The sequence below is a fragment of the Myotis yumanensis genome, unplaced genomic scaffold (genome assembly GCF_028538775.1).
Source record: "Myotis yumanensis isolate MYYU_CA2020_CCGP unplaced genomic scaffold, mMyoYum1.0.hap1 SCAF_13, whole genome shotgun sequence".
Classification (NCBI taxonomy): Eukaryota; Metazoa; Chordata; class Mammalia; order Chiroptera; family Vespertilionidae; genus Myotis; species Myotis yumanensis.
In genome coordinates, this window is record NW_027223764.1 from 43500297 (window position 1) to 43788654 (window position 288358).

The 288358-nt window shown below is 39.3% G+C and overlaps 4 protein-coding genes, 2 long non-coding RNA genes and 1 other non-coding gene across 18 annotated transcripts in view; 5 read left to right on the forward strand and 2 right to left on the reverse strand.

The window, feature by feature from the left end:
- The first annotated feature begins 822 nt into the window (after positions 1-822).
- On the forward strand, positions 823-185088 carry MCU (mitochondrial calcium uniporter). Of its 4 annotated transcripts, none has more exons than XM_070432949.1 (8): positions 823-969; positions 145268-145334; positions 164994-165164; positions 166251-166355; positions 168724-168884; positions 170426-170629; positions 180753-180869; positions 183127-185088. In XM_070432949.1, exons 1-8 carry the CDS (start codon positions 823-825, stop codon positions 183202-183204), a joined length of 1050 nt encoding a protein of 349 aa, XP_070289050.1. In that variant the 3' UTR covers positions 183205-185088. The 4 variants fall into 4 exon arrangements, with proteins under 4 accessions (XP_070289050.1, XP_070289052.1, XP_070289054.1 ...); XM_070432951.1 differs by lacking the exon at positions 823-969 and adding an exon at positions 141867-142001; XM_070432953.1 differs by lacking the exons at positions 823-969; positions 145268-145334 and adding an exon at positions 145807-145831.
- On the forward strand, positions 20622-23871 carry LOC139022009 (uncharacterized). The gene is made up of 3 exons (XR_011473594.1): positions 20622-20719; positions 21324-21372; positions 22969-23871. It is a non-coding gene; the product is annotated as an uncharacterized lncRNA (long non-coding RNA).
- On the forward strand, positions 144807-144913 carry LOC139022257 (U6 spliceosomal RNA). Its single transcript, XR_011473640.1, has one exon. It is a non-coding gene; the product is annotated as a U6 spliceosomal RNA (small nuclear RNA).
- A 6945-nt stretch (positions 185089-192033) lies between the features above and the next one.
- OIT3 (oncoprotein induced transcript 3) lies at positions 192034-214862 on the forward strand. Its single transcript, XM_070432954.1, has 9 exons — positions 192034-192094; positions 196239-196613; positions 197532-197639; positions 202083-202205; positions 203181-203303; positions 204951-205111; positions 206573-206988; positions 212419-212518; positions 214302-214862. Exons 1-9 carry the CDS (start codon positions 192034-192036, stop codon positions 214470-214472), a joined length of 1638 nt encoding a protein of 545 aa, XP_070289055.1. The 3' UTR covers positions 214473-214862.
- Positions 203378-234140, reverse strand: PLA2G12B (phospholipase A2 group XIIB). 7 transcript variants are annotated; one of them, XR_011473597.1, is made up of 7 exons: positions 233730-234136; positions 223833-223921; positions 220161-220326; positions 216227-216880; positions 210037-210177; positions 205349-205544; positions 203378-203448 (listed from the first exon to the last, which is right to left on the reverse strand). XR_011473597.1 is itself a non-coding variant. In XM_070432960.1 (5 exons), exons 3-5 carry the CDS (start codon positions 223908-223910, stop codon positions 216759-216761), a joined length of 366 nt encoding a protein of 121 aa, XP_070289061.1. In that variant the 5' UTR covers positions 223911-223921; positions 224530-224636; positions 233730-233793; the 3' UTR covers positions 216302-216758. The 7 variants fall into 7 exon arrangements, 3 of the variants coding, with proteins under 3 accessions (XP_070289061.1, XP_070289060.1, XP_070289059.1); XR_011473596.1 differs by having other exon boundaries at positions 204542-205544; XR_011473598.1 differs by lacking the exon at positions 210037-210177 and having other exon boundaries at positions 204542-205544.
- Positions 233715-273662, forward strand: LOC139022015 (uncharacterized). Its single transcript, XR_011473600.1, has 4 exons — positions 233715-234003; positions 270559-270662; positions 271680-271839; positions 272885-273662. It is a non-coding gene; the product is annotated as an uncharacterized lncRNA (long non-coding RNA).
- The window catches only part of P4HA1 (prolyl 4-hydroxylase subunit alpha 1), an 81795-nt gene continuing 60160 nt past the window's right edge, over positions 266724-288358 (reverse strand). For all 3 annotated transcript variants that reach the window (XM_070432956.1, XM_070432955.1, XM_070432957.1), the window contains 6 exons: positions 283931-284030; positions 276852-276905; positions 274210-274275; positions 270585-270653; positions 269827-269923; positions 266724-267813 (listed from right to left, as the gene is read on the reverse strand). In XM_070432956.1, the coding sequence (XP_070289057.1) occupies positions 267743-267813; positions 269827-269923; positions 270585-270653; positions 274210-274275; positions 276852-276905; positions 283931-284030 (457 nt within the window). In that variant the 3' untranslated portion in view covers positions 266724-267742. The remainder of the gene's footprint in view (positions 267814-269826; positions 269924-270584; positions 270654-274209; positions 274276-276851; positions 276906-283930; positions 284031-288358) is intronic.

Consider the following 288358-nt stretch of genomic DNA (forward strand, 5'->3'; position numbering starts at 1 on the left):
TTTCTAATGCCTAGTTTAGCTAAATTATGAAAATTCATTAAAATAACCTTTATATGATTTTATTAATTCTCAACATGTTCTGTTTCTACAGTTTAATAAGTTCACACAAGGTCAAAGATGGTAAGAAAATAGAGTAGTGCTTCTGGAGAGTGTAAGAATATCAATACTAGTATAAAGTTGCTAAAAAATGAATTGAGCATTTGAAATATATACAGGTCTGTTAATTCATTCCAATGGCATGTACTCATTCTGGGACTTAGATATCGTAATCATCCTACCTCTCCTGTACTATGTTACTTATCACAGTCATTAGATCACCCTATGATGTAGGGTTAATTTCAGCATATCCAAATGCCATCAGTTATGAATAATAATTCTGAGCATGTTGTTGAGAGTTCCAAGCATGCATAGTTAATTATTATTAATTTGGTGCCTATTTTGCCGACTTAGAACACTCACAGAGTACAAAGCTTTGCACAAAAATCTATTTTCCCAGTTACCCTTATCATAGCTCTATCCTTGGTGCAGATTAGCCAAATCGAATATGCCATCTCTATTGCTGCTATTCTGAGGGGCTCGGGTGACAATTACCAGTTCCCTAGAATTTGCCCGTAATTGACTATGTCCCACCATAGGTAACTCTGGAAGTGACAGGCAGCCTCAAGTGTGGTTCTCCCGCCTGTCGATTGGACCTTGCAGGAAGCCCCGCCTCACCAACTCAGCCAAGGGCTGCAGTTGGTCGGGCTCCGGTGAGTGGCGGGCCTTAGCTCCGCCCCGGCCGTCCGCTGCGCTGCCTGGGTCGGCGCCGTTTCCAGTTGAGAGATGGCGGCCGCCGCAGGTAGATCGCTCCTGCTGTTCCTCTCCTCCCGAGGCGGCGGCGCGGGCGCCGGCGGCTGCGGAGCGCTGACGGCCGGCTGCTTCCCCGGGCTGGGCGTCAGCCGCCACCGGCAGCAGCAGCACCACCGGACGGTGAGTGAGCGCGCCCGGCGGCTCCGGGGAGGGCGGGGCGGCGCTGGTGTGTGGGAGCTGCCGGCAGGCAGGCCGCCCGGGCAGCGGGTGAGTTACCTCAACTCGCGGCCGCTCCCGGGGTTGCCGGGCACCGAGGGGCCGCCGTGCCCTTCAGGCGCCTGCGGCGGCGACCAGGAAGGGAGGGCGAGCGGAGGAAGCCGAGAGGACGAGGAGGAGGGGCGACGGCGGGGATGTTCCCGCAGGACCGGGGACACCAGGGCGGGGAAGGCAGGGACTTGAACCTCGCGCTGACCCGCCCCCGGTGTCGGTCCCTCCCTCCGGCTTTCCTCACCGCTCTGCCCCGCTGCTCCCGTGCGGAGCCCCGTGCGAGTTGTCCCCTGGCCCCCTCCCCGGGCGGGTTCGGGCGTCCCGAGTGGCGGCGGCTGCCTGTGTGTGTGTCAGGAGAGGGGCAGCGCCTGCTTCGGGGAACTGTCCCCGGAGAGCAGCCCGGACCCGCGGGGCGGCTCCCTGGGCCTCTCTCGGCCCTGCGGGGATGGGCAAGGAGGACGATCAAACTTTATCCCTCTCGGCGACTTCCTGCGTGCGTGGGCACGGGGAGCGGCGCCGGGCGAGGGATGCTGCATTGCTTCAGGAGCAGGCTCCGTCCGCGGTCCTCCAAGGTCCCCGGTGGTCCCCTCGCAGGGCCGGTGCACAAACTTGCTCCGCGTGCCGGAGGGAGGAGGGCGGGCAGCAGGCAGAGGGGAGCGAATGTGACAAGTTATTCGGAGAGTCAGGGATTTGGTGGTTGTCTTAGTCAGTTATTGCTGTTTTCATTGGCTGGCAGGGATCGGGGAGTTTCTGTCTGAACAGTTGTGTGTGTGTGTGCATGTGCGTTTGCATGTGCATGTGCGTGTGTGTGTGTTGATTTTTGTCCATTGCAAGAGATCCACTTGACATGGAGTTCTAGACCTCACAAGTCTGCAGGTTCTCTTCCCTTGCACTTCCTAGACCCATATGTGTTGGTCTCTGGCCAACTCGGGGAGAAGGAGTGCAGGTTTTATGTCCTGGGGCTCACGGCCCAGCCGGATGGAAGAAACTGGTGCCTTCAGCCCTCCACAAATACACCCACCTCTCTTGTGCTGATTGCATGGCTGTTGGGAGGAAACTGGACCGGGGGTTCTCGGAGGGGATATCCCAAGACCCACGATAGCAGAAAATTAAGTGTCTGAAAGAGCTCTGTAACTGCAAGATGGTATTGCCATTCTTGCTCATAGGTATGGACCCTATTCTTACTCTTGTGAGAAAATTGTTCTTCTTCATATTTGCCGTCCTGACATGTGGCTTTGCAGAAGCTTTTGGGTGAGAGCCTAGCTTCTTCACAGTTCAGTTGCGATTCGCATGGGTTATATAGCCTCCAGTTATGTGTTCTGTTCTCATAAAAACACACGGACACCCAACAATCTGATTGTATTTCCCTTTCAAAGAATTTAAAGACTTACCAAATTGTCTTTATATTTTGGTAACACGTCTTCTGACTGTGCACAGTTTGTTTTTAAGACTATCTGGGTGTGGTATGCATGGAGCATTTTTAAATTTGTGCCTTGTGTCTTTTCCGCTGTGAGAATCTGTCAGGCTGGGTCTTGTGTGGGTACTTCGTGGAAGTGTTCTGCTGTGCTATTCTGGGGTAGGTAAAAGTAATGTGCTGAATTTTAAAGGAAAGAACAATGAAAGTGAAGTGTTATGTCTGAAGGGCAGAAGTGTTATGGGAATGGTACCTTGTAAATGAATTTAGAGTTGTAAGATTTTTTTTTTCAAAATCTTACAACTGATTATTTAAAAAATGTAAAAAGGTTGTGTGTGTGTGTGTGTGTGTGTGTGTGTGTGTTTTGGTGTTTGCTGTGAAGCCATTATGTATACAGCTGCTTCCATTTGTTATTCTATGATTTCTCACAAGACTCAATTTGAAAGGCATCTCTTAGAGATTTGTTTAAGTCTTGATATTTTATGCCTGAAATTGAGGCCCAAGAATGGGAGGGACTTGATCAGAATTACACAGCTAATATGAATAGTTCTAGGACTTCCACCCACCCCAGATATTTTGACTCCCTTATTGTGTTCTTGTTATTATGAAGTGCAGTTGCTCCTTCACATCTCTTTCCTCCCTGACACTGTTTGTTAGGAAAGTATTAGTATTTCAAAACCCCATGATTGGGAATTCTTCTCTAAGGAGGTGTTGGTTTGAGGCACATGCATTAGGCAAACATGGAAACAACTTACTCTATAAAAGTCCCTGAGAGACACTAAGGTTGAGTCTTGCATAGGAGACATCCTGTGTATGTGCAGCAGATGGCACTCTGCATTGAACTAGATCACAAGTCCAGCTTGTGCCACTTATGTTCTGCTGTAGTAGGTATGGGAAATTAGAACGGGGGGGGGGGGGGGGGGCATTACAGTTCTGGTTAATTTTTTGCTTGAGAGGCATGTTTTTTGAAATCCATTTATCTTCAGTTTTGAGAATGAGTTCTAAGCAACACAGTTCAGCTAATTGGTAAATGTAGTTTTGAAGTTATAAAACATAACTCCTCCTCACCCCCCATTAAAATATTATTAAACTGGGTAAATAGGAATAAAAGTACAGGGGCTTATTCAGTATTTTTTTAGCACCATCTAGTAATTTTTCCTTTCCTGTTTGGAGATCCCAGCTTGTGACAGTAACTAAGACTGATGTAAAATGTTTGTTGCATGCCTTCCTGTGTGGTTAGTGAAGGTGGCTGCTATTTTCAAGGATGGTTCTTTAAAGGGGGACTGCCTTTCATTGTGAGCTGTGTAATTCCTTTGCTAAATCAAACTGTTTCATCTCTGATTATGACAGTCTGACTGTTGGCATTTCCTAGCGGTCCACCGCTATGTTGAATTACTAAATCTTGTTTTCTTAAGTCTGTCACTGTACTGTTACAGTTTGTGGCTGCCCCTCTGTATTTTACACATTGTATTTCTTTGGCAGAGATATCATTTCAGTTTAAACTGAAAGTTTTAACCGAGGTTACATTGCCTGACACAGAGGCAAATCCCAGTTCTTTAACTGGGTTCCTCATGTCTGGCCCAGTCTTAGTTTCCCAGATCCACCCTAGCGCAAATATTCCACTGCACTTAAGGCAGTATCCCATGTATCCATGCTAAATGTTTATGCAGTTCTTATAGCTGAATTTCTGTTTTCATGACCCCTCTAGCCCTAAGGTCCATTTCAGGTTAGAGACTGTGACCTCCGACTCCTCTTTGAGTCTGACATTCTCACTTTGCACATAAGTAAACAATGGGAGCTGAGGGAAGTGACTTGATAGGTTACATTTGTGGTTAATTACACCTGCCATTAAAATTCTTTTAAATTCAAGTCCTAGTCCTATTCTTGATTTGTGTGGTTCCTGGCTCTTAATTCCTTACTATTGTTTTATTGTGTCCTCTCTGAATTCTGATAGAATATATTATTTTCAGGACACAGATTGACACTTGTCTTGTTCTCTAAATGTTTCATTTGTGGTACCTTATCTTACTGGGAAGATAAGGAAAAGACTGTGTATCTTATTACCTTTCTCTCTCAACTCCACAGTGCTGGGTATATAGGTGACACTCAGACAAGCATTAATTGAATATGTACCCTTTTGTCTGCTTGCTAGTGATAAGGCATACCCCTTCCCTGTTTTGCCTTGTTTAATGGCCTGTTGCTTAGGTTGTCACATTTGGGTAATTGCTTTGTTACTGCCAGAGTTGTCTTTTTGTATATTGCACTCCTTTACAGTGGATTGATGGAGAGGGTGGGTAATGTTGGATTAGTTCTATAGTGGTACTAGCTTTCTGTCCAAAGCCAGCAAAAGTATAACTAGCCAGATTACTAGAAATACAGTAGAACCTTGGTTCTTGAACTTAATTCATTCTGGAAGGCTGTTCAAGAAACAATTTGTTCAAAAACCGAATCAGTTTATTCCTATTAGAAATAATGTAAATTGAATTAATCTGATCCAGATCCCCAAATGATTTATTTAAACATTTCTTATATAGAGTACATGTTTAATGTACTGTTTAATCTATAAATAAACACTTTAAAAACAAAAGAGCATGAAATATAAGTGAAAATTTAACAAAAAGAAAATGAAATGTACAGTAAAAAGTGAAAATTTACATACACACTAGAACTTACCTTTAATGTTGAGAGCTATTGATGACTGAATATGGAGAGGAGGGATGGAGGAATGTTATTGTTTGGGAGGAGAGCCCCTTCCATGAAAATGTCAAGTAGCTATTCATCTGGGGTTCTTTCTTGCTTTTGTCTCTTTGTTCCACTGGAACTTGCTTCAGGCTCACTGGGCCTCTTTCTCACTAAAAACCTATCAAATGATGTTTGTTTTTGTCTGTATTTTAACACTTACCTGAAGTGAAACACTGCATTGTCATTGAACAAGTTTATTGCACAGTTTGCTGCTTCTTTGTCAGGGTGATACAGTTATTTCAATAAAACTTTGCATTTTTCCCCATTTCCCAAGCATTTCCTGGATTAGTGAAGTAGGAATATCCTCCTTCCCCTCCTTCTCCTCTGAAGAGAGCTCCTCAGCTACTGTCTGTTGCTGCTCCCTCTGAAGGTCTTGGAGTTCCTTGGTGGTCAGCTCAGTGTTGTGGTCCTCCACCAACTCTTCCACATCATCATCACCCATCTTCAAGCCCATGGACTTGCCTAGGCACAGTATACTCTACAATAGACACTGGCTCATCCTCAGAGACCTCAAAGTCTCTTTCAGCAATGGACTCAGGCCACAGTTTCTCCAGGCTGATTGCATGGTCCTGGAAGACATTCCGCCCATGCTTTGCCTATTAGCCTCAAGCAAGTGAGGATGTTAAAATGTTCCTTCCAGAACTTCCTGAGTATTAAATTAGTTTCAGAGGTCACCTCAAAACACCTCTGAAATAGTGTTTTTGTGTAGAGTTTCTTAAAATTAGAAATGACCTGCTGGTCCATGTGCTGGATGAGAGGAGCTGTGTTAGGTGGCAAGAACCTAACAGTGAAGAAGCTATACACCTCCATCAACTTGGCCTCCAAGCCTTGAGGGTGGCAGGAGTATTGTCCATTACAAGTGCCCTAAGTGGCAGTTGTTTTTCCTAGAGGGATTTCTTCACACTTGGGGCAAACACTTCATGAATCCACTCAAAAAATTGCCTGGTTCCCCAAGCTTTGCTATTTGCTCTCCACATCACATTCAACTTGTTTTTCATGACATTTTTCTTGAAAACACATGACATTATTTTTCTTAAATTTAGAATGATAGACAATTAGAGGCTTAAATTTAGAGTCCCTACTCTCATTCCCACACAACCTAATGTCAGCTGGTCCTTCACTCGTTTGTGTCCCAGCAATGACTTCTCCTCCTGTGTGATATAGGTCATCTTTGGCATTTTCTTCCACAGGAGGGCTGTCTCATCTGAGTTGAACACCTGTTGGGAAACAAATTCCTTGTCCTCTACGTATTCTTGAAATTCTGTCACAAAATTATCAGTAGCTACTTTGTTAGAACTGGCAGCCGCCGCATGCCTCACTATATTATGAATGCCACTTCTTTTCTTAAGTTTATCGAACCATCCCTATTAGCCTTAAACAAATCACTTTCAGCACTCATGCCAGGGGTGTCTTTCAGGAGGTCATTGTGCAGCATCTTTGCTTTTTCACATATCATTGCCTCTGAAATGCTGTCACTGGCTGACTGCTATCACACCCTTAGCAACATCACACTTTTGATGGCCTCTTTATGTATTAAAATTGTGCTAATTGTGATTTCACCATGCCATACTTGGTAGCCAGATTAGACATGACAAACTCCTTTATCAGACTTTGCAATTATTACTTTTTAAGGCTCTATTGCTATTCTCACAACTTTCCTTTTCACTTGGCTGCTATCACTAACCTTCTTAGGATCCATGGTGACTTCCTCTATGTATCCTATATAATAAAGAGGGAGTATGCAAATTGACTGTCACTCCTCCACAAAGATGGTGGTGCCCACAGTGGAGGTGAGGGGGTTTCCGTAACACAAGATGGCTGCCACGAGCCTTAACAAGCAATCAGCAGGGACCTGAGGCTGTGCCCCCTCTCGGCGCTGGGCCGGGGGACCTGAGGCTGTGCCCCATGCCTGGCGGGGCTTGACAGGGGACCTCAGGCCACGCCCCCTGCCCAGCAGGTCTTGACAGGGGATCTCAGGCCACGTCCCCCACCCAGCGGGGCTTGATGGGAAACCTCAAGGCGCGCCCCCCGCCCCAGCACTGGGCCAGGGGACCTGAGGCTGCACCCCCACTCGGTGGGCCTTGACAAGGGTGGGATTGGCCGGGTCTGGATCTATCCCAATGGGCGGGGGCCGGCCGGGTCTGGGTCTTGTGCGATTTTGAGATGCACATGGGTGGGCAGGGACTTGACTCTGGGTCCTGTGGTGCGCCCCAGACTCTAACAGGAGGAAGATTTTCATATACATTTTACTAATTTTTTTTTTTTTAATCTCTGACACTTCTATTATAGAGAAAGGGCAAATAGCAATATTAAAATATTTTCTCTAATTGATCCCCTTTTAATGTGCATGAATTTTGTGCACCGGGCCACTAGTTTAATAATAAGCAGCAACAAAAGTAAAACAAAACAAAACAAAAAACACGAAAATATTCACAGAACAGCCCTGACTGGTTTGGCTCAGTGGATAGAGCATTGGCCTGCGGACACAAGGGTCCCAGATTCGATTCCAGTCAAGGGCATGTACCTTGGTTGCGGGCACATCCCCAGTAGGGAGTGTGCAGGAGGCAGCTGATGGGTGTTTCTCTCTCATCGATGTTTCTAACTCTCTATCCCTCTCCCTTCCTCTCTGTAAAAAAAAAATCAATAAAATATATTTAAAAAAATATTCACAGAACAATTTCCTGATATGTTAACTAAGCAAGGTTTAGTGGTAAACTGAGTTGTACTTGCACATTTTCTCCTTTGTTGTCTTAGAGATGTGTGAGTGATCATACAGTTATCAACATGAAAGGGTTGTTGGGTGGGTTGAGAACTGAAGTTTTGTTCTACAGCCGAGAAATTTTTTCTGTGAACAACATGCTTGAGAACCAATTGTTCAAGATGGCAGACGTTCGAGAACTGAGCTTTGACTGTATGTGTTTGAATCAGATTCTATATTTATTGCTGTTTTAATCTCTAATGTTAAATTTTTAGGGTGCTAGATAAATATGTTTAGAGCAGACTTGTGTTTTAGAAAGCAAGCATCTTTTTACTTATCTCAAAATTTCACTTATTTTGAACCCCATAAAATATTTGAATAAGAAAATTTAGATCTGTTCAACAAATTTTGATTATTTGACCTTTTCTTTCACAAGAACTCTACTTCAAAATGAAATCTAAATAGAAAGTGCAGCATCAAAAATGGTGTATGTCAAAAGCAACAAATTGAATGTGAATCATTTTGGTTTTGGGCCTGTCTTGTGTGAAGATGAAATCAAGGAGTCGTCATGGTCTTTTGCAATAGCACTTCATTGATACCATTATCTGAGTAACTGCTGAGATGATGCTTTTATTTCTTTTTATATTGTAACTTTGCAGCCCTGTGGGTTTTCTTAAAAATTACTATTTGTTTTCCTGTGATTAAGGCCAAGATTATCTTTTGAGATCTTGAAATAGCCACTCAATATAAGGAAATTCTCTATTTTTTACTTGACTGATGAATACCATCCCATAGCTCATGGGTATATTAGAATTACTGGAATGACATATTATTAGGAAAACTAAGATGGAGGATATTTAGAGGTCAGATAGACCTGGTTAAGGAAACAAGAGTGTAAGAGTGGTGAAATGGCTTTTCCCTTAGCAGCTCAACAAGTTACTACATTGTTTGCGGGTAGTTTTTATCGCGCGCTAACAGGTGGCGCGTGGCGCGGGCCATTTTTGCTAATTTTTTGTGTGCAAATGGCAACGTTCAGTAAAATTACGATAACTTCAGTTTACGTATTTATACGTTACCCGCATTCTACCGCTAGTCTATAAAAAAACGTATTAATACGTGTCCCGCTCTACTTACTACCAGTCAACGTAAAACGTATAAATACGTTTCCCCGCATACAATGTGTTACTATGGAGCTGAAAATGTCTCGTATGTCTCCAGGTTTTTCCCATTCAGTTCTTTTCCTATTCAATTCAATTTCATAATTCCGAATTACATTTTTTAAAAGATTAAGCTGAAACTGGTTTTTAAAAGTGAATTGGGGTCAAATGCTTCCACTAAGTACCTAAACTAAACTCAGTCTTGACTTACTCCCTGAGTTAGATCAAGCTTGATGACATCTGTTAAAAACCTGTCCTCTGCAGGTTGAACACAAAAGAGAAACAATGCATTTATTTGTTTCACTGCACTTTGTTAAGTACTTATAGTGAGGTAACCTGTGTAAAAATTAAAGTTGACTTCAAGCAAAATAATTTGAATAAGTTTAGTGAGTTATTGACCTATAAATTGTATTCAGACTTGAATTTCTTCTAGTGATAACAATATAACTTGGTAAATTACATCACCAACTGGACCTAATAGTATGCCAAAATTGAACTTTTTCTAATGCACTTCTGAAATAATTGGATAATATGACATTGCATTTTGATACCTCTCTTAAAAATAAGAGCCTTTTCCAAAGGTTCTTTAAGAGCATTAATGTTTATTAATCCAGAAGAGTGGTGTTTACCTTTTATTCTTTGTTTTTATACTTTTTCTTACTATTTATTGTCCACTTTGTTGTTTGGGGATCACTTGTAATAATCACCAAAATTTGCTGAGGAGCGCATTAGGTGTATGAGGCTGTCCAGAGGACAGTCTCCAATGTGCAGTCTTAAACTGTATTGCTTATAGGTTACATGATCCTTTAAACTTCATCTTTGCCTTCTAAGACAGGTCTACATTAGACTTCTTATTTATTGATTGTAAGTGGCGTTCAGGATGTTTGAGAGTATTACTGTTTGCTCTAAGCTTTAGTTTAGAGAAAGTTAATGTGACTAATAATTGGTCAAAGAACAGGAAAGCAAATAGGTTAGTTTGAACTGTGTGACCTATATAGTCAGAGGAGTAGATATAGAAGAAAGCATCTCAAGTCTGAGGGCATTGTGTTACCTTATTTAATACTTACCATAACCCTTTGAGAGGTGTTATTATCCTAGTTTTATAGATGAGGAAATTGAGGATGTGATAGGTTCACTTCTTCTTAAGTGCCATAAACTTTTAGTGCTAGGGATGTAAAGATGGACAAGACACATATTTTGGAACTGAGATTTAAGTCTCAGTCTGGCTAGAATTAAAGCTGTACGACACTGGTGTCAGTGTGAGTGCTCCTTCCCTTGCATCTTCTCCTTCAGCCATGTTTCTTTCTGAAGAATCTACTGCAGTCTTCTTTCAAGAGATCTCACCATCCTTCCCACTAACTACTTTTTTTAAATCTGTTTCTCCACCTTCCCCTCCAAGGATTAGCTGATGAGTCTAAGGTATGCTTTTTAGGTATCTTTGTAATTTAGTTTAGGATTCTAAAAACTCCCATTTATTGAGCATTGCTTCTATGTCAGACACTTTTATAACAGGCAAAGCACTATCCCCATTGTATTGATGAGAAAATCAGTACCTAGAAAGATTAAGAACCTGGAGTTATTTAGAAAATACCCTGCTCTTCGTGAGATGCTGTGCTGGGAAAGAGAACTGCCTCTGAAGTGGTTGGCCAGTAGACATCGACAAAAAAAGACTGTAACTGGCTTTGTGCCTTTCCTCCCCTTTATGGTGGTTTAGTGGGAGCTCTTAGACCTGCCTGTGAGAGTTGGAGAATATTTCACAGGACTGGCCTCACTTAAGCTGAACCATGAGGAAATATAATGTGGGCCACATTCCAGGCAGTACCAAGATCTGACATGAAGTATGAGGAAGTAAGATATTTTTGAGAAACAGCCAGTAGTTTATTACAACTGGACTATGGGCAAGAATAGCTAGAGCCTGGCTGGTATGGCTCAGTGGTTGAGAATCAACCTGTGAATTAGGAGGTCACTGGTTCAATTCCTGGTCAGGGCATATGCCCAGTTGTGGGCTCGATCCCCAGTGTGGGGCATGCAGGTGGCAGCTGATCAATGTTTCTCACTCATCGTTGATGTTTTTATCTCTCTCCCCCTCTCTCTTTCTCTCTCTGAAATCAATAAAAAAACACATAATCCTAGAAAAAAAGCAACCATGTAAGTTGCTTGGTGTAAAAAACAAACAAACAAACAAACAAACAAACAAACAAAAAACCCCTCATAATCCTATATAATAAAAGCCCAGCAACCAAATGGTGGAACGACCAGAACGACCGGTCGACCAGTTGCTATGATGCGAACTGACCACCCGGGGGCAGATGCTCAACGCAAGAGCTGCCCCTGGGTGGTCAGTGCACTCCCACAGCGGGCCAATCCCTGCAGGCCATGCCCCTCACCAGTGCACGAATCCCGTGCACCGGGTCTTTAGTAAATAATAAATATCTTAAATAGCTAGAGATTAGGCTAGACAGCAGTAGTGATATCAATAATAATTAATATTTATCAAGTGCACCATTTGCCAAGCATTTTACATAGATAATTTCACTTAATTCTTGTGACACCCTAGGACAGTGATGGCGAACCTATGACACGCGTGTCAAAGGTGACACACGAACTCATTTTTTTGTTTGATTTTTCTTTGTTAAATGGCATTTAAATATATAAAATAAATATCAAAAAATATAAGTCTTTGTTTTACTATGGTTGCAAATATCGAAAAATTCCTATATGTGACACGGCACCAGAGTTAAGTTAGGGTTTTTCTTTTTTTTTTTTTTTTCTGTATTTTTTTTTTATTTTTTGCTAAAAGTATTACAAAAGGTATTATATAAGTGTCCTTTTTTTCCCCCCCGCCCTTGACAAACCCCTGCCCTCCCTTACCCCCCAGTGTCTTATGTCCATTAGTTATGCTTATATGCATGCATACAAGTCCTTCGGTTGATCTCTTACTCCCCTCCCTCCTGTCCCCCAACCCTCCCTGGCCTTCCCACTGCAGTTTGACAATCAGTTTGAGGCAGCTCTGCCTCTGTATCTATTATTGTTCAAAAGTTTGTAATGGTCTTTATTATCCACGCCGAGCTCAAAAGGTTCGCCATCACTGCACTAGGAGTAAGTACTATTATCCTTGTTTTACAGATAGTGAAACTGAGTTACCTCAGACTGGTAAGTGACTTGCCCAGGGTCACAGCTAGTGAATGACTTGCCCAGAATCACACAGGTAGTGAGTGGCATACCTTGCATATAAACCCAAGCAGTCTGGCTCCAGAGCCTGTGTCTTAACCATTGTGAGGGAATTAGACTGTGAAGGGACTTGTGAAGGAGTTGAAATTTTATTATGTGTTTTATGTTTTAAAACAACCCACAGTAGAAATACAGTTTATATCATGACCCAGCATGTGCATGTGTGTATAAGAAAAGTTTTATGAAACAATATTTTAAATTTGTATGAGTGATACATAGTTTCTATCATGTTTTGTTAACACTGGTTGGGACCCACTTAAATTGATTTTACAATTTAAGCCACAGTTTGGAAAAATCCTACTAGTCAATAGGTGAGCATCTGAAGAATTTCAAGTAGGGCAATCACATGATCAGGTTTGTGCTTTTAGGTAGGTCACACTGGCAGCAGTATGAAGACTGGATTGGAGAAGGGACCAGAAAGCAGACCAATAAGGGTTATTTTAATGGACCAGGTAAAAGATGCCTGAATGAGGTAGGGCAGGAGCATTGGGGAGAGAGAAAAAGGAATAGAGAGAAGGAAGACTTAGGAAGTAGAATTGGTAGAACTTGGTGATTGGATGGGGACCATCAGCTCATACTTGATAGAAAAGAAAGTCCATTTAATTCAAAGCTTATCTGACTCTATTCTTCAGGCACTGAAACTGTGTGTGTCTCTCTTTACATACTGTTTGGTTGTCTTTTCTATTCCTCTACTTTTATATATAAAAATGTGCTGACCTGGCTTAATTATTTTTAAATGATTTTTAAATTTATATAAAAAATTAGATGCCCACCCCATCTCCACATTCCTGCCTCCCCTCCCCTGCCCCATGCCATTAGAATCTGGAAGATTTGCACAGTGATATGAATAAGTTCACATAGCATACTGAACACTCAACAAACCTTTGTTGAGTGTGTTCTGTGTTATACTCTCCCAAAGCAGAAACTCTTAACATTATGTTTATTAATTAGAGAAATACTTTTGAGTAATTTTCTTTGACTTTGTTATCCTTATCTTTTCATTTTTGTAATATTTGATTCCCTTTAGGGGGATATTGAACTTTGTATGTATGATGGTATTTAATTTTTTTACCTTAAAAAAAGGCAAAAAATGTAGTTATTCATAAGCATGAAATCTTTTCTCAGTAAAATTTTAGCAATCTTTCTTTTAAAAAAATATTTTTATTGATTTCAGAGAGAAGGGAAAGGGAAAGAGAGATAGAAACATCAATGATGAGAGAGAATCATTGATTGGCTGCCTCCTGCATGCCCCACACTGGGGATCAAGCCCGCAACCCAGGCATATGCCATGACTGGGAATCGAACTGTGACTTCCTTGCTCATAGGTCGACACTCAACCACTGAGTCATGCTGGCCAGGGTTAGCAATCTTCCTTTCCACATTAGAAATGTAGGTGTGAGTTTCATACTGCTTCTGCTACCCTAGTTTCTCCAGAGAGGTACATAAATAAAAATATGTAATTGAGAATAAGTTATTTGGAGTGATTCTCTAGAATTTTAATTGACCAGACACTTTACTGGTTATTTTTTTTTAGAAAGCACGTATCTTTGGTCTTCTAGGTATTATAATACAAAGATAAGTGTCTATTTTATAACTATGACAGGTTTTAAGAGATATTACAATATCTATGTTATCAGAAAAGATTGTATTTGCAATGTAGTTGGTGAACCTTTTTAAATCTCATGGGAGCAAAGGATTGCAGTACAATTCTTTTCTATTCCATTAACTTGTTATTTGTACTTGGGCAACTGACTTAACCTTTTTGGTTTTAATAAGTAAGGATGTCTGATTAGGTAAGCCTTAAGGGCTTCTTTAATCCTAAGTCATATATCATCTATAGATTCTATACTAATAAAAGGGTAATATGCTAATTAGGATGGACATCTTCCGGACGTCCACCTGGACAAAGCCACAGTGACTGTGAGGTCCAGGGTTCAGGCAGCCGTGGGCTCAGATAGCCTTGAGCCCTGGCGACTAGAGGCCCGGGGCTCAGGCAGCTATGGGCTCAGGCAGCTGTGAGCCCCAGCGGCTGCGAGTCCCGGGGTTCAGGCCTTGCAGCTGCCACGGTCGGCAGTGGCAGCAGCAGTGGGGTGATGGGGGTGGTGCCTTCCCCTGATCAGCCTGGTCGCCTCCTGCAGAGGGAGGCCAAACTGCGGCTTAGGCCCGCTCCCTAAGCCGTCAGTAGAACATCCCCTGAGGGCTCCTGGACTGTGAGAGGGGGCCGGCCGGGCTGAGGGACCCCCCCTCAGTGGATGAATTTTCATGCACCGGGCTTCTAGTTTTTATATAAAACACTAGAGGCCCAGTGCACGAATTCGTGCACCAGTGGGGTCCCTTGGCCTGGCCTGCGGGATCAGGCCGAAACTGGCTCTCTGACATCCCCTGAGGGTCCCAGATTGCGAGAGGGTGCAGGCCAGGTTGAGGGACCCCACTGGTGCACGATTGGGGCCAGGGAGGGACATGGGAGGTTGGCCAGCTGGGGAGAGACCGTGGGAGGGCTCCAGGGCGTGTCCGGCCCGTCTCGTTCAGTCCCGATCGGCTGGACCCCAGCAGTAAGCTAACCTACCGGTCACAGCATCTGCCCCCTGGTGGTCAGTGCATGTGATAGTGACTGATTGACTGGTTGACTGTCTGCCTCCTGGTGGTCAGTGCATGTCATAGCGACTGGTCAACCAGTCAACTGTCTGCCCTCTAGTGGTCAGTGCATGTCATAGTGAGCGGTTGACCGGCCTAGCATATCATTAGCATATTACACTTTGATTGGTTGAATGGCCAACCGGCCGACTGGACACTTAGCATATTAGGCTTTTATTATATAGGATTATAAGTAATTTTATGTTATTGGGTGGCTTGTATAAAATCATAAACTCAAGTGTAATGTATTTGCTTATTCTTACAAGGGTTAAGGCTTGAAGTGAAGAAAAATAGCCTTCCATTTCCTTTTCAGGAAGTTCACATTGTTACTTCTCACATTTTGATGAGCAGTTTATCCTGCATTCCTCTGAAACAGGTCATTATGCTTTTAGTCCCATTTTCCCCTTTCATCTTCTTTTTTCAATCCAAACTGCTCAGTGAATGGGGGGAGAGGTGAGGATGTGTGGGGGACTCCAGAGTTGGAGAGATGGGAGAAGGAGAAAAGCAGTTAATGTTGGAATGTTGAGGGAATATGGGACTGTTCTAATAATTTGTTAATTCTGAGTTGTTGCCAGCCAACCTGAGTGTGAAACCTTAATAAATGATTAGTGCCCCTAGTTGTCTGTTCTCCCAAACACTGTGAACTGAGCCTAATAGTGTCAAGAACATAGATAGTCAGTGTTGGATAAATGAGTCAGTGAGTTAAAGAGTCCTAGAGCAGTGGTTCTCAACCTTGGCTGCACATTAGAATCACCTGGGAATCTTTATAAAATCCTGATTTCTGGGCCTCATCCTCCGGAAAGTCGATTTCTTTGTTATGGGGTGGGGCCACAACATTAGTAACAAAGAAACAGAATTTCCGGAGGATGAGGCCCAGAAATCAGGATTTTAAAAAGATTCCCAGGTGATTCTAATGTGCAGCCAAGGTTGAGAACCACTGTTCTAAATGCTTCCACTCTGTGAATAATGCAGCTGTGGGTCATCTTGTTCTTTGTGCCTGGATACTACAGTGATGGGAATCACATAAATGTGAAGAAGGATTTGCTTTTCTTTGATTCAGACCGCAGCTAATAATCTTAAAAGAGGTCACCGATGGTGCTGAAACAAGCAGGACTATGTAAAATGCTAAGTTAAAATAGTAATGAAAAAGACTGTAGTGCTATTATATTATACGTAATTTAAGAAATTGACATAATGCATTTACCTGGCAAGTTTTTGGAGTGATTGGGGAAAGAGGGAAGAGTGAAGGGCTAGGCACTGCAGAAGGGAGAAAGGAACTATTTGAAAGAGATGCTGCCAACTCTGGGTTTCTTACATATATATATTTCCAAAGATGACAGATTTTTGGAGGTGTTTATTTTGGAACTAATCTTTTGTACTTCCAGCTGCCCCCATTGTATCCTGTACCTTGCACTGCCAGAATTCTGCTAGCTGCCATGAAGCAGGGCTGTGGCAAATGGCCAAGTGTGATAAAAACCCATTTTTCATTTTAAAACAGTATAGATATCAGAATACTTTAAAGAAGTATTTAAAAATAGATTGACTGGAGTTGAAGTAGTAAAAACCTAAGGAGAAGATTGAAAGTTTTTTATTTTAATATAAATGCATTTCTTTTGTAAACAGAAGAATACCAGCTTGTATCTGTCTCTGTCAGTTTTTCTCTTTTTTTACTTCTCTTTCCCTGATCTAAGTGCTGGGACTAGAAGCACTGAATAGACAGGATAAATGAGTTTTCTAATCAGGAAGAGGTGGTGGTATTTTTTTATTTTTATTTTTGAGGGAAATCTATATACTCTGTGTAAATGTCTTATTACATGTATGCACATTAATAGTTGGGTTTTGTTTATTTTGTTCTTATTTTAACCCAAAGAAAATGAAATCTTTTTTTTTTCACTTCCAGTTCTGAATTAAGCTTCAAAACGAAATGTCTAAGGATAGTAGAGATATTAAATCAGAATTACATGATAACATATTGCAAAATTTTGGAATATTCATTTATTAGAAGAGAATTGAACTCCAGGAAGTACGTTCTTTAATTTTAATATCTCATTCTGCCTTGGTGTTTGAGTAAAAATGAAATCAAGTTCATAGTTTGGCCAAGTGCCACAAAGTCAGGTGAGCTTTAAATATATAATGGCTTTCTTTTTAATGCTTGCAGTAAAGGGGGGAAAATAAAGGCAACTATAATAAATTTCTTGCCTCTAATGAGTTTTTGGTAAGATTAAAAGTAGAGACAAGCTGGAGTCCTGAGTTATGAATCTCCAGGTCACATCATAGCCAGTATCAGAAAGTAATAGCACTAGTGGAAGAAAAGACAGAAGATTACTACTGATCAAGCAGGCTGTCAAAGCAGCTCACTTGGAAAGGCCCTTCTATCACCAGAGGGTTTCTTTTGGGGGGATGGGTGGTGAGAGAGTCCCTTCATAAGGAAATTATATTGTGTTTAGGCAAACAGACAAGGGGGAAAGTCTTTTTAAATTATGTCTGTAAGCCGAAACCGGTTTGGCTCAGTGGATTGAGCGTCGGCCTGCGGACTGAAAGGTCCCGGGTTCGATTCCGGTCAAGGGCATGTACCTGGGTTGTGGGCACATCCCCAGTTGGAGGTGTGCAGGAGGCAGCTGATCGATGTTTCTCTTTCATCGATGTTTCTGACTCTCTCTCTCTCTCCCTTCCTCTCTGTAAAAAATCAATAAAATATATTAAAAAAAAATTATGTCTGTAAAAACAAGTAGAATACCATATTTTGTTTATCTTGAGAAATTAAAACTACAGCTGTAATTGCTGCCCCAAGTATCCTTCCTATTTCCTGTTTTCTCTCCCAGAAGTCACATCCTCTCCAAATTGGTATTTACCATTTCCATGTGTTTATGATATATATATATAAATGTATATATGCATTATATAGTATTATAAGCATGTTTTAAACCTTATTTAAGAAGATATTAGACTGTATGTATCCTTATGCAATTTGTACTCTGCCTAATGCTTTAAATATTTAAACTTCATTCATTTTTTATTTTTAACTTCTTTGTGGTGTTTCATTCTCTATTTCACATATTTAACCATTCTTCTGTTGACTGAAAGTCTTTTTAGCTGAATATTTGGGAGGGGGTAGGAAAGAGGAATATATTATATCATTTTTTTTTTTAAATTTCTTTATTGATTTCAGAGAGGAAGGGAGAAGGAGAGAGAGAGATAGAAACATCAATGATGAGAGAGAATCATTGATTGGCTGCCTCCTGCATGCCCCCTACTGGGGAACCAGCCCACAACCCAGGCATGTGCCCTCAGCTGGAATTGAACCTGGGACCCTTCAGTCCGCAGGCCGACGCTCTATCCACTGAGCCAAGCCGGCTAGGGCATTATATCATTTTTAAAGTTAGACTGGGAATGTTGTTTTGACTTTCAAAACAGCCAGTTTCCTTTTTTGGTGTGGAATGTCCTCATTTATCATATTCCTGGGAAAACCCTTTGTACTTCCCAAGAGAAGACAGAGAAGAGTAATGTTTCATTACACAGATGAACATCTCTTGTGTAAAATGCAGAACAGCATCTGCTGTAATACAGTAAGCTTATGAGGGATTAAGCTGCTGCAGCAAAATCATGGTTTACTGTATAAAAACTCTCAGATTTTTCAAGTGCAGACAAGCTATTGATGGAAACTTGTTGGCATTTATTTATTGTTTCTTTTCTGTGTGTTTGGAATAAATTGCAATTTGGAACATCTTTACTTTGCAGAAGGGTATGTGTCTTAAGTGGTAAAAAGACTTTTTGAATTGTATCTTGGTTTGGTGGAGCAAAGGAAAACAAGGTCTAGGAATGAGGGGAGTTACTTGTTTTTGAGTCGGGTAGTTGGTGTGAAAGAAATATTTCTTTCAATAATAAATCATATATATATTTGCCAGTGTATATTCTTACATTGTAGTCATTGTTTTAAAAAAGGCAGTCTCTGATAAATATTTTTTCTTCTTTGATTTTTTTCTTCTTAACATCTTTGATAATGGATTGAAAATTTTGCAAAATACACGCACAGAGCTTCATTCAGGTTGTCCCTCCAAACAATTTGCTGTAGTGCATTAACCAGAAACGCTGATACAGCAAGGGAAACACTAATAAATGGGATGCTTTCCAGGGACTGTTGCCAAGGTAAGGCAAACACAAGCCGAAATTGAGAAGAAAATGTTAGTTAGGCACCAAAGATGTAGTCTGGTCAGATTTGCTTGCTACTCACGGTGAATATCCCATTCTAATTAAGTTAATTGAGGCCTACACAGTTTGAATCACCAGACTATCTTAAAATGTGACCCAACTTTAAGCGTTTAGAATAATGCAAGAATAGTCTTTAGGCTAAAACTGATTTAGAATGAAAACTCGAATTATTGGATAAATTATTGTGCCTCAAGAATGATTAAGCTTAACCTCCTGTTTCTTCCATTGTGATTCTGAAGGAAATGATGCTGAATGGACCTGCAAGCAAAAGAAAATATTTCTTTTTTGGTAGGAATGATTAGCTAAAATGAGGAGATGAGGCATTGCTAATTGAGAATGATTTTTGTTTTTTCACTAGTGGTGCTTTTCATACAAATCATGCAAATATACAATGGGGCCTTGACTTACGAGTTTAATTCGTTCCGTGATGGAGCTCGTAACTCAAATTACTTGTATGTCAAATCATTAAAGTGAACGAGTGAGACACGTGATGCTGGGCTGATGTTGTGGCGTTCACTGTGACGTTCGCTGCTCCAACTAGTGGTGGGGTATCTGAAGCTGGTTCGTAACCCGAATTTTAGCTCGCAACTCAAAGCAAAAAATCGGCCGAGAGAGACAGGCTCGACGGGCTCGTATCTCGAAAAACTCATTAGTCGGGACACTCGTAAGTCAAGGCCCCAGTGTATATTTTTTCACAATTATTTTACCCACAAATAATGTAGGTATGAGGAGAGGAGGTAGTGGTTTGTGAACAGACTTTTAAAAATATTGTCATTGTTATTTTTGAATGATCTCTTACTCAATTTGCCGAGTCAAGCCTTTTGAAACAACTCCTAAACCAGAGAGTTGTGTGGCTAGGGCCAGGCAAATGAATCAGAGTTTTTTTTTAGCGCACCGAACAAGTTTTGCAAACTTGTTTCTGAAACTAGTGAAAGTTTCTGAATGAATTTGGAAAGCCTGAGTCTTCTATTGCCAGGGTATCCTTAAGTTTTAAAAAACATTTCTTATTCTTCATTTTTTATTATAGTTTTATTGCGTTTTGAATGCTAGATGCATAGAGATGGGGCAAAAAAAATCCTTTTTTAAAAAAATTTTCCCTTCTTTAAAATAATTTTTAGAAGTATTGGTTTATGAGTTGTTGCTTTAGATTCTCTATTTTTACATCTGTATGAATTTACTATGTGTTTATCAAAGAGTCAATATTTTTTCTGACAAAATGCATATTTTAGTTTCTCTTAACCAATCTGGATTTATTCTAGGTTATAACTCACATTCTCTTAAAAGTTCCCTTTTGTCCTAAGGGTCACTGTAATAATAACCAACTGGCAGCTAAGATTGACCTAAGTAATACCTTTTCACATTTTCTTTTCTTTTTTGGCATTATATACTGAGGTATCCATGTCACCAGGCTCAGGAGGGCCTTTTCCTTTTACATTGACTTTACTTTTTTCTATTCTTTTAGGTCTTTTACTACCATTCCTACAGTGGTTGGCAAGATATCGTTTCTACCTCACTCTCCATGTACCATGCCAGTGACATCTTAGCTGCTAGAGTGTGGAGCTGGCCTGTGGGAGTCAAGTAAGTGCCTTTTTTACTATTTGGCATGGTTTTTGCTTACTTTGCAAAGCCATGTAGAGGAATTTTTTTAAGATTAGTTTTTAAAAAGGCACTTGCTTGATCCTTGTGGGTTGGCTCTTTGCTCCAGCCTGCTACTGAACACCTGGTAGCCAACATGGTGCTGAATTTAGCGCGGTGACTATTTTTAGTAGGGTAGACCTGATCTGATCTTGGCTTGATTAGACCATGTATAGATGAACAACCCCTGTCCCATCTCAGAATCAATCAGAACTTGTGTTAGCTCAGTTAGTTACTCTGGCCTCTTGGAAATTTAAGATTATGACCAAGGGTCTACTGGTCTAAACCAACTGGGTTGTATGGAAAAAGAACAGTTCTCCCAGGAAAGCTAATGACCTTGACACTTACCTGAATTAGTTTACCTTACTATATAGAAGTGATATTTGCCCTCAATGAGGTTTGGATTTCTGTATTTATTGCTAAAGTTGCTAAAACCTGGTATTTTACTTTTGCAGGTCACCTTGTAAATTTTGCTACATAAATTAACACATCCCTTGTTATGTCATAACAACCATGTAAGGGAGAGTGTTTTCCTGCTCTGTCTTAGGTATTGGTGATGTGACCTGTTCACGCAGGGGAAACTTGAACATTTTCAGGTATGTGAAGATCATGATTTGTAAGCATTTGCTTCCTGCAAAAAAACCCCCAGTTTATTTCAGTGTGAACTCATGATGTGGTTTTACAAAATCAGTCTTGTCAGTTGATGTTCCTTCAGAGATTGGCAAACTATAGCTGGGACTACTGTATTTTTGTAAATAAAGCTTTATTGGAACACAGGTAGATCTGTTCACATATTGACAGTGGCTGCTTTTGGCACTACAGCAACAAAGTTGAGTTGTGACAGAGACAAAGCCTGAAATATATGATTCTTTAAGAAAAAATTTGCCAACTCATGCTATAGAAGAACTAAACTTCAAGTTGCATTTAGATATAAACTTTCTACAACCACAGTTAAATTCAAATAGTCTTCTAAAGGGAAAGCCAAGGCCTGTGTCATAATGCTGAGTAGGAAGTAACATTTGCAATGTATATAGTGGTGGGATTACTAATACAGGTTAATGAAGAGGAAAACTATGTATGACAGTAGTCCACTTTTTATTGTATTATCTCCCCGCCCCTATCCCTCAGTAGATGTAAACATTCATTCAGTGGTAGGATATTATTTTTCTTTCTAGACACACTAAAGCAGGGGTCCTCAAACTTTTTAAACAGGGGGCCAGTTCGCTGTCCCTCAGACCGTTGGTAGGCCGGACTATAGTTTAAAAAAAAAACTATGAACAAATTCCTATGCACACTGCACATAACTTGAAGTAAAAAACAAAACGGGAACAAATACAATATTTGTATTTGCATGTGGCCCGCGGGCCGTAGTTTGAGGACCCCTGCTCTAAACATTTAGAGAACAGATAATGATAAAAGACTTAACTAGGATATCTGGCATAGCCAAGAAGTGATAAGGTGCTCAGGAAAATGTTCAAGGACCACAGAGCAGATTAGTGGCAGAATTCAAAGTAGAGGCTAGATCTCCCGCCTTCTTGCCCAGACAGAGGTCCTTCCACTAGCTCTCATACCATATTAGGGCTGCTTGTTTTCCCTGCTAGCTGTAAGGCACAGTCTATTTTGTTTCCCTTTATTCATCCCTGAAGTAAAAGCAAAGACTCAGTGATTTAAACCACAAAAATTTGATTTATTGGAGAGTTGACTTTACTTGAAGCTTGGATGCTCTTACTTTATTGTTTAAAGATAACTAGGGTATTGCTTTTTAATGATTAAGAACTTAACAGTGTATACTCAAAAGGTTAGATAAGTTGGAATGAAAAAGGAAGCCTGAGCCTTGTTCATAATGCCATTGCTAGGAGGAAAACCAAAATCAGGATAGATAGAATGCTTCCCCCATATGACTATGTATCTAACTCCATAGATGAAAAGAGTGTATATGTCTATGTATATGTATGCATGTGTGGGCATATAACAGCTCTTAAAGTGCATTTTGATTGCATTCTGAGAGGAGTTTAGCAGGTCTGTTACAATCTGCAGATTATGATAGTTTCAAATGGACCACCAACTTATACCATACACAAAAATAAATTCAAAATGGATTAAAGACTTCAATGTAAGATGTGAAACCATAAAAATTTTAGAAGAAACCATAGGCAGCAAAATCTCAGACATCTTACTGATATATCTCCTAGGACAATGAAAACAAAGGAGAAAATAAACAAATGGGACTACATCAAAATAAGAAGCTTCTGCACAGCAAAAGAAACCATCAACAAAATAACAAGAGCTCCCACTAAATGGGAGAACTTATTTGCCAATGATACATCTGATAAGGGGTTAATCTCCAAAATTTATAGGAAACTCATACAACTTAATAAGAGCAAGATAAACAATCCAATTAAAAACTGGGCAAAGGACCTAAATAGACACTTCTCTAAAGTGGACATACAGATGGCCAAAAGGCACATGAAAAAATGCTCAAAGTCACTAATCATCTCAGAGATGCAAATCAAAATGACAGTGAGATACCACCACATACCTGTCAGAATGGCTGCCATCAACAAATCAACAAATTACAAGTGTTGGCGAGGATATGGAAAAAAGGGAACCCTCATACACCGCTGGTTAGAATGCAGACTTCGTGCAGCCACTGGGGAAAACAGTATGGAATTTCCTCAAAAAATTAAAAATGGAACTCCCATTTAACCCAGTGATCCCACTTCTAGGAATATATCCTAAGAAATCACAAACACCAATCAGAAAGAATACATGCAGCCCTATGTTCATTGCAGCATTATTTACAATTGCTAAGATTTGAAAATAGTCTAAGTGCCCATCAGCAGATGAGTGGATTAAAAAACTGGCATATCTGCACAATGGAATACTATGCAGCTATAAAAAAGAAAGAACTCTTCCCATTTGCAACAGCATGGATGGACCTGGAATGCATTATGCTCAGTGAAATAAGCCAGTCGGAGAAAGATAAATATCACATAATCTCACTCATTTGTGAAATATAATAAACAACATAAACTGATGAACAAAAATATATCCAGAGACATAGAAGCATCAAACACTGTCGAACCTCAAGGGAAGGCAGGGGAGGGTGGGTGGGTGGGACGAGATCAGCCAATGAACTTATATGCATATATGCATAACTCATGGACACAGACAATAGGGTGGTGAAGGCATAAGATGGGGGACGGGGGTGGGCTGGGAGAAGTCAATGGAGGAAAAAGAGGACATATGTAATATTTTCAACAATAAAGATTTAAAATAATAAAAATAAAACGTATCCAGGAAATTACACACACACACACAAAGAAAGAATAAATTTTATTTAAAACTTTTGGATTTTCAGGAAAATGGTGAAGATAGTACACAGAATTTCCATTTATTTCCTATACTAGAGGCCCAGTACACGACATTTGTGCACTGAGGGGTGTGCGGGTCCCTCAGCCCGACCTGCATCCTCTCCAATCTGGGATCCCTCAGGGGGGCCCTCTCCAATCCGGGAGTTTCTGTCTGTCTTTGCAATCATATGAGTGAGTTGTCTGAGACCCCAACTCAGTTTGATTTGTTGCTCACAAAATAGGAGAGGCATTTTTTTTTCTTTGCTTCATTGGTGGAGATTTCCTGGAAGGTTTAGGATATCTTCCCTTTAATTTTTCCTAGACACTCTGATTTTACTTATGTCTCTCACCTTTGCTTTCCCTCCATCCCCCACTGCAACAGTAACTTGCTCCAGGCTCACTTTGCTCTAGTGTCTAGGAGATCCGTCTGCCACCAGAATGCTACGATTCCTAGCATTCCTGGTGCTCCCACGCTCTGGGCTTCCGCTTCCTGTCCTGGGGCTGCCACCAGAACTACTATTCCCAGAATTCCTCGTGCTCCCCGTGCTCTTGGTTTTCTCTTCCTGCCCTGTCTCCGTCCCATGGCCTCCCACTCTGCCAAGTCCTCCAAGCCTCCAGCTCTCCCTCTCTGCTCTCCCTCTGGCAGCTTGGGGAGCCAAGTTCTCCAAGCCGCTCCACTCTCCACTGGCTCTCCTGCTCTGCTCTCCACCTCGTGGCTTGGGGGGAGTGACCAAGGGAGTCACGTCCCCCCAAGCCGCCGACTCTCCGGCTCTGCTCTCCACCCGGCGCCTGTGTATGCAAATTAACCCACCATCTTTGTTGGGTTAATTTGCATACTCCTGATTGGCTGGTGAGCGTAGCGGAGGGGCGGTCAACTTACATGTTTCTCTTTTATTATATAGGATTATATAGGATTATTAACATCTCACATTATATGGTACATTTGTTACATTTAATGAACCAATATTGATACATTATTATTAACTAAAGTCTCTATTCAGATACCTTTAGTTTTTGCCTAATGTCTTTTTTCTGTTCCAGGATTAAATAAATGTTTATTAGCAGGATCACTGATATAGAAGGCATCCACCTGGAGGTTACACTAATTTTGAAGTCCCTTTCAATTTGTGGGAGTATGATTAAATGACTACAGTCTTAACTGTTGCAGAATTCTCACTGGTAACAGTTGCAGTCTGTAACAAGTCGAGAAAGCGGTTACTTTATTGATAGTAATGGCTCTTAAATAGTTTTTTTCTGAATTTTTAGCATCATCAGTTCTAGGAAGGACAAGACTAACTGTTATTGTCATAGGCTAAATTGTAGGTGAAAATAATCTAAAGTAAATTGCCTTCTTTGGAAGCAATGTGGATCAACTATTCTACTTCAATATGTTTACCCTCCTGAAAGTAGTTTTTGAAGCCAGCACTTTCTTCAAAATTTAATCATTCAAATTTTCCTATAAAGATCTTAAAATATTTCTTCCATAAAAGTTCATTTGTTATTTACTAGAGTTGAATACATTCATGTCTATGTCTCAGCAGTTCCACTACTAGATTTATACACAACTGAATTGTGTGCTTATACTCACCAGAAGACATGGACAAAAATGTTTATGGCATGGCTAATTGTAATAGTCCAAACTGGAATTTTTCAAATGCCTATTAACAGTAGAATGGGTAAATAAGTTTCTGGTACAGTCACACAATGGACACTGAATACTGATCAGAATGAACAAACTGTAACTACATGTAATAATGTGTGAACTTCACAGATGCATTGCTGAGCAAAAGAAGCCAGACACTAAACGTGAATACATTATGATTCTTTCACAAACAGGTAAAACTAATTTGTGGTGTCAGAATTTAGGAGATTGATTATCCTTGTTGAAGGTTGGGGAAAGTGTTTAGAATGGGGTCTGAAGGCCTTCTAGGGTGCTAATTATGTTCTGTTTCTTGTTTTGGATACTAGTTTCATGGGTGTGTTCCCTTTGTGAAAATTCACCAAGCTTATATAATTTTCTGTATTCATGTTATTCTTCAAAGAAAAGAGTATACAAAAAATTAGTAATTCTGCAAAAACACATACAAAATTCACTGCTAAAATTGAAGGGATATTTGGAGAACTAACTGAACATGTTAACCTTATATGGTTTCCGAATTATAGGATTATCAAAGTGCCATTGTGTTACTGGAGCTGTTACAGTCTTATTTATATTATAAGATGAATAAAGTAGGTGGTGCTAATGGCTGCTTTTTACTGTAATCAGGATTTGGGGATGCCTCAGAAAAGACCCCCTCACCCCCAGTCTCTATGAAGTAGAGTCGCAAGTCACATTGTCCACCCATTCTTTTATTGTCGTAAAGACTGATAAGCCAAGTACTTGGATATATTACTGTTTTTATGTTAGCTGCAATTTCTCTTTCCCACTGATTGTCTTTGTTAGATCAGCGAGTGAGCTTCCGTCTTGCCTCTCTGATATTCTACATCTTTGGCTTTATTAGTAAAGGCATCACTTCAAACCTAACAAGAATGCAAAGTCCTTTTCCCAAGCGGAGCCCCTTTTTGGATCTTTACTGTTTTTCTTCCAGTTACTTTAGTTAAAATTATTTTTTTGGTTCTTTTCCTTTTCCTTTGTAATGCTTTCCTATCCTTTTTTTTATGTGGTAAAATATATATAACAAAACTGACCATCTTAACCATTTCTTTTTTCTTTTTTATTAAATCTTTATTGTTCAGATTACATTTGTTCCTCTCTCCCCCCCCCCCCCATAACTCCCCTCCTTCCAGTTCCCGCCCCACCCTCTGCCCTCACTCCCCACCCACTGTCCTCATCCATAGCTGCACGATTTTTGTCCAGTCTCTTCCCGAATCTCCCATTCCCCTTTCCCCACCAAGAATAGTCAGTCCATTCCCTTTCTATGTCCCTGATTCATTATAATCACCAGTTCATTCTGTACATCAGATTATTTATTCACTTGATTCTTAGATTCACTTGTTGATAGATGCATGTTTGTTGTTCACAATTTGTATCTTTACCTTTTTCTTCTTCCTCTTCTTAAAGGATACCGTTCAGCATTTCATATAATACTGGTTTAGTGGTGATGAACTCCTTTAGCTTTTCCTTATCTGTGAAGCTCTTTATCTGACCTTCAATTCTGAATGATAGCTTTGCTGGATAAAGTAATCTTGGTTGTAGGTTCTTGATATTCAGCACTTTGAATATTTCTTGCCATTCCCTTCTGGCCTGCCAAGTTTCTGTTGAGAAATCAGCTGACAGTCGTATGGGTATTCCCTTGTAGGTAATTGAGTCTCTTTCTCTTGCTGCTTTTAAGATTCTCTCTTTGTCTTTTGCTCTTGGCATTTTAATGATGATGTGTCTTGGTGTGGTCCTCTTTGGATTCCTTTTGTTTGGGGTTCTCTGCGCTTCTTGGACCTGTAAGTCCATTTCTTTCACCAGGTGGGGGAAGTTTTCTGCCATTATTTCTTGAAATAGGTTTTCAATATCTGGCTGTCTCTCATCTTCTGGCACTCCTATAATTCTGATATTAGTGCGCTTGAAGCTGTCTCAGAGGCTCCTTACACTATCTTCACACTTTCGGAGTCTTTTTTCATTTTGCTTTTCCAGTTGGGTGTTTTTTGCTTCTTCGCATTTCAAATCTTTGGCTTGATTCTTGTGCTCCTCTGGTCTGCTATTGGGTATAATATTCTTTATTTCAGTCCGTGTATGCTTAATTTCTAGTTTCTTTATCATAGCATCGAGGGTCTCATTAGTTTTCGTGAGGCTCTCCACAAGTTTATTGCAAGCCCTCAAAATTGCGTTTTTTAGCTCTATATCCTCCATTTCTGTCATGTTTTTTTGTCTCCGCATTTTTTATGCTTTCTTGGTGCACCCCCTTGTGGTCTTTGTGCGAAGTCCTGTTCTACTTAAGCCTTGATTGTTGTAGTTAATACTAGAGGGATTTGACCACCAGGCCGACTGGCTGTGGGAATCAGCTGTGGGAAAACTTCTGTCCTCTGGGGAAGTGCTAATCTAGCTTTTGCCTGAGGCAATCGGCAAATGGCTCTGCGCAGGGCTTGGGCGGGGCGGGCTCAACAGGGCGGGCGGAGGGAGCAGTTATGGCTGCTCTCAGTCCGTTCCCAGAGGCTCTGCCTCTCTGTCCCAGCAACCGCTGCAAACCTCGGAGGGACCGTAGCCAGACAGTCCTGCTTCTCCCGTTTGAGTCTGGGTCCCTAGAGACTCGCCCGGATCTGGAGCTCAGAGTCTGAGACTCCCTCCTGATTGAAAATGACAACCGCGCCCTCAGCCACCAGCCCGCTTTGCACGCGCACCTCCGTACCTTTAAATTTTCCACACTGCGCCTCCTGTGAGCCTCGGAATGCTGTTGTCTTTCCTTCTAATTGAAGAGTCTCTCCTCAGCCAGCCTTCCTGTGGTTCTGGGTGATGTCCGTTCCGTCTTTTAGTTGTATTTTTGAAGTGGTTGTTTGTGCCAGCAGTCTCCAGTGTTTACCTATGCCGCCATCTTGGTTGCATCCTCTTAACCATTTCTTTTCTAAAAAATTAATTAATTTTTGTTAATCCTCACCTGAGGATATTTTCCCATTGATTTTTAGAGGGAGTGGAAAAGAGGGGGAGAGACGCAGAGAGAGAAACATCGATGTGAAAGAGACATATCTTTTGGTTGCCTCCCACATGGCCCGACCAGAGCTGGGGATTGATCCTGCAAACAAGGTATGTGCCCTTGACTGGAATCGAACCCAGGACCCTTCAGTCCTCAGGCCAACATTCTATCCACTGAGCCAAACTGGGTAGGGCATTAAAAAAAAATAAGTTATTTATTTATTTTAGAGGAAGAGGAAGGGAGAGGGATAGAGAGATAGAAACATCAATGAGAGAGAAACATCGATTGGCTACCCCCACACGCCCCCCCTATTGGAGATCAAGCCCGGACCCTGGGCATGTGCCCTGGCTAGGAATCAAACCTGTGACTTCTCTGTGGGTTGACACTCAACCACTGAGCCACACTGGCCGGGCATTTTAACCATTTCTTAAGTATACAGTTCAGTATCCCACCCTATTATTTACTAACTAAATCCTAGATGGAGCCTACCTTTGTCATCTCACTTATGTTGTATTTTGTATTTCCATTATCACCACCTTTACACTAGTTTAAAACTACTATTTTCTGTGTTCCTGGACTTTTGTTTAAATAGCGACTCAACTTCTAGTGTTTCCTCTGTCTGTAGCCAATACATTCTATATCTTTCTGCCAGATTTCTTTCTACAATTTCACTTACAAAATCATTTTTCACACAAAACTTGCCACTACCTATAGGATTTAATGCAAATTCCTTAATCTCATATTCAAGGCCTTTATAATTGAGGTATACAATCTATCTTCCTCTCTTTAATGATAATGTTGTTTTTTATAACCAGTAACCACTTACTAACTTCCAGGTTGTGTAAAGCACCGTGCATGCATGATTTTATTTGATTTAGTCCTATAAAGTAGGGACTGTAATTGCCAATGCTGAGGAAATAGAGGCTGGAGGGTTCTAAGTAACATGCCCATAAGTGAAGGAACTGGGAGTTCAAATATATGCCTCCATATTCCATAGTTGTAGATTGCAGTGCTCTTGAATAGGCTAGTCCCCAACCATTGAGCAGTTCTACTTTACCTTAGATCTTTTATTTCGTAGATCCACTGCCCATAAAGCCCTTTCTTGTTTCTTTCTTCCTCTCTCACAATCTTGTACCATCCATCCTTCAAGGCCTAGCTGAAGTCCCATCTATTCAGTGATTTTTTCCCTCCCTTTCCCCAATTTATAGAATACTCATTAGCCCAACACACACTTTGTACTTTCACTGCCTTAAATCTGTATCTCTTATATATGGATGATTCAGTTTAGACTTTAGATTGTAACCTCCTTTAGGTTGAGGGCTTGGATTATAGATTTTTTTTTGTATTTCCTGCAGTGCCTTATATTATAACAGGTGCTTAATAAATGTACTAGTATATGTTTATTCTTTGAAATGATAACAGAACTGTTAATAGCTAAGATCTACGATGCTCATCTAAGACTTGTTTTTGTGTGCTTTACAAATCCAACCAGCAGTCTTAATTCAGAACCAGGAATGATATATTTAGATTAGAGCTAGATATCATTGAGTTGTTGGCAGGAAGCTTGTTTACTATTGCCACATACTGATTCAAATTAGAACAGCTCTTCATATCCAGAATTGGACTTTTTCTCACAGTCTCACCACTGGCACTTTGGTTTAGGCCACCACCATATCTAACCTAGATGGTATCAACAGCCTCCAAATTATTCTCTCTGCTTTTTTGCCATTTGTTTTCCATGATCAGAACTCAAGTAATGGGAGTAATGATACCAAGTAGAAGACCACCCTTCCAACAGCTTCTGATCTCACTCAAAGTAAAAGACAGTTATGTACTGCTTAACGGTGGGGATATGTTCTGAGAAATATGTCATTAGGTGATTTCATTGTTCGGACATGCTAGAGTGTACTTACACAAACCTAGATGGTATGACCTACTACACACCTAGACCATATGGTATAGCCTATTGCTCCGAGGCTACAAACCTGTACATCAAGGAAAGACAAAATGACGAAACCAAGAGATGCTTGGTAAACATGAGATATATGAGGCTATTGCCTGCAAAACATAGGCTCACTGCTAGGACTACAGTAAACTTTTAAAATTTATTTTATTTATTTTTGTTAATCCTCACCCGAGGTTATTTTTACCATTGATTTTTTAGAGACTGGAAGGGATGGGAGGAAAGAGGGGAGAGACAGAGAGGGAAGAGGAGAGGGAGAGAAAAACATCGATATGAGAGAGAGACATTGATTGGTTGCCTCCCGCATGTGCTCCGACCAGGTAGGTGCCCTTGACTGGGAATCAAACCCGAGACTCTTCAGTGCACAGGCCAATGCTCTAACCACTGAGAAACACTGGCTTGGACTATAGCAGGCTTTTGTTTTTATAAATAGAGTACACTCTAAGATAATAAAAAGTATAGTATAGTAAATATGTAAGCCAGTAATATTGTCATTTGTTATCATCAGATATTATGTACTGTACATAATTATATATGCTACTAGAGGCCTGATGTACAAAATTTGTGCAAGGGGTTCGCCCCCCACCTCCGTGGCTTCGTCCAGAAGGTCGTCCAGTCTAATTAGCATATTACGCTTTTATTATTATAGGTACTTTTATGGGACTGGTAGTAGGTTTGTTTACACTAGTATCACCACAAATGTGAGTAATGTGTTGTGCTATGATACTAACATGGCTATGACATCAGTAAGTGATAGGAATTTTGTCTGTCTGTTAATCCTCACCTGAGGATATTTTTCCATTGATTTTTTAGAGAGAGTGGAAGGGAGGTAGAAACAGAGAGAGAGAGACATTGATGTGAGAGACACACATCAATTGGTTGCCTCCCACATGAGCTGGGGATTGAGCCTGCAACCGAGGTATGTACTCTTGACCAGAAAGTCCCAGGCTGATGCTGTATCCACTGAGCCAAACTGGCTAGGGCAGGTGATAGGAATTTTCAGCTCTATTATAATCTCACTAGAGGTCTGGTGCACGAAACTTGTGCATGGGGGAGGGTCCTGTACCCTCTCCAATCCAGGACCACTTGGAGGATGTCGGACTGCCAGTTTAGACAGTTGGACATCCCTCTCACAATCCTGGACTGCTGGCTCCTAATTGCTCATCTGCCTGCCTGCCTGGTTGCCCCTAACTGCCCCCCCTGATAGCATGATCGCCGCTCACTGCCTCTGTGGGCTGGCCTGATTGTCCCTCACTGCCCCCCTGCCAGCCTAATTGCCCCTAACTTCCTCCCCCACTGGCCTGGTTGCCTCTTACTGCCTCCCCACCCCCGCAGGCCTGGTTGCCTCCAATGGCCCCCCTCTGCCAGCCTGGTAGCCCCTAACTGCCTCCCACCCGCACCGGCCTGGTCGCCCCTTACTGCCCCCCGCCCCCGCCAGCTGGTCGTCCCACGCAACCTGCTGTTCAGTTGTTGGGTCATCCCTCACTAACCCCCCTGCCAGCCTGGTCACCCCACACAGCCTGTTGTTCATTTGTTTGGTCGTCCCTTACTAACCCCCCTGCCTGCCTAGTCGCCCCACACAGCCTGCTTGTTCAGTCGTTTGGTTGTCCCTCTCTAACCCTCCTGCCAGCCTGGTTGTAGGCAGCATCTTGTGAGGGCATGAGGGTTAATTTGCATATTACCTCTTTATTATATAGGATTAGGCCATTGCCATTTTTGCAGTCTGTTGTTGACCAAAATGTCATTATGTGGTGCATGACTGTACCTAAAGTAGCCCATAGGCAGCAATGTGCTGATAAACCAGATTTCCAGAGGGGAAAAACCTCTGATTTGTAACATTTGCCTGTTTCTGTGGTATATTTACTCCCATTATGGAATTCAAAGTTCTAGAATGTATAGTAATCTGCTTTTCAGCTGGTTACCCGCCAACTTCAGGTTACCACTGCTGAACATTTGGCTCCCCATCCGGCTCCCAACTGCTGCCACTTTCCCCCTTGTCCACTCCAGACAGGCCAGATGTGCAGTACTTCACAGGATCTTTGTATCTGCATTTTTCTACAACTAGAATGCTCTTCTGAATATATGCAGGTTTGCTTATTTCTTATCTTTCTCAAATACCTTCCATGATCTGCCAATATAAATTTGCAATCTTTCCCCATCTACTCAACACTCTCCTTTTCCGTTACATACTCTGCTTTATTTTTTCTTGGCTTTTCCAACATTTCATATGTTATGTATTACTAGCTCTCCCTTCCTGTCCTCCTCCATTATAGGAGGAACATTTTCTTCACTAGAGAATCCTTAGCACCTAAAAGAATGCCTAATGACACAGTCTTTCAAGTAGTGGTTGGATGAATTAATATGTACTTATTTTAAAGAGGCACATTTGAGTGTATTTCTCCATTTGGGAACAAACATCCTTTGTATGGAAGGAATTTTTATTTTATTGGTTCTTGAGATGATTTGTAATATATACTACCGTGTTTTTGTACTTGTTTGATGTCTGGCAATAGTGATGCATCACTGCCTTTTCTAGGCAGTGTTTTCTGTAGGTGGGGATAATCGTTATATTTCTGTTGAGACTGAAAAAGAATCATTCCATTTTGTTTGAAATGAGAATATCTGCAATACATACAAATAAATCACTTTGGTCCTGTCATTGGTAATTGCAACTCAAAATAACTGTTCACTTAAGCTCCTTATGAGGAACTCCACAATATTTATGGTTAGGCTTACATTTGGTAGTATGTGATTCTCACAACAATGTCACTGAGTTTTAAGATCTGTGGAAGTAATGTGAAAATGGAATTTGTACATTTTATTTGAAGATTGAAATGAGTTTATGCGGACATTTTTCTATATAAATATTAAAATTTATAGACCAGTTTAGCATACTGGTTTATTATACATAAAAAGGTGTATGACCTCTCTTGAACTAGATGTTGCCTTTCCCCCTTGATCTCAGTTGCTCCCCTTTTCTTTCTTGAAGTGGAATTCAACCTTCCACTTGACTTAGTCTAGGCATAGACAACCATTACAACAAAGTAGCAAGATTAAATTGTAGTTACTGTCAGTTTTCTTTTTTCTACAAGTAAAATTTCAGTGTAATTAGAGTTGAAATTCTGATAGCTGGAGTTACTTTTTTAAAATTAATCTTTTGTTGAGTAGTAATAATAACACATTTTTGTTTGAGGGTTTGAATCACAGAAGTCAGAAAAGAGAGTAACTTGAACTGAAAACTGTCACCTCTTCCTAATAGACAATTAAAAACTGGAGAAAAAAAATCTGTTTCTTTTTTATGAGTGTGTTACTTTGAATGACATTTTAACTAAAATTTGTAATATATCTTTCTTCAAGACTTGGACATGGAGAAAAGTCCCTTTCTCTTATGAAGGCTTAATTTCCTTTGTTCTGTCACTTATGTCTTCAGAAAAATGTTTATCTTCTGGGTCTTTATTTTTTTAGAGCAGTTTATGATTCACAGCACAACTGAGGTTTTTTTTCTTTTTTTTTTTTTTACAATTACACTTTTATTTATTACCAGACAAATTTGTCAGAGAGAACAAAGATAAACTTAGTCTTCTGCTGTGTATATGGTGCTATGATTCTTTTCTAACACATTTAGAATTATTATCCATTTTAAAAGCTCATATCTATATGTTAAATCTTTATCATAGAAAAAGTAAAATATACAGAGAAATGAAAGTAAGAAGAAAATGTTACTCAGAGACAACCATTGTTAACATTTTTATATTGCCTTCCAGACATTTTTTATGGTGTTTATCTTGCCCTTTTTTTTTTTTTTAATAATCTTCACCCAAGGATATTTTTCCCATTGATCTTTAGAGAGAAGGGAGGGAAGTAGGGGGGTGAGAGAGAGAGACAGAGAGAGAGAGAAAGGAAGAGAGACAAATATTAATGTTAGAGAAACACATTGATTGGTTGCCTCCCTGCATGTGCCCTGACTGGGACTGGGGATCGAACCTGCAACCAAAGTACATGCCCTTGACTGGGAATTAAACCTGTGATCTTTTGGTCCGATGGCTGATGCTCTAACCACTGAGCAAGTCAGCAGAGCTTATCTTGCTTTTGATAAAAGAATTGTCCATTTTTATGTATAGCATAAAACTGTATGACTATATTTTGCTTCCTTTGCTTAGCATGTATCAAATATTTAACGAAGCTACCATGAACATTTAATGGTAGCATAATATTCAAAAGACTGGCTGTATCATTGTTTGTATTTACAATACAATTTTCAAAATAGATTTTATTTTATTAGTGACACACTTGAGAGTTTTAAAGAATAAACCATCTTTCCAAACAAGTCTCAGGAAAATTGAAAAAAAGCCCCGCAAAATCCAAAATGATTTTCACCTCATGAGCCTTCTGTAATGTGTTACTGTGTGAACAGAATTGGTTACTGCCCTGGGCCTCTAGTAAAATATAATTATGTAGCCTTTTTACAATTATTAGTTAGAGGATTTGCTAGGTTCTTAGAAGACTATCTGAAGAGTTAACTGCATAAAATTGTCTTTTTGTGCTTTGAGTGACTGTGTTACTTTAGTACAAAACAGAATTCTTTCCTCAATGTTTTAATTTATGTATTCAATATGAAGGTAGTATTCTAGTAGACTGGATGGTAAATGGAATTGAGACAAAATTTTAAATTTGACTTTGAGGATAGGGTTAAGAAATAAAGGGCATTTTGATAGATTTTAACCTTTAAATTGAGCATTTGCTTGGTTACAAAAGGATAATTATCAGAATCTCTTTCTCTAGTAGTCTCTCAACTTGAGCAGATAAATATAGAACATCAGTGTTCAGAGGGGAACTGCTGTAGAAAATGTGTGGGTAGCTGTTGTAGTTTTTACACAGCAGATATCATCTAGAATAAAGAGTATATGGAAGTGCTCATTGAGGATTAGTGTTTTTGAAACATCAAATACAACATTCCCCAGTCTAGCATTCAGAACCATTCGTAATCTTGCCCATTTTGCATATTTAAGTATTTCCCACTGAGATCCAACACTTTTCCTTAACCCTGTTTTTTTTCTTTTTGTTTGCCACACTTACAGTGCCATTCATTTGTTCTCATCCTTTAAAAGCCATATAGCTCTTTTTCTACACTCCTATGGAAAGATCATTACAGTCCATCTTTTCTTGTTTTTAATTGAATTTATTGGGGTGACATTAGTACACAAAACCATACAGTTTTCAAGTGTACAACTCAACAGAATATCATCTCACATTGCATCATGTATCGCCCAAAGCAAAGTCTCTGTCCCCTTTGCCTATCTCCACCCCCTTTTCCCTCTGGCTATTACCACACTGTGGTCTGTGTCTGTGTGTTATATAGATGTTTTTGTTTGTTTGTTTGTTTGCTTAATACCTTCACCTTCTCTCATCCAGTCCCCCTAACCCCCATCCCCTCTGAGCTGTCAGTCTGTTCCATGTATCCATGCCTCTGTTTCTATTTCGTTTGTCAGTTTATTTTGTCCTTTAGATTCCACATGTAAGTGAGATCATATGGTATCTGTCTTTCTCTGATTGGCTTATTTCATCTATGTATATAAAAGCCTAAGTAACTGTTCGACCAGTAGCCAGGACCGGTAGCTATGACAAACACTGACCACCAGGGGGCAGACACTCAAGGCACAGGCATGGAAACATGGGATAGACTGATGAATCTCAGGGGGAGAGGGGAGGGCAGGAAGAGATTAACCAAAGATCTTATATGTATACTAGAGGCCCGATGCATGGATTCGTGTACTGGTGGGGTCCCTTGGCCTGGCCTGCCGGGATCAGGCCAAAACTGGCAGTCCAACATCCCCTGAGGGGTCCTGGTTGCGAGAGGGTGCCGGCCAGGCCAAGGGAACCCACCAGTGCAGGAATCTGTGTACCGGGCCTATAGTTTAGTATAATAATCTCCAGATCCATCCATTCTGTCAGATTATTTATGAACAAGTAGTATTCCATTATGTAAATGAACAACAGCATTTTTATTCACCCATCTACTGATGGGCACTTGGGCTGATTCCACATTTTGGCTATTATAAATAACACTGCAGTGAACATAGAGATGCATATATTCTTTCAAATAAGTGTTTGGATGTCTTTGGTTATACAGAGGTGGGCAAAAAAAGTAGGTTTATAGTTTTAATACAAATAAAGAACACAATAATAAATAGATAATAATACAAGAATAAATTCTGTCTTGCATATTTACAGCCATAAACAGAATTTATTCTTGCATTATTATTTATTGTTTTATTTATTTGTATTATAACTGTAAATCTACTTTTGCCCATCCCTGTATTCCCAGATGTGGGGTTGCTGTGTCAAATGGCAGCTCCATTTTTAATTTAGGAAACTCCATACTGTTTTCCACAGTGGCTGCACCAGTCTGCATTCCCACCAACAGTGCATTCCACATCCTAGCCAGCACTTGTTTGTTGACTTATTGGTGGTAGCCATTCTGACAGGTATGAGTTGATATCTCATTGTGGTTTTAATTTGCATTTCTCTGATGATTAGTGACTTTGAGCATCGTTTCAATACTCAAGTGCCATCCCCCTCATGAACACTCTCTGACTTCTCCAGTTCACATGAGCCTTTTTTAGCTCTTAACTCCCATAGCACCGATATTTTAAATTTCTTCCACATGGTTCCTAAGAATATATTTATTTAGCACTAGAGAGTATTTGTTATTTTTTGTTGTTTTGTTTTTGGGTTTTTATTGAGTGCCTCTGTATGTGCACACTATTCTAAATACTGGGTACATGGGGATGAACAAGATAGATAAGGTGCCTGTCTGTCCTCATGGAGAGACAGCTATTAAATAAATAACAAGAAAATAATAGTAAGACATTTATGGAGAATGAATCAGATATTTTAGTTGTAAATGGCAGGACCCACTCTGGTTAGTTTAAGCAGAAAACGTATTTTTAAAGGTTATTAGATAGCTCACAGAATCTTTGGAGGAAGCCAGAGAATCAGTCTTGGGTTCTAGTTAGCCAGGAACAATGCCCAAAATGTACCACTAATCTACATCATTGGACTCTACTGCTTTTGCCACTGGGAACAGGTATTGGAATTCACACTGTCCTGAGGATGAGATGCATCTGCTAGGATCTTTGTCATTTCTCCTACTGAAATAAAGCTGATATATATCTAAAAGAACAGGTATTGGAATTCACACTGTCCTGAGGATGAGATGCATCTGCTAGGATCTTTGTCATTTCTCCTACTGAAATAAAGCTGATATATATCTAAAATATCCTTCAGAATGGATTCCATATGGTGCCTCTATTATATCACTTGCTTCCCAATTGAAATATCATGTGGATGTGTGAGGTTATATGAAATGAGAAATTTTCCAAATGAGGAAGGCTATTTAAGATGCCAAGTAATTAAAAGCCATGGGAAATTTGATATGGTAGAGAGTGATTTCAGGGGCAATTTACATTTGAAGAGTCAGAGAAGGCCTCTCTGAGGTCAAGATACTTAAGCTGAGCCCCAAATGACAAGGAGAAATCCATGTAATAAGGGTGAAGAATAGTTCAGTTGAATAAATAGGTGAAAAGGCCCTGGTTTGGGACCAGGATTGGGGTTTGGGATGGGATGAGGTTGGCTTATTGGCGGAACAGCAAAATGGCCAATGTTGCTGGAGTGTAGTAAGTTGGAGGGAGCGTAATATGAGATAACGTAGGAGAGAAGGGTTTTGTTTTGTTTTGTTTTGGGCACTCAATTTCCTTTTCTTTCCCTGAGATGTCCTATTGAGAAGTTTGAGGGTACTCATTTTATTTCATTTTCTTCCCCTGAGATGTCCTATTGAGAGAAGGGATGTAATTATAAGTGTGGAGAAAAAAAAGATATTTCTGAGTTATTAAACCCTAAGAGCTATTGGATATCATGGAGTGACTAAAATTATTTGTATACCATTTATGAGGAGAACAGCGTGAGGTTTCTAGCAAGGGAAGACTACATGTCAGGAGAGTAGTGGGACGAAGCCTTTTGTTTTCATTCCAGTGCCCTGGGCTGCTTCCCTCTGGATGCCAGCAGGCACTCGGAGTCCGGCCCCCGGCTTCATCCGGAATGACGCCCGGAAGGATGTCCAGTCTAATTAGCATATTACCCTTTTATTATAGATTATTGACTATATTCCCTATGCAATACTTTACACCCCATGACTATTTTGTAACTACCAATTTGTATTTCTTAATCCTTTAATCTTTTCACCCAGTCCCCCACAAGCCTCTCCTCTAGCAACCATCAGCCTGTTCTCTGTATCTGAGTCTGTTTCTATTTCATTTGTTTATTTATTTGGGTACGGTATTTCTTTGTGGTGATGAAAATGTTCTGAAATTAATGCAGAATTCGGTACGTAAAATCACGTAATTGTATGCTTTAAAAGGATGACTGTTAAGGTATGTAAATTATATCACAATAAAGCTGTTAGTAAAAAGAGAGATTTTATCCTTTGTCACTGAAGTTAAGGATAGCCATAGCCTCCACTATCCATTCCATGGGTGCTCACTGATAAGAATACCTAGAATAAAAGACTCTAAGTCAGAGAAGTTAGAAATTATTATTTTCTCATAGGCTTGTTCTCTATACATCCTTGATTATTATTATTATTTTTTGCCATTTAATAAGAATGATTCAGCCCTAGGCAGCGCTAAATGGTTAGAGCATTGGTCCGGACACTGAAGGGCCACAGGTTCAATTCCTAGTCAAGGGCATGTACCTGGGTTTCAGGTTCCAGCCCCTGTTGGGGCACATGTGGGAGGCAACCAATCGATTAGTCTCTTCACATTGATGTTCTTCTCTCTCTCTCTCTCTCTCTCTCTCTCTCTCTGTGTGTGTGTGTGTGTGTGTATCCCCCTCTCTCTCTTCCACTCTTTCTAAAATTCAATGGGAAAAATATTCTCTGTGCGGATTAACAACAAAAAAGAATGATACAAATGATTTTTTCCCCTTTTGAACACTCTAAATAAACACAACCCAATATAACAGTAAAAGAAAATCACAGCTGTTTTCTGAGTGCAGAAAACAAAAGAAGCTATGAGAATATATAAAAAGAAAGTTTAGAGATAGAGTATGCTTCCAACCCAATTAAAAAAAAACACACACCTTAAAACACACTGGATGGCTAATAGAGCCCTTAAAATGAAAGTTTATAAGTATAATATTCACATATTCACAAAGTGGCACACCCTACAAACAGTAAAAATTGCATTCAAATAAAGCAATCTGTTCTATGTGAGACCTCCATTTCCTGGATGAGAAAAGGGAGTCTACAATTTTCATCAAGATTCTAAAAATAGAAAATAAGATAAATTCCCAACAACTATTCTACATCCATTAGTCAGTACTCTTTGAGTTACCAACAGAGCAAAACAAACTTAATGTGATTTAAACACTATGGAAATGCACTGTCCATACATGAAGGACCAGAGGTAGAAGTAGCCTTAAGGCTAGTTAATCTGGCAGTTCCACATCTCCAAGGGTCCAGGATGTGTCCCCCTTTAACCTCACTGGCTGATTTTTCCTGTGGTTTCTAAAATGACACCCAGGCCCTAGCCGGTTTGGCTCATTGTTTTTTGGTGGTGTTTTTTTAAATATATATTTTTTTATAGATTTCAGAGAGAAAGGGAGAGGGAGAGAGAGATAGAAACATCAACAACAAAATTCTGTTCTGTTACAACCACCCAATATCTAGAAAAGAGAGAGGAAAGAAAGGAAATGCTACCATATGAGCTTTTTTTGATCAGAAGAGTCAATTAAATGAGAGGGGTGGTTATTGTCTGTCTTTTTTATTTTAGCCATGCTAGTGAGTGTTTAGCAGTATCTCATTGTGGTTTTGCTCTGCATTTCCCTAATGACTAATGATGTTGAATATACTTTCCATTTTTATATTTCCTTTGAAAAAATGCCTATTCAAATGCTTAGCCCATTTTTAAATTGGGTTGTTTGTCTTTCTGTTGTTGAGTTGTAAGTGTAGGGATGCCTTTTTAAAGCTTTACTTCCTTATGAATTTATCATCCAGTCATTTTCAATCTGATAACTCAGAATCTTTCCCCAAAGAAGGCAGTTATGTGTCCTTTTCAGTGTCTTTTAGCTTTTTAAAGTGCCAGTCATAGTAAGTCATGTTTATTTTTAAAAAATTGAAATGGAGATTGTTGATGCACAAAGACAGATAAGTGAAAGAATTTATAAAGCACAACCAATATAGATCAAATGTATTAGGATCTGGTGAAATGAATTAAATCCCTTTAATTCCTATGGGAAGCTGATTGAACAGAGAAGGCATTATAGCCAAATATGTCAAACAAATGCTGTTGGTTTCTAGCACACTCCTTCAGTACACTCCCTCACGTAGAATATAAGAAACATTTGTACCTGGTACTGCAAGGTTTCGTACCTAACATTTTGATTATGTATTTGTTTTATCCTCCCTCAAAAGGAATTTGGGTATTCAAAGAATTCCTAACTGGTTTAACTGGATCATAAGAATGCTTTACATAGCTATCATATGTACCATCTATTATAGTAGCAAATGACAGCTATTAAGTATATTCTTAGCTTGATTAAATTACAGCAGAGCATCCATGATACCAAAATTGGCCTTTTGGTTTGTTTCTACATTTACTGGGTTTAATATGAGTGTAATTTTTTAGTAAGAGCATTTATACCTGATTAATATTAAATGGAAAAAACCCACAAATAGAATATCTGTAAAGAGTGCTGAAAGAAAGGTAGAGAGGATTGAAAAGAACACAGGCTGTGGTGCCAGACAGGGTTTCTAAATCTACCATTTTCACCTTAGTGACCTTGGACAAGTTGCATTTATCTTTCTAAATGTAAGTCTTCTCATATATAAAAAGGGATGGATAAAATCTACCTTGTAAAGTTGTTGTAAAGGTAAGATGAGACAATGTATGAGAAGCATATAAGCTAGTGCTTAATAGGCACTTAATGATGGTACCTGTAATACATTATATGTATATATATATATCTATATGTGTATATAGATATATATATATATGACAAAATTTAGTCTTATTTAGCTGAAATTGAGGACCTATCAGTCTTGACAAATATTTCTAATCATTTAATTTCATAGAAGGTAGATAAAGCAAACCTGGGCCTACTTTTTAAAAAGGAATTAATTTTTTTACTATAATGGTAAAATATGCTTGCTAAAGAAAATTTGGAAAATTATTTGGAGAGTTACATTTTAAAAATAAACAGAAATCTGTGAACAGAGGCTTTATATTGAATGTAGTCCAAGAAGGAAAGAAAAATCTCACTTGTCTAGTTAATAGTAACAGTATTAATTGGAAATTATGAGTAAGAACTGGAGGAGGATTCTTTAAAAACTGATGCATACTACAAAAGAAATTCATTGCTTTACTAAGACATTTACAAAATACCAATGGGGAGGATATGCCATCAAGAGTGACTTTGAGTATTATCAGAATGGGCTCAAAAGGAGATGAGGTTTCTAAAGTTACTAAGACAACAAAAATGTTTTTTATAAAACTGGCACAATAGGAATGTGTAAGAATGGGCTTGCTATTTATACAAAATGTTTTTAAAACAGGTGACAATGAAAGCATAATTCCTTACCTCTTATTCACATTTCTGATAATGAACCTCTTTTGACTTGAAGGATGGAAAATGACACCAATAAAGGGTAGTGTAAGTCTGAGAATAGTGAAGATCCTATAAGGGAGCATAGAGTTATCTCAGAAAAAAAAAAAGCCATGGTACCCAGAATTTACATATGAGATTATCTGCGGTCTTTGAGAAATCTTACAAAATGAGAGAAGTACTAGAAGCTTGAAGATGAGTCTTCTGAAAAAGAGTAGAGAGTAGATTTGAATACCAAAGAAAGACTGTTGACATAGGCAGGATTCTAGAATGGATGATTAAAAATGGATTTTTAAAAGTGTATATATTTTAAGGAGGAAGTAATATTTGGAGCATACCCTAATTTCTTTACAAATAGGGTTGTGAAACTAGTGGAGTGAACTGCTTTATGCATGCTGTTCCATATGGTAGTCACTAGCCACAGGTGATTTGAAATGTGTGTAGTTTGACTTGAGATGAGCTGGAAGTGTAAAATACACATCAGATTATTTACATGTTGGAATGATAATATTTTAGATATATTGTGTTAAATAAAATATATTAAAATTAATTTACCTTTTTAAAAAACTTTTATTAATATGGCTATAGACTATTTAAAATTAATATGCGTAATTCACATATTGGAAATATATTGGGCAGCACTGTGCTTCAGGAATAGTAATAGTTACTAAGTTTATTTTAGAAAATTTATAAATTAAGGTAATGGATATTGAATCAAGGTTATAACAATTTTCTTATAAAAAATGAGGATTTTACATTCTTTTAAAAAACTTATATATAGATCTTTATTGTTGAAAGTATTACATATGTCCCCTCTTTTCTCCCATTGACATCTTCTAACTTACCTCCACTCCCACCCCAAGCATTCACCACCCTATTGTCTGTGTCCATGGGTTATGGATATATGCATACAAGTTCTTTGATTGATCTCTTCCCTCCCACCCACCCTCCCCCTGCCTTCCCTCTGAGATTCTACAGTCTGTTCCATGCTTCTGTGTCTCTGTTTTGTTCATCACTTTATTTTGTTCCTTAGATTCCACATATGAGTGAGATCATGTGATACTTATCTTTCTCTGACTGACTTATTTTGCTTAGCATAATACTCTCCAATCTCTCTATGCTGTCTCAAAGGGTAAGAGAACTTTCTTTTTTACTGCTGCTGCATGGTATAAATGTTCCACGGCTTTTTTATCCACTCATCTACTGATGGGCACTTGGGCTATTTCCAGATCTTAGCTATTATAAATTGTGTTGCTATGAACATAGAGGTGCATGCAATCTTTCTGATTGGTGTTTCGGGTTTCTTAGGATATGTTCCTAGAAGTGGGATCACTGGATCAAATGGCAGTTCCATATTTAATTTTTTGAGGAAACCATACTGTTTTCCATAATGGCTACATTCCCACCAGCAGTGTACTAGGGTTCCCTTTTCTCCACATCTTGTCATTTGTTGATGGTAGCGATTCCGATAGGTATGAGATGGTACCTCATTGTCGTTTTAATTTGCATCTCTCTGATGATCAATGACTTTGAGCATTTTTTCGTATGTCTCTTGGCTGTCTGTATGTCCACTTTGGAGAAGTGTCTATTTAGGTCCTTTGCCCATTTTTTAATTGGATTGTTTGTTTTCCTTTGGTTAAGTGGTTTGAGTTTATATATTTTGGACATTAACCCTTTATCAGATGTATCATTGCCAAATATGTTCTCCCATATAGTGGACTCTCTTTTAATTTTGTTAGTGGTTTCTTTTGCTGTGCAGAAGCTTTTTATTTTGATACAGTCCCATATGTTTATTTTCTCCTTAGTTTCTTTTGTCCTAGGAGATGTATCTGCAAACAATTTATTACAAGTCATGTCTGAGATTTTGCTGCGTATGGTTTCTTCTAGGATTTTTATGGTCTCACAACTTACATTTAAGTCTTTTATCCATTTTGAGTTTATTTTTGTGTATGGTGTAAGTTGGTGGTCTAGTTTCTTTCTTTCTTTTTTTTTTTTTTTTTGCATCTATCTGTCCAATTCTCCCAACACCATTTATTGAAGAGACTCTCTTGATTCTGTTGTTTGCTCTTGCTTCCTTTATCAAATATTAATTGAGCTTAATGGCTTGGGTCAATTTCTGGGGTCTCTGTTCTGTTAATTATCTATATGCCTGTTCTTATGCCAATACCAGGCTGTTTTGATTACAGTGGTTTTGTAGTATAACTTGCTATCTGGTATTGTGATCTCTCCAACTTTGTTCTTCCTTCTCATGATTGCTGCAGCTATTTGGGATCTTTTTTGGTTCCATATAAATTTTTGGAGTATTTGTCCTAGATCTGTGAAAGATGCCATTGGTATTTTAATAGAGATTGCATTGAATCTATAGATTGCTTTGGGTAGTATGGACATTTTAATGATGTTAATTCTACCAATCCATGAATGCAGTATATTCTTCCACTTGTTTATATCTTCCTCTATCTCTTTTTTCAATATCATGTAGTTTTTTTAAAATACAAGTCTTTTACTTCCTTGGTTAAGTTTATTACTAGGTATCTTACATTTTTTGTTGCTATGGTAAATGGGATTGTTTGTTTTGTTCCTCTTTCTGAGAAATCATTATCTACACTAATAAAAGAGAAACATGGTAATTAGCGTACGACCGCTACCCTTTTCATTGGCTAATCAGTGAGTATATGCAAATTAACTGTCAGCCAAGATGGCGGCCGGCAGCCAGGCAGCTGGAAGCGAACATGAGGCTTGCCTGCTCCAGTGACTGCAGACTCCAACATTCCCCGCCTCACTTTCCGGCCTCTGAGCTACAACTCTAAGAAACTATGTACTATGTTGCAAATAAGAAGATAAACAAAACCCCAGAAACTGGCTTTCATTCAGACGGGCTTTAGCAACATTGTATCGATGTTTTCAGCTGCGAGGCCTCAGAGCTAAAGCTGGCCCAGAATAAAAAAAAACAAGGAGCGGTGGGAAGCTTCAGTCACTCGCTTTGGGAAAACAGCCCTCAGCCCCTCACCCAGACTGGCCAGGCACCCCAGTGGGGACCCCCACCCTGATCCAGGACACCCTTCAGGGCAAACCAGCCGGCCCCTACCCGTGCACCAGGCCTCTATTCTATAAAGTAAAAGGATAATATGCCTCCCAGCACCGGGATCAGCGGAGCAGCGAGGCTCCCGGCACCGGGATCAGCGTGACAGGGGGCAGCACCCAAACCCCCTGATTGCCCTGCGGCTCTGTGTGTGAGGGGGAAGGGCCACAACCTCCCTATCTGCCCTGCTCTGTTCGTGACAGGGGAAGGCACCCCAACCCCCTGATCAGCCCTGCTCTGTGCCTGATAGGGGGGAGCTCCCCAATCCCCTGATCACCCTGCGGCTCTGTGTTTGACAGGGTGCGGTGCACCAACCCCCTAATCGGCCCTGCTCTGTGTGTGACAGGGTGCGGCGCCCCAACCCCCCCCACCACGGGCCCTGCTCTGTGTGTGACAGGGTAGAGCCATAACCTCTCCATCGGTCCTGCCCCAAGTGTGACAGTGGTGGCACCCCAACCTCTGATCGGCCTTGCTCTGTGGGTGATAGAGGGTGGTGCCCCAACCCCCCTCCACGGGCCTTGCTCTGTGTGTGACAGGGTAGAGCCATAACCTCCCCATTGGCCCTGCCCTGAGTGTGACAGGGTGCAGCGCCCCAACCCCCTGATCCACCCTGCTCTGTGTGTGACAGGGGGCGGTGCCCCAACTCCCCTATCAGCCCTACTCTGTGAGTGACAGGGGGGAGCTCCTCAACCCCCTGATCGGCCCTGCTCTGTGAGTGACAGGAGGCAGCGCCCCAACCCCCTGATTGGCCCTGCTCTGTGCGTGACAGAGGGTGGCGCCGCAACCTCCCCATCGACCCTGCCTTGAGTGTGACAGGGGGCGGTGCCCCAACCCCCCAATCGGCCCTACCCTGAGCGTGACTGAGGGTGGCATCGCAACCTGCTGATCCGCCCTGCTCTGTGCATGACGGGGAGGCACCCCAACTCCCCAATCGGCCCTGCTCTGAGCCTGACCAGGGGCTGCACTTAGGGATTGGGCCTGCCCTCTGCCACCCAGGAGCAGGCCTAAGCCAGCAGGTCGTTATCTCCCAAGGGGTCCCAGACTGCGAGAGGGCACAGGCCGGGCTGGGGGACCCCCCTCCCCTCGCCCCCCGAGTGCACAAATTTTTGTGCACCGGGCCTCTAGTTGGTGTATAAAAAAGCCATCGATTTCTGGGTGTTGATTTTGTATCCTGCTACATTGCTAAATTCCTTTATTAAATCTAGTAGTTTTTTGGTGGAGTCTTTAGGGCATTCTGTGTACAATATCATGTTATAAATAGACTTATAACTAAACATCCAAAGAATTTTAATAGAAAGAATGCATGTGTCTAATGGTATGATGTTCTAGTTGTAGTGACTATGGTAACAGTGAACAGTGGGGAAATGGTTGCAGTAGGCAGACACTTTTGTTCAGCATTTTAAAAATTAATTATTTTTTAAAAATTAAAATGTTAATTTTGAGATAGTTATAGGCATACATCAGAGATATTGTGGATTTCATTCCACACCACCGCCATAAAGTGAATATCGCAATAAAGTCATGAATTGCCTGGCTGGTATGGCTCAGTGTTTGAGCATCAGCCTATGAACCAGGAGGAATCACGGCTTGATTCCCAGTCAGGACATAAGCCAGTTTGTGGGCTTGATCCCTAGAGGGGGGCGTGCAGGAGGCAGCCAATCAATGTTTCTCTCTCATTGATGTTTCTATCTCTCTATCCCTTTCCCTTCCTCTATCTAAAAATCAATAAAATAACAAAAAAAATTTTAAAGACAATAATTTTTTGGTTTCCAGTGCATATGAACATTATGTTTACACTATTGTAGTCTACTAAGTGTGCAATAGCATTATGTCTAAAACACAATATACATACCTTAATTAAAAATGTTCTTTTGCGCCCTGGCCTGTGTGGTTCAGTTGGTTGGAGTGTCGACCCGTACAACAAAAGGTGGTGGGTTTGATTCCTGGTCAGGGCTAGTGTGGGAGGCAACCAGTTGATGTTTCTCTCTCACATCGATGTTTCTCCTCTCTCTCTCTCTCTTTCTCTCTCTCTCTCTCCCTCCTCCCTTCCCCACCATCTTCCTCTCTCTAAAAAAAGTAACAAAGGAAAAAATACCAAATTAAAAAAGGTTTCGGTTGTTGTTGTTTTTTTTTGTTTTTGTTTTTTTTTTGCTAAAAAATGTAAACCATCACCTGAGCTTTTAGTGAGTCATAATGTTCTTTTGCTGGTGGAGAGTCTTGCCTCAATGTTTGTTGCTTTTGACTAATCAGGGTGGTAGTTGCTGAAGGTTGGGGTAGTTGTGGAAATATCTTAAAATAAGAAAACAATGAGGCTTGCTGCATCAGTTGACTCTTTCATGAATGATTTCTCTGTAGCATGTGATGATGTTTAATAGCATTTACCCACAGTAGAACTTCTTTCAAAATTGGAGTCAGTTCTTTCATATCCTGCTACTGCCTTATCAACTAAGTTTATGTAATTCTAAATTATTTGTTTTCATTTTAACAGTCTTCACAGCATCTTCAGAAGGAGTAGATTCCATCTCAAGAAACCACTTTCTTTGCTCATCAGTACATAGCAACTCTTCACAAGTTAAAGTTTTATCAGGAGATTGCAGTAATTCAGTCACATCTTCAGGCTTTACTTCTAATTCTAGTTATCTTGATTTTTCCACCACATTTGCAGTTACTTCTTTCATTGAAGTCTTAAACCTCAAAGTCATTTATGAGGATTGGAATCAACTTCTTCCAAATTCCTGTTAAGGTTACTATTTTGATCTCTTCCCATGAATCATGAATGTTCCTAATGGCATCTAGAATGGTGAATCTTTCCCAGAGGTTTACTTTGTCCAGATACATCAGAGGAATCACTATCTTTGGGAGCTGCTGCCTTCCAAAATGTATTTCTTAAATAGTAAGACTTGAAGTTGAAATCTCTCTTTGATCCTTGGGCCGCAGAATGGATGTTGTGTTAAAGGTATGAAAACAACATTAATCTCATACATCTCCATCAGAACTTGGGTGACCAGGTGCATTGTCACTGAGCAGTAATATTTTGAAAGGAATCTCTCTCTTTTTTTAAGCAGATCTCAACAGTGGCCTTAAAATAGTTAGTAAAGTATGTTGTAAATAGATGTGCTATCAGCCAGGCTTTGTTGTTTTGTTATTGACAACAGACAGATTTGACTTAGCATAATTTTAAGGGCTCTAGGACTTTCCTAATGGTGAGTGAGCACTGGCTTCAATTTAAAATCGCCAACTGCATTAGCCCCTAACAAGACAGTCAGCTTGTCCTTTGAAGCTTTGAAGCCAGGCATTGACTTCCCCTCTCCAGCTATAAAAGTCCTAGATGGCCTCTACTTCCAATATGAGTCAGTCTCTGTTAGCTTCATACTTTTCTTCTGCAGTTTCTCACCTCTCTCAGCCTTCATACAATTGAAGGGAGTTAGGCCTTGCTCTGGATTAGGCTTTGGTTTACGGGACTGTTGTGGCTGGTTTGATCTTTTATTTAGACCACTAAAACTTTATCCATATCAGCAATAGGCTGTTGTGCCTTCATATTATTCCTGTGGTCACTATAGTAGCACTTTTAATTTCCTTCAAGGATTTGTTTCTTTGCATTCACAACTTGATTGTTTGGCACAAAAGGCCTCTTTTGGCTTTAGACATGTCTTCCTCACTAAGTGTAATCATTCCTAGTTTTTTATTGAAAGTGAGAGATGTGCCACTGTTCCTGTCACTTGAACACTTAGAGGCCATTGTAGGGTTATTAATTGCTTGATTTCAATATTGTTGTGTCTCAGGAAATAGGGAGCCCTGAGGAGAGAGAGATAGGGGAATAGCTGGTTGGTGTAGCAATTGTAACACAACATTTACCAGTTAAGTTCACCATCTTGTATGGGTACAATTCATGGTACCCCCAAACAATTACAATAGTAACATCAAAGGTCACTGATCATAAATAATCATAACAATGATAATAATAACGAAAAGTCTGAAATATTGTGAGAATTACCATAATGTGACACTGAGACATGAAGTTAGCATATGCTGTTGGAAAAATGCCATTGGTAGAATTGCTTGACACAGGGGCCCCACAAACCTTCCATTTGTAGAAATCACAGTATCTGTGAAGCACAATAAAGAGAAGCACAGTAAAATGAAGTCTGCCTTTATATATTCACATGCAGTTGTAGGAAATATTGCAGAGAGATCTAGTGTGCACTTCCTCATTTCCCCCAATGGTAACATTTTGCAAAACTGTAGTACAATATTCCAACCAGAATATTGACATCGATTCAATCCACAGATCTTATTCCATTTTCTCAGTTTTACTTCTCATTTGCATGTATATGTGTGTTTATTTAGTTCCATGCAATTTTGTTACGTGTATAGGCTTCTGTATCCACCACAACAGTGAAGATACTTCACAGTGTCATTACTACAAGGATCATTCCTTTTGTCCTTTTATAACCACGTCTATCTTTTCCCTTCCTACTCCCTAACCACTCCCTGTCAACCATTAATCTGTCCATTTCTATAGGTTTGTCATTTCAGGGGTGTTATATAAATGGACTCATACTGTGTGTTACCTTTTGAGATTGGCTTCCCCTGCTGCCCCCCCACTCAACATGTATTAACTCTTTGAGCGCCAACCAATATCCTAGGAACTATGCTAAAATTGCCAAAGCATTTTTGCTGATTTTACAGCAGTTTAGGAAAAAAAATTATGAATCGCAAGTAAATGAAGTTACGTATTCAATATCTTCCACAAAATCGTCATCTTCACAGCAAGAATTGACATATTTAGCAATATCATCATCACTAATAAAAGCAGACTTAGAACTGGACACTGCTGGAGGAGCACAATAGCGCTCCCGGCACTTTTGGGGTTAATAGTTCATTCCTTTTTTCTTTATTGTGGTAAAATATATGTAACATAGTATTTATTTTAGCTATTTGTAAATGTACAATTCAGTAACATTAAATATATTCACATACGATGTATCCAGCATCACTATCTGTATCTAATACTTTTTCGTCTCCCCCTCCCCCCACTATAGCAATCTCTATATATAAAAGCCCAGTGACCAAACAGCAGAACCACCAGAACGACTGGTCAACCAGTTGCTATGACGTGCACTGACCACCAGGGGGCAGATGCTCCATGCAGGAGCTGCCCCCTGGTGGTCAGTGCACTCTCACAGTGGGAGCGCTGCTCGGCTGACTGGGATGAGTGGCTGCTCCTGCAGTGGGAGCAGCCGCTAGCAGGCCCAGGGTGAGGCCAAGTCTCTGCACCTATCAAATATCTGAGACAATCCAGACTCTGGCCTGACCCCACCAGCTGATGCAGGCCCTCTAAGGTGTGTTCTAGAAAGAGTGCGGGGAGCTGGCATAGGCAGATGGCAAGAGGGGACATGACTGTGGACCCCCTGAGGAGGCTGTCCTGATAGCTGAGGATCCTGGAGCACGGCTTCCCTAAACATCCCCAATGGCTGACCAGGATGAGTGGCTGCTCCCATAGTAGGCTGATCCCCCCAGGCCATGCCCCCACCAGTGCACGAATCTGTGCACTAGTTAAACAATAATTTTCCTCTCCCCATTTCCTAGTAACCTCTATTCTTCTTTCTGTCTCTAGGAATTTGCCTATTCTAGGTACCTCATGTAAATATAATCACACAATGTTTGCCTTTATTCCTTTCAGTAGTTCTCTGGATGGTGACAGTTAAAGTTGATTGGGCTTTGGCAGATCATTCTGCAAGCTGAGATTCACCTCCAGTTCCAGGTTTGGGATATTAGATAGCTAAGTAAGATTCTGACTTATTTGTAGGGTTGATTGCTGTTGTCCCACTGTACTTGTAAAGGCTGCTAGTTCAAAAAGGAAGTGAAAGTGGAAAAAATTGTTGCATTCTCTTAGGAAAATCTTTCCTTCTAACCCAGACATCTTTTGTTTTCCCTCAGATAGTTCTATTTCAGGGGTGGGGAACGTCTGGCCTGAGGGCCTTATAAGGCCCCCGAAATCATTTGATCTGGCCCTCCTGAGCGTTAGGGGTGAGTTAATTAAATGTTTGACCAAATATAGCAAGCTAATTTTAAAGTTGATAATTTTATATGGCCCTTGAATGATGTTAGAAATATCCAAATGGCCCGTGGCAGAAAAAAGATTCCCCACCCCTGTTCTGTTTTATCCTCCAGACACCAAGGTTGGCCCTTTATGCTTGTTGGGAAAGAAAGATTATGACCAAAACTTGCCTCCTGGAGCTGTTTAGGAGAAATGTTGCTAAGCTGCCTTAGTAATAGGCTATAAACAAAACTCTGAGCCACACATCCTTCCCCCATTATTATCTTAGTAAATGTTAGTTTCAGATTCTAATGATTTAAATGTTGCAGTTCTCTCACATATTTTTAAAATATGTAACATGTCAGTGAAGAGAGTTATTACTATGCTTCCTTTGCTGCTTAACAGTGCCCTTTTGATGATTTTTTAGGCCAGGCATTTAGCAGTCTAAATGGTGGACAGTCTTGGAGATTGTTACTTGATGTCAACATGAAGCTGTACCGTAGTGCTGGAGAAATGGTTCTGTTAGCATTTGATCAAAGAGGTTTCACAGGCTGGTTGCTTTCAATGTTTATAAAAAGTTTCCACAAAAAGTTGTTTATAATTCACTACAATGTTCACTTTAATGTTTCTTCCCCAAAGCTTCTTAGTCTTCTTAGTGAAGCATATAAGGCATATGCCTTGTGGCTTAAACTCTAAATGGCCACAAACATTTTTAAAAAATAACTCTTAACTTGTTTTCTCAAAACTTCAGGAATTCTCAGTTGGTATCATAATAATGGTATAGTCAAACTCTTCAGCCATAAGTTTGCATTCTCAGAGATATTATAAGGAGTAAACTGTGTCTTGGAGTTAAGAAAACAAATAAAGAAGGGTGATTTCTAATTTACTATTGCAATAGCAGGAACTTTCTGTTAGAGCAGTATAGGACTGAAAATAATAAAGCAGATGAGCAGAAACTCAATTCAAGGAATACTTATTTCAAAAAATAACCAACAACTTATTCTCTACCTTCTATGTAAAAGGGCCACATTACTAGTCCTTAGCCTCAGAACTCAAATAGCATATAACCTTATTATAAGAGATTTATAATTTAAAACTTAAAGGGAGGGTATAGGGAGGCAATTCTATATGAATTCTTTGGGAGGAAATTTGGCAGTATTTTAACTTTTAATCTAAATTTCAAGAGTAGGCTGCTCTGGATATAGGCACCAAGTGCAGCAAGCTGTTGATTACATCCCTGACAACTCCTTATCATCCTCCTACTTTTAAGTTGTCATGAGAGTATGGACGAGCAGTGGATGGGGGTTGTCTGTAGGTATAGTTGATGCTTTAATAGTTATTAGGACTTGCAGGCTTCTGGGAGTTTGTGCACCTGGAAAAAATCCTGTAATATTTTATTTGTTAGATTTTTTTTTGTTTTAAAGAAATCCTGTAATTTTTTAAAAGAGAGAGAGAGAGAGAGCCTAGAATGAAACTGGGGATAGAGTTACAATCTGCTATAAATAAAAACCAGTGGAAAAGCTTTCCAGCTCTGTTAATGGAATAAAGCTTATAATTATAGTAATCAAAAAGAGTTTATTTGAGGAAGATAGAGAGGGAATTGGAGCAAAGTTATATGAATAAATACCCTAGGGACTCTGAAAAATTCCTCCCCCTCCTCTTTCCTTAGTTATACGTCCAACAAATCAAAGCCTCGTGGAGTAAGGAATAGAGCCAGTCATATATAGTAATAAAGTAGTGTGTAGTTTTAAATTGAGCAAACTTACTGTTCCCTCTGGTTTATGCTGTTTGTTTTAGATAAAATGGGACAAAAAGACAAAGTCTTTCTAGAAAGTTTATGCTAAGCCCGGAAATGTGGATTCTTAACTGCCTTGAAAAAGAAAATGTTAAATACTGATAGTCATGATGTTGACATCCTAGCCTCGTATTTCAGTAGTTCAAGATTATAAATTACAGAACTTAAGGAACTGTTATGTGAAACTTATAATTTCTTATCTGTGGAAATTCTGTATTCGGTACAGTTTTTAATTGAATTTATTGGGGTTACATTGGTCAATAAATTTATACAGATTTCAGATGTACAATTCTACAGTATATAACCTGCATATTGCATTGTGGCTCACCATCTAGAATCTAGTCTTCTTTCACCATTTATCCCCTGTTTACTCTCTTCCACCTGCCCCCATCCCCTCTTCCCTCTGGTAATCACCATACTGTTGTTTGTGTCCATGACCTTTTTTTCCCAATCCCTTCACCTATTTCACCCAGCCTCCCAGCCCTGTATTTGGTACAGTTTTTAAATCCTTTGCTGCCTTTTGTCTGGAAAATAAGCCTTAAAATTAATGAGCTTTGGTATTGAAATTTCTTCATGGTTTGAACCCAGTCTGATCTTCCAAGTTGTTCATTTTTCTCCTCCCTTTTGCAACCTAGGCTTTTGTTGTGCTAGTTTCCTGAAATATGCCTTTCGGTTCTGTCTTTATTCACAGCTTTTTTTGTGTGTGGAACATCCCTCCTGACTATTTTTAATGGTTAAAGTGCTAATCATTCCTTACGGTCGCACCTATTTTGTTTATTTGAAAAATAGTATTTTGAATACTATTTTTTTGAATATGCCTCTCATTAAATTTAGCTAGAGCTGAAAGTATGTTTGGGTATATATTAGAAGGCAAGTACTATGTGCACTTAGTATAAATGCTTAAGCTTAAATATGTACCACAGTGATGTGTGACACATTGTAGATGCACAGGAAATTGTAATTACTGAAGAAGGAACTATAAATTGGAGTATCTAGGTGTAATTTATGTTAATAATTTTTTGACTGCTGGTGACTAATTGACTAGTTGCCAAAAAAGAAAAGACTGGAAAGACCAGTATACATTGGAGTGATGTTTGTATTCACATTTGAGGTAGAACCTTTTTTTGAAAATTTATTGTAGTGACATTGGTAAATAAAGTTACATAGGTTTCAGGTATACAATTCTATAATAAATCATCTGTATATTATACTGTGTGAGAGACCCTTTTAAACACGTTAAAAGTAACATGTGGGATTATACTTAACAAAATTTGAATCTTACTAAATTGTATTGTGTCAAATAGGATTTTTAAAAATCCTAAGTGTTGGGAATTGAACAGGTGATAAAGTCAGACTATATATGTGTTTTTTTTCTTTGATTTCTAGCTAAAAGTATTAACTTCGGTTCTAGGTGAATTCAGTATTTTAATAGCTTTCCTTGCAGCAGTCCTTCAGGCTTCTCTATTTATGACATAGAGAAAAAATTTTCCATTCTAAAGAAAGCCAACTTTTTATGCTCCTGTAGTCTGACTTTTTGCAGGAGTAGGGTTTGGGGGTGTGTATGGTTGTTCAACCTCTTCCCTGTTAAAGTAGGCTTAGTATAGGAAGTTAACCAGTGAAGACAATGAGGATTTTTATTGTTACTCAGCTTTGAGCCTGTAGTCAGTGTTTTTCTGCTTGCTGTGTGGTGATTGGTAATATCTCTCTTGGTTACTATTTGGAGGCCATTTGGAAAAGAGTGCTCTCATCATGATCTTTCTCCTTGTAGTGTGAAGCTTTCTCTTCCATTACCCAAAATAGGAAGCCTCATGGTTCATGTCTGATCATAATAGTGAAATGACAGAATATCCTATTAGAAATGGCTTTCCCAAAACAAAACTTCTTACTTGTCAGTTTTGTTGGAATTTTTTGAATAACCAAGCCTCAGGATTGCGATTTTCAGTTCTGCATTTCTCTCTGACTTCTGATTCTGAACTATCTCTCAGGACAGATCTTAATCCAATTTTGGCGGTAGGGACACAAGAGTATGAGAGAGGATGGTTTCTGGATCTAAAGGCAAAGACTTATTGGATGCCTAAAAAGATTCTAGCTGTGTTTGGCATAATGTAGGCTGTTCTAGCATGTTTCAATAGTTGTTAATAAAATATTAATGCATTTATTCTTATATTTAATTATAAACACAATTAAGCCCCCCCCCCCATATAACAGTTAATGAGTTTAATAATTGAGCTCTTGAGAGAGCAGCATTAATTAACCATGATTAAATATAGGTTTCAATAGACATAAGCAAATGATGCCAAAAATGTGCCTCTTTGATTTATAGACATTCACTGAAAAGGATAAATATATAGAAACAGTCTGCTTTTGGAAGTGGAACGTCTTTCAGACCAGGTGGAATAGAAGGCATCGTACTGTAAGGAGAGTGAGTGCTCATGTGTCCTGTGCTCAGTGGTCACACTGTTGACATTTCCTGTGCCATGCATTCAAGTTGATTGTTGCTTGTGGATTATTTGTATCTAAAACTTCTATTTGATTAGTCTTCTTGTTTCCACTTGTTCCTATTTTTTCTGTGGACTCTGTCCATCTTTGTCATCTTTGGGATTTCTTCAGGCTTGCAGTTCTATTTTATTTGTACTCTGTTGCATTACTATTTCTCCCCAGAGGTTCTCAGCATTTTTATTCACATTTCAGCTATTTTTTGGACTACTAGGCTTTTGATTGAGTAAATAATGATCGGAAATAAATATGATTCTGAGAGTCACAACCTAGTGGTCACCACTGCTCAGTGGTTTTGTTTGTAACTTAATAGCCATGGTTTTTATGTGTTCATTAGAGGCCCAGCACACGAAAATTGTGCGCAGGTACGGTCTCTAGGCCTGGCCTGCGATCCGGGCCATATTCCCCAGCTGCCCACAGCCGGCCCCGAAACCTGCCGCCACCCACCCCTGGGTCCTCTTTCGCCATAGGGTGATCAGTGCCTGATGGCCGGGGGGAGGGACTGAGAGGTCGGCTGTTACTGCCTGCTCACCAGCCTTGACCTCGTCGTGGGTTGCCATCTGTGTGTGGGGCGACCAGCAGGGTGGGGGCCTTGGCCTGGCACTGCCCACATTCTCCGTCACCCACCCCCGGTTCCTCGTTCGTCATCAGATGATTAGAGCCTGCTGGCCAGGGAAAGGAACCAAGAGGTGGTCAGTGTAAAAAAAAAAAAAAAAAAAAAAAAAAAAAAAAAAAAAAAGAGGTGGTCAGTGTACCTCATAGTGACTGGTCCAGTGGTCGTTCTGATCTTTCCGCCTTTAGGGTCAATTTGCATACTATCCTTTTATTATATAGGATAGAGGCCTGGTGCATGGGTGGGGGCCAGCTGGCCTGCCATAATGGGGGCCCTGGATCTGGGTGGGGGGTCCCTGCTGGGGGGCAGGGCTGACCGGGGCAAGGGGCCGTGGGCTGTTTACAGGTCAGCCACGACCCCTATCAGGGTGGGGGTTTCCAGTGGGGGGCGGGGATGGCCTGGGTGAGAGGCCGTGGATAGTTTGCAGGCCGGCCACGCCCTTGATCGGGGTGGGGGTCCCCACTGGGGGTGGGGCCTCCTGGGTGAAGGGCCATGCCCCTGATAAGGGTAGGGTGTCCCGCTGGGAGCGGGGCCAGCCTGGGCAAGGGGACAGGGGTAAGTTACAGGCCAGCCATGCCCCCATTGGGGTGGGGGTCCCCATTGGGGGGCGGGGCTGGCCTGGGCGAGGGGCCGCAGGCAGTTTGCAGGCTGGCCATGCCCCCATCGGGGTTGGGGTCCCCACTGGGAGGTGGGACCAGCCTGGGCGAGGTGCCATGGGGGGGTTGGCCAGCCACCCCACCCTCAATCAGGGTGGGAGAGGCTGATCAGTGGTGGGGACGGCCGGGGGCAGGGGCTGGGCGTCATAGCGACCAGTCGTCCGATTGTTACAGCATTACAGTTGCTGGCTTTTTATATATATAGAATTGAGTGCCTATCTATTCATGGACCAGATTGACTATGTGAAAATTATACCTAGAAGTGTTCATGTAGGACACAATGGAAGATAAGTCAGAAATACGTCTTGTCCAACAACTTCCACACATATACGTATGCCTAATAATTTTAAAAGGGCCATTAATTTTAAAAGAATCTGTTGCCCATGGGCAGGATCTGGACTGTTGATAAATTGCAGGGATTGATTTTATCCATGTAGGAGACAGAAAGCAACAGAGTACCTGATTTAGGAACCATCTTTCTCCTGAAGATGTAGTTAGAATGGCCGCTTGCTCTTTGGGCAACTCTGGAGCTGATTTTTAAGGGGCGCAAACTGTACATACTACTAAGAATTTTATAAGATAGGAAGGGAAATTAGGGAAGCAAGTATCCTATATTTGGTTTTGGTATCAAATGGGTGTGGGAGTGTGAGTGGGAGAGTAAGAGCAAGTTGATCACCACATTATGTTTATGGCATTGCCTGGTTTCTAGAGCCCCTTTAATGTAAGTACTTTATGAGGGAGAGATGGCAAATAACTGTAATTCACTTTTTTATTCGTTCAACAAATATTTATACTTAGTATCTACTGTGTATCAACACTGTTCTAATCATGGGAAGCATATTTTTTACTGTACTTGTTTATTTAAGGTGCTATATAAGTCATATTTCTACTTCTAGAAGCTTGTAATATAAGCTTCATGATATAAATTAGTATATTATGAACTTAGCAGCAAATGAATGAAACTTTAACAAGTAAAAATTCATTTTGCATTAGCATCTAGAGGGGCAGATGCTCTTATTGGAAAGTAGCTATGAAGAAATCATGAAAGATTTGGTATATGCATGGTAGAATTTGAAACCAACCAATTAGACTTGAAAATAACCTTTGTTCTGTGTAGTAGTGTTACTTCTACTTGAAGTTTTCTTGATGCCTGATAGCAGCTGGTTCTGAGAAGTTGCTGAGCAAGGTACTATTTGGCAGCATAATTAAACTCTGCAGCTCTTTCCAATAATCCAGCCATTTGTTTTTGTAGGTTATGCTGTAGCTCATCATTTTTACTTCTCCCCCTTGACAGTTTTATATATTTGTTTGGTTTGGTTTTTTAAAAATTAATCCTCTGCCAAGGATATGTTTTTATTGATTTTTAGAGAGGGAGGGAAGTATGGAGAGAGAGAGAGAAAGAAACATTAATTGGTTGCCTCCTGTACACTCTCTGGCTGGGCATTGAACCCACAACCTAGGTATGTGCCCCGACCAAATAGAACCAGCAGTCTTTTGGTGTATGGGATGACACTTCAAGTAACTGAGCCTCTCGACCAGGGCTTGTTTTTTTATTTGAAAATTATTTTAACCTAATCTCTTTATAACCCACCTTTAATATAGGAAGTCTTTTCTATATATTATATAATTTTATTCTATGTACTAGAGGCCCGATGCATGAAATTCATGCAAGGGTATGCCCTCGCAGCCCCCCTGGCTGCTGCCTTGGCCCTCACAGCCCGGGCTTCATCCGGAAGGTCCTCCGGATGGTCATTCTGCTGTTCAGTCTAATTAGCATATTAGCTCTTTATTATATAGGATTATGTAATAACTGTATAATTAATCTCTTGGCTTTATTTTTCCTATTCTAGATCCAAAGCAGGTTTTAAAAAAAAAGGTTTTTGGCCCTGGCCAGTGTGGCCCAGTTAGTTGGGCGTCATCCCATGCACTGAAAGGTTGCTGGTTTGATTCCCAGTCAGGGCACATGCCTGGGTTGCAGGCTCTATCTCCAGTTGGGGGAGTGTAGGAGGCTGTCCAACGGTTTCTCTCTCTTTCTCCCTCTCCCTTCCTCTCTCTCTAAAAATCAATAAAATATATTTAAAAAAATATTTTTGGACGATTAATGTTATGATGTCCCTATTTAGTGACAGACTGAGTACAGATTGATTGATCAATGGACTGACTTCATTTTGACAACTAGTTTCTTAAATCCATAGTTTGATGAGGAAGAGAAAATGCTAGAATTTTTGGCTGACTGGTCTCAGCTTTGGGACAGAACATAAAACAGTAAGGCTGATGGTAAATTCAAAGTCATAAGCCCATTCTTCTTTTTTTAAAACATCTGTTTGCTCCGGGACAAGGCTCCGGACACATCTGTCTATTCTGCCGCCATTTGTCTCTCTTAAAACATCTGGTTCATACCACATTTCTTTCTGCCAGACTCGTTTCTGAGTTTTTTTAGAGTTTTGCAGGAATGTTCAGATAGACTTCCGGGTCAGCAGATAATCTACATATTACCAGTTGAGATTTCATATTTTCTTTATTTAAAAAAATATTTGTATTGATTTGAGAGAGAGGAAGGCAGAGAGAAAGAGAAACATCAATGGGCTGCCTCCTGCATGCCCCTGAAACTCGGGTATGTACCCTACCAGGAATCGTATCCGTAGCCTCTTGCTGTGTGGGACAGTGCTCAACCAAGTGAGCCACACTAGCCAGGGTGAGATTTCATATTTTCTTTTAATCTTTGTATGTTATTGTAAGATAGAGTTTTCTCTCCTTAAAGTGATCTGCCCCTCTTCTTTTGGATTTATGTAACAAGATCTGCAAATATGTATTTCATATTAATATTGTAAAAGTGCTTATGGGGTTTGTCTATATGAGTTAAAAAAAAACTAGGAGTTAAAACTATTTATAAAATTGAAAGGCTTCTGAACAACTTAGGTCAAAACAGTTTCAATTCAATTTTTTAAGCAAGCAAGTTTATTTCTAAAGGTTCAAATTCTATACTTACATCAAGTTATACTTAGTTTTTCTTCCAAAGGAGTAAATGCTATTTAGTATTTTATGTATAAACAGCTATCACAGTATGTTACTTTTCTCACAGGGACTCAGCAAAAACAGATATTTTGTAAAACAGTATCCTCACAGTATAACTTTTTCAGTGATAGCCTTTTGCTTATTTTAAGTTTTTTTTTACGTGCCATGTACTATAATATTTTCAGGGGCAGAATTTCTCACCATAGCCTCAATATCTTCCTGTACAAGTCTGTAGTCACACCTGGCTGAGTGTGTAAAATATACATAAAATAAATTTACCATTTAAAAGTGTACGGTTCAGTGACATTTAAGTACTTTTACATTGCTATCCATCTCCAGAACCTTTTCATCATTCCATGCTGAGTAGCTATTTTTAATGTTTCTAATGAAAGGACATTCCACCTGGTTCTGCCTATATTTTGTTTCCTTACATTGAGTTTTTCTTTGCAGACTGATTCTAAGGTACATATTTCCCCTCTTCTCACTTATTTACCAACATATATTTATTGAGCACCTTTGGTGTACATGGTAGGTCATAGAACCTACTGGTGTTAACTGTTAGCTATAATATTTGAATACAAGAAAGACTATCTGATACCAACCACACTAGCATTACAACAGTTTTTCAAAAATCAAAAAGCCTCCATAAATATTTGAAAAATTGCCAGACTGAAAAGGAAAAAAATACAAGTCACATCATGTACCTGGAAAATCCAAAAGATTTTTTTGTGGTTATTAATAAAAGCTTTCCTACAATGTTCTTGGATTTTTTTAAAGTTAACTTTAAGTGTCAAAAGGGCATAATTGTGAACTGTATCTATATAACTATTACCTCCTTATTAAATTGGGTAAATCTGACTCTACAGAGATAGATCATTTGAATTGTATTTATTGAAGCTGTGTTTGTCCTGAGCAATAAATCTGAAGTCCATTATTTTCAGATCTCCTGTTCGTTCTAGGATATGGAATATGACTCCAGTGTTTGAAATCTGAAATTGTCTCCAGAGATTATCCTAGCCACTTTGTGTTTGGGGAATTTTATGCTTTTTTATAATTGAAATGTCAGTAGTGGTCTGAAATCTAAACTTAATGCCAAGTTTGTTATAATTTCAACCATGTAGGTAGGCCAGGTTACAGAAAAAAGAATTTACTTGAATCTTCTGATGCCAACTCTGAGATATCAAGGGGATCAGGGAGGTAACTGATACATGATGTCTTTCATAGAAGTTTGCTAAATACTTAACAGGAGGTTGCTAAGCATAAAGTTAGCCTATTTGAAATTTGGACATATAAAGGAATTTCTGAACCTAACAATGAAACTTTTTAGGCCTTTTCATCCTAATTCTGGAGATGTTTACCAAAAACAGCTAAAAATACAAACTAAAAGTATAAGTTTAGGAGTAGATCTAGGACAAAAGTGCTAGAGAATAATAGTGGTAATTTATTTTTATTTGAACCCTGCTTCATCCTATTTGCTGTGTTTAGTACACGTTCAGTGCCTAGATTTTGCTTCCTTACCCCACATTTTACTACTTCTCTGTGGATATGTGTTTTCCAAGTTGTCGCTGTGGTCTTAAAATCTATGGTTGTTTGCTTTGAGATTTTTCAAGGATGGCACAGTGCCTAGAAAATGGTAGGTACCCAATAAATTCTTAGAGAATTAAGAATGCACCTTGAATACAAAAGTGAGGAGCATTACATTTTTTAAATATTCTGAGTTTTGCCTTGGTTTTCATTTTCTTTTAAAAATTGTTAAGGAGGGGGTTTGTTACTATAGAGTAACGAGGACTGTTCTTATTACAGTTAATTTTGTTGCTTTGGCACTTTTAGTACAATCACAAAGATGTTATAACTAACTCAATAATATCCCTGCTATTGTTATAAAAATTATGAAACACATTAAAACATAGTCTATGATAGGACCATTCAATCTATATATATAAAAGGCTAATATGCTAAGTGTCCCTCCTACCGTCCAACCAGTTGCTATGATGTGCACTGACCACCAGGGGGCAGACGCTCAACACAGGAGCTGCCAAGCTGCAGTGACTTGGCAGAGGAGGTTCTCAGGTGACGCACCCTGAAACCAGAGAGGAGGGAGCCCGATTCCTCACGGGGCTGCGTGATTCCACCTTTGGCCTTGGGTTATGTTGTTGCTGGGGCACTGTCGGCTTGAATCTGGGTTACTGCACGCTTGCTTTTGCGTTCCACACCCCGTACAACAGCAACTTTGCAGAGTGTTCTCTCACACTCCGGGACCCCTCGGGGGATGTCGACCACATTCTAATTAATTTCCTTTTACTTGTGTGATGTTACTGTTTTTAAATTCCAGATTAAGTTTATAAAACAGATGCAAAAAAACTTGAGTACTTTTTTTCCTAAGAAAATGTTGTTGTAAGACATTGATTACATATTTGGTTTTTATTATTTCGAGTTCCTTTTTAGGCCTTTTGTTAATATTTGAGGGAGATGTCATAGTACTTATGTGGAGGCTAACTAACTGCGTGATCTGGTACCCTTTTACATTTTCAGGAGGTGGATATGTGATATGTAATGCCATATATCTTGGATATACATCATTTTGATTTTTTACATAATAAATTTGACTTTTTTGGGTGTACATTTATATGAATTTTTAACACCTATGTAGATTACTGTAACCACATCAATCAGAATACAGAACAGTCCCAAAACCCCTAAAATTCTCTTATGCTTTCCATTGTACTCAAATCCTCTTCTCATTCCTAATCCCTGCCACCTTTGATCTGAAGAATATTTGGTTATTCAATAAAAACAAAAACAAAATACCATGGATAATATTAGACACTTACCCTATAAATTTTGGATACTAGAAACTATCTGATTACTATAAAGCATTTTAGTTTAATATGAATAAAGATCAAAAGAAGAATTTGAAAAATGTACTTTTGCCTTTTGCAGATTGTCATGTAAATGGAATCAAATAGTCTGTACCACTTGGAGATTGGCTTCTTTCGCTCAGCACGATGCCTCTGAGATTCATCCATGTTGTTCCATGTATCAATAGTTCATGTTTTTTTACTGTTGAATAGTATGGATGTACCACAGTGTGTCTTTTACCAGATTTATTAGGTTTTCAGCCACCATTTCTTCAGATATTTTCGTTTTTTTCTGCACTATACTCTTTTTGTCCTCTCCGATGACACCTTGTGGTATTGTCCTATAGGTTCCTGAGGCTCTGACCTCCTGAGAACATTATTTATTCCTCAGTGTCATCCATTCAGCAAACAATTTTTAAACACTTGTTATATATTCTCCTATTGAGAGTCATGCAAATATTTCCAGTTTTTTCTATAATAAAAATGTTGCTTTTGTGAACATTCTTGTGCAGGTCTCCTTGGATACATGTGCCAGGCTTTCTCTATGGCTTTTGCCTATGAATAGGATTGCTAGATTGTAGGGTTTACATATTTTTTTTAATAGATGCTGCCCAAAGTTGTCATACCAGACTACTTTTTTTTTTTTTTACCAGTAGTGTATCAGTGTTTACACTGCTCTATATCCTTTTCATCACTTGGTGTGGTCAGGCTTTTTATTCTTTATCTTATAAGTACCGCGCGCTAACCGATTGCGCCACTGGAGCTCCGTATTCTTTATCTCTATTATGGGTATGAAATAGAATTGTATGTCTTTTAAATCATTTTCCTGATTCTGCACAAGATTGTACATTTTAAAATATTTATTAGCAGTGTGTGTTTCTCCTATTATGAGTTGTCCATTTATATTTTAATCTATTTTTCTGTTTAAAATAGGCTATTAACACAATTTTAAATGTTTTCTATGTAATTATACATTTTTAAATATTTGTCCTTGCATCAGAAAAAATTTTTAAAAACCTTTCAATGCCTTCTGATATGAAATTAGGGGTCCTTAGTTTGTCTTTTCAGATCTTCAGCTTCAGAAATTCTTGTTCACTTTCTGCCTTCCAATGTTTGCACAGTTTTAATATATTTTATAGACTGAATATGTTTTCTGTATAAATTCGAAGTGGTGATTCATTTCAGCAGCTGAAACATATTTAATGTTTTAAAACCAAACTATTTACTTCATCTGTGGAGCTCATGTCTAGATAAGCAGCCATTTTTAAGTTGTGGTATGCCATGTCAATGTTGCCATGCATTGTTAGTAAAAGATTGCACCAATGACAACATGTTTGTATGCTATACAGCACACAAGTGTTTAACTTTGGAAATATAATTCTTGAATTACCTTGTGTAATTCAAGGCTTCTTCCTAGTTATCTTTTAAAGCCTATTGAGGTGGTTGTTTTATTTCTCTATGGTTTGCTTTATATGTGAGCTGTGCTCTGGATAAGAGATGCTGTGCGTTAGTAATCATGCACATTAAATAAAGAAAATAATTCCTCCATGAATGTGGGAAGTGCACATTAGCGATAGCCATTCAGTATTATATTTGACATTTGGCAGCCCGCTCATCTGTCTGGTCATGATACAGGGAGCCTTGTCTTTGACAGATTATTTTGCTGTATGTCCAGTGTTTCCTTCCCAAATGGAGCAGCTTGAGTCACTTGAGTCTGGCCTTGATGGAGGTCGGTTTATATATAGTTCGTAGAGCTGCCAAGTAGAAACCAAGGATTTCATGAAGCTAATTCCTTGTAGTGCCATATGGGACAACATTTTGCTTCCTGTGCTTTGTGGTGAAAGTTCCTCAGACGATAGTAAAAAAGCCTGGGAGAAAGGACAGGAAGTTTTTGTGTTTTTGTTGTTGTTTTGTTTTGTTTAGAAGTTTATCCAGCCCCAAAGAAGGCAGAGCATTCTAGGGAAAAGAACAATGAAAATAGCTTATTTATTGCTTCAGTTCTGGTCTTAGTTTTTATTTCATACATTTAGGTAATTGCCCAGACCTTCTTCAAGGTCATATCGCTTGACCTGAGCCCCCCTGAGAGCTGTAAGGACAGGCAGATGTGAGGCTCTGCTTTCACTGTCCTTACAGGAGTAGCACATGCTGCATAAAATGCTACTAAATAAGCCGAAAGAAAGCAGCAAGTACTGCTAACCAGATAATATTACTGATGAAGCTTGTTATTCCAACTGTCAATACTTAAGCTTCTAGAAGTTTCCAAATTCTAGTTACCTTTTGATTGAGCCATTTGTGTGCAGTACATCTAGCAGATGCTATAATAAGATTATAAAAAATGAAAAGGTGATGTAATTCATAAGGGCTTGCATTTGTGGAATATTTCTATTATTGAAAAGCACTTTCACAACTTAACTTTTATAGTGCATTGAAAGAACTGAAGCATAAATTTTTATATTTACTTGCATGACGCAGTGTTGACAGAAAAATTATTTCCATATGTATGTCACTTTATAATTAAAAAAATATTTTTTCATACATTATCTCAGAGGAGAACCACAGAGCTTAAATAGTTTGCTGAGGACACAGCATATTTTAGTAACAGATTCAGATGTAAATCCAGAGCTTCTTGGATAAAAATGTGTTTTAATGGACATAGTAATCTACGCTAAGTATAGAATGTGCTTTATGCCTGAGTGCTAAGAAGATACAGGCATTAGTAAAGTTGAGAAGGCATTCTTTTTCCCCCTTAGTACTGTATCACTAAATGTACAACTAGAATGCTGGTAGTGGTTATAACTGTGAATAACAACCAAACAAAACTTGTAAGCACATTTGGGAGATAGACATGAGGGAAGTATAAGTTCTGTTAGTAGTCTTAGGTCTTCATTTTATACCTGCTGCATGGGTCACAGTAGCAGAATTCAGTTGCAGAACTGGAGGCCTGTTAAATCCTTCAGTTTGCAGGCCTGTGGTTAAGTATGTGCTCTTCGTAGCTGAATAATGGCTGCTGTGAGACTCTCTTGGAATTTATGGTAATAGAAGCGCTAAATATCCCAAATATTGCAATATGGATAGAAGAGGCCCCTTTCTTAAGGGAGCAGGGTCAAATATCTATTTTGAGGTTGAATAGAATCAATGGGCAGTTTCTGAGGAATGCTATTTCCAAGTTCAGAGAAACTGCAGTTGTTCCCCTATGTGTAAATGTCTCATGTGGGTATAAAACACAATCTTTCCCATTGAGAGGCTCTAATTTTAAGCAAGACGGTTAGTCCCTGAGGTGATTTTTCTTTTTTTGCTGCTGTTAGCTTTGATAGATAATAGATTTTTTGGGGGAGCTGGATACCATGAGTCTTAGAACCCTTAGATTTGTATTGCTTACAGATCTCTCTGATGAAATAATATTCCTCTCAATTTTTTTGTTATTGTTGGTCCTCACCTGGGGATATTTTTTCCATTGATTATTTTAGAGAGAGTGGTAGGGACAGAAGGAGGGGGAAAGAGAGAAAGAGAGAAACATCCATGTGAGAGAGACAGCAATTAGTTGCCTTCCTCACACTCCCCAACCGGGGCTGGGGATCGAACCTGCAACCCAGGTATGTGACTTTGACTGGGAATATCAAACCCACAACCTTTCAGTGTGTGGGCCAGTGCTCTAGCCACTAAGAAACACTGGCTAGGGTTCCTCTCAGAGTTTAGAATGATCCATGATCATGATTATCCTCTCTAAAACAAGAACTATCAAAAAAATTAATGTCTGACATAAAAATTTTAAGCGTCAATACTAATAGCAACAATGCCATTTAATATTTGTTGTGCATTTACTGAGTGCTAGGTACCAAGAATTTTTTTTATTTGCTAATTCTTTATATAAAATTAGAAATAAACATGCAGTAGTTTATAAAATGTTTTCTCATTACTACAATTCAACATTCATAGAAATGTCTTGTGAAGTAGGTGATATTCATTTTAACAGATGAGGGATCTGAAACTCTGAGAGGTTGTGATACTACACCTGGTTGTTACAACTTATTGGTTACAATTTACTGAGCACTAATTAAGTGCCTGCCATTGTATTAAACATTTTACTTGCACCATTTTATGTAATCCTCAAAACCTCACTATGAGGCAAGTACTGTTTTCAAACATATTTTCCAAATGAGGAAACTGAGGTTTAGAGTGGTTAAGTAACTTGCCCAAGATTATAAAGCCTAATAATAAGTAGTGGGGTAGGCAGAGTCACTACTGGCTTATGAGACTTCTTTGTTTGAAATAGAAAAATGTACCCCCTGTGGTGAACCAGTTAAATAGCTGAAACATCTTCTGGGCTGCCACACCACCCTAGGCAGTAGTTTGGGGACCTGTGTTAGGCGCCACTTTTTCCAGCACATGTAGCTGCCGTTCTAGGGTAAATGGCTTTGTGATCTAAACATGGGCAGAATTTCAGCTCCATTTTGCTTTCTTGGTCAGGTGCCTATGTACTGTGCACAAACCTTGCCACCTTACACAATGATCTTAAAGCCAGGATTTCAGTCCAGGTCTCTCTTACTCCAGAGCCTGTACTGTATTTAATAGCAAACTGCCAATTAATGGCAAAGTTAAGTATTCAACCAAGGTTTTCTGACCATAAACACTTTGCTCTTTCTGTTATATACCTTGCAGGTTGGTTGAATTACAAATAACACTGAAGTCCCATATGACGCTATGTCCATTGCTTAGTTCCACAGGCATTATTTACTGTTGATGGTAAAGACTTATGAGGGTTTGTTTACAAGGGGGAGAGTTAAAGAGTTATAAACCTTTCACATCTCATAGCCAAGTTCTTAATAATGTAGTTCAAGACTTGAATTGAATTCCTGGCTTTACCATCTCATTAGCTGTATGACCTTGACCAAGTTAGGGAGAGAATCTATAATAATAAAAGCATAATATGCTAATTAGACCAGACAGCCGAATGACCTTCTGGACGTCATTCCAAATGTCCTTCTGGACGAAGCCGCCACGGCGCATGCCGAGGCGGAGGCGGTTAGGGGCAATCAGGCAGGCAGGCAAGCGATTATGAGCCAGCAGTCCGCATTGTGAGAGGGATGTCTGACTGCCTGTTTAGGCCCAATCCCGCAGGTCCCCCCCCATCTGTGCACGAATTTTGTGCACTGGGCCTCTAGTCCTATATAATAAAAGCCTAATATGCTAAGTGTCCAGTCATCCGGTGGGCCATTCAACTAATCAAAGCGTAATATGCTAATGATATGCTAAGGCTGCTCAACTGCTTGCTATGACGTGCACTGACCACCAGGGAGCAGACGCTCTGGCCGGTAGGTTAGCTTGCTGCTGGGGTCCTGATGATCGGGACTGAGCGAGACGGGCTGGACATGCCCTGGAGCCCTCCTGCAGTCCCACCCCAGCTGTCCAACCTCCCACGTCCCTCTCCGGCCCTGATCGTGCATTGGTGGGTTCCCTCGGCCTGGCCTGCGCCCTCTCACAATCCGGGACCCCTCGGAGGATTTCAAAGAGCTGGTTTCAGCTTGATGGCGGAATTACTGATCGTTATGATGCACACTGACCACCAGGGGGCAGATGCTCAATGAAGGAGCTGCCCCCTGGTGGTCAGTGCGCTCCCACAGGGGGAGCGCCGCTCAGCCAGAGCCGGGCTCACGGCTGGCCAGCGCAGCAGCAGTGGCGGGTGCCTCTCCCGCCTCTGCGGCTGCACTAAGGATGTACAACTGATGTCCAAGCCAGTCCAAGCCGTCAGTTGGACATCTCCCAAGGACTCCTGGACTGTGAGAGGGTGCAGGGTGGGCTGAGGGACACCCTGGTGCATGAATTTCGTGCAACGGGCCTCTAGTATAGTATAATGGATGAGAGCATGGACTCTGGACTCATACTACCTGGAGTCAAATTCTAGCTGTTACTTACTAGCTATGTGAAATTGGGCAATTTATTTAATGTCTTTAAGGCTCGTCTGTAACACTAGAGGTGGAATGGGGAACAATCATTTCTATCTCAATTAGTTGTTGAGAGCTGCTATATAAGTTAAATATATACAGCACTTAGAACACTGCTTGGCACATAAATATATATAGCAAATACTATTTAAGTGCTAACTGTTGTTACTGTTATTACTATTCCATCATTATGAGTTTGTGCTATAAGTCAAAGCAGTTTGACTTGCTGAAACATAAGGGATCACCTAAATATAGTGTTTTGGGACTTTTTTTTTCCAGACAGGAGTTTGCAAAGACTATGTCAAAGTACTTGCTTTGGGGATACTAGCCCAATTGAAAAGAAATCACCAAAAGAGGTTTGCACAGCTATATAGTGTTCTCCATTTACCAGGTGTACTGGTTAATAATGCAGATTTTGTAATAAAAGAAAACATGATAATTTCAAGAGAAACATCAAAAGTGCTTTATTCAAAGTAATGTCCATCACTAGCTACACATTTCCCCCATCTTTCAGGTAATTTGTGGATACCGTCCCAATAGAACTTTTCTTGTTTTGAGGCAAACCATTCACAGACCCAATTTTCCACTTCTGCGAATGTTTTGAAGTGCTACTCAGAAAGTGTGTGTGCCATCGATAGGAACAAGTTGTAATCTGAAAGAGCAAGGTCTGGTGAATACAGCGGGTGGGTTAGTTAATACTTCCCAGGCAGGATCTTTTAACGTGCCTTTAACTGGTTTTGAAGTGTGTGATGGTGCGTCAGTCATCATGAAGCAAAATTACTATGTTGTGTCTTCTGGAACATTCTGGTCATTTCACGATCAAAGCGTGGTTCAAATTGATTATTTGTTGTGATAGCAATCAGTATTAATGGTTTCACCTGGTTTTAGAAGCTCATAATACCACACCTGCTTGATCCCACCAAACACAGAGCATTGTCTTCTTTCCAAAGTGATTTGGCCTTGCGAAGATGTTGATGGTTGACCTGGATCAACCCATGATTTTGTGCATTTGGGATTCTCAAATAAATCCACTTTTCATCGGCAGTCACAGTCGATGCAAAAAGACTTTCTTTCATGTCGTTGAAGCAACATTTTACTGATTACTTTTCGGTTTTCCATTTGTCTTTCGTTCAGTTGATGTGGCACCCATTTTCCTTCCTTTAAAATCTTTCCCATTGCTTGTAAACAATCGGAAATTGTTTGCTGAGCAACGTTTAATGTTTCTGCAAGTTGTTTTTGAGTTTGACACGCATCTTCATCCAATAATGCTTGTAATTGTTGGTCTTCAAACTTTTTCGGTTGACCTGGACGTTCTTTGTCTTTCACATCGAAATCATCACTTTTAAAGCGTTTTAATCAGCATTCACAAGTATCTTGAGATGGAGCATGTTCACCATAAGCTTCCCGAAGTATTCAGCGCACTTTTCTTCAAAATAAAGTAATGAATTTAAACTTCCCACAAATGCTCTTTTTTGGGCACGAAATTCAACATTTTAAGCGTAAAAATATCTATGATGTTAACACCTTCAGCAAATTTGACATAGTTTTGAAGTTTGTTGTCAATACAACAAAATAGCATAAATATCAAATCGCATATATATCAACATATGTGTAACTCCATCTATTGAAAAAAATCTGCATTATTAACCGGTACACCTAGTACAGTGGGGCCTTAACTTACGAGTGTCCCGACTAACGAGTTTTTTGAGATACCAGCTGTCTCTCAGCCGATTTTTTGCATTGAGTTGATAGAGTAATTTGAGTTAACAAGCTCCTTAACGAGCTTGGTCTCGGAACGAATTAAACTCGTAAGTCAAGGCCCCACTGTATTTATTTTGTAAATGACTTTTGTGTTGTGTTGTGATATCAATCTATGTTTGGGTTGTTAGCATTTGACAATTGCATTTTCATCCTAGTTGGTTTGGCTCAGTGGATAGAGCATCGGCCTGCAGACTGAAGGGTCCCAGATTTGATTCCGGTCAAGGGCACATGCCTGGGTTGTGGGCTCAATCCCCAGTGGGGGGTGTAAGGAGGCAGCCGATCAATGATTCTGTCATCATTGATGTTTCTATCTCTCCCTCTCTGAAATCAATAAAAATAATTTTTAAAAAAGAATTGCATTTTCAGTAGATTATTGTTGGTTATAGCCACTAACAGTTATTAATTCATAAAAATTTTCTTTTGGATCATTAACCAATTTGAGGAGCCTCTCAGAAGAAACTATGTAATTCACTAGATCAGCAATTTTCAACTCTTTTCATCTCATGGCACACATAAACTAATTACTAAAATTCTGTGACACACCAAAAAATATAGTTTTTGCTGATCTCACACAAATAGGTGTAATTTTGCTTCATTCACATCAGACAGCTATTGTTGTGTTGTCTGTTGTCATTTTTTAACTTGACAATCTAAGGGAAAAGAGGTCAGTATCCCTGACTAAATAGTTAGATATTACATGTTTTAAAAATTACTGCAGCACACAGGTTGAAAATTGCTACACTAGATGAATGGGAGTTCCCGGTTTTTGGAGGTGAGAATAGCATTATTATTGCTTGTTGTACTAGTATTCTTTGTCAGTACACCTACCTATTTTTAATAGTACTTTTGCTATATTTAAAGAACATCTCAATGAGATACTCCCTGGTAGGCATAACTTTAGCACAACTAGCATATTACCTTCGTAGCTTTTGTCATCCCCCCCACACCCCCTAACACCCCATCCTCATCCTTATTTCCGCTCCTGCCTTGAAAAGTCAGAGTTTTTATCTCAAGGCCCATGAATTCATCTTGCTTATGCTTTTTACTTGAGGAATAATATTAAAGCACCTAAGCATATGAAAAAGCTAATTAACATTTCAAAAAGTAGTAAGTGATAAATTGCCAAATAAGAAGGTTGGACTTTTTTTTTTTTAAGTTAAGTATAGTAGGTATACAATATTATATTAGTTTCAGGTGTACAATATAGTGATTTCACATTTATAGACCTTACAGTGTGATCACCACACTACTAGTAAGTCTAGTAATCATTTGTCACCATGCAAAATTATCACAATATTATTAACCATATTCCCCTTCCCTTTTTTTCATCTAGTAAGTGGTTTTATCAGTCAGGTTCTCACTAAGTAAACAGACCTCTGGTATTTACAACAAAATTAATTTGATGCAAGAAAATTATAATACAAGCAGTGAAGGAGCTGCGAGCCCAGTAGGAGATGGTGAGGTAATACAGCGATTAGCAACAGGAAGCCACTACCACCAGCAGCTGAAGAAACACAGGGAGGCACAATGTTACTGCATAGAGTACAAACATTGTTTCAGGAAAAAAAGAAAAAATAGAATCTTTAATTTGGTTAGGTAATGACAGGTAAAATGTGATTCATCTCCCTCTTCTCCCCCCCCCCCAAAAAGCACAGAAAACCTTGTAAAAATTTCTATTTTTGAATAAGAAACTTCTCACTTTATCTAGGAAGTGCCAGCCTGCTCGTCAATTCTAATGGATAAAAGTAGTGCTTAAAAAAAAAAAAAAGCCATGGTAATAGGAATAGGAAAAATGTAATTTCACTTTTTTTTTTTAATCTGTAAAAAGAGGAAAAGAGCTTAACACCTAGCCAAAGTGATCTGAGGAGTAATACCCACCAAATATAATCCAGTGTGTTTCCCACAAAAGAATTGTCTCCCTCTCTACTCCATGAGAGTGTTTTTTGTAGCAACCCTCTATGCTTTATCATGTCCACAGATATATTGTATACAAGTATTTGGTACCCAAGAGAGATGGTGTAGAAATAAGATCTCTGCCACCTAGAGAAAGTGAATATAGTTATTAAAGCATTCTACGCATTTTTTTCCTGAAAACAGGAAAAGGCAAAATTGGAAATAATTATGTAACTCCATGCCTCTGGGTGGATTAGGGTCATTGATGAATGCTGGTTAAGAAAAAAACCAATTACTTTGCTGACTGCCAGTTTTTTGGTTTTCCTTAAAAGTGGAAATCACAAAATTATAAGGCTAAAATTAAACCTTAGTTTTCATGGCTCTGTTTGATCTATTTTTTTGGCTTTGAGAACTTGTCATTTAAAAAAACATATCTTCCCTTTAATATTATTTAAATTTCTAATGGAAACAATTTTCAGGCAGATTTAAGAAGTAATGTGTGAGAGGACAATGATAATACATTTAGAAATAGAAGTATGAAAAATGCAATATTATTTAATGGAAGGAGCTTTCAAGTTAAAAGGCCCAAATTCTATTTGTAACTTCTCTGTTCAGTTTTGTCATTAGGTTATGTTGCTCAACCTCTCCATGTCTGTTCCTCAGGCACTTCTATTCATCTTAGAAACTTGGCATGAGGTTTGAATGAGTTCTCTAAAATTTTCTTTAAAATAAAAAACTCTTAGTACAAAATTAAAGTAATATTCTTTGTTATGGATTAAATGTTTGTGTACTCCACCCCACCTCCAGTTCATATACTGAAGTTCTAACCTCCAATGTGACTATATTTGGAGATAGGGCCTATGGAGAGGTGATAAAGATTAAAAGAGTTTATAAGGGTGGGGCCCTAATTCAATAGGGCTAGTGCCTTTATAAGAAGAGGAAGAAATATCAGAACTCACAGCCAGAAGTTGGATGTCTACAAGCCTGGGAGAGTGTTTTTACCAGAAACCAACCTTGCTTTACCTTCATCTGCAACTTCCAGCCTCCACAACTGCGAGAAAATAAATTTCTGTTGTTTAAGCCATTCAGGCTATGGTATCTTGTTATGGCAGCTAAAGTAGACCAAGACACTCTTTCGAATACGTTATCTTTAAATTCTACAAAACATTCAAATCCTGCTTCAAGAAACGGCTCCCTGAAAAGCATGATTATAATGCTTTAAAGTCACACTGTAAGAGAAAGGAATATTTAGTAAGTACTTAGAACCAGGCATTATTTTAGATGCATTTTTAAAATGTATTTAATAATTTAATCCTGAAAAGAACTGTTGATATTTTTGTCCTTATTTTACTTAAAGGCAACTTAGACTTGCCAAGGTCATGCAGTGAGTAAGTGATAGGGCTGAGATTCAAACATAGTACCTCTGAAGCTTTTAAATTATGCCCTAATTCTTTCTATGATTCTACTAATTGTTCTGTGCTCAGTAGAATGCCAGGCAGAGTGCAAAGGTTAATGGGATCCTAGAATCTTAGAATTAGGAAAAGATTTTACACTTCAGCTAGTCCAGGTTTTTCATTTTATGGGTGAAAGAATCAAGGACCAGAGTTAGTAAAGTGACTTAAGGTTACAGAGCTGGTTAGTGAAGTGAAAATCAATATTGCTAATAGTTTGCAGTCCACTTTTAACCTATATAAACGCTAACCAATAGTAATGAGAACCCTCAGAAGATGTTGAATGAGAGCTTTGAATTGTGTATATGGAATAAAGCTTAAGCTAAAAAATGAGCCTGAAATTTAGAATCTTTCTACTTTTCATCTCTCAAAGAATGGAAGTAACAGTTGATAAGAAAGGTGCACAGTATTGAGATATGATTTATAGACCTATCTTCACCTTGAAAAACAGATTCCAAAGTACAAAGAATATAAAGTTATCTTATGGCCAGAGTACCCTTTATTACCTTGTCACGTGGTACTTTTTGATACTTTATGATAGCCATTGCCATACCTTCAGTGATACCTGTCACTCTGAAAATTCTTTGTCAAATGTGAAGGTTGAGTTTTTCCAAATTTCATTTTTTTTATTGGTAGAATAAGCTATATAAATGTTGATCTAAGAAATCTACTTCTTTTTACTCTTTAATTGACTTTATATTTGAATTCCCAAGTCCACTACTTTTGAGCTTTGTAATTAATCTTGAGAAAACACTTAATCCCTCTGAGTCCTCCCACCCCAACCCCAATGGGGTGTTACCAATTGGTGTTACCTGCTGGGACCTCAGTTCTCGTTGATGCAGAAAAAAAAGATTTTAAGGTCAACGAAAATGAAAGTAAAGCAAAGTGGGATTTATTTTATTTTTTATTTTTAAAATATATTTTTATTGATTTCAGAGAGGGAGGGAGACGGAGAGAAAGATTGAAACATCAATGATGAGAGAGAATCATTGATCAGCTGCCTCCTGCACACCCCTCACTGGGGATCGAGCCCACAACACGGGTATGTGCCCTTAACTGGAATTGAACCCGTGACCTTTCAGTCGATAGGCTGATGCTCCATCCACTGAGCCAAACCAGCTAGGGCCAAAATGAGATTTATTGAAGGTACACTCAAGGCCAGTCAAGAAAGACAATGACCCGGAACTCCTGGGTTATATGGTTTAAGTGAGGGATTTTCTGGGTGGAGACTTTCATTTGTATTCAGGGATGACCTACAGAAAAGGGATATAACTATATTTCTTCTGTGCATGCCCTTACCCATAATGCGTACAGAAAAACCCCTGGGTGGGATGGTGGTGTTTTTCTCTGAGCTTACACCAAAAACCACCTGGTTCCCAACCTGCCAGCTGGAGGTCTGCTGGCTGCGGGGCCACCCATAGAGAGATGGTCTGAAGACAGTGTTGGTCCCACCCCTGTTCAGGACCCCAGGGCAAACCCCACCCCCCACCCTCACAACCACTCATGTCTAACTTCCTACCTAACAGGGATGATATATAGAATCACCTTCATAAGGTCATTGTAAAGATTAATTCTTGTAAAACACTTGCCACAGAGATGGGCAAATATTATGCCCTAAAAATGTTAGCTGATAGATACCATTGTGAACTATAGTATTGACCATGCCTCAGAAGAGGGGAAAATAATGTACTGTAAATTTTAGAGGGTTATGAAATGGCACTTTGGTACCTTCTGAATATTTTTAAATCCTTGGTAAAAGAGATAAACCTCAAGTAGCTATTTATTTGGTCAGATACTCAGGAGACCTAAGTTAAAAGCACTGTGGATAGATAACATTAAAAAGTGTATCTTGTAACTGAAAGTACTAAAAATATGTTCCTAATGGCAATATATATGATTTTAAAAAAATGTGATATCTGATGTGAAAGAGGAGCATGAATATAAAAGAGTGGGTCACAGTGAGTACTTGTCCTGTTAATAAAAGTCAGAAGATGTAAACTAGTATTAATAGATCTCTGTGCCTAAAATGACTGATGAGGTATGAAAGCAATTCATATTGCCAATTAAGATTCTGGATCGAAGAAAAATGTTTTGGTTGTAATAGGATCTTTGGAATTAAATTGTGAATATATATCAGTTCTAAAATACTATTGAGCATCTCTGTAGACTGGAGCTCTGCTAGGTACTGGGAATACAATTTTAAGTAAGATAGAGAGTTCCCACTCTCAAACCCACATAGAAAGTAATAATATAGCATGACAAAATTGTCCCCAAGTATATTAGTTCTTTATTGTTGCCATAACAAATTACCACAAACTTAGTGGCTTAAAAGAACATACATTTATTATCTTTCAATTCTGTAGGTCAGAAATCTGACAAGCATCTCACTGGGCTAAAATCAGGGTATTATTAGAGCTGTATGTCTTTCTAAATATATTATAGGAGAATTCATTTCCTTGCCTTTTCTAGTTTTTAGGGGCCATTCACATTCCTTGGCTTATAGTCCCTTCTTCCATCATCAAAGCCAGCACCAGTAGGTCCAGTTCTGACACTGATTTTAAGAACTCATGTGATTAGATAGGGCCTTAGCTTGGTAATTCTGGATGATGATTTTAAATCCTCATCTCAAAGTTTTAGACATGTTTACAAGGTAACTTTTGCTGTATAAGGTAACAGATTCATGGATTTTGAAGGATTACGGTGTGGACATATTTGAGGGCCATTATTTGCTACCACACCAAGGAACTCTGGGAAAATAACCGAGTTTAAGGGTGCAGGAAAAACTTCTAGAAGATCATCTGAGTCTTGAATTGGGTGAAGAAGGAATTTAGAGAGGTGGCTGCTGGGTGGGTATTAGGATGAATTAGAGAAAAGCAATTGAGCTAAGGGGAGCTATATGAGTATTTATGGAAGTGTGAAATAGCATGGCTTATTTATTTTTATTTTTTAAGGAACCATAAATTAGTTCAAGCTATGTATGAAATGGGGGGCGGGGGAGAGATAAGGATGGAAAGAAAGGTTTGATTATGGTGGGACTTTTCATACAGTGCTTCAGAGCTTGGATTTATCCTGTAGACAGTGACATTGAAGGATTTGAAACTGAGGGTGACATGATCACATTTCACTTGAGATAGATCATTCTCAACTGTACGGAAGGAAAATAAGACTAGAGGTAAAGAGACAGTGAAAAGGCTGTTACTTTTGTTCAGGTATCTTTATATATAATTCAGTTGATTACTTTTTGGCTTAGATGATTGGGTCGTACCATCTGAGAGAAGAATACAGCAAGTAAGTTTTGAAAGACATAAGGTAATAATACTCTCTCCACACACACATACACAGAAAACAAAGAAGAACCTTGTAGAGAGTTAACTCAAATTCTTGATTTTCTTCTCTGAAAGTAGTCAGTTACTATCAGTAAGTAAGCAAAACAGTGTAGGTTGAACTGTTAGATTGTTTTCTGTTCTTACGAACAAGCTTTTATCCCCTTCAGCATCCTTTGCACATTTACACAGGCCACATATTTCCTTTCCCTGCCCTGTAGCTTTCACTCCCACTAAATGATTTAAGCAATCAGACCATTGTAGAAGTCTATTCCAGTTTACTTTCTCTTCCTTTGGTATGCCGTGGTGATTGAGCCGGTTTCTGGCTTGCCAAATAGTCCATTATTCAATTTAATGGGCAGTATAATCTTGGCCGCAGAAGGAAGTTGTTACTTCAAGATATAAAAAAAATTCAGGAAGATGGTTACTGATTGGGAGTGAATTTACATGTAGACATGGTATCCTCTCTTTGTGATTATGCAGCAATTGAATTTATTGCATAGCCAGGGATTCCAGTTATTTTGAAAGATGTGTCTGTACCTGGTCTGGTAGATGAAAGGTCATGTGCCCATGTATTTTCTGTTCACTAACTGGACTAAGTTCTTACATATGCTGCTTAAACAAGTTTCATCAGTGATTATACCTTTTCATTAGGAAAAGTATGCAATAAGGAATAATTATAATTTTAATTTTAATGATTTCATTCCTTTAACCAGATTTGGGGTTATATTTTTAGTATTTCTAATTGAAAAACGGGGCACATTCTATTCAGAATAACTGAAATGTAATTGCCATTGTGGGGAAGGACGGAAACTTTCATCTACCCTCAAATTTTTTTGTTTGTTTTGTTTTTGTTATCCATTGATTTTTTTTCACCTTTTAATAAGTTTATTGGGATGGCATTAGTCAACATGATCATATAGGTTTTAGATGTGGGTTTCTATGTTATAAGATTTGTATGTTGTACTGTGTGCCCACCACCCAAAGTCAAATCTCTTGTCACCATAAATTAGAACCCCCTTCTCCCCTTCCCTCTGGCAACCACACTGCTGTTTGTGTTCATGAGTTTCTGTTTTATATCCCTCATATGAGTGACATCATATGGTTCTTAGCTTTTCCTGACTGACTTATTTCAGTTAGCATAATATTCTCAAGGTCCATCCATGTTGTTGCAAATGGCAGTATTTCATCCTTTCTTATGGCTGAGTAGTATTCCACTGTGTATATGTACCACATCTTCTTTACCCAGTCCTCTATCGCAGGACACTGGTTATTTCCATGTCTTGGCCACTGTGAATAATGCTGCAGTAATAACAGGGATGCATATATCTTTGCGAATACATGATTTTGAGTTTTTTGGGTATCCAGGAGAGGGATTGCTGGGTTGTATGGCAGCTCTATTCTTAATTTTTTGAGGAATCGCCAGACTGCTTTCCATAGTGGTTGTACCAGTCTACATTGCCTTTTTTAGTTTTTAGAGGCCATGCATATTCCTTGGCTCATAATCCCTTTTTCCCATTTTCCCACAACCTCTCCAGCATTTGTTATTGCTTGTCTTGTTGATAATGGCCATTCTAACTGGTATTAGGTGGTATCTCATTGTAGTTTTTGATTTGCATTTCCCTAATTGCAAATGAGATTGAACATCTTTTCATATATCTACAGCTGTTTGTATATCTTTTTGGGAGAGGCGTATTTTCAGGTCCTCTCTCCACTTTTTGATTGGGTTGTTTGTTGGTGTTGAGTTTTATGAGTTCTTTATATATTTTGGAAATTAAATCTTTGTCAGAGCTATTGTTTGCAAATATCATCTCCCATCTGGTTGGCTGTCCATTGGTTTTTAGAGAGAGTGGAAGAGAAAGAGAGTGAGGAGAGAAAGGGAGAGAGAAGGAGAAAGAAGGAGAGAGAGAGAGAGAGAGAGAGAGAGAGAGAAAGAGAAAGAGAGAGAGAGAGAAACATCCATTTGAGAGAGACACATTGATTGGTTATCTCCCCCGCATGTGCTCCAGCTGGGGCTAGGGATCAAACCTGTAACCCAGGTACATGCCCCCCCCCCCCCCCCCCCCGCCTAAATATATTTTTATTGATTTCAGAGAGGAAGGAAGAGGGAGAAAGAGATAGAAACATCAGTGATGAGAGAGAATCACTAATTGGCTGCCTCCTGCATATCTCCCACTGGGGATGGAGCCCACAACCCCAGCATGTGCCCTGACCAGAATTGAACCACAACCTTCTGGTTCATAGGTTGAAGCTCAACCCCTGAGCCATGCCAGCTGGGCCCAGATAGTTGCCCTTGACCGGGAATCGAACCTGCCATCTTTCAGTGTGTGACGCGTTATCCACTGAACCACACTGGCCAGGGCCCTCCAGGGGTTTTTTTTGCTGATCGAATAATCAAATAAACATGAAACAGAGTAGCAAGAGTAAATTACCAGATTTAATTACATACATTTGTATGGGAACACAACATAGATGACAGTCAGAAACCCCACATATATGAGAGGTTCTAAGACAGAAAGGGAAAATGGGTATATATGGCATTCTGATGTAAGGTGCTTTGGGGGGTTTAAAGGGTCATTGCAGAATTTTAGGAAAAGCAGATGTTTAGTAAATAGAATTTTGCTTTGCCCTACACATAGGTAAAAAAAAAAAGTTATCTCTGATAATCTCTTATTATGGGCAAGGTCCCTAATTCCAATTTCTTTAGATAGTTGGGGCTGGTGGGGGGGGCGGGGAGGGCGGTGGATGAAGTTTCTCTTGAGCCCACAGAGACTCAATTGTTTTTTAGCTCAAAATAGTCTATATATTACTGAGGCACGTCTTGGGGTGGCTCTTTCTGAACATCTACACCGTGAAGTTCTAAGTTAATTTATATTATTTTTTGGCCATATGAAGGAGTTTATCGGGATGGTCTGAGTTTTTATATAGCACAAATTCACTGTAAATTCCTTTTTTAGTAGCCACTATCTAGATTCATTAATGACTGCAAATTTTTAGAATGGGATAATAATGAGACTTATATTGAAGTAATATATGCCTTTAGGAAGGAAGAATTAAGACATTAGGGCAGAGAGAACAAAGATTTTAATGAAAGTAGTGTGCGTTACCCAGTAAACTCAGTCTATAATAATTCAGTTGTTGATAGCATAGTATAGTTAATTTGACTATCCAATCATTTTGAAATATATTAATTAAAACAATTTTGTCCACAAAATGTTGCAAAATTTACAAATGGTTTCATTAGAAATGAGAGATGATGGGAAAGAGTGGTGAATAGGAAGGAGGGAAAAGTTTATTAGCCTTTGTTTTGCTTTATGCCAGCTTCTTCTGAAAAGCTTATTTCCTGGGACATGTCTTTATGTTTCAAAGATTATTATCTTAATAACCTGTAGGACTTTCTTTTGCAAATATTAAAGGCAAATAACTTTATCAAGAATAAGACATTCCTTTTTTTTACTAGTGAGTTACAGAAGCTTTAAAACTTTCAGAGTAAAAACAATCCAGACTGTTTTTTATTTCTCAAAGTTTATAATCATTGGAATAAAATTAAGAGAAAGTGGGAAATTCAGAATATCTTTTAGGCAGCTCCTTTTCCCTTTTCTTTCTCAAAAGAGATCGTTCTTGTGGGAGAAACTTTTCTATAGGGTCTGGTCTTGGATTCTGTGTCTTTTGTTCCTTTTTAAGTCAACTTTGTGTAGGTATAATTTATCGTACAATGAATTAAACCTATTTTAAGTGTACCATTAATGAGTTTGACACTTGTATGTGTCCATGTAACCACCACCACAATCACATAGAATATTTTTTAAAGTATCTTTATTGTTGAAAATATTACAGATGTCCCCCTTTCCCCCCATTGACCCCTCTATCCACACCCTCCTCACACACTGCTATCCCAACCCCCACCCCCTACTCCCATGTCTTCACCACCGTGCCAAAAGTGGCCTTGTATCTCTTTGCAGTTAATCTCTTCCTTCTACCTCTGGTCATAGGCTACCCTTGACCAGCTTTCTGCCATTACAAATTCTCTATGTAAAAAGTATTATTTATTTCAAACTACACTTATTTTATGTCTTTTTATTATTTTAATGGATTACTTTGGTTAAGGACTTTTGAGGCTTCCAAATTAAAACAATTTTCCCTATGTTCTCTGTAATGGTCCTCTCAGCTCTGAAGTTTCCTAGGGAAGATATTACTTGCATTTATAGATGAGAAAACGGAGACACACATTACTGTACACAGGCTCAGAGATTATATAGAACCATGTGAATTTTTGCTTCTTGAAAAAGGAGCTCAGTTTGAAGTCTCATGAGGAAAAAGAAAATATCCGTTTTGATTTGACTGTATCTGTGGGTTTAGTATGAAATCGGTTCATTTCAGCTGTTTTTTTCCTGTGGAATATTAGGTTCTGATGAATTTTAAAAAGGTGAAAATTAAGGGTTTAGGATTTGTTTTGAGTGCTGAGCCTGCCCCCCTCCCCTTTTTAAACTGACTTTACCAGATCACTTAGGGTTTTGAAATTTAGTTTTATTATAGGTAAGATAAAATTAAAAATTCAGAGTTGTTTTAGGAATTAAAGTGAATGTATGAATGGACAGAAGTCTGTTTAATTTTGGGAGAGATTGTTCTGGTTATTTTGTCATCTTGTTAGGCTCTTGACTTTTAATTTAGGCACATATTGGATGATCAAATCAACTTACCAAAAAAAACCCCAACAAACCTCTAAGGGAACATCGAAAATGTCAAGGTTCTTAAAGTGACTTGTACTAATAACAAGAAAAATAATTCTGAGATGTTCTAAATTAAATTACAGCTGGCTGAAAGAAAGACGCAGAACAGTCACCCTGTTAATAGCTGGGGGCCAGATGACAAAAGACTGCTCACATTCCTGAATGTATGTTGGAGCTTTGGATCAACATCCAGGCATCTACTAGATGGGCCATCACACCCTGCATGTGGATAACTTTCAGGACTGTTGTCCACAACCAGTCCAGAGGAGCAAACACTTCTTTCTTACAGACTCAGCACTTATCCCCGAACTAGCTCTGCTTCACCTTATCCTGCCCCACCGATCTGCAGCTAATGTAAATTTTTTCAAAACAACTTACATCTTTCCTTTTCCTCTTTGATGTAAAAAACACCTGTCAACTCCAGGACAGCAAGCATGTTGCCTTTTCCACCTAGTGCTGCTGCTGGTGGTTTAGACTGGTTCTTTTTTTTTTTTTTTTTTAATCTTTATTGTTCAGATTATTACATTTGCTCCTCTTTTTTCCCCCCATAACTCCCCTCCTTCCAGCTCCCACCCCACCCTCCACCCTCACTCCCCACCCACTGTGTTCATCCATAGGTGCATGATTTTTGTCCAGTCACTTCCCGCATCTCCCACACCCCTTTTCCCCCCAAGAATAGTCAGTCCATTCCCTTTCTATGTCCCTGATTCTATTATAATCACCAGTTCATTCTGTACATCAGATTATTTATTCACTTGATTCTTAGATTCATTTGTTGATAGATGCATATTTGTTGTTCATAATTTGTATCTTTACCTTTTTCTTCTTCTTCCTCTTCTTAAAGGATACCTTTCAGCATTTCATATAATACTGGTTTGGCGGTGGAGAACTCCTTTAGCTTTTCCTTATCTGTGAAGCTCTTTATCTGACCTTCAATTCTGAATGATAGCTTTGCTGGATAAAGTAATCTTGGTTGTAGGTTCTTGGTATTCAGCACTTTGAATATTTCTTGCCATTCCCTTCTGGCCTGCAAAGTTTCTGTTGAGAAATCAGCTGACAGTCGTATGGGTACTCCCTTGTAGGTAATTGAGCCTCTTTCTCTTGCTGCTTTTAAGATTTTCTCTTTGTCTTTTGCTCTTGGCATTTTAATGATGATGTGTCTTGGTGTTGTCCTCTTTGGATTCCTTTTGTTTGGGGTTCTCTGCGCTTCTTGAACCTGTAAGTCCATTTCTTTCTCCAGGTGGGGGAAGTTTTCTGCCATTATTTCTTGAAATAGGTTTTCAATATCTTGCTGTCTCTCATCTTCTGGCACTCCAATAATTCTGATATTAGACCGCTTAAAGCTGTCCCAGAGGCTCCTTACACTATCTTCACACTTTCGGATTCTTTTTTCATTTTGCTTTTCCAATTGGGTGTTTTTTGTCGAATCTTTGGTTTGATTCTTGAGCTCCTCTGGTCTGCTATTGGGTATAATATTCTTTATTTCAGTCCGTGTATGCTTACTTTCTAATTTCTTTATCGTAGCATCGAGGGTCTCATTAGTTTTCGTGAGGCTCTGCACAAATTTATGGCAAGCCCTCAAAATTGCGATTCTTAGCTCCATATCCTCCATTTCTGTCATGTTTTTTTGTCTCCGCATCTTTTATGCTTTCTTGGTGCACCCCCTTGTGGTCTCTGTGCGCAGTCTTGTTCTAGCCAAGCCTTAATTGTTGTAGTTAACACTAGAGGGATTTGACCACCAGGCCGACTGGCTGTAGGAATCAGCTGTGGGGAAAACGTCTGTCTTCTGGGGAGGCGCTAATCCAGCCTTTGCCTGAGGCGATCGGCAAATGGCTGTGCGCAGGGCTTGGGCGGGCGGGATCAACAGGGCGGGGGGAGGGAGCCGCTATGGCCGCTCTCAGTCCGTCCCCAGGGGTTCTGCCTCTCTGTCCCAGCAACCGCTGCAAACCTCGGAGGGGCCGTAGCCAGACAGTCCCACTTCTCCCGTTTGAGACTGGGTCCCTAGAGACTCGCCCGATCTGTAGCCCAGAGTCTGAGACTCACTCCTGATTGAAAACGACAACCGCGCCCTCAGCCGCCAGCCCGCTTTGCGCGCGCACCACCTCACCACCGCACCACCGTACCTTTAAATTTTCCACACTACGCCTCCTCTGAGCGTCGGAATGCTGTTGTTTTTGCTTCTAGTTGAAGAGTCTCTCCTCAGCCAGCCTTCCTGTGGTTCTGGTTGATGTCCGTTCTGACTTTTAGTTGTATTTTTGAAGTGGTTGTTTACGGCGGCAGTCTCCGGTGTTTACCTATGCCGCCATCTTCAATCTCCTAGCCATGTGAATCTTAAACTAGGAGATATAGGGGAACCTGTAGCCCTGCCGCGGCCGCCGGCTCAGCCCGCACCTGGGAGGGGAGGAGTGGGGCCCGGATTCGGCGGCGGACGCCTCAGGCTGGGGGGCTCCAGCTAGACTGGTTCTTTATGGCACAGTAAACCCTTTCTTTTAAAAGGCTTTCACCTATCAGAGTTAAGTTTTTTGTTTAACATTCTCTATTAGAGGAGCAATTTTCAACCTCTTTCATCTCATGGCACACATAAACTAATTACTAAAATTCTGTGGCACACCAAAAAATGCATTTTTTGCCAATCTGACAAGAAAGAATAAGTATAATTTTGATTCATTCATACCAATAACTATTGTTGTGTTGTCATTTTTTATTATTATTTGACAAGCTAAGGGAAAAGAGGTCAGTGCCCCTGACTAAATTGTTAGGTATTGCATGCTTTAAAAATTTTTGTTGCACACTGGTTGAAAATTGCTGTGTTAGAGTAAAAAGTTTTCAAGGAAAAAAAAAGAGGATTGGGAAATAAAGAGTAGTCAATTTTAAATTAGGGAAGAAAACAAACAAAAAAGGCTTATACTTTGTTTTTTTAAATTGTGTTTATTTCTGCATAAAATAAAATTACCATATAATCATTCATAAATTCTAACTCTGGAATCCTGGAATCCTCGTTATGTGAAACTATTTGACTATGAAGTCATTTTGGTGCTTTAATAATTAACCTCTCTTGTCCAAATTGCAGGATAGGCATTCTTTAAAAAAATAAAAATCTTTTTCAGAGTCAATAATAATAAGATTCTGAGGAACTTCTTTTTTTAAAAAATATATTTTATTGATTTTTTACAGAGAGGAAGGGAGAGGGAGAGAGAGTTAGAAACATCGATGAGAGAGAAACATCAATCAGCTGCCTCCTGCACACTCCCTACTGGGGATGTGCCCGCAAACAAGGTACATGTCCTCGACTGGAATCAAACCTGGGATCCTTGAGTCCGCAGGCCAACGCTCTATCCACTGAGCCAAACCGGTTAGGGCTTTTGAAGAACTTCTTTACAAAGGTTTTGGTAATTAATTTCTTGACTTAAAAATCTTTGTATAATCTCAATGAAGTTAGGACTTAGTATTCTTGTTAGAATTCTAGTAAGTTACAGTTAGGCAAATCAATCTTAAGTACTATAGGTACTAAGTTAGCAAGATGAAAATTTTAGCCTCTTAAATGATAAATGTAGTCCACTCACATTGATTGTTGTTATTTATACACTATATAGTATTTAATTGCCTCTAAGCTGCCATCAGTTGTAAGACACCATCATTTTATGTAAGGTTAAAAAAAATATAATTAAACTATCACATAATGCTTTTTTCTTTTCCAACTAGAGGCCCGATGCACAATATTTGTGCATGGGTAGGGTCCCTAGGCCTGGCCGGCGATCAGGGCCGATCTGTGAGGCGACTGGCGAGGCCATCAGGGGGCCCCCCCCCCCTGGCACCTGCCTTGGCCGGCCTGGGGCGTGTGGGCTGGGGGCAGCTCCTGCATTGAGTGTCTGCCCCCTGGTGGTGAGTGCACATCATAGTTACCAGTCGTTCCACCAGTCATTTTGCTGTTCAGTCGATTTACATATTAGGCTTTTATTATATAGGATTACAGTTTATTATTTTTTAATTTTTATTTTTTAAATATATTTTATTGATTTTTTACAGAGAGGAAGGGAGAGAGATAGAGAGTTAGAAACATCGATGAGAGAGAACCATCGATCAGCTGCCTCTTGCACACCCCCTCCTGGGGATGTGCCCGCAACCAAGGTACATGCCCTTGGCCGGAATCGAACCCGGGACCCTTGAGTCCACAGGCCGACGCTCTATTCACTGAGCCAAACTGGTTAGGGCTACAGTTTATTTTTAATATTATTTTGTATTTGGTTTTGTTGTAGGCAATGGGAATGCACCAGGTGTCTGACCAGGTGTCTAACCAGTGAGGTCACACTGACCTGGGTTCAGCAACCACAGTCCTTGAGTTCTGGCTAGGAAAGAATTCAGAGCCAATATCCAAAGTATAAGAGAGCATTTATTTATAAAATCACAGAGGTAGAAAAAGTAATTCCTAGAAGAAATGGACTTAGGAAACAAGATATAGAGGTAAAGGAAGGGTCTTAGGAGCTTGGGAGAGAGAGATAGAAACATCAGTGAGAGAGAATCATTGATTGGCTGCCTCCTCCACACCCCCAATTGGGGATGGAGCCTGCAACCCGGGCATGTGCCCTGACCAGGAATCTAACCAAGACCTTCTGGTTCATAGGTCAATGCTCAACTACTGAGCCACACTGGCTGGGTCTATATATTCTTTATTTGTGTGTATTTCTTCTACTTCACAGTATAAGGTATCTAGATATATATGTGTATGTATATGTGTACATACATATATATGTATATATGTATACATATATCTATTTATCATGTTTGAATTTATGTCTTTTATAGTTTCTGGATAATTCTCAATCAAATATCTCTTTGAATGTTGCTTTTTTTCCATTATCTCTTATCTCTGTGTGAAACATCAATTAGCAGTGTGGTGGTGGTCCTTTTAATTCTTTTTTATATTTTAAGTTTTCTTTATCTTTTATTGATGGATCATGGGTGATTTTTTATATCTGACTTCTGGTTTACTGATTCTTTCTTCAATGTGTCTCATGTGTTATTGGAACCTTGAATTATAAATTTTAGTTACTAGTTTTGTTTCTAGCGGTTCTATTAGGTTTTGTTCAAATATACCTATAATTTTTATTGTCTTCAAATATTTTTCAAGTTCTTCTTTTGGTCTTTATTCATCTTAAACTAAAATGCTTTTTAGAACTAGTATCCAAAGTTCATAGGGTGTTTAATATTATCCATGGTATTTTGTTTTTTTGAATAAACAAATATTCTTCAGATCCATAGGTTGCCTTTTTACCTTCATTGGGTTTTGTATGTGATAATTCTGTGTGGCCTAGTTGAAGATTTTATCTCCAGTGATGTTTGATTTTGATTTTTTTATGATTGTCTGAGATTATCATGTTAAAGCACAACTTTCTGTATTTCTGAGCTTAAAAATGTTTTTTATACTATTTGGACAGAGGTCAGGCTAATGGTATGTTTCCTTGTCATAGCCCTGTGGTATGGATTGATTCCTTATAATCCATTCCTTTATTAAGGATATAGCACTTCGAGAGTTCTGGCTTTATGTAAGGATCTTAGTCATAACCTTACTTTTTTCCCCCACTTTTTTTTCTTAAAAAAAGGAAGGGAGAAGGAGAGAAAAAGAAACATCAGTGTGAGAGAGAAACATCGATTGGCTTCCTCCCAACCAAACCCTGATCTCAGATTGAACCTGCAACCTGGGCATGTACCTTGATCGGGAATCTAACCAGCAACCTTTCAGTCCATGGGACAGCACTCCAACCAACTGAGCCACACCAGCCAGGGCATAACCTTACTTTTTTAATAGCTCAAATTTTTATCTCCAGTATTGTCATTGGTGTTTTTTTAATAGTGGTGAAATACACATAAAATAAAATTTACTATCTTAACCATTTTTAATTGTACATTTCAGTAGTGTTAGGAACATTCACATTGTTGTGCACCCAGTCTCCAAATCTCTTTTCATCTTACAACACTGAAGCTTTATGCCCATTAAACAACAACTACCCATTCCTCCCTCCTGCTGGCTCCCATGAACCACCATTCTACTTTCTCCCTATATATAAGTATATACATTTGACTACTTTATGTACCTGATATAAGTGGAATAATAGAGTATTTGTCTTTTTGCGACTGACTTATTTCATTTAGAGTAATGTCCTCAGGTTCATCCATGCCGTAGTGTATGTCCACATTTCCTTCCTTTTAAAAAAATATTTTTTTATTGATTTTTAGGGAGAGGGGAAGAGAGAGGAGGGAGGGAGGGAGAGAGAGAGAGAGAGAGAGAGAGAGAGAGAGAAACATCCATGTGAGAGTGAAACGTCACTTGACTGCTTCCTGCTCACCCTCTGTGGGGGATCAAGCCCACAATCTGGACATGGGCCTGCCCTGACAGGGAATCAAACAAAATCGGCAACCCTTTGGTGCATAGGATGACATCCAACTGAGCCACACTGGCCAAGGAAAATTTCCTTTATTTTTTAAGGCTGAATAATATTCCATTGTGTATATATATATATCACTGTATGTTTATTCATTCATCTGTTGATGGAAACTTTGGTTGTTTCTACCTTCTGGTCATTATGAATAATGTTACTATGAAAATGGGTGTGCAGATACCTCTTTGAGTTTCTATTTCTTTTGGATGTATACTCGGCAATGAGATTGCTCAATCATATGGTAATTCTTTTTAAAATTTTTTGAGGAACTGCCATACTGTTTTCCATAAAGGTTGCACCATTTTACATCCCTACCAATAGTACATAGAGTTCCAGCTTCTCAAAGTCCTCACCAACGCAATTATTTTGTTTTTCTTTTGAATAGTAGCTGTCTTAACAGGTGTGAGGTGGTATCTCATTGTGATTTTGATTTGCATTTTCCTAATTACTAATGATGTTCAGCATCTTTTCATGTGCTTATTAGCTATTTGAATATCTTCTTTGGAGAAATATCTATTCAAGTCCTTTGACCATATTTTAGTTGGGTTGCTTGTTTTGTTACTGTTGTAGAATTCTTTATATATTTTGAATATTAACCCCCTATCAGAATGATTTGCAGATTTTTTTTTCACTTCTATGGTTGCCTTTTTAGTCTGTTGGTTGTGTCTTTAGATGCCCAGATATTTTTTATTTTGATGTAGTTCACCCTGGTGAGTTTTAAAACCAAAGCCTGTATATTATCCAGACTAAGGAATTTCCCAGGAGCTCTGTTTTTAGTTCTCAATTCATTTTTAGGCTCGTGAGGTTTTTTCTTATTTCCTTGTGTGCTCAGCTATACTTTTTTTCAGCTACCATTTTAAGGGATATTTGTTATACTTTTATCCAGCACTTCTCTATGTTTTGTGATAAGAGAGTTTTTAGTTTATCTGGCCTAAAGTATTGGTAAGAATAAAAGTACTACCTGATCTAATTTAGGAAGTTTTGCATATATGAATTAGGGTAAGGGCCTCTTAAAATCCTAGGATTAATGAAATCTTAATTAATAATATCCCCTTCTTTGATAGCAAGTAGGTTGCCACAGGGTGGGAAAGAGGATTCAAATTTATTTAAGCCATGCTCTAGTGCTACTGCAGTTGTAGCTAGCCTGAGGGAAGATAAATTGATCTTATATAAAGTTTCTTAAAAATTATTTACAAATTTAGATAACACAACCTACTTATAAGCTGTATAATAATGCTTTATTATTATTTTTTAAATCTAACACCTACACAAAAGTATAATACTGTCAGGATAGTGTAGGATGGGAAAAGTCTCAGTAACTTTTAAATAGCTTTTTATATATATTTCAAGCTGATGAACATATAGCAAATACCGAGAGATATATTGTTCACTATTTCCTATTTATACAGCTGAAAATCTATAGCCATTTGCCCTTGGGCCTTATTGGATATTGAATGCAGTGAAATATTGTTTGAATCCAGGGTTATCTGTGATTGGCCCATGTGTTAGCCTTTTATTGCTGTCACTTTTTATCAAATAGAAAAAGCCTTTAGGCATGAGCTAGCAGAAGGTGCAATAATACTTAGTTTCATTACTTCCAGAGACTTGATTGCAATGTAAGTTGCACACCTCATTGCTGAGTCACAAATCTTTGCTACTCTTGAACTCTTTGGCCAATTATTTTTCCATATGCACCAATCAATTATAGGAAATAATCAGTGCCTTGCAAATTGATTGATTATTCATTTCTGTGGGTATATTATTTTGGATTATCTGTTTGGGTCTAATATAATCACAAGGGTCCTTATAATAGGGAGGCAGGAGATGAGAGTTAGTAGTAGGAGGTGTGATGACTGTAGCAAGAAGTTGGAGTGATGTAAGAAAGTGGTCATGAGCCAAGGAATGCAGGAGGCCCCTCAAAACTGAAGAAAGTAAGGAAATGTATCCTCTCAGAACCTCTGGAAGGAACCAGTCCTGCTGAAACCTTGACTTTATTTTGCTCAGTGAGACTCATTTTGCATTTCTGACCTCCAAAACTGTAAGAGAATAAATGTGTTATTTAAGCCATAAATTTGTAGTAATTTTTTTTACAAGACAATAGGAAACTGATGAAACAAGGAAGACCTGACTTCTTGTAACTGTGTGGTGAAGGCACTGTAATGCTAATAAAATATTTGTATTTTCTGAGTACTTTCATTTTTGTTTCAGGAAAATCTAGACTAACTTTTGTTTTTAAGTTTTGGGCATTTTCATAGTTTAGGCAACTAAGATTGTCTAATGTCATCTTTCTTCTGTTTCTGATAGTCAAATGAGCAGTAGACCAAAGCAGAAAAGCTTAATTAAATCCACACAAATAATCCCATAGCTATTATTCATTACCAAACCAATGCCTTCCTTTATGTTCGCCATTACTAATATGATCACTTACATTTTGTTTCAAAACCAATAGTATAAAGTTAACTATTAAAGGCTAATTTCTATCATCGCAGACATTTTAGCCTCTTCTGTTTTGAGCAAATACAGGCTACTTTCAGAATTCAACAGATTTTAAAAACATAGTGAAAGGAATGTTCCCTTTAAATGATTAGCCTGTAAGTTTCACAAATACAGTATTTCTTTGAAACTGATTAATGTTTAATGCAGTTGTTAATTTTCTGCTTAATTCTCATATTGTATCATTGGGGAGCTTTGAAAACTGTCATGCATAGTAATTATTACATGAAAAAAATGTTCAACCTTGATATGTGGAAAAAAACTGTGTATAAAATGAGGTACTTTTAAAATATTTGTAGGTAAATTCTCTCTGGCTGAGAGTACCCAGTGTAAGAAACAGCAAGAGGAAGATTTAAAAAAAATTTTAAGCTCTTTGGAGTGTTAGTCATAATTTGTAACTAGAACATAGGGGTATTGTTTCCAAGACTGCCCCAAATAACTAGATTGGCCAGCATAAGTCTCTTGGCTTATTTGATTTTTATCATTAAAAGCTCTGCTGTTGTTTAAGAAGCAATATCTATTCACTGCAAATCGTAAATTAGAAAACACAAATATGTGGAAATAAGAACCAGTGATATAGTCACTGTGAACAATTTGATATAGATCAGTGATGGGAACCTTTTGAGCTTGGCGTGTCAGCATTTTGAAAAACCCTAACTTAACTCTGGTGCCATGTCACATATAGAAATTTTTTGATATTTTGCAACCATAGTAAAACAAAGATTTATATTTTTGATATTTATTTTATATATTTAAATGCCATTTAACAAAGAAAAATCAACCAAAAAAATGAGTTTGCGTATCACCTCTGACACGCGTGTCATAGGTTCGCCATCACTGATATAGAACCTTCCTGGCCTTTCCCATATATGCTATTTTCTAAACAAAATTTTTTTTATCACATAGCATTATCACATAAAGCATCACATTAAATATCTTTTCATGTGACACACTAGAATTTTAATATATGGCAGTGTTTTCATAAAGCTTAAGTTTAGAGTATGGAATCAGACTTTGTTTTTATTCTGGACTTTTCAGCTTATACTTATACTAGAGGCCCAGTACACGAAATTTGTGCACAGGTAGGGTCTCTAGGCCTGGCCAGCGATCAGGGTTGATCTGTGGGGCAACCGGTGGGGTGAGCAGAGGGGCCCCCATTAGCACTCACCTTGGCTGGCCTGGTGCCGCCTGCTCGCCGGCCCTGCCCCCTACCACTGCTGCTGGTCACCTCCCTCTGTGGAGCGATCGAGGGGCTCCCGCTGGCCCCACCTTGGCTGGCCTGGGGCCTGCGGGCTGTGGGCACTCCTGCATTGAGCGTCTGCCCCCGATGGTCAGTGTGGGTCATAGCGACTGGTTGTTCTGCTGGTCGTTCCACTGTTCAGTCGATTTGCATAATAGGCTTTTATTATATAGGATGACTTGGCAAATAAACCTCATTTGTAAAATGGGGATGCATCATAAGATTGTTGGGAAGATTAAATGAGGTCATATAGAGTATTTAATACATCTGATACACAATTAATAGATGCTCACTATTTTTGCTCAAATATTTTATTATATGAATGTCCTGTGTAGGTAATGTAACAATTTCCCATGGTTGGAAAACTTTTTGTAATGTTTTAGGGTTATTGAAAAATGCAATTTTAAGCAACTTCTTAAATGTCAAGAAGACTTACTAGGTGTGGGTTGAGGAATTGAATCTTGATACTGTTGGCAGCAAGAATGGTACCAGTGGAGTCAGACTGGACCTTGGTTCAACAATCTCAGTGCTTGAGTTCTGGCTAAGAAAGAATTCAGAGGCAAGACTCAAACTAGTAAGAGAAAGTTCATTTAGAAAGTCTACAGAGGTACAAGTGAGAGGTAGAAGAAATGGGCTCAAGAAACAACAAGTTACAGAGGCAAAAGAAGGGGCCCTTGGAGCTCACAAGAGAGAAGGGTTAAGGTAACACACAAGGGGGGTGTGTGTGGGGAGAACAGAGGTTGATGCAAAAGGCAAGGCAAGGGCTCACTATCAAGAGGGTAGGAGGGAAAGAGAGAAAGAATGATTCTTTGTTCACCTGGAATTATGTATTCTCAGGCTTGGGAGGAACCAGAAGTTTTTCAAAAGAACCCAATCGGCTTCTCAAACTTTTTCTGGCTTGCATTGGGGCCACCCCATAGCCAACTGTCTTTTTCCCAGGTTAGACTGGCAATCTTCTATAACTAAGTACCTCCCCCTGTGCCATTTTGACTTTATTGCATATGTCTTTATCTCCCCCTTTATCTTCCCTTGGAGGGACAATGCAGTGATTTCTTGGGGTGTGAAGCCATAACTTCCTGGTGAAGTAAACAGGCTTCTGCTTCTCAGCTGACCATGCCCAACAATTTCTGACTTTCCTTGATCTCCTTCATTCAATAACTCCTTAACGAAAGTAACACTTCCAGTTAAAGTTGGTAGATTGAACACACCAATTTACCTTCACTTCTCAAAACTCCACTAAAATGACAAACGGGCCCTAGCTGGTTTGGCCCAATGGATAGAGCATCGGCCTGCAGACTGAAGGATCCTGGGTTCAATTCCAGTCTAAGGCACATGCCCTGATTGCGGGCTCAATCCCCAGTGGGGGGCATGCAGGAGGCAGCCGATTTATGATTCTCATCATTGGTGTTTCTATCTTTCTCTCCCTTTGCCTTCCTCTCTGAAATATATATACAGTGGGGCCTTGACTTACGAGTGTCCCGACTAACGAGTTTTTCGAGATACAAGCCGTCTCTCGGCCAATTTTTCCTTTGAGTTGCGAGCTAAAATTCGGGTTACGAGCCAGCTTCAAATACCCCACCGCTAGTTGGTGCAGCGAACGTCACAGTGAACGCCACAACATCAGCCCAGCATCACGTGTCTCACTCGTTCACTTTAATGATTTGACATACGAGTAATTTGAGTTACAAGCTCCATCACAGAACGAATTAAACTCGTAAGTCAAGGCCCCACTGTATTTTTATATAAGTTGGTATTTCTATCTTCCTCTCACTTTCCCTTCCTCTTTGAAATATATATATATATATTTGTATAATTTTATGAATATACTAAAGACCACAGAATTAATTGAACATTTTAAAAGGGTGAATTTTATGGTATGTAAATTATATGTCAAAGTAATTTTAAAAAAATAACTGTGGAAGAAGAAAATGGAAAATTGTTTGCCAGTTTTTTAAACTAATGTTCTAAGATATTGCTTCGCTAATATTGTGTATGTATATGTGTGTATTTGGATGAGTTAAGAAGAGAGGAGGAAAGATACTTTTGTTATCACCTGTTAAAACAAATTTATCGTAATTTATGAGAGCAGACACATGATGCCTGCTTTATTCAGATGGAAAACCACAGAGCTTCACTTCACCCCATCCCCATCCCCCAATATTCCCATCATCTGGAAAGGTCTATCAAAAAACAAAAACAAAAAAGAAGAAGACCTGGAATAGTGATATCTTGAGTTTTATCATATCAACTGCATCTCTGATTTTTTCCTGTTCATAACCTTCCTTAATATTCACAGGTTTGTGTGAGAATCAAATGAAGTTTTAGGCAGGAAAGGGCTCTTAAAAAATTAAAAGCATGCTACAAATGTAAAGAAATGGAATGGTGGAATTTTTTTAATTTGGTGACTTGTGATGTCCATTTAATTGGTTTGACTGACTTGTAGAAACAGTAATTCAAAGAATAGTTATTCATTTATTTCTGGGTATTTTACCATCGTATAATTTTTAAAAATTGGAACACTTGAGTGGGGTGAAGGGATATATTAGGTAGGGAGATATTTTATGTAGAAGTTGTTATCTTGTTATTAGTAATCAGGAAATATTTGATGAATTGAATTTATCAGGCAAGGATTTGGGGGGGGGGGCAGAAATTGTTGAGGCTGAAGCTACTTGGAGCCAGTAGGTACCTCTTTGTTTAGACGTAAAACAAAAACTGATGTATCCTTATCCTGGGCAACAAGCTTTTACAAATTTTCCACATAGCTTACTTTGCCTCTGACACTTTGCTTTCTTGTTTCTTAGATTCAGTTTAAGGCTAGCCAGGCTATGGGCGGTGAGGATTCCCAAAGGCAAAATATACACAAAGTATACTGTGTGAGGCATCATTCATTCATTCCAGTTTTCGTTAAAACAAGGCTTTGGAGGCTTGGGCATTTATGTTTATTTCAGAAAAAAGATGCTTATGTGGTTGTACATAAATAGATGTTTTGTTTTCCTGGGAATCAGTTGAGACTTAAGTGTATGACCTTAACCTGAGCTAATTTCTAGGCAGAGAATGAGAATAATGATTTGCTTACTATACTTCAGGTAATAGGTATCTATTTCATATTAGTTCCTTTCATTTTTTACCCCTTCCCTTGGTGCTGTGATATATTTAAGTTCTTTGTGGCTTGGCCAAAGGGATAATAACCCTGGAATCTATTTTAGTGACAGGAACTTTGTAGATGATCCAAATGATAGGTAGAATGAGGACACTATGATTTGTGGTCATGCATAGGCTGCAAAAAAGGGGAAACTCCTTTTTAGTCTCATCAGATGTTTGGGGTCACTTCCATGAGGGAAACTAGTGAGTGCTGCCAGGACTGCAGAGTCCTCTGTATAGTTCTGGGATCATAATTCTCCCTACTCCATCCTCCTTCACTGTGACTGATTCCATAAAAGAGTACACCCCAACGCATTTGGATGTGAGGGACCCAAGAATTGGCAATACAAAAGAATGTCATATCACCCTGGCCGGTGTTACTCAGTGGTTAGAGTGCCAGCCCCTGCACCAAAGGGTCGTGAGTTTGAGTCCTGGTCAAGGGTACATGCCTAGGTTGCAGATTCAATCCTGGGCCCCAGTCGGGGAGCATGCAGGAGGCAACCAATTGATGTGTCTCTCTCCTATCATTGTTCCCCCCCACCCCCCACCCCCCGCCTCTAGTGAGAATTAAACAAAGAAAGAATGCCATATCCCATCTCAGTCCACCTGAAACCTTATGTACTACTTGTAGAAGTTTAGGGCTACTTACACTGGTCCATTTTTGTTTGTAAAATACCTGGTACATTTTCACCTTCATAGTACACATATTTCTTCACTCATGCGCCTCCAAATGTTCTCTTGTTCTTTTCCATTTATTTAAACCCTACCTTTTTCTTTTTTAACTAGTGAGTGCTGCCAGGACTTCAGAGTCCTCTGTATAGTCCTGGGATCATAATTCTCCCTACTCCATCCTCTTTCTGAATTCCTACCTCATCTGAGGAACCCATTTTAACTTCATTTAACTTTACAAGAATGTGTGTTTATTTTCCTTATTGCTTTGTAAGTTCCTTGCATAGGACTCATGCATTATTTGCATCTTGGCTGGTAGTTCGCAAGGCCAGGAACAACAGCAGTTATTGTGACTCTAGTGTTCGGTATCTAACATCCTGCAGTAACATACAAGGGACTAGCCCTTAAATTTTAAAGGAAATCAGATAAATGATCAAGAATCCAGAGAATATTTGTGACTGGTGGCATCTCTTACTGGACCCTCCTACTAAGGCAATTTGCAGCCTACAGTTCCACAGGAAAGTGTTTAGGGAGTTCCCAGCCATAAAAAAGGAAACAGTAACTAAATTGATATGAATTTTTGCTATATTTGCTTTAAGCATAATCAATATCCACCCTAAATTCTTCATTGAGTAGTTTAAGTGAAACTGCTACATTGCACATACACTGCCTTGTCTAGAGGATATCAATGTGTAGATTGTTTTAAAGTTAGATTTTATTACCTGGCATAGGTATACCATCTAGGTACATTCTATATGAAGTCTCCAGGTATTTTGAAGGATTAGATTATATTGTTTATTGATTTATTTATTTTTACTTTTCAATTATAGTTGACATTTTATATTGGTCAGACATATATATAAAACTTACGAATTCCACTATAAATCTAATATCCCACACACATAGTTATTATAATATTTTGACTATATTCCCTATGCTGTATTTATATCTCATGACTATTTTGTAACTACCAATTTGTACTTCTTAATCCTTTTACCATTTTCAACCAGCTACCCAACCCTTCTCCTACCTGGCAGCCATCAGCTTGTTTTCTGTATCAATGAGTTTGTTCACCGATCAGTGAAATCACATGGTATTTGTCTGACCTATTTCACTTAGCATTATACCCTCTGGGTTTATCTATGTTGTCACAAATGGTAATATTTCATTCTTTTTTATGGCTGAGTAATATTTCATTGTATATAATACTACTTCTTTATTAAATTATCCATCAATGGACACTTAGATTGGTTTCATATCTTGGCTACCGTAAATAATGCTGCAATGGACATAGGGATGAAATAATCAAAGTTATGAAAAGCAGGGACCTACAATCAAGATAACCCAGCAATGCTATCATTTAGAATGGAAGGAGAAAGAGCTTCTCAGACAAGAAAAAGGTAAAGGATGACAAGAAATGTTAAAGGGTCTTTAAGAAGAAGAAGGAGGAGGAGGAGAAGGGGGAGGGGAAGATAAAAAAATATGAATAGTAACATGGCAGTAACTACATACCTATCAATAATTATTTTAAATGTAAATGGATTAAATGCTACAATCAAAAGTCACAGGGTATCTGAATGGAGAAAAAAAACAAGACCCATACATAGTACGCTGCCTGTAAGAGACCCAGTTTAGATAGATAGACACACACAGATGGAAAGTAAAGGGATGGAAAATGATATTTCATGCCAATATCCCTGATAAACATAGATGCAAAAAATCCTCAACAAAATATGAGCAAACTGAATTCAGCAATACGTTAAAAAGATCTTATGCTATGATGAAGTGGGATTTCATCCCTAGATTATGTTGTTTAAATTTTTCCCATTCTTTCACTCCCATCCCCATGACCAAAACAACTGGCTCTTATTCATTTTAGAATATTATTTAGGACAAAGGCATGGAAAAAACCCAGATATGGAATTGCCACATGCTACTCATTTGGGTCTATCTTTGGCATCTTGGAGGTATTGCAAATACTGTGTGAGCCCTCTCTTTCTAAAAGAGTTCATTTAGTGGGACAGTGTCGGGGTTTCTAGCCTATTTTCTTGAAGTTAAAAATATGTTAAGTTAAACATTGCAGGATGAAAGGCTTTTGGTGGGGAGAGCATTTGTATCCAGAGTGTTACTATAGAGCATATACTGTTCATTTTATCAAAGGGAAAGGAGAGATCATGCCAAGAAAAACACATAGAGTGGAACGAGGTGGAGAATAAAGTGTGAAAAGTCCCTAAAATCAGATGCATGTAGGAAGGATCTTCATGATTAGCTTCAATTTTTTTTTAAAGTAGCATTGCTTGTTTCTTTCTGTCTTAGTTCTTCTCTTTTTTTAAAAAAAGAGTTTCTTTTTTTACTCTGTCCTGGACTCTTTAGTTTCAAAAGCAGGTTAGGAAGTTTATTATGAGCCCTAGAGCGAAAGGCATTATGGAAATTTATCAGCCCCCAAAAGTCAATATCCAATTACTGTACCTTTTTGGCTGTTCCACATAATTAATCTGCTGCTTGATTCAAGGGAAGCCCAGCACTGTTGGAAGCTATAGTTCCTTCTTTAACCCTTCATGTTGTACTTGCAAGGTTGAAGAGCCCATTTACCTAAATCTTAGAGGGGTTGGCATTTTCAAAGAAAAAATTTCCTTCTACTTCCTCTTAAGAACCAATGTAAATGGTATTGCATAATTCTCTTCAGAGAGAGATTGCTTGCTTTGAATTTGACTAAAAGGGAAATACACAGACTATTGTTTTCTTTTTTTAAATATCCTATCAAAGTAATACTGTTACATTTGGGGGAAACTCTGCTCTGTTTTCTTAATCTCTTAGAATTATGTCTTTTATGCAGATAGTAATTGTGTTTTTTAAAGCTAATATGTGTGATTTATTTACTTAAAATCAGGCCACCTTGTAAGCCATGCATAATTTTCCTCAACATTTTGTTGGAAGGTTAAGTGCAATAATTAATTGGCTACAGTTAGTTATAGGAGAGCTTTAAGAAAAGGTTTAAATAAGCTTGCTGCCTACTGGCATATCAAAGAAAAAAAGTCCTGCAAAAACAATTTGTTCTCTGGATGTCCTTGTCTATCAGGAAAATCCCTTTGTGCACCTAGTAGCTCCCATAAATGTTAACGTGGCACTGCGCAGGGAGAGAAGGGCATCTCATTTCAGTGCAGGTTGCTGGGGAAGCCTGTCCCTGGGTGTGCGTGGGTGTGCGTGGGAGGGCCGCTGAGCACTCTGCCTCTCTGGCTAAAATATATTGCAGAGCAGCTTTGCCTTTTCATTGGGCTCCGGTGTGGGGAATCCCTTCCTCCTACCCAGCGAATTTGGGGGAATTCCTAAATGCTGATGCATTTTTAGCTCTAAAATGATAATGCCCTTGTTGGAGTGAGGACCAGAAAGCATATAGGGAATGTTTTTAAAATACAAATCAGCCAATTCCTAGTATGTCTTTTACTTGCTTGATAGAGCTGTGCAAGCATAATCTTGCTGTTGTCAAGGGAGTTGGGATTCCACATAGTCCAGGGATTGCTCTGCATTTTCCCAGGCTCCTCCTGCTCTACTTATTTAGCATGCAGATGCAGTTTCATGATCCAGCAGGAGAATCTCCTCAGTTTCCACATATATCACGCAGTCAGCGAGGCAAATGGTAGTGGTGGCTGCTCCTGACAAATCTGGCGGCGCTTCTGCCAGCAGTTTTCTAATAACCTTGGTGTCTCTGCAGTAAGGTTAGTTGTGTATTTACTGAAGTTGCATCTTTCTTTTTCTCTTCTCTCTCTGCCTCCATCTGTACTTCCACCTCCCTCCTGCCACCCACTACACTTAGGTTTATAAATTTGTCTATGGTATGCAGGAACTAGACATGCATTATTAAAATACATTTTAGAGCTTTTAAAAGTGTGCATAATAGAAATATATCCAAGAGTTTAAAAACATTCTCTGATTGTCATGGTTAGTGCAGATTAAGGAAACAGAATATAAAATAGCCAAATATTTTCTAGGAAGTCATCCTTGTTGAGTAGGCATTTGTCTGACAGATTGAAGTGAGCTTCTTTTGTGTGTTGGCATATAGACCAGAATTGCAGTTTTGTTCACTTTTTAGTATTCATGTAAAATTCTCCTATTGACTCATTTCATGGAAATAAGGGCTCACTTTATCCCTGACCCTTATTTGTAGTAAGACCCTACAGGGCAGCAATTTTCACCTTGGTATAATTTGTAAGGAAAACATTATCATATATGTGTAGCCACTTAATTTAGTGTTAGTTATCTAATAATAGAAATGGACGAAGAGAGAATACTTTTGGAAAGGAGATTTTTCTAGAAATCCAAGAGTGTATCTCAGCAAATCTTAATTAATAGGTGTTTATTGAATATACACTCTGGAAATGTATTGATCACTTTACAAATTCTGAAGAAAAATAATACATCCTTGTCTACAAGGTGTTTCTTTCCAATTAGAGGAGATGAACGCTGTCCATGGTGCAGTGAGTTAGACTTTATAAAATAATGTACTAAGCTATGCAGTAAAAGTTCAAGAATAGAATGATACATAATGGACTGATTTGCCATTGAGATCATTTCATTAGATATGAGGTTGGTGTTCAGAGATGTCACCCAGTTTAGTTAATGTTCTGGATAACTGTGGAGTTATGGCTAGTTTTAAAAAATATACATATCCTATCTTTGAACACATTGACATTGAGTGAACAGCCACTGCTTTTGCTGCCTAAAAAGATGAGTCACACATGGTAGACAGAGAGGAGTTTTTAGAACTAGAAGCATCCAGTTTCAAATCCTAATTGTGCTGATTCTTTCTATTAGTTTAATAATGTAATATAAAAGGATTTTAATACTAAGCTAAAACATAATTCTTAAGACATATCTGCTGCCCTGAACTCTTTAAAATAACAGATCCTTCTGGACCCAGCTGAGGTCACCCCTTCAAGAAGCTCTCTCTGGCCACTCTGCCCACAATAAACTTGAGACATTGAAAATTCAATTTCTCTTGGTTATTTAAATTGCATTGTGTTTACTTCTTATTTGGCATTAAGTATTGTTATAAACCAATGTATATTTATTTTTATGATTGTTCCATGTTTGCTAATTAGATTATTAGCTATTAGCCCACATGAACCTTGTTTTATACTTTATCTTCTTCAGTGTTGCTCTGTACATAATAGGCACAGAGTTTATACTTTTTATTTGAGGAAAGTGGTAACAGTTGTCAGGAAACAAGGGCAGATTCTATTCTGTATTTCAGTTTGTGGAGGGAGTTCTGGCCTATTTATCTAACAGGTATCCAGCCATTACCCACACAAGTAATTGTTGACTTACAGTGTATGACTCTAGCTGGTTAAATAGCACAGTGGCTGCTCTCCAGGGTAGCACTGAAATGATGGGATTATGGTGGAAACCTACTATATATGTAGTAGGCTCTATGAATGGCTACATATACAAACTAGTGATGAGTAAAATTTATTTAGTATATTTTATTTGGAAACTTTACACCACATCCATATTGCTAAGGGATAGGTAAAGAAAATGTCTTAAAATCATTTTATATTTTGCATTGTCACATAGTAGCGCATTGTGAGTAATTGACTCATGACAGAATGCTAGCTTGTTAGTTTATAACATCCCCTATTTTAAAAGATATTGGGCAGTGGACCAGGTAGTTTATTTGGGATAAAAATAACATTTACTAAGTAAGGACTAAAGAGAGTAAAGTTTGGGTTTGTCTGAATCGCTTCTTCTGACAACAGTCTAGGATGGAGTGTGATATCTTAGAGCGAGTTTGGCTATTTTCTTGAATCTCGTCTTGTTATCTCTTTCCCTAAGTGGAAAAAATAAGGCTGTGCTTAGAGTTCTTGAATTCTGTAACTGTTTAATTTGTATCTGTTTAGAATGATTACTGTGTCTACTCCTTGAGGCTTATAAGGGGTAAGTTTGGGGTAGTAAACAGTGAAAATTAGAGGGCAGAATTGTAACTTCTCAGTCTTTATCCTTGGTCCTCACATGGACCGAGTTCACATATGCTAAGGTATACACTAGGGACCTTAAAACTTACCCTCATCAAGTAACAGAATTGACACATTCAGTGAATTGACCAGTTCCAAAAATGGGATTGAATGGCTGGAAATTTTGGAAACAGTTATGATCTTAAGAATGTAAGCTTGCCTCGGCTGGTGTGGCTCAGTGGTTAAACGTTGAACTATAAACCAGGGGGTTACGGTTCGATTCCCAGTCAGGGAATATGCCTGGGCTATGGGTTCCCCAGTGTGGGGCATGCAGGAAGCAGCCGATCAATGATTCTCTCTTATCATGTTTCTATCTCTCTCTCCCTTTCCCTTACTCTCTGAAATAAATTTTAAAGAATATAATCTTAGCATAATAGATAGTAAGATGTTCTAGATTTAAATTGTATTATGTAATTCAAGTTTTGTTGTTAGTAGTATGGGTACCAATTAATATCTAATAGAGTCAAATGTCTGGAATTTGAGTGATTGCTGTTGCGTATCCTATATAATAAAAGCCTAATATGCAAATTGTCCCCTCGACCGGGAGTTCGATTGCTCGCTATGATGTGTGCTAACTACCAGGGGGCAGCGCAAAACATGGCAGGCGTCGGCGACACGGCGCTGGCAACCGGCAGCAGTGGAGGCGCTGCCGGCCCCAATGGGCCCTGATGAAAGCGGGATCGCGGCGGGATGGTGGAGCAGGTGAGCGGGTGGTGCCACGCCAAGGCGGGTGTGACCAGTGGTGGGGGGCAGGGCTGCCGTCTGGCTCCCAGGCACTAAGGGAGCTGGGCATGGGCCTGGCGACTCAGGTGGAGGGGGCTGCACAGGGGCCTTGCAGCCCAAGTGCTGCCCAGGGCCCAGAGGTCAGCTGGGACCTGCCCTTCCACACCAGACGCTTGCGCTTCCATAGCTGGCCAGACCGCACCCGTACATGAATTTCATGCACTGGGCCTCTAGGTAACTATAATACTGCATTCCTCAAATGTCTGTGATGTGTTTAGAACTACATTGGCTTTAGCTATAAAATTTGTAATGCTAGCTATTTATCCTTTTATAGTGTAACTAGGGGCTCAGTGCACAAATTCGTGCACCTTGAAAGGAACTGTGGGCCACAAGGCTGCGGTGGGCACAGGGGCGGGTCTTGGCCCATCTCCAAGCCCCCACCTGGCCCCTCTTGCCGCCGCCCCCCCAGTCCTCTCTCTGCCATGAGCCCTGCTCCTGCCGCCACCGCTACCACACACTGACAGCGCCGGCCCTGCTTGCACCCACTGACAGCATGGAGCGATTGGGGCCGGCGCCAGCAGCAGGTGTGAGCTGCAGCTGCTGCCCCAATCGACCCTCAAGAGCAGGGGGAGGTGGAGAAGCCCTCAGGGACAATCAGGACTGATAGCCGCCGCTTCGACCTGTTGATGGTGCCACCCAATTGGGACTGGTGCCGGGTGCCGGCAGCAGGTGTGAGCGGTGGCTCTGGCGCCAGCAGCAGGTGCAAGTAGGGCTGGTGCTGGCAGTGGGTGCGAAAGGCAACTGCCAGTCCCAATTGCCCCTCAGGAGCAGGGGGAGGTGGAGAAGCCCTGAGGGGTGATTGGGGTTGGCCGCCACTCACACCGGCTGACAGCACCAAGTGATTAGGGCCGGCACCGAGTGCTGGCAGCCGGTGCGAGCAGTGGCTCTGGCACTGGCAGCAGGTGCGAGCGGGGCTGGCGCTGGCAGTAGGTGTGAGAGCCGGGTGGGACCGCGGCATGCAGGAGTAAAGAAATTTTCAGTAACCACCAGAGGCTCGCCCTGATGATAGTGACCAGAGCCCCGCCTTGGTCTGGCGCCCCCGCTCACCTGCTCCACCATCCCACTGTGGCCAATGCCCGCCATATTCCGCACTCTGCTGCCTGCTGCCAACGCCTGCCATGTTCCACGCATGTCCCCTGGTAGTCAGCGCATGTGATAGTGACCGGTTGTTTGGTTGTTCTGCTGTTTGGTCTATTTGCATATTAGGGTTTTATATATATAGATCATCTTGTTTTGATCTCTTTCTTTGATTTTGTTTTATGGAAGAATTGCTCCATTTCCATACTAGTTCCAGGTAAAGTAATATTAAACTATATTTGATGCACAGGATTAGTTAGTTCTTCTCATCCCTTTCCCTCTGAGGTAAGATTGGTGAAGTTTATCTCCAGTATTTCTAGCCCTCCCTTTCTATTGCTTTTCTTTTTAATGTTTTTATTGATTATTTTTTAGAGAGAGAGTAAAGGGGAGGGAGAGAGAGATAGAAACATCTATGAGAGAGAAACATCTATGAGAGAAACATCAATCTGCTGCCTCCTGCAAGCCCCCTACTGAGGATTGAGCCTGCATTCAATCTCTTGGTTCATGGGACAATGCTCAACCAACTGAGCTCCCTTTCTATTTCCATTAATTTTGGTTAAATCCTGTTCCCTTATAATTCTCCATCAAATTTGTACCCCCAGAAAATGACAGATTATCAATACAATGATCTTTATAACACTCCTGGGCTTCTGAAATTAGATTCATATTTTTAATCATGGCACAAAAGTAGTTATTCTCTTTTAAAGGCCCCCTAAATCACACAATAAAACATGGAGCACTAGAAAATGAATCTGAGAACCATGTAGCATGATCCGGGATCTTCAAAAGGATTCAGTTCCTATTCTCACTATTGTGCCTTGCCAGCTCAGCCAAGGGTTCGGTGAGCCTGCGGGGGTGGGGGGTTGGGGGAGGGCGAAGGATGTAGAAAAGACAGACAAAGAGAATAAGCTGGGTCTAGGTCAGGGGTGGGCAAACTTTTTGACTCGAGGGCCACAATGGGTTCTTAAACTGGACCGGAGGGCCGGAACAAAAGCATGGATGGAGTGTTTGTGTGAACTAATATAAATTCAAAGTAAACATCATTACATAAAAGGGTACGGTCTTTTTTTTTTTTTTTTTAGTTTTATTCATTTCAAACAGGCCGGACCCGGCCCGCGGGCCGTAGTTTGCCCACGGCTGGTCTAGGTGGATCTCCTGTGCCTGGCTAAGGCCACAGAGAGAGATCCAGACTGCAAGCTGAAGCCTTTATTTTATAGGCAGAGGTAAACAAGGTAGTGGTCATCATAGTTACAATGTTCTTGTGAGTTTCACTTGTTTTGGCAGCACTTGCTGCATCTCCCACAGCCCATTAGCTACCCAGATAAGATCTAGGGAGCATCATAAGGTCAAGCCTAATTATGCTAAGAAGGCTGTACCCTCTAAGCTGGGACTTGTTTGTGGCTTTGCCCACAGGTCAGTCCGAGGCTTAACCCTATAGCCGCTCCCTACACACTATATGACCTACAAACTGTTTCTGGTTACACATTTAGGATATATTTACTGGCTTTATTTCTGGTTTGGCTCTGCTTCTGGCTGGTGTGGGAAACTTTCTGTGGCACAGTAGTCTGTGCCATGCATTGTCATAGACCACTTAAACTATAGACATATACATCAGAATTCTGAACTCTGGATCTTTCTTAACCCTACAGCATTGCAGCCTGATACGAGCATTTTGGTCTAATTCTAGTGTTTGTCTTTCCTGTTGGAAAATTCAACAAAGGAGAGTGGGGAAGAGACAGTCCCTAAATCTGTATTAAGTGAATGTTGGCTTTTTCTATACAAAGAGAAGGAAAATAACTTTCAGGCTAATTCCAGACTTATTTTTATTTTCAGTGCTTTCTATCTTCCTTCTTCCGCCCCCAGTTAGGGAGTGTTGAAAGCTACTCGGGAAGTTGTATTTATTATATACCTCTCAGAAGCCTAAACAAACATATAAAGATTGTTAATTGAATGAGATTTAAGGTATATTATATGGACTCCTTTTAGAAATTGTGGTATAAAAAGAAAACTCTGTAAGATAATTCTTATATGTTTTATTTTTCAATTCTGTTATTTTGTAGATCTTAATTTGAATGATTGCTGTGAGTGGAGATGAACGTATAATAAGCACAGAGTAGTAATATACATTTCTTATTAAATTTAATCTCTTTTTTTTTGCTGGATGAAATTAACCTGGGTATTCCTGGGATTCCCTGGTGCTTATTTATTTGTAGGTATGTATCTAGGAAAGTGATGGCTATATAATAAAAGATACCAGGCACTGTGCTCATAAAGCTTTGATTATAGAAGTACTTTTGTGAATACCAGCACTTCAGTTGAAATGTAATCTCCTAGGATCTCAAATCCATTATATATTTGAATCATAATAGTGCTTTTCATTTTGATTATAGAGAAATAAGAAACAAAGAAATATATTGTGATCTGACACAGATAGACAAATCAGGTATTTTGGAGGCATTTCAAAATCTTGAAAGCCTTGCTCTATTGCTATATACTTAGTGGATATTCTTCAGTGATTGATTCTCCCTGGAAGGAATAGTATGCATGTGATGTATTCTTCATCGTCTTTGTAGATGAGCAGAGGGATTGCCAAGAGTATGTAGTAGTCCTCCCTTATTTACAGTTTCACTTTCAGGGGTTTCAGAACCCGTGGTCAATTGCATCCAAAAATATTAAATGGGGATGTAGGTAAAGCTGGGGAGAAGGAGAACATCTGTAATATTGTCAACAAGAAATTTAAAAAAATTTTCAGAAATAAACAATTCATAAGTTTTAAATTGTGTGCTGTTCTGAATAGCCATCTTGCTTATGACGTGAATCATTCCTTTGTTCAATGTAACCAAGCTGCATACACTACACTACCTGTCCATTAGTCACTTAGTAGCCATCTCAGTGATCAGATCTGTTGTCAAGGTATTGCAGTGCTTGTGTTCAAGTAACTTATTTTGGTGTTACAATTGTTTGTTATTTGTTGTTAATCTCTTACTGTGCCTAATTAATAAGTTAAACTTTGTCATAGGTATGTATGAAAAAAATACTATATATAGGGTTCAGTATTATCTGAGGTTTTAGGCAACCATTGGGGGTCTTGGAATATATCCCTACTTCCAGGAATATTGACTCTGAATTGTCAAATAAACGTTGTTTTATAATCAATATGCTTTAAGTAAAATGATTAAATTTTAGAAAGTTTTCCATTGAAAGTGCTAAAAATTAAAAAGTGTGTGTGTGTGGCAATTATAACTATGTTTTAAAAATAATCTTATCTTATAGATATTGAAATATTAGTGTATAACATGATATAATTTCTAGGATGTTCTTCAAAATAATGTTAGTGGGGGAAATGTGATGTGGGACAGATGAAATAAGATCAACCAAAAATTGGTAATTGTTGAATCGGGTGATGGGTATATGTGGATTTATTGTACAGTATATCTGTATATATTTGTTTTGTGGGAGGCAGCAAAAGTTATACTCCGAGATTGAGTTTGTCTTTGCCAGCAATATATTTAGCACAAGTTCACTGTGGGAATTATAATGATATCACAAGCCAATAGCATACGGGATGATAGCTCTTAATAAGCAAAATATAGAAATAACATACTTCAAACAAATGAGATTAATTACACGATTGTTCCAGGGAAAGGGAAGTGAAGAAATAAAGTTCAGATTTAATATGAAGTAAAACCTTTTTATATGAGGAGGTACTCAGGAGAGTGGGTGAGCAACCGAGAGCTGATATCCAGCTGCCAGTACGAAAAAGGCCCCTGTTGTTAGAGCACATTGCTAGGGAACCAGATGCCACAGTTGGTAGGCAGGCTGATATCTTTCACAGGCTATTTCCTGGTTTATCACCACTGTCTTGGGCAGGGGTCCCCAAGATAGGAGCACGTGCCCTAAGGGTCTCCGAAGAGTTTTTAGGTTATCAAAGAGTTGCCTCTACTACACCAAAATTCTCAAATAGTCCTCACAAACTCTCAGTATGTCCCCTCACCATTGCTTCTCCACATGTTCTTACTAGTAATGATAAGCCCCAGCTGGGCTCCTCAGCTGCTGGACTGCTGACAGCTTATCAATGGCAATAGATGTAGAATAGAATGATGACATCCTAGCATGACTTACATCATTCTTGTAATAAAGCATTGTGGATGATGACATATTGATACAACTTCATACTTATATGAAAGCAACTCTTTTTTTGCCATAAACAAGTAGATTAAAACAACTTCACTTAAGTCATAAACAAGTGGATTTTAAATCATATTAAACCTATGCACAACAAAATTAAAATGTTTCCACAATAAATAGTAAAAGTACTTTGAGATTTCTTCAGAGGAAAGTAAGTTAAAATTTAAAAAGAGTTTATACTGCCGTAGCTGGTTTGCCTCAGTGGCTAGAGCACCAGCCTGGGTACTGGGCTGTAGGGTCCCAGGTTTGATTCTAGTCAAGGGCATATGCCCAGGTTGCAGGCTTGATCCCCAGTAGGGGCCGTGCAAGAGGCAACTGGTTCATGGGTCAATGCTCAACTACTGAGCCATACCAGCCGGGCTCATTATTTTCCTTTTTAAAAAACTTTATGATTATTTTGTTTATCCACAAAAGCTGTCACATGATCTACTTTTCTTGATCTCACCTGGCATCATAACAAAAAAAGTTACTATACTGTACTAGGCAATTTTCAAGCTCTTCCCCTAAAGCAGTGGTTCTCAACCTTCTGGCCCTTTAAATACAGTTCCTCACATTGTGACCCAACCATAAAATTATTTTCGTTGCTACTTCATAACTGTAATGTTGCTACTGACCCACAGGTTGAGAACCGCTACCCTAAAGTATCCCTATCTCAGAATCTAGGGAAATCCTTTGCAAGTGTGAAATTTCTTTGAAATCTCATGCTTTACATTTAAGGCTTGTATATATTTTTTATTATGTTATATACTAAGTATATCTATCTATATATATAAAAGCCTAAGCGACCGTTATGACTAGTTGACCGATCCCTATCGCTATGACGACACACTGACCACCAGGGGGCAGATGCTCAATGCAGGAGCTGCCCTCTGGTGGTCAGTGCGCTCCCACAGCCAACCTCCCGCGGTCCCTCTTCCTGGCCAGCCAGTCCCAATTGGCCCGATTGGCCCCGATCGCTGGCCAGGCTGAAGGACCTCACCTGTGCACGAATTTGTGCACCGGGCCTCTAGTTTATTATAATATTAAAATGCTTTCTACCATAACTCTAAGAAAAATACACTCCAGGGAGTTGTGCCAAATTTCTCCTCTAACACCAAGTAACAACACATGGGCACTTATTCATTCACAGTGTTACTTATTCATTCACAATTCAATCACAGCTCTTGGTTACTAGAAAAGCTGGCTTCTGAGGTAGCTCTGATGTGGTATCTATTTCTTTATGACAAATAGCTGCTGTGCATAGATATTCATAATTGTTATATCTTTGTGGTGAACCATAACTCTTTGTGGGCTGCCTTAGGTATATCTCTTTCCAGCTGTGTGATCTTGTACATGTTCTCTAACCTCTATGAGATTCTGATAGATAGTAAAACAGTATTAACATAATTAATATATTGAGGTTTAAAAGTTTTTATTGTTATTTTCATGTTGCAGCTATGCAATTTGAACAATATAGAAATACATAGAGGAGAAAGGAAAACGACTTAATGTGGCATTAATTTTTACTAAACCAAATGCATAAAGGTGAAAAACTACCCATCATTTTAGAACCCAAAGGTAACCACTGTATTTTTATTACATCCTCCCCAAATGTTTTCTAAGTGCATTTTAAATATTTAGAATTTTTTCTTACTAGAATTTGTAAGTAAGTCATATAATACAGAAGTGTTGTAGAGTGAAAAGCAGGCGTCATCTCTCCTTAGAGATAAAACCATTAACAGTTTGATGTAGATTCTTCCAAACTTTTCTCTATGCATGTACAAATCTAGGATATATTTTACATGCAAATATAGAATATACTATATGTTTTAACAGAATTATAAAATCATACTATATTTAATTTTATAACTTAATTTTTGCACCTAATGTCTCCATGATATATTCTTTTCACAGAAATATATGTGGATCAACCTCATTCTTTTTAACAGCCATGTAGTATTTCATTACATTGACATACCATAATTTATTTAGATTGTTTTCTAATATTCACTATAACAGATAATGCTGACGTAAACATTCATTTATTCAATAAATATTTAATGAGCACCCTCTGCATACCAAGCACTTTTTTGGTTTTGAAAATATGTGCTAAGTGTCTAATAAATTGCTTTTGAAATATTTTGGACATTTAATATTTGGTTAGATCATAGTTTCTTTTATTTTTTTCTAATCAATCTGACAAGTAATGCAAAAAGATGGAAAAGCCTCTTAGTCATGTATCAGGAGGTCAAGATTTATATACTGAATGACTTAATGAGTCCATATAGTTCCTCTGTCTAAAACATACATTCTCTGACTTATTCTCTTCATTTGAAAGCCTGAAAATCACTGATAGCAAAGGCAAAAATCCTCTAACAGAATTCTGAATAAAAGAGAAAGTTGTACTATCCTAAAGAAATCTTTGAATGGAGTTGTGTTTAGATAATTTTCTCAACCTTTCCAGAATGCATTAAACTGCTTTAATTGCAATATAATTTACATTCAAAAAAAGGAAATACAATTTACATCTAATTTAGTACACAAATCTTAGGTGTTGTATTATTTTTAAAACTATTTCAGTGAAAGGAAAAAACAAAACATTTAGCATATTATCATTATTAACTTGGGAAGATGGAGGCAAGTAGAGACCCTATTTGTAGTGCTTTGAATACTTCCTTTGAAAAGATGTAGTTTTTTTTTTAGTGTTAACAATACAATGTCACCTACTAAGCTAGGTACTATTAGTGTATCATAGAAATTTAAAATATTTTAGAAATGGAGGTCAGTGAAGGGTTCTAATTGATTAAATTATTTTCCAGCTAATTAATATTGCCTCATAACACCTCTAGTCCTTTTTGCGGAAGTATTTCCTAAAGCTGTATTCTGTTCTGTTGATTTTATAGGTACAGTGTAGTTAATGTGAGTGACTCTTACTTGAATGATTACATTGCCAGGTACTTTGAATGTAAATATATTTTTACCATCTAGGACTGTAGTATAGAGGCTGTAGTATCAAAAGTGATTTGATAGAATTTTATAGTCAAGATCTTAAAAGATCATCTAATGAAGTCTTTGTATCACAGATGGAGAAACCAGAGTTTAGAGAGAGAGAGAGAGAGAGAGAGAGGAAGATGAGGAATTGAGAAAGGTCATAGTCTTGGCCAGTACTGGAGCTAACATTAGAACTCTGGCCCTCTGACTCCAGTCACATGTTCTTCCCATATACCCTGCTTCTTTTGAGAGGCTTAGACTGACTCTGACCCACAGACTTCTTAGAATATTTTTGATAATTCTTTGTCAGTTTGTTTTCTTGAAAATTGCCACTTTATTCTAAAAGTAGAAAATAGAAAACATTTTGTTTCATGAGGATTCTAGGTAATTAATTCAAGGTAACAATTAAGCATGTTTTCCACATTAATGTAAGATTTATTTGAAGAATCCATATGTGGCCTTAAGTAATTGTGATACTAAGTGTTCAGCTCAAAAAAATGGAAACTTCCACAGTTGAGAACTTGGCCCATTCTGTCCTGAAGGCTATGAGGCATTTCCTGATGCAAATGGTTCAAAGAGGCAGGCGCTCAGTGTATCCTGATGATTTTCTCTGCCTACTTTGAGCCAGTCATCCATCTATCCTTGTTTCAGTAACTTCAGCATTTTCAGTGAGTCTAGATAGGAATGAAAAATAAACAAGACAGAGAAATTTTGTTAACCCCATTTCTATTTAAAAATAATTTTATATTTAATTGAAATATAAATCAAGCCTATTTGGATTTTCTTAAATAAATAAAGGTTTATAAGTGCCTCAAAGCTAGCAGCTCTGGCCAGGGGTTCTGACTGATGTCTTAAAAGTATTTTTGTGAAACTAGCAAGAACCTAAATCAGGCCTACAAATTTGTAATTTCATCAGAAATTGAGTGAAAAGGAAAATTATGGTAAAGGTAAATACTTTAACTGCTCTAGGTAGTTGGATAGGCCACAGCTCTCAGAACCTTCCCTGATCAAATATTATATTTAATACATATATAGCTTCAAATTATTCATCCATTGCTTTTAAAAGGAAGTAGAACATTGATCCCTTTGTATAATCCTTAAAGTTTCACTTTCTGTTTTATGCCTTTATTTAAACATTAAAATAATATTTGTTTATATATTTCTCCTTATTTTATAAATGCCTTTGAAGAGTGATTTGGTAAATCTGTTCAATCCTTTACACAAACATTACCACTCAAACTTATTTTGAAATATTTATAACTACTCTTGTGTTGAGTAGTTTTTCACTACAGCTTAATCAACAGTGGTTTCATTCCCTATACCACCTTCATATTATGGACCAAAAGGTTGTATCTTATTTCATTTGCATTATCTGTGACTCATTGTTTCAGTATTTCTCTTATAATGGAACTAGAGGCCCGGTGCACGAAAATTCATGCACTCAGGGAAAGGGGTGGTCCCTCAGCCCAGCCTGTGCCCCCTCGCAGCCCGGGACCCCTTGGGGGATGTCCACCTGCCAGCTTAGGCCCATTCCCCGGGGATTGGGCCTAAGCTGGCAGTCAGACATTCCTCTGGCAGCCCAGAGCCCTCTGGGGATGTCCGACTGACGGCTTAGGCCTGCTCCCCGCACATCCTTAGCACTGCCGTGGAAGCAGGAGAGGCTTCCCACCACTGCCTCCTCTCTCACAGCCATCATCCCAGCTTGTGCCTGCCCCCTGGTGGTCAGTGCACATCATAGCAACTGGTCATTCCAGGTCATTCTGCCGTTAGGGTCAATTTGCATATTACCCTTTTATTATATAGGGTAATATTTTCTCCCCATCTGCTCCTTCTTTATGTGTATGTGTATATTTTGTCAGAGAAGATAGGTTTAAAACAGAATATTTTTTAGGAGCAAAATCAGGTGGGTTTTACCATCTGGCTAATCTGTCTTATTGTGGAGGAGAATATAGCGCATAGAGTAGACAGTTTGGTGTTTTTCCTGCTTGTGTGTTTGTTTTAGAAACCATTTCTTCATAAAAATGTAGCCATTCTAATTTTTCCTGTGTTTCTTCATCCAGTTGGCTCTCATTTTTCCCCTACTTATCTATGGTGATAAAGACTCTGTGACCTGAAGGAAACTGCAGAACTTCATTTAATAATGCATTAGTGGAAAGAATGAACAAATACTTGCCACAAAGAAAAAAATCCAAACTCATAAATCTGGATTGTTCAATTTGTTTCTCAGCAGCATCCTCTGCTATTAATTTATCTATGTACACTGAAAACTCTGCAAAAGGAGCTTGTGTTTGAAGATGTTTCTTGGAGAATCTCAATATCTATTCAATTCTTATCCTCCAAGTATTTTTGTAATAAATAACTTTGAGCTCCCATTTTACATGCTTAATATTTTATTATGAAAATTTTAAACTTTTATGAAAGTTGGAAGAATAGTTTAATGAATTCCATGTATCCATTACCTTACTTTACCTATTATCAACTACATGGTCCATCATACTTCATCTCTACCTTCACCCATGTCCATGCACACACACACAAATACTGGATTGTTTTATGCAAATCATTTATCATATCATTTCTCCCAAATTACTTCAATATATTTCTCTCACATATAAGGATAACCACAATACCATCGCCACATCTAAAATATCAATAATATTTTCTTAATATCATTAAATAACTAATAATTGTTCAAATTTATCTAATTGCCTTATGTTTTATTACAGTTGGTTCATTTGAAAAAGAATCCAAACAAGGACTATACATTATATTATTTTTTAATATATAGGTTCCTCTTCCCTCATTTTTGTTTAGCAATATAAGTGAATATTTTGAATGAGAAAAGAACTTCAACAATTTATGCATGTTAAGAACCAACAAATACATGTTCTAGAACAAGCATGTCAAACTCAAAGACTAACACGGGCCAAATAAATAAGATTTAAGTTTATGTGGGCCACAAAAAAACCAAAAGCTTCAATTTTCATAGAAACGTAGGTTTGTTTCGATAGAGACATGCTAAATACAAAGGGCTGAAATAAATGAGTAATTGTTAACATAAAATAATAGAACATTTTAATAAAAATTAATACTTTTTCTTGAACATTAACTTACCACTGAATAACTGCACAAATTAATAAGCGTAATGCAGATAACCTATTTTTCTTGTTCTCCAAAAGCGAAATATTTCCTGTTATGCACACCAAACAAGTCAGTACAAGATTAATGACGTGGCAATAGGCTGCTAAAATATTCACTGCTAGTATTAGTGGAGAGAAATGGTGCGTCTGTGTGTAAGGTGTGTAAGGGAAATGAATGCAACATGATTATAGTAATCAGTCATTAGCGAAGGTTGTAGTTCGTTATTAATAATTATGTATAACAGGATATTGTAAAAATTAAGTTACGAAATTTTTATTAAAACATTTCTTACATACCGTTATATTGGCTGGGCTGCAAAAATATTTGTTGTGGGCCACATGCAGCCCATGAGCCGTGAGTTAGACATGCTTGTTCTAGAAGAACATTAAAACATTTTTATTAATTAACTGACAAAGTTATATAGTACTTTTTAATTCTACATTTTTTTGGTCTTCATACTTTTTGATCACTTCTTTATATAACAACAATTTTCTGTTGAGGGTGAAAGCTAATTAAATCTTTTCTCTAGCATGGTTGATTGAATTTGTTTTTATTGTTAATAGTTTGGATGCAAAAAATGAGAAAATTCACAAACAGATGCACTCATTATTTATAGTATTACTATAAACAAGAGTAACAATTCTGTTTTGTGCTATTTCTAACAAAAATAAAAATGGTATGGTGCATTATAATTGTATCTATGTGTTATCAAATATATTTTTTTATTTTTAAATCTTTCTTGTTGAAAGTATTACATATGCTCCCCTGTTTCCCCTATTGACCTCTTCTAACCTGCCTCCACCCTCACCCCAGGCCTTCACAACCTTATTGTCTGTGTCCATGGGTTAGCATATATACATACAAGTTCATTGGTTGATTTCTTCCCATTCACCTCCCTTCCCCTGCTTTCCCTCTGAGGTTCAACAGTCGGTTCAGTGTTTCTATGTCTCTGTATCTATTTTTATTCATCAGTTTATTTTGTTCATTAGATTCCACATATGAGTGTGATCATGTGATACTTGTCTTTCTCTGACTGGCTTATTTTACTTAGCATAATGCTCTCCAGGTCCATCCATGCTGTTGCAAATAGTAAGAGTTCTTTCTTTTTTATAGCTGCATAGCATTCCATTGTGTAAATGTACCACAGTTTTTTATCCACTCATCTGCTGATGGGCACTTAGGCTGTTTCCAAATCTTAGCTATTGTAAGTTGCACTGCTATGAACATAGGAGTGCATATATTCTTTTTGATTGGCATTTCTGATTTCTTAGGATATATTCCTAGAAGTGGGACCACTGGGTCAAATGGGAGTTCCATATTTAATTTTTTGAGGAAACTCCATACTGTTCCACAGAGGCTGCACTAGTCTGCGTTCCCACCAGCAATGTACAAAATTCCCTTTTCTCCACATCCTCGCCAACACTTGTCATTTGTTGAATTGTTGATGATAGCCATTCTATCAGGTGTGAGGTGGTTCAAATATATTTCTGACAAAGAACTTCCATTTGACTAGGTGCCAATGAGAACTGAATCTTTCACTTACATCCCCTCCTCCCAATCCGCCATTTATTTGTTGAACAAACCAGGTATTTGTGCTATAGAATCTGCTAATCCTTGTGTTAGCTTTCAATATACTTTCCTATCTTCTGTATTCCTACAAACTGTTAATTATATCTAGAGGTATGATCAGATTCTAGTTCAGTTTTGGGGTTTTTTGGCAAGAATACATCACAGGTGATTCTGTATGCTTCCTGTTGCATCACATCAGGGGCACAATGATTGCATAGAAATTTTTTCACTTAAAAATGTCCAATTTCATGCCAAAAAAAGAGCATTTGCGGGAAGTTTTAATTCATTACTTTATTTTGAAGAAAAGTGCTGCTGAATACTTCGGGAAGCTTATGGTGAACATGCTGCATCTCAAGATACTTGTGAACGCTGGTCTAAACTCTTTAAAAGTGATGATTTCAATGTGAAAGACAAAGAACGTCCAGGTCAACCGAAAAAGTTTGAAGACCAACAATTACAAGCATTATTGGATGAAGATGCGTGTCAAACTCAAAAACAACTTGCAGAAACATTAAACGTTGCTCAGCAAACAATTTCCGATCGTTTACAAGCAATGGGAAAGATTTTAAAGGAAGGAAAATGGGTGCCACATCAACTGAACGAAAGACAAATTGAAAACCGAAGTCATCAGTAAAATGTTGCTTCAACGTCACGAAAGAAAGTCTTTTTTGCATCGAATTGTGATTGGCAATGAAAAGTGGATTTATTTGAGAATCCCAAATGCACAAAATCATGGGTTGATCCAGATCAACCATCAATATCTTTGCAAGGCCAAATCGCTTCAGAAAGAAGACAGTGCTCTGCATTTGGTTGGGTCAGCAAGGTGTGGTGTATTATGAACTTTTAAAATCAGGTGAAACGGTTAATACTGATCGCTACCGACAACAAATAATCAATTTGAACCACGCTTTGATCGTGAAACGACCAGAATGTGCCAGAAGACAGGGCAAAGTAATTTTGCTTCATGATGACTGACGCACCATCACACACTTCAAAACCAGTTAAAGACACATTAAAAGATCTTGCCTGGGAAGTAGTAACCTACCCGCTGTATCCACCAGACCTTGCTCCTTCAGATTACCACTTGTTCCGATCGATGGCACATGTACTTTCTGAGGCAACACTTCAAAATGTACGAAGAAGTGGAAAATTGGGTCTGTGAATGGTTTGCCTTAAAATAAGAAAAGTTCTATTGGGACGGTATCCACAAATTACCTGAAAGATGGGGGAAATGTGTAGCTAGTGATGGTCATTACTTTGAATAAAGCACTTTTGATGTTTCTCTTGAAATTATCGTGTTTTCTTTGGTTACAAAATCCGCATTATTAACCAGTACACCTGGTACATATCTTCTCTCTCCTCCTTCCCCTGCCCCTAAGGTTTGATCAGAAAATAGATCTTGAACTTTTTTACTGAGGTATTGTACTGACTGTCCTAAGAGGTAGACAACAGGGCACTGAGTATCTTTTCTCTTTTCTACCCAGGACCATGTATTATTCGTAAAATAACACATTCTCTTAATGTGCATTTACAAATGATTGAAGGATAAACTTGAATGAAATAAAAAAAGAGGGAGGGGAGTAAGAGATCAACCGAAGGACTTGTATGCATGCATATAAGCATAACTAATGGACATAAGACACTGGGGGGTAAGGGAGGGTAGGGGTTTGTCAAGGGCGGGGGGGGAAAAAAGGACACTTATGTAATACCCTTTGTAATACTTTAAGCGAAAAAAAAAAAAATAAAAAAAATAAAAAAAAACTAAAAAAAAAAAAAAAAAAAAAAAAAAACCTGAAAAGAGAATCATTGATTTCTTTTCAGATTCTGTTTGCTTAAACATCTAATTATTTTTCTAAGTAGAAACAGTCACTTAGGTGCAATCTAGTCTGTAAACAACATGAAATAGGAAACTTTAGATGATTGCTGTAAAAATACTTAGAAAAAGAATAACATGAATTTGAAAAATGGTCATGTCTTACAATGACATTATCATCACTAATGGCTATTAGGTTTCTTTTTTCATTGTATGCAGCAGTTGGCTTTTCTTCCACCTGCTATCTCTGAAACTCAGCCAGATTCTTTGTCTTTGGTTTCTAATGCAGAGTTTATTACCGGCCAAATGAAAAAGGATTTGAGTAAATGTTTGCTATGAAATTTAGATGAGTCTGCTACAGGAACAGTCATGGGCATCTGAATTACTTCAAAAAGTTTGCAGAGTCCCAAGAAAATATTTTACAGTTTTGACTGATGAATGAAGTTTCCAAAAAATTTTGTTAATTTTTCAGGTGAATTCTTCATATTCATGGGATAGTCAGCAGTTAGATAAAGGAAATAAGACTCTAATAATACATTTTAAGGTCATGTTTTAGAAAGAACTAGTATCATGAGAAAGAGTTTGGATTGGTGTATTTTGTGCAAAGCTTTGAAAATCATAAGAAGTTTTTTGGCTTTATTCTTTAAGCAAAGAAAAGCAAGTGAAAGTGTTTTGAAGAGAGGATAATATGTATCATCCAGTTTTTATTTAGGAGGGTGACTGGTATACTTTGATGGATATATTTGGAGTACAAAAGATTGGAGGCTATTGCAGGAATAGTTAAGAATAGCCAAAAATTTTTTTAGTGTTTTTGAGTGTCCAGTGCTTTTATACATTAGCTTTTTGATAGCTCACAACATCTAGATTTATAGATGAAGAAACTAAGTCTTGAAGTAAAGAACTTGCTCAAAATCACAAAGCTAATAAATGAGGGAGTCTCATGAGATTCAAATCCATTTGTGACTTCAGGGTCTGTGCTCTTAACCTCTAAGTTATACTAATGTTGTTAAAAAATATATATGAGTAAAAAAGAAGTTAAAAGGGTTGTGGTAGACTTGATAAAATATGGAATTGGCCTAGGAGCCTGAGGGACTAACAGCCGTGGGCAAAATACAGCCCGCGGGCCAGATCCGGCCCATTTGAAATGAATAAAACTAAAAAAAAAAAAAAGACCGTACCCTTTTATGTAATGATGTTTACTTTGAATTTATATTAGTTCACACAAACACTCCATCCATGCTTTTGTTCCAGCCCTCCGGTCCAGTTTAAGAACCCATTGTGGCCCTTGAGTCAAAAAGTTTGCCCACCCCTGATAGAAGGTTGTAATTAATCAAAATAGAAAACAAAGGAGTGGAGCAGGTTTGGGAACATATTTAGTTAAAATTAACCTACACGTATATTTTTTAGAGATATCTAACAGTTGGAAATTTGGACCTGAAAATTAATTTGAGAAGGGATTGAAGATATCATTTTGATTGAGATAATAACTTGAAATTCTAAAAAAAAAAAAAAAAAAAGTTGAGCTCTCCAAGCAGAATGAAGTGTGAAAAGATAAAGCCAAAGAAAATGCCTTAAGTAGTATTTTGGGGACAGCTGAAAGAGCAAGAGTCAGTGAAGGAAGCATAGAAGTAGTCAAAGACAGGAAAGAGCATGAAGTAAATTCAGGAATTCTTGAGTGTCATGGAATTCAAATAAAAGAATTTCAAGAGGGAGGTGGTAGTCATCTGTATAAAATATTTTCAAACAGTATTAATAATATGAGAAATGAAACAAAGGCCCTGGAAAGTTAAACAGTGAAAATTAGTTTGAGTGGAAAGTAGGATCAGTGAAGGCAGAGTTTGTGGGGAGGTGGGGGCAGGTGTGTGTATATGTAGTACCGAAGTAAGCATAGAAAAGAGTCATTGAAGTTGAAGACATTAAAGATGTCAGAGAGAAGAACTAACTGAAGTAGTAAAGGGATTAACCTTGCAAAAAGAGTAGGGATGCTTCATCCCCTGATAAAGAATAAAGGAAGAGAAAAAAAGGAAAACCGAAAGAACCTTTTGGTGGGAAAGAGAGTAGTTGTGGGAGTGAATTTTGGAAGACATAGACCTCAGTAAAAAAGAAGGTGAGGTTTATTGAAAGGTAGAAAGCAATTCTGAAAGGCTTCTGAGAGTCTACTAGAAATGTATGAAAGCATTTAGTGAGCAAACATCATCTAGCTAAGGTTGGATAACATGAATTTGTAATGGTGCTAATAAAGACAATTATGTTGCCTTTTTTTTAATAGCCCTTGCCACGTTCGATGACAGGAGTTGATGAAATGAATTTACCACAAGTCAGGGTTGGCAAAGTGGGTCTAGGAGGTCAAGGAAGCTGAGACACTAGAGAACACAATTAAAATAAGGCTTATACTGAGTAGGGAGGGTAGTAAAGCAAGGAGCATAGGCCTGGATTTGACAAGGGAGAATATTGAAAAAGATTTGGTAACTTCTTTTGGTTACTTACATCCAGTAAGAAACCTCAAAGCTGTTCAGCACATGCTTTTAGTTATAATTCTTCAGTGTACACTTTATTAGTTTACTCCTTGGGGTCACAGTTTGAACTCAGATCTTTTACTGCCAGTTTCTTAAAACGAACTGCATAATTTATAATATAGAAAAGATAGGCTATAAAATAGTAGATGATAAGATTTATGACCAGATGCCTTTTTGGGTTTGTTGTGGTTGTTGTTTTGAGAAAAAGGTTATTGATGTTGAAGGAAACTTGCATTGTAGCATCAATGAGCCAAAATAGCATTTTCTGAAATCTTGTTGATGTGTTCATATTTTTTTTTTCTGAACTGAATTGGCATTAAAATATATATATATATGTATATATATACACATATATATGTATATATGTATATTTATATATTATATAATTATAATACATATATTATATACATATAATTTCAGAGAGAGGATGGGAAAGGGAGAGAGAGATAGAAACATCATCAATGATGAACTGGGATTTGAGCCCACAACATGAGCATGTGCCCTGAATGGAAACCAAACCCTGACCTTGAATCAAACCCTGACCTGGTTCATGGGTCGACACTCAACCAACTGAACCACACTGGCCGGGCATGAATTGGCATTTTTATGAGATAAACATTTTTTGTGCCTAGTTATTTAGGTAATAAAGATCAATGTAATCAATAGACTTGATCCTCTATGAATTCATTTAATAAGATTTATATTGTCAGATCAGTTCATTCAGATTCTTCTTACAATTGCATTTTCTTTTCTTTTCTTGACTAGGCAGCTATTGAATCTCTGCTTTTCTTTCAACCAATGCATTAGAATTTCAGAGCAGGAGGAAAGGAATCTTTCAAACTCAGTTTAGTTTAATAGAAAAGTCACACTGTTTATTAAAATGCATAAGTTGTCTTTGAGTTTATCGTTTAATGATTTCCTTCTCTTTATATTCAGACACTGAGTAATAAAAATGTTTTAAGTTTTAAAAAAAAATAAATTTCCAACTTATCTTTGAAGACAAAATAATTCCTCAAGATAACATAAATTTTTTTAAAAGAATTTTACCAAAAGGACCCTGCTGGCTTTTTCTGTCTTATTTTATCTTATAAAATTCTAAATGATGTCTTTTCCTTCATCAGAGATATAACCTAAAACATTCCTCTGTGTCTTCCTTGTTTTTCAGGAGAAAAATAAATTTCAGCCAAGCTTGTGTTTCTTGTCATTTATGTACTAGCTATACTTAACAGCAATTTCCTATATGAAAGATAGTTTTTAATTTTTAATTGCTTTTTAGATAGAAGAGAGAGAGATAGAAACATCTACTTATGGTTCCATTTATATATTCATTGGTTGATTCTTTTTTTTTTTTTTTAATATATTTTATTGATTTTTTTACAGAGAGGAAGGAAGAGAGATAGAGAGTTAGAAATATCGATGAGAGAGAAACATCGATCAGCTGCCTCCTGTACATCTCCCACTGGGGATGTGCCCGCAACCCAGGCACATGCCCTTGACCGGAATCGAACCCGGGACCCTTCAGTCCGCAGGCCGACGCTCTATCCACTGAGCCAAACCGGTTTTGGCCATTGGTTGATTCTTGTATGTGCCCTGACCAGGGATCAAACCTGCAACCTTGGTGTGTTGGGATGACGCTCCAACCAACTGAGCTACCCAGCCAGGGCTAGAACATATTGTAGAAAATAATATTATTTATCTATTCATTTTAAATGTGTACAGTACCTAGAGAATATTATGCTAAGTGAAATAAGCCAGTCTGAGAAAGACAAGTATCACATGATCTCACTCATATGTGGAATTTAAAGAACAAAATAAACTGATAAACAAATAGATCCAGAGAATTAGAGGCATGGAACAGAGTGTCGATTCTCAGAGGGAAGGCATGAGTGGGTGGGAAGAGATGAACCAAAGAACTTATATGCATATATGTATAACCCATGGACACTGACAATAGTGTGGTGAAGGCCTGGGGTGGGTGGGTGTAGGCTAAAAGGAGTTGGGCGGGGGGGAAGGAGACATCTGTAATACTTTCAACAATAAAGATAAATTTAAAATATAAAATATAGAAAGTGTAATGCTTTTAATTTATGATTTCAAGATTTCTTATACTATTTCATAATCGATTTAAGGTAGAGACTGGGTAGAGCAAAAGACAGAACAGAGGAAGAAAAGGGACCTCTGATCTAGTTATCAGAGAGAACAGGATTATATAAAGAGAGTTAGAAGTTGAATACAGGATGTGAAGGGGCAAAGGAACTGAAGGAGAATCTCTAGTGAGTAATCTTTAGTGTTCATTATTGAAGATAATGCTCTAAAGTAGCATTTGGAATGAGGGGCTATTTTTCAGAAAATACATGCCATAAACTTATTATTGTTACATTTGAAGCATATTGTTGTGAAGCAACATAAAGAGGAAGTAAGCTTCCATCTCATTGCTACTTTAAATAACATTTATCAAATACTTATGTGTTATGCCCTCTGTTTACCTGGTATTAGTGTCCTGCGGGAGATTAGTGGAATGGGACACCAAGCCCTTGAGTAAACATAAGATCTGCAGCTTGAAAATTTAGTCATCTCTGTGGCTTGGAGATTCAAAATATGTTTTAACTGTCACCTCTGATTCCTGGATCACTTTCATCAGTGTCATTTCAAAGCTGTGCTAAACCTTAAATAGCATGAGGGCTCACTGCCAACACTTGGAACATGGTTTGTCCAGTATTCCAGCCTAACATTCTGATTTTGTTATATTGAGGATGACTAATGTCAAGAATACAAACATATTCTCAATTCCCAATGGGAAGTTGAAATGAGAAAGCTTTTAGTAAGATGACTAGACCCCAAATTCAAGTGATATAATGAGCCAGAGCTGCTGATCAGCCAACTTAGAAATTAACATTCAGAGACAGAGGATCTTTTTATGAGCAAACGCATTTACTAACAATGTGATAAGATTCAGAGTAAACTACACGGAAGACTGCAGAAACCCAAACTTTTAATTATAGAAGGTGATTTTTAAAATCTGGCAAAATTTGGAGGAAAAGTGTAAAAGGGTCTGTTAATTTGAATACCATCTCTTTTGATATCTGCACTGTGGATAGCATATGTTTTTGTGATTTTATTTTCCAGATTGCAAAATAATACATGATTACTGTAAATAATTTGGAACAATGCATAATCACCTATAAATCTACTTGGCATCTGTCCTTCTAGTCTATACATAGATATTTTAAAAGCATAATTCATCTTCGCACTGCATAATGTGTATTATTATCTACAGCATGATATTTTACTACCTAGCCCAAAGAATTTAAGCCTCAAAAATAACCTAATCAAACCTACTATACACATACTGTCAACACATGGGCACCAACTCAAGTGGAAGAGTACAATAAAGGACTTTAGTGATGGTCAGGTAAAACTGCTACTTCTAATCCTGAACCTAATTATAAGCATGCTATAGAAATCTTTTATAGTACAGCATTCTGCAGCTACTTTTAGTCCAAGTGATACAACTGATTTGGCATGGCTGCTCGAACAGATCTCCAAACAAATGTTGCTCCTGGCACAGGCTTCTTCTAAGCACTTCTTTCACGCTGCTGATGATGGTTTTTTATCTTTCATTCCCTTATGCATTCAAACCAATCAAGCCTATAATTTATTGCTTTAAAGATTAGCTCATTTTAAAATATAATGTGTGAGAAGACTTGCATGTGTGAAGGTAGCAGCATAAATAAATTTTTCTCATCTCCTTTGAAACTCACTAAAAACAAGAATACAGGGAAATAGGAAAAAAGGTCTCATTATTAGTGAAACTAGGCACAAGGCTAAGCACAACATGCAAACAATGAAGCATGACTTGCTAAATGCTTTGAAATCTAGACCACATGCTGGAGCCCCTCCTGAGAACCCCAAGCAATACACTGATTTCTCTAAAAGAAAGTGTTGTATTGCTTTATAGTTCTAACCAGTGAGCCTTTATTGAGCTCTGTCATGTAGTTTTTCATAGACTCAAAGAAATTATAGATATGATCTGTTACAGAAAATACAGTAAGAGTTTTTTAAAACCTCTCCAACAGATGTGTTAGAAGAGATAACAGTACAATAGAAGATGAAAAACCAGTGTGCAAATCTCATGAAAGAATTACGAGAGAAAAAGAAAAGCACTAGAGAAATGAAATTTGACACACACACACACAGAGAAACAGCGACAGAGAGAAAATATAATCAGAGACATGGCTGACAGACTTGAGGAAATTATATAATTTTAAGAAAATATAAGCATTATAGAGAAGATAAGGGCAAACAAAGGAGATCTAACATATGCATGGGGTCAGCAAACTTTTCCTGTAAAGGGCTTGATAGTAAATATTATTTTAGGTTTTGCAGTCACTACTGTTTCTGTTGCATTCAGCTTTGCCTCTTGTAGTACAGAGCAGCCATAGATGCTATGTATGACTGTGTTCCAGTAAAACTTTATATTAAAAAACAGATGGGGGTGATTAACCAGGGAACTTATATGCATATATGGACACAAACAATAGAGTGGTGAATGGGGCGGGGGGACACACACAAAGGCAACATATTGTAATACTTTCAACAATAAAGGGGGAAAAATAGATGGTGGGCGGGATTTTGCGTGGTCATAGTTTGCCCACCTCTGTTCTTTAGGAAAACAACAAATGGAGCTGAAAACATATTTGAACTATAATAGAAGAATTTTTTTCCTGAACTAATTAAAATTTGATTCAAAATGAGTACCCTGTGGCCTGGGAATAATTGATATAGAAGAATTGATATTAAGGCATATCTTGGTCAAATTACTGAACTTGAAGATTAAAGAAAGAATTCTGTAGGCATCTAGGTAGTGGACGGGGGACAGAACTTGGACTTACTTTAGCTCTTTCTTCAACAAGAAACAATGAAGGAATGCCTATCATGTACTGAAGTTTACCCAGGATTTTAAAAAAATATATATATTACCCTCTTTTGTCCCCCTACCCCATCCTAGGCCTTCACCAACCAAATTTTTAAAGCAAAAGTACAACACATGGATATTGTAGAAAAACATCTCTAGCATGGAAAAGCTTAGAACTTTATAAAACAAATTATATCATAATAAAATATACCTAATCAGAAGATGAGTTGGAAGAATGTATACCACAATTAAAATAGTGTGATGCCGACGTGGCTCAGTGGTTGAGCATCGACCTATGAACTAGGAGATCACAGTTCAATTCCTGATCAGGGCACATGCCAGGGTTTCAGGCTTGATCCCCAGTGGGGGGCTTGCAAGAGGCAGCCATCAATGATTCTCTCTCATCATTGATGTTTCTATCTCTCTCCCTTCCTTTCTAAAGTCAATAAAAATAAATAGTATGGTATTAAGTTAATTTCATTACAGAACTTATATAACTCAGTGGAAATTGTACTTTTAGAATAGATTATAAATTTATACATTTTGGTATAAAAATAACTAACAAATCAGGTAGGGATGGGGGATAAAAAGGAGTACAAATGCGTTTGTAAGAGGAAGAAGGAATCAGTAAATACTCTTTAAAGTTAAACATGGCTAACAAATTGCTCCAGTCTCTAAATTTTTCATAGTTTTTTTCTTAATTCTATCGGGATATTTTAGGACTGGTATGTCATATGATGCAGCATTCATTAATAAATCTTCCATTTTACATCAGATTCTTTTTCTTCAGATAATTCAGTGAAAACTTGAAAATACTCTAACAATACTATATAGGAATGTGTTGGAATGGGCAGAAAATAAGAAGAGAATTAATTACTTGGTTATACAATACAATTTTTTTTTTTTACATTTTTTAGTAGTCATTTAAGTAAAAGGAAATTTCCTCTGGCTTCCTACACTTAAGTAACTGAAAGGTATTCCTTTCCAGCCAGTTGGTGTGTGCTGTTAAGTAGCTAATACAAGATGATAGAACCTGGTGAAGTTACTGAGTGTCATTATAATAAATCTGGGATGCTAGGCGAATACCTATAAAGGGATGTGGAATGGCAGCATAATGTTACTATATAAATAGTTGCATTTAATAACTTGATTAATAGAAAGTATTATGCAGCAGACTTATTGCCAACCTTTTTTTCTATTTCTTTTCATTGCTGTGAATTTATAGTTACTTATTGGGCAGTTTCCTTCATAATCCTCCCCTGGCATATACCCTACATAGAAGGATCCAGAAAAATAGTCTTTGGTTGGTTCTCTCCCTTCAACTAATGTTACTTTTTTGAATTGCTTTGGCTTCAAATATAAGACCTTTCCATTGGAAAGCAAATATCCTGTATATATACGTTATACGCAAAGTAATTATGGTGACTAAGCTTTTACTTCAGAGGTTAGACTCTCCTCAGGTATCTGTTTCTTACCCTCCTACCTGGCACCATTTACACAATAAAGCAATAGGACCTTTGCCCTGACTGGTGTTTCTGAGTGGTTAGAGCGTCAGCCCAAGCACCAAATATTCTCAGGTTGGATTCCTGGTCAAGGGCACTTACCTGGGTTGCAGGTTCCATCCCCGGCCCTGGTCCTAGAGGTGTGGGAGGCAACCAATCAATGTGTCTCTTACACCGATGTTTCTCTCTCACTCTCTCTCCTCCCTCCCTCCCTTCCTCCCTCCCTCCCTCCCTCCCTCCCTCCCTCCCTCCCTCCCTCCCTTCTACTCTCTCTAAAAATCAATGGGAAAAAATATCCCAAATATTCTATTTAGAAAGTTCCTCACAACAGTTTCTTGAAGATTTTGATTTTGCAGGGATAGAGTACTCTCCAATCAAGCAAAAAACAAAGTTAAGCCCTTTATTGTCACCCAAAAAATGTCATCTTTAACTCAACTGGTGATAAAAGCCCCTGATGATAATATCACATCCAACACTGTAGAATACTTGGCTATTTCCAAATGCACTTGGAACATTTTCCAAAATTGACCATAAGCTAAGCCATAAAATAAGTTTTAATAAATTTCAAAAGATTGAAATCATACAGAGGATGCTCTGTACCCATAGTGGAATTAAGCTAGAAATCATAACATTTTCATTGGGAAATCTTCCAATATTTGAAAAGTGCATCAAAGAAGAAATAACCCAAACTATAACAAATTAAGAAGAAAAGTAGACATATTTACCAGTATCAGGAGGAACAAAAAAAGGAATATCACTAAAAATTCTATAGTTATTAAAAAATTAAGAGGTTATTCTGAACTTTATGCCAGTAAATTTTAAAATTCACATGATATGGACAAATTTCTAGAATAAGGTATTTACCCAAAACAATGCTAAATTCAATAAGACAAATAACCCAATTTTAAAGTGGGTTTAAAAAAAAGGATTTTAATAGATAATTCTTCAAATAAAATATGTAAATGGCTAATAAGCACATGAAAAAAATGCTCAATATCATTAGTTATCAGAAAAATGGAAATCAAAGCTACAATGAAATACCACTTCACATCCACTCAGGTGGCTCTAATAAAAAAAAAGACAATAAGTGTCAGTGAAGATGTAGAGAAATTGAAAGCCTTATACATTGCTGGTGAGAACGTAAAATAATGCAACCACTATTTGGCCATTTCCTGAAATTCAGATATAGACTTCCCATATGATCTCACAATTCTACTCCGAGGTAAATGAAAACATATGTCCACACAAAACCTTGTACAAAAGTGTTCAGATCACCTTTATTCATAATAGCCAAAAAGTGAAAACAACCCAGATGGTTATCGACTAATGAATGGATAAATAAAATGTCATATATCCATATACTGGAATATTACTTGACAATAAGAAGGAATGGAGTACTGATATATGCTAAAACATAGATGAACCTTGAAAACATTATGCTAAGTTAAAGAAGCTAGTCACAAAATAACAAATACTATATGATTTCATTTATATGAAATGTCCAGAATAGGCAAATCCATAGAGATAGAAAGGAGATTAGTGGTTGTCAGCGGTTGGAGGTAGGGAGGAATAGGAAATGACTGGGTATGAAGTTTTAAGGGTGATAAAAATGTTAAAAAACTGATTGTAGTGATGGTTATACAACTGCGTATACTAAAAATCATTGAATTGTATACTTTAAATAGGTGAATGATATGGTATGCGAATTAAATCTCAATAGTACTGTGCATTTTTTTAAAATCATTACCCTATCCAAAAACAATGAAATCCATACCAGAAGAAATATAAAATCTGATCAGTCTCTATTTATAAAGGAAATTTAACTTATAATTAAAAATCCTTCCCACATAGAAAACTCCAGGCCCAGATATGCTAAACTCAATAAGACAAATAACCCAATTTTAAAATGGTTTAAAAAAGGGGTCTTAATAGATAGTTCTTCCAATAAAATATATAAATAGCTAATAAGCGCTGATGAATTTTTAAAAATCTTTAAGGAAGAAATAACTATTTTAAAGAAAAATTTTCAGAGAATATAAAAAGTAGGAATACTTTATAACTTGTTTTGTGGCCAAAAAGAACATTGTAAGAAAGGGAAAGTATAGGCCATTTTCTTCATAAATAAAGATAGGTATAAATATCCTCCAAAAACAAACAAATGATCATTAGCAATAAAAAAAATCCTCTCAGCAAACTAAGAAAAATTGGAACTCCCTTAATCTGATAAAGGGTTATCTACAAAAAATTTACAATAAATTTATATTTAATGGTGAAATATTGAAAGTTTTCTTTTGAGATCATGAATGAGATAAGGATATGGCTACCATTACCATATCCTTATTCACTATTGGACCATAAGTCCTAATCAGTGCAATAAGGAAGAAAAATAGAAGTCTTAGTAACAGAAAGAAAGATATGAAACTTATTTGCAGGTGACATCATTTATGTCTAAATCCAAAAGTTTCTACAGAAAAATTTAAAATTAACAACACATGAGTATCACAAGGTTGCTAGAAATGAAGTCAGTATACAAAAATTGGTTGTGTTTGATGTGATTAGTTTATAAATATTCATCAAGTTGTAATTCTTGTTTGGTGCACACTGTATTTCAATACAAAGTCTTTTAAAAATTAGTTGTATCCCACTCAGCCAGTGTGGCTAAGTGGTTGCATTTCAACCCATGAACCAAGATATCATGGTTTGATTCCCAGTCAGGGCACATGCGTGGGTTGTGGGCTCGATCCCCAGTAGGAGGTGTACAGGAGGCAGCCAATCGAAGATTCTCTCTTATCATTGATGTTTCTATCTCTCCCTCTCCCTTCCTCTCTCTGAAATCAATAAAAAAATATTTTAAAAAATTAGTTGTATCTCTCTATATGCCAAAAATCAGAAGAGGAGTACCATTTGAAAAGTATAAAAAAAACACACACATAAAAATATCTAGTAATAAATTTAACTAAAGATGTGCCAAACCTCTACAGGGAAAATCACAAAGAAGACCCAAGTGAATGGAGGAATATGCCATATTTAGGGATTGGAAGGCTCCGTGTTGTTTAATTGTCAGCTCTTCCCATATTGTTCTATATGTTCTATATAATCCCAGTCAAAACCCCAGGAAAAAATTTTTTTGTGGGAATTAACAAACTGCTTCTAAAATGTATAAAGAAATACAAAGGACTAAGAATAACCAAGACAATCCTGAAGAAAAACAAAACTGAAGAATTTATACCACAAGATATTAAGACTTAATAATGGAGAAACAAAGGTGGCGGCATAGGTAAACACCTGAAATTGCTGCCTCGCACAACCACTTCAAAAATACAACTAAAAGACAAAACAGACATCATCCAGAACCACAGGAAGGCTGGCTGAGTGGAAATTCTACAACTAGAAGGAAAGAGAAAAGCACACTGAGACTCAGAGGAGGTGCAGAAGTAAAGTGCAGAGGTATAGAGGTGCACGTGGAAAGGGCTGGCAACTGAGGACGCAGTTGTCTTTTTCAATCGGGAGGGAGACACAAGCTCCTGGGCCCTGAACTCCAGTTCCGGGCGAGTCTCCAGGGACCCAGACTCATACGGGGAGAAACTGGACTGTCTGACATCGGGCGGAACTCGAGGGCAGCTTTCTCTCAGAGGTGCTTGCAGCGATTACCGTGGTGACACTGAGACCCGGGGCCTCTTAGGGCAGGGCTGAGGATCAGCCATAGTTGTTTGCTCCACCCCGTTGATTCCCTGAGACCCTGCCCCACCCAAACTGTGCACAGAGGCTTTTGCATATGAATGTCCTGGCCCTTTGCAATCTAAAATTACCTAACAAACTGCAGCTGGGTCAGAGAGACCCAGAATATCCAAAAGAAGGCCCAAGGCCCCACAGCAGCTTGCATTGCTTCACAGCTGGGCCTCATCTGGGCACCTCCAAACCCCAAACAAAGAAGAGGAATCTGCAGATCTCTCCGTAGCTCCTGCTGGGTAGCCTCAGACAGAGGCTAAATTAGCACCTCCTTAGAGATCCAAGAGCCATTGTACCCAGTGGTCAGGGTGGGACCATCCAGATTACAACTCCTCAGAGCCATAAGGGACACACTCAGGGGGCAGACTCAGTGAGCAACAAAGCCCCACTGAAGCAAGTCTTGCCCCATAAGGGTGTCTTCAGCACAGAAGTTCTCCCACTGCAGACACAGCTGATTCTCACAGCCAATTGGCTTGGAGGTCAATTCCTCCCAGTGATACATACAACAATCAAGGTTTAACTACAACAAGACTGCACAAAGCCCACAAAGGGGTGCACCAAGAGTGTCCACCTCAGGTAACTGGGGAGGCTGAGCCACTGGGTCCTATAGGACACCTAGCACACAAAGCCACTCTATCAACACAGGGAAGCAGCCAAAATGTGGAGACAAAGAAACAGGTCACAAATGACAGAAATGGAGGAAAGCAAACTACTGGATATAGAGTTCAAAACCATGGTTATAAGGTTTTTCAAGAATTTTCTAGAAACCGCCAATAAATTTAGTGAGACCCTTGATAAATCTAGTGAGACCCTCAAGGATATGAAAAAGGACCAACTAGAAATTAAGCATACACTGACTGAAATAAAGAATATTATACAGAAATCCAACAGCAGACTAGAGGATCGCAAGAATCAAGTCAAAGATTTGAAATACGAAGAAGCAAAAAACACCCAACTGGAAAAACAAAAAGAAAAAAGAATCCAAAAATATGAAGATAGTGTAAAGCGCCTCTGGGACAACTTTAAGCGTACCAACATCCAAATTATGAGGGTGCCAGAAGAAGAGAGAGAGCAAAATATTGAAAACCTATTTGAAGAAATAATGACAGAAAACTTCCCCTACCTGGTTTAAGAAATAGACTTACAAGTCAAGGAAGCACAGAGAACCCCAAACAAAAGGAATCCAAAGAGGGCCACACCAAGACACATCATAATTAAAATGCCAAGAGCAAAAGACAAAGAGAGAATCTTAAAAGCAGCAAGAGAAAAAACAGTCAGTTACCTACAAGAGAGTACCCATACGACTGTCAGCTGATTTCTCAACAGAAACTATGCAGGCCAGAAGGGAGTGGCAAGAAATATTCAAAGTGATGAATAGCAAGAACCTACAACCAAGATTACTTTACCCAGCAAAGCTATCATTCAGAATTGAAGGTCAGATAAAGAGCTTCACAGATAAGAAAAAAGTAAAGGAGTTCATCACCTCCAAACCAGTATTATATGAAATGCTGAAAAATATCCTTTAAGAAGAGGAAGAAGAAGAAAAAGGTAAAGATAAAAATTATGAACAACAAATACATATCTATCAACAAGTGAATCTAAAAATCAAGTGAATAAATAATCCGATTAACAGAATAAACTGGTGAATATAATAGAATCGGGGGCATAGAAAGGGAGTGGACTGACAATTCTCTAGGGGAAAAGGGTGTGGGGGTGGGGGGAAGAGACTTGAAAAAAATCGTACACCTATGGATGAGGACAGTAGCGGGGTTAAGGGCAGAGGGTGGGGTGGGAACCGGGTGGAGGGGAGCTATGGGGGGAAAAAGAGGAACAACTGTAATAATCTGAACAATAAAGATTTAATTTGAAAAAAGACTTAATAATGCTATAATAGTTAGGATAGCACAGAACTGGTGCGAGAGTAGATACCAGAGCAAGGGATTTCTGCTTTCCTTAAATGACAACCTGCCCTCCCCACAGCAAATTGGAAAGTTATTTTTTATTTTGTTCTTTTTCTTCTATTTCTTAAAAACCTAGTATTCATAAGAAAAGTGAAAACTGTGGCCTACCTGTTCGTTCGTTTGTTTTTTAATCCTCGCCTGAGGATATTCCTCCATTGATTTTTTAGAGAGAGGGAAAGACAGAGAGAAATATCAGTGTGAGAGAAGCACATTGATTGGTTGCCCCCTCCTCCCCCCTCCCCACATGAGCCCTGACCAGGGAGGAGCCTGCAACCGAGGTACCTGCCCCTGACATGAATCAAATCCAGGACCCTTTGGTCCGCAGTCCGACGCTCTATCCACTGAGCCAAACTGGTTAGGGCCCTACCTATTTTATTACAACTATTATTTTATCAAACATTTTGTTATGAAACTTTTCAAACATACATCAAAATTGAAAGAATTTTACAGTGATTGCCCTTTCATACCTGATTCTACATTATCATGTTATCTATTCATTCCTTTATTTTATAGAAATTCTTAACTCTAATAGTTTCTTTTATCATTTTTAAATATATTAACATTCTCCAACTCCATTTCCTTTACAATCATCTAGATTTCCCCTGTACCGCTTTCCATTTATTACACTGTATTCTAATTATGTTTGGATGTAGCCTTCCCTTTAGAATAATGATTACTCTGAAGACTGCCTTCATTTCTTTATATATTGGCACCCTCCCCCCCACCCCCACCATACACTAGGAGAAAGTAGAAGCTTAAATAAATATTTACTTGAGTTGCCTTCTTGCTTTGTGTCCAGTTTTCCTTCCATGGGAATTATTTTACTGCTAAACTACCGGTATTCTGAGAAATAAGGAAGTAATTATGATTTCTATAAGCATTTTGGGAGATATTCAAAGTGCAAATTTTCTTATATATATTAAATCTTTTTTATTTTTAGCTGCTGTAGGTGTAAGTGTATTCCATGTTGTATTAAGATGACCATTAAATATACTGCTAATTATTCTTTTTAATAATAAAAACCCAAATGCAAAACCTTTACTTTAAAGCAGCAAAACCTGTGGGTCGCGACACCTTTGAGGGTCGAACGACCCTTTCACAGGGGTCGCCTACATACATCCTGCATATCAGATATTTACATTACGATTCATAACAGTAGCAAAATTACAGTTATGAAGTAGCAATGAAAATAATTTTATGGTTGGGAGTCACCACAACATGAGGAACTGTATTAAAGGATCTCGGCATTAGGAAGGTTGAGAACCACTGCAAAGGATTCAGTCTCTCATAAAACCTAGCTTTGTACCTTTCAACAATCATTTGCACAATTCAAAGCAGCATATAAGGGAATGAAATCAGAATATAAACTACATGGGTATGTGAACTCTCGCTAAGTGTTTACTAAACGAATAAACGTAGCTGGTTTGAAAGATGTTTTTATTGAGAATAAAAATGGAACATCATTGGTGTTTTTTTTTAATTGACAGTTTAATTTGGCTATGGTTCTTTTTATCTCCTGAATTTATATTTCCTTCCATAGTACCATTAAAGTCTGTGGAATCTCAGTATTTGTTGACATAATAATATTAGGAAAATAGGTAGTTGTATCTATAAATTAATGTATTGGGCTAAAAACTCCCTTTTCTGAAGTGGCATAAAAGTTAGGAAAATAAAAGCCTTAAAAAATTTTTATTTTGGCTTTGATGATGAGTAAACAGGTATTAGTTATATTATTCTCTATACTTTCTGTAACTAAAATATTTTACAGTTTTTTTCTACTTTGATGGTGCCTGGGGGCTATAAGATTCCTGTGCTTGTTTAGATAACTGCTCCTTAAAATGTAGATGGATCTGCAGCATCAGCATCAGATGAACACGTTGGAAATGCAGATTCTCAGGCTTGACCTCATACTTAGTGAATCACAATTTGCATTTTAAGATCACTAGGAAATTCACATGCACATTAAAGTTTGAGACTGTAGTTATAGTTCATCCAGATGAGACTCCAATGGGTACATTCGTTAGTTAGGTGTAGTAGTCTCAGACATTTTACCCTTCTCATTTATCAAGACCCCAGTATAAGCAACTAAGGCTTGTGAGGAGACAACATGACATAACAGAAAGAATATTGTATAGAGAGTTTGAAAAACTAGCTTCTGGTCTCATCTCTCATTGTGTGGCCTTGACTCTTGGTTCTTCTCATGTGTAATATAAACAAGTTATATACAACGTACATTGTAAGGCCCTTCCAACTCTGAAAAGTCTATAAAATGGTTCAACTGTATGTGATATCTCAAGAAATCGGGTCTACTTTTAATAGTACAGAGGCCTTGTCTATCAGTTACTTTATATTTATGTTGGTCTGAAAATTAACCTCTATCTTTCGTTTTCACACTTGCTTTCTGGAAGATGCATAGTGGTGAATAACTTAGGAAGTGGGTGGCTGCTATTAATAATTCTCCTCTCTGCTTCCTTTGTTCTATAATGCTTATAAAACACAAGTAATAGACAGGATTCAGTAAAAAGGAAAATCAGATTCTGTATTTTGTACAAGAGCAGGAGAATGTTAATGTTTTAAGAAAAATATGGCTGAAGCATTTAGAGGAAAAGGATTATGATGCTTGACACTGTCAAATAGATCAGAAAATAAAGAATTATATGTATGTGTGTATATATATATATATATATATATATATATATATATATACACACACACACACACACACATACATACATATATATATATACACTCACACACACACGAGTGTGTGTAGACAGAAAAATAAAGCATATGTGGCAAAATATCAATGACTGATGAATCTAGGTGAGGAATATAAGACTGTACATTGTACTCTTTCTGCAGTTTTTCTGTAGGTTTAAAATTTTTCCAAATAAAAATTGAGAGAGAAAAAAAAACATAATTCTAGCCGAACCGGTTTGGCTCAGTGGATAGAGCGTCGGCCTGCGGACTGAAGGGTCCCAGGTTCGATTCCGGTCAAGGGCATGTACTGTGGTTGCGGGCACATCCCCAGTGGGGGGTGTGCAGGAGGCAGCTGATCGATGTTTCTCTCTCATCGATGTTTCTGACTCTCTGTTCCTCTCCCTACCTCTCTGTAAAAAATCAATAAAATACATTTAAAAAAAAAACAAAACAAAAAAAACAAACATAATTCTTGCTACATACATATAGATATAAATATAATATCTACTAACCCCAAAATGTCTTCTTCTATCCTTGTCTTTTTAAAAAGTAAAATATAAAAGATTTATTTTTCTGTAAACTTTAAAATACAACAGAAAAACTAGGATAAAAGGAAAAAAATTACATAGAAGGTTTCATATACATTCCCATGTTGCTTCTTTATTTTGCCTTTTAGTTACAGACTTGCTTACTTTTTTTCTTAGCTAAGTATAAAAGGGGATTAAGAAGTGGTGGAGAGAAGTCATTTCACATCTTCCTATGTTAATAAAGTAAACAATTTCAAAACAAAAGTAGTTCTTGTGTGATTTTCAGTTTTGTTCCAGCTTTAGCTAATAATGAAAAAGAATGTAGTTACCACTCATAAATATAAATAACGACAGGCCTTTTTCATTTCCCTGAAATGAGAGGGACATGACAGCTGTTATAAAAATCACTCTCCAATCTCCCATGTGTTGTGTAAGTGTAATGAACTTACACCACGAGAAGAACAAACCATAAAAAGAGAAAATAACAGCAAAGTAGTTGGTTTTGCTTCAGAGTTCCTTTTCATTTATTCTAAGTTATTTTATCCAATTAAAAACAAAATGAACATGCTGTCTGCATTTCTAACATAATTGTCCTTCTTAACTGTAAATCTCAATCCAGAATACAACTAATAGAATTGTGTATGTCCATTAAGGAAAATGTAGCAACCATCAGGGTGTAAACATATTCCACATGTAGATGTAGAGTTGCCTCAGATAACTAGGGGTCTAGACTACACAATGAAGCTTTAGATTTTGATTCTGGTTCTTACACAATATAACCCATAGGTTGTAATTTTGGGGTAATAACAAAATCTGACATAGAAACATTATTTATCAATCAAGTTAATTTATACTAAGTTATCTTAACTTTATAAGTAGTGATATATTAGAAATAACACTAATCTTTGCAATCTTAGAATCTAGTTATTGATTTCAAAACCTAATGTAAGAGAATTTGCTTTAGTGAGTATTTAAAGAGAATTTCTTGATACTGTTAAATGGATAAATGTTTGTATTTATTAGGATAAAAATGACATTTTACCACATCATATGTTGAATGATATGCTGCATAACTTACAGTTAAGGTTTGAGTGCTCTGAGTATTTTAATCTATTGCTAGATCAGCAGTGGTGAAGAATTTTATGTTAAATTCTTGCCTTGTATGTTTTATATACATTATCTTACTTAATCTTCAAAGTGCTGTGAGTTTGGTGAACAAGTATTAATTTTTAAATAACTTTATTGATAATTTGGAAGTTTGACTACACAGCTACTCAATTCTGTTGTAGTGTGAAAGTAGGTGAATGAACAATAGGTAGTAAATAAATGAATGGACTTGGCTAGGTTCCCAGTAAAACTTTATTTACGAAAACTGGTGGCTGATCTGCTAACCAATATTCTATAGCATCCTAACAAGCAATATTCATAAGCAATTATGCTGGGGGCACATAATTTCTGTAATTATGTGCCCCACAAAAACATCTTTTATTGTTGTTGAGGATAATTTGTAAAATCATGGAGAACCAAGGACTTCCTGTTTTAAAATGGCCTAGTAGATCAATACTGAAATATTTTTTTGGTACAGCAATTTGATGTTTGGAATTTCCTTTAAGATATTCTGTAGGGAGAAAATTGGGTGGATATAGATGAATGAAGTTTGACAAAATTTTGATAAATACAGAGCAGAGATGATGGTTACATGGAAGAAATTCATCATACTGTATGTTCTTCTGTGTATGTTTGAAAGTGTCTATATTTAAAAAATTACTACTTTAAGAAATAATGGCCCAGCAAAGGGCCCTTTTCTTGAAATCACCTTACTATAAGAAGGAGAATAAAAAACAGAAATACAAGCTTGATTTTCAGCACAACCAGAGAGATCTCTGCAATTCCAAAGCACAATATATGAAGAAAGGCTGCCAGATCCAGTGAAGGTCAGATGGGTGTGTGAGAAGACCGGGTGAGATGACATCTGTGGTTACAGATCCCAACAAAGCCAAGAGAGCTTAATTCTCCAAAAGAAGTGGCTACCCTCAGGCTTCTCCAAGCAGCATTCAACAGTAACATTTCACCATCAACATCTTCAAAGAAAAGTCAATTTAGGAATTTTGTACCAGTCCAAATACTTGTTCAATCAATATAAGGGCAAATACAAACATTTTTAACATACCAATGCTAATTTAGCTTTTCTGAGCCCTACTTCTATAGGATGAAGTTTACTCAACGAAGAAATGAAAGGAGAAACTACAGTTAAAGTGTAGGTAGTAAGCAGAGTCCATGGATTCATAAAATTAAGAGTAAAACAAATGTGAAGATTATGTTTTACAGAGCAGAGTATGAATGTTTAAAACATTGACAATGTAATAATGTCATAACTAACAAAAATTGGAAGAATGAAAGACAGAAATGATGTAAAGTGATACAAACCTCATGTTTTATAATAGGCTGTCAAAAGATATTTAAAATCAGTAAACCCAGTAAAAAAGATTTGGAGGTAGGGAGGTATGTAAAAAGATAGATGATTAATAGATTAGGTAGGTGGATAAACACGAAGAAAAATAATGTGTAAACTAAATTGGATGGTAGAGGAGAAGATAAAGAAACACAACTATTAAGTTCATCATTGCTCATAATAGAAACTATATATATAAAGGGGGGACTAATTGATAGGATTGCCATATAAATTGAGTGGCCAGACTAGCTAGCAAAGTATAGAAAAATGAAATTTGAGCGAAGATTTGAAGGAAGTGAGGGAGCTTGATGGTTATCTGGAGAAACAGTATTCTAAGCAGACATAATGGTTATTGCAAAGGTCCTGAAGCAAAAGTGTAGCTGGTGCATGGCACGCAAGAAGCAGGAAAGAGAAGCTAAAGCAGAGTGATTGAGAGAGGTAGGGAATGAAGTCAGAGAGATAATATTGGACCTTAAAGGCAGTTAAAAGAACTTAGACTTTTACTCTGAAATAACTGTTAACAAAAAAGTATATCTTCTGTATTACCAGAAGAAATACATGCATAACTAAAAACAAAGCAAGGACTGGCCATTTAATAAAGATGATAAAGCAGCAGCCTGGCTAGTGTGGCTCAGTTGGTTGAGAGTTGTCCCATGCACCAAGAGGTCACCCCTCCAATTCTTGGTCAGGGTCCATGCCCAGGTTTCTAGCTCAATCCCCAGAGTGGGTCGTGCAGGAGGCAGCCCATTGATGTTTCTCTCTCATAAATGTTTCTATCTCTCCCTCCCTTTCTCTTTCTCTCTCTGAAATCAATAAAAAAAAAATTTTTTTTTAAAAGATAAAGCAGCAATAAAAATAGAAAGCATAAACATTTTATAACAAAATGTGATGACTGAAAGGAGATTAAATATGTTTTATTAGTAAATATAAATAGGCTAAATTTTCTTAAAAAATAAATCCAAGATTAGATCACAAAGAAAACCATTCAGTCATTCCTAAAACAAAGAAACTGAAGAAAAGTAACAAAATTAAAAGACAGGCAAAGACTTAACTTGCATATGCAACCAAAAAATGCATGATTGTAATATTGGACAAAGCAGTTCAAAAAGCATTACATTAGGAAAAAGGACAGGCAAAATATGTATGGAGAAAACCTTAATATGTCTCTCAGGGACACAAAGACTTAGAAAGGCTGCTTAGGTAAGAAGGTTCTTGGGTAAGAAGACTCAAAGCCATAGATAACATTCTGTGGTCAGTTTCTCTTGTGTTGATGTGGGAGAAAATTAACATGGAGTTAATGTGATCTCTACTTCAAAACAAAACAAAAAACTAGCTAACATTTATTGAACACTTAACTCTATGCCAGGCATTGTTCTAAATGCCTTATACACATTACTCATTTAGTCCTCCTAGTGACTTTATGTGGTAGAAGCTAGTATTCCTCTTTGTCCATTTTTCAGTAAGAAATTGCATAAAAGCTTGCTCAAGGTTGCAGTTAGAGTATGTTACTAAATCAGAATAGGAGGAACTCAGGCATGATGATTACAGATTCTGTGCTTCTAACCACTGTGGGAAATTGCTTCCGAACCTAACAGGATTGTGTGTGTGTGCATGTGCGTGTAACTCGATAAACTGACTCTAAAGTTCATATAGAGCAGTGGTTCTCAACCTTCCTAATGCCGTGACCCTTTAATACAGTTCCTCATGTTGTGGTGACCCCCAATTTCATTGTTACAAATTGAAAATAATTAAAGCATAGTGATTAATCACAAAACAATATGTAATTATATATGTGTTTTCCGATGGTCTTAAGCGACCCCTGTGAAAGGGTCATTCGACCCCCAAAGGGGTCGCAACTCACAGGTTGAGAACCGCTGATATAGAGGGGGAAAAGTAAGGAAGAATAGCCAGAAAAATTCTCAAGGGAAAGTGGTAAGGGGAAACTAGCCCAGCCTACCAAATATTAAAATATAAAGCTAGAATGTTAAGAGAATGAGGTTACTAGAACAGGAGAAGACAGGTTATTAGAATAGAAGTTCAGAAAAAGATCCAAATTCATATACTTATTTAGAAAGTTATAAAGGTAGCATTACAAATACAGTAAGAGGGAGAATAAATTACTCAATAAATGGGACAGCTGTGTTATCATGAGAGGGAAATTGATTGGGTTTCTACTTTTTAACTTTGACTAAGATTAATTCCAAGTGAATCAAATATTTAAACCTGAAAAATTGGAAGAAACCATGGGAGAATTTTACAATATTCTCAAAGTAGGAAAGGCCTCTAAGATATATGACATCGGCCTCTTAGAGAACATATTGATAAATTTGACTCTAAAATATGAAAATTGTATGCATACAAAAACACCATTGACAAAGCTAAATAAAAAATGGGAAAATTTTGTAACATTTTCTTACAAAGGTCAAATTTTCTTAATCTGAAAAAACTTATACAAAATAATATTCAAAGACCAAGAATCAAATTGAAAAAAAAGGCAAAGGATGTAAATACTCAGTTCATAAGAAAGCAAATACAAGTAACACTTAGAGAGATAAAAATATATACAAATCTTCAGTTGTAATATAAAATAATGCAAATTATGACTATGGTGAAATACTGTTCACCTGTGACATTGCAAAATAAAAAGGTTTGATAATACATTGTTTAGAAGGGTGTTGGGAACCAGATACTCATTTAATGAACAAGAGTGTAATTTGTAGATATGAAAATGCATATAACCTCCATGAAAAATAGTTTGGCAATACCTTCCAAAATTTAAAGTGCACATAACTTTAACCTAGAACTTTCTCTTGAAGTATTTTATCCTCAAGTATCTGTGCCCATTTGCAAGGATCTTCACTCTAGTATCATCCTATCTAATAAAAGAGAAACATGGTAATTAGCCATACGGCCGCTACCCTTCCCATTGGCTAATCACGGTGATATGCAAATTAACTGCCAGCCAAGATGGCGGCTGGCAGCCAGGCAGCTTAAAGCTAACAGGAGGCTTGCTTGCTTCAGTGACAGAGGACTCCAACGTTCCCCGCCTGCCGCTGCCGGCCTCTGAGCTTGCAGTTTGAAACATTGTAACAAATATAGAAGCTAAACAAAACCCCAGTAACCTGTTTTCAGTCAGCCGGGATCTCAGAGCTGGAGTCGCAACAAAGTTTCAAATACAGAAGGTAAACAAAGGCCAGAAACCTGCTTTCAGCAGCCGAGCCTCAGAGAGAAAGCCGGCTCTCAGCTCCAGTGACAGCCATAGAATGTAAATAAATTCCAGAATAAAAAAAAAAGAAGAAGAAAAGGAGAGGTTTGGAGCTTCAGTCGCCCGCTAGCCTGAAAACAGCCCTCAGCCCCTCACCCAGACTGGCCAGGCACCCCAGTGGGGACCCCCACCCTGAAGCAACAAGATGGCGGCTAATTTGCATACTGAAGGCAGGCGGCAGCAGGCAAGGCTGTCTGCGGTCTGGGACCTGGATCTGTGACCCTGCCAGGCGGGGGGCAGTGCTTGAGGCTGTCCGCAGTCTGGGACCTGGATCCATGTCCTCGCGGGTGGGGCGGCAGTGCTTGAGGCTGTCCACGGTCCCAGGACACAGATCTGTGACCCTGCCGGGCAGGGGGCACCGCGGGAGGCTGTCTGCAGTCTGGGACTCGGATCTGTGACCCTGCCGGGAGGGGGGCAGTGCTTAAGGCTGTCCGTGGTCCCGGGACCCAGATCCGTGACCTGGTGGGCAGGGGGGCAGCACGGGAGGCTGTCTGCAATCCGGGACCCGAATCTGTGACCCTGCCGAGGGGGGTCAGTGCTTGTGGCTGTCCACGGGACCAAGACGCGGATCTGTGGCCCTGCCGGGCGGGGGGCAGCACTTGAGGCTGTGCACAGTCCCAGGACTCGGATCTGTGACCCTTCACGGCGGGGAGGCAGCCATCAGCGCCCAGGAGTGACTGCGCAAGATCCGCCTCCTGGCCCAGAAGGTGCAGGATCACAGGGACAGCCACCGTGGCGGGCCAGACTGATGTCCTCCTGGCCGCACCATGGGGGTTTGCGGATCTGCAAAGCCAGAGGCCTCCGGTGTGCACATACCCCCCTGGCGTGCGAACATCCCCCAGCACACTGTCACCCTCCAACGCCTGCAACATTTGCAAACCAAGGTGTGCACAAGTTCCCCCCGCCTCTCCACCGCACTTCCATCAACCCAGCATGCCCAACACCTCCACAGGAAGTGCACACATCCCCTCTGATGCACTCAGGTCCTTTGGAGAGTGTCTGGGTGTTCTGGGTGCTGAGGGTGGGTGCCTGAGATGACAGTGAGAGGGCGGAGTGGTGATGCCCTGTTCCCACGGAGGCCAGTGCAGCTACGAGATCACCTCTGGGGGGTTAATGCAGGTGCTGAGGCAGGAGTAGGTGCAGACAGGCACACCTGGTGGGCGCGGGCGGCCCTCTCTGAGGTGCCTTTTGGTCAGCGTTCAAGATCAAGAGCCCAGAGGCAGAGAGGAATTCCGTCCTCTCAGTGAAACAGTGGGATAGTCGGGGCGACTGTAGAGGAGGAATGTGCACTTTGGGTGCCAGCACCCATGAGCGAAGGCTGCCCTGACTGAGCCTTGCTTGCTTGGGGCCTAGCGCACTCCTGCCGGGCAATGGGTGACAGGACGTGCTTTTCCAAATTAATGAGAGAAAACATTGATTCTCCTGCTGCCCACGAAGGTGGAAAGTGAAGTGGGGAGACGTGGGGAATGAACAAGGTTCCCTGTCTGGGGGTTCCAAATCTGCTGTTGGTTTCTTTCACCACTGACTAGAGATATACAGGGTGTCCCCCCAGAATGTATACACACTTTGAATACCTGCTAATTCCAATGGTTTTAAGCATAAGAAAGGAACAACAATGGAACTGTTATCTGTTAAAAGTGTGGGCACAAACAGGTAGTTGGACATTCCCTGAGGGGTCTCAGATTAGAGAGGGTGAAGGCCAGACTGAGGGGCCCCTTCTCCCACCCCCCCCACCCCACCCCAGTGCACGAATTTCGTGCACCGGGCTACTAGTGTATTTTAATAATAAAAGATTGTCAGTAGGCATTTGTAAAGATTTACCATGTAATTCCATTCAGTCATTAAAAACCAGTGAGTTAAGAACCAAACAGATGAGTAATGGGACTGCCGCATGCTACCAGTTGCATTTTTTAAAACTTCCACAAATGCATTCATAGATGCACAAAGTTACATATGTATAAAGCTTTCTTTGGTAGGATATCTAGATTTAACCTTCATAGAGGAGAATAAGTAGCTGGGCCACAGGAATAGGAGGAAGGCCAATATTAAGTGTAAAAGATGTAATTTTTAAATATGTATATATATATATTTTAATTGATTTCCGAGAGGAAGGGAGAGGGAGAGAGAGATAGAAACATCAATGATGAAAGAGAATCATTGATATGCTTCCTCCTGCATACCCCCTTCTGGGGATTGAGCCCACAACTCAGGCATGTGCCCTGACCTGTAATCAAACTGTGACATGGTTCATAGGTTGATGCTCAATCACTGAACCATTGCCAGCTAAGCTAAAAGATGTAATTTTTTACTTAGTTTTTGTACTTTTGAATTCTATATCATGTACTTATTTATTCAAAAGAAATAAACATCTATATATACAAAAGGCTAACATGCTACATGACCTTCCCACTGTCCGACCGGTTGCTATGACGCACACTGACCACCAGGGGGCAGACACTCAACGCAGGAGCTGCCCCCAGCCCACAGCCCCCAGGCCAGCCAAGCAGAGGGAGGCAACTGGTGGCAGTGTGAGGGGTGGGGCTGGCGAGCAGGCAGCGCCAGGCCCGCCAAGGCAGGTGCCCCCACAGATAGTCCCTGATCTCCGGCCAGGCCTAAGGACCCTACCCATGCATGAATTTTGTGCACCAGGCCTCTAGTCCTATATAGTAAAGAGCTAATATGATAATTAGACCTTAACAGCAAAACGACCGTCCGGACAACCTTCCGGAGGAAGCCGGGGCTGCGAGGGCTGAGGCAGCGGGGGCTGTGAGGGCCAAGCCCCTTGCACGAATTTTGTGCATTGGGCCTCTAGTTTTAAAATAAATACCAACCTCACATTTCTCTATGCTCTCTTAAGCTGGAAGGACTTGGAGGTAAAATATTCACATGAAGGATGTAAAGTCTGTTATATGCTATAGTTGTGTCAAGGCATGTGTTGTAGAGTCCTGAATGGTTTTTCTTTGGGCTGGTGGAGTGGAATATAATATTTGGCTCTGCGGCTAATACATGGTTTTTAGTCAGTTAATGCCTTCCTGCCTCCCTTCCTTCTTTTTTTTTTTTTTTTTTTTTTTTTTTAAATATATTTTATTGATTTTTTACAGAGAGGAAGGGAGAGAGATAGAGAGTCAGAAACATCGATGAGAGAGAAACATCGATCAGCTGCCTCCTGCACATCTCCCACTGGGGATGTGCCCGCAACCCAGGTACATGCCCTTGACCGGAATCGAACCCGGGACCTTTCAGTCCGCAGGCCGACGCTCCATCCACTGAGCCAAACCGGTTTCGGCCTCCCTTCCTTCTTTAATACTTTTTGGAGCTGGGAAAAGAAAAGGTACAAAGGGATAAATTAAGCAAATGGCAAGTCAGAAACAAGTTCATTACTCTTTCTTGAGCTTAGCTTAATGTGAGAACCTAAATTTCAGACTTAAATGCACAATGAGACACTCTGAGGAAGTTGGAAAGGCAGATATGGGTGTGACTGTTTTCCTTCTAGCAGTCAAAAGATGGTGGTGATGAAGGATTCAGGAATGAAGTTGCCTGACCAAGTCTTTTTTTTTTTTAAGGGGAGTGAACAGAAAGATCAAATGTTTACCCAACAACAGTAAATTCATGCTATATATAACTACTTAAGAACTGATGATTCCTAGTAAAAGACATGATAGAAATGCAGGTCTAAAAATCAGCAAGAGGTGCTCGCTTCGGCAGCACATATACTAAAATTGGAACGATACAGAGAAGATTAGCATGGCCCCTGCGCAAGAATGACACGCAAATTCGTGAAGCATTCCATATTTACAAAAAAAAAAAAAAGAAATCAGCAAGAGGAAGAAGCAGGAAAGTATAGTTTATACTTGATAGCACTTAAAGCCAATATTATGTGTTTTTAAAAGTAGATGAAAAACAATTTGTGTTATATGTGCATGTAAATGTGTTTGTATAAAATCTTGAAAACAAACCAAAGTGTTTATTACTATTAGAATGATGGGAGTTTGAGAGATTTTTATTTTCTTTTATCTGTATTTTTTAACTTTTCTACAAAGAATACATATTACTTAGGTACTCAAAATGCTGTTATTTATTATATATACACACAAATGCATAAAACATTTGTTATCTGTCCTGATTGTAGGTGTGTCTTTGTATTTTCTAGGTGCACCAGAGGCTTTCTTGGCAGAATTTGGGTGTTGCTTATTGCAGTACTGTTGTGCCCTCTGATGGTGAGTTTTGGCAAATCCATTTTTTGTCTAATGTATTTGTCCCCCTTAAGTCAACTGTACTCTTTTACTTAAATTTGCTTAGAGTCAGAGAAATAAGGAGGGTCCTAAAGAAGAGAAATTAAATTTGAAAGAGGATCTAATGAATTTAGAGGAGAAATCAGTAAGAAAAACTAATAGGCCCATTAAGTTTTCATAGATATGGAATATTACTGTCTAGGTTTTTTCTTTTTCTTTTTTTCTTTTAATCTGGGGATATAGTTAATGTGAAGATCACAGAAGCACTATCTTTGGTATTTCTTAACCATTGGGTCTTCAGATATGGAAAATACTAAAAAACTCCAGCCCCTTTGCGGTATCAGAGCCTACAGGGAAGCAACTGAAAGTCTGAGACCTCCCCCCTCCCTTGTCTTTTTCTTCCCTTAGACTCAAAGCTGTAATACCCTTCTTTGATGTTGGAAAAGAATGAACAGATGCTTGAGGACTGTATATGATCCTTTGTAAATATCTATGATGCTACAGACTGGCAACATGATCTAAGTTTTGGTTGTTTAGAGGAGATATGTTTACTACTCTCTCGGTCATTTCTCTTACCCAAGATTGTACATTGACAGTTTAGATTATTTGCTTAGGGTTGACTGTTAAATATATTTCCTCTGTATAAAGTTTCATTTGATAGAACTCTAATTTCAACCTTATAAGCATTAATTCTGAGGTGGAGCAACCATTGAAAGAGTATCCTGCAAATTTGTAAGGATACCTGAAACTGAAGAAACCCAGATCAACTATAAAACTCCTAGGATCCCCTGTATTTAATCAGTATTGATATTTGCAGTGTTTTCAGAACCCCCTCCCAAAGTTGTTTAGTTATCCGAATATATGTGTTCATTTTTTGCTAAATTATCTAAACTTGGAGGAAATATCCATTTGTGATTACTCATTTGTAATATGAAAAGGTCGAACGGAAAAATAGGCCAGAGTCTAAATCAGGAAAATAGTATCTGGCTTTCTTTATCCTATCTCTAAGAAACATCGAGAACTGACAAAGTAATATCCGTATATAAATAAAAAGCAGCACTCAACGCTGAGGACAGGTAGGTATGTTGACCCCAGTCAAAACTCAGTATGTAGAGGCCAGTTTTTCCCACATGGCCAAAGGGCAGTGAACGATAATGCCACCTACTTCGTTTCTTCCTTGAGCCCCTCCAAAACAGTGAATAGCTATCACTCTTAACCCTCACACTGTCTTGGCCCATTAAACATCCAAATGGGTGCTGTCCACATCTATTCCAGCACCATTCCCAGGTCCTATTACTTTCATTACCACTACAGGGTAATAGCATTAGATAGTTTCAATAAAGAGAGGATTTCTCTCAATGTGTAAAATATTGTTCATAATATTGAATCTTCTCAGCTTTTGCTGAACTAAAAGCATTTCATTCAGAATTATCTAGGTTTTATGATATTGTCTGACATTGTTATCTATGTCAGTGTATATTAATATGTATTCCATAAGTTATGTATATTCAATATCAACTAAGTTATACTACAATGGGAAAGTCATCTGCCAATGGTTAAGATATTCAGAGGCAATTAACTTAAACTAATGAATTTATATTGAAATTTATATTATTAATTTTACCACTTAGTGGAGTTACTATTATTATCCTATATACCAATCTGTATGGAAGTATTTCAGTAATACAACAATGGGACAGTTGTACTGCATGTTATCCCAGGACATAAATACTAGTAGATTGTCTCTATGTTGCATGAGGGGTTGAAGGTAATATTTTTCAAAAGCTAAAAGGATACATATTTTTAAAAAGAGTGACTTCTACATTTCCTACCAATAAGAAAATAACTCATGTTAGTTATCAAGAAGTAGAAGCACAAAAGTATTTGTTTTAATGCAACTCAGTGTTCTTACTACCACCAAATTATACAACATTCTTATTTTGTACTTCTTAATTTTACCTTAGGTCACTATAGCATATGAAAAAACTCTGCTATTAATACACAGTGACTTTAATAGAGTTTAGCCACCAGTAATTAACAGCTCTACTATCATTCATTGCTCTTTGTTGTACCTGCTGGGTCTTCTTCTTTTTTTTTTTTTTTTGTCCTTAATCCTCACCCAAGGATATTTTTCCATTGATTTTTTTTTTTTTAGAGAGAGTGGAAGAGAGGGGGAGAGACAGAGAGAAACATTGATATGAGAGAGACACATTGATTTGTTGCCTCCCGCACACGCTTTGACCAGGGGATTAAGCCTGCATCTTAGTTACGTGCCCTTGACTGGAATAGAACCCGAGACCCTTCAGTTCTTGAGCCAATGCTCTATCCACTGAGCCAAACTGTCTAGGGCTGCTGGGTCAAATTCTATTATCAATGAGGGCTTGACCCTAATGTTTTAAAAGTACAAAATCTAAAATACCACATTACATAATTATGGTATTTATATACCTAGTATATATACCTAATATTTACTGCCCCTTAGTAATTGCTTATTAATATGTTGTTTGGCAAATCTTCTATTATGGCAATGATAGCTGATATAAAATATATAGATTATCTTAAATGTCTAACCTTCCTCCCAAAGCAATCTAAAAGGTTCTTATTTTTTGTATGTGCCATAAATTTTTTGAGGATCTGGTGTAGGCTCTAGATCAGGGGTGGGCAAACTTTTTGACTCGAGGGCCACAATGGGTTCTTAAACTGGACCGGAGGGCCGGAACAAAAGCATGGATGGAGTGTTTGTGTGAACTAATATAAATTCAAAGTAAACATCATTACATAAAAGGGTATCGTCTTTTTTATTTTTAGTTTTATTCATTTCAAACAGGCCGGATCCGGCCCGCAGGCCGTAGTTTGCCCACAGCTGCTCTAGATTCTTTCTCTAGAAAATTTATACATACACATAGGAAATTTTACATATAATTTCTTAGTGACCAGACTACCTTAAACCAATTCATAGAATCCCTAGTCTCATGGACCTGAACTCAAGAACTTCTTTGGACACATTGCACAGGTACACATGCACATACCTGTACCCACAATCATGTTCCCTTTCAGGGGAGGATTGCGCTTAGAGGTAAGAGAAGAGCTTTGGAGTCAAACAGAGCTGGGTTTACATCTCACTTCCACCATTTAACCACCTTGTAACCTTAGGAAAGGTAATTAACTTCTCTAAAGCCTTTTCCTATCTGTGAAATGGAGATAGTATTATCTACCACCTCCAAGAGAAAAGTGCACTGAGCCTGCAGTAAGAGTACTTACCCACCAGAAACTCTTTTTCCTTAAAGGGTGGTTGTGGTAGTGTTACAGACTGCTAATCTAAAATATGTGGTTTGGAATTCTCATTTTAATTTTTCTGTGCCCCAGATCCTCAAATGTAAAATGGCTCACTGTGAAATGTTTACGTGATTAGCCTTTAGGGCAGCGATTCTCAACCTGTGGGTCGCGACCCCTTTGGGGGTCTAACGACCCTTTCACAGGGGTTGCCTAAATACGTCCTGCATATCAGATATTTGCATTACGATTCATAACAGTAACAAAATTACAGTTATGAGTTAGCAATGAAAATAATTTTATGGTTGGGGGTCACCACAACATGAGGAACTGTATTAAAGGGTCGCAGCATTAGGAAGGTTGAGAACTACTGCTTTAGGGGTTCCCTTTCTTATTAATGAAAGTAACGAATGAGAGTAATTCCCCTATATACAGGGTTAGTATATAATTTATCATCCAACCGAGGGCACTTTTTTAAAAAATATATTTTATTGATTTTTTTACAGAGAGGAAGGGAGAGAGATAGAGAGTTAGAAACATCGATGAGAGAGTAACATCGATCAGCTGCCTCCTGCACATCTCCTACTGGGGATGTGCCCGCAACCCAGGTACATGCCCTTGACCGGAATGGAACCTGGGACCTTTCAGTCCGAAGGTTGACGCTCTATCCACTGAGCCAAACCGGTTTCGGCCTGAGGGCACTTTTGAGAGTGAAAAGGGACAACCAGAGTTGTCCTGACAATTTTTAATAGCGTAAGTCAGGACATATCTTCACCTTAGCTACAGAGAAAGTGCCAAAGGTGAGCGATAGTAAGAGCAAGGAAGAATAGCCTCTTGTAGCTGCCTTCATTTCTCTATACAGAAACGTAATGCTACTCAGTTAGTTCTGTATTGAATTGTGGTAGAGAGTTGTGTTTATTTTGTATTTAACAAAAAATATAAGAATTCTTTAAAAAAATTGTTTGAAGGCAAATAATTTTAGCAATGAAGGGTTATTGGAAATTCCTGTTTAATAATAAACAATCAACTCTATTTAATCAATCCAAGTATGGATGATCTTGTAAATTCTTAACCTAAGGTCTATGAATAGTTTGGGGAATAGATACATCTCCCAATTTTTTTATTTGGTTTTTGTCCCATTACTGTTTTTAAAAAGCTTTATTGAGATATATGTTACATACCATAAAAGTCACCTATCACTGTGTAAGCATCATAAGAATCCAGCTATAGACGATGTGCTTCACCCTAAAAGTTCCTTTGTTTCTGTTTTACTGTCAATCCCTGCTCCCACCTTAAGTCCCAGACAACCATTAATATACTATCTGTCTCTATAGTTAAACCTTTTCTAAAAATGTCATATAAATGGATTCATACAAAATGTAGTCTTTTGCATCTAGCTTCTTTTACATATTAATGCCTTTGAGCTTTATCCATATTGTAGCACGTATTGTAGTTCTTTATTTATATTGCTGAGTACATGGAAATATCACATTTTGTTTATTCACTTACCAAAAGAAAAAACATTTAAATTGTTTGCTATAATGTTGCTATCAACATTTGCTTATAATCTTTGTGTGGACATATGTTTTCATTTCTCTTGGGTAGATACTTAGGAATGGAATGGCTGGGTCATATGGTAAGTATATACTTAACTCTTTGGTATATTATAAAACTGTTTTCCAAAGTGGCTGTACCACATTGCATTCCCAACAACAATGTATGAGTGTCCCAGTTTCCCCATATCCTCCCCAACACTTGGTATGGTTGATCTTCTTGATTATAGGCATTCTAGTGGGTTGTTTTCCTTGTGGTTCTAATTTACATTTCACAGATGACTAATAAGCATCTTTCAAGGTTTTTATTAACCATTCAAATGTTTTTGTTGGTAAAGTATCCAAATTTTTTGCCCATTCAAAAAAATTACTATTGTCTTAGTATTGATTTGTAAGAATTCTTTATATTTTCTAGAGTTTTTCCTGTTACTTTTGAAATCATTTTAGAAGAAAGAGAAGATGATTTTTGAGTCATGCTGTGTTAGTAATGGTCACACTCTTGTACACAGTTGTAAATTCTGTATTTATTGTCATCATCATATTGAAGGCACAAACATATCCCACTACTATCTTTCATTTCAACTTTAAAAAAAAGAGAAAGAAATGAAACTCCAAAAATGAAGCAACACAAAGCTCCAATGTTTTAATGTGGTCAGCATTCTCACCAACCTAAATATGAAGTTGGAACAACTGAAACACCTTGTGTTTTTGAAATGTATTCTACAGCTTGCATTTTTTTAGAAATAGAAGTTTCAATTTGAAACTACCAGAATGTAATTGAACTTGTTCATCACAAAATATCCCCCCTCCTTTTTTAACGATTCTATATAATTGACTATTATTGCCAAGAAAACCAGTCACATGAAATTGGAAAGACTTTTAAGCTTTTTGTGCTGACAGTATTTGAACTGGCTTAGCTTGGAATAGAAGCAAATTTATGTCAAATATCAGATGATGTCATCTAGTCTAGGATTGCAACATTTATCCCAATATTTTGAAATAAGTTTTGAGGAAATTGGAAACTATTCTATTTCCCTCCACAATGCAACTTGATGAAACTATTGATATTGCTCTGATGAATTTGTTCCTAGTTTTTATCTGTTAATAAGCAACTTTTCACAGTTAACGAAAAATCCTAAATATGTGAATTCTCTTATGGAAATTAGAAAGGCTGTTAACATTTAATGACTGTCACCATCTTTGAAAGAGTGTTAAAATTTTTTGCCAAAATAACAACCAGAAAAAAATTTTTTGACTCTGAGGAAGATCCTGTTACTTTACTTTCTGCACAAATGATGCATCTTCCACGCTGAGTATCATGCATATGTATATTGCCTCAGAGAAGAAAAGAGCTTCACCCATTTCGCGCCCCCCCCCCCCCACATTGGTACATACTGGTATTTAAGACTCTTCCAATAACCCCAAAAGAAGCTTTGTCTGTTATCACAGGAGTAATCACTATCATGAGAAAAAAATTTTATAAGAAAAAGAATCAAAATAGAATTATTTTCTGTGCTTGATTAAATGTTGGATAGGAGTTTTTCTATTTAAAAGAGGAGAAAGTTTAATACAAGAAAGAATTTAATTGTGGCTTGATTTATTTGGGGATATTTGGGACTTTATGAATGAGCATAGTCTTCTAATTTAAGACTTACAGTCTTGTCAATTTCTCTGCAGGAATTAAAAATGTCATAGCTCTTTAAGATTGTCTCTGCTCAGAAACCTTACAACTGAAACTTGAATTTGTAATCTTTTTATTTTGATATTGCATCAAAGTAGTAATATGAATTCAATTCTATGAGTATTAGAAAATTCTTAGGTTCTCTAGACTAGCATCATTGGCAAAGTGAGCTATGGGAGCTGTGATTATGTTTTTACCACATACTTATAGTCTCAAAGTTCTCACAACTTCTTTTCATCAAAACAGAAAGGCACAGCCTTTTAGATATCAAAGATGATATTTAAGTTACCATATTCCAAAACTGGGCCCATTATGTGACTTCCTTATTCAAGCTAAGCAATATAGCAGTCTTGTAATTGAAATGTTATTTTATATAGAATTAAAGTTTATTTTCTGTTTTAATTGTAGTCTTGTTTTATGTCTTTAAAAAACAGGAAATAGCCATTAATTTTGTTTTAAAAAGAAGAAAAGTGCTTCAGATTTTGCTAACATTTATTTTTTAAATATGCAATATAGTAGTCTGCTTAGGCTGCCATAACAAAATACTGGACTGGGTGGCTTAAAGAACAATTTATTTTCTCTCAGTTCTGGAGGCTGGAAGTCTTGAGATCAGGGTGCCAGCATGGTTGGTTCTGGTAAGAACGCTATTCCTAGCTTGCAGATGGCCACCTCTCACAATGGGGAGTGGGGAGAGCACTTACCCTTCTTATAAAACCACAGTCCTGTCATATTAGGGCCCGATCTTTATGACCTCATTTAATCTTAAATACCTCTTACAGACCCTATCTCCAGATAGTCACATTGGCAATTAGAGATTCAACATATGAATGGGGCGGGGGGGGGAGGTGGGGAGGAAGACACTATAACACAGTTCAGTCCATAGCAGGCATTATGAAGGAAATTCATTTCCAAGGCAATAAAATAAATTATATCTAAAACTTCTATGTATAAATTATTTGAAATTTTTAAGAAATAGGAGTAAGGGAGGAATCTATACCTGTCTCAGATTCTCAAAGAGGTAAATTATCCAAAAATACTAAGGAACACAGAATTGGTTTGCATAATTTATACTCTCAACCTTTTTTGCCTTCAGTGGAACAAGTCATTTTTGTTTTCTTGAAATTTAAAGGCATGATTGGAAAATTTCTCATGGATGTGTTATATGATTTTAGTCTTTAGGTTTTAAGACTTTAGATTTTAGAAAAAGCAAGAGAAACTATTATAGCAGGCATTTTCATATATTCTCATTGAATCTTGTGAAATATTAGAATCCCTGCAATATAGGGAAGGAAACTGAGATACAGTTATATTCAGTAATCAGTAATGTGCTTGGGGATTCAACGTGTCTCCTATGGTAGAACTTGAGTACTACCAAATCTGAGTTTCCAAGACCCATAATTGTTCTACTGCACTGTCACTATTTCAGATTGTATTGTATTTTTCACCACCCACAAATTAAAGTGGGGTCTAATTTAATGAAGTTACTTTCACAATAGCACCATCAAAAGCAGTATTCTTATAAAGAAAAAGTGGCTAGAGCACTATATTAGTACAGGGTTTCATTTTTACAAAAGCAAAATAAAATCTTTAATTCTCAGTAGAATGAGTAGGTGGATAGAAGGAAGGGATGGCCATTTACTTCACACAAATGCCTTGTTGACATTTATGAGTAATTCTTTTCATAAACTGATTTTAAAAGTACCAGAATTACAAAAGGTACATAGGTTGTACAACTTTCACATAGGACTAATAATACCACATATTAAAAAATGATTTATAACTTTGTTTTTAGGAAATAGGGGTAAGGGAGGAATTTTTATCATTTAGGCCTCATAATCACATCTTAGTTTTGTGGAAAAAAAGGGCCTACATACTTAACTTGCCTGATAAAGATGAGGGGAGGCCTGCATGACAGCCTTACAAACTCAGAGACCTACAGTAACCACATAGGATGGTCTGAAATTAAAACTTCTTAACTAAAAGTGAGTCTTGTTCTAAGGTTGCTTACTAATATAGTTTAGAAGTTGGTGCTGGCTCTTGGTGGGAGGCCCTACTTCTTCTCCATGTTGACTTCTCCATAGGATTGTAGGATTGTCCTCATGATATAACTGCTGGTTTCAAGAGAGTGGGACAGAAGCTACACAGTCTTTTATGGCATAACCTCAGAAGTTTCACACCGTCACATCTGCTGTATTCTGATTATGCAGAGCAGACATGATTTGATGTGGGATGATACCACACAAGAATGTGAATACCTAGAGGCAAGGATCATATAGAGCTATCTCAGAGGCTGGCTATCACAATACTTACTATGTAATATGTATTTGGGTATGTATATGCGTGTGTGTGTGTGTGTGTGTGTGTGTGTGTGTGTGTGTGTGTAATGGATGGTAATGATAAACACAAAATACCAACTTCAGGATAGTGGGTTTTTTTGGAGAAGAAAGATTACCCTGATTTAGTGTGGATAATTTTTGAATGGGAACAAGGCTTGAGTGAAGAAAGAAGTCCAATACAAGGTAGCCGCTATAAGAAAGAGGCAGTGGTGACCTGGATTAAGATGGTAATAGTAGAGCAAATTGGAAGGATTAGAGATTTTAGGAAATAAAATGAAAGGATGTGCTGACGTATTAGATATGAGAAATGTCATGTTCTGCCTCTAAGAGTTGTCAATGTAAGAAATGTCCAAACCTGTAGAAAAATTTTATGGGTTTATTTGAGCCAAACTGATGACAGTTGCCAGGAAGCAAAATCTTGACAGATTGAGAAAATATTGCAGATATTGGCAGTTTTGCACCTTATTTTATACATTAGTATAAATGGAGACACAAGGAGGATTACGTGAAATCCACTGGTGGTAGATTAAGGAGGCAGAAAAATGCAAAGTGAGGAAATTTCTGGGCTTGGATAAAAAGCAAAATGGAGAAACACATATTTCTTTTACATTTGTGGTTACTGCAGAGTAAATGTCACTGGAAAGGAACAGGACTGAGGCAAGTCTGTCCCAGCACAGGTCCTAGATGTGTGGGTCCTTGACTGTGTGCAGGAAAGATTTCAAAGATATGAGTCCAGGTTATTTTGAGAGTACATTTAATAAAGTTTAGGACAGTGAGACAATGGAAGGGCTTAGGATAGAAGAAGCAAGATCATAGCAACAGGATTGAGCCAAGGCACAGCTGCTTTGACTCAGAAAGAAGATAACAGAGACAAAGGAAGTGAGCCGAGGCAGGGCTGCTTCAACTCGGGAAAACAAGTCACAGAGGCAGAAGAAGTGAGCCATGCATGGCAGGGCTGCTGGGCTTGCTGAAAAGTCATAGAAGCAAAAGGAGGACCCGTGGAGACAGGATCAAAGGGTTAGCCTGGGACCAACTGCTGCTCCCCTCTGCTCCCCTGGTTGCAACCCTTATAACTCAGGAGAAAGAAAGCGAAAATACGTGCCTGTGGAAATGCTCAAGGGAGAACACACGCTGGCATTCTTTGTCTAAGGGCTTTTATCTATTGTCTGCAGGCAGAAATTTTAGGTCTTAATCAGAATACTAGTATTTATCAGCTTTCTAGGTATGCCCTTTAATATGCTGATATATCAAAATGAGTGGATAGTGGGGTTTGAGATCATTATCTGGTCAGCTTCACCTTTGTCTTAGATTTGTGTTTTGGGGCTGTTGTGTTATTTATTCCCCTGACTTCATCCTTCTTGGGTTTGTCTGACACTAATGGCACTAACTGGGAACTCTGTTATCTGTCTCCCTGACTTGGGTGATTTAAGTTACCTGCTCTTTGGTTGGGGAGGAGAGATGTAAACTATCTGCTTTTAGGTGTCTTTGGTTAGGGAAGATAAGTTCTTGTGATTTATTAGCTCAATTCTAATTGCTCAACCATTTGTTTAACTCTCTGTCGCAGTTTCCGCATTCCACTTGCCAAGGAATTTTCCTAGCTTCTTACTAATCTGCCTCAGTAAACACTTGCAGTACATAGAGTTGGTATTTGGGCAACAAGATAACAATGAGGGGATCTGTGTTTTCCTGCTCTGGCAGTTGTGGGCAGTTGTGCTTTGAGGGGTCTGAAAAATATTACTCTGAAATTTCAAAAATATGTTTTGTTGGATGCAAAAAGAGTAAAACAGGCTCACTTAAGGTAAAGATTGACCTGTGTCAAGGAAACTACAGGCCTGGGACATGACGACCACCACGACCTGCTTTTACTTAGGAATTTTTATGTTCAGGCCATCCTGCATGGTCCTGAGTTTGTAAGGCCCACTATGCAAGCCTCTCCTAAGCTCGTCAGGTTTAGTATGTGGCCCTTTTTTCATCCACAAGAGGAGTCAAGAATATCAGACAATTTTCTGGTTTGGGCCATAGTTATGTAATGATGGTGTTATTGGCTGAGATGAGAAATGTCAGAGGGTTTGGAAGAAGATTAATTTAGTTTTAGGATTTTTGAGTTTGGGGTATGCCTGTGGGAAACCTAGTTGTCCAGCAAACAATTGACTTTAGGTTTGGAACATCAGCATTTAGATGGTAGCTGACACTTTGTAAGGAGATGAGATTGCCTAGCGAGTGTGTGGATTGAGAAGCATAGAGGTCTAGGTAAAGCACTTAGAAACTTAAGGGATGAATACAGGAAGAGCCTATGAGGGAAAAGTAGAAGGTATAAACAGAAAGGTAAAAACAACCAGGAGGGCATGGAAAAAGGAAAGCTTTTTATAAAGTGAAGGAGTAGTTAACATCATTAGATGCTGTAAAATGGCTTTGGGTTGAACTACTGTCTATGACCTTAGCACTATCATTTAACCTTGTTCAACTTTGTTCTGCTTACCTGTAAAAGGAGGATATTAGTCTGTGTGATTTCCCTGGCCTTTCCAACACTAAAATTTTATGTTTATATTTCATAGTCTTGATGTAGAATATTACAAAAAGAGGGAAGACAGAGACAATGTTAAGACAGCCACTGGAATCATCCATCATCTAAAGTTCAGTTCTAAATAGTTTTGTAGAAAACACTCCACATGTGCTTCCTTATTGTACCAGTTCTCTTTCATAATAAGACCTTAAAATATATACAGTCAAGTTCATAATATATTTAGAAATTTTACCCATTATTTTGAACACCAATTGAACATCCCACTATGCATTTTAAAACATTTTTAACAATTGGCTAAATAACAAGTATTTGTATTTTATGACTTTTTTATACCTATTGCCCCAAATACATTTTTTAAAAACAATTCTTTCTTAAAACCCAAATATTTGTTTACCTTGCACTTCTTTTAGTCTGGAAAATTCCTTGTCTTTTTATTTTTATGCCTAAATCTGCTGTCATGTTCTATTGCTCAGTATTCATACTGGATGCCCCATATTTCTAGATTTCTTTGAAATGCACTGATGTAAAACATACATTATTTCTTATTTTATTGAAATGGAAATAATAGCAAAAGATGAAGAAAACAACAATCCAAGAGTCACCTGATGAAATTTACACTTAAAAAAAGAATATCTGTCTCCAGAGAATAATAGCAGACAACTGTCATTAGCTTGGAAACATTCATTGTGACTTAACTACAACCAGCAGCTATTTTAGATATTGTTAAACTGGAGGAACTTTGGTAATTGTCCTTTTTTGGTTGCAAAACAAGAAAACTAATATTTACATTATAATTTATTACGTGGGAAAGAAGGAGACCTGCAGATTTATTTCAAAAGCAATATTACAATGAAGCTTAATCAGTTCTGAAGTGTACTATTCCATGTAGTTTCTCAAAGCTTTCATATTTCATTCCTTTGAAAAGCTTCACAGTCTTTAAAGAAGAAAGTTAAAGTACACGAGAAAGACTAATTTTCTCTCGGTTATTTTAAAATAGTAACCCTTAAGCACTTACCTGTGAAACTGATGTTTTAGTGAAATTTTCCATACCATATGTGTTTAAAGTCATAGATTTCTTTTATTTAAATTCAACTCGGTCTAAATTTTGAAATCTATAGTTGAATTTTTTTTTTCATATATGGAAAGGAAATAATTGAGGGGAAAAACACCAGGTAAACAAGTTAGTCACCTAGTTTTATGAGTTCATCATCATTACTACCTGCAGAAGAGATAGGGATGTTCACATTAGTGGCTCTGACTTTAAGAAAACACTGGATTGATTGCTCAGGATTCTCTTAGAAATGAGAAAAACTGATAAAAATTTCAAATATCCTTATATATTGAAAACTTTAGCTGGTACGTGTGTGTGTGTTAAGTTCACAGTACTGTTTCTGGTGTCTTCTTCCTTAGAAACATAGACTACTCTTTTAGAAGGATTAAAGCAAAAGAGATTTTTGACTTGGCTTCTTTTTAGTTTTTATATAAAAATTCAAATCATGTATTTACAAAGAATTAACTGCCATGGAAATTGTTGTCCTGCTGTCAACAACTAGAACACCAGACAGAATATATGAAACAACTGTTTTTAGACATTGGACAACAGCACAGGACTGTGATCTCTGAGAGAAGAGAAACAAATGAGATTAACCCTATGTGGCCTCAGCTCACAGCTGAGGCTTCAGCTAAATTCTAAACCATAGGACCAGGCCAGAACAACTTCCAAGGAAAACAATTACTAGGAGCTATAAGATGAATAATACAGTGCTCATACAGTGCCAGAAATCATTTGACTTCTCTCCAGCCAGAAGGAAAAGACATCACGGAATACATGAATATTCAGTTGAGACTTCCAGAAGAACCATATCTTAGAAGTGGGACCAAATTGGCCCTCAAATAAAGGATTCTCTAGATCTATCCTAATAGACTTTTTTTTAAAGGCTTGAAAGTAACTTAACGCCCAGCCGGTGTGGCACAGTGGTTGAGCATCAACGCAGGCACCAAGCGTTTGCTGGTTCAATTTCCCAGTCAGGGAACATGCTTGAGTTGCGAGATCAATCTCGGGTGAGAGGCGTACAGGAGGCAGCCAATCAATGTTCTCTCTCATTGATGTTTCTAGCTCTCTCTCCCTTTTCCTTTAGTACTTGTATGCATGCATATAAGCATAACCAATGGACATAAGACACTGGGGGGTAAGGGAGGCCAGGGGATTGTCAAGGGCGGGGGGGGGCGGGGGGGAAGGACACATATGTAATACCCTTTGTAATACTTTTAGCAATAAAAAATAAATAAATAAATAAATAAATAAAATAAAATAGGACTAATAGTATCTGGCCCCCCCCCCCCCCAAAAAAAAAATATGTTTAGCCCTGGCTTGTGTGGCTCAGTGGATAGAACGTCAGCCTGCAGACTGAAGGGTCCCGGGTTTGATTCCGGTCAAGGGCACATGCCTGAGTTGCAGGCTCAATCCCCATTAGGGGGCATGCAGGAGACAGCCGATCCATGATTCTCGCTCATCATTGATGTTTCTGTCTCTCTCTCCCTCTCCCTTCCTCTATATGTTTTTAAAAAACATGTTTTAAAAAAAGAAAGTTACTTAACTATACAAGATCCAACACTCAACAATGTAAAATTAACAGTTTTTAACCTCCAATCAAAAATGACTAGGGCCCTAACCGGTTTGGCTCAGTGGATAGAGTGTCGGCTTGCGGACTGAAGGGTCCCAGGTTCGATTGTGGTCAAGGGCATGTACCTTGGTTGCGGGCACATCCCCAGTAGGGGTGTGCAGGAGGCAGCTGATCGATGTTTCTCTCTCATCGATGTTTCTAACTATCCCTCTCCCTTCCTCTCTGTAAAAAAAAAAAAAATCAATAAAAATATATTTTTTAAAAAAATGACTAGGAATATGAACAAGCAGGAAAAGAACTAGGATATTGAAATATACTTAGAAGTGATGAAAGGATGACATTAACAGACCAGGATTTTAAAGTAGTTATTATAAATATGATCCTTTTATTCAGAGGATAGAAAGGAAACATAAGCATAACATGAAGAGAAATAGAAGATAAAAATAAAATAAGTGGAACTTCTAGAGATGAAAAATATGTCTGAAGTGAAAAACAGTGCAGATGGAATTGGCAGCAGATAAAACACTACTGAAGAAAAGGTCAGTGACATTGAAGCTCATGACAATTAAAACTATCCAAAATGAAGCTGAGAGGGGAAAAACAAAAACAAAAATATGAAGAGCACCTCGGTGCCCTGTATCATAAAATTAGTTACACTAATATTAAGTATAACTAGAACCCCAAAAGAAGAAGGGTAGGGGACAGAAAAAAATATTTGAATAATGGCCATATTCTTCCAAATTTGAAGAAATATAATGACTCACATGCAAGATAATCATAAAGAATACCATAGAAAGAAAAATTATAATAAAATTGTTTAAAACCAATGATAAAGAGAAAATATTAAAAGGAGTCAGAGTTAAAAAGACATTGCATACAGAGAAACAAAGGTAAATATATACTCTGCAAGCCAGGAGACATAGTTCTTTAGAGTGCTGAAAGGAAAAAAATATCTGTCAACGTAGAATTTTTTGCAAAATTCTCTTCAAAACGAAGGTGAAATAAAGCCTTTTTCTGACTTGCCAAAGCTGAGAGAATTTGTTGCCAGCAACATCTGCACACCAAGAAATGTTTGAGGAAGACCTTCAAACAACAAAAAAATAATGCTAAATGGAAATTTGGATTGATACAAAAGGGATGAATATGTGTGTAAAAATAAAAGATTTTTCCTCATTTCAGAATTTCTTCAAAATATCACTTATCAAAGCAAAAATAATGTATTATATGGCCTATAACATATAGAAATCCTATATAATAAAAGCCTAATATGCTAAGTGTCTGGTCGTACGGTTGTCTGTTCAACCAATCAAAGCATAATATGCTAACGATATGCGAAGGCCGCTCAACCACCTCGCTATGACGACCAGTCGCTATGACGTGCACTGACCACCAGGGGGCAGACAGTCAAATAGTTGACCAGTCACTATGATGTGCACTGACCACCAGGGGGCAGACGCTCTGACTGGTAGGTTAGCTTGTTGCTAGGGTCTGGCCAATCGAGACTGAGCGAGATGGGCCAGACACGCCTTGGAGTCCTCCCGCAGTCCCTCCCTGGCTGGCCAACCTCCCGTGTCCCTCCCCAGCCTCGATTGTGCACCAGTGGGGTCCCTCAGCCTGGCCTGCACCCTCTCGCAATACAGGACCCCTGAGGGAGTCACATTGACTGTCAGGTAGTTCCATCTATATAATAAAAGCCTAAGCGACTGTTATGGCGGAACGACCAGAGCAACCAGTCACTATAATGCTCACTGACCACCAGGGGGCAGACACTCAATGCAGGAACTGCCCCTTTGTGGTCAGTGCGCTCCCCAAGGGGAGCGCCGCTCAGCCAGAAGCCGGGCTCACAACTGTAGCAGTGGTGGCGGGAGCTTCTCTTGCCTCCACGGCAGCACTAAGGAGCAGCGAGCCAAGTGGTAAGGAGTGAGCAGGCAGGCAATAAGGAGTGAGGAGTCCCGGACTGCGAGACAGACATCCCCTGAGGGGTCCCGGGCTGCGAGAGGGCGCAGACTGGGCTGAGGGAACCTCTCCCCGCCCCCGCCCCCCAATGCACGATTTCATGCACCAGGTCTCTAGTAAAATATATGATACTACAAAGCAAGGGGAATGGAAGTATATTGTTGTAGCATCCACTACACTATACCTAAAATGGCATGAAATTATTTGAAAATTAACTGTGTTAAGTTAAAGGTGTATATTGTAAACCATAGAACAGGGTTCAGCAAACCAGTAAGCCAAATCCTGCTCACTGCTTATTTTTGTAGAAAAACTTTATTGGGCCCTGGTTGGTTTGGCTCAGTGGATAGAGCATCGGCCTGCGGACTGAAGGGTCCCGGGTCCCAGGTTCGATTCTGGTCAAGGGCATGTACCTTGGTTGAGGGCGTATCCCTGGTAGGGGGTGTGCAGGAGGCAGCTGGCCAATATTTCTCTCTCATTGATGTTTCTCTCTATCTCTCTCCCATCCTCTCTGTAAAAAAATCAATAAAATATATTTTTTTTAAAAAGAAAAAGTTTATTGGAACGCAGCCATACCCATTTGTTTATGTGTTGCCTATGGCTGCTTTTGCACCACAGTGCAGAGTCTGTAGTTGGAACAAAGCCCAAAATATTTATTACCTAGCTCTTTACAGAAAAAGTTTTCCAACATCTGCTGTAGAGTAACTCCCCTAAAAACATGAGAAGGTATAGTTAATAAGCCATTAGTAGAGATTAAACATAATCATAAAAAATACTCAATTAACCCCTGGCCAGTGTGGCTCAGTTGAAGCATCATCCCATACACCAAAAGATGGCGGGTTTGATTCCTGGTCAGGGCGCTATTGGGTGATGGACTGATCTATGTTTCTCTCTCACATTGATGTTTCTCTCTCTCTCTTCCTTTCTATCTCTCTCCCCCTCCCTCCCTTCTTTCCTTTCTGTCTTAGATCAATTAAAAAAAAAAAAAACCCTCAGTTAAATCTAAAATATGGATGGCAAGAATATAGGAAAAGTAGAAGAACAGTTGGGTCAAGAAATTAAGTAGCAAGATGGTGGGTGGACTTATATCCAACTATACTTATAATTTATAAAATGCAAATAATATACACACTTTAATTGAAAGGCAGAGATGGTCAGATTGGATAAAATAGCTAGACCTAAGTATATCTTGTGTAAGGGAAGCCCACATTATTTTTTTAAATGTTTTTATTGATATTTTAAAGACAGGAAGTGAAAGGGAGGGAGATCTCCCTACTGGGGATCAAGCCCACAACCTGGACATGTGCCCTGACCAGGAATCGAACCTGCAGCCTTTCAGTGCATGGGATGAGCCACACTGGCCAGGGCGGAAACCCACATTAAGTCTGAAGACATGGATAGGTTAAAAGTAAAATGATGATAAAATGTATGCCACAATCAATAGGTGAATGGATAAATAAATTATAGTGTGTCCATACAGTTAAATACTATCAGCAATAAAAATGAATGAACTACTAATGCATACAGCAACATGAATATCAAAATCATGCTGAGAGAAAGAAGCCAGGTTTTAAAAGTGTGTATATAATATATGATTCTAGTGTTATGAAACTCTAGAAAAATACGGTGACAGAAATCAAAACTGGTTGTCCAGAGATTAACTGGGATGGGGCTCAAGGGAATTTTTATTATTGTGTCAAAACTCATCAAACATTCATTTAAAATAAGTGTATTTTTTTATTTATAAGCTATGCCTTAATAAAGGTTGCTTTAAAATTTAAGTCCTGAAAGAATTTAGAATGAGGCTTTTGTATACGTTGTAGATCTTATAAATTACTAGATAGGTAAGAAAATAAGGTGTAAATGACTATGGAAACTTTGATGCATTTGGAATCTCCAGAACTTTAATCTACATACATTTCCTCTCAACTCATCAATTTCGAGGGGTATGAATCCTTAGAAACATTATAGAATGTACCTTTTGATTCTTAAAAAAAAAAGCAAACGAGACAATGATATCACTATGTATCAATCAGTGTGCTAAGTGTTTTAATTGGTTTATTTTATTTACTAGAGGCCGGGTGCACATAATTTGTGCACTTGGGGGGGGGGGGGGGCTGTCCCCTCTGCCCAGCCTGCACTCTCTCACAGTCCAGGAGCCCTCGGGGGATGTCCAACTGATGGCTTAGGCCCGCTCCCCACAGGCCTAAGCCATCAGTCGGACATCCTTAGCATTGCCACAGAGGCGGGAGAGGCTCCCGCCACCGCCGCTGCGCTCACCAGCCGTGAGCCCAGCTTCTGACTGAGCCCAGCTCCCTATGGGAGCTCACTGACCACCAGGGGGCAGCTCCTGTGTTGAGTGTCTGCCCCCTGGTGGTCAGTGTGCATCATAGCGACTGGTTGTTCCACCATTTGGTCGATTTGCATATTAGTCTTTTATTATATAGGATTCCTTATAACAACTCTATCAGTTAGGGATTAAACCCAGCTTATATATGAAAAAGTGAGGATCAGAGAAGTTATATAATATGTCCAAAGTTAACAGCCAGAATTCCAGCCCAGATTTGACTCTGAAACCTGTTTTCCTTCCTTGGTGCTAACTTATCTTTAAATACTTGGTTGCATATATATACTGGTTCAAAATTAATTTATTTTTAAAAATTCATTTGAAAATTACTTTGAGTTATTTTGACATTTGTTTTAATGACAGGCTCTGCAAATCAAGAGTAGTGAGGAAAAAGATAAGGAAATAAGGAATTCTGTGCAATACTAATGTAGAAAATCCTTCCAGTTGTATAGCTTATAATAATTTCTTCTTTATTAACTTTTTGTTAGAAAATGCCAAATAGTTCATCTTTGGCTTCTCACTAACCTCAGGAAGATGTTCAGGAGAATATAAAAAAAAAAAAACTGTTTTCGCCGAAACCGGTTTGGCTCAGTGGATAGAGCGTCGGCCTGCGGACTGAAAGGTCCCAGGTTCGATTCCGGTCAAGGGCATGTACCTGGGTTGCAGGCACATCCCCAGTGGGAGATGTGCAGGAGGCAGCTGATTGATGTCTGTCTCATCGGTGTTTCTAACTCTCTATCTCTCTCCCTTCCTCTCTGTAAAAATCAATAAAATATATTTAAAAAAAAAAAAAGAAAAAAAAAAAAAAAAACTGTTTTTTATTATTTCATCATATGTCCATGTTGTGTAAGAGAATGATTACTTATCAAGTACCTTGGATATAATATTGTACTATAAATATGGGTTGTATCCTTGAGCAAGAATCTCCCTTATTGGTGTACTTTAAAATATTATTAATTCCCCAGGGCTTCTTGAAAGCTCTGGATCCCAAGAGCCACCTCCTACAGGTTATGGAGTCAGCTAGCAATCTCTGACTACTTCATAAAATCTTAATAAACGGAACCAGGTAAAGTTCTTCAGCAATACCAAGAACTTTACCTCAAATTCCTGAGAAAGCTTTTCCTTGATCCACTTAGAAGATAATCCTTTGCATGTTTCTATTTTTCTGAAAAGTGAGTTGTGTGATTCTAATTCCCAGAATAACTATCAACTAAAGCTAAAGGACATATTCTTAAACCTTTGAAAACATTTTAAACCACACTGATAATAACAGACCCCATATAAGAATGGTAAGAATATAGCTGTAACATCATGAATCTAACTTTCATATGATTGGGGGTCTTTTTCATTCAGATGTGACAGTGGTGTATCAAAATGGGTTGCCTGTGATATCTGTGAGGCTACCATCCCGGCGTGAACGCTGCCAATTCACACTCAAACCTATCTCAGACTCTGTTGGTGTGTTTTTACGACAACTACAAGAAGAGGATCGGGGAATTGACCGAGTTGCAATCTACTCACCAGGTACAGTCACCTTCATTATTAATTCCCACCCATCCATTACCCCCCGCCCCAAACACACACACAGGTTTCTGCAAAAGAATCTCTTACTCTTAACTTTCTTTGCTTAGCAAATGTCAGCAGGAGAGAAAGTGGTTCTCAGAATATAACTATTCAGTTTTAACAAATATATATACACAGGGAATCTCATTCAAAAGCACCTCACATATAATGCTGTGGGCACTGTATATTATTAAGACCTTTCATCATTGCCTTAGGCATAGAATAAATTTTTCCAGTGGTTGAATCCTCATCTCTGGAGATATGAAATATTAGGACTTCTTTTTAGATTTTCTTATGTCTTTCACATAAAGACTTACCAAAATAAAAACATGTATACTTGAAAAGAATATAAAATAAGGCACCAAAAATTCCCATTTGACATGACACCCATTTTACTTATTTATTTTTAAGTGCTTTGCATATTTTCCTAATTTTTACTTTAAAACATTTTAAATCCACATTAGTACAATAAGTACCCACTTAGCCTTCACTTGAATTCACCAGTTATTAACAATTTGCCACATTTCTATGCTATAAATATTTTAGATATACTTAATACTCAATTCATGTAGTAGTATAACTAGTAGACCAGCTTGGTGTGTTTGGCTAGCCCTAGCATTCATCTCTAACGAATTATTGGCATCTAATCAGTGACCACACTGAAAAGTACCACATAATGGAAAATGTTGTTTTTTTACTCACCCACCTTCCATCATAGACAAATATAAGACGGCCGTGCAGTTCTCCCAGTGACCCTAGATTTCCAACTGACACCTATAGATCTATATAATTATTTCACTTTCATAAAATTCTCCCAGAAAAATATGTTGTTAAATCTTCACAGGCTTGAGGCCATGAAAACAAAAAGTCTCAGATAATAGTATAAGCTTTGTTTAGCATAGACTTAGGGATGAGGCAAAAAGTTAACTGAAATTAAGAGAGACATCATTCTTAAAATCTATTTTGAGGATTACTTTCTCATGACCATTCTTAAATAATTATGGACATATGACAAGTTTACATTTTCACATTAAACTTTTTTCACAGATGGCGTTCGAGTTGCTGCCTCAACAGGGATAGACCTCCTTCTCCTTGATGACTTTAAGCTGGTCATTAATGACTTAACATATCATGTCCGACCACCAAAGAGAGGTAAAAAGTAACCTTGATAAGGTCAGAGGAATGAGGGAAGGGCTTTTGGAAAGAACTTAACTTTCCCCTGGATAACCTTGAGAAACAGGCAGTATTCCAAGAACACTGAAAGGTTTACATGCAGACTCTGTTTCAGTTGAAGAACTCCTTGAGCACCTGGCACTTGGCCAGTACATTGACTAAAACTTAAATTCTACCTAAACACCAGAAAGCTTTATTTAATCTGATATTGCCACTGTTTCACATAAACGAATGTTCTACATAACTTAAGCTCCTTCCCTCCATACAGGCTAAAAGTCATATTATTTTAACAACATTATAGAGGGGATCTTTTTAAAATAAAATAAATTATGGACTTCCCTGTGCTCTTAAACATTTGTATTGAGAATTAATCCTTTTTTTTTTTATAGTTCAAAGTCCCGGATCAGAGAGGGTGCAGGCTGGGCTGAGGGGACCTCCCCCCACACTTGTGCACGAATTTCGTGCACCTGGCCTCTAGTTATGGAATAAAAGACTTAGTATAGGAATGAAACCTTGTACAGTTGTATATGAAGCTGAAGAAGTAAGAGTTTGAAAAGGGAGCTTGGAAGATGGGAGAATAGTCACCAATTTTTAAGCAATGACACAGATGGACAAATCAAAGCTTGCCAAACAACCTGGATATTCAGATGCATTTAACCATTAGGATAAGGAAGATTAGCAAAAGAGAGCTGATAGAGAAATCCCGAGGGACGCTACCACCTCACTATGAAATTCTAGACTAGTTACCACTTTCTAGAGTGCAGTTTCCTCTTCTGGTAACGGGAAAGAGTAAAGCTGTATGCAAATGTGAGCTGCAGCTTTAATGAAAGAAGACCCTGTTGACATAGATGACTTCTAGAGTTTAAAGTGTGCAAGACTCGCCCTAGCTGGTTTGGCTCGGTGGATAGAGCGTCGGCCTGCGAACTGGAGGGTCCCAGGTTTGATTCCGGTCAAGGGCATGTACCTTGGTTGCGGGCACATCCCCAGTAGGGGGTGTGCAGGAGGCAGCTAGCTGATCGATGTTTCTCTCTCATCGATGTTTCTAACTCTCTATATCTCTCTCCCTTCCTCTCTGTAAAAAATCAATAAAATATATTAAAAATATATGTATATATTAAAAAAAACCCAAAGTGTTCAAGACTCTGTGCTCATCCCATTTTACTATTTCAGCTCTTCTCTAATCCAAATTGCTACCCTTATTTGAATTTTTATTAATTGACTTTCTGTGATAACTGTACTAAAGGACATTTGAAGAGTATTTCATAGATAACAGTATGGTAGTTACCAGAGAGAAGGGTGTGGGGAAGTAGTAAAGGATAAAGGGGCCAAATATATGGTGATGGAAGATTATTTGACTTTGGGTGGTGGGCACACAATGCTATATATAGATCATGTATCACAGAAATGAATACTTGAAACTTATATGATCCTATGAACCAGTGTCACCCCGATAAATTTAATAAAAATACTTTTTTTAATATATAGCTAATTCTGATTGTAGATTATTTTTATTTAGAAAAGGGATGAACTTAACAAAATGTCACAATAAAGCTAATATTCTAAAACAAAAGCTTTATTTGTAGTGCTTTAAAAAATGGCAGCTGAAATCAGCTGGATTTTTTATTAGGTTCTCACAACATAATTTTTAGATTTCTGGAAACATATCCTACTCACAGAAGAGGATAATGAGTCAAAGAATTTAATCTTTTACCCTTTCAGTCATTCTTATAACTTCATCCCCTTTAGAGCATGATATTGAGGTCCATACAGCTATTCTGTGTCTTTTCCCAACAGGAATAAATAAAAGTTGTATGCTAGGGGGAAGATATATGGGAGCTAAGATTATTAGAATAATGATATTTTTATTTATACCTTTGTATGTGCAAATTTGAAACACTTTAGTTTTTCTTCAGATAATACTAAAGGGGGGGGGAAATCATCAATTAAAATGGCAAGGCCATAGATCAATTATAGATCAGCATTTTAATAAGCATGATAAGATTGATTCTAAACCTCTCTTCTTGTTTTTAACATACTATCTTCATTTTTTATTTTTATCTAATGAAGATTATTATTATTCTTTGTAGCCTCATATGTAGCATTTAAACTTCTAAAAAATATAATGGTGAATGTTGGTTTCAAAATTTTCAAGTTGCCCAAATATGAATATACTTTCTATGATTTGTAGATACCTCCTTTTTAAAAAAAAGAAATATTACTTTCCTTCAGTTTCACACTGAAAGTGAGATCCCTATTGTGGACGAATCTGCCTTGTTCTCATTGTCTAGTGGCCCCAGGAGTAGCAGCTCTTCACTAAGGCACACATTTTGTAACCTTTTCCTTTCAGACCTCTTAAGCCATGAAAATGCAGCAACGCTGAACGATGTAAAAACACTAGTCCAGCAGCTATACACTACACTGTGCATCGAGCAGCACCAGCTAAGCAAGGAAAGGGAGCTTATCGAAAGATTAGAAGATCTCAAAGAGCAACTGGCGCCCCTGGAAAAGGTACAAATTCAAACCTCAGACTTTTCTCTTCACTGATATTTTTTTCAAAGCGTATATGTTTGCTTTCTTTACCTCCATTTTAAGTTTGCTTTTTTAATGTAATTGAGCTGTGTCAATCAAACTAGTCCACTAGTTTTTGGGACTGAGCCATAAAAAAGTTCCAATCAAAGCTAAGAAAGGACTTAAAAAGAAATAGTTTGGAGCCTTGATAATGGACTTGAAGCTTTGAGGTCTGAATGTCTGCCCTTACCCAGATTTGCCACCTTTACAACAAAGATTGGAATAACTGCTGATGAAGAAAGGTTTTGAGGAGAGTGGGTAATGATTTTAATCAAGTTAAGAAGTATATAGAATATTCTACAGCTGTTTAGCATGATGGTATAGACCTAATATGCTATAGAAAACTAGTCATATGTTTTATGGAAAGGAAATTATAAAAGTAAGCATATTAGTACATACTGTGATCCAAGTTTTAAATATATTATGCTCATAGTTATACATATGTATGTATTTTAAATACATACATATGTAGAGAAAGATATGCCAATAGAGCAGTAGGATTGTGATTGATTTTTTACACTTTTCTGAGTATTCTAGAATTAACATGTCATTCTTATTTTTTGATGATGCAAGTATTTTCATTTTAAGAAATTAGACTATAAGAGATTAACAAAGGGAACAAATACTCTTTATATTGTGCTTTTTCTGATTTCTTTAAAAATAATCAACACATATCTCAAGGTTGTTCTCATTGAACTTAAGATCATTAGAAAGCTGTGACATAGGGGTTAATGGGGGAAAAGGAGAAACATATGTAAATACTTTCAACAATAAAAATTAAAAACAAGAAAGTTGTGTTAAACTAAATTGAAGAAACCGTTGTCAAGAGGGACGAGTTTTAAATTTGGTATTTTCAAAACGTAAAGCACTTTTAATGTGTCAACTATAATAAAGTAATTATCCTATACTGTATATTTACTATCTACCAGGAATTATGGTAAGTATTTTACCTGAATTCTGTTAATCCTCAGAGCAACTCAATACTGAAGTTAATGGTGATTTGCAATGATGGCTTAAACTCTTCAGGTCTGAATCCAGAGTCCATGCTCTGACTCACTGTGCTGGTCTGCCTACTCCCTAGTAAACCCTTTGAGTAAAAACTGATCATAGATTAAATTTTATATGTAACAGTGAGAGAACATTTGCATGCTTTCATTTCCCTCTTCTTAAAGAAAATAAACTTGTAGTTGGATGAAGAACTGTTGAAACTAATTTATTCACTCCTGTAGTTCTCCATATTTTCAGCCACTTCTAGGATGAAACATTAAACACAGTGTCCTAAATAAATATTACTCCTTTTAAATATGTTATTCAGTGAGAACTATTTAGGAAGACAAACTATATTTAATAGAACTGAGACTAACTTGTATCTTGATTATGAGTCCTGTTTCTTTAATGAACATAGAACAGTTTAAATAAAAGTTTTATATTGATTCTATGTCAAAGTGCTTTACGATTGATAGATCATGTGTGCCCCATAGGTACGAATTGAGATTAGCAGAAAAGCTGAGAAGAGGACCACTTTGGTGCTATGGGGTGGACTTGCTTACATGGCCACACAGTTTGGCATTTTGGCCCGGCTTACCTGGTGGGAATACTCCTGGGACATTATGGAGCCTGTCACCTATTTCATCACTTATGGAAGTGCCATGGCAATGTATGCATATTTTGTAATAACACGCCAGGTAAGAATTCTTCTCCAAGTAACTTTTTATGAGATAGTAATGAAGTTTTGGTTGTCAAAGTAGATCTCTTTTCTCTCATATTCTTTCTTTTTTGTTTTTGTTTTTAAATATGTTTTCATTGATTTCAGAGAGGAAGGGAGAAGAAGAGAGAGATAGAAACATCAATGATGAGAATCATTGATCAGCTGCCTCCTGCACACCCCCTACTAGAGATTGAGCCCACAACCCGGGCATGTGCCCTGACAGGAATTGAACCGTGACCTCTTGGTTCATAGGTCAATGCTCAACCACTGAGCCATACCAGCTGGACTCTCATATTCTTTCTAAGGCCAGTTCCCTTTAAGTACTCATTTATCCTTTATACACACACACACACACACACACACACGTAGGTGCGCATGCATGCCAGTTATGTATCAGGCACTATTTTATTTTTTAAAGTTTTTTTTTATTGCATGTATACATCCTATATAATAAAAGCCTAATATGTTAAGTGTCCAACCATTCAACCAGTCGCTATGACATGCATTGACCACCAGGGGGCAGACGCTCCGACCAGTAGGTTAGCTTGCTGCTGGGGTTGGGCAGATTGGGACTGGGCGAGATGGGCTGGACATGCCCTAGAGCCCTCCCTGTACTCCCTCCCCAGCCCAAATCATGCACCAGTGGGGTCCCTCAGCCTGGCCTGCACCCTCTCACAATCCAGGACCCCTTAGGGGATGTTGAAGAGCTGGTTTCACCCTGATCCCCACAGGCCAGGCCGAGGGACCCCACCAGTGCATGAATCCGTGCACCAGGCCTTTAATGTGTATATATATAAAAGCCAAGCAACCGAAACGACCAGAATGACAGGAACAACTGGTCACTGTGACATGCACTGCAGCCCTCCACTGGCCCAATCAGGGGCAGGGCCAGCTAGCTAACCTCCTGCATCCCCTCCCCCCAGCCAGCTGGCTCCGATTGGCCCCAATCAGGGTGGGCCGGCTGGACCCCACCTGTGCATGAATTCGTGCACTGGGCCTCTGGTCCTATCTAATAATAGACAAACATGGTAATTAACCATACCTTCACTACCATCGCCATTGGCTGATCAGCGCGATATGCATATTAACCACCAACAAAGATGGGGGCTAATTTGCATACTGCAGGCAGGGCAGGACACGGGGAGCCGCCATCCAGGCCCCTGTGTGCAACCCAAGGAGCTGCCAGAAAGCCAGGCCGCAGGCAAGGCGGCCCCCCGGGACCCAGGAGCTGCCTTGCCTGCAGCCTGTGATGGTGATCGTGATCGTGATTGGAAAGCCAGGCTGCAGGCAAGGCGGCCCCCTGGGACCCAGGAGCCCATCGGCAAGGTCTGCAGGTGAAGCAGCGATCAAGCTATGAGGGGGAGGGTGGGGGGCGGAAGGAGCTACAGGAGCAGCTCTGGCCGAAGACTGAAGACTCCAGCCGCAGTGAAGACTGTGTCCAGAGCGAAGATGGAAGGCAGTGGCCAGAGTGAAGGTCTGGGTCCCAGGTGCCAGAGGAAAACTGGTGCTGGCAGCCAGGGGAAAGAAGGCCTATTGCACGAATCTTCGTGAAACGGGCCTCTAGTATATTTATTTTTTGAGAGAGAGGGAGAAGGATAGAGAGATAGAAACATCATCGATTGGCTGCCTCCTACATACCCCTACTGGGGATCGAGCCCATAACCCAGGCATGTGCCCTGACAGGAATTGAACCAGCGACCTCTTGGTTCATGAGCTGATGCTCAACCACTGAGCCACATCAGCTGGGCATCAGGCACTATTTTAGATACTAAAGAGACAGATATAAGATATGGCTTCTGCCATCATGAAGCTCACAGACTATAAAAAGAGCCATATAAACCATTAAATTCGGAAAAATATATTACAGTTATAGAATAAGAGGACAAGTGAGAAGAGTGGCCAGTGGTAGGATAACTTGTTCAGCTAAGTTGGTTGGCTTTTTATGTACTGTGTAATTAATTTAACGGTCAGATGGAGTAGTCCCAAGCTTTTGGTTTTTGTTAAATTCTTGGACTGGAGAATTGGTGATACCTAAACAAATAGTTAGCCCAGCCAGCATGGCTCAGTGGTTGAATGTTGACCTATGACGGTTCAATTCCTGGTTCGATTCCCAATCAGGGCACATGCCCAGGTTTTGGGCTCGATCCCCAGTGTGGGGCGTGCAGGAGGCAGTTGATCAATGATTCTCATTATTGATGTTTCTATCTCTTTTTCCCCTCTCTGAAATCAATACAAAAAAAATATTTTCAAATAGTTAAACTAAACTCTGGGCTACTTTTCAGTATGTTAAGCGAATACATGGGGGTTTTTGTTACTGTTTTTACTTCATGGAAGAGAGGCAAAAATTAGGTATCTAATCATTTTATACTCTTGATCTATTATTTATCAACCAAGGCTCATTTATTACTTATCAGTAGCTATTAAAGACACTGTTTGAGTTGGTGGAATTTTTTTCTTTGAAATAACAGAAGCTCATTTCATATTTTCTCTCATTAAATAACTGTACTTACTTCAAATTCAACCTGCAATAATTTATTTTCTTATGAAGCCAATGAAATAGTCATTAATTATTAATAGCACTGTCTCCTTAATAAGTAGCTAATTGTCACTCCTTAAGTAAATATCAGTAGCTAGAACTAATTTTTGTTGCCAGTGATTTTTTTTTTGAACTTGGAAATTTATAGTGTCACCTTTAGGAAGTATGAGGGATTTATTATCACTTATTATATATGTGATACCACCACAGATCCAACCTCCCTTAATAAAAAAGAAACATTTGAAATAGCTGAGACATGTTTCTATTTCCTTAGGAAACAGAAGAAAGCTAAGAATTGTTTATCTTATATTTTTAATGGCTGCTATAAACTATTGGCATTTTTCTTCTGTTGTTGTTAAACCAGTGGTCATGGGCCTGTTTATGTGTAGAAAAATGAAAGCCCAAGAGTATTATTTAGCCTTTTTGTCCTCCTAAACTTGTCTGTAGAGAAGAGAGATGGTAAACCGTTCATGTCTGCCATTGTTCGCTCAGAGTCTCCAGCACCTAGTTCCATGTCTGGCTCATACTACTCACTCTTGAACAGAACTTAACAGCCAGAAAAATGTATCTAATCACAGCTCTGGACAGGGCTTGCATATGTCTGTCTGTCTATGTGTGGGTCTTTCCCTCTCCCCTCACTCATCTTCCCTCTTCCCTCTTCTCTCTCTCTCCCCCCTTAGATACATATCCCTTTAATGGGTTCTTTTTATGTGTTTATTGATTGAAGTCCAGACCCCTTAGCCTGCTATTGCCTTTGCTGTTGCTTTCTGTCTTTTCCAAATGTCTATCAACCCCACTGTGTATGTACTGTGTTCTAAAAAGATCAAATTACATTCTTTATTTCCCCGCAAATACCCTGAGTTGTTTAAACCCTCATTCCTTACTTCACACATTCTATCAACTGAAAAAGTTCTCTCTGTTGATCTCTACCTGTCATATTTCAAGATCTACTTAACTGCCTATCTTTCATGAACCTTTGACCTACAACCAACTTCAAATTCTTCAGAATTCCTATAAGCACATTGTGCCTCTCATTTCACTCATCCTGTGCTATCTTGTATTATAATTGTTCATGTACAATGTCTTTTCCCTCCTACTAGACTATGATATCTTTTGAGGCTTGGCATTTAGTTTTTTCAATTTTTATTGCCTAACACTGTGCTTATATCTTTAATAGCCTATCTGCCATACTAGTTAAATACTATACTAGTACTTCTGTGATTCCAAAGCATTTTTGCTGCCCCCAAGTGACAAATTGCAAAATAGCAGTAGTAAATAATCTTGTCATTTGTGACTAAGAAAACTTGACCAAATAAAATATAGATTCTCAAGTTAAATATCCATATTCACAGTTAACATCCATGAAGCAAAATGTTTGTTCGACATCATTTAAATTCTTAACTCTTGTTACAATAAGATGCTGCATTTGTTAGCAACCTAAATGTTTTCCAATAGTATATTAAGTTCCCAAGAATCTTTATAAAATGACAAGCTCCTTTAATTCATAAAATCAAGTGGAATATTGAATTTTACTGACTAATATTTCAGTGAAACCTGAGTCTCCATTTCTGTTATGGAAAAAAGAAGCCTGACCATAAGAATTGCCATTCTGAGCTACTTCAGCATGCATGTGGACTGCCCATCTAACACCCTGCATTTTCTTTCTTTCTTTATTTTGAAGCGAGAGGGAGAGGGAGGGGGGAAAGAGAGAGAAACATCAATTTGTTGTTCCACTTATTTATGCAGTCATTGGTTGATTCTTATATATGCCCTAACTGGGAATTGAACCCACAATCTTAGCTTGTCAGGACAACACTCTCACCAACTGAACTACCCAGCCAGGGTGCCCATGCATTTTCATCAAAGAGGATATTGCCTCCAAGGGGAAGAAAATTGGTTCTTGAAGAGTAAAACATCTTAGATGTTTATAATATATCAATAGATATACAGTGTATTTGTGGTATTAAACCTTTTTGGGAATGAGGGTAATCAGGAAAAAAAATACCTAAAAAGGCTACTTAGGGGGACAATAATGAAAAAAGTAAAGTAGCTTTTAATGCCCTTGTCATCTCTATTTCAACAACTGTCATTTATATTCTACTCCAGCAAACCACTTCAATGATTGTTTAGGACCTTCTTTCCTTGAACTGCCCTACTTATATACCAACTTCTGACCACAATTTATTTTCTTTCTAGCCCTTTAGTTCACTCACTTTCTCCTTTGACTTCATCCAGATCTTTAGGCTTCTGATAGCTCTCTCTCTTAATTTTTTACTATCACCTTCCTCATGTGTTGCTTTCTTTTCTATCAAACTTAGATCATATTGCCCTTCTCTTCTTAGTATTTTACAATCCTTACCCCATTGTCTTTCCACCATAGGTACTCTATAAATTCCTAATCTTAGCCATTTATCCTATATCCACTACTGCACATGGCTAGAGAAAAATCATAAATAGTGTGCAATAGGCCACTGCTTAGATTTCCTTCCCCTTTACTCCCACAGTATTTATTCTAAGACTTTACATTAAACTCCCCATGTCATGTCACCCTTAACCTTGCCTCCTACTTATAGGAAATTCAGATAACAAATATAAGCTTTCTAATTCCTAAATTTGTATGTTTAACAATATTTGTACTTACTGTCATCCTATTTCCTTCAAGCTCAAATAAGAGGTATCATTTCCCTATTCAGGGCTAGCTCCTCCACCTGTTTTTAGCCCCACTCTCCACCCCTACTTCTAGTATCTTACTCTGGTTTATTGTTTGTGTTCCCTGTGTTATCAACCATCTTCCTCTCTGAATTTCTTCCCAAGCTGTCTGCATCTCTTCTCACTAATTATCAAATCATCAAATTTCTAAAATAGGGTCTAGTACATAGTTGCTTAGTAAATGCTTGTTGCCCAAAAGAGGGAGCATTGAATAAAATTGAATAAATTTAAGTTTGTGTATATAGTTATATTCTAAGCAAAGATAGGTAAGTAACCTAGTAACTGCAATTTAGATGAAAGTAAAGGGCTTTCCCTCAAGTTTTTAATCCAACAGTTATCCCTTCAGTTAATAATTATCCATTATCTGTCATCATCATTAATTGAATATTTACTTCTACTTCTAGTATGGCATACTAGGTAATCAGACTCCCATTAGGAAAAATTAAAATAAGCAGGCAAAATGTAAAATGCATCTGACTGTGGACATGGGAGAGCCAACAAGATAGAAACAATTACCAGGCAAGGACCTGAAGAAGTAGAATGCTGGGAAAGTGAACCTGATACTAGGTTTGCTTATTCCTCTGGAGATTTACATTAATTAAGGATGGTAAAGCTGAGAGGCCAAGAAACTGAGCCATCTTTGATAATTTAAAACAGGGGTGGGGAACATCTGGCCCACAGGCCATATAAGGCCCAAGAAATCATTTGGTCTGGTCCTCCAAGGTATTGGGGGTGAGTTAATTAAATGTTTGACCAAATATAGCAGGCTAATTTTTAAGTTGATTATTTTGTATGGCCTGCAAATGATGTTATAAATATCCAAATGGCCCTCGGCAGAATAAAGGTTCCCCACCCCTGATCTAAAGGATCAAAGCCATAGAAATTGGTGTCCAGGGATCACTAAAGTAGGTTCTCTCAGAGACTGTAGCTCATCTTCAGTCATTTCAATCCCAAAATTAGATTGAAGTAGTCCTAGAATTCTGGTCACTCCAGAATGCTAATGCTCACAAGTTCTAGGCAGAAGCAAACAAATCATCCCTGAGCAGAGAAGTCAAGAAAAAAAAAGCTGTAAAGATTGGAAAGAAAGAAAACTGATGTGATTAATCGATTTATACATTAAAAAAATACAAAAACATCTACACTAATAAAAGACAAACATGCAAATTGACCACACCTTCGCTACACCTTAAGCCACGCCCACCAGCCATTCGGAGCGACTATATGCAAATTAACCCAACCAAGATGGCGGCCAGCAGCCACAGAGCTGGAGCAAGCAGGAGACTTGGTTGCCACAGTAATGGAGGAAGCCAAGCTTCCTGTCTGCCGTGGCTGGCTCTGAGCTCCACTCAAGGCAACCAAGTTTCAATTATAGAAGATAAATAAACCCCAGATACCTGCTTTCAGCCGGCCTTGGCCACAGAGCTAGAGTGAGCAGGAGGCTTGGGTTGCCCCTGGCCATGGAGGAAGCCAAGCTTCCCGCCCGGCCTGGCTGGCTCTGAGCTCCACTCAAGGCTACAAAGTTTCAATTATAGAAGGTAAATAAATCCCAGAATAAAAAAAAAAGAAAGAAAAAGAAAAAAAGAAGAGGCTGGGAGCTTCTGTCGCCAGGGAGCTTGGCCAGCCTGAAAACAGCCCTCAGCCCCTCACCCAGACTGGTCAGGCACCCCAGTGGGGACCCCCCACCCTAAAGGGTGTGTGGCCAGCCTGAAAACAGCCATCAGCCCCTCACCCAGGCTGGCCAGGCACCCAAGAGGGACCCCCACCCTGATCCGGGACACCCTTCAGGACAAACCAGCCGGCCCCCACCCGTGCACCAGGCCTCTATCCTATATAATAAAAGGGTAATATGCAAATTGACCCTAACAGCAGAAAGACTGGGAATGACTGGTCACTATGACACACACTGACCACCAGGGGGCAGATGCTCAATGCAGGAGCTGTCCCCTGGTGGTCAGTGCGCTCCCACAGGGGGGAGCTCTGCTCAGCCACAAGCCAGGTTGATGGCTGCCAGCACAGTGGTGGTGGCAGGAGCCTCTCCCGCCTCCTCAGCAGCACTAAGGATTTCCAGCTGCAGCTTAGGTCTGCTCCCTGCTGGTAAGTGGACATCCCCCAAGGGCTGCCGGGCTGCCAGAGGTATGTCTGACTGCCAGCTTGGGCCCGATCCCCCAGGGAGCGGGCCTAAGCCCGCAGGTGGACATCCTCCGAGGGGTCCCAGACTGCAAGGGGGTATAGGCCGGGCTGAGGGGACCACCCCCCCCCCCACCCCAGTGCACAAATTTTTTGTGCACCAGGCCTCTAGTGTAAAGATAATTAGTTAGAATCCCTAAGTGAGTTTCATAAGGTTACTGGATACAAGGTCAATATACATAAATCAGTTGCTTTACTATATGCCAGCAACAGTTAGAAAATGAAACTTTATAAAAGATGCAACTTAAAAATACCAGGAAATAAATTATGCAAAGACCTCTATGCAGTAAAAACACAAAATTAAAGAAGACTTAATGGAATAATATAGCATGTTCACAAACTAGAAAAGTAAGTGTTACAGAAATATCAATCAGTTCTATCCAAATTGATCTATTTGATTCAGTGCAATCCCAGTCAAACGCAACAGATTTGCGGATGGGGCAAGAAATTTGAATAAGCTGCTTCTAAAATATATATATGGTAATGTAAAGACTAAGAAAAGCCAGGAAACTCTTGAAGCAAAACTAGGTAAATCAATTTGTTTTATCAGATATGGAAGACTATATAGCTTTAGTTATAACACTATAGTAATTAAGATAGTGGAACAATGATAGACAAATAGTACAAAGGGATAGAAGAGAGAATGTAGAAAACAGCATAAATGAACTTTTGATTTTAAAAAGATGGCACTGCAAAGAAAGGAAAGTCTTTTTTGATAAATGGTGCAAGGATAATTGAATATCTGTATTAAAAATGAACCAACCCCATCCTTACACTGTAAACAAAATTAGTTCCAGATGGATTGTAGATCTAAATATGAAAAGTAACACAATAAATAAAGCTCTTGGAAGATAATATAGAAGAATATTTCAATTACTGTGGAAAAGGAAATTATTTCTTAAGTAGAATGAAAAATGATAACCATAAAGATAAGAATGATAAATTAGACTGTTAAAATTAAAAACATCTGTTATTAAAGCACACCATAAAGAGGGTGAACAGACTGGGAGGAGATCTTTGCAGTACATATATCGAACAAAGGATCCATATCTATAATATCTATAATAATAAAAGCATAATATGCTAATTAGACCAGACATCCTTTCAGGCGTCCTTCTGGACGAAGCTGGGGCTGTGAGGGCCACGCCCCTTGCACGAATTCCATGCATCAGGCCTCTAGTATATCTCTAAGAGAAATAAAAACATAAGGTGCACACAAAAACTTGTACATGAATGTTCATAGCAGCCTTATTCATAGTAGTCAAAAGTAGAAACAACCTGTATGTCTATTAATTGATGAATGGATGAATTGTGGTATATCCAGTCAATGGAATATTATTTGGCAATAAAAAGAAGTAGTACTAATACATGACACAAATGGATGAACCTTGAAAAAAGCCAGACACAAAAGGCTAAACATTGAATAATTCCATTTATATGAAATGTCCAGAATATGCAAATCTATAGAGTTAGAAAGTAGATTAGTAGTTGCCTAGAACTGGAGGTGTTGAGGAAGATAGGGAGTAACTATTAGAGTATGGGGCTTCTTTGGGGGATGATGAAAATGTTCTAAAATTGATTGTAGTAATGGTGGTGTAACTTTGTGAATATACTAAAAACCATTGAATATTATACTTTAAATGAGTGAATTGTATGATATGTAAATTATATCTTTGTAAAGCTGTTTTTAAAAAATGAGGTAGTACTTCAGCACTCACACAGTAGAATTTCTGTTTAAAAAACTGGTAATACCAGCATTGACAAGGATGTAGAGTGATGGAAACTCTCATACTCTGCTGATGGGAGTATAATTGATACAATGATTTTAGAAATCTGTTTGATATCACTTCTTAAATTTGAGCATATACATAATCTATGATCTAGGATTTCTACTCATAAGTATATACCCAACAGAAGAGATAAGTCCAGAAATGTTCTTGGCAGCATTATTCATAATAGCCTAAACCTAGAAACAACTCAAAAGTCTATCAATAGTCCAATGGATAAATAAATTGTGATGTAGTCATACAATAGAATATAACGTAGCAAGAGAAATGAAGAGAGACTACAACTACATACAAAAGATGAATCTCATAAACATAACATTGAGTGAAAGTAGTCATATACACACTATCTAACTTCATTTTTATAAAATTCAAAGAACAGGTAAAACTAAGCTGTAGAGTTGGGGGGGAGGGGATGCTTAAATGGAGAAGCTATAAAGAAAACCAGAAAATAATTATCATAAAAGTCAAGATATTTATTACTTTGGGAGGAAGGAGGGTTAGTAATTGGGAGGGGGCAGGAAGGAAGCTTCTAGGTTGTTGGCAGTGTTCTATTTTTTTTAAGCTGGTAATGATTAGCATGTTCAGTATGTGATGATTCGTTGTGATGCACATTTTTAGTTTGTGTGCTCTTCTGTGTGTATTTCCCAATAGAAATGTTTAGGAAATAATTAAATATTGAATACAACACATGTCAGCATATACTTTTTTCTGCCAAGGGCCAGATATTTAATTAACTCACCCCTAATGCTTTGGCCAGACATCCCCAACCCCTGCTTTATATGTATGCATATGTGTTGAATCTTATCAACAGTATGTAAATGATTACTTTGTGAAGATGGTATGCTAAGGACTAATAATTTAATTTCTCCTTTATTTTGCAGGAGTATGTTTATCCAGAAGCCAGAGACAGACAATACTTATTATTTTTCCATAAAGGAGCCAAAAAGACACGTTTTGACCTAGAGAAATATAATCAACTCAAGGATGCAATTGCTCAGGTAAGTCTTCAAAAATAAAATTTAAATTTCAGCCCCATTTTGTATGGCATTATCATTATTATTTTTAATCCTCATCTGAGGATATTTTCTCCATTGATTTCTAGAGAGAGTGGAAGGGAGGTAAAAATGGGGGAGAGAAAAAGAGAGAGAGACATCAACATGAGAAAGAGAGAGACATCAATTGGTTGTCTCCAGCAACTGCTCCTACTCAGGGCTGGGAAACTGCAACCGAGGTACATGCCCTTGACCAGGAATCAAAGCTGTGACCCATCCGTCTGCAGGATGACACTAACCACTGAGCACCTGGCCAGGGCTGGCATTATTATTATAATTATCCATAACCACAGTACTTCAATGGGAAACTGAAAGAATGACCCAACCCTCTTCTTCCTCTATAAATTATCCTTCAGCTATAATAATAAAAGGGTAATGTGCTAATTAGACCTGATGACCTTCTGGACAAAGCCAGAGCTGAGAGGGAAACCCAGATTCCTGGTGCCTGCCAGCAGCCGGAGGGAAGCCTGGGTTCCGGGTGCCTGCCAGTGGCCAGAGGGAAGCCGGTGCCGGCAGCCGGGGAAAGGAAGGCCTACTCTTGCACGAGTTTCATGCATTGGGCCTCTAGTTTGATATAAATCACTATTTTGGCATAGACACCTCTAAAAGTCTTATAATACAAGCAGGTGAAAAGATGGTGAGTCCTGGCTATCCTATTAACACTAGCATATAGAATTTCTTAGACCTATTTTTACTTTTTCATTTTGTTTCTTTCGAGTTGTCTTTTTTTACTTTTCTCTCTTTTTAAATCTTTCTTTAATAATTGACACAGAAGTTTCTCACCTAAAGAGTGTGGTAGCAATGGGGCAAAAATAAAATCCAGGTGAGAGAGAGAGATTACTAGGAATCTTTGCCCGGAGCAGGTGAGAAATTATTGAACTAGAAGATGCTTTTTAAAAAGATTGATACAGCCCTATCCGGTTTGGCTCAGTGGATAGAGCGTCAGCCTGCGGACTCAAGGGTCCCAGGTTTGATTCCGGTCAAGGGCATGTACCTTGGTTGCAGGCACATCCCCAGTAGGGAGTGTGCAGGAGGCAGCTGATCGATGTTTCTCTCTCATCAATGTTTCTAACTCTCTATCCCTCTCCCTTCTTCTCTGTAAAAAAAATCAATAAAATATATTTTTTTAAAAAGATTGATACAGCCCTAGCTGATCTGGCTCAGTGGATAGAGCGTCGGCTTGTAGACTGAAGGGTTCCAGGTTCAACTCTGGTCAAGGGCACATACCTGGGTTTTGGGCTTGATCCCCAAGAGGAGGGCGTGCAGGAGTCAGCCGATCAATGATTCTTTTCATCATTGATGTTTCTGTCTCTCTCTCCCTCTCCCTTCCTCTCTGAAATCAATAAAAATATATTTTTAAAAAAAGATTGATACATTTTATTTTTCATAATCTTTACCACTTTCAGATTTCTGAGTGTGCCTTCCTCACTCTGAGATATTAGATTTTGGTGAATAAATCCTCATCTTATTTTCCATAGTCTTTTATGACTTTAGAGGTGTGGTGTGGTTTTTTTAGTCTCCAAAAGCTCTGCCATTCCCTTCTCTGGACCTTCTCTGCCTTCTCTGCCTTCTCTGTCCCTTATTGGTGATGGAGTTGTGCTTTGAATAAGCTTAACCCTAAGTGGACTCAGGTCTTCTGTTGCTCTGGGTAGTGGTTCTCAGCTGGAGGGACTGCACCACAATCCTCCCTGGAGCTATTAAACATGCAGATGCTGCAGCCCCACCCTAAGCCTATTAATCCAGCTCCTCAGGAGTGAGGGTCCAGCATGTGTGAGTTTTAAAAGTGCTGCATTGACTGACTACAAATCCTTGTTTTAAAAGTCTGTCGCTATTGAAGAACTTAAACAACTATTGGATACACAACAAAAGTCTTTGAGGAGCCAAATTAAACTTCTGGCTCCAGGCAAAGGTTCGTGAAAGGGCACAACAGCAAGGTGCATCAGGTGCTCCCCATATTATTGAGCCTGAGTCCTCCCTCTTGATAGCAGGTCCCTCTGGAGGCTCTGTGGACAGCTGAAACTGCCAGCCTTTGGTGCTGGCCCCCTTTGTTGCCCTTGGTCTCTGAGGCACTCTTATTTTGAGAGTAATTGAGATGATTTCTTTGACACACAGTGATGGAGGGAAGACAGTTTCCTTTTCTTGGGAGACACTAATATTGAAAGCTTCATTAGCAAGTTTTTCTCACCCTTTGTTTCTATTTTAGGCAGAAATGGACCTTAAGAGACTGAGAGACCCATTACAAGTACATCTGCCCCTCCGACAAATCGGTGAAAAAGATTGATCTGCAAAGAGCCTCTGAATCCCAGCAGAAAGAACACTTGTTTATAACTATTGCCTTTTTAATTAAAACATTACAGGTGGAAGCTGGGAGCCATGTTGGGGTGGAGGGTTTTTACCTTTAATTAAAAACAAAACAACAAGGAAGTTAGGGAAGAAAGGAATGTTAAAATCTGAAGATCAAGCTTTGTGAAATATAAGCTCAAAGGGCTTAGTTAATATTGTCTTAATCAAGCATCTCAGTTCCTGGATGAAATAAGTTATATATGTGAGAGATTCAGAAAGAGTAAATGATGCTGGGGTGTTAGTTTCTTGCATCTTCTTTGCAGGTCAGCAAAACAGTAACACACCAGCACCCCACTCAGCTCTATTTTTTTTTTTATTTAACTTTTCTTATTTTTGACATAGGAGTCAATAAACAGACCAGAAAAGCATATCCTCAAGATATGTGGGTGGCAAACAGAGTCTGAGCCCAGACATTAGCATTTATTTTAAATTGGACCCAGCCTCTACAAGTAAACAGGAATCCGCCCCGCTTGTGCCCCTTTTCTGACCACCCACCCCTGTTGGTTACATTAATTTTATCCATATGATCATTGGAACCAATTTATGACTGTTTGATGATTGACACTCTGGATGAAGCCTTCTTACATGTCTTTATATTCCAGTGCTCTGGATCAGTATCTAGGAATCATTGGCAACACTGCATGAAGTTTTTTTGTTTTGTTTTGTTTTGTTTACTAATTAATTTTTGAGGGGAGGCAGAATTTCCCTCCTTTAACTACCCCATTGATATTCCACTCTCCCTCCATAACTCAAATTGGAGGGAGAGTGTTCAGCTGTATTACCAAATCAGAAAGATGAAAGGTTTACTAAGTGGCTAAAAATCATGTCTGTGTAGCCATTTCAGAACCAGAATGATTTCATTGCTGTTAATCTGCTTGTGTGACAGCATTCAAGGCCAGGCCACCAGATGCCACTGTCTCGTCTGGAGGCTTTGTCAGTCTCGAAGAACACACACACTTGAACCCTGTTTGTGAGCCCTCCCACCTCCACCACTTCAGGAGTTGTAAATCAAGTGTGTGGATTACAAAGGGTGCAATTTATCTTTATACAGGCATACATTTCTATGGCTCCTTTCGGCCTACCTTCTTCACCCAATTTTTTCTTAAATTGAGAGAAAGAAGCATTAATCTTATACTCTATCAAATATTTTCTACCATATTTCCAGTTGACATGTGCACTTGAAAATCAAAGGCATCTGTCCAATATTCTGTTTTTAATTACTGTGGGGGCAGGAGGGAGAGGAAGATGGGGCTTGCCACACAGCTGATTGGCTTTTTTTCTTTCACGTGATTCATCCCTCCTCATTGTGGCGTGGGATTCCTTTCTCTTTTTCTTTCTCCTTTGGGATCATTGTGTTTGAAAAGAAGAATTTTTAATGACAAACCCAGACTCCAGGTGCCTTGCAGAGGTTGAAGGCCAGCCAGGATTGCTGCTGCTGCTCCTGCCACCACCCCTTCCACTGGCATGATGGAATGAAAGGATGCATGTCTCCACTTCCCAGCCCCTCCCCACTTCCTTCCCCTGCCCGCCCCCACCCCCACTCCCGTTGCAACCTCTTCCTTCATTTATTTTTAAGTTGTGTGAATTATTTTTAAACCATTTATCCTGTTTGTGCACAGGGTTTTTAAGAAGAAACAGCACAGTGCAATGAGCAAATCCTTTCAGGATGTGTGGGAGGCAAGAGAGGGAGGATGGATGGGGAGAAAAGTCCTTTAAACAAAATAGTAAAATATTGAACATGTGTAAAATCCTGTATCATTTATGAAATATGTATAAAATCAATGTAACTTCTGGAACAATAAATACTTATTCAATTTTTGAACTGTAGCATCTCATTCTTTAAAGCAAAACCAAAAAAAGAAAAACAAAAAAAATGATTTTATTTTCCTGTGATTCTAGGTGGAAAGCTTTTTACTTCTGAAATAATTTTTATAAAAATACCATTTTGAAAAGATTTGTTCCTAGAACCTATATTCTTAAAAGAGACATTTCATTGATTTTTCCTGAACTAAGATGGTCAGTAACTTCCTCATTTTCCAGTGCCACCCAAGGGTAAGTGACCGGACCAGCCATAATAAAGCCAGTGGCAACACAGAGACTACTATCACTATCTCCTGATTAAGAGAAAAATCATATCAGACCACTAGATTGCCCAGTGGTCTCCTAGACTCCAGAAGTTGTTCAAGGATGAGTCAAGATTAAATATTCATTATTTTAAGAGTTTGTGTCAAATTTATAATGATCACCAAACAAGAAAGGACCACATGCTGCCTCGTCCATCAAAGGCATATCAAAAAGCACATATTAAAAGATTAAAATCATGTGATCTTAGTGGATTCAGAAAAAGCATTTGGCAAGATACAACACTAATTTACAATTAAAACACACAAAATGGGTATAGAAGGAAAGTACCTCAAGATAATAAAGGCCATATATGACAAACCCTCAGCTCATATAATGATGAAAAAGCTTTCCTCTAAGATCAGGAAGAAGACAAGGATGCCCACTCTGACCACTGTTATTCAATATAGTCCTGAAAGTCCTAGTCAGAGCAGTCAGGCAACAACAAAAAATAAAAGGCATCCAAATTCGGAATAAAGAAGTAAAACTCACTGTTTGCAGATGACATGGTTCTAGAGGACTCCACCAAAAGACCATTAGAAATAATATATTGCAGGATATAAAATCAACATACAAAAATCAGTTGTTCTTATATACTAAAATGAAATATCAGAAAAAGAAATGAAGAAAACAATTGAAACAAAAAAGTGATAAAATACCTAGGAATAAACTTAAAGGAAGTAAATAACCTATACACTGAAAACTATAAGACATTGTTGGAAGAAATGAAGAAGATACAAAGAAATGGAAAGATAGTCTATGTTCATGGATTGGAAGAATTAACAGTTAAAAATACCATATTACCAAAAGCAATAAACAGATCTAATGCAGTCTCCATCAAAATCCCAATGGCATTTTTTCAAAGAAATAGAACAAAAAATCCTCAAATTTGTGTTGAGCCACTAAAGAGCCAAAGCAATCCTGAGAACAAAGACAAAGCATAGATATCATACTGGCTTCAAATTATACCACAAAGCCACAATCATCAAAACAGTATGGTATTGGAAGAAAAACAGGCGCAGACCATCCTATATAGTAAAAGCATAATATGCTAAGTGTCCAACCGTTCATTCAACCATTCGTTTGACTGTTCCACCAGTTGCTATGATTCGCACTGATCATCAGGGGACAGACGCTCCAACAGGTAGGTTAGCTTGCTGCTGGAGTCCAGCTGATTGGGACTGAGCAAGAGGGGGCAGACTCACCCTGCAGCCCTCCTGCGGTCCCTCCCCAGCCAGCCAGCCCCCATCAGCCCCAATTGGGACTGGGCGAGATGCCCTGATCAGCCCCAATTGCTGCCCAGGCCAAGGGACTCCACCGGTGCATGAATTCGTGCACCGGGCATCTAGTAGAATATAATTAAAAGCCCACAAATAAACCCACACATATATAGGCTACTTTTTTTTTTCACCAAGGAGCCAAAGCATACAATGGAGAAAGGAAAGCCTTTTCAATAAATGGTGTTGGAAAAATTGGAAAGCCACATACAAAAGTATGCAACTAGATTGCTATCTGACACCATGCACAAAAGTTAACTCAAAATGGATTAAGTACTTGAATATAAGACCTAAAACAATAAAATACATAGAAGAAAACATAGGCACTAAATTTATGGACTTTGGTCTCAGAGGGATTTTTGTGAACTTGACTCCAAAAGCAAGGGAAACAAAAGCAAAACTTAAATGAATGGAACTACATCAAACTAAAAAGCTACTACACTGCAGAGAAACCATCAACAAACAAAAAGAGAACCAATCAAAAGGAAGAAGATATTTACAAATGATACTTCTAATAAAGAGCTAATATCCAAAATATATAAGTAACTCATACAACTCAAATTAAAAAATTATCAAAGGACCTGAATAGACACTTCTCCAAAGAGTATATAAAGATAGCCAATAGACATATGGAAAGATGCTCAATGTCACTAATCATCAAAGAAATTTAAACCACAGTGAGATAACACCTCACACCTGTAAGAATGGCTATCAATAAATCAACAAACAACAAGTGCTGGAGAGGAAGAAAAGGGAACCTTCATACACTGCTGGTGGGAATGTAAATTGGTACAACCTCTATGGGAAACAGTATGGAGGTTCTTAAAAAAATAAAGAATAGCCGAAACCGGTTTGGCTCAGTGGATAGAGCGTCGGCCTGCGGACTGAAAGGTCCCGGGTTCGATTCCGGTCAAGGGCATGTACCTGGGTTGCGGGCACATCCCCAGTAGGAGATGTGCAGGAGGCAGCTGGTCGATGTTTCTCTCTCATCGATGTTTCTAATTATCTCTCTCCCTTCCTCTCTGTGAAAAATCAATAAAATATATTTTAAAAAAATAAAGAAATAAAAAAATAAAGAATAGAGCCACCATATGATCCAGCAATCCCTCCCCTGGGTATCTACCCCCAATATTGAAAACACTTATTTGATATCTGTACCCCAGTGTTCATTGGAGCATTATTCACAATAGCGAAGTCATGGAAAGAACTAAGTGTCCTTTGACAGATGATTGGATAAAGAAGATGTGGTACATATATACAGTAGAATACTAAGCCATAAAAAATGATGAAATATTGCCATTTCAATGGATGGATCTTGAAAGTATCATGCTAAGTGAAATAAGTCATGTGGAAAAGGACGAGACCCTATGATTTCACTCATGTGGGACCTCAAAGAAAGCAACAAATGAACAAACAAAACAAGCTCATAGACACAACAGTATGGTCGTTACCAGAGGGAAAGGGGGGTGGAAGAAGGATGACGAGGATAAAGAGGGTCAAATATATGGTGACAAAAGGAGACCAGACTCTGGGTGGTGTGCACACAATGCAAGGTACAGATTTGTATTACAGAATTGTCCACTTGGAATTTACATAATGTTATTAACCAATGTCACCCCCAATAAATTTAAAGGTGAAAAAGCATGTAGTAAAGATGTCTGACTGCATATAGTGTGGTATGAGATATCAAAGGGCCTCCTTAGCTATCTATAGTCCTGCCTCCTGGCAGCTTACAGCAACCTAACACAGACATCCCCGGGCCGTTTATAAAGTGTAAGACGATAAAAGATTGAAAATGTTAAGCTCTTGTTTGCATTCAACAAATAATGTCTGCATATTCCATGACATTCTGTTAGGCTTTAGGGGGTTTTCAGTGGAGATAGTGAAGAGTGTTAAATCCATTAGTGAGTGTAGGTAATGCTGTTTTGCTAAGAGATCATGGACTTTTAGAGCTGGAAAAGTAAAAGGATTCTCAGGGGATGATCCCTGCAGCAGCAGCGTGGCATTTCTTTTTAGAAATGCAAGTTCTCTGGTCCCTACTGAATTATAAACTAGGAGGGGAACCAGCAATAACAAGCCCTCCTGGTGATTCTGATGCAAGCCATTGATTTAAACCATTGCTTTAAAGAGAAGGAAACTGAGAGCAGCTCTGTCAGAACCACCATTAAATCCTGCCTTCAAACACAACCAAGTGCCTGAAGGGCTGGTCAGTGTGGTGAGTATGGCTAATGGAAAGAATAGAGATCATGTCTCATGTACTGTTGCATTTCCTTGCCAGGGTGCAGTGGTAAACACATAGTAGATGATTACAAGAGCAAATGCAAATAGGTTGAATTTTTACAATGTATCTGGAAAGATTTCTCATAAAAGTGGAACTTCTTAGATTTTGGAACTCAGTTTCACCAAAACTGTTAAGGGTTGTCATTCATTTTTATCACAGCTAACAACCTTTAATTCATTGCTCTCCTATATATCCAAATTCCTTGTCTCCAAAATGTTGTTATATCCTTAGGATAAATGTATAGGTTAATCTTATTATATCCTACTGAATATAAACGACTCGCCATAAAATTTCATTTCATTTTATGTTTTATAAATGAATCATCCACTGAGCAATCCCTCCTCCTCAAAATTGCCCTCAGCTCCTGTAACTCTGCTCTTGAGTTTCCTTCTATAAATCTCTACCTTCCAGTCTCTTTTGCAGCATCCCCTTCCTCTGCCCACATCTCTGACCCCATCTTGGACCCCATTTTCCATGGATGATCTCATCCCCTCCTCGCCCCCAATTTCTGTTCCTCTTTTGTGCCGATGGCTCTAAAACTGTTATTGTAGCTCGGCTCCATCCTGAATAGCAGATTGCTTTACCCACCTCCTAACTGATCTATTTCTAGCACTCCCCCCTATGCTTTCAATTTCTTCAGTATCACCAGCATATTTTTGTTTTTAATTTATAATAGCACAGACTTTAGAAAAATAAGAAAATATGAAAAAGATAAGGGAGGCTAAAAGACACCACAAGAAGTAGTCGGCCAAATCTAGACTGTGAGTCATTCTATAAGGCAAATGTCGGGGTTTCTTCAACAAATGGGGGTGTGGTAGGAGGAACCATTATAGATTTAAAAAACTTAAGAGACACTAGCATGGCTCTTGTTTGAATCCTGACTGACTCAAACCAGCAATACAAAGAAATTTTTAAAACACTTGGGAAAAATTAAATAGGGAATGGGTATTAGATAATAGATTATTACTAGTTTTTGAAGTTGTACTAGAAACGTTACAATTCTGTTAAGTGGAAAGGTCATGTGTTAGAAATGCACGCTGGTATAAATGAAATAAGAATGACAGTGTTAGTAATTGCAGCGGGGTGTTTATTATTGTTTACTTTTCTATATATTTGAAATTTTTCATCATAAAAAGTCAAAATGAAAGGGCATTCCAACTGAAAAGGAAAAAAATAGGAATAAGGGGCGGGGGGGGGGGGGGGGGGGGCGGGTCCTGCCATCCTGGGAATGCTTGTTTACAGAACCAGCAGCTAGCTATCTGGTAAAAGTCCTTGACTCAGGCAGTCCATCCGGGCAGCAAGTCTGGTTTATCTCTTGCAGACGTCCTCTGTTCCTCTGCCGCCCGTGTGAAGCACTCGGTGGCTTCTCCTTCTCGGGGACAGGAAACTACAGGGGTTGTTTTTTTCTGTCAAGGACACTGACCCTTAACAGAGCTACCCTGCAACGAGACAGTCCTCAGCCCCAACGTCATCCATTGCTGACACCACATTGCAACTTACGCTAATGGCCAAATTGCCTGTGTTCTCTGCTAGCATTAGCGATAAACTACCTAACTCCAACCTTAGATGGATGGAAATCCCTTGCTAGACTGCAAACTCTGTGCTTGCAGGCACCACTTTTACCTTCAGTGTCAAAAACCAGTGACCAGGGTGGCATCTGACCATGAGCATTAATGTTTCATTGAACTGAAACCCGGAAAGGGACCACAGTAATTTGAATGCCGCGTAGCATAGTAAAAGTTATGAAGGTGTTATAAAGACAAGTTTAAGGACTACTTCCTAAAGATGATAATATTCCTTTCCCAGTCACTAGAAATTTGGTTATTAGGAAAAGAAACAGGTGCGAAGAAATATAGGGACACTAGAAGCCCAGAGTATCTGGTCAAGGTAAAACCAGGAGAGAAAAATTTTGTTTTTTCTCAGATCCTTGTTGAATATAGTATTTAAAAACAAACTAACAAACAGCTTTTCCCTAGCCCTAAAAATTACCTTTTGTAACGTGTGTGCCAATGTTCAGGTGTCCACACTACGGAATGTCAGGTAGCTGGCAACCTTCAGATCTGTAATCACCAAGGTCATGTCTGGGGCATGTTAATATACAGGTCCTTATGTTTTCTCGCTTTTGTCTAAAAGTGAAACTCTAGTAAACTTTGTCACTTACTTTCCAGTATTGTTAATAATGAGTAGGTTTAGATTTGAAGCCCCTGCCCCTATGTTGGCATGAAAATAGTAAAATAAAAAATACTAAACTATTTTATTTTAGTAGACACTATGAAAGCATAAGGTATTTATTGTTGCCTGAATGGATAAAAGCACAAATTAAACCTTTTTGTTCATGAAGTTTTAAAATATATTTTTATTGATTTTTAGAGAGAGAACAAGGAAGAGGGAGAGAAAGAGAGAAAGATCTATCAGCTGCCTCCTGTCTCCCCCTCCCCCCCACTGGGGATTAAGCCAACAACCCAGGCATGTGCCCTGACTGGGAATCAAACTGGCAACCTTTTGGTGCATAGGACAATGCCCAACCAACCGAGCCACACCAACCAGGGCTCTTTAGGAACTTTTGAGACCAAAGACCATAATAAAAGACTTAGGAGCTTGCTTTAAGAGACTGTCGCCCCCATTCCACACCTGTTCTTACTACTTTCCTGTGTGCTCTTAGAAACTCCTTTCTTAATGACCAGTTCCATTCTCCTTTAGCACGCAGTGGTATGGCTGCAGCATCATGAAACAAGATTCTGACGTGAGGGGATGTCCCTCATTTAGAATCCCCTTCTGGATAAGATACTGAAGGCTGCATTGCAGGGAATTCTTGAGAGAAAACAATAGGAGGATGAGGGGTTGTGAGTATTTTTTCCCTAAAGAAAAATATCAATAAAATAACCCTGTTGACAGTGTAAAGTAATGTTTCTCTCTGGGGTCAAGGCCAGAGCAATGGACGCCTTATCCCACTGCTTTTCCTCTGATAAAGCCCCAACCAGTGCTGAAAAGTCTTTCTTCTCCGGGCTTTTGTTTTTAAAGAAGGGGACAGAGGAAAACTGGAATTAAGAGGATTTTCCAGTCGGTGTCTGGTGGCTCATTCAGAAGGATGCCTCAGTTCCTGCTTCTCACCTGCCTCCTCATCACAATTACACCTGCAGCACCAATGGGTGAGTCTAGTATCAAGTACTTGGCATACCGAGCGTTTTGTTGTAGGAAATTGCTGTTATGTACAGGTTACTAAGAGCTAGAATACAGTATCTACAATACTGGGTCCAGTCATTAATAACCTATGAGCATATATTTTCAGAGAATTGCTGTTTCATGTTCCATTTAGTCCCTTGTCTGGGCAGCCAAAATTTCCATGCATCAGCCATATCCAGCAGCTTTCCACTAGCTAAATATGGCTTGGAGTGTGTGTAAAAGGACTTCTAACCTTTTATGTGCAAGGCACTTTTATAGCTACAACTTCAAGAGCAAAACAATGATTTTTAGAGTTAAGGATAGATTTTTTTTTTTTTTCTTTAATGATTTCCAGGGACTGACTGAAAGCTATAGCCCCATGGAAGGTACAGATCTGGTAAATCAAACTCCGTAGTCTTGACATCTGAAAATAGGACTTTTTGCACAGACTGAGTGAATCGTAAACTGTCTCTCCTCAAGCTTGGCACAAAACTGGCCAACAAGGCAAAGTTGCAGTTCCACTTACTAATAAATGTCTCTCTCCTTTCTCCAATAGAATTTAAGTTCTACTTAGAAGAGAGTGTGAGGGCAGGTTGAGATGGAGAGAACAGTCCTTCTTTTGAGTAGCTCAGTATTTTATTGACCCTGATTTACATCTTCAGAGGAACTCAGGCCTTGCTCTAGCACCTTTATGGATACACATTAAAAATAGGCTTGAAAAAAACCACCAAAACAATAACTCAATACTATCTAATATCTAGTCCATATTCAAATTTCAAAAAAAAAATAGGCTTGAGACCCCAAGGACATGAAAACTAAATGTAATGTGGTACCCTGGATGAAATCCTGGGACAGAGAAAGACAAAGGCAAAACTGAAGAAAATCTAAAAAACTATGTACTCGAGTTAATAATGTAGCAACATTGGTTCATTGATTGTGGCAAAGGTACCACGTATGATGTATCATAATAGGGAAACCAGGTGGGGGAGGGGGGGCTCTTTGTACCGTCTTCTCCATTATTCTCTAAGTCTGAAGCTGTTTTAATCGTCTATTTTAAAAAGATGGGGCTGCGCACAGTTTAATCGCCCTGAATCTGCTGCTAGAACAACCAAGAGCCTCTTAAGCAAAAGTCATCCTCCCCACAACTTCCATTCCCCTTCCCATTCTCTTTCCTTTCTTACTCTCCTCAGTGCCTCCTGCACCTCCCAATCATACACCTCTCCCTCCCCAGGCTCCTAACACACACACACACACACACACACACACACACACACACACACCTCCTGCACCTCCCAATCAAACACCTGTCCCTCCCCAGGAGGAAGGGTACCACATTACACATACACACACACACACACACACACACACACACACACACACACAGGGTGCTCAAGGAAGAACTGGGGAAGGAGGGGAAGGGTAGTGGGAGGAGGGGCGGGGAATGCTTGTCCTGGTTGGAGAGGGAAGTGAGAGGAAAGAACTAGGGAAGGAAAAGGAGAGGAGGTGGGGAAGAGGAAAGCCAAGTGGTTGACGGGGAAGAAGGCAGGGAGGGAGGGAGAAGGAAGGGAGGAGAGAGGGGCTCCAGCACTGAGCCTGATGGGATGGGCAGCATGGGGTGAGGAGGATATAAGGGTTGGAGGCTCTGGCTCTGCAAACCTGGGAATGAAGGGCGGGACTTGACATTATCTCTCAGCGCTGGGTCACCGTGAGGTGCCGACCCTGGGGGTGCACAGCCGTCCCTGCGTCCCCGGAGTGGGGACCCCGGAGGGGTGGCCGGCAGGGTGGCTGGCAGTCGAGAGGGCGAAGGGGGAGATGGGGGGGGGGGGTGCAGAGGGTGCTCCTGACTCGACATTTGAAAGGATCCCACGGGGCTGTTCTTCCTGCAGCGCTTCCATCTGAGGGGTACATATGTCCACAATTTAGGGCGCCATATGCATTGTACCAAGCTCTGTGCTCCACGATGAGAGACTGAACACAGGAATTAACAGCTGATTAAAGGATGGAAGTGCTGCCTTAAAAGGGGTTGGAGATGAAAAGATAATTGTGTATATTTAATGTTAGAAATATTACATTAAATTACATTTCAGTTTTAGCAAACAATGCACAATAATGAAATATAAATGGACCATGATCATAAATCTCGTTGGCCATTAGCACTAAGCTACACACTCCTCTATATATAGGTGAAGTTTAGAGAGCAAACTTGAGTTTGAAATGTACCCATTTCAGTGGGTAACTTTTTAAAATATATCATTTATTTATTTTCAAGGAGATCGTAGGGAAATTTTTCCTGTTTGTGCCATATCTCCCCTACAACAGGAGAGAAAGCGAATTTTTAACAAACGCCACAAGAAATGACAGTTGAATTCAAGGAAAAACTTTATAATTCATGAAATAGTTATTGAGAGGAGTTTAGGAATGTCTGTAAAAGCCATTCCAAGTTGAGTACCTAACCATTTCTTATAAAATTAGAGCCAAGGAAATGAACCAAATATTTCTATGAATTTATGATCACCTGTGAAATTCCCTGAAAACCCACAGCTGGGAGAGCTGATGAAGGAATTTTTCCCTTTTGAGAGGGAGAGAGTCTAAATGAGGACACTTCTTCCCCTGAAGGGGGACAGCAAACTATAAACTAGGGCACAGTCGGGGTCCCGCAGGGACCTGGTAAAGGAGACGGTTGCTCCTGCCATGGGCAACTCTGCAAATGTGTTATTTCCAGAAAGTGCAGTATCCTAGTTATTTCCTGTCTCAAATGGTCATATGCTCGTTGGCCATTAGCACTAAGCTACACACTCCTCTATATACGGGTGAAGTTTAGAGAGCAAACTTGAGTTTGAAATGTAGACTGCGAAAATCCAAAATACTTTCTAGACAACTTAGATTTTATGATCATGGTCCATTTATATTTCATTATTGTGCATTGTTTGCTAAAACTGAAATTCCTGCCCACAAAATGTATCAGCTGTCATGTGAATTCCCTGTCTACAATATCAGTTAGGTCAGCCTGACATGCATTAAAAAGAACAGTACTCTATGGCTGGTCTCCTTTCTAGAACTTCTGGGTTTTATAGGTTCATACAGACAATTTGCCTACATTAATTCAATGTTTCTCTGAAACTGAGGGAAGCAGTGAGAATATTGGGGATATTGATGTGTTTGGTCATTGAAATGGTTTTAATGAGACATTTGTCCACGTGCTAAAAATGCATGCTTGAAAATTCTACTCTATTATCCACAGTGATGCCATGGCTAATGGTGAATATATAAAGTTTACAACATTTTCAATAAGCTGATGGAATATATCCACTTTGAAACTATCTTTGGTAACTACTTGCCAGTATTCTGTGTATTTCAAAGCAGCTGACATGTGCCAGAGGCCTTTTCCTTTTCAGTGGAATGAGTTTTACACATTCGTTATCAAATCAAGCTTCCCGCTAGTGCAAAATTCCATCTTGCCTACAAATGGCCATCCAAATATTTTTTGAAAATTTCCAAAGACTCATCCATTCCTCTCCATTACTGGGTAACTGAACGAAATGTGCTTCCCCATAACAATTTGTTCTTGTTTTTGTGACAGTATACCTAATTCCTCTTCCACAAGCCCAGTCCAGATGTTTGAAAAGTGATATGCATATTTTTCAGTCTTCTTTTCTCCGAACTATAGTTCTCAGCTTCTTCCCCAGTAAATAATTTTAGGCTTCCTTCTAAGTCTGGTCACCTTCCTCTGGATACCAAGTTTGTCCATTACTTTCACAAAGTATAGCCTCCAGGTGTGGACACAATACTCAAAATATTGTCTGACCAGAGCAGGGGTCAATGAGACTGCAACCCTAACCTCCCTGGTTCTGAACAACTCTCTTTCCATCAATTGATTACCATGGATGAAAAACTTAGCCCAATGCTGACACTGAACCTTAGATAGATTTGAAGTAATTTTAAGAAAATGCATTTGTGAAACATGTGTAAGTCAACTTGGGGAATCTTAAACAACTACTTTTTGGAACTTGAGATTATTTCTCTCTGAACCCCAGAAAGCCAAAATGCAGGACCAAGAGGGTGGACCCAGGATGTTGTCTCTGTGATCTGAAATAGCACAAGGTGCCTCTGAGGTGTCCTTTTCCTTCCCAGCCCTAGATCCTTGTTCTGCTTACATCAGTCTGAATGAGCCCTGGAGGAACACTGACCACCAATTGGATGAATCTCAAGGTCCACCTCTATGTGACAACCATGTGGATGGGGAGTGGTACCGCTTCACGGGCATGGCAGGGGATGCCATGCCCACCTTTTGCATACCAGAAAACCACTGTGGAACCCACGCACCTGTCTGGCTCAATGGCAGCCACCCTCTAGAAGATGATGGCATCGTGCAACGCCAGGCCTGTGCGAGCTTCAATAGGAACTGCTGCCTCTGGAACACCACGGTGGAGGTCAAGGCTTGCCCCGGAGGCTACTACGTGTATCGTCTGACCAAGCCCAGTGTCTGCTTTCATGTCTACTGTGGCCGTGAGTACCTTCTCTGTGCTTTTTATCCTCCCCCGCAAGGCATCAAGGAGAAAAGCGCCATAGGAAATTCAGTTATGGTAGAATCTCAGAGTCCGAGTAGCACGGATTTAGGGCCACACATACCTCCAGGTTGTGATTTCTGAGTTCTCTTCTTAAGTTTCTGAAAAATTTCTGGAGACTAGAAAGGGGCTATGCCTTTGATCATTTCTGCTTTATTTTGTCTTCACTCCTTTTGAACAAGTCATTAGAAAATGAAATGTTGATTTAGGTTATCTAAGTAGAGGATTTCCAACATTTTTTGAGTATGGAGAATCCCTTTTTAAATATATATTAGACATCCATGTGATAGCATTGTGCTTAGTATCCATTGATTTTTTTAAAAATTATATGGGAAGAAGCTACTTTAGGTCAGTAATACTTTTAAATAAATTTTTGTTTTCTCAGTCTCTTCAAATTATATATATTTAAAAAATAGAGTACATAGAAAAGTAGGAGATAATGTTACTTTATTTTTAAAATTTATCTTTATTATTGAAAGTATTACAAATGTCCCTTTTTTCCCCCATTGACTCTCTCCTCCTCACTCCTGTCCCCTCCCAGGCCTTCACCCCACTATTGTCTGTGCCCATGGGTTATGTGATATGAGATAATGTTTAAACCCATAGCTCATATTTGTGAGGTATTAGACTTGCAGAATCTATGGCCAACCAAGGGCCTGTGGATCTGAAGCTGGGAATCATTGATCTAAATGACAAAAGATGTTCCTGGGTGGTATGTCTTTCCATTGGGTTTATGTAATCCCTGAACAATGAGAGTTCTCTGGGTGTTGGCTAGAAGCTAGTATCCCATGATTGAACTCAGGAATAAGGGTCCTCTGGTCCTAGCCCATCACAAAAGGTCATCTTTATCCTTCCATAGATTTTTATGACATCTGCGATGAGGACTGCCACGGCAGCTGCTCGGATACCAGCGAGTGCAGGTGCGCTCCAGGGACCATGCTGGGCCCCGACAGACAGACATGCTTTGGTAAGAAACTAATCTTGAAGTAGAAACAGACTATTTAAAGATCAAAGGGACAAATCAAAAACCCTTCCTGACTCAGACTTCCATCGTTTTTCCAGTCTGTGCCTCAGAACACCTGGAATGGTGTTTGCCCTTGTAGTTCATAACTAAAGCTTTAAGCCAGATTTATGGCACGGTTAGGTGTAGTCTAGAATTGTTTTGTGCAATACAGGAGTCCCTGGCCATGAGTGGTTATGGAGCTCTTGAAATAGAGTGACTGAAAAACCGAATTTTAATTTTACTTAATTTTAATTTAAAAACTGATACTTGATTCAGTCATTGAAAAACTGAAAATATTTGGAATAACTTGAGTAGCCAACTGTAAATTTTATGACTCTATACAGATCAAGTATTTCTCATGAAAATTTAGCATCCAAATTGAGACAGGCTATAAGTATAAAATATACACTGGATTTTGAAGACTAGTTTTCAAAATGTAAAATATCTCAATAATTTTAATATTGATTATATATTGAGATGAAACATGAACATACTGGATTAAATCAAGTATTTATTACAATTAATTTTACCATTTTCTTTTAAGAAATGTTTAAATAAAACTACAAGAAAGATTTTTAATTACTTGTGTAGCTTGCTTTGTATTTCTATTGGATAGCTTTGGTCTACAATTATCTAAGGACAGACTCCTACAGCTTCATTAATATACTTTTGGTTTCTCTGAGTGGCAAGAAAGAGGAGTTGGATTGCTTGTGGGAAATCCAGAGTTGTTTAATTGTTGCTTTGTTGTTGAAAAACCCAAGACTGAAGATCCTTTCTTTTCCCTTTAATGTTATGAATCTTTTTGTATTCAGACTCAAATGGACTTAAAAGAAGTCTAGTGAGAAAGGGGAGGCCTGCCCCACACCTTCTCAAGAAGAACAGTAGCAGATTAGACTGGGATAGGGAATTAGAGCGAAAGGCATATAAATGGCTTAAGAAATCTATTGTTCTTCAGTCTCCTACATGAGCCCCACTGACCATGCTATGGAGCAGTGGTTCCCAAACTTATTTGGCCTACCGCCCCCTTTCCAGAAAAAATATTACTCAGCCCCTGGAAATTAATTTTTTTTTTATTTTAATAGCAGTTACTCATCGCCCCCAAATGCACCTGTGGCCATCACCGCCCCCCTGGATCACTGCAGTGCCCACCGGGGAGTGGTAGCACCCACTTTGGGAATCACTGCATGGAGCATGTTTAGCCCGCCCACAACAGTTGTCAGCGCTCTTACAAGGTCCATTTTGACTATGTGACTTCATGCTAAAATGTTTGGGTGCAGGAGACAATGGTTCCTGTAATTTCCCCTCTCCCCTCGCACAACACACACGTGGACACACATCTGTTGGAAAAGGCAGGACTTTTTCATTCATTTCTCATATTTTTGGTTTTTAAATATAATTGACATACAATATTATGTTAGTTTCATATGTACAACATAAGGATTCGACATTTATATACTTTACAATGTGATCACCACAATAGGTCTAATTCATTCTTTTTTTTGCCTTTATTTTAATATAACTTTGAATAGCTAATATATTTCAACTAGAGGCCCGGTGCACAAAATTCATGCATTCGAGGGGTTCCTCAGCCCAGCCTGCACCCTCTCACAGTCTGGGAGCCCTCAGGGCATGTCCAGCTGATGGTGGGGAGCGGGCCTGACCTGGCAGTCGGACATCCTTAGCGTGCCGCAGAGGTGGGAGAGGCTCCTGCCACTGCCGCTGCGCTCCCCACCTGTGAGCCCAGCTTCTGGCGCACTGACCACTCGGGGGCAGCTCCTGTATTGAGTGTCTTCCCCCTGGTGGTCAGTGCACATCATAGCGACCGGTCATTCTGCTGTCTGGTCAATTTGCATATTAGCTTTTTATTATATGGGATAGTTCCTAAATTAAATAGCACGAAAGGTATACAGTGAAATGTCTAGCTCTCTCCATTTGTCCCATTTCCTCCTCACCCCATTCCAAGTAAACTCTTATATTATTTTCTTATGTGCTTCCAGTGTTTTCTCAGGCAGGTATAAAAATGCAAATATAGATATTAATATCTATTTCCCCCTTTTTTACACCAAAGGTCAAATATCATACACATCATACATGCCTCTTGCTTAACAGTTTATCTTGGACACCTTTGCCTACCAGTACCTAGGGAACAGACCACAGTTCCTACCTGGAGTCTGTCCATCAGTTTCAGGGAGATCATGAATTCCCTGAAATTACAGGCAAAGTTTATGTGCATGTGTCAATTTTCTCCTAGTTTTTTTTTTTCTCTTTGATGTAATATAGTTTTTATTATTTAGTTTAAATTATGTAATTTTTTTCAGGCAGAGAGAAGAGTATAGGAAAATAATATAACAGATACTCATGTACCCAGATTTGACTATGGTTAAGTTTTTCTCTTTTTTTAAAATAAAATTTTACAGATACAAATAAAATCATCTCGGTCCATCTCATGTTTCTCTCTCGCCCTCCAGGGGGAGTCAGTGTTTTGAAGTTAGTGTGTGTTCTTCTGGTCCCTGTTTTTATGCTTTTATTATTCATATATGTACCCATAACAATATGTAGCAGTGCTTTGTGTGTTCTTAAAATTAACATAAAAATTATACCTGACCCCATAAAAGTGGAATTGCTGGGGCATAGGATCAAAGTCAGGCTGTAAATAACAGCAGACCCCCAAATAACAATGGCTTAAGTAACAACGGCTTAAATAATAGAAGCTCATTTCTCCTTCACATAAAACAATCAGTCTTGAGGTAAGCAGGTCAGCCCTGCCACAGAGGCGCGGCCTGAGCACTGGTGTGGCCACCTCCAGGGGGCCGCCAGTGCCTCTTACCACCCACTGAAGGTTCTAATCTCATTGACTATATTTTTAACATGTTCAACATGTTTGTTTCTCAATTCTGTCTTATCCTTTTACACACTTATTTTGGTTGCTATCTTTTTTTAAAAAAAAACAACAACAGCATGTTTTATTGATTTTTTTAAAGAGAGGAAGGCAAAGGGATATATGGAAACATTCGGCTGCCTCCTGCACGCCCCCTACTGGGGATCGAGCCTGCAACTTGGGCGTGTGCCCTGACCAGGACTTGAACTAGGGACCTCTTGGTTCATGGGTTGGCGCTCAACCACTGAGCCACACCAGCTGGGCAACTATCCTTCCTTTTATCTGTTTGGTGATTTTTTTAAAATCCTCGTATTATGGATTTTTCTGGATCATTTTGTTTATCTCCAATCCAAAGCCCCTTGTTTGTTATCTTGCCAACTCTCTCTTATAGGAAATTATTTCCTCATGGTTAGTATTTCATGGCAAACCATTTTCTGATGTAATTGTTGTTTTCGGGGCAGTGGGTGGGGAGATTCTATTCTTATCACTGAGTTTATGGAAGTTTTACTGCAGAACAGTTTTCCAAATGCTCTGTCAGGCATCACAGAAACTTCACAGTCCAGGCCAAGTTTTACAGCCATTTCTGGCTGCAGTATCCCCACTCCATGTGGGAAGTGTAAGTTCACACGTCAGCCCTGGCAGGACTGGGCGTGGGGCTCCCGCGGTTTCTGGAGGCTTTTCTCTCCTAGAGCTTCAGGCCGAGGGCTTCCTCACTGCCGCCCTGGGACTCGCAGCAAACGCTTCTCCCCAACTCATTACGGGGATACCTCTGCCAGGGTCCCAGACAGCGTTTCAGTTCCTGCTCATCTCCGCCCCTGGGCCCAAGGCCATGCTTCCTGCCACCTTGGGGGTGTTTAAACCCCGCTCCCTGGCTTAGGTCCTATGTCCCAGCCATGACAAAGCTAGCTCCCACGCTTCCTTTTCTTTTGTTTGTAGAAGGAACGGGGTCGACATTTATTGTCAGTTGTGCATCTTTTTATGGCAAGAGTCCCTTCTTTCATCAGATCCTTACAATGACTTAACAATCATGAAGTACAATGTGAGGATATTCCAACATTTAAGAGAGATTTCGAGGGCAGTTGCTCATGTATGGCAGAAGACTGCCTCAGAAATGTCAGATATTTTCTTCTGCAATGTACATTCCTTTAATGCCTTTAGAACACAGTTTGATTTATAAGTTTTTATTTATTTGGCAAATCTTTAGGAGCTCATTGGAGAGAGTGAGATTCTCACCAATGCAAATAAATAGGTGAACGTAGGCGACAAAAGGAACTTTATTTCCCCACAGTTTTGCCCTGAGGAGGGAATTGGTGAGGGCGTAGGTGCCTTCTGCTTCAGCAGAGGGCAGATGGACAAATAACTTGGTTGAGGAGTCCTGGTTGATAGAAGTGATTATACTGGATCTCAGCGAGGGGGTTGGGCTGTGGAAAGTGTATCAGCAGGAACCGAAAAGATGGGGAGCTTCTGCCAAGGGGGTTGAGAGTTTAAGTTGCTCAGCACCATGTACATGGTGTGTTTCTTTTCTACAGATGAAAATGAATGTGAACAAAACAATGGTGGCTGTAGTGAGATCTGTGTAAACCTCAAAAATTCATATCGCTGTGAGTGCGGGGCTGGCCGTGTGCTAAGAAGTGATGGCAAGACTTGCGAAGGTGAGAATGGGTAAGAAGGATTCAAATGGAGAGCCCAGGCCATTGGCTTATTCTCTGCTGTCCATGAAACTGCCCAGTGTCAGAAGAGAGTAACAGTGTGGCTGTGTAAGGAAATGACAGAGGGGTTCATCATTGTCAAGGATGCTTGCAGATGGAAGTCACTGTTAACTTTGTCTCCAAGGTTTCACAAAAGGGAGTTGTATTTTGCAAGAGGTAAAGAGCCACATATTTGGAAAATAAAACTGGGTATTCTGTGTTTCTCAAACTTTAATGTGTCCACAAATCACCTGGGTTCTTGTTAGAATGCAGATTCTGGTTTAGTAGGTCTGGGATTGGGCCAAGACATTTCTAAATAACTAACTTCAAGGTGACACCTATGCTTTGACTCCAAGGAGCACACCGGGAGTAGCAAGGTAATAGAGGCGGGTAACATAACAACCAGTTTAGAGCAGCGATGGGGATACAGAAGGACTGGTGATCCAACCAACTGGCAAGAACTCCGATCCATCTAGCTGGTCCAATCAAATTCTATTCTGTTCCTTTTACACCAATAATACTCTTATAGAATTTTGAATCGAGCAAACTAAATATTACAGCAATTAAGAAATGACTTGAAGAGATATGAGAGGTGTAGAATAAGTTGGGGGGGGGGGGGAGAAAGAAAAAAAAGAAATGACTTTCCCCCAAACATAGTAACCATTAAAATACAGACAAATCCAGATTGAAGGGAATTCTACAAAATGACCAGCTTAAGTGTGTAGAGCTGTGGATATTGTAAGATTGCTCTTTGTAGCTATAACATTTAATACCCGTATTTTGTGGGCTTTCCTACATGTCTCAGTGACTGTTGGGCCCCAGTGATACTGTGACGAGTTAAGTTAATCCCCAATGCAAAGTACCATCCCAAGAACCAGAATTTCGGGGAAAAGAGGGCTCCAAGATCATCCCACCCCCCCCTTTTTTTTTTTATTGCAGACATTGAAGGATGCCACAACAGCAATGGCGGCTGCAGCCATTTTTGCCTTGTGACTGAGCAGGGCTACCAGTGTGAATGTCCGCGGGGCTTGGTGCTGTCTGAGGACAACCACACTTGCCAAGGTAGTACTTGCAGGGATTGACCTCTGCTCTGATTCATGCTTCCTCTCCCCCTCCCATCTCCCGGCCTTCCTCACCCAGATGTGTCAAGATTCTCATCTTTTAGAACGCCAGCTCTTTCAGCAGTGTGTGCTCCTGCATCTTCATCCTGGAAACATTCAAAAGAGAAAAGACCTAAGAAAAGATTACCAAAAAAAAAAAAACAAAACCATTTTACTTTGCTTTTTTAAAAAGTGTGGTGAAAAATATATAACATAAAATGTACCATCCAAACCAATTTTAAGTGTATAGTTCAGTAGTGTTAAGTATATTCACAGTGTTGTGTAACACATCTCCAGAACTTGTCCACCTTGCAAACCTGCAACTCTACACCCATTTAATAACTTCCCATTTCCCTCTCCCCCAGCATACAGTATTTGTCTTCTTGTGACTGACTTATTTCACTTAGCGTAGTGGCCACAAGGTTCATCCATGTTGTAGCGTATGACAGGATTTCCTTCCTTTATAAGCGGAATAATATTCCATTGTATGGATATACCACATTTGTGTACTCAGTCATGGATGGACATTGGGTTGCTTCTACCTCTTGACCATTGTGAATGGTGCTGCTATGAATGTGGGTGTGCAAATACCTTTTTGAGATCCTGCTTTTCATTCTTTTCGATGAATACCCAGAAACGGGATTTCTAGATCATTCGGTTTCCTTTGCTTTTTCACCTTTGATTTTTTCCCAATAATTTCTGTTACTAATTGTAAGACTAATACTCAATTTAGACGTGTAAGACATCGATGCAGTTCTTCTGTTTTCTAGCAGATTATTGGGCTGTGAAACTAAGTGGAAAGCCCTGGAGAACTGATTCTTCTCCCTGCACTTACAATACGAGCCTCAGCAATCCTCTGAGAACTGTTTTCTGGAAATCTGGTTATTTCTGTCCAGAACATTATTCTATTCATCCAGCAAATATTTAATGAGCAACTATCTCTGACTTTTTTTTACTATACCATTTGTTATGGTATGTCCTCAAATATTGATATTCTCCTCAGATATTTCCAGACGGTACCCATACATATTCCTTTTAGGGTATTTGTAGAGTTGGAAGAAGTGAACATGGGAACGCCGAGGAAAAGCAACCTTTTTATATTCAGTGCAAGTGCAATTTATAGCCAGGGTTATGGTTTACTGAACAGTACAAAGACAATTTAGAACTCCTCCCCAAGTGCACCAACACTGCTTTTATTACCTGTTTTATGGAGCAGTAATTAACAGTAAAGTCAAAGCAGGACCATTATATAATTTAAGCCTGTATCCAAGCAGTCATTTTCTGAATGGCCAATAAATTGTGTTTGTGCTAAACGTTAATCCTCCAGGTGCCTCAGTTCATGGAGTTATGCTAGCCATACTTTGAAATGTCTGTCGAATTGAAACTTGAACATACTAGTTCCTCATTTGGGAGATAATATACTCAGGAGCATTATTTGACCACAACTTTGGGAGTTAGGAGTCCTGGTTTTATTCACCAACTTGTTTTGAGCCTCATAGATTTCCTTGAGGATAGAACCAAAAGCTGGAGCTGCATGATGGTGAAATTAATTCTTCTAGAAGCCTTCCCTCAGGTTCTCGGTTCTAACAGCAGCCCCTTTCTGCCGCAGTCCCCGTGTTGTGCAAGACCAACACCATCGAAGTGAGCGTCCCCAGGGACCTGGTGGGCGGGCTGGAGCTCTTCCTGACCAACACCTCCTGCCGAGGAGTGTCCAATGGCACCCACGTCAACATCCTCTTCTCCCTCAAGACGTGTGGCACCGTGGTCGATGTAGGTTCCTCCTGAGGACACTGGGGAATGGACAAAAGCCGGTCTGGGGAGGTAGTTGACAGAGGTATGCGGTACGGCTTGTCTGAGAGGAGATATTTCCATATGAAAGAATGGATTTCAAAAAATCTAATGCCACTCATTTAACAAATCTATTATTGCGCATGTGCTGTGGTCCTGGCACCATGGGGATAGAAAGTTAAAACAAATCCTACTATTTCTGTTCTCAATTTGCCTGACCTCCAACATGCGTAGACATTGTCCTGAGCGCATCAGCACCGGTATTGTCTCACATGAAGAGAGCGACTGGTACACATGGCGGGCGGTCCATTTATGAGGCAGCAATGAGTCCAAGTATTGAACCACGTGGAGGCAAAACGTTTGCACTTTCATCCAGGAATCTGTGCACATCCCTCTGCTGGGGAGCCTAAGGGATCTGAAATAAAGATTCCTGGTTTTTAGAAATATATACAGTAGTATTGAGATGACAATACACATGAAATATAAAAAAAGAGATAGTGATCCAGGTGAGAGGGGCTGTAGGAAGCCAGAAAGGGACAGACCCTGGAGCAGCCAAGACAAGTAGGACTTGAACTGGGGCAGAAGCATGAGTGTGGTTGATTCGTGGTTGACAGGTGGAGAGCAGAAGAACGGGCATTTCAGATGGGAAACAAATGAGCCAGTCCCAGAGATGGGAATCCCTACGCTTATGCTGGGCACTGGGGTCTGACTGGCAAGGAATTCGTTTTGGAAGAGAAAACGAAGAGAGGTGCTCCCAGAGGACTGCCTTGTGTGCTAGGGTGAGGACTTGGGGTTCAGCAGGCCCTGTCGTGATGACATCAGACGTGTGCAGGAAGGAGGGGAAAAGAGGACCTGGATCCTGGGGAGCAGTGCAGAGGCCCTTGTCATCATTTAGTTAAACAAATGGTTTTTTATTGAATCTGATGAAGAAAAAATCAGAGCGCTAATAAAACCTGGGGTGAGATATGGAGATGTTCCAGGAGAAGGCGGTCCCACATTAGGCAAGTTGTGTTTATTCTGTCTGTGCACAATGGCATGGAAATGCCCCGTGAGGCACCAGACGAGGCTGGACATAAAGAACTGAAAATCATAGCAGCTGAAGTTCTGTGTGTGGATGAGGTCAGCACCAGGTTGTGCTGCAGCAGGATCACCAGGTCTAGACTTACAGAAAAAGTAACACACAGGAGCTGCTCTCTCCTAAAACATACGAGCTTTGAATTTGCTGATTCTGCATAGCTCGGGTTTTCTGAGTAATATTCCAAAGGAATGTGTGGGTTGACCACGAAGTAGTATGCAAAAAATTATTAAAAGCTTCAGGCTTCAGCAACCAAATTTCTAATGTGTTTTGAGGTTTGGAGATTGTTATGATTAAGAGGAGGGGGGGGGGAAACTGTAGAAATGAATGTAAAATCTCGTTCCTCTCTTCGCCCTGGCCTGGCTCAGGTGGTAAATGACAAGATCGTGGCCAGCAACCTTGTGACAGGTCTACCCAAGCAGACCCCAGGGAGCAGCGGGGACATCATCATCCGAACCAGCAAACTGCTGATCCCCGTGACCTGCGAGTTCCCGCGCCTGTACACCATTTCCGAAGGATACGTTCCCAACCTCCGAAATGCCCCGCTGGAAATCATGGGCCGCAGTCACGGCATCTTCCCGTTCACTCTGGAGATCTTCAAGGACCACGAGTTTGAAGAGCCTTACCGGGAAGCGTTGCCTACCCTCAAGCTTCGAGACTCCCTCTACTTTGGCATCGAGCCCTTGGTGCACGTGAACGGCTTGGAAAGCCTGGTGGAGAGCTGTTTTGCCACCCCCACTTCCAAGATCGACGAGATCCTGAAGTACTACCTTATCCGGGATGGGTAATTATGCTGCTTAAACCAGTTATTATTCCCAGTTCACATCCAACCTCTAAGTGCACCAGTATACGCAGTCATTTCCCAGAATGGCTCAGCGCTCTTGCAAGCTCTTAATTAATTAATTCAGAAACCGTTTATTGACATTTTGGAGGTGGAAACTGGTGAGGGAGAGGAGAGTCAAAAATGACTCCATGGGATCTGGCTCAGATGGCCACCTAGATGCCATCAATCAAGACAAGAGGATATAAGTAGAAAAGCAGATTTGAGGTTAAAATACTGAGTGTGATAATTCTAAATGACAATATTGAATTGTAAACGCCAGCAGGATGCACAGGACGAGAAGTTCAGGGGGCATTGGGAAGTGCCTATCAGTTAGGCACAGGAACAAGGTCAGGACCAGAGATAAAAGAGAGAATCACCCTGTTTGTGATCGAAACTGTGGGATTGATTAACCTGCTCAGAGAGGGCAGAGCGTGAGTGCCAGGTGGGGGCTGACAAGTGCGAGGGGATGAGGAACTGGAAGCAGCCAATGTAGACGCCTCTTTTAAGACGCTGGTTTGATGAAGAAGTAGTTGGTAGCTTTTAGGAGAAGAACGATCAAGCAAATGTACTTTTGTTAGCTTGCTTTATACAAAGGGGACTTCCATATTTCCTAAGGCTCCTTGGATTAAGAACCGTGTATGTCTCAAGGTATCATTGGAAGCTCAGCAGCTATCACGCCCGTTGCTCACATTCCCAGGGTGTGCACACTGAAACCCACACTCAGAGTGGCAGCTCATCAGTGTCCTCCTTGTCCTCATGTCAGGGGGCATATCTCAGGCAGGTCGGGAGCTGCAGCGTAAAGGGAAATGGCCCAGTAAGATCGCAGCAGTGTGCCTCCTGCTGTGCACATCACTACCTGGCCCAATAGACCCTTGGAAACATCTGCTTTGCCTTTACTTCTCCACATCTCTCACCACTGCTGCTAACAATCTCTTGCTAAGGGATTTTCAACTGAGAAACTAAAAAAAAAATCCCAGCCCTAACCGGTTTGGCTCAGTGGATAGAGTGTCGGCCCGCAGACTGAAGGGTCCCAGGTTTGATTCCAGTCAAGGGCATGTACCTTGGTTGCAGGCACATCCCCAGTAGGGAGTATGCAGGAGGCAGCTGATCGATGCTTCTCTCTCATCGATGTTTCTAACTATCTCTCTCCCTTCCTCTCTGTAAAAAATCAATAAAATATAAAAATTTTTAAAAAGCCCAGTTGGTGTGACTCACTGGTTGCATGTCAACCAGGCAATCATGGTTCAATTCCCAGTCAGGGCACAAGCCCAGGTTGCAGGCTTGATCCCCGTAAGGGGCATGCAGGAGGCAGCTGATCAATGATTCTCTCTCATCATTGATGTTTCTCTCTCTCTCTCCCTTTCCCTTCCTCTCTGAAATCAATAAAAATATATTTTAAAATAATAATAACAACGCCCAAACCTCATTCTCTCTATTCCACTCTTACTGACTTAATTCCAGCCCTCATTATCTTTCAAGGGGACAGCGAATACAGCCACCTAACAGCACAGCCTCCTAAATCTCAGGGTCCCTGGGTAGCCAGTCAAAAGGAAAACACACAGATTGTCACACCCCTGCTGAAAACTTTTTAATGGCTCTTGATTTCCTTTGGTTGGTAACTGTTTACCAGAGGAAATGCTCTGACTTCAGACTCCTGCCGTCCCCTTGGCGTGCTTTTAGAGGATGGAAATCTGTCATTCTGAGCTGCTGCGGACCCAGTGGCAGGTCTCACAGGGACCCACAGACTTTCGGATTTATTGCCATCTTAGAGTGATCGCCAGAAAGTTTTAAAAGGAAAAGTAGAAGTATCCTTTTTTATTTATTCTTTTTAGTCACATATTCAATGCTATGTAGATTAGGGAATTGATTTCCTTTCAGGAGAAGAGTGGATTTTGGCTCCTTTTTGATTTTTTTTTACAGTTTTATTGGAGTACTATTGGCATACAATAAATACACATATTTAAAGTGTACAGTTTGTATATATTCATGAAGCTATGACTACCATCAAAATAGTGAGCATTTCTCTAACATCAAGACTTCTCTTCTGCCTCATATTTCCTTTGCAAAAATAACTGTAAAATCATTCCTCACTTACTGGGAAAACATGTAATCTGCAACCTCAATTAAGCTTGTGAAGTTTATTAATATATTCATTATTCAAACTCTCAGTTAAGGACATCTTTTAAAATTCAGACAGTTCTAAGAAGCTGTGCTACTTAATTTTCCAGCCCTCAGTGCATACAAAGCAGAAAAAAGGAAGCTGTGGAAGAAATTAAAATGCTTAAAAAGCAGAAGGCAAGAACTCAAAGACACAGCTGTGTAGGCCAATTTAGTAAACAGTCCCATCTCCAGTACAGTAATGGGACTACAGTAATGGGGCACATGAGATAATCCCTCAAAATAAAACCCAGCTCTCAGCGTGGCTCACTGTGCTCCCCCTCTGACCTCTACCCTCTCCAGTTTCTGCTCAGGACAAAGGGAACTGTGAGCAAGTCCCAGACTCTATTGTTCCTCACACCCTCCTGACTGCGCCTGCTCTTTCCTCTGCCTGCAGTCTTCTTTCTTCCTGTGTGATTTTTACCGGTCCTTCACGATTCAGCAAGGTTACTCCCTCCATGAAGCCTTCCTGGATTCCTTCCAACCTGACTAGAACCCATCCTTCCTTCTACTTCCGCCTCAATGCCTAGCCTACAGTGAGGATCACTGAATATTTGCGTAATGAATTATTTTTTTAAAATGTTATTTTCCATCTCCATTTATCTCCCCTTGGCCTTCTTCTGCCTCTTCCCACACCCCCTTCCCTCTGACAATCACCATACTGTTGTCTGTGTTCATGAGTCTCTCTTTGTTTTTGCTGAATTTCTTCACCTTTCTCACCCAGCCCCCCAACCTCCCTCCCCTCTGACGGTAATCAGTCTGTTTTGTAACTATGAAGTTTAATGAGTCTTTGAATAAGTATTTATCATAATAGTGCAGAGCCCTTAAATAAACATAATGTTGTTTACTTACACTTATAGATTGTTTGATGATTCTTTGTCCTCAGCTTAAATGTAAATGAGGCTGGTTTCCCCTGATATTTAACACAGGACTCACCTCCCTCTAGTTTGAGTTGATATATGCTCTGAGAATGCAAAATAATTTCACACCAGCCTAGGCAAAGTAGAATTAGAAAGTTAATCTCCAGAAAAAGAATCTATTGAATTCCAAAATCAAATATTGGGCAACTTTTGGATGATCAATTTCTTTGGGTTGTCATATATCATTGGCCTTTCTTTTAGCACATGAACTTAAAGCTGATAGGACTAGCGTTATCTAATCACAATAAACACCAAACCAAGAGCCAGAATTTGTCCTGGGTCTTATCTGCAATGTGTTACCCAGAAACAGCTCTTTCTGCCTCATTTTCTCTCTTAAGGAAAAAGTGTAGTATGTTTATTTATTTTTAAATTTAATAGTATATTTTATTCAACCAAGTTTCTCCAAAATATTACTATTTCAACATCTAATCAATAAAAAATGTATTAGTGATTATTTTACTTAGACTGCTAAGTCTTTGAAATCTAGTGTATATTTACACTATAAATACATCTCAATTCATTTTTATTTTGTGTTTTGTTTTTGTTTTTGTTTTGGTTAATCCTCACCTGAGTATATATAATTTTCCATTGCTTTTTTGTGTTGTTGTTTTTTCATAGAGAGTGGGGGGAGAGAGGAGGAGAGAGAGAGAGAAAGAAACATCAACATGAGAGAGCCGCATGAACTGCTTGCCTCTTGCACACACCCCAACAAGGAGTGGAGAGTGAACGTGTCCTTGACTGGGAATCAAACTAGTGACCCTTCAGTGGGCAGGCTAATGCTCTAACCACTAAGAACACTGGCCAGGGCTATTTTATTTTATTTTTATAATTGATTTTAGAGAGAGAGAGAAAGGGAGAGAGACAGAGAGAAACACCAATTTGTTGTTCCACTTAGTTAGAGATCGAACCCGTAACCTTGATGTATCAGGACAATGCTCTTACCAACTAAGCTACCTGGCCAGGGCCTTTATTTTTTTATTCCCAATTTCCCAGCCCCCTACTACTTTCAGATAAAGAAAATTTGAAAATGCTGAAACACTTAGTGAAAGTGCCATTTTAATATTGTTACATTATTATAATAAATATTGGACTATAAGCTTTTGATTTCATAAACCATATTATTCATCTTTATATCCTCTGCAGCACCCAGCAGAGTGTATTGCATAGATTAGATGTGCAATAGGATTTATTAGGGAACATAATTAGAAGATGATAAAAATTAATTTCACCTAAGAAAAATGAAAATTAACACAAGAAATAATAGAAACTCATTATATGTTTAGGTCCTCTTCAATTCAGAGGCATAAGATAGTCATAGAAATACAAGTCAAGATGCCTTATTTTTAAACACTTTTATTGGGCTTTTTCACTGCACTGAAAGAGCAATTAGCAATTCCTAGAAAGTGGCCTGTCAGCACAAGGAGCAGGTATCCAGTTTCACAGGCTTTTCATCTGACCGCCCCCCTTTTCCCCTGGCCTGGTAGACAGGAACTATTAGGTATCCAAAAGAAGAAAAATATACTTATAAAAAGAAAGTTCACTTAGACTTCATAATGGAAAAGATAATACAAGTCTGACCCTTGGCCTTTCATCTTCAAGGAGAAAAGGTTCATAATGCTAAACCTTGGCCTCAAACTGGAGAATCCATAATACTTATTTTCCCCCAGCTAACCCTGAGATGAGCCTGAGTTCACTTTAAGCAGTAGATCTGAGATTAAAACTCCAAAACCCTGTCAAGCTACAAGTTAGTATTAAATTTGGGAAGAAGAATTAAAACAATTTGGAAGTGAATGACTTTTCCCCAATAGAACCAGTTATTTATTCTCTAAGAAACTTGGATCTTTATGCAGCTCTTTGATGCATGACTTGGGGTTGGCTCACCCTTGAATTCCCTTCAGGGGTGACTATCTATTAGGTACTCATAAATATTTATGAAATCTAAAGAAAGGCCTTCTCAAACCAATAATAAAGTATGGGAATGCAGAATTCCTGCAACATATTATGGATGAAAATACAAAAGGTACCTTTGAAATAAATACTGTTGCTGTTGCTAATACTTCAATACACTGACTTAACAGGAGGTCCTTGTGCCCAGTTTGTGGGTGCAGTGAGTGACAGATGGGACAGACAGTGCTAATGAGCAGGGCTGGGTCTGAAGGGAATTTCCTTTTTCCTTCATTCTCAAAAAGCTTGAGCGCAGCCCAGCCTCCTCCACCCAGTCTCCCTCTCCTTGGACCAAGCACGTTGGCCTGGGCTGTTTTTCCACCCCTGCTTAAGCAATCAAGTCTTACGTGCCACCCTGCCCTACTTTCAGCTGTGTTTCAGATGACTCCGTGAAGCAGTACACATCACGGGATCACCTAGCAAAGCACTTCCAGGTCCCTGTCTTCAAGTTTGTGGGCAAAGACCACAAGGTAAGCCGAACCCCACCCCCCACCCACTACCTGAGCCTTCCCTCTTAATATCCCAACTCGGTGACATTCTCTGAGCCACAGTTACCATCTGCATTTCCTCCATGAAAAATGCTGTAAAGGTGGCCATCTAGAAGCTTAGCACCTTCATGAATGTCATACTTGTCTGCCCCTCCCAATAAAATAGCTGTGTTTGTTCAAAGAAGGTACTATATGACCACAATTTTAAATCCTTGTGGGCAGGTATGGGTGAAAAAGCCTGTGTGATGGTCACATGGCAAAAAATATGGACAGGAAATTCACAGAAACACAAACAGTGAAATACTCAGTGAAAGTAGTACTTAAAATGCCAATTAAAACCATTATAGGACTCTATTAATACATATTAATGTATAAAATTATAAATCACAACACGCTAAATTATAAAAAGTATACAGTGGCCTTATAAATTGGTACACTTTCTGGAAAGTTGCCTGACAATATTTAATAACTAGAAGCCCAGTGCACAAAATTCATGCACTTGCGGGGGGAGGGTCCCCCAGCCCAGCCTGTCCCCTCTCGCAGTCCGGGAGCCCTCGGGGGATGTGTGACTGACATCACATGGCTTAAGCTGACAGTTGGACTTCCTTAGCGCTGCCTTGGAGACAGACTGCTGCCCTTGCCAGCCATGAGCCCAGCTTCTGGCTGAGCGGTGCTCCCCTTGTGTGAGCGCACTGACACCAGGGGGCAGCTCCTGCATTGAGCGTCTGCCCCCTGGTGGTCAGTGTGTGTCATAGCGACCGGTCATTCCACCATTTGATCGATTTGCATATTAGCCTTTTTTTATATAGGATAACCATAAAATAATCATGTTCTTTTTCCTAAAAATTCCAATTCTGACAATTTCTCAAAAACAAGCAAGCAAAAGAAGAAAAACAAGACTTGTTGGATATGTTTATAGAGCATTGTATAAGGGGAGTGGGGGAAAAAAAAGCCCCCAAACAAACAGGGCTGCAGTATATCAATTAGCACAGTGTTAAGCAGTTATTAAAGTGGTATAGAAATATGGAAATATAGAAAAGGGAGACATGAAAAGACTTGTCATAACAATTTGCATGCGTGTTGAAAATGCTACATTTTTTAAATGTACATACATAGCTATAGAGGTTACAAGCAGCTATCTATAATAGGGTAAGGAGGAAGATTTTTGTTTGAATAGAGTTGTTGAAACATTTCAACAAAAAGAAGTTTCAGAGACCAGTGATCTTTCCCACACTGCATGTAAGTGCATTGATGTGCTTCCCGGCTGCATCACTGCCCAAGAGGGCCCACTAGGGTGGCTGATCCTGACCTCCCTCCTCAGCTAGGCAGCATGCTTGGAAAGTCACCTGAGGAAGCAGCTCGGAGAAAGGACCAACCTTACACAGAAGTGCATGGGGGCTGATGTCATTCCTCACATCAGTGAGGATATTACGAAGATATTAACATTATTAGGTGTTGCCTTCACAAAGGTCTCTCCGGGCCTACACAAGTGCATAAACTATGCACGTGGTGTTTTCAATCTCCCACAGGACTCTGTGTGTTTGCCGCATTACTAAGTGTGTGAATTTGGGCGAACTCCCTAACCTCTCTCTCAGTTTCCTCATCTGTAAAATGGTCATGATAACATCTACCTCAACGGGTTGTTGTTTAGATGAAATGAGATGACATATATGAAATATTTGGTGTAGTGTCTGGCTTCTAGAAAGTGCCCCGCAAGCGATCGCTGTTATCATTGTTTTTGTTCATTACGACATGGCCTTTCCAGGAAGTGTTCCTGCACTGCCGGGTCCTGGTCTGTGGCAGGCTGGAGGAGCGCTCCCGCTGTGCCCAGGGCTGCCACCGGAGAACGCGGCGAGAGGCAGGAGGGGAGGACGCAGCTGGTCTGCAGAGCCAGATGCTGACGGGCGGCCCAATCAGCATCGACTGGGAGGACTAGGACACCGAACGCCCAGGCCTGGCTTCCGGCTGCCCGCCCGTTTGGAACTTCTCCCCATGACCTCTGAGGACATCAGTCAACACGCTCGATCACTGCCCTTCTTTAAACATCATGCTGTGGGTTAGATAGACTCGCAGGACTGACGCCCTCTGATCTGGCCCAAAGGTCGGGAGAGGTCAGCTCACTGCGGACCGACCTGACCCTGTTAGGGCTTCATCCTCCCAAGGTCAAAAGCTATGCTGTCCACACAGAAGGCAGCTCACCCTTTTCCCCCATTTCTTTTCTACAATAAATCACCTTTTATACGATGCAGTAAAATCAGAAGTTGGGTATGATATTTCGAATTAAGAACTTTAAAAAATTAAATAGTTGCTTGAAACTATGACTTAAATACCCAATGATTCCTTAGATATGTAAATAATATTATACCCTGAAATTTCAAGTCAAATACAGACTAGTTACCGGGGATTCAGAAGTTTATCAATATAAGTGTTTACTAAAAAATACAATTTGGTTTTTCTCTTGCACAATATTTTCTTTTGACCTTTTTTATGTTGTCTTAAGAAATATCTTCAATTAATAAATGTTATTAAATTTATTATAACATGCATTCAAGTGGTTCAATGACTGAACTTTAGATAAAATTAAAATGTGGTGTCATATGCCCTGTTATTTGGCATTCTGTGCCCTCAGACTGATAAGTGAATCGAAAAAGGTATAAAATTATACCATACTCTATTTTGTAGGTGCTTAATTAATTTTATTGAAATAAACCACAGAGATAAATTTTATCTGCTGTTAAATCCAGTTTCTTACTAAGCCGGTTAATTTCATGGGTTTACATAAGATCGGAAAACAACTTTTCTTCTTTTTCTTTTTAGAAATGGCTGCAATCAACAGTTCTTAATGGAACCAGTGAAATTAACAAAAGGAAAGGAAAGGAGAAAGTGAACGCCATCAGGGGTTTGCCGAATTTTTCTGTAAGGGCCTCATGGTAACTGCTTTAGGCTTTCTGGGCTATGCCGTCTCTGCCACAACTCTGCTCTGGCAGCCCGGGAGCAGCCATGAACACACGTGGGCATGGTTATGTTCCAGTAACACTTCCCAGCAGCAGGTGCTGGGCCTGATTCAGTCCATGGGCTTTCATTTGCCAGCCCCTGACCTTGGTGGCCCTCAGGCCTCACGGGGCATCAGAGTCACTTTATAAATTACCAGCAGAGGCAAACCTCAGAAATATTTCCAGTCTGCTCCCAGACCACGCAATAAACTGAGTCTCACAACAAAGCGAGTCATAATCTTTTTCCTGGTGGAAGGTCTTGCCTTCAATTTGTAGAAAACGCAACACCTGTGAAGGGCAAGAAAGCCAAGCGCAATGAAAGGTATGCCTGTCTGTAGATACCACCCCTAGAGACTCTGTTGCTAGTGCTCCTCCGGTGATTCTAATTTGCCATCAGGGCTGAGAACCATTCTCTGGGAATGGCCATTTGTCTCTCAGGCCCCTCAGATTTTAGGGGCTTTTCTAAGTTATCTTTAGTGGCAGTTTTTACCCAGTGCTCCTCAGATCTTCACACGACACGGAGACCACCTAGTACTTGGGGGTATCAACAGGAATAGTTGATTGAATGAAAAAAATGGAACCTCAGACCCAACTCCACCTGATCTCCACCTCCGTGGCTTTGATCAGGTAAGCCTCTGCCCACCGGTTCCGATCTCTTCAGCACCAGCGGGAATAACGTATCATCGGTGGAACTTACCAGGTTGGTTCTGTTTTCTTCTAAGTGAAAAGGAAGCGTGTTGGTGATAATGAGATTCATTCATCTCTTTTCAAATTTTCTAAAAAGTACACTTTATTATATGTGAGATGCTTACTGGCAACTGAAACATGGACCAGATTATTGGTCCTTGCCTCCCAAATGGCTGGAAAGTCATTGCCTCCCATGGCTGGACTCTCCAAAATTTCACTTGTGAATAGAATTATCAAGTCCAAGAATCCCAGTAGTTAGTCTTTATTTTAGTCTTTAAGTTAAGAACTGAATTTCCAGGCAAATGTGTCTTGGTTGGAGAGACCAGTGTTACAGTGACGAGTAGCCTTCAGTTCACTCCACGTCTTTTTTCCAATTATCCTCAAAGGATGGGACGCACTTTGCGGCTGTAGACTATTTCCTTTCTCCTGCTTGGTGGTATCCAAATCCTTGGAAGAAAGGATGAGACACATCTGCCACACTACCATCTCTGAGACTGACCGCCGTGGTGTCAACGCAAAACCAAAAAGGAGACACCTCTTCCCTATAACTCCTCTTTCTCCTCTTCTGCGCAGATGCAGGCAGCCCGTTGACTATTCATAAAGGGTCGGCAGCCCAAGGTCCATACAGTATTAAACACGGTATCAGCCAGGGAATCACATGCTACTTGAAAAAGATGTAGAGAAACAGAGAGGTTAATACTGGTACATAGAACTGCCTCCAAGTAGTATGGGTAATTTTAAAGAGTCAATGTAGCTCCAAGATTGACATGATACCCAGAGGAAAGTAGAGACAATAATCTGAATACAGAATTCAAAGGGAAAGCATACATTTAAAAAGGAGTTTTTTTCAGAACAGCTTCTATCCAATCTAGTAGAGCAGAATACATTTTGGGCACTGGCCGAGCAGCTCAGTTGGTTAGAGCATCGTCCTAATATACCGTCCCAATAGGCCAGGGTTGTGGATTCGATTCCTGGTCAGGGCACATACAAGAATCAACCAATGAATGCATAAATAAGTGGAACAACAAATTGATGTTTCTCTATCTCTCTAAAAATCAATCAATAAAATAATAATACATTTTGGGGTGCCCTCTTTTTATGGGTCTCCAGGTCAAAACCATGATTAGCCATCAGCATCTTCCATACCACTATGCTCACTCCATGGCAAATTTACAATTTTTGCAGAATACTTGCTCAGATAACACTACTGTGTTTCCTGTAGCTTTCCCTGTTCGAGTGTGGGGTGAATAACCTTTTACTCATTGAAAAATCAAGTGTGCCTGTTGGATATGTTGGCCAGCCACTGTAAGGCATCAGGGACACAGAGACCAAAGGGATCTCAACTCAAGGATCTCACAGTTTGGACAGAGAGGAGGATAGGCTAGACAGGAAAACATATAGTTACACTACGTCGTAATGGAAGTTACCCACTGTGGTACGGGAGCCCACAGTGCGGGTCTCTGTCCCTCTGTGAGTAAGGATAGTTATGGAAGGGTCTCAGAGCCCGTGTAAGTTTGATAGGGACTGCATTAAATCTATAGATTCCTTTGGGTAGCATGGACATTTTCAAAAGTTTATTGAGCCCTAGCTGGTTTGGCTCAGTGAATAGAGTGTCGACCAGTGGACTGATGGGTCTCAGGTTTGATTCAGGTTAAGGGCAAGTACCTTGGTTGCAGGCTCAATTCCTGGCCTGACTAGGAAGCAACCAATCAATGTGTCTCTCTCACATTGATGTTCCTCTCTCTCTCTGTTTCCCCTCCTTCCTTGCATACTCTCTAAAAAAATCAATGGAAAAATATCCTCCAATGATAATTAACAATGACAAAAAAGTTTATTGATTTCAGAGAGAGAGAGAGAGAGATTGATCTGTTGCTCCATTCCCATCAATGCATTCATTCATTGCTTCTTGTATATGCCCTGACCAGGGATCAAACAGCAACCTTGGTGAATAGGGATGACACTCTAACCAACTGAACTACCCAACCAGGGCCATGGACATTTTTAACAATTCATTAATTCTTCCAGTCCATGAGCATGAACTATCTTTCCATTTATTTGTGTCTTCTTCAATTTTTTTCATCAAAGTCTTATAGTTTTCAGTATGTAGGTCCTTCACCTCCTTGATTAAATCTATTCCTAGGTATTTTGTTATTTTGATGCAATTATAAATGGGATTTTAAAAAAAATTATTTCTGATAGTTTATTATTAGTATATAGAAATGCAACAGATTTTATATGTTAATTTTGTATCCTGCAACGTTACTGAATTATTTATTAGTCCTAACAGTTTTTTGGAAAAGTTTTTAGGGTTTTCTATATATAATGCCACATGAAATGGTGACAGTTTTAGGTCTTTCATTCCTATTTGGATGGCTTTTATTTCTTCTTCTGACCTAATTTTTCTGGCTAGGACTCCCAATACTATGTTGGATACAAGTGGTGAAAATGGGTATCCGTGACTTGTTCATAATTTTAGAGGAAAAGCTTTCAGCTTTTCACCATTGATAAAACTGTTTGAACAACAATAAAACATGAATTATAAGAGTGTTCCAAGCAGAGGGAACTGCAGACACAGAAAGATATGGACCATCAACCCAAGTGGTTGGGAATGGCAGGAGTCAGGAGAGAAATCAGGAATAAGCAAGTTGATGCTGAAGAGGTAGCTAGCAGTGAGAATATGTATGTCATACGAAGGGGCTTGGGTTTACTCTTCATGAAAAGGAAGGTGACCAGATTTTTGTGGTATAAAAATATATCTGGTCCCTTTGGGGAGAATAAATTTGATGGGACCCAGAGATTGAGTTAATTGGTAGTAACCAGGCAAGTTACCAAAGAGATATTTGGGGAAAAAAATCAACAGGACATTGCTTGAAGGAAGTAACCTGACCTGACCCTAGATTCGCAGCAGGAACTTTCTCACCCTTTGTAGGTACAGATAGGGGGATGCTCCCTTTTGCAGGGCCCAAGCAATTACCCATCTTTTCAAGCCCTCACAGATTCCCTTTAGGACTACGCCCTAGACATGGAGCTTTGAACAAGATCCAAGATTTTCCCATCCCTGTGGCATATAGTCAGCTCTATATATGCCTGACTTTCAAACATCACTATCTAAAAATATATAATGCTAATACCTGGGTGTGATTTTCTGGCTTCAGAAACTAAGGGATTAAAACTTTTCCTAAAGTGAATTAAGAAAAGGAAATTACAGAATCAATGCTAGAAATTAGATAGCTAAATAGCTGTTAAAACAAAATAAAACAAAACAAAAAACCTATCCTCTCCCAGCCGGTGTGGCTCAGTGGTTGAGCCTTGACCTATGTATGAACCAGGAGGTCATGGTTGATTCCAGGTCAAGGTACATGCCTGGGTTGTGGGCTCCATCCCCAATGAGGAGGGGGCGTGCAGGAGGCAGTGGATCAATATTTCTCTCATCATTGTTTCTATCTCTCTCCCTCTCCCTTCCTCTCTGAAATCAATAAAAATATACTTTAAAAAAAATAGCTATCCTAAAGCATATGTAAAACTTTACACAAAAAGTTTTTTTTTCTTATTTCCCTGACTGAGAACAAAATAAGGTAATAGCCAAACCAAGTGGTCCCATACAAAATAACTCCTTATATGGCAAATGATTTAACAGTGGAATGGGTAACTAAAGCCAACTGGGCAACTCTTTCTCCAGCCTTAAAGGACACATTTTTATATCTCTGGGAAGGCGTTGGTGTGGCGCTGTCCATGGGGAGTGGTGCCAGCAGCTCCTGGGCAGGACAGCAGGAACTTCAGCCAACGAGGGCCGGCACCGTCCCCTCGGCCTGTGCCTTGCTCGGTGTTCCATAACGTTCGGGGAGCTTTAATGGCCTCTGTGAGTAAAGGGGCTCTGGCTGCATGTCTGTGTGAAAACAGGAACAAACTTCCTGCTCAGAGGCAGATGCCCTTAAGATACCTACTTGCCACGTTGGAGACGAAGCCCAGACTTCGCTTAAGGTCAGAGCAGATAGAGTGGAGGCACCATCGGAATTTTGCATCACAGCGATACTTATTGGCACCGCAGGTGTCATAACAGGCATCCAGCTGGTTGCAGCACTTGGTCATTGCTGGGATGCCCAAGTCCATCTGGGGAAAGAGGGAAGGAAATGCCACGTTTAGACCAAGGACCTCAGGCAACCTTGCCCATGTACTTGGCGAGCCAGTTCTCAAATTCCTGCTACACTTTCGGATCAACTGAGAAACACCAGTGACTTGAGAGAATACAGCGGGTTGATAGTCAGGATGCTAAATTTCAATCACAATTTACTTGTTAATTCACAGGTCACTATGGTGATGAAAATAGAATTCAGAACGCCAGTCCAGAAAGCAGAGTTTCAAAACATCCAAATTCAGCTAAAACTTACATGAGATTTTGTCTAAGCAAAGGATCCCAAGGCTCAGAATTAGGAAAACTAAAGTCTCAGTTCATCATTCGGGCACCTGCATTTATCAGAGATCCACCCCATACAGCGCTGTGTTAATGGGGTGTGTGTCTGTACATGTTGGGGAGCAGAGTCAGGTATAGGACACAGAGTTCCTGAAGACAAGGGCACTCTGGTCAAAGGGCAATATCTAATGCACACCTGGACATGCGTTTATTAAGTGTCCTATAAGCCATTGAAAATGTTGTGGCATAAGCTGAGTAAATCCATAGAATGCCATCTGTAAAGTAATAAAACAGGAATTTTTTAGAGGATTTTGAAAGAAGATGAAGAGAGGGTTAACAGAAATAAGGGTAGCCTTAGAACATAGCAGGTAACAAAAGGAAATAATGAGCAAATCATATTGTGAGTGAATTTGTTTGTTTAATCTTTCAAGAGTCTTTCCAGGGAAATACATACATGTAGAAAGTTTTCCTTAGAGCCCTAGCTGGTTTGGCTCAGTGGATAGAGCATTGACCTGCGGACTGAAGGGTCCCGGGTTCAATTCCAGTCAAGGGCACATGCCTGGGTTGCAGACTTGATCCCCAGGACGGGGGGGGGGGGGGGGCGGGGGGGGGTGTACAAGAGGCAGCCGATTAATTATTCTCTCTCATCATTGATGTTTCTCTCCCTCTCCCTGCTTCTCTGAAATCAATAAAAAATATATTTTTAAAAAAGTTTTCCTTAGAGAGAAGAGTAAGTTGATGGATGACCTTGACTTCCAAAGTAACTAGTTAGATTTGATAAACACTCTTGAGCAAGGAAGGGACATGATACAAAGAGTGATCAAAGAAGAGTACTTGTTTTACAGTGTAAAAAAATAGATGGGAATAGACCCTGGCCAGGCAGTTCAGTTAGTTAGAGCATCATCCTGCTACACCAGAGTTGCAGGTTTGATCCCCCGTCAGGGTGCATACAAGAAATAACCAGTGAATGCATAAATAAGTGGAACAACAAATTGATGTTTTGATGTTTCTCTCTCTCTCTCTCTCTCTCTCTCTCTCTTTCTCTCTCTCTCTCCCCCCTCTTTCTCTCTTTCTTACACATCAATCAATAAAAAAATAGATGGGAACAGCGTGGGTCTAGATGTAGATAGAGCATCTTAGAATCTTTTGCAGTTTTTCTAATTATAAATACTAATACTTGGACTTGGATAGACTCTGTGAAAATCTGGTTTCAGGCATGGTTGGGGAATTAGAGTCAGTGGTTATAGGTCCTTTTCCCTTAGGTCTCTGTAAGTGTTCTCTCATTTAAACTTTTATTCCAAGGCCACTTAAGGCAGAATATGGAGTTTGGCAGTTTAAAATGCCCTTTTAAGCAACATTAAGAGGTTGTGTAACTCATTATTAGACTAGGCAAAGGCCTGGACTCTGCAATTCTGGGTAAATTCCATTATCTGATACCTGAAGTAGACTACTTTGCTTATACCTCACCTCTAAAACTACAAATATATCACAGAAGAGGTAACTGAGAATTAGATGAGTATAGTGGCTACCATTCAATTCAATTCAATTCAACTGGAAATTCTTGAACTAGTTTTAATGATATTTGTATCAGCAAACAAAATGACATTACTTCCAAAATATGGTGCATACCACTTCTATAGTTACTAAATTGATATCAAGTAAAATATATTGGCCGAAAATAGGTGGTTTCTCTATGTAAATGCAGAGTAGGGCAAAAGTAGGCACCCAAAACACAAAGTTTATTCTTGTGTTATTATTTATGAACTGTTGTATTACTTTCCATATGAACAACTGTAAACCTACATTTGCTCCACCTTTTATTAATTTAAATTATTGTCTTTCTTCTGCATCCATACACATTCTGCTGGGCGTTCAACTGTGCAGGTTGTTCAAAGCACAAGAGGGTCAGATCTTCCCACAAGACATCATATTTATTACAAAATGTCTAGCCAATTACAGTCAAGTTTCTTTTTCTAACAAAATATCTATATATATAAAAGGCTAATATACAAAGTGTCCACTCAGGAGTTCGAATTGTGCTGACCACCAGGGGGTGGCTCAGAATGAAGGGAGGCCCTGGTTAGCAGCCGGAAGGCCCCAATTGACCCTGATCGCTGGCCAGGTCTAGGGACCCTACCCGTACTCGAATTTCATGCACCGGGCCTCTAGTATTAAGATAAATTTCTGACAAATGGAAGAAAACTGTCTTGAGGAAAGAGGACCTCTTTCCAATTTACATAAAAATGCCCCATGGGCCCTAACTGGTTTGGCTCAGTGGATAGAGCGTCGGCCTGCGGACTAAAGGGTCCCGGGTTCGATTCTAGTCAAGGGCATGTACCTTGGTTGTGGGCACATCCCCAGTAGGGGGTGTGCAGGAGGCAGCTGCTCAATGTTTCTCTCTCATGGATGTTTCTAGCTCTCTGTCCCTCTCCCTTCCTCTCTGCAAAAAATCAATAAAATATATTTTAAAAAATGCCCCATGGGTGAGCAGGATCTTAGAATAAACATATGCCGCTTAGAAAATTATTACAAAGTAAAATCTTTTGAATCATCAGAAAAGTGAAGTTGAGCTTGGTTAAAATACAAGTCAAAAATCACAGTTCAGATATGAAATTCCTGTACCTACATTTTACATAGGGCCTCTTTTCTAAAGAAGTCTTATAAGAAATTATAACTTAATTTCAGGGGAGACCTACAATTTGAGAAATAGTCTACGGTGTGATGATAAATGTTTAGCCAGTGACTGGAGGTGTGTATGGAGGTTTTTCTTGGGGGTGGGGGTATGAGGGTGCGTTTGCAGAGCTCTATGAAGTTAATACTCCAAACACAGCTGATTTGGCATGAGAAGTCCTGACAATACCGTAGCAGTCAGCTCTCACTGGTCAGTCCCAGCTGGCTCCACACGTCAGACCTCTCAGATCTAGTTCCTATTTAGTTCTGTTTGATCCCCTAAAGCTCAGCTGATGTTTGCCATGGTGATTTCCAAGTTCACTTTACAAGGGCTTATCTGAGGGACAGCTGCCTCTGACAAAAGGAAGTCAAATTCTTCTTTTAAAAATCATCTCCTTTCCCCCGTCTCCAATTTAAACTGCTCAATCGCATTGCCCAACTATATTCTATATGCAGTCACTTCCATCAGCGATAACTCTTGAATGTGTCTCAGTTAAAACCGGTCAGCGGAGAAAACGATGGTGGTGGTACATACACTTTCTGGTACCTTGAGACCCAGGAAGTAGGAGCTGCAGCCATTGGGCTCCTGCGGCTTGTAGTGAGGTCTGGGCATGGGTGCCTTTCCTAGCAGAGAAAGAAGAGGAAGAAGCGGGAAGGAATATTTAGAAATTAAGCATCTGGAAACATTCGTGAAATAAAAAATATCTAAAAGCGCCATCAGTTTTTCCTTTGAAAGTCATTGTTCCTCAGCAGATATTCACATCCAAATTAGGTGGTGGTGATGGTAACAATGATAATGATGTCCTAAAAGAGTACTAACCCTCAGGCCAGTTTGGCATTTCTCTCCTAATCTCAAAGAATTTCTAATGTTTCTTAAGTGCATGACCTTGAAGATAAGGTCCTTGGCAAAACCGAACTGAAACTCAAGATTTCTTACTCCCCTATCCACTGTATGGCCACACTCCTTGCACAGAAAAAGGAAAACACGACCTGATCACACAGTCAGGAACCAGAATTGTAACAGTTCCGCAAAGTTTTTCCCAGAATAACTAGAATGAAACTTTGCAAAATTCTATAAATATAGGCAAACCATTATTGCCCAAAGGACAAAGAAAACACCCTATTTAGGCATTTCTATCATAGAACTAAGCAGAGATTATCTGAAAAACTTTTAATTTCTTGGTTTCTCCTACATAGCTTTTGAATTATTTTATGATCTTGCCAATACGTACCAGGATTCTTTGTCAGTTGTCTCGATGGTGGTCATGCATCATAAAGATAACCTTGACCTGAGGTGACCTCAGGGCAGTCATCTCCAGTGAGTATTTTTATCTATTATCTGGTTAAGAAAATGGGGCGGAGAGCTTAAGTCATGGAGTACATGGGGGAAGTAAGGTGTAAATCCAGATTTCTTGTTTTTCTCCAAAGCTCATGTTCTTCCTGCACATTCCTTTGCCTCTTTTTAGGACAAGATATAGCATAAGACTGAAAAAATAAGCTAAGAATTAATCCTCGGAGTGAGGTACCTGGCATTTCTATTTTCTTTATTTTAATTTTTATTATGAAATTTCAAAACTGAAGAAAAGTCAAAGAAAAAAAACACCCATGAACCCACTACATGAACATAATAAAGGTTAACATTACCAAACTTTCCATAAATATATTTTCTGCTTGATTAATGTTGCAAGTATAGTTGAAGCCCCTTTGCCCCCCCCCCCATTTTCCTGTTTTAATTTTTAAATACTAAGTCTATCCTTTAAAGCCCCAAATTGTCTTGATTATTCTTGGCCCTTCGCTCTTGCATATGAATTAGTACATTCTATAAGAGATTGTCAGAATTTTGCTTGAACATACATTGAATTTATAGATTAATTTGGAAACAACTGACTTTCGTAGAATATTCTGTCTTCCCAAACATGGGCATAGTATAGCTTTCCATTTACTTAGTCCTCCTTTATATCCTTCAATAGAGTGTTATAATTTTCTCCGTGTACCTGTTATCTCTCCGACATGCTGGACTGTTCAGATGCTTACACAATATAGGATATCTCGTAAAACACCAGAATTACGGATCATAAGGCTGGTATAGTACATCTGCACTTTTCTGCTTCTAGCTTTCTGCTCTACCAGCCCTAGAATGAAGCCCTGGCTCTCATGGTCCAAGACGGAGCTTCACCCAACACCTTCCTATTGTAAGCAGCACATGGAAGAAGAAAGTAGAAGGATCACAGCCTCCCTCTTGAACAAACACCCTCCAGAATGTTACACACATCACTTCCTCTTTCTCCCTTTGGCCAGATCTTAATCAAATGACAACACCTAGTTGCAAAGGTGGGCAATGGAAATGACGTTTTTATTCAATGGAGGCAACCTGTTTACTTCAGTAGCTGCATCATTTACATTCCCATCTGCAATGCACAAGGGTTCCAATTTCTCCACATCCTCACAGTTTCACTACAATGTACCTAGATGTGAAGTGTATATGCTTATCCTGCTCTGAACAATCTGAAGATTCGGGTTTCTTTGACCTCTGGAGACTCCATAGCCATTGTCTGAATACAGGAAAGCCTCGCTGTAACAGACTAATTCAGGAGAGGGGGGTGTCCCTTAAAGCCGAAAGTCCATTATATATTGATATGTAATATAATTTCTCCCACATGCATATGTTAAAAAATTGACAAATTAGTTTACATGTTTTTACTTACGTAGACACATTTGTGGAATTACAATTAAGTATGTCTGAAAAGTTTAACTTTACAGAAAAGTATGCTATATGTGTTACTGTGATTTTAAATTTATACTGAACAGGCCTAGTAAATGGATGCATTCACCAGTCACCACAAGCAAACAAATGTACACGGCCAGGGGGGTGGCTGGGCCTATCTCGGAATGTCCCTGGCATAAGTTAGAACCGCTGCAGAAAGTCCACCACGTGACAATGGAACCAATTACTCCAAGAGGCAGTGTGAGCACATGCTAATCATTCCACAAACATTGTTCACAAGCGGTGACTCTTGGATTTAAATATGTAGACTATAGTTGTAGACATGCAATATTCATTTATGTCGGCAAAATTACTAGAGTTTTTTCCAACATATGGCCTATTTGCTAAAATTTGATTAATAACAAAAAAAACCTGTTAATTTAATTATGAGCAAATCTTGGTTAAAGGCATTTTTAAATTAATTTTCACATATGACATACGGATGAGAAATTTTGCTTGTTAAGTCTGAAGTCCATTAAATCAAGGCCTGCAAAACTGAGGTTTACTGTATTTTATTTTCCTCATTCTCTCTAGCTCCTCCTTCTGGGCCTCTTGTTACTGAACGGTGAATCTTTTTATTTTTATTTTTTTTAATATATTTTATTGATTTTTTTTTTTACAGAGAGGAAGAGGGAGGGATAGAGAGTTAGAAACATCGATGAAAGAGAAACATCGATCAGCTGCCTCCTGCACACTCCCTACTGGGGATGTGCCCGTAGCCAAGGTACATGCCCTTGACCGGAATCAAACCTGGGACCCTTGAGTCCGCAGGTCGATGCTCTATCCACTGAGCCAAACCGGTTAGGGCAAGAACAGTGAATCTTTTTAATCCTATACTTTACACATCTTAACCTCTCTTTTATATTTTATATGTGTTTCTCTCTGTACTGATTTTTTATTAACTTCATCAAGTCTATTTACCATTTTCCTAATTCTCTCTAACCTGCTGTTTAACTCATCCACTGAGTTTTTTTCAATGACTGTAAGTTTTATTTCTTAGAATTCTTTTTTTAAATCTGTGTATTCATTTTCATTGAGTTCTCTTTTTTTCAATATATTTTTATTGATTTTAGAGAGAGGAAGGGAGTGAGAGAGATAGAAACATCAATGAGAGGGAAACATCAATTGGCTGCCTACTGCACACCCCCCACTGGGGATCGAGCCACAACTCAGACATGTGCCCTGACTTGAAATTGAACCATGACCTCCTGGTTCACGGGCCAATGCCCAACCACTGAACCACAACGATGGGCTCTGTTGGGTTCTTTTTATTATGTCTTCTATTCCTTTTTATTTCTTTAATAATTTCAAATATTCTTGTTTATATTATTTATATCTATTATGTTATTTTTATGTATTTATTTATCCTCACCCAATGATAAGTTTTTTATTGATTTTAGAGAAAGGAAGAGAGGGGGTAGGGAGAGAAGTAGAGAAATAGAGAAAGAGAGAGAGAGAAACATAGATACTTTGAGAGAAACATCAATCAACTGCCTCCCAAAAGTGCCCTGACTGGGGATCAAACCCCCAACCTTTTGGTGCATAGGATGATGCTCCAACCAACTGAGCCACACCAGCCAGGGCCTAAGTCTTTCATTTTTAAATGACTACTAACTCTCACTCATGGTGGATTATTTTTTCACATGATGTGTCTCTTCAGAGGGGCTGTTTTTCTAAAAAATTCCTGTGCCCTGCGTCGTACACTACAGAGTAGTTCCTCAACTGCTTTTGCCGTGGCTGTAGGAGTCTCAAGATACTTCATGTTAATTTCTGGATTCCTCGCCTGTGCATAGAATATGCTTGGAGTAGCAGATTTTTAGTGTTATTTGTCCTTCAAGCCCTAGCCCTGGGTGAATGGGAAGCATCCTTGCTACTTCCTTGGAATATGGATAGAGGTTTTCTAATCTTTTTAAAACAGACTGGGCAGCCCACCAGGCTCTAAGCTTTATGCTAACTGTCCAGTTCCAACTTCTTGGGAAAAGTGAAAAGTTCCTTTTCCTCTCTTTGCCTGAGCATTAACGCCGATCCCTCAGCCCCTGGGTCTACATATGTTCCAGACTGAAAACCCAAGGCCAGCTCGCCACTTTGCCTTTGTGTTTTCTCTGTATTTCTGGAACTTGGGAGGTTGCCTTTATTTCATTCCGGTTTGAGTGTGTACTTTTTAAAAATATTTTATTTTTACAGTGTTTCTTATTTATAATGGAGAAGTGCTGTACATGTTGATGGAGTCCGCCAGCACACCCGTAATTCCTGCGTTACTTTTCAAAGGTTTTGAGAAAGATAATTTACCATTGACAACTGTGAGTGTGTGTGTGTGAGTGTGTGTGTGTGTGTGTGTGTGTGTGTGTGTAGCTCTGGGAGTGGGGAATGCGTGAAGTGTATTAAATAATATTAGTAATCAAATTACACTTATGAAAAATAATCGCATTGTGTATTTAATCTTGGAGATGACATCAAACATGCACTTCATCTTGGAGGTGCGATTACAGTAATTTTATTTTTCCTTTGGATTGTTCTTTTACAAATGTCCTATGTATACCAGCCTTAAAGGAATCAGGAAAAAATTGAATGAAAAAAACAAATGTCTAAATTTGATGGTAAAATTCGCTTTTTAATAATTTTGTTGATAAAGGGCTTTTGCAGCAGACTCGGTGCGGTTTCCTGGGATCCTTCTGCTTTTTTTGCACCTGAGAACTTAACGGAATAAAAAACTCTGAGCTTCCGGTTTGAAAGATAATGAAACACCAATTATAGTCACTTCCTAACTGGCCTGCTACTGATGAAGGCTATTTTCATTGTGTTTAATATTTATGATAGCTGCAGAAATTCTATTTAGGAATGAAGCTTGAAGTCCAAGTTCAAAGAAAAAAATGGATGGTTTGAGCCTAAGCTGAAATAATATACTACATCCTCAAGTTACAGTCTGAGTCATCTTGAGTTGTGTTGAGTCCTTACAGTTTGATGTTTTGAGTCTAGGCATTAATAACGTACAAGTTGATTTTATTTTCCTGGTTTTGGCTATTTATAGGAGTGGGAGGCTGACAACCTGATCCTATAGTTTATAGATTGGCAAACATGGCCCATGTCCAGTCCATGGCCTGCTTTTGTATAGTCTGCCAGCCAAACATGGTTTTATCAAAACAAGGATAATAGTTGGTGACATGAAAATGATATTAAATTGCCCTGACCTGTTTGGCTCAGTGGATAGAGCGTTGGCCTGCGGACTGAAAGGTCCCGGGTTCGATTCGGGCCAAGGGCATGTATGTACCTAGGTTGTGGGCACATTCCCAGTGGGGAGGTGTGCAGGAGGCAGCTGATCAATGTTCCTCTCTCATCGATGTTTCTAGCTCTCTGTCCCCCCCCTTCCTCTCTGTGGAAAATCAATAAAATATATTTTTTAAAAAAGAAAAGGAAATGATATTAAATTCAAATTGTAATGTCCATTAAAATGTTTTATTGGAACATAGCAACACTCACTACCTATTGGCTATGCCTGCTTCCCCAGAAAAAATAGCAGAACATTCTTATAATCTTGATGGGAGAATGGTTTTCTAAGCAAGACAACTTCAGAAAACATAAAGAAAAAGACAGGCCGACTTGACGTTATGAAAATTAAAAACTTCTGAATAAAGTAAAATGCCAGAAAAGAAGTAAAACACTTAAAAATGAGAGCGATTTCGGGAGAGTTAGCCATGAAGCTCCTGTTCTGCCCTCAGCTGTGCACGCTGCCCCCTGGCCCAGCCTTCTTCTCTCAGTTTTGTCGCTGAGAAGAGCAGTGAACCGACTGGGGCTTTCTTACCCAGGTCAAGGGTTCAGTCTGCCCGGAGGGTGTGTCCTTTCTCCCCGCCCCGCCGGGTCCTGCAGAAGCAGCCCTGTGCCGCCCCCAGGTCTCCCTAGGAGGCAGACTGCATTTGAAATGTGTGTCTGCTTACTTCCAGGAGCACTCAGATGCGGCACATCAGGGAACGAAGCAGAACTGTGACAGTTTTATTGAAGCAATAAATTCTGTTTCAGTTGCTAAAGCGGAGTAAGTTACTGCACGAGGTGAACTGACCAAGTTGGTCTAGTTTGCCTGGGACTGCCCCTGGGTTAGTACCGAAAGCCCCACACCCCAGAGACCCCAGACTCTCTCCTCAGTCCCCAGCAAACCGGGGCAACTGGTCACCCCAGCAGCAGAACAACTTTGCCTCTAAACCAGTAGCCGTAAATGAAAAAAAGAAGACTGATATTTAGAGAACTTTTTTCCTTAGAACTAAACCCAAGAAGAAATTCATCATGAAGTCCTTTTACCCAAGTGTGACAGTGTGGACAGTGTCTTCCACCATGATTCATAGGACACCGAGACCTTCATAAAGACACAGAGACTTAAATCAGGCGATGGTGTCTTCCTGACGCTGAGGCTGTTGTCCAGCCGCTGGGATTTCTGAGTTTTGTATTTTAATGTTGAAAGAGAACTGGAAGCATCTGAATGCACAGCAACCTGTTCACCAGACCATCTTTCTCATAACATTTATAAAATGTGTTTGGTGCATGTCATGCGCCATACATGGCACTAATTCTTTATAGATATTCTCTTTAATTCTTCAACAACCTTACAAAGTAGGTAAGGTAGGTATTATTAACTTACTTATAAACATGAGAAAACAAAGGTTGAGAATTAGGTAACTTGCACAAGGTCACCAGCAATGAGATTACCCAACTCCACCCCCCCATCCCCCCACCCCCCACACACACCACCACCACCACCAACCCCGCCCAGTTCAAACCCATGATTTTTCCATTACTGGTATTTCAGTAAGTCTAGTTCAAGGACCACCTGTGCAGGCCCAGGGTCCACCACTGAGTCAGAATCTCTGGGGCGGGAGAGGGGATCTTGTCCATCCACCCAGTGCAAATCGCTCTGCATGCTGTTGATACCATGTTCTGCATCTCCTTGTACTATTTATAGCCCGATCCTTTGGCCAGACTTTGGGTGCTGACATGAAAATAAATGTTGTAGATATAAGAAGTGTGAAGAGCAATGTTGACACATGATTGTGGGTTACCAGGTTACAAACACACCTTTACCTGTCTGAACAACCTACGGGCTGAAGTTCTCCAAGAATGATCTCCAAACCTTGTGCTCCAAACCTTGGCTGCACTTTGTAATCACCTGGGAAGTGTTAAAAGATACGTCTGGGTCTAATCCAGGGAGAGTCGGATTTCACTGGTTTGGGCGGCAGGAGTGTTTAAAGCCCCCCAGGTGACTCTAAGTGCCGGGCTGAGGTAGGGAACCTTGTTTTAAGTACAGGCACAGCTCGTTTCATTGCACGTGGCTTTATTGTGCTTCACACACGTTTTGCTTTTTACAAATTGAACGCAAGACCTGACACCAGCAAAAAGATTACAGCTGGTTTTATTGCGAAACTTGCTTTATTGCTGTGGTGTGGAAAGGAACCTGCAATATCTCCGAGGTATGCCTGATTGTGGTAAGTACTTATAAAACAGAAAAACTTTTCTTGTAGATTAATTCTTACTAAATTGTTGTTTCTGGCCAAAGCTTGCAGCCTTTACGGCAGTTTTTTCTCTGGAAGCGTGGTCCCTGGACCAGCAGCAGTGGGATCACCTGGGAACCCTTAGACATGCAAATTTCCCGGCCACGCCAAAGCAACAAGTCAGAAGCAGGAGGGGTGGGGGCCCAGCCGTCAGGTGAGTTTGAGAACCACCGCTTTAAAGCGGGAGGGAAACAGGCTGCCAGAAGGTGTATCCGAAAGCAAACTGGAAGCGCACACCCAGTCAGCTATGAGGTGCTATCTGTTCGGAGGAGAGGGTGATTCACTATCAGCTCGAGAAGATATTCCTAGGGTTGGGCCCCGAATCCAGGTGCTCCTCTCCGCTGGGTTCCAAAGGTAACAAGGCTTAACCCCCTGTTCCCCGCGTTTCCAGGCCCCTCTGTTTGCAGGCTGAGTGGAGTTGTTTGCCTTCCTGCCCTCTCGCTGTTGACTGTTCCCATCCCCCACTGAGAGCTGCCAGCTAGAGGCTTGCAACCAAACGTTGCTGAAATCTTTTGACACTGTGTTGCTGGAGAAGGAAGAGAGGGTTTGACCCTTGTTTTCCTAAGAGACTCCTGTTCTCATCCACCTGCTGAGCCTCGGACCCACATCGCGCGCTGCCTCTAGGAAGGGAAAGCTACCTGCGTTGGTATCTGCAGGGAGTGAGCCCTTTTCCTGCCCGCTTGGTGCCCACTAGGTGAGAAGAGGCCAGGGCCAGGGCCAGAGACAAGGCCAGGGCGCCTCTGCTTCTGTCCTCCCGCCTCGCACAAAGCCAAGGCCCGGGGTTCAGGTGGTCCTGGCCTAGACCAGGCTTTTCACCCCGAGGCATCTTCACAGACAAAACGCAGCTTCCTTTTTCACCATATCCGTCTGTGCCTAAAATTCTGTGTCGCAAAACTTCTGGTTCTGGCGCAACGGTTTCCCATTGCCTCCTAAATCGCGGCATCTAGTAAGGAAGCAGCGGGCCCCCCAACTCGCCCCCCAAGGTAAAAAGGAAGAGAGGGAGCCTGGGGGCGTCTCTCTCAAAGCTGAGCCCTATCTGTGGACGGTTTGGAGAAAACATGACTCCAGTGCTTTCCTGTGGCTGCACTGGCTCTCCATTTTCATCTCTAACCCCACGATGAAACCCCAGGACCGATGCTGTATGAGGCTGTGTATACTTTTGGAAACGTTTGCGTTTGAATTACCCCTGCCTCCCAGCTGCGAGGTCCAGGGCCCGCATTTGCCCCCATGGCCTGGGCTTCCAGGGCCCGAGGGAGAGCTGGCCCCACGGTCTCCTCTGCGGACCTGAGGCTCCTCCCCGTTCCCAGCCCTGCTCCTGGCACCAGGCCCCATCCCAGGTGGGCAGCGATCCCAGGTGGGCAGCGGCAGCTGGCAGTGCGCTTTCCCAGCGCTGCCCCGGGAGTCAGCAAGGCGAGCCCAGCAGAGACGACAAAGCAGGGAGGAAGGTGTGAGCAGCACCCGGGGAACCCATTCCAGGCTTAGCACAGAGTGACCCAGGGAGCTGTTTCCACAACCCCTCTTCGCCCGCAAAATTTCCTCTGAAAGTTCAGCTTCATTTTCATCCTAGGAATTCTCAAACTGCTCTCGTGTTCTTCCTCCCGCCCATGCAGCCTCTCCCTGAAGTACAGTGGGGCCTTGACTTACAAGTTTAATTCCTTCCGTGAAGGAGCTCGTTAACTCAAACTACTCTGTCAACTCAAAGCAAAAAATCGGCCGAGAGACAGCTCGTATCTCGGAAAAACTCGTTAGTCGGGACCCTCGTAAGTCAAGGCCCCACTGTACCACCTCACAGCAAACCCATTAAAATGGCCCCAGCGAACAGGTCTCGGAGCTTCTGGAAGCTGGTGCGCCAGGTTAAATACAGCCAGTCCAGTGGTATTTGATTTTCAGATAAACAACCAATAGTTTGTCAGTATAAGTGGCCCCAAGTATTTCAAATGTACCGACACACTATCTGTTGTTTATTTGAGATTCAGATGTCACTGGGTGTCTTATATTTTCACCTTAAGTCTGGCAATCCTACCCAAGAGGAGGATGACAGCAAAAAAGTTCATGACCGGCTGTGACCCCGCGCAGCTGCTCACAAGTCCACCGGCAAGACAAGAGGCTACAGGAGGAGAAACAGTGCACTCACCGTATCGGCACCGGTACTGACAGACCCCGTTCTTCCCTCCCAGCAGCTCCAGAAAGGAATCGAAGTAGCTGTTGACAGACTCAAAGCTGCCCCGGATGTGCCGGAGGCCCCAGTTGGAATAGGACTCCTCTGCGTCAGGGCTGGTGTCGCTCTGTGCCAGGCCACCCCCCAGGCTCAGCCACAGAATCAAGGAGCTGGTGGCCAGCTTCATCCTGCAGCCACGTAGGCGCCGAGGTCTCTCCTCGAACCCCAGCCACAGTCCCAGGAAGCCCAGGTACGCAGCCCCTGGGCCTGCTGTCAGGCAGGACTGGGAAAGGGATTGTCGGGAACACTCAATCTCTGCTCCCCAGAGGTGGACTTTAAACACAGCTGGGGAGGTTGGGATGAGATCAGAGCAATTAGAAAGGGCAAAGGCTAGGCAGTGGGAGGGATGGCCAGTGAGAGAGAGCACTGCAAAGTGGATTCACAGCCCTGGAGGTGGGAGATGTTGGCCAACTTCTGGGAGGCCTGAGCAGTGGAGCAATTGGAATCCTCCCCCCAACCCGCTTGTTAACCTATTGATCAGTTACAAGCTTGGCCCTTCAGAGTCAGGCTCTTGACATAAGAGCTTGTCCTAAAGTCCTAGCCTCACCCCTATGCCAGTCACGTACACATGGTCTCTGGGGAGACTCGGGAGTTTGTATAAAGGATTCAGAGAAACCCCCATGGCAGTGGGTTAACAATGTCACCTGTCCCAGTGCCCGGATGTGTGTGGTCAGAGACGGTGTGCAGAGGGGCATTCGGGCTTGGGACCCCGGCTTCTGCTTGCTCCCTGCTTGGCGCTCAGACTCTGTGCTCTAATCTGGCAGAGCTCCTGGTAGGCAGCCTAGTGCGCGGCGTTTGTGCCCTGTCTTTACAGCAGTGTTTTTGCTTACACTCAGCAGTGTGGGATATCTGGGATTGCCCAGGGATGGTCCTGGGGGAACTCAGCTCTCCTAGTGTTGGTTTTATGTTGAGTTGCTTAAAAGTCAGAGGGTTGCCTTAGCTGGTTTGGCTCAGTGGATAGAGCATCGGCCTGAGGACTGAAGGGTCCCAGGTTTGATTCCGGTCAAGGGCACATGCCCAGGTTGTGGGCTCGATCCCCAGTGGGGGTCCTGCAGGAGGCAGCCAATCAATGGTTCCCTCTCATCATTGATGTTTCTATCTCTCTCTCCCCTCTCCCTTCCTCTCTGAAATCAATAAAAATATATATATATATATATTTTTAAAGTCAGAATGTTTATCAGAAACACTATTTGAAATTTGAGGCTTCATGAGTGTTGACTGAAGTCTAGTGTTTGGGCATCGCTTTTAGTTTGTACTTTGCTTTTAGTCAGAGAAGAAATGAATTCCATCCTGAAATCACTAGTCTATAAAAAATGATACACTTTTTGACCAAGTGTAACTTCTCTCAAAAGTCTAGAAAGCCTCATAGAAAATGAATTAAATGTCTTCATTTTAGATAAGAAGTGTATTTGTTTGAAGCCTTTGAATCAAGGAAGGGTAATGGTTAAAAAATATCTCATATGAACAACAGTACCACTAATATTTGAAAGCACCTATACTTTTTCAAACCACTGTGTGTGTGCTATATATACTACATATATACACATACCTATACATATACATATATGTATATATAAATGTCATTCCCATTTGAGAGGTGAGAAACCTGAGCCACAAAGATTAAATGACTCAATCAAAAATGGCCAGGCTTTCAGTGGTAAAGCTGGAATCAGGGCCAGATACTTAATTCGTGTGTCCCAATCAAAATGAAAATGTGGAACTCCTTTTCAAAAAGCAGGAAAAGGTGCCATTAAAAAAACTGAAATACAACCCTGGCCGGTGTGGCTCAGTTGGTTGAGCATCGTCCCATGTACTGAAGGGTCAACAGTTGAATTCCTAGTCGGGGCACATGCCTGGGTTCCAGGCTCAATCCCGTGCAAGAGTCAGCTGATCTACGTTTCTCTCTCTCTAACTTGCCCTTCTTCTCTTTCTAAAAGTCAATAAAAACTTCTTTTAAAAAGGAACTGAAATATAAAGCTTTTCCTTAAGAATATAATGGGGTTATATTGATAACTGAGTAACACTATAAAGTTATAAATTGCAAAAGTATTTTGGTGTCATAATTTATATAATACAGTATGTGATACTGTGAAAAGCCACGTCCTGCATGGCTTGGGTTCAGGATCTTGAGAAGGGCCGAGTGCAAATGACGAGATTAGACAAGAAATATGAATTTGGATACAGGGGGCCAGGCAGAGAGTCTTTCTCAAGAAGAAAGGCTTCGCTGGTGCCCAGGCTCTGCCACCTTTTATTCAATTTTAGATACACATATTGCCCTTAGGCAGGCAATTCCGGTAGCAGACAGACTCTTTTTTTTTTTTAATTGTTTTATTGCTTAAAGTATTACAAAGAGTATTACATATGTCTCCTTTTTTTCCCAGACAGACTCTCTTAAAGGCCAGTAAATATTAGTAAAGGTTTACTTTGAGACTATTTGCTCAGGAAATTGCTTAAGCCACCATTGTCTCAACTAAACAATCGGTGCATAGCTTCGGCCTCTGCCAGAGCTCAAGGTCCACCAGCATTCCAGGTTCCTTGTTTACACTTTTCTGATAGTGAAGACAATGGGTAGCTTCCAACATGATACTTTATTAATATGTGATATCTCAATTGATCATAAGATTTTCTGACTTGCTTTTCTGCAAATTCATTTATCAGATCATCAAAATTTCTACTTCAGTTAACATTTTCTTTTTTTTTTTAATTAAATCTTTATTGTTCAGATTATTACATTTGTTCCTCTTTTTCCCCCCCATAACTCCCCTCCTTCCAGCTCCCACCCCACCCTCCGCCCTCACTCCCCACCCACTGTGTTCATCCACAGGTGCACGATTTTTGTCCAGTCTCTTCCCGCATCTCCCACACCCCTTTCCCCCCCAAAAATAGTCCATTCCCTTTCTATGTCCCTGATTCTATTATAATCACCAGTTCATTCTGTACATCAGATTATTTATTCACTTGATTCTTAGATTCATTTGTTGATGGATGCATATTTGTTGTTCATAATTTGTATCTTTACCTTTTTCTTCTTCTTCCTCTTCTTAAAGGATACCTTTCAGCATTTCCTATAATACTGGTTTGGTGGTGATGAACTCCTTTAGCTTTTCCTTATCTGTGAAGCTCTTTATCTGACCTTCAATTCTGAGTGATAGCTTTGCTGGATAAAGTAATCTTGGTTGTAGGTTCTTGGTACTCATCACTTTGAATATTTCTTGCCACTCCCTTCTGGCCTGCAAAGTTTCTGTTGAGAAATCAGCTGACAGTCGTATGGGTATTCCCTTGTAGGTAATTGAGTCTCTTTCTCTTGCTGCTTTTAAGATTCTCTCTTTGTCTTTTGCTCTTGGCATTTTAATTATGATGTGTCTTGGTGTGGTCCTCTTTGGATTCCTTTTGTTTGGGGTTCTCTGTGCTTCCTGGACGTGTAAGTCTATTTCTTTCTCCAGGTGGGGGAAGTTTTCTGCCATTATTTCTTCAAATAGGTTTTCAATATCTTGCTCTCTTTCATCTTCTGGTACCCCTATAATTCTGATGTTGGTACGTTTGAAGCTGTCCCAGAGGCTCCTTACACTATCTTCATATTTTTGGGTTCTTTTTTCATTTTGCTTTTCCGGTTGGGTGTTTCTCGCTTCTTCGCATTTCAAATCTTTGACTTGATTCTTGTGCTCCTCTGGTTTGCTGTTGGGAGTCTGTATAATATTCTTTATTTCAGTCAGTGTATGCTTACTTTCTAGATGGTCCTTTATCACACCATCGAGGGTCTCATTAGATTTCCTGTACATCTCATCAAGTTTATCGACAGACTCTAGAAGCCTCTTGAGAGACCTCAAAAGTGTGGTTCTGAACTCAATATCCTCCCTTGATAGTTTTGTCCTGTTTCTTTGTCTCCGCATTTTTTACGCTTTCTTGGTACACCCCCTAGTGGTCTTTGTGCGCAGTCTTGTTGTAGTCAAGCCTTGATTGTTATAGTTAATACTAGAGGGATTTGACCTCCAGGCCAACTGGCTGTGGTAATCAGCTGTGTCTGCAGTAGAACTTGTGTCCTCTAGGGAGGTGCTAATCTAGCCTTTGCCTGAGGCTATCCGGCAAATGCCTCTGTGCAGGGCTTGGGCGGGGCGGGTCCCCTGGAATCAACAGGGCAGAGGAGGGAGCAGTTATGGCTGCTCTCAGTCGGTCCCCAGGGGCTCTGCCTCTCTGTCCCAGCAACAGCTGCAAACCTCGGAGGGACCGTAGCCAGACAGTCCTGCTTCTCCCATTTGAGTCTGGGTCCCTAGAGACTCGCCCGGATCTGGAGCTCTGAGTCTGAGGCTCCCTCAGGATTGAAACAGACAACCACGCCCTCAGCCACCAGTCCGCGCCTCGCGCACTCCGCACCTTAGTATTTTACTTCAGCACCGCGCCTACTCTGATTCTCGGTTCCTCCTAGTTGTTGAACTTCCGTTCAGCCAGCCTTCCTGTGGTTCTGGATGATGTCCGTTCCGTCTTTTAGTTGTATTTTTGAAGTGGTTGTTCGAGGCAGCAAACTCCAGTGTTAACCTATGCCGCCATCTTGGTTTCCCCTCCAGTTAACATTTTCAATTTCAATTGAGAGCAATGCCAGTTGCTCTTGACAAAGGCAAGGTCATAAATAATATTTTTTCTTTATTTTCATTATAGTTGTTATACAATATTACATTAGTTTCAGGTGTACAACTCAGCAATTAGACATCTATAAAACTTATGGAGTGATCACATGGATAAATTTAGTACACATCTGACACCATATGTAATTATTATATTATTAACTACTAGAGGCCCGATGCATGAAATTCATGCAAGGGGCTCAGCCCTCACAGCCCTGCAGCCCCGGCTTCATCCGGAAGGTCATCTGGACTGTGTTCTGCTATTTGGTCTAATTAGCATATTAGCTCTTTATTATATAGGATATTCCCTATGCTGTACTTTACATCCCCATGACTATTCTGTAACAACCAATATATACTTCTTAATCCCTTCATCTTTATCACCCAGTCCCTCAACCCCATCCTACCTGGTAACTGTCAAAATGTTTTTTGTATCTATGAGTCTGTTTCTGTTCTGCTTGTTTGATTTTTTTTTTTTTTTTTTCAGATTCCACATATAAGTGAAATCATCTGGCATTTGTCTATCCCTATGTGACTTATTTCAGCACAGTACCCTCTAGGCCAGGGGTGGGCAAACTTTTTGACTCGAGGGCCACAATGGGTTCTTAAACTGGACTGGAGGGCTGGAACAAAAGCATGGATGGAGTGTTTGTGTGAACTAATATGAATTCAAAGTAAACATTATTACATAAAAGGTACCGTCTTTTTTTTTTTAGTTTTATTCATTTCAAACGGGCCGGATACGGCCCGCGGGCCATAGTTTGCCCACGGCTGCTCTAGGCCCACCCATGTTGTTGCAGATGGCAAGATTTTATTCTTTTTCATGACTGAGTCATATTCCATTGCATACATGCAGTATTTTTTTATCCAATATCTATTGATGGACACCCGTGTTGCTTCCATATCTTGACTATTGTAAATAATACTGCAATGAACATATGGATGTGTGTGTGTGTGTGTGTGTGTGTGTGTGTGTATAAGTATTTTGGGTTTCTTTGGACAAATACCCAGAATCTCTTGTTATAGACTTTGTTTTTAATTCTATTTTGTCTGGTATAAGTATTGCTACCCTGGCTTTTTTTTGTTTACATTTTCATGACCTATCCTTTTCTATCCTTTTACTTTCAGTCTGTGTGTATCTTTAAATCTGAAGTGAGTCTTTTGTAGACAGCATGTGTAAGGGTCTTGTTTTGCTATTCAGTCACCATCTGTCTTTTTATTTGGAGCATTTAATCCATTTGCATAGAATTATTGATAGACATGTATTTATTGCTATTTTATTATTCATATTTTCTTCTTCATTTTCTTAAAGAAGACTCTTTAACATTTCTTGTCATACTGGTGATGAATTCCTTTTGCTTTTGCTTTTTTTCCTGTCCTTTGATTCTAAATGATAGCCTTGCTGTGTACAGTAATCTTGGTTGTAGGTCCTTGCTTTTCATCACTTTGAATATTTCGTGCCAATCCCTCTGGCCTGGAAAGTTTCTATTGATAAATCAGCTAGAAGCCTTTGGGAGCTTCCTTGTAGGTAACTAACTACTTTTCTCTTGCTGTTTTTAAGATTCTCTCTTTGTCTTTAACTCTTAGCATTTTCATTATGATGTGTCTTGGTGTGGGCTTCTTTGGGTTCATTTTGTTTGGAACACTCTGTGCTTCCAAGACTTAATGTCTGTTTCCTTCACCAGGTTAGAGAATTTTTTCAAATAGGTTTTCGATTTTTTCTTCTTCTCTCTCTTCTCCTTCTGGCACCCCCATGATGCAAATGCTGGTACTCTTGGAGTTGTCCCAGAGGCTCCTTACACTACCTTCATTTTTTTGGATTCTTTTTCTTTTTGCTATCGTGACTGGGTACTTTCTGCTTCTTCACCTTCCAAGCCACCGATCTGATTTTCTGCTTCATCTACTCTACTGTTAGTTCCCTATCATGTATTTTTCATTTCAGTTAGTGTATCCTTTATTCCTGACTGGTTCTTTTTTATGGTTTTCGTGTCCTTTGTTATGCTGTTGAAGTTCTCACTGAATTCCTTCAGCATCCTTATAACCAGTGTTTTGAACTCTGTATCTGGAGGTTTGCTTGCCTCCACTTGTCTCTTTGTCTCATTTTGGCAGCCTCCCTGTGTGTGTTTCACTTTATTGGGTGGAGCTGCTACTTCTCCAAGTCCTGGTAGAGTGGCCTTATATAGTAGATGTCCTGTAGGGCCCAGTGGCACAGCCTCCCCAGTCACCTGCACCAGCAACTCCAGGTCTGCTCTTTGTGTGGGCTGTGTGCATCCTACTGTTGTAGTTGGGCATGGATTGCTGCTGGCATCACTGGAAGGGATTGACCCACCCCCTAGGCCTATTGGCTACAAGAATCCACTGGAACTACAGGGGAGGAGCTGCCATGCAGGGGCCAACCCCATGGAGCAGGACTCACTTCAGTAGATCTTTTGTGCCCAGTGAATCTGCCCCTTTAGTGTATATCTCATGGAAGTGGTTAGGTTTTAATTTGGTGTGGTCTGAAACTGTCCATCAGGTGCACTGGCTCAGGGGGCTCCCAGGAGGTGCCGACCAAGGTCAGCCACCACCTGTGCCCTGCCTGGGGCCACCCATCATGAGCTACTGAGTCATTTGCAGATGCTGCTACTTGTGCTAGGCTTAGAGGTGCCCTGGAGAGGCCATGCTGTGAAGCAAGGCTGGCTGCCCCTAGTGCCAGGCCTGGGGCCACTTAGTAAATGGTGCAAGGTATGCAGAGGCCAGACACTGCTCTTTTAAAAAATTGATTTTAGAGAGGGAGAGAGAATGAGAGAAACATTGATGTGAAAGAGATACATTGATTGGTTGCCGCCTGCACACAACCTGGCCTGCTGCCACCTGTGCGAGGCCTAAATCCACTTAGCAAGAGGTACAGGGCATGCAGAGATCAAATGCTGCTTGTTTGAGAGATTTTAGGAAAGTCCAAAGCATGAGCCAAGAGAGGTCGTGTGTATGAAAAAGTCACTGGAAATGACTTTGGTGGGTATACAAGTTGGCTGGGGCAGGGTCTCAGGGAATAACCAGGGTAGGGCAAACAGTGTTAACCATGTTGATGGAGACCCAGATATGGCATCTGGCTTCTGCCTTTGGTTGGAGGGATTGGCTCAGCAAAGGAACAGTGTTCTCTGCCATCACTTCTCTCTGAGAGAAAGCTGTCTCTGCAGCCCTTGTCCTGAATCCAGACAACTCAGTTCCTATCAAAATGTACCCGGTGCTTTCAAGCAACTGTTCAAGTGCTAGAGTTCAGAAAGAGTGAGTCTGTGCATGGGCCCTTTAAGAAAAATGCCTGGGACTCCAGCAGCCCTCTGTCTCACCCAGCCAAAATCTCTGCTGATTTTTACAGCCAGAAGTTATGGGGACTTCTCTTCCCGACACTGGAACCCTGGGCTGAGGGTTCTGGTGTGGGCTGGGACCCCTCTCTCCTCTGGGGGTTCATCCACAGCCGAGATATCCCTCCTGATTTTTACCTGCCACGTGTATGTGGGACCAGTCTTAATGTTGCTTCTTCTTTATATCTTTAGGTATTTGACTTCTGTTCAGCCAGATTTCATTTGCCTTTTATAACAATAGCCATCCTACTGGGTATGCGGTAGTATTTCATTGTGGTTTTGATTTGTGTTCTCTAATGATTAGTGATGTTGAGCATCTTTTCTCATGCTCATGGGTCATTTGTATATATCCTTGGAGAAATGTCTATTCACTCTTTGCCCAGTTTCCCCCCCCTGCTTTATTGAACTAGAGTTGACATAACATTGTGCTTAAGATGTACATTGTATTATGTGATACACTTAAGTGTTGTGAAATGATTACCACAGTAGGGTTAGTTAACACTTCCATCACCTCCATAATTACGTGGGTGGGGGTTGGGCGGGGTGAGAACATTTAACATCAGTTTTCTTAGCAACTTTCAAGTATTTAATACAATATTATTAACCATAGTCACCATGCTGTACATTACATCCCCAGAACTTACTCATCTTAAAACTGCAAGGTTGTACTCTCTAACTGATATCACCTCAGTTTTCCCAACCTCCAGCAATCACTTTTCTACTCTGGGTTTGTATGAGTTCAGCTCTTTTAGATTCCACATATGTGATATCATACGGTATTTATCTTGCTCTGTCATGTTACTTAACATAATGCCCTCAAGGTCCATCCATTTTGTCACAAATGGCATGGTTCATTTCTTTCCCGTGGCTAAATAATATTCCATTGTGCATGTGTGTATGGTGTGCGTGTGTGTGCACATCTCACATTTTCTGTGTCCATTCATCTGTAGATGGACACAGGCTGTTTTCCTGTGTTGGTGATTGTGGATAATGCTGAAGTGAACATGGGAGATCCTGACTCCATTTCCTTTGGATGGATACACCCAGACGCGGGATGCTGGGTCCTGTGGAAGTTCTACTTTTACATCCTGTTGTACATAGCGGCTGAACCAATTTACCTTTTCATACTAGTTCACGTGTTCCCTTTTCTCCACATCCTCACTAACGCTTGTTATTTCTTGCCTTTTTTATAATAGCCATTCCCACAAGTGCGAAGTGGTATCTTGTGGAAGTGGTATCATTTGCATTTCCCTGGTGATTAGTAATGTTGAGCACTTTTTCATGTGTCTGTTGGCTCTCTGTATGTCTGGGAAAATGTCTATTCAGATCCTCTGCCCGTTAAAAAAATCAGATTTATTTATTTTGCTATTGAACTGTATGAGTTCCTTATATATTTTGGGTGTTAACCTCTTATCAGATATATAATTTGCAAGTATTTTTTCCCATTCATATGTTGCCTTTGCAGTTTTTAGATAATTTCCTTTGCTGTATAGAATATTTTTAGTTTGCTGTAGTCCCACTAGTTTATTTTTTGCTTTTGTGGTCTTTGCTTTGGGTGTCAAATCCAAAAATAATTATTGCCAAGACCAATGTCAAAGATCTTACTGCCTGTGTTTTTTCTCTACAGGTTTTATGGTTTCAGGTCTTATATTCAAGTCTGTAATCCATTTTGAGTTAATTTTTACTTATGGTATAAGATAGTGGTCCTGTTTCATTCTTTTTCAATTGGCCGTCCAGTTTTCCCAGCATCATTTATTGAAGAGACTGTCTTTTCCCCACTGCATATTCTTGGCTCCTTTGTTGGTAATTAATTAACCCTTAATGCATGGGTTTATTTCTGGGCTCTCTATTCTGATATACTGATCTATGTTTTTGGCCAGTACTATGATGTTTTGGGTACTATAACTTTATAATATAGTTTGGAACCAAGAAGTGCTATGCCTCCAGCTTTACTATTCTATCTCAGGATGACTTTAGCTATTCAGGATCTATTGTGGTTCCATACAAATTTTAGAATTGTTTGTTCCATTTCTGTGAAAAATGCCATTGGAATTTTGATAGGGATTCCATTGAATCTAGATCTGGGTAGTATGGACATTTTAACAATATTAGTTCTTTCAGTCCATGAGCACGGGATATCTTCCTGTTTGTTGGTGTCACCTTCCGTTTCTTTAATCAAAGTCTTGTAGTTTTCAGTGTACAGATCTTTCACCTCCTTGATTAAATTTATTCCTAAGTATGTCATTGTATCTGATGCTATTGTGAATTAAATTGTTTTCTTTATTTCTTTTTCAGATATTTCATTGTTAGTGAATAGAAATGCAACTTTATTTCTGTATGTTGATTTTTGTATTCCACAACTTTTGTTGAATATTTCTAATATTTTTGGTGAATTCTTTAGGGTTTTCTATATATAAGATCATATAATCTGCAAACAGAGACAAATTTACTTCTTCCTTTCTGATTTGGATGCCTTTATTTCTTTCTCTCACCTGATTGACCTGGCTAGGACTTACAAAGCAACTTTGAATGAAAGTGGAGAGAGTGGGCACAGTTGTCTTGTTCCTGATCTTAGAGGGAACTTTTCAGGTTTTCATCACTGAATATGCTGTTAGCTGTGGACTTTTCATATATGGCCTATATTATGTTGAGGTGCATTCCTTTTGTACCCAATTTATTGAGAGTTTTTATAATAAATAGATGTATTTAGATGACTGCTTTTCCTGTGTCTATGAGATGATCATATTTTTTTCTTTTATATTATTAATGTGGTGTATCACATTGATTTGTATGCATTGTAAATCATCCTTGCATCCCTGGAATAAATCCCACTTGATCATGACATATGATTCTTTCAAAGTATTGTTGGATTCAGTTTGCTATTTTTTTTTTAAGAATTCTTGACTCTTTGTTCATCAGGGATATTAGCCAGTACTGTTCTTTCTTGTAGTGTCCTTCTTTGGTTTTGTTATCAGGGTAAATGCTGTCCTTGTGAAATGACTTTGGGAGTGTTCCCTCTTCAATTTTTTGGAAGAGTTTGAGAAGGATCGGCATTAATTCTTCCTTAAATGTTTGCTAAAATTTACCTGTGAGCCCTGTTTGGTGGCTCACTTGATTGGAGCGTCATCCTGAAATGCCATAGTTGTGGGTTCAATCCCTGGTCCGAGCACATACAGGAATCAACCAGTGAATATATGGGTGAGTGAAGCAACGGATCAAAGTTTCTCTCTCTCCCTCTCTCCCTCCCTCTCTCTCTCTCCCCACCTCTGCCTCTTTCTCTCCTTCCTCCCCTCCCTCCCTCCCTCCCTCCCTCCTTCCTCCCTTCTTCTCTCTCTAAGACAGTGGTTCTCAACCTTCCTAATGCCGCGACCCTTTAACACAGTTCCTCATGTAGTGGTGACCCCCAATTTCATTGTTACAAATTGAACATAATGAAAGCATAGTGATTAATCACAAAAACAATATGTAATTATATATGTGTTTTCCGATGGTCTTAGGCGACCCCTGTGAAAGGGTCGTTTGACCCCCAAAGGGGTCGCGACCCACAGGTTGAGAACCGCTGCTCTAAAACAATCAATTAAAATTACCTGGGAAAACATCTGTTCCTGGGATTTTCTTTTTTTTTTTTTTTTTTAATATATTTTTATTTCAGAGAGGAAGGGAGAGGAAGAGAGATAGAAACATCAATGATGATAGGGAATCATTGATTGGCTGCCTCCTGCACGTGGGACCGAGCCCCCAACCCAGGCATGTGCCCTTGACCGGAATCGAACCTGGGACCTTTGGGTCCGCAGGCTGACGCTCTATCTACTGAGCCAAACCAGCTAGGGCGGGGATTTTCTTTTTTATACATAATTTTTTTTTAAAGAGAGAGAGAGGAAGAATGAGGGATAAAGAGACAGAAACATCTATGAGAGCGAGCTCTCATCATCAATCAGCTGCCTCCTGCATGCCCCATACAGGGGATCGAGCCCACAACCTGGGCTTGTTCCTTCACCGGGAATCTAACTGGTGGCCACTCAGTTCATGGGTTGGTGCTCAACCACTGAGCCACACTGTCCACGTTGTTGGGAGATTTTTGATAACTTATTTATCTCCTTATTAATTGATTTGTTCAGATTTTCTATTTCTTCATGATTCTGTCTTGATAGGTAGTAAGATTTTAGGAATTTATCCATTTCTTCTAGGTTATCCAATTTGCTGCTGTGTAATTGTTCACAGTAGTATCTTATGATCCTTTGTGCTTCTATGGTATCAATTGTAATGTCTCCTCTTTCATTTGTGATGTTATTTTTTTTCTTAGTCTAGCTAAAGGTTTATCATCTTTGCTTTAATTTTTCAAAAACCAACCTGATTTCATATTTTCTATTTTCTGGCTTCTATTTCATTTACTTCTGCTCTTTATTTCCTTTCTTCTTCTAACTGGGCTTAGTTCTGCTTCTTCTAATTCCTTGGGGCTTACGTAGGTTGTTTATTTTAGATGTTTCTCTTTCTTTATGCAGCTGCTTATTGACATAAATTTTTCTCTGAGAACTGCTTTTGCTGCATCCCATAAGTTTCATTTATTTCAAAATATTTTATTTCTCCTTTGATACATTGGTTGTTCAGGAGTGTGGTGTTTAATTTCTACATATCCATGCCTTCTCCAGTTTTCCTCTTGTTAATGATTTCTAGTTTCACACCACTGAAGTCATACCAGGTATCTTTTATAACTGCAATGTTCTTAAATTGGCTAAGACTTGTTTTGTGACCTGTCGTATGAACTATCCTGGAGAATGATCCATGTGTGCTTGAGAAAAATGTATTTTCTGCTGCTGGTGAAGGGAATTTTCTGTTTGTGTCTGTTAGGTTCATTTGGTCTAAAACATAGTTCAAATCCAATGTTTTTCTTATTGATTTTCTTCCTGGATGATCTATTCATCTATCGTTGAAATAGGATATTGAAGTTCATTATTATTGTTTTCTATTTCTCTTCTTTATATTTCTCTTCTTTATAAATTAATCCTATCATTATTATTATTATTTAATAACCCGTATAATGGACATCACTGTCTTGATCATAGAAAATAAACTTTCAGACTTTTACCATTAATATGATGTTAACTGTGGAGTTTTTATTAATGTATCCATCATGTTTATTCCTAGTTTGTTGAGTTGTGTTGTTTTGTGAGTTTTTGTTTGTTTTTTTCTAGGAAAAGGTGTTGAAATTTGTCAAATGCCTTTTCTATATCAATTGGAATTATCACACACATGAACTTTTCCTCCATTGTATTAGTGTGGTGTATCACATTTTATTATATCATCCTTGCATTTCAAGAACAGATTCCACTAGAAAAATCTTTAGCTGAAATGACTAAGGAAAAGATAGAATGCAAGTGACTAAATCATAAAGGCAAGTGGAACATTACTTTCAATTTTACAGAAATAAAAATGGTTCTAAGACCGCTGTGAACAGTTGTACTCCAACAATTGGATAACCTAGATGAAAGGCACAAATTACTTAAACACAGGCTGAGGACTGAATAATAACAAAATGGAAAAATCTGAATAGACCTATGACTAGCTGCAATTGAATCTATAATCAAAATCCTCCCAACAATGGAAAGCCCTGGGCCAGAGGGCTTCACTGTCGAATACTAAAAACATTTAAAGGAGAACCAACACCAATTCTTTTTACTCCTCCAAAAGATTTTGCAGAGGAAAAACACTTTTTAACTTGGTCTAAGAGTCCAGTATCACTCTGATACCAATGAGAGACAAAGACATTACAAGGAAAGAAAAGTTCAGACCAATATACCTTACGAATTTTGATGCAAATGTCCTCAAAATACTAGCAAATGGAATTCATCAGCATATAAAGGATTATACACCAATACAATGTGCCTACCACTTCTCAGCATCCTCCGACTGCCACTGAGCTTTCAAAGCTAGACATTCTTTTCCTCTTGAACATAAGCAGCATTTTATTTCTTCTTTTACAACAGCCTTTCAACCTGGTATGATAGTTATTTGTATATAGCATGTTTCCCATATTTTCCTCTATACTCAATCATATAATCTGCAAACTATGATAAATTAATTTGTTTCCTTTTTAATCATGTTTTCTTTCCTTGGCCAAGACTTTTCGCTTCTTATAACATAGCACTTTATCTAATTTAAGCAAAAATATTATTTAAAATACTAGTTAGGTAGCAAAATCTACAGGGGTAAGGGATGCTGAGCTTGGATGCTACCCAGCAAGGAAAAACGCTGCCACTCGCAATGTATGAATAAATGTCCAATACTCTGCCACAGAAGCCACAGAAGAGCCACGGTGATGCATGCCCAAGTACAAATGTTCCAGTTCATTTTTCAGTCTTCCCAGTACAAATGTTTATGTTGTCATTATTTTTACTTCATTTGTGTGAATGTATTTGTTATTATCTGTTAATGTATTATCATAATTATATATGATCTTCCTACTTTTGCATTTTGACCTTTGTACTAGCCTTGGTTTCTCCACTGCTTTTACTAAATGTTTGCCCTTGTCAATGAGCATTTTTTTTCTACATTTTCTTACATTTTTTATCTTTGTTTTTTACTTAAAGAGGTCCTTTTAACATTTCTGATAATACTGGTTTAGTGATAATGAACTTCTTCAGTTTTTTTGGGAGGGGTCTGGGAAATTCGTTATCTCTCTTTCAATTCTAAAGGATAGCCTTGTTGTGTAGAGTAATCTTGGTTGTAGATGTTTGCTTTTTATCACTCTGAGTATTTTGTGCCACTCCCTTAAAGAGTTTATGTTGAGAAATCTGACAATCTTATGAGAGCTCTTTTATTTATTTATTCATTTTTTAAATCTTTATTGTTGAAAGTATTACAAATGTCCCCGTTTTTCCCCCATTGATCCCTTCTAGCTCGTCCCTGCCTTCTGCAGGCCTTCACCACCCTATTGTCTGTGTCCATGGGGTTATGCATATATGCATACAAGTTCTTTGATCTCTTCCTACCCACCCACCCTCCCTCCCCTGCCTTCCCTCTGAGATTCTGCAGTCTGTTCTGTTTCTAATGGCTCTGGATCTATTTTGTTTATCAGTTTATTTTGTTCATTAGATCCCATATATGAGTGAGATCATGTGATACTTGTCTTTCTCTGACTGGCTTATTTCGCTTAGCATGATACTCTCCAGATCCCTACATGCTGTCTCAAAGGATAAAAGACCCTTCTTCTTTACTGCTGCATAGTATTCCATGGTGTAAATGTACAGCTTTTTTATCCACTCACCTACAGATGAGCACTTAGGCTGTTTCCAGATCTTAGCTATTGTAAATTGCACTTCTATGAACATAGGGGTGCATACATTCTTTCTGATTGGTGTTTCAGTTTTTTTAGAATATATTCCTAGAAGGTGGATCACTGGGTCAAATGGCAGTTTCATATTTAATTTTTTGAGGAAATTCCATACTGTTTTCCACAGTGGCTGCACCAGTCTGCATTCCCACCAGCAGTGTATTAGGATTCCCTTTTCTCCACATCTTCACCAGCACTTATCATCTGTTGATTTGTTGATGGTAGCCATTCTGACAGGTATGAGGTGGTACCTCATTGTTGTTTTGATTTGCATCTCTCTGATCTGTGATTTTGAGCATTTTTCATATGTCTCTTGGCCATCTGTATGTCCACTTTGGAGAAGTGTCTATTTAGGTCCTTTGCCCATTTTTTAATTGGATTGTTTGTCTTCCTTTTGTTAAGTTGTATGAGTTCCTTATATATTTTGGATAGTAACCCTTTATCAGATGTATCATTGCCAAATATGTTCTCCCATACAGTGGACTCTCTTTTCATTTTATTAATGGTTTATTTTGTTGTGCAGAAGCTTTTTATTTTGATACAGTCCCATTTGTTTATTTTCTCCTTAGTTTCCTTTGCCCTAGGAGATGTATCTGCAAACAAATTACTACAAGAGATGTCTGAGATATGGTTTCACGATTCACATTTAAGTCTTTTATCCATTTTGAGTTTATTTTTGTGTATGATGTAAACTGGTAGCCTAGTTTCGTTTTTATTTTTGCATTTATCCAATTTTCCTAACACCATTTACTTTTTTAAATTTAAATTCCTTATTGTTGAAAGTATTACATATGTCTCCTTTTTCCCCCATTGACCTCTCCTCAGCTGTTCCCACCCCCCCAGCACATGCCCTCACCCCCCTACTGTCTATGTCCATGGGTTATGCTTATATGCATGCATACAAGTCCTTTGGTTGATCTCTTACCCCTCCCCTCCTGCCTTCCCTCTGAAGTTTGATGGTCTGTTCAATGTTTCTATGTCTCTGGATCTATTTTTGTTCATCAGTTTACGTTCATTATATTCCACAAATGGGTGAGATCATGTGATACTTATCCTTCTCTGACTGGCTTATTTCACTTAGCATAATGCTCTCCAGTTACATCTATGCTGTTGCATAGATGGTAGAAATTCCTTCTTTTTTATAGCAGCGTAGTATTCCATTGTGTAGATGTACCACAGTTTTTCATCCACTCATCACTAATAGGCACTTAGGCTGTTTTCAAATCTCAGCTATTGTAAATAGTGCTGCTATGAACATAGGGGTGAATATATCCTTTCTGATTTCTTGGGATATATTCCTAGAAGTGGGATCACTGGGTCAAATGGGAATTCCATTTTTTAATTATTTGAGGAAACTCCATACTCTTCTCCACAGTGGCTGCACCAGTCTGCAATCTCACCAGCAGTGTACGAGGGTTCCTTTTTCTCCGCATCCTCACCAGCACTTGTCATTTGTTGCTTTGTTGATGATAGCCATTCTGACAGGTGTGAGATGGTACCTCATTGTCATTTTGATTTGCATCTCTTGGATGACTAGTGACTTTGAGCACTTTTTCATGTCTCTTGGCCTTTTGTATGTCCACTTTCAAGAAGTGTCTATTTAGGTCCTTTGCCCATTTGATTGGATTGTTCATCTTCCCTTTGTTAAGTTGTATGAGTTCCCTATAAATTTTGGAGATTAAACCCTTATCGCAGCGGTTCGCAACCTGTGGGTCGAGATCCCTTTGGGGTCGAATGACCCTTTCACAGGGGTCACCTAAGACCATCGGAAAACACATATATAATTACATATTTTTTGTGATTCATCACAATGCTTTAATTATGTTCAATTTGTAACAATGAAAGTACATCCTGCATATCAGATATTTACATTACGATTCATAACAGTAGCAAAATTACAGTTATGAAGTAGCAACGAAAATAATTTTATGGTTGGGGGTCACCACAACATGAGGAACTGTATTAAAGGGTCGCGGCATTAGGAAGGTTGAGAACCACTGCCTTATCGGCTGTCACATTGGCAAATATGTTCTGCCATGCAGTGGGCTTTCTTGTTATTTTGTTGGTGGTTTCTTTTACTGTGCAGAAGCTTTTTATTTTGATGTAGTACCAGTTGTTTATTTTCTTCTTAGTTTCTATTGTCCTAGAAGATGTGTCGGTAAACATATTGCTACAAGATATGTCTGATATTTTGCTGCCTATGGATTCTTCTAAGATTTTTATGGTTCCCCAACTTACATTTAAGTTTTTTATCTATTTTGAGTTTATTCTTGTGTATGGTGTAAGTTGGTGGTCTAGTTTCATTTTTTACATGTATCTGTCCAATTTTCTCAACACCATTTATTGAAGAGACTGTCTTGACTCCATTATATGCTCTTGCCTCCTTTGACAAATATTGAGCATAATGGCGTGGGTCGATTTCTGGGTTCTCTGTTCTGTTCCATTGATCTATATGCCTGTTCATGTACCAGGCTGTTTTGATTATATATGGTGGCTTTGTAGTATAACATGGTATCTGGTATTGTGATCCCTCCTGACTTTATTCTTCTTTCTCAAGATTGCTGCAGCTATTTTGGTTTTGTTTTTTGGGGGGTTTTTTTGGTTCCATGTAAATTTTTGGAGTATTTGTTCTAGATCTGTGAAATATGCCATTGGTACTTTAATAGGGATTGCATTGAATCTGTAGATTGCTTTGGGGAGTATGGACATTTTAATGATGTTCTTCCACTTGTTTATATCTTCCTCTATCTCTTTTTTCAATGTCCTGTAGTTTTTCGAGTACAAGTTTTTTACCTCCTTGGTTAAGTTTATTCCTAAGTATCTTAATTTTTGTTGCTATGGTAAATTGGATTGTTTGTTTAATTTTTTTGTCTGAGTATTCATTAATGATGTATAAAATAGCCATTGATTTTTGGGTGTTGATTTTGTATCCTGTGACATTGCCAAATTCATTTATTAAATCTAGTAGTTTTTTGCCGAAACCGGTTTGGCTCAGTGGATAGAGCGTCGGCCTGCGGACTGAAAGGTCCCGGGTTCGATTCCGGTCAGGGGCATGTACCTTGGTTGCGGGCACGTCCCCGGTGGGGGATGTGCAGGAGGCAGCTGATCGATGTCTCTCTCATCGATGTTTCTGGCTGTCTATCTCTCTCCCTTCCTCTCTGTAAAAAATCAATAAAATATATTTAAAAAAAAAATCTAGTAGTGTTTTGGTGGAATTTTTAGGGTTTTCTATGTACAGTATTATGTCATCTGCAAATAATGAGAGTTTTACTTCCTCCTTTCCAATTTGGATGACTTTTATGTTTTCTTCTTGTCTGATTAGTGGCTGTGGCTAGGACTTCCAGTACTGTGTTGAATAAGAGTGTTGGAAGCAGACATCGTGTCTTATTCCTGTTGTTAGGGGAAATGGTTTTAATTTTTGCCCAGTGAATATTGTGAGAAATACTCACCTGTCTGAATTCAAATAACAGACTCAGAGACAGAAATATGGCGAAAATGAAACTTTTAATATGTTCTCAAGAGCGGGTGTCCTTTGTTGCAGGCACACCTGGGGCAGCGAACACAGCCTATTTATTCAGTCCCTCCTCCAGTTCCTCATTGGCAGAGCACTATGGGGTCACCTCTTTTCTCATATGTTGCCTAGGTCTTGCTGTCTCCTATTGGGCCATTTAAAAAAATTGGTCTGAGGCCTTTCTAGCTGTCTCCACCTTCCCCGTCTATCTGAGGCAGGCACCTGGGCGGGCAGGGGGTGGTTTCCCACTATGATACTGGTCCACGGGTACAGTTCTTTGTTCTTACATCCTCTTCCCTCCTCCCTACATTCTGTTTGCCCTGGGAAAAGTCGGCAAATTCCAACAAAAGCCAACCATGCTGGAGACAGATCACAGAGGTCATTTCCTACAATATGTCATCTGCTATAGATTTGTCATATATGGCCTTTATTATGTTGAGATATGCTCCCTCTATTCCCACTTTGCTGAGTTTTTATCAAACATGAGTGTTGGGTTTTGTTGAATGCTTTCTCTGCATCTATTGATATGACCATGTGATTTTTGTCTTTCCATTTGTTTATGTGATGTATCACGTTTATTGATTTGTGAATATTGTACTAGCCTTGTATCCCTGGAATAAATCCCACTTGGTCATGGTGTATGATCTTTTTAATATATTACTGGATCTGACTTGCTTATATTTTGTTGAGGATTTTAGCATCTATGTTCATCAGGGATATTGGCCTGTAATTCTCTCTTTGTAGTGTCTTTAGCTGCTTTTGGAATTAGGGTAATGCTGGCATAAAAAGAGCTTGGAGGTGTTCCTTCCTCTTGGATTTTTTGGATTAGTTTGAGGAGGATAGGTGTTGGTTCTTTGAATGTTTGGTAAAACTCCCCTGTGAAGCCAACCAGACCAGCACTTTTGTTTGCTGAGAGTTTTTTATTTTATTACTGCTTCTATTTCCTCAGGTGTTATTGGCCTATTCAGGTTTTCTGATTCTTCCTGATTCAGTTTTGGGAGATTGTATTTTTCTAGAAATTTTTCCATTTCATCCACATTGTCTAGTATGTTGGCATATAGTTTTTCATAGTATGTTCTTACAATCCTTTGTATTTCTGTGGTGTCAGTTGTTACTTCACTACTTTCATTTCTGATTTCATTTATTTGGGTCCTCTCTGTTTCTTGATGAGTCTGGCTAACGGTTCATCAGTCTTATTTATCTTTTCAAAGAAGCAGCTCTTGGTTTCATTGACTTTTGCCGGGGGGGGGGGGGGGGGGGGCGGTGGCAGGGGGGGTTAGTATCTATGTCATTTATTTCTGCTGTAATTTTTATTATTTTCTTCCTTCTACTTACTCCAGGCTTTTCTTGCTGTTATCTTTCTAATTCTTTAAGTTGTGGGGTTAAATAGTTTATTATTAATTTTTCTTGTTTTTTGAGGTAAGCCTGTAGTGCTATGAACTTCCCTCTCAGGACTGCTTTTGCTGTGTCTCCTCATTTTTTTTTTTTTCTGTCTCCGCGTTTTGGCTGCCTGTTTGGGTTTGTGACTATGTATTAGGTAGATCTACATGCCTCTCAATCTGTAGTGCAGGACAGTGTCAAACGCTGTTTCTGACTAATTAGATCAGACCAAGACTCAAAGCCTCCCCACCTCTGCCTGCAGACTGATTGGATTTGGTCTCGAGTAGCCCCAAGCAATCCTCCAAAGGGGTGAGAGGTTTTACAACAGGGTGGGGCAATTGCTTCTGCCTGGAGGCTAATTGTTATTCTCAGGCCTCTTAATGGACCTCAGAAACTTCACACTGTGGGGCATCTGACTTCACCCAGGCAAAAACCTCCTGGATTGCAAAGGTCTGCCTGAGAAAGATGCCCTCCACAGTGTGAGGGAATGACTCAGCACAGGAAACTGGGGTGTCTGCCTTCTGAGTTCTAACCCTAGAGCCCCCAACCCTGGCTTCTGCTAACACAGCTCCAGTCCACTCTGCCCTCCCTCTGCCAGAGCCCAAGATGAGTGACTGCACACAAAATTTTGTGTGTTGGCCCTTTAAGAGGGTGCCTGAATTTCCAGCTATCTCTCCCTAGCAGACAGCAACCCTGCTGCTTTTCAAAGCCAGGTATTTTGTGGACACCTTTCTCAGTTCTGGTGCTCTCTGCTGGGGGGATGGGGTCAAGCTTGGGGTTTAGACCCCTGAGTTCTCAGTGGCAACCCCCCACAGCTGTTATCTCTCTCCAGAACTTGAGCTGTCACCACACAGCTACAATTTTTCCTTATGAGAACTTTTAAGATTTACTATCTCAGCACATTTCAAATATATATTACAGTATTATTAACTATAGTCACTATGTTGTACATTACATCCCCAGTACTTATTTTTTAACTGGAAATTTGTACCCTTGACCACTTTTTCACCCATTTCATCCCCCACTCCCACCCCTCACATCTGGCAACTAGTAATCTGCTCTGTATCTCTAAGTTCTTTTGTTTTTAGATTCCATGTATAAGTGAAATCATACAGTATTTATCTTTCTCTGTCTGGCTTAGTTCACTTACCATAATGCCCTCAAGGTCCATCAATGTTGTTAACAAATGAGAAGATGTTCTTTTTTATGGCTAAATAAGATTCCAATTTGTATGCAGTCGGCCCTCTATATCTGTGCCCATCGAGTCAACCAACGGCAGATTGGAAATATTCAAAAGAAAATGTCCCATTGTTGCTGATGTGTACTGTGTAGTTAGGCTATGATGGTTGTGTCTTACTGAACAGACACAGACCTTTTTCTTGTCCTTATTGCCTAAACAATATAGTATAACAGTTATTTACATGTAGTAAGTATGTTAAGTAATCTAGAGTAGATGTGTTTAGGTTATATGCAAATACTGTGCCATCTTATATAAGGGACTTGCCTATCTGTGGATTTTGGTATCAAAAATTGGTCCTGGGGAAAAAAATGGTCCTGGAACCAATCCCCTGTGGATACTGATGAATGACTGTATAATCACATTTCCTTTCTTCCAGTCATCCACTGATAGACATGTAGATGCTTCCATGTGTTGGCTATTGTAAATAATGCTGCGATGAACATGAGGCTACATGTATCTTCCAAATTAGTGCTTTCATCTTATTCAGATAAATATCCAGAAATGGAATGCTGGATCATGATTCTATTTTTGATCTTTTGAGGAATCTCCATACTGTTTTCCATAGTGGCTGTACCATGAATACATTCATTTTAAATCTTTTTGGTATTATACTATAAACACTAAAAGCTAAATGTTTTCCTGTAGCTGCTGCTATATCTCACAAGTTTGATAATTAGTGCTTTCATTGCTTTTCATATCTATTTTATGAATTTCCATTCTGTGTGTAAAGCTCAGATTCCTTCGGAAGGAATCATAGGAACAATATTTCCTGAGCTCCTGCATACACGTAGATTTGTCTGTGCCCTTTATATTTGAAAGTTGGTTATGCTGGATAAAAACATCCTTACTTCACACTTTCTTTCCTTGACTCTCAAATATATCAATCTATTTTCTTCTGGGATAAAGTGTTGCTGTCAACAACTGATGATGATCTAATTTTCTCTCCCTTATAAGTAATGAAGTCTTTGGTCAAAATGCTCAAAGGAATTGTCCCCTCCTCTAAAATCTAGTAATTTTACAGGAATGTTTTGGTGTCAGTCATTCTGGCTTATTCTCAGGTAGACAGTGGGCTTTTTCCATACATAGTTTTAAATATTTTTCTCTTAAGAACGTGTGTCATGTTCTTGGCTAGGAATGCTATTGGCTAGGAATGCTATTGGCTAGGAATGCTATTGGCTAGGAATGCTGAGACACTTGCCTGGGTATATTTTACTTGTGGGGAGCCCCTCCAGCCATGTCCTGGGCTTGAGCCAATATTGTGCCTGGAATAGCCCTTATGGCTCCTGTTATGACTGCGGGGCACAACTCGGCAAAAACCATCAGGAATCCTTAGAGAACAAAATTTATTATTCACAGACCCTGGAGGCTACAGGGCCTGGCTAGAAAGGGCAGGATCACAGACCTGGCTTTATTAGGGATTGAGGGTAGGGTACCTAGAGTTTTGAGGGTTTATTCTGTATTGGCAAATTTCAAGTATAAGAACAAATTTAAAAAGAACATAAATTAGTGCACGGGAAGGGAAAGGCAGGGACACTTGAGTGGTCAGTTTTCTAGCTTATCCACTGTTTCTAAAAGGGGAGCTTCGCAAGTCGGGAAGCCTGGTCCTTGTCTGCTTTGCTTGTTGCTGTCACACAGTTGGGTGAGTTTATTCAAGACGGACGGCCTTGACACGGATGCCTCGGCAATCTAAAGCTTAATGTCGGGTACTTACACTGTAGAGAGTGTTCTTAACACATAATTTCTTAGCATTATTTTCACTTGGTTTTATTTAGGAATTCTGTTGTCTTTGTTAGATCTTCTTTGCTTATTTTCAATTAGTCATTTTCTTCTAAATTCTTTTTCTTTATTTACTTTAAAAGTTGTCCTCGCCCTAGCTGGTTTAGCTCAGTGGATAGAGCGTCGACCTGCAGACTGAAGGGTCCCAGGGTCCCAGGTTCGATTCTGGTCAGGGGCACAAGCCTGGGTTGTGGGCTCAATCCCCAGTAGGGGGCGTGCAGGAGGCAGCCAATCAATGATTCTCATCATTGATGTTTCTATCTCTCCCTCTCCCTCTCTGAAATCAATAAAAATTTATATATATATATATATATATATATATATATATAAAGTTGTCCTCCATTATATCTTTATTTACCCATTCAGCTTGGCTATTGTGAATAATACTGCTATGAACATGGCTGTACAAATATCTCTTCGAGTCTCTTTTGATTCTTTTGGGTTATACCAGCCGTGGGCAAACGACGGCCCGCGGGCCGGATCCGGCCCCTTTGAAATGAATAAAACTAAAAAAAAAAAAAAGACCGTACCCTTTTATGTAATGATGTTTACTTTGAATTTATATTAGTTCACACAAACACTCCATCCATGCTTTTGTTCCGGCCCTCCGGTCCAGTTTAAGAACCCATTGTGGCCCTCGAGTCAAAAAGTTTGCCCACCCCTAGGTTATACCCACAAGAGCAATTATTGGATTGTAGGTTAATTTTGTGCTTAATTTTTTTCAAGCAATTTTATTACAATAAAATATACATAACAAAATTTATAATTTTTAACCTTTAAGTATACAATTTAATGTCTTAGTGGTATTAAGTATATTACATTGTTGTGTAACAGCTACCACCATTCATCTCTAGAAATTCTTTACCTTCTCCAATTTAAACTCTGTATTTAAGCAATAGCTCTCCATTTGCCCCCTCCCCTCAGCCCGTAGCAATCACCATTCTACTTTCTTTCTATGAATTTGATTTTTCTAGGTACCTCATATAAGTGAAAGCACACATTTGTCCTTTTGTCTTTGGCTTATTTCACTCAGCATGTTTCCAAGTTTCATCCATGTTGTAGCTTGTGTCAGAATATCTTTCCTTTTTAAGCTATTGATTAATATTCCATTGTATGTATATGCCACATGTTACTTATCCATCCATCTGTTGATGGACACATGGGTTGCCTTGTGAATAATGCTATTAAAATTAGTGTACAAGTGGGTCTCTTCATCCCCTGCTTTCATTACTTTTGGATATGTATCCAGAAATGAAATTGCTAGATCATATGGTAACTGTTTCCTTTTTTGATGAATCACCATACCATTTGCCACAGTGGCTGTACCATTTTACATTGCTATGCACATGGATTCCAATTTCTTGATAGTCTCACCACACTCATTTCTATTTTTTTTGTGATAATAGCTATCTTAAAGGGTATGAGGTAGCAGCACATTGTGGTTTTGAGTTGCATTTCTCAAATGATTAGTAATGAACATCTTTTCATGTGTTTATTGGTGTATCTTCTTGAATTGTCTATTCAAATCCTTGATCCATTTCAAAAATCAGGTATTTTGTGTTATTGTTGAGTTATGAGGGTTTATTTCTGGGCTCTCTATTCTTTTTAATTATTTATTTATTTAAAATAATTCTTTATTGTTGAAAGTATTATGTGTTCCCTTTTTCCCCCATTGACCTCCTCTAAGACCCGAGGCCTTCAGCACTTTATTGTCTGTGTCCATGGTTCTGCATATATGCATACAAGGTCTTTGGTTAATTATCTCCCACCCACCCTCCCCCGCCTTCCCTCAGATTCCACACTCTGTTCTATGCTTCCGTGTCTCTGGGTCCACTCTGTTCATCAGATTATTTTGTTACTTAGATTCCACATATGAGTGAGATCATGTGATACTTGTCTTTCTCTAACTTACTAGTATTTCACTTAGCATCATACTCTCCAGATTCTCCATGCTGTCTCAAAGGGTAAGAGATTCTTCTTTTTTACTGCTGCATAGTATTCCATGGTATAAATGTACCACAGCTTTTTTATCTGCTCATCTACTGATGAGCACTTGGGCTGTTTCCAGATCTTAGCTATTGTAAATTGTGCTGCTATGCAGTAGGGGTGCATATATTCTTTTTGATTGGTGTTTTGAGTTTCTTAGGATATATTCCTACAAGTGGGATCACTGGGTCAAATGGCAGATCCATATTTAATTTTTGAGGAACCTCTATACTATTTTCTATAATGGTTGCACCAGTCTGCATTCCACCAGCAGTGTATGAGGGTCCCTTTTCTCCAAATCTTCACCAGCACTTGTCATTTGTTTATTTGTTGATGGTAGCCATTCTGACAGGTGTGAGGTGGTAACTCATTGTTGTTTTGATTTGCATCTCTTGGATGATTAGTGACTTTGGGCATTTTTTCATATGTCTATTGGCCATTTGTATGTCCTCTTTCAAGAAGTGTCTATTTAGGTCCTTTGCCCATTTAATTAGGTTGTCTTTTTTTCTTTATATTTTTAAAATTCTTTGTTGTTTAAAGTATTACATATAGTATTACATATGTCTCCTTTTTCCCCTATTGACTTCTTCCCGGCCACCCCTACCCGCCCCAACACCCCAGCACATGCCCTCACCCCCCTAGTGTCTGTGTCCATTGGTTATGCTTATATGCATGCATACAAATCCTTTGTCTTCCTTTTAAGTTGTATGAGTTCCTTATATATTTTGGATGTTAACCCTTTATCAGATGTAACATTGTCAATTACGTTATTCCAGAAAGTGGGCTCTCTTTTCTTTTTGTTGATGGTTTCTTTTGCTGTGCAGAAGCTTTTTATTTTGATGTAGTGCCATTTGTTTATTTTCTTAGTTTCCTTTGCCTTAGGAGATGTATCAGTAAACATATTGCTACGAAAGATTCTGAGATTTTGCTGCCTATGGTTTCTTAACCTACATGTAAGTCTTCTATCCATTTTGAGTTTATTCTTGTGTATGGTGTAAGTTGGTGGTCTAGTTTCTTTTTTTTCTTCTTTTGCATTTATCTGCCCAATTTTCCCAACACTAGTTATTGAAGAGATTCTTTTGACTCCCTTGTATGCTCTTGCCTCCTTTGTCAAATATTAATTGAGCATAATGGCTTGGGTCGATTTCTGGGTTCTCTGTTCTGTTCCATTGATCTATATGCCTATTCTTGTCTGGGCTCTCTATTCTATTCCCATTGTCTATATGTCTGTCTTTATTCCAGTACAAGGCTTTTTATTTTATTTTATTGGCATTAAGTTTTGGATTCAGGAAGTGTGAGACCTCTGTTGCTACCTTTTCAAGATTGTTCTGGCTGTTTAGGATCCGTTGAGATTCCATATTAATTTTAGGATGGATTTTTCTATTTTTGTAAAAAAGTCATTGGGATTTTGATAGGGATATATTTCCCTCTTTCACTTACAATTGGTGCATGTCTTTAGATCTAAAGTGAGTCTCTCTTAGCCTTAGCCAGTTTTGCTCAGTGGATAGAGCATCAGACTGCAAACTGAAGGGTCCCAGTTTCAATTTCAATCAAAGGCACATGCCCAGGTTGTGGGCTCCATCACCCAGGGCAGCTGATCAATGATTCTCATCATTGATGTTTCTATCCCTCTCCCTTCCTCTCTGAAATCAATTTAAAAATAAGTAAATAAAAGTCTCTCTTAGGCTCAGGTAATGTTTTTTATCCATTATGTCAATTTATGCCTTTTGATTAGGGAGTTTAATCTGTTTACATTTAAAGTAATTACTGATAGGGATGGACTTACTTTTGCCATTTTGTTTTCTTACAGCTTTTTTGTCCCTAATTTCCTCCATTACTGCCGTCGTTTGTGTTCAGTTGATTTTTTGTAACAACCTGTTTTGATTCCTTTTCCTATCCTTTTGTATATATTCAGTAGATAATTTTCTTGGTGGTTACTATGGGGATTACACATAGCTTCCTAAAAGTATAACAGTCTAATTTGAATTGATACCAACTTCAATTGCACACAAAACTCTACTCATTTACAGCTCCAACCCTTGTTAGTGAAGTCAGAAATTACATCTTTATACATTGTGTACCCATTAACATAGATTTATAATTTTTATGCAGCTTTTAAATCATATAGAAGTGAAGTTGCAAAACAAAATTACAATGTTGATTTTTCTATTGCCCATATATTTACTTTTATTATAGCTCTTTATATTTTGTTATGGCTTTAAGTCAATGTCTAGTGTCTTTTCAACTTGCATTTCTTATAGGGCAGGTTTAGTGGGAATTAACTCCCTCAGCTTTGTTTACCTGGGAATGTCTTAAATTCCCCCTCATTTTTGTAGGGCACATGGACTATAGAATTCTCTATTGACATGTTTTTTTCTTTCAGCATTTTAAATGTGTTATCTTACTGCCTTCTGGCGTTGTAGGATTCTGCCAAGAAATTCACTGATAATTTTATTCAGAATTCCTTTTATATGATGTTAGTTTCCTCTTGCTGCTTTCAAGGTTCTGTTTGGATTTCAAAAGTTTGATTATAATGTGTCTCAGTGTTGTTATCTTTAAATTTATGCTACTTGGAATTAAGTTTCTGGGATATGTAGATCCACAACTTCAACTTTGGAAAGTTATTGACCATTATTATTTTTAATGACCTCTCAGCAACTATCTTCCCCAGAGGTTCATATAATTCATATACTGGGGTGCTTGACAGTGTCCTATATGACCCTCATTCTTTCTTTTTGTTCTTCAGAGTTGCTGTTTTAAATCCCTGTCTTCAAGTTTGCTGATTTATTCTTCTGCCTATTCAAGCCTGCTATTGAACCCCTCCAGCAAATTTTTCAATTCAGTTATTGTATTTTTCAGCTCCAGAATTTTTGTTTGGTTCTTTATCCTTTTGTTGATAATTCTCATTTTGTTCATATAACATTTTCCTCACTCTTTAGTTCTTTGTCCATATTTCTCTGTAGCTCTTTGAGCATATTTAAACAGGTGTTTTAAAGCTTTTGTTTAGTGTCCCATTTCTTCAGAAGTGGTTCGTTCCACATCATTTTTTCTCCATTTGAATGGGCCATGTTTTCCTGTTCCTTTGCATACTTGGTCATTTTGCTTTTTGGTTGAAAATTAAGTATTTGAAAAGACACCTACCTCTCTCAGTCTTTGCAGACTGGCACCATGCTAAGGAAGACCTTCAGTAATTAGGGCATTTTCTCATCCTTAGAATCAGCTTGGGGTGGTAGCTTAAGGTCTCTTCTTGACATGTATCTTGCCCTACCCTGGATTTGTCCTTTTTTTTTTTTTATCTCCCCAAACATGTGGCCACTTTTTAATGTCTTACTTTCCCTCTAAGTCTGCCCCCAGTCTTTTTTTAAGGCCTCCTTTTGCATTCCACTCCCTCTAATCCCTTGCCTCCACCACCTGCAAGTCTGCAGTCCCCGTGAAGCTTTAACTAGTGCCGGATGCTTCTAGCTCCACCCTTTCCCCTATCTGAGCCCTGAGTTAGGTTAAACCAGGGGTTGGGAACCTTTTTTCTGCCAAGGGCCATTTGGATATTTACATCATTTGCAGGCCACACAGAATTATCAACTTAGAAGTTATCTTGCTATATTTGGTCAAACATTAACTCACCCCTAATGCCTTGGCAGGGTCATACCAAATGATTTTAGGGCCTTATACGGCCCACAGGCCGGACATTCCCCACCCCTGGAAACAGACCAGCTTCCAAACAGACTAACAGGGTCTGCTCGGCTCACTCTGGTTTAAAAGAGGGAACTGGGTATGGGGGAGCTACTTCCTCCCAGCAATGCTGCACCAGATTTGGGGTAGGGTACGGATAAGTAAAAGCACCATGAGAATTCCTACCGTTTTGAATGTGGATTTTACTTGAATGGGTCTTCACTTGGTTTCTGTAAACCTCTGGCTGTTTTCCGGGTCTCTATAAAGTTACTTTACCCCAGTTCTAGTTGTTAGTTTCATGTTCCCGTGGGGGAACGCTGTCTGGAGCTTCTATCAGTGTCTTCCTCTAGCACTGATATTCTGGTTGGTATAAGACATTTAAAAAATAGTCATATTAAGTGGTCTTTGAACTAGAGGAAATGTTGATCCAAACCTATCACCTTAAGGACAGAATGCTAAAATGTAAACATGTTGATTCCTTGAAACATTTGCGAAGCTAAATAATTATTCTGAATTATCTTTCTCATTTTGCTAGAACATATAGAGTCTGTCTTTCCTACCCCAAGATCCAAACCATGCATATGAAACTCTTAGTGCTCTTAAAAAATGTAGAATCAAAACAATTTGTACTGTTTCAGAGCAGTGCTATTTAAAGCTGGTTCCCACTGGTATTTTAAAATTTATACTACAATGTAAATAACACACAGTTTTCATCATGAAAAGCTTGCTACGTAAAAAGCCAACCACCGGCCAGTGTGGCTCAGTGGTTGAGCAATGACCCATGCATGAGGAGGTCACCGATTCTGTTCCCAGTCAGGGCACATGGGTTTCAGGCTTCATCCCCAGTGGGGGGCGTGCAGGAGGCACCCAATTGATACTGATTCTCTACCATTGATGTTTCTATCTCACCCTCTCCCTTTCTCTCTTCCTAAAAAAAAAAAAAAAATCAATAAAAAACCCACTTTAACACATTGTATGCGGGAAACGTATAAATACGTTTCCCGCATACAATGTGTTAAAAACCCAGCTGAACGAAACCATGTACTCTTTGATGTAGCTTATTTCTATTTTGACATAACCTCCTTATATCCTTGTGGACCAATAACAAGCCCCATGCCAATTCCTCTGCAAACCACATCAAGGGCACTCTTCCAGAGCACTTGTAATTATTACTGTACTTGAACCTCCCATAGTCTATAAGTAAAAGTGGAATATGGGAAAGATAATACCGATTATTTTTACTCAAAACCACTTTTTTTCTATCTCAGATAAAAATTTTAGAGGTGTTTCATGTCACAGAACCCTAACTTTTTGCTTCTTAAATGTAAAGTAAAAATAGAACATGAACTAAATTCAACTATTATGTTATTTCATCTACTAAGAACTAACTACAGTGCTTCATTATACAGGTATCAAAGAATAAGGTATCGGTCATTAGATGTTAACCATTATGTAGTTATTTACATAATATGGTTTAACACCTGATATACCCAAACCCATATAGAAACCTACATTACAGTGGAGTTTAATTACATGTATGGCTTTCAAGTCAATATTACAATAATAACCCTGGCTCTCTGTGGACTTAAAAATAAGAGAAAGCCTCTTCTAGAAAAGCTTGACTCAATACATGATTCATCAACATAAAAAGCCCTGAAATGCAAAAGTGCACATCATGCTACATGCTGTATGTAAAGTGTTCTATTCTGAGTCTTTTAAGGTGCTAAGCCCAAGACATATTTGTGTTAGAAATAAGCCTGTTAGGACATTGGAACAATCAAATAACAAAATCTAAGGATTTACTTATTTCACATGTTGTAGGGCCTATTTTATCTGTGATTATCTTGCTTTGTAAAGCAATTTCAACAGAAACGTGCTGTGGTGGGGATTCAGCAGGTCTCCAACAGCGGACTGAGGACCTCCACTCCCTGTGGTCATCCTTTTATTTAAAATCTGCTTTTACATTTGATAGGGCTTCCTTACTATTAATGTGGGTTTTTTAGTAACTTGCTCTTCCTGCATCAAAATACGGTTATATATTTAAGTGAAGGCTACATTTACACTAAAAGTAAACTCTACAGTCCATAAATAAAGGTTAATAAAGCAGGCAGCCAAGAACTTTACTAGTACATTACAGTTCATTTTGCAAAACTCATCAATATTCAAGGACATTAGAATAGGAATGTGAAATTTGACCATTTGGTCCTCTAGTGTTAATTCATTCCTTTTTCTCTAAGCAATCTAACGTCGTTCTTCTAAAACACCAACTCTTACCACAGTGAAGTTAGTGCTAGCCATACAGACTGAGGTGTCATTTTCATCCTGCCTCCTCCTAGCGATCTCTGGTTTGTAATTCTGTTTGTTCTGCCTCAAGTGACTTATAGTTATTTAATCATGATTGGGTGTTTCTTGTTGTGTTGTTTTGGTATGATACTGTGAATTTCTTAATGCGAGATCCAGTAATTCAATTGTTTAGCCCATGGGGCCCTGCATGTAAGTTGTTCATTCTTTAGTAGACAGACTTAAGTGGACACCTTATATACACACAACCAGTCAACACATGGCTCTGTAAGGATATTTAGGTTCTTCTCAGCAGCAATAAGATCATACACATATACACACACTAGTTTACATATTATTTATGTCTTTTCACTTTCATTAACTCTTCTCAATCCTCTTATACTATAATTACCATTTGATTATATTTTCGACAAAGTAGACGGTTGATTACTTCTTTCATCATTGCATTTACTGTTTCGCTTTCCTGAGAATGCTAGTCATTAAATTAAAAAAAATCCTACCAAGTTATCACATGGTTACCACACTCACTCACCTGCTGTTCAGCGTTCTGGTGGTTATTTCCATTCGCTGCATGCTGGTGATGGCTGCGATGACTCCATGCTTCAGTGATGAAGGACAGGCACTTCAGGTTGATGAGGAAACCAGTTTCCACATTTCCCATGACAGCCCTCAGTAATTTGAAAGTTCACCATTAAACAACAACAAAAAGGATTGCAAAGATCACTGGATCCAAAGCTTTATACTGGCATTTTGTTCTTTTCATTTGGAGAGAAAAATAGTAATTATGAAACTTGAGAGGTTCTGTAAGATCTAACACTGAGAAGAGTTTATCAATCCCCACAGGGGGTTGAATATAACAAGGAAATCTAAGAGTAGGGAATGTTATTTCTTTCTGACACCACTTGCTAAAACACATGGCAATAAAGGTTGGTTTCCATCCTTTGAACCCTATTTTATTACTCTATATATTTTTATTGATTTCAGACAGGAAGGGAGAGGGAGAGATAGAAGCATCAATCGGCTGGCTCCTGCATGCCCCCTACTGGGGAGCAAGCCCGCAACCCGGGCATGTGCCCTGACCCGGAATGAACAGTGACCTCCTAGGAGGTCTATGCTCAACCACACAAGCTGGGCTATTTCTAAATTTTTGAAGTAATGTTGCTTCCTTCTAAAAAAATTTTTTTAAACATTTATGGCCACAAAATTTGAGTAGATTGAAGTACTGAACTTAATTCTCAGTATTTTTTATAAAGTAGTCGTGGTGGAACAAAAGGGTAGCTGGGAAAAGGATCATTGACTTTTTTTTTTTAATTGGTAAAAGTAATACCTTCTTTGCCAGAGAATCAAATTTTTTCTTAAATATTTAAATATTGCATAAAGGAAAAAAAAGCCCTTGTATGAACTAGAATTCACCATAAGAAATGTAAAAAGTTAGTCTAAGGGGTCATTAACATACTTCAATAGGTCCACAGCTTTATACTACCACACCATGTATTTTAGTGAGAGAAAGTCTCAAGTACCATTACTGTAATAACCCCATAACCATAGAGCTCCCTTTAAAGGAAACATATTTAGGTTGATTAAATAGCTGAGTTCAGAAAGCCTAGATTTTTCTTCCATAAAAATGAGATACCAGAGTGAATGGAAACCAAGAGGATAAACCCAAGTCCTGTGTATTAAAGAATTAAATAGAAGTAACCTGTTGTCACTATAGTATGCATTCACATATAAAAATACGACACAGAAAACAGAAACATTTTTAAAAAAAGATTTAAGATCATAAATATGTCATCATTGTCACAACACATTTCAGAATTGAAGAAACAAACATTTTGGCTTTTTAGGAAAAAAGATCTTTTTTAAAAAAAAATCAATTTCTCATCATTGAAAGGACTTGTACATTTTTAAATTTCCAGTCTCCTAAGGCACAATATTTAATCAGAAAGCCAGTATCACCACCCTGCTGTAGTAAGAATAAGAGGCAAGGTATTAGCATTAAAAAAAACAGCAAATTTTATGGACAAAATCATCAGTCATTTAGGAAAAGGACAAAGAAACAGACCAAGTGATGATCAGTTTAGTTAAGAAGCCCCAGTGTTGTTATATAGGACTTTCTGTTAATTTTTAAATCAAAGTATTTTACCTCACACAGACTTAATTCTCCTCAAAGGAGCTATGAGAGGAAAAGGGGATTGGTAAAATATAGTATACGTTCTTTAAAAAGGACTTGGGAGGAAAAAATCTACTTAGAAAGTGAAGGGAGGGGCACACATTGTATGGAACCGAGATCAGAGGCCTAGTTTATTCCTAGTCTTCGGCAGATTCGGAAAATAAGACAGACTAGGACGTAAACACAGTACCAGGTACACACTACAGGCATCTCTTCCTTAATCGCACGGCCCATTCTACCCGACCACCCACCAACTGCGATGCAGTGCTATGCTAGCATCAGATGCGTAAGGTGTATTTTTTATCTAACCAGAATGTTCTTTAACAAATGTAAAAATTCCTCATTTTTAACTGCCTTGCTTTGTCCTCTGTGATACCAACTGAACTTTACGGTTTTATACTGTACAATGTGGTGATTTAGTGTTACTTTTAAAAGAAAAAACCCACAAAGTTAGTGATTGTCCACAGATGAAACACGGGATGAGGTTCATAACGAATCAGTCATGGAGTGTATGTTAGTCACTTGTAAACTCTTGACAGTTAAGACGGGGACTGTGTGTCAGACACATCCGAGTGCAGCAGGAGAGGAAAAGACGTCTGTGGGTCATTCCAACTCCGACAAGGTGCACGGTCTGCGGAATTCTTGTCCACGTTCATGGAGCCATTTATTGGACACTGTGAGAGAACAAAATGTGTTCATTTCTCCACTAACTAGTATTTAATTTATCGATAAGAGCAAGTTCTAGAATAAAATTTTTACATGGTCTAAAAGCTCAAGACCAAAACTAGATAAAGGCAGATGCTACTTAGTCTTTTAAATATGTCACCAAATGTTAGAAACACAGATGATTTTATTTTTTTAACCCTCACATGAGGATTTTTAATTTTTATTTTGGAGAGAGAAGAAGGGGGAGAGAGAAACATCAATTGGTTGCCTCCTGTAAGCACCCAGGCTGGGGATCTAACCCACTACCTTTTGGTGCACAGGACGATGCTCCAACTAATTAAGCCACAGAAGATCTTAGAAATGAGAGTCTACATATGTGTGTATCCTATTTCTAATGTCCAATATAATGCTTGAAATGAAACACAAATGAAATTAAAATGTAGGTAAAAATGGAACAGAACACTGTTTTTACCTGTTTGCAAAATACAAACCTCTAATACAAAGACATTTTTAAATGAACATAGGCTTCACTCTAAAGGAGCAGCTCTATGATCGGTCCCTGGGTTCCAAGATACTGTTTTCTAATGTAACCCCAAATTAATTAATTTCCTATTCCTTCTCCTATATCACAGAATCTAATCAATGGCATTCACATGTACAAAATATCTGAACTAGGACCCATAATTCTTTACTCGTTTACCTTTCTCAGCTCCTGTACCCAATCTTTTATTCATCACACCTGCTGATTTTCTATGCTCTCCAATCCTTTTGCTGCTGCCTAAGTCCAGGCTTTTATTGTCATCCACTTAGACCCATGGTCGGCAAACTGCAGCTCGCTAGCCACATGCGGCTCTTTGGCCCCTTGAGTACCCTAATTAAGTTAATAACAATGTACCTACCTATATAGTTTAAGTTTAAAAAATTTGGCTCTCAAAAGAAATTTCAATCGTTGTACGGTTGATATTTGGCTCTGTTGACTAATGAGTTTGCCGACCACTGACTTGGACAATGGAAAAATCTTTCTAAACTGATCTCCTTCACTAGCCTCTCTTCATTCACGTCCAGTGGTTCCCAAACATAATCATCAGGGAAGATTTTTAAAATCCTGATGATCAGGTGTCACTCCCTAATCTTCCTACGTCTCATATGGTAGGCACTAGACACACTGGGCACTTGAAATTTGACTAGTGACACACTAAAATATTAAAATGGGGGTTAAAATATATATTAAAATAACTTCACTTGTTTTTTTTTTTTTTTAATGTGGCAAATCCTGCGCTTCATGACCTTGACAATGAGTGCCTCTCTCACCCATAACAATCCTGGTTCCTAACATGCCTGGAAAAGTATTTTCTATCCCCAAGACCAAATTTAAAAATGAGGCTTTGAAAAAAAAAAAAATGAGGCTTTGAAGAAGCCTCCCCAAGTGTAAGGAGTCGCCATCTTCCATTTACATCTTTGTACTAGTCTGTACGACACGATAAGTGATCCATTAGCATGTCTCAGAGACAACTGTGATCCCTTAAGGGGAAGAAACTGTCTTATTCAACTTTGAGTCAATTAACGATTCTTAGAGTAACAAGTAGAAATAATCTGTCATCAAAATTCTGATCTATTAAAAGTAAATTTATATGAAGATTAGTACCTTGCCCTGGCCAGGTGGCTCCACTGGTGGGAGCATTGTCCCTTACAGGAAAAGGTCACAGGTTTGATTCCTGATCAGGGCACATACCTAGGTTTCGGGTTCAATCCCCAGTCAGGGCGAGTACAGGAGGCAACTGATTGATGTTTCTCTCTCTCCCACCCTCTCTTTTTATAAATCAATAGAAAATATATCCTCGGATGAGGATTTAAAAAAATGATCGGTAACTTGCTTGGTTGAATCCATTCAATGTTAAAGTCATAGCAGGCAAATCTGTTGAAAGTTTTGTTTTCAATTTCTTTAAGATGTAGATTATAATAATTTCCAAATATGGAACAATAATCACAAATTCTGTTCAGAGAATATAGAAAATATTTACCCCATTTGTTTCCAACTAGCACTGGACACGCTGCATGCCGTGTGCTATAATCTCCTTCTCCACTGGCAAATAGGTTATACCAGAAAACAGCAGTTCCCTGTGGAGAATACATAATTACCCCCAAATAAAATTCCAGGTTATAACTCTTTGCAATAATTACATTTCCCCTGCTCCCCTGAAAGTACTCCTCTATGGCAGCCATATCTTCCTCGAATATAATTCTGAAAATATGATCGTCATTTATAAAATTCTGGTGGTCACATGAAAACACTACTGCCCAGCTGCTTGACAAACAACGGTATTTGCCAAAACAAAACTAACATTAGCAGGATGGAGGGGGAAACTCATCTGGAACCTATTTTAGAAATGACAATTTTTAAACACTAATTCTTGGTGGTTCATTACTCTAGGCCAGTGGTTCTCAACCTTGGCTGCACATTAGAATCACCTGGGAATCTTTAAAATCCTGATTTCTGGGCCTCATCCTCCAGAAATTCTGTTTCTTTGTTACTAATGTTGTGGCCCCACCCCATAACAAACAGAATTTTTGGAGGATGTGGCCCAGAAATCAGGATTTTAAAAAGATTCCCAGGTGATTCTAATGTGCAGCCAAGGTTGAGAACCACTGCTCTAGGCAGTCATGGTAAATGGTGCCATAGAAGAATCCATAGTCTTACCTAGACATAAATATACTACCTTTAAACATTTATTTTGTGATTTAATGAATTACAGATGCATCTGACACAAACCAAGTTTACCTTTTTGGGCCAAACACTCGCTCCTACTTCGGGAAAAACAGTGGCTCCTCCTGCGGACACATCGCTCATCTGTAAGAGGTAAGAGAGTATTACCAAAGTGCTGATGGAATAAAGTTAAACGTGCTACTGTGTGGCGGATAGGATACTGAATACTAGAATACATTAATATCTGGAATTCTACTTACATAGATGGGTTTGTACATACTCAGTTTTCAGAAAACAAAAGATGCTGTTTAGGTTTGCATACTTAAGTAAAATAATATATAAGTAATATATAAAGCAAAGGAATTATAAAGTTAGGACGAGAAATGGGACTATAATTTGGGAAAGGCACTTATAGACAAATAAAAAGAATGGTTTAAAATTGATAAGCCAAGTAATACAGGGGTATAATACATATTTTATTACACTAGAATATAATCTCCATGGGCAGGAATTTTCATGTTTTGTTCATTGCTGAGCTTTAGTGTCTAGAAACAGTATCAAGAATGAAATAAAAACCAAGAGAAAAAGGACAAACTAAAATCAGTTTTGTCATTTCTTGTGGTAGGGAATCAACATATATTAACTGAGAAGTCGAAGAGGAAAGGATTCTATAGTTATAGTCTTAAAGGTAACCTAGAATAAAAACACAAACCTTCCAAATTAACTGAAGCACATGCACAAAACATGGCAAAGGAAACAAACCCTATAGTGATTTTTTCAAAAGCACATAGAAGGTATCGACAGATTAAACCCCCACTCTATGCTATGTCCACAAGTCACATCTAACAGTACTTACAAACACTGAAAACAAGATTTGCCAGGCAAATGCTGCACAAAGAAAACACCAAGAAGTAGGTGTTTCCTTTAATATCTGCCAAAGGTTCAAACAGTGTGAGTTCAAAGTGGGACTGTCCCCAGGATGAGTGGCAGGAGGCTGTGGGGACGGCTCACATCCTGGGCATTCCTAAGCATTTTACTTGTGAACAGAAGTGGAGCAAGCCAAGAATGAACACACTAGGACAGAGTGAATCTGACATTCAGAGCTGTGCTCAAAGAGAGAGAGAAAATGTGCTGGGGGAAGAAGGCCTCACAGAACTTTGTGCCCAACAGGTACCAAGGCCCTGTTCTCAGAGTCCCATGTTGTGGGCCAACATGGACTGACGGAAGGACCAGGAAAGAGAGGAGTAGAAAATGAACTTCCACAGTTGTGGTGCTCCCAAACCACACCACCCTTGCAGGCTGGATCACCTCTGAACAGAATGACCTTAAGGTAAAAACATTAAAAGTGAGAGAAAAAAGGGTATTTTACCATGAAAAATATATAACCAGTAACAAAGAACTAACAGCAGTGAAAATAACTTTTGGGCCTGGCCAGCATGGCTCAGTGGTTGAGCATTGACCTATGAACCAGGAGGTCACATGCCTAGGTTGCAGGCTTGACCCCCAGTGGGGGCGTGCAGGAGGCAACCGATCAATGATTCTCACTCTCTGAAATCATTAAAAAGACTTATTAAAAAAAACAGAAAATAAATTTGGAGAAATTATTTGAATACTATTCCTAGGTGAGCCACAAAAAGAGGGGGGATGAATATTAATCTAATCAAAATGTTATGTGATTAGAAGGCAGTATAATAATTAATCTAACATAATCTCAGTCAAATAATCTACTATAAATGAATATTGGACCAAATAATATTGCATCATGATATTCATAAAACGAAGAAACAAATGCAGCCAAAACAAATGTTTAATGGCTCTTAAACATCTGAAAAGATACTCAACCTCCCTAATCAGAGAAATGCTAATTAAAACCACAATAACTGCCAATCTGGTAAGTGAAAGGGGTACAGATCAAGAAGTTTGACATATACATCACACTTAAAGGTGGGATGTAAATTAATACAATCTCTGGAGATTTCATCTCTAAAAAGTAGAGAAGACTCACAGCATAATTTTTATATAATGTATCAACTTCTCTCCTGGTTTTCCCTTTGTGATAATTTGCTCTCACTTAAAAAATTTGTAAGTCTTAAATCTTTTTTTGATGGTACTTTAAATCTCCCCCCTCCTCTTCCAATGGCATCTTAGATCTTTTTGGAAACAAAATGGAGTTATGAGAGGATGGAAATGGTGAAGAGGTTGGGTTGGATACAGGGAAGGTTGTGGGGAGCAAGAAAGAAAATAGAGATTTTGGCAGGGAGTGAGATCCAATAGTTATATAATTTACTTGGGGGTAGGGGATGGAAAGAATTAGGAAATAAAAAATTAACTTTTTTTTAAAAATCCTCACTTAAGTATATATTTATCAATTTCAGAGAGAGAAGGGAGAAAGAAAAACATTGATGTGAGAGAGCAACAACGATCAGTTACTTCCTGTACTCACCTCGACTAGGGATTGAACCTGCAACCTGGTATGTGCCCTGACCTCGAACTGAGCCCACACCATTTAGGGTACAGCACGATGCTCCAACCAGCTGAGCCACCCAGGCTAAGATATCTTTTTATAAGTTAATAACAAAGATTACAACATTGCAGATTGTATTTTCCAAATATATTATTCTTACACGTTCTTTTTACATGACATTCTTCTTGAGTGGTTAGGTCTGTGTCCCCTCTCCTTGAACTTTGGCAGTTGCCTCAATTAATAAAATAGAGCAGAAGTGACACTCTCTGACTTCTGAGGATAGGCACTAAAAGTGCCCCACACTTTCTGCCTTGTTTTGGGGGGACACTTGTTCTTGCAGTCACCATGTGAGGAAGCCCAAGCCCCATGGATGTCTTCTGGCCAACAGCCAGCCTCCATGTCAGCCTTCAAGATGGACCCTACCTCTCATCATCTGACTGCACACGCATGAGAGAGCCAGAAGAACCCAAGCAAAACCCAGTGAGCCTAACAATTGTGGGGTAAAATAAAATCATTTTAAACAACCCAGCCAGAGTGGCTTGGTGGTTGAGCATTGACCTATGAACCAGGAAGTAATGGTTCGATTCCTGGTCAGGGCACATGCCCGGTTGCAGGCTCGATCCCCAGTAGGGGGCATGCAATCAATGATTCTCTCTTATCATTGGTTTTTCCTCCCTCTGAAATCAATAAAAAAACATTATTTCAAACCATTCAGTTTTTGGATGATTTGTTATGCAGCAATAGTTAACTAGGGCAAATATTATGATCAAAGCTTAATTTTTTTCTATATGTACTTAAAAGTAAAGAGCACACTGTTTTTGAAACCTTAATAATGTGAGAATGGTTCCCTTGATGGGCGTCTAGGGTACTACTTCTTGATCTGAACACTGACTATACGAGGTGTTCACTCTGAAAATTTATTGTTGATATACAACAAAAATTATGAAAATGTGAGTATCTGCAGTCACCATCTGACTGCAAATATGTAAATTCATATGAACATATGAAGAAGCTTAGATGACTAAACTCCATACAACAAAAGATCAACAATGACTGTCTCCAAGTAGTGAAACTATCAGTGTAAATTCCTTCTTTAGGTTGTAATATTATAATTGAAAAAAAATATTTTTTAAGTCTTTTTACTAGGATGATAAGAGCAAACATCTGAACACATCAAAATAAATGAGTCATGTGGTCAAGTCCCAACTTAAAATGAAAATTTTAGCTATAACTTACATAAAACAGCCATGTTGCAATTCTATTTCCTGTCCCCAGCTCTTTGAAAGCATCTGGCTCGTCTTTCTGTAAATAAAACAGAACTAATTCAATGGCGAAAAATTCAGTAATGCAAATTTTCTAGTGGCAACTGAACATGGGTAATATGCTGAAGGGTATGCCAAAAACAACCCCAAAAGGTTCCTATATAATATCTAATGCACAACAGCAGTAGGCATTCAAATTATTGATTCAGCCCTAACCAGTTTGGCTCAGTGGATAGAGCGTTGGCCTGGGGACTGAAGGGTCCCAGGTTCGATTCTGGTCAAGGGCATGTACCCTGGTTGCAGGCAAGTCCCCAGTGGAGGGTGTGCAGGAGGCAGCTGATCGATGTTTCTCTCTCATCGATGTTTCTAACTCTCCATCCCTCTCCCTCTCTGTAAAAAATCAGTGGGGCCTTGACTTACGAGTGTCCTGACTAACGAGTTTTTTGAGATACCAGCTGTCTCTCGGCCGATTTTTTGCATTGAGTTGATAGAGTAATTTGAGTTAATGAGCTTGGTCTTGGAACAAATTAAACTCGTAAGTCAAGGCCCCACTGTAAAATATATTTAAAACAAAAAACCCCACAAATTGCCGAACCGGTTTGGCTCAGTGGATAGAGCGTCGGCCTGCGGACTCAAGGGTCCCAGGTTCGATTCCGGTCAAGGGCATGTACCTTGGTTGCAGGCACATCCCCAGTAGGGGGTGTGCAGGAGGCAGCTGATCAATCTCTCATCGATGTTTCTAACTCTCTATCCCTCTCCCTTCTTCTCTGTGAAAAATCAATAAAATATTAAAAAGAAAAAAACCCCACAAATTATTGGTTCAGCTTGTACACTGATTACTTTTGATAAGACCACTGGGGGGGGGGGGCAGATTAACCTAAAACAATGAGAACCAATAGCTACTATTCACAGAATATTTAAAACATTAACATCTGTAGTTTTAGCTTCCCCCATACTTTATAGCTCAATATATTAAATAAAAAAGATCCAATATTTATTCATCTTAAGATTTAGGCAATGACAGCTTTTTAGGATCCTGCTTTGACACTATTTATTCTCCAGTTTCTTTACATCTATTTTATATGTTTTATCTTCCTGTCTCTCAAAACTTATTCTTAGAATCTCTTTAGCTTTATCAGCCAATTCACTTATTTACCTCAGCTGTCTCTAATATGTTTTAACTTATCTACTAAATTTTAAAATTTAACTTTTCAACTGGAACTTCATTTTCAAATATGTTAAATCATTTTGAGAGGTTGTTAATTTTATCCTACATTTTCTTAATGTTATATAGTTATTTTATATTCTGCACCTGATAATTCAGGTATCTAATATCCTACAATGTCTCAATCTGTTGGTTGCTTTAGTCTCACCAATGGTGTCTTATTACCACTTAGTCATTTAAAAAAAATGAATTCATATTTAGATGCTTAATCTTTAAAATCCTCAAGGTGCTAGAATGAGGATGCCTCTCTTCAGGGAGCCCAGCACCAGGGAGCACTACTAAGTGGAACAACTTTGAATTGATGTTTCCTCTTCCAGGGATACAGCTTGAAACCCGAGCTTCATGTGAAGGCAGGCCGATGCTTGAACTCCCAGAAGCAGCTCCCCAGACACACCCCACTCCAGCCAGGACGGTGAGAGGCAGCTCTCCCCATGGCTCCTGACTCAAAGCCATCTGTCTTTCTCTGAAGGTGTAATCCTTCTGGAGATCTAGGTTTTATGCAGGCGTCTCAGGTTCAGGAGTTTACACTATGGCTGTTAATCCCCAAAACACTAGTTTCCTGAAATACATGTCCTCAGCCTCAGCTTTTTTGTCCCCCTTTAGCCCTCTAATTTTAGTCTCCAGATTTTCTTTGTTCAGTTTGCCTTTGGGAATTTCCTCTACTTTCTTCCAGGTTCAGCAATGCACTTAAAACTATTCTTAATTATTTTATTGTGCGTCTAGGTGTTTTTTACTGCTAAAAAGGCTTTACAGAGTATTTATTCCACCATGCATCCATGAATTCTAAATAGGCTATGGAATTTTTTCTTTTATTGAATTTATTGGGGTGACACTAGCTAACAAAATTATACAGGTTTCAGGTGCACAATTCTACAGCACATCACCTGTACTCTGTATTGTGTGTTCACCACCCCAAGTCATGTCTCCTTCCATCACCATTTATCCCCTCTATACCCTCCTCCACCTCCCCCAACAATCACCACACTATGGGCCTTGTCCATGAGTTTTCTCCTTTTTTCCATTTTTGTTCAATCTCGCCACTCCCCCAGCCCCTCCCTGCTGAACAAACAGCTGTCAGCCTGCTCTCTATTTATGTGTCTGTCTCTATTTGGCTTGTTAGTTCATTTTGTTCATTAGATTCCACATATGAGTGAAATCATACATTACTTGTCTTTCTCTGACTGCCTTATTTCATTTAGCATAATGCTCTCCAGGTCCATCCATACTGTCTCAGAGTAAGATTTCCTTCTTTTGTATGGCCGAGTAGTATTCCATGGTGTACATGTACCACAGCTTTTTATCCACTCATCTCCTGATGGCACTTGGGCTAGGCAACTAACATGTCATACGTAAGCTTCAGTGGAACTACATTCTCTATTGTTTTTACTTACCCGTGCAAAATCAAAATGGGGTTCATACTGTCCTCCCACTCCATAATTTGCTACCTGAAGGAGAGAAACAAACCATGAATGAACTACCAAGATGACTATTCAAAATATCTACCAGCCCCATTTTGGCCTCTTATATATCGTGGTTAGGTACTTCAAGAGAAATGAGAAGCAGCACTGGAAATCAATTAGAGCTCCTAAGGAACCAAAAATGAAAAACTATGGGTAGCTACTATACGCTATTGTAGAACCTTAATATGCTTTTCTTTAGCAAATGTTTGGGGGACATATTTTTCTTTTAATATATAAAAAACTAAATTTTGAATTAGAATTAAAATTTTCTAGAACTAGAATTATGAGGTTTTTATGATTAATTTTCACTAAACACTTTTCTTTGGAATTTAAATAAAGACTTGTTTTCCAAAGCCCAAAATGCTGACCAACTCCCAATATTCTCTAATAAAGTCCCCCTTCCCTCTAATGTAAAGAAGGGAAGAAGGTAACACCAACTTCACTATTCCTGCTGGATGGCTCCAACAACTTCAGTTGGTTAGGACAATGTCCTAATGTGAAGCAGCAAAAGAAAGTTAAGAAAAACATTTGGTATAAGTTCAAGTTCCAGCTTTCTCAGTTATAACTTTGGATAAAACCTCACTTGTAGAATGAGAAATATGACACCTTCCTTTACTCCCTCCTTCCATCCCAATATGATAAAATGCTGACGAAAATAAAAGGAAAATGTAAAAAGTAATGCTGATCAGCCCTAGCCAGTTTGGCTCAGTGGCTAGAGCATCGGCCTGCAGATCAAAAGGTCCCGGGTTCGATTCCAGTCAAAGGCATGCACCTTGATTGCGGGCTCCTCCCCGGCCTGGGGCCCTGGTGCATGCAGGAGGCAACCAATCGATGTGTTTCTCTCACATCGATGTTTCTCTCTCTCTTTCCCCCTCTCTTCCACTCACAATGGAAAAATATCCTCAGGTGAGGATTAACAAAGAGTAATGCTGATCAAATGAAATGAGAAAATAATTACAAGAGTGTTGCCCACAGCAAAGTCCAAGTCCTATATAAATTACTATTACTCTGCATAGTTAACTTATGTTACAGACACCTTGAGTTGGATCAGCCTATTAAGTAGAAAAATATCAAGTAGCCTAAAAGAGCCTGTGAAGGTTAAACAGGGAAAGAAAAAGACATATCAAAGAGTTTCTAGGAATAATTGACAACTTAATTAAGCAAATTTAAATATAGGCAGTCCTGCTTTGCCCAATTCCAAAATGCACATATCTCAGATAACCATTAACACCAGACCCCAACACACAGTTGAAATTTCAGTTGCCATGTACATTTTGAGTAATGTATAAAGTACAAATGTCACTGCTAGGTCTTCAGTCCCCAGGTTCCTATGTAAATAACAGCTGCACATCATGATCAATGACCAACCACATCCCTTCTTTCAAAGTCTACCCGTGATTATCACTGTACATCTATTATGCAGTATAACATACTAAATAACATACTGATGAATAACATGCAGACAGCAAATCATGCAATTATGTTGCCTCCTTATCTCCCAGGGAAAACCCATGTGATATTTTACAAGAATATATAATTGGAAAAGGGAATTGCCCAACAAAGATAAAGTACAACAGAAATGGAAAGCAATAATGCTTTAACTGAAAATCAAATTAAAAAAATGGAGATTTAGAAGAAATAGCTACAGGAAACGCTTCTACTTTTGCTGTTCAAAAACTCTACATATTTTGAAGATGGCCACGGAGTGGAAGCTACACTCACCTCCTCCCAGTGCCAAAACAGATTTACAGCTAAATTATAGAGCAATCAACCTAAATAACCAGCTACCCAGAATTATAACCAAGGGTTTACAGAAGAAGCCACATAGAGAGTGGCAGGAAGGGTACAGACACGAAAGGGCTAGCCCCTGCGCCCACAGGTGGCAGCTGAGGATCTGAAGGGATATCTTGGCTGCAAAAGTCCTCCGTGAGGAGCATGGGCCTCACACAATGCCAGGATCCCTATCCGAGACCCCAGAGCCAGGAAGAGGAGCCCATATAGCATCTGGCTGTGAAAAGCAGCTGGGACTCTGTCATCCTGGAAGAAGGAGTCCGCTAGAAACCAGATGCTCTCTTAAAGGGCCAATGCACAGGATCTTGTTCTCAGACACCTGGGGCTCTGGTAGAGGGAAGGTGACTCAGGGCATAGGGGAGTCATAAAGAGAAGATCTAGGTGGCATAGCCCTGAGGTCCCTGTGCTGAGTCCCTATCCCACACTGCCCTCAGGCACCATCGTCCCAGGGTCAAGCACTCCTATTCTTAGAGCACCAGCTGGGGAGTGAACTAGCCCAGTCCTCCAACTACTGGCACCACCCTGCTGAGCTCTAGACCTGCAGAAAGATCTGCTGGCTGCACCAACAGGACCTTTGGTACACTCTTTTTCTGGAGATGCGATTGGCGGAGACTCAGACAGTCATTGAGCTTTGGGACGGGGGCCATTCTTCCCCCACTCCCACACTCAGCTGGTGCCCACCTACCTGATGTTCTCCTTACGACTCCCAGTGGCCCTGCCCTGCTTAGCTCAGTCCCACAGGGGGATCAGAGTGCTGCTCGGGGCTGGGACCTTCGGAGTATGTCTCCCTGGGAGGCTCTTGTCCAGGACTTAGACGGGTACTGGGTTGTGTGGCTATGGCGCAAGGTGCCATTCTTACCCCCAACCTCCCAAGTTCAGCCAGTACTATGGCTCCAATAGGAGACTCATCTGACCTGTCCTTCTGGCTCTGCCCTGCTTATCTTACTCCTGCACTCCTCCTGGGGGAGCTAGGGTTGAAGACTCTAGCAGAAACTGAGTAGTATGGCTGTGGAGTAGGGGCCACTTTTCCCCAATAACTGCCATGCTGCCTCCAAAGCAGGAGACCCACTAGCCCTGTCCTCCCGACCCCAGTCACCCTTCCCCATTGGAGCTCATGCCTATTGGAAGGGTCTGTGGGGAGCAGTCAGCCTGGGCCCACCCTAGTCTTCCTTCAGAAGGCTCTCAAGGAAGACCAGGCAACCTCAGGAGTGGTGGAGTGGCTAACAGGTAGATGTGGACCTTAGGGTGCCTTGGACCTTTTATTGATCTGTCTCTAGCTCAGAGCTGGACGAAGCCAACCCTTATTCACAGCTTGGCCCCTCCCATGCACACTCAGGCCCAGAAGAGGCAGCCACAAACAGCAAATTGCATGGTAGCTCCAGACAGGTATCCCAGGCAGCATCTGACATCGACCTGTACCAGAACCCCAACCAAGTGGACCCAGAACCAACACTACCAATAGTGGGCTTTAGACCACACCAGAGCTCACCCAACTAGCCACACAAGTGGCACACCCTAAGAGGGGTCCTGCTAGGCACCAGACCCTGCTGGGAACAACTCCACCTCAGGGGCAGCCCCTGCACGGTGGTTGCATACACTGTGATCGAGGACTTTCCTATGGACAGCCAGCCTGAGGGTTAACCCCACCCAAAACCAAACCAGCAGCATTCAAGACTCAACTACAACAGGAGGGTGCACAAGAGGTATTCCTGGACACTCAGTTCAAGTGGTCTAGAAGATTGCGCCTCTGAGCCCCATAAGACACCTACAACATAAAACCTCCATAACAAGTTTGGGAGTCATAGCAGATATACCTAATACAGAGAGACAAACACAAAAAAGCAGGCAAAATGGGGACAAAAGAAACATGCCCCACACGAAAAAACAAGAGAAATCTCCAGAAAAAGAATTAAATGAAATGGAAGTAACCAAGATACCAGATGCAGAATTCAAAACAATGGCTATAAAGATGCTCAAGGACCTTAAGGGAAGAATGGATGTTTGAGGTGAAAATTTAAAAAAAGAGATAGTAAGCATTAAAAAGGACATAGGCCCAGTCAGCATGGCTCAGTTGTTGAGCATCGACCTATGAACCAGGAGGTCAGTTCAATTCCCAGTCAGGGCACATGCCAGGGTTGTGGGCTTGATCCCCAGTGTGGTGCAGGCAGGAAGCATCCCATCTATGATTCATTCTCTCTTGTCATTGATGTTTCTCTCTCCTTCTCCCTCTACCCTCCTCTCTGAAATCAATATATATGGATGAATAAATAAATATCAATCAATAAGTATATATGAATGAATAAATATCAATATATATATGAATAAAATCTTGCCATCTGCAACAATATGGATGGACCTAGAGGGTATTGTGCTAAGTGAAATAAGACAGACTGAAGACAAATGCCATATGATTTCACTTAAATGTGGAAGCAAGAAAGAAGATAAATGAATAAGTGGAACAGAAACAGACTCATAGATACAAAGGACATTTTAATAGTTGCCAGATGGGAGAGAGATTAGCAGGATGAGTAAAAAAGGTGAAGGGATTAAGAATACAAACTGGTAATTACAGAATAGTCATGGGGATGTAAAGTACAGCATAGGGAACATAGCCAATAATATTGTAATAACTATTTATGGTGTCAGATGGGTACTAGATTTAACAGGGTGATCACTTCTAATCACTGGGTTGTACACCTGAAGGTAATATAATGTTGTACATCAACTTTAATTAAAAAATTATTGCCCTGGCTGGGTCGCTCAGTTGGTTGGAGTATCATCCCAATACACTAAGGTTGCAGATTCAATCCCTGGTCAGGGCACATAAAAGAAGCAACCAATGAATGTATGAATGGGTGGAGCAACAAATTGATGTTTTTCTCTCTCTTTCCCTAAAAGTTAATTGATCAATAAATTTTTTTAAAATTATTAAAAAGAAAAAAGTATAAAAAATATATGTAGGATAAATATATATAGGGTGTGTGTGTGTGTGTACTGTGGGAAAAAACACACATTTGCGATTCATTAGAAGAGGTAAAAATAACATTAACAGCAGTTTGGAAGAAGTTGATTCCAATGCTCATGAATGACTTTGTGGGGTTCAAGACTTCAGTGGAAGTACCTGCAGATGTGGTGGACATAGCAAAAGAACTAGAATTAGAAGTGAAGCCTGAAGATGTGACTAAATTGCTGCAATCTCATGATAATGAGATACTGCAATTTCAGGTGTTGCTTTTTATGGATGAGCAAAGATATGGTTTCTTGAGAAGAGACTGTAAAGACTGTTGAGATGACAACAAAGGATTTTAGAATATTACATATACTTAATTGATAAGCAGAGGCAGGATCTGAGAGATTGACTCCAATTTTGAAAGAAGTTCTACTAGGGTTAAAATGCTATCAAACAACAGTGCTTGCTACAGAGAAATCATTCATGAAAGGAAGAATCCATCAATGTGGTAAACTTCACTGTTGTCTTATTTTAAGAAATTGCCACTACCACCATGATCAGTTAACAGTCATAAACACTGAGGCAAGATCCTCCAACAAGCAGCAAAATACTGCTGAAAACTCAAAATAGGTTAGCATTTTTAGTAATAAAGTATTTTTAAATTAAGGAATGTACATTGCTTTGTAGATATAATACTATTGTACACCTAATAGACTATGTATAGTGTAAACATAACTTTAATATCCACTAGGAGACAAAAAATTGGTGTGAGGTCACTTTATTGTGATATTTGCTTTATTGCTGTGATCTGGAACTGAATCCATATCTGCAAGGTATGCCTGTACTTAAAGTATATGAGGTTTTGCCCTGACCTGTTTGGCTCAGTGGATAGAGCGTCGGCCTGCGGACTCAAAGGTCCCAGGTTCGATTCCAGTCAAGGGCATGTACCTTGGTTGCGGGCACATCCCCAGTGGGGAGTGTGCAGGAGGCAGCTGGTTGATGTTTCTCTATCATCGATGTTTCTAACTCTCTATCCCTCTCCCTTCCTCTCTGTAAAAAATCAATAAAATATATATATATTTTTTTAAAAAAGAATGCATTAAAAAAAAAGTATATGAGGTTTCTTTCTGGGGTAAAGAAAATATTCTGGAATTAGACAGTATTGGTGGTTGCACAAAGGCCAGATCCTCTTCCCGGTAACAAAACCAGTGTAAATCTTATGGTATATGAATTATGACTCAATAGAAAAGAGAAGAAAAAATATTTTTTTAAAAAAAGAACTGCCCTGGTTACCTGACAGGCCTAGGAATGAAAAGCACACACATTATAGTGTATAGGGAGCGCAGATAGAGTTAAGCCTTGGATGACCTGTTGGCAAAGCCACAAACAAGTCCCAGCTTAGAGGGCACAACAGCCCTCTTAGCATAATTAGGCTTGACCTTATGACTCTCCCTAGATATTATCTGGGTAGCTAATGGGCTGTGGGAGGTGCAGCAAGTGCTGCCAAAACAAGGGAAACTCACAAGAACGTTATAACTATGGTGCCCACCAACTTGTTTACCTCTGGCTATAAAATAAAGGCTCAGCTTGCAGTCTGGATCTCTCCCTGTGGCCTCAGCCAGGCACAGGAGATCCACCTAGACCCAGCTTATTCTCTTTGTCTGTCTTTTCTACATCCTTCACCCACTCCCCACCGCCCCACCGCCCAACCGCCCCACCGCCCCCCGGCTCACCGAACCCTTGGCTGCGCTGGCTCAGCACACATTATAGTGTGCTTAATAAATATTAGTGTTACATTTTTCTAATTTCCCTATAAATTTATACTCGACAGAGTTTTTAATGTTTTTTTAAATATTTTTTTATTTATTTCAGAGAGGAGAGGAGAGGGAGAGAGAGAGAGAGAAACATTAATGATGAGAGAGAATCATTGATGGGCTGCCTCCTGCGTGGCCCCTACTGGGGATCGAGCCCACAACCGGGGGTTATGCCCTTGACTGGAATCGAACCTGAGACCCTTCAGTCCATAGGCTGATGCTCTATCCACTAAACCAAACCAGCTAGGGCAAGAGTTTTCAATGTTTTGATAAATTTTAACACAGAACAATCATATAATTTTCCCACGGATTATTAAAATCACTACTTTGTGATTAAATTGAGTACTGCCTGTGCAGTGTCAGGAAATCTCATCTGAAGCATCTTTTGAAAAAGTGTAAAGATAATTTAAGGATAGTGTGATAGCATATAATTCAAGGATAATGTGACTACCCACCTGTAATTCCTCTGCTGTGGAAACATCTAGTCCTGTTAAATCTTGTATTCTCATATTAATTCGAGACACCACAGGGTTTTCATAGCCAGAGAGCCAGGCACTATGAACAAGAAGAAATAGTCTTATTGATAATATTTCAATACATGAAGACCAATAGCTGTCATTTAAAAAGCTGTAATATATGGGACAATAAGTCCTTATCTATAGGCATTTAGTTGATTTGCTTGTTTAATATGATTTTTACTAATGGATGTTGCATTTTTACAAAAACATGTTATATTTTACAGATAAAAGCTGGAAAGGAAAAATTAACCTCATTATGGTTTCTATCAAAATAAGTGGATTAATGTAAGAAGGTTATAGAGTGCTATTTACATTGAGAATTTTTTTTTTGTAAATTCTGGAAAAATCCATACCAAACTTAAAACAACTGCTCCTGCTAGGTAAGGCATGGGAATTGACTGGAGTGGAGGTCACAGGGTTTGAGGCCTGATTTATACAATGCTAGTATCTTATAAGAAAAAAATTTCACATGTTACTTGCATAAATAAAAAAAAATTTTTTTTGATTAATCCTTACGCAAGGTATTTTTTCCATTGACTTTTTTTTTTTTTTTTTTTTTTTTTTAGAGAGAAAGTGAAAGAGAGGGAGTAAGGGAAGGGAAGAGAGAGAAACATCAATGTGAAAGAGACACACCGACTGGTTGCCTCCTGCATGTGCCCAGATCAGGGCGGGACCTAACCTGCAACCCAGGTATGTGCCCTTACGGTAACCAGGAATCAAACCCGAGACCCTTCAGTTCATGGCCAACACTCCAACCACTGAGCAACACCAGCCAGGGCTCAACATATTCTTGCTAACAGCTGCAATTCAACTGACTGGCAAAAACACAATCATGAATGAATTCTTTTCTCCACACTTACACCTGTGTCATAGAACCCTACTGAAGAAAGTCATGGAACAGGGTGGCTGTCCCACTAGAAATGCATGAACACCAACCCTTCCCAGGGCCCTTATCTCACTCCCTCCTCTACTCTGCACCCCAACCCTCTCCCTTCCCTCAGAAGATAGCATATCTCCTACCTCACAGAGAACACAGAAACCATAGAATCTACCTACATTTGCATCTACCTGCTCCTCTTAGTTCATTCTAGTTCCTTCATTCCAGCTCCAGGAGATTTCTCTCCATTATCAAAGGCGAATCCTCTGCCTTAGATTCTACTATCTCCTGCATTCTAGGAGCCATAAGTCACTGATTAGTCCTGTCTCTATTATATAATTAACCTCCCTTCTCTATAACTCCTCCCACAGCTTTTAACTGAGCTTAAGTCTCTCCCATTAAGTAAATAAAATTTAAAAGATTTTCCCTTAACTCTTCATCTCCTTCCAGCTGCCAACCTCTTTCTCCTCCCTCTTCAAGTCAACTTTTTCAGAGACTCCTCATTTCTCAATCTATTCCATCAAAAATTTTCTTACTAATATCTTACTATCACCCATAACTCTAACTAGATTTTCCAATTCTTGTTGTATTTGCTCTTCCAGTAACATATCATAATGTCCCTCCTTCTTAAAACTCTCCTCGCTCACTCATTCTCCCAGTATCTCTTCAGTCTCTGGCTGCTGCCTCCCGGTCTCCCTTACAGCCTCCACCACTACATCCTGCCTCCCCCGCTGTGCCCAGCAACACTTCCAAAACATGCTTCCTCTAGCCCTAAGGCTAGTGGCACATGCTCTTCTCTCTGCCCAGAATAGTCTTTTTCACTTTGCAAAGTGAAGCCTTTAGATTATCACTCTTGTCATCTCTCCTTCCTTGACTCTTCCCCATGCCATGCTCTGTCAAAGCTTCCTAATGGTTTTTTTGAGGAAGAGGAAGGAGGAAGTGGTTACTACTAATCATAACATGAAAATGATGTGACATGATACTGCTATAAAATTTACATTTCTCACATCCATTTCAGAGGAAAATATATTAGGATTCTCTTTCATGGACTGACTTCATTCAGTAAAGTCATTTTTTAAATAGTAACATTTTCTCAACTGTGGTATGAAGTTGTCAGAAAGACCACTACAAAACCTATAATAATAATAATTGACAGGACAAGAACCACGTTAATGTACCTTTTTCACTGGTAAGGCAATTGTTTGCTATGAGTGCCACAATGATTAGCAATTTTCTCCTTAAGTAACAGATACTCAATTGTTCAAGACAGAAATGAGTTCTCTAATTTTGCCTTCTTTTGGAGCACAAGCAAATATCTTTGTTTTTTGTGTATGTAGGGAAATATTGTAAAATGCAGCTGTTGTAGTCTTCTAAATTTTTCCCTCACAATTAAACAGCAGTAATTGTTAGGAATATACCTTTGTAACATTTACAGTTTTTAAAATAGCAAGACTTCTAAATAACTTCGCCTCGCTCACTCACTAGGCTTTCTATTTTGGCACATGACCTGCAACATTCCACATTTGATATGTATTTTAGTAGTTTCTTCTATTGACTATAGTTTGCCCTCAATAAGGGTTAGTATTGCGGTTTCAAACATTTTTACATTCAGATGTTAAGTTTTCATTTCACTGAACTGAGTTTTTTTTCACTCAGGTACTTATGGAAAGGTTTTGAGCACACACATATTTGCATACATATAGGCGTATAGGTGTATAAGTATTTTTAAAGTAAGACTCCAAGGCCAACTACGAGAAACAATTTTTCTTCCTTAGAAATCCTTTTCTAGGTTGCGAAGGGTAAGTACTGTTTGCTTAAGAGTTTTTTGAGGCTCTCGTCTCTTTATCATCTATTAACACCACATTGCCATGTCTTACTGCCTACATGCATGTCCACTTCCTCTGCAGCACTAGCCTCTTAGAGCAGCGACTTTCGACTGAATTTTAAAAACATGCAATACCTGACTAGTCAGGGGCACTGACCTCTCTTCCCTTAGACTGTCAAATAAAAAGTAAATTTTAAAAAGGACACCTGCCAACACAATAGCCATCCAGTGTGAATGAGTCAAAATTATACCTTTTTGGTCAGACCAACAAAAAACATATTTTTTGTTGTGCCACAAAATTTTAGTAGTTTATGTGTGCCAAGAAGTGAAAAGGTTTGAAAATCGCATCTTAGAGTACAGTGTCAGAAACAGGATGTTGTTGACTTAAGCACCCAATGCTGTTTGCGCCTTTCAATAACTCTCATTCTCCACTTTAGGCCCAATCTTGGTACCAAAGTAACTATCAACAAAGCTCAAGAATATCTTCCTCTGTAGAACACCCAAGTATGTAACAGTTTCCATGCCTCTATGCACTCTGAATATATACACCTTCACTCCAACCCCTCTGCCTTTCCGAACCACATCTCCAGAGAATGCTGCTTTCACTTACCCAGCTGTAAATGCTGCCCTCCGCCCGGAGCCCTGTGCTGTTTCAGAACCATGGTCTTTCGGTCTAGGGACACCTGCCAGCACGTTATCTACCACGGCCCAGATCACCTATGACAGGTCATCCACCCCATTCTCAGGTGCTGCAGGGATCAGAGCACCCCCAACCCTGTGGGAACCCTCTTCAGCCTATTTCCTCAAAAGGCTGAGGTCTGGCTGGCACCCACTTCTTTCCCAGAAGTGTCTTTGCCTACATATACTCTTAACATTTTCTTTGATGTAATGAAATAAAATTCTTTATACCTTTGATACCATGGACATGGTGACTTTGGTGGGTACCTGCTGAATGCTACTAGGGGCCTCTCCTAGTGGTAGGGAGGGTGGAGAACCGTGCCCCTGTAGCCCTAGAACAGTGATTCTGAACCTTCTGGCCCTTTAAACACAGTTCCTCATGTTGTGACCCAACCATAAAATTATTTTCATTGCTACTTCATAACTGTAATGTTGCTACTGTTATGAATCGTAATGTAAATATCTGATATGCAGGATGGTCTTAGGCGACCCCAGTGGAAGGGTCGTTTGACCGCCAAAGGGGTTGCGACCCACAAGTTGAGAACCGCTGCTCTATGCCTTTATCAACCCTTTCTAACCCGTAGGCCTATTTCCGCAGTTACTGCCTCCCCATTATAGTTCATCTTTTCCTTGACAACGGTTGCTCATTCTTCAGTCTGACATCTCCTCTGCCCAGAAGAACACCTTCCCTTTGCCATTCTAGCAACTACCATTTCAGTCTTTTACTTTACACTTTGCAAAAGCAAGAAATGCTTGTTATAGTCAACAAATGGTTCTGGGACACTGGATAAGCACATTCAAAAGAAAGAAGTTAGACCTGTAACTCTCGCCATATGAAAAATAATTAACTAAGAAGGTTTTAAAGACATAAATGTAAGAGCTAAAATTATAGAACTCTTAGAAAAAAGCATAGGCATATATCTTTGTGACCTTAGATTCAACAGTGGTGTAGCTGTGATATCAAAAGTACAAGCAACAATAAAAA

Excerpts from the sequence above, each read along its gene's own strand:
- MCU (XM_070432949.1), top strand. The coding sequence starts at position 823 with ATGGCGGCCGCCGCAGGTAGATCGCTCCTGCTGTTCCTCTCCTCCCGA. Across the intron at positions 970-145,267 it reads AGCAGCAGCACCACCGGACG|GTGCACCAGAGGCTTTCTTG; the intron begins GTGAGTGAGCGC and ends TGTATTTTCTAG. Across the intron at positions 170,630-180,752 it reads ATTTTGTAATAACACGCCAG|GAGTATGTTTATCCAGAAGC; the intron begins GTAAGAATTCTT and ends TTTATTTTGCAG.
- OIT3 (XM_070432954.1), top strand. The coding sequence starts at position 192,034 with ATGCCTCAGTTCCTGCTTCTCACCTGCCTCCTCATCACAATTACACCT. Across the intron at positions 197,640-202,082 it reads CGACAGACAGACATGCTTTG|ATGAAAATGAATGTGAACAA; the intron begins GTAAGAAACTAA and ends TCTTTTCTACAG. Across the intron at positions 205,112-206,572 it reads CGTGTGGCACCGTGGTCGAT|GTGGTAAATGACAAGATCGT; the intron begins GTAGGTTCCTCC and ends GGCCTGGCTCAG.
- PLA2G12B (XM_070432958.1), bottom strand. The coding sequence starts at position 233,940 with ATGAAGCTGGCCACCAGCTCCTTGATTCTGTGGCTGAGCCTGGGGGGT. Across the intron at positions 223,922-233,729 it reads TCAGTACCGGTGCCGATACG|GAAAGGCACCCATGCCCAGA; the intron begins GTGAGTGCACTG and ends TTTCTCTGCTAG. Across the intron at positions 216,878-220,160 it reads CTTCGTCTCCAACGTGGCAA|CATGTGATTCCCTGGCTGAT; the intron begins GTAGGTATCTTA and ends TTTTTCAAGTAG.